The sequence below is a fragment of the Melopsittacus undulatus genome, chromosome 7 (assembly GCF_012275295.1).
Source record: "Melopsittacus undulatus isolate bMelUnd1 chromosome 7, bMelUnd1.mat.Z, whole genome shotgun sequence".
Taxonomy (NCBI): domain Eukaryota; kingdom Metazoa; phylum Chordata; class Aves; order Psittaciformes; family Psittaculidae; genus Melopsittacus; species Melopsittacus undulatus.
Window position 1 is genome coordinate 45,496,091 of NC_047533.1, and position 288,358 is coordinate 45,784,448.

At 40.5% G+C, this 288,358-nt stretch overlaps 4 protein-coding genes across 16 annotated transcripts; all 4 read right to left on the bottom strand.

The window, feature by feature from the left end:
- Nucleotides 1-4,023: 4,023 nt before the first annotated feature.
- On the bottom strand, nucleotides 4,024-46,490 carry MND1 (meiotic nuclear divisions 1). Of its 2 annotated transcripts, none has more exons than XM_005148944.4 (8): nucleotides 46,374-46,490; nucleotides 44,202-44,267; nucleotides 43,210-43,267; nucleotides 41,447-41,595; nucleotides 25,319-25,393; nucleotides 22,782-22,896; nucleotides 5,977-6,021; nucleotides 4,024-4,277 (listed from the first exon to the last, which is right to left on the bottom strand). In XM_005148944.4, exons 1-8 carry the CDS (start codon nucleotides 46,374-46,376, stop codon nucleotides 4,171-4,173), a joined length of 618 nt encoding a protein of 205 aa, XP_005149001.1. In that variant the 5' UTR covers nucleotides 46,377-46,490; the 3' UTR covers nucleotides 4,024-4,170. The 2 variants fall into 2 exon arrangements, with proteins under 2 accessions (XP_005149001.1, XP_030904659.1); XM_031048799.1 differs by lacking the exon at nucleotides 46,374-46,490 and adding an exon at nucleotides 42,953-43,007.
- A 3,636-nt stretch (nucleotides 46,491-50,126) lies between these two features.
- On the bottom strand, nucleotides 50,127-170,471 carry TRIM2 (tripartite motif containing 2). 9 transcript variants are annotated; one of them, XM_031048757.2, is made up of 13 exons: nucleotides 170,415-170,441; nucleotides 159,489-159,635; nucleotides 87,737-87,918; nucleotides 85,427-85,664; nucleotides 79,957-80,108; nucleotides 79,158-79,338; nucleotides 74,940-75,663; nucleotides 66,601-66,704; nucleotides 65,153-65,320; nucleotides 58,836-59,004; nucleotides 58,102-58,172; nucleotides 55,580-55,720; nucleotides 50,127-54,559 (listed from the first exon to the last, which is right to left on the bottom strand). In XM_031048757.2, exons 3-13 carry the CDS (start codon nucleotides 87,868-87,870, stop codon nucleotides 54,407-54,409), a joined length of 2,235 nt encoding a protein of 744 aa, XP_030904617.1. In that variant the 5' UTR covers nucleotides 87,871-87,918; nucleotides 159,489-159,635; nucleotides 170,415-170,441; the 3' UTR covers nucleotides 50,127-54,406. The 9 variants fall into 9 exon arrangements, with proteins under 9 accessions (XP_030904617.1, XP_030904616.1, XP_030904618.1 ...); XM_031048756.2 differs by lacking the exon at nucleotides 170,415-170,441 and adding an exon at nucleotides 159,989-160,047; XM_031048758.2 differs by lacking the exon at nucleotides 159,489-159,635 and having other exon boundaries at nucleotides 170,415-170,471.
- A 31,508-nt stretch (nucleotides 170,472-201,979) lies between these two features.
- FHDC1 (FH2 domain containing 1) lies at nucleotides 201,980-238,139 on the bottom strand. Of its 3 annotated transcripts, none has more exons than XM_034064745.1 (12): nucleotides 238,082-238,139; nucleotides 233,076-233,708; nucleotides 226,454-226,515; nucleotides 225,765-225,867; nucleotides 217,718-217,803; nucleotides 217,515-217,615; nucleotides 214,776-214,846; nucleotides 214,566-214,673; nucleotides 213,590-213,660; nucleotides 211,393-211,510; nucleotides 209,390-209,554; nucleotides 201,980-206,131 (listed from the first exon to the last, which is right to left on the bottom strand). In XM_034064745.1, the coding sequence occupies exons 2-12, from the start codon at nucleotides 233,556-233,558 to the stop codon at nucleotides 204,092-204,094; spliced, it is 3,408 nt and encodes a 1,135-aa protein (XP_033920636.1). In that variant the 5' UTR covers nucleotides 233,559-233,708; nucleotides 238,082-238,139; the 3' UTR covers nucleotides 201,980-204,091. The 3 variants fall into 3 exon arrangements, with proteins under 3 accessions (XP_033920636.1, XP_005149003.1, XP_030904645.1); XM_005148946.3 differs by lacking the exon at nucleotides 238,082-238,139 and adding an exon at nucleotides 237,414-237,559; XM_031048785.2 differs by lacking the exon at nucleotides 238,082-238,139 and adding an exon at nucleotides 237,409-237,551.
- A 5,535-nt stretch (nucleotides 238,140-243,674) lies between these two features.
- ARFIP1 (ARF interacting protein 1) lies at nucleotides 243,675-288,334 on the bottom strand. Of its 2 annotated transcripts, none has more exons than XM_031048802.1 (9): nucleotides 288,169-288,334; nucleotides 280,368-280,469; nucleotides 269,855-269,969; nucleotides 267,039-267,110; nucleotides 265,493-265,602; nucleotides 260,604-260,825; nucleotides 256,982-257,139; nucleotides 254,173-254,347; nucleotides 243,675-245,260 (listed from the first exon to the last, which is right to left on the bottom strand). In XM_031048802.1, exons 2-9 carry the CDS (start codon nucleotides 280,458-280,460, stop codon nucleotides 245,105-245,107), a joined length of 1,101 nt encoding a protein of 366 aa, XP_030904662.1. In that variant the 5' UTR covers nucleotides 280,461-280,469; nucleotides 288,169-288,334; the 3' UTR covers nucleotides 243,675-245,104. The 2 variants fall into 2 exon arrangements, with proteins under 2 accessions (XP_030904662.1, XP_030904661.1); XM_031048801.1 differs by having other exon boundaries at nucleotides 267,015-267,110.
- Between the last annotated feature and the right edge of the window lie 24 nt (nucleotides 288,335-288,358).

Consider the following 288,358-nt stretch of genomic DNA (forward strand, 5'->3'; position numbering starts at 1 on the left):
GACCAGTTTCCTAGATCCCTGTTCCTTCTCACACCATCCTAACTCAGCCCCAGCAAGGTTGCCCTCACATAAACTCCGCCACCAGCAGATACCAAATGCTCCTGGTCTTTTACAGCCATCTTTGACATTTTTCCTTCCTCCTTCCATCTCCAGTGTGCTCTACCCCTTCTCAGGTCCCTAAACTGGCAGGTGGGAAAGGGAAAGCCTGTATTTATCAGGCAGCTAGCCAAGGAGAACAGATAAATCGTGAGCTTGCACTGCAGGGCCTCAGACTGAATTTGGCTGAAATCCACTGTGAAATTTAAGAACACAGGGAGGGAAAAGGAGGAGAGAAATGACAGAAAACATAATCATACAAACCTTACCTCTAGAAGAAACAAGTGAAGATAAGCACCAGCCAGATCATCTGGCTCATGGAAATAAGCCTGTGTGACAGGAGGACTCTCTAAGGAGCTCTTGCATCAAACTTCCTAGTCTGCATCACAGGCTGGGTTTCTTTTTGCAGTGTTCTCTCAGTAAGTTTCAGTTCCAGCTTTGCTGCTTGGTCACAGCATCACTGTGCTATTTGCTTCAGAGCCTGGATTTTCCCTTTTTAAAATGTGTAGGTAACTACAACCCCAAAAAGTAATGACATTTCAGAGGAAGCATTAATGAAAGGTTTAGCAGCTGAACTGCGTTAAAACCTAAACCTCAGTTACTGCTAACATTTTAATTCTCTGTGAGTACCACAAATGGAGCCCCAGAGCTCAAGCTTGGCATTGTACAGAGCAGGCAGATGGCTAGTTAAAAGAAAAGGTGACAAAAAATAGGTTCTTTCAAGGCAGGTATGGTGTTTACGTTTCTCCTGTGTCTAGGTTTGCTTCACAGTGGCTAATCAAAATCAGACCCAAAGAACAGGCTTACCTAGCAGCTCAGCCTGGTGCTGTAGTGATAAACTCCCAAGATTAGTTTGAAAAGCTGGACCTGATACTGCTCCTGTCAGAGCCGCAGGCTCTACTAAGAACAACTGTGTTTGATTTTCACACTTTGCACTAGTAGCTGCTGCAATTATAAACCTGAATTGTAGTAGGGGCCTGACCTCCTGACTTAACTGTAATAGTTGAAAATATTTACCTTACTTGGACAAAAATCCTACAGAGCAGAATAAAAAAGAAAAAAGAAAAAAGAGGAAGACATACACATAATATAGCTGTGACATAACCACAAGAATGACAGCAGAAGTGAGTGTTTAAACCTCATCATTTCCATACTACATTCTTTAGAAATATTCCAGATTCTATCTCAGTAAGACTCTAAAGAAACAAACTGGGACAGAAGATCCAATAGAGTGTTTTCATTTTTGTTAGAATAGTCAAAAACATCTCAGGAGAAGGAAAATCATGGTAACTGCTGGTGACTTTTAACTCAGCAGAAAACAAAAGCCTTAGCTTCTTTTAAAAATTAAAGAGAACGCAAAACTCAAACCAGAACACTGTACATGGCTTCACACTGGGGGATTCAGCAGACTGTTGCATATCTCTTTTAGAAGAAAAGCATCCAAAAGTAAGCAGATGCAGCAGTCCGAAAATGTCTTGGAATATTCAAGACATACAAATTGTCTTTTTGTCTCAGAAAAGATCTCAATTTGCTTTTCCTGTTGAAAGTCACCTACACTAGAAGTGAATCATGATAAAAGTAACACAAGAATCTATTTCACTAGAGGAATAGGCATCATTTTGTGATAACGTGCTGCCTATTCCCTGCCTCTCTTTAGCTGAGAAATTTCTGTTCTGGCTCTTTCAAAACTGTCCTTACAGGAGGACGTGTTCTCCTGCCAGGCTGGCTAACCAACACCAGGAGTAGGAGAGAGGAGCAGAAAACAGGGTATGACTGTGTGCGTGTGTTCTCTCCTGTACCTGTAAAGCAAACCCAAAACTCTACAGAAGACTTCATTACTATAAATTCATTGCACTTAATTACTTAAGTTTTGTGTTCAAAGCATCAGGGCTGTGTTTGACATTTTAAAGGGTACTGCTCATGCTGGTCGACTGTAGCAACACTAAACAAGCCTCAAAACAACCTCAAGTACAGTTGTTTAGTTGCTATGTATTATACTTCATGGTTTTATTACAGTCCACAGTGCTCTCACCGTACAGACAGGAAGCCACAATATTGCAGCTAAACTTACATAGCTGGTCATCTTCATTACCTTCTTGATTTTCGAAAGTAACCAAAGCAGTAAAAGTCAGCAACAAACCTTCATCCACACAGGCTGATGTCACAGTTCGCTAACTGCTACAGGCCATAAATTACCTGAGGCTCCTTGAGGAGAAGTTTAGCCATGTAAAACTGACTCTAAGAGGTGAGAACCACCAGCAAGTTCACGTGCCCAACGTTCCTTCATATGAATAAGCCTTCTGAGTCATCTTCTCATGTGTGGCAGATACTCACTCTCAAATGCAGATTCCAACATGTGTCAGATGATACAGAATAGATTAACAAAAAAAAATAAAAAGACATTTAGGGGGAAAAAAATCACTTAGATTCTACAGACAAAGCCCTTTCTTTAGTGTTTCACAGCACAGGGTGAAGAATAAGAACAACCACCCAAGCTGCATGTGCATTAATACATGTGCATTAATACATGTGCTTGGTACCATCACTTAGCTGCACTCTGCTCCATACTACCTGCTTGCATTTAGCTTTTACCACTTAGCAGCTGGTAAGCTCGTACTTAGTTTGTAAGATAGTATATGTTAAATATTAGATATATTAGGACTAAAATCTTTCCAAACACAAAGAGGGAAATATTGCAGTTACAGTTGTAAGGACAGTGACATTTTACTGTCATTACATTTATGTGCTAGGCATCACATTTTCCTTAGCCAACAGATAGCTCACTACACTACCTCTATAAGAGGAAAATCTTCCACTTGGTATCTGCCCAAGAACCTTGCTGTCTTCATAGATGAGATGACAATAGCAGAGGCACACCTGAAATGCTTGGGTCTTAATGTGCACTGAAGTGCTAAGAAACTGTTTAACTGGAAAGGTCACAGGAGACAGCCTATCTTCTGAGCATATCTCCAGTTAAATGTCACCTTTTCAGTGATGCTCTTCTCAGAAATTACATAAAAGGCAGACAGTCACGTTTCAGTGATACATACATCTACCACCTGCCTCCAAAAGGTAAAGCTTATATCCTCCAGTTGTACAGCAGAAACACCATCTTCCAATTCGTAGCTGTGGGAGGTACAAGACCAGGCTGCACTCTCTGCCCCTCTCTTCTGTAGCCACACACCAATCAGAGCTAGAAGTAAACTTGTGAAATGTCATCTAGCAAAAACGAGGCATTCTGAAATTTGTTGTTATTTTGGTTGGCTGCTTTTTTACCCTGAAATTGAAAAGTGTGCATAAACTCAAAGATACTCAATTTTGAACAGCAAATTGAATTCAGTCTCCCACATCCCAGACTAGCGTCCTAAACCTTGGTGCACTATGGTGCAAATATATGTATGGGTGATCTTTGCTCCTTCTCCTCTACAGCAACAATCTTGACTAGTGACGCTTTCTCAGTGCCAAACCCAGTACATGCACCGGAACAGATTTTTCTCTGATAAACTAGTATTTTCAAAAACTAAAAATTTCATCCCTAAAGTTACTGTGTTGCTAGGACTGCTTGTAAAGAAAAACTTGAAATTAGACCTCAGCTTTTCTATTCATATTACTGTCTCACTATTTTCCACAAATGAATTATGGCTTTTGTTTATTTCTCTGGCGGGGGGGGGGGGGAAGGGGGAAAGGGAAATCTTTGTATTCCTTATTGTCCCTTGCTGTATCCACTTCAAAGTCTTCATCATGTTCTAACATAAATCCATGTAGCTTCTCACTGTTAGTACTCCTCCTAGTTAAGCAAAAGAAGAGTGAAAACCAGTCTCAGGACCTTGTGATAGTTATTTCCTATAACTCCTGCTCATTCTTAGTCTGTCTCACAGAAGAAACCAAGAGGTTTACTGTCCACAGAGTACAAGAAAAAAACTGAAATGCAACAAATTTTTATCATTTTATTAACTTTAACAAAACCGGAAAATTATAAAGCTACTTGGAGAGGATTCAGATACACATTGAAATGCCAACTGAGAATATTTAAACAAACTATGTACAACTGTGCCAGTGATCAACTGCTGAACACTAATCAATGTAATCCAAATCTTCTGGGATTCCAAAACCTTTGTCAATTCTGCTCTCTTCAAATCCAAATTTACGTTTGGCCCAGGACTTTATTGCAAAGATATTATCTGTAAACAGAATGAAAAAGATCCAGTTTTGAGTATTTAAGGGAAGCATGAATTCGTTTTGGCTACAACAAAATCCTTCCATTTGCATTATCTCTGTGTAGATGAAAAAGGTCCATAACGAGGAATATCATTATTAAGTAGATTTAGAACAGAAAATGGGAGGCTTTTGTTAATGACATTCTTTTACTTGATACTAAGTAAAATATGTCTTTTTTTTTTGGAGGTTCCCTTAATCTTTCCTTGCTTCTTTCTTATGGAACACTGAAAGGCACAACTATAGTGTAAGCCTGCTGTAGAGTGATGAGCTAAGTGTGAATATGCATAATAAGTATTTTTTTATGTCCCTTTTCAACTAGACACCTGCTGTGTGACTGTCTACAACTGCAAAAATAAGATTCAAATTAACAAGGTCCTTTCAAGTCCTGCTTGTGTTTGTTCAGATAACACACATTTTGCTTGAAAGTTAAAAAGATGAAAAGTAGCTTTATTTTAGTCAGCACTTCTTTTTAGCATCGCATGACTATTATTTTAGCATATACAGTCTTTTGAATTTAACATAATTTTTCACTGCAGTATTGCTTGAAACTCACTACGTCATTCCTAACACCCATAAATTACAGCATTCATTAAAGACAGGAAGTGTTCTCTGTGCCTATACACCTTAGAAATATTTTCTTGTCTTTAGCCATCAGACATTTGGTTTTAAAACTGTCTTGTGAGAAGAAAAATACGCTGCAGCACATAACCTAATTGTCTAATTAAACAGCAAAAGCACTTTCTACAGGCTGAGGCATAGTTCTTTTACTTCTCCCAAGACCTTGAGAACAGCCTGTCATCAACAGTAGAAAGCCCTGACAACAGTACTCCCAAAAGTCGTTTTCAAATACATAGCTTTATTTCCTCATATGCAGTAAAAACCCCAGCACAAATTAAGTTATAAAGTAGTAATGGTCAAAAGACTATGACAATGATATCCTATTGCACTTGGCATAACCAGTGAGGGCGAGCAGTCTATCAGTAGTAGATGAATTCTAACTGAAAAATTACAAATTATATTCTAAATAATTTAAAAAGACAAACATATTGCTTGCTCTGCAAAATGGAAATATATAGCACTACAGCAAAGCTAAGCAACAACAGAAGACTGAGTTAAATTTCCATGAAAGTGTTACCACAGTAACCTTCCTGAAAACCATGCAGCATTTTTCCAACTTGTCAAAGCCGATAGATTAGTATGAGAAATACCTACAGTATATTAACATCCATCATATGATAGCAGCACTAAGGTTCCACAAAACATTCTACTTTTTAGAAACAGACAAAAACTCAAAACAGGAGAATTAAACTTCTGAATACCTGGACACAGCCATTTCCAGTCTCTTTCTGTTACTGTTTTCTGATGTTCAGAGATTTCGACTCAATCAAGAAAACAAATTGTAGGTCTTAACACGGTCTTCTTGCACCAGAAGAACAAATCCATTATGTGATGTGAAGTACACTCAGTAACTAAACTGAGAAAATGTACTCTTTTTTTGAACTGTTATAATCTTTAAGCAAAATATATTCCTGCATGCTTTTGTAAGCGAGGTCTATCCTGCATCAGGTCCTAATCTAATTCAGAATTCTTAGCAATGAGTAGGTCTTTTATTGAAATTGCTTTAGTCTGAAGCTGTATTAAGCAATATAAATGCATACCCACCAGTCCATCTATTGGCTGCCTCCTTGGCTACTTTGTTTGTTTGGCCTGAAATACAGAAGAAAACCACAACAAAATATCATACATCACGGTAAAATCATACCATAGTAGCAAGGCACGAAGATTAGATTTTTATTGATGTAATTTTTAGGGAACCACACAATATAAGGAAGTTATTCCACTGCTTCCAAATCCTTCTTCTATTTTATACTTTTAACATTGCAGCAAGCACATATTTAAGTTAAAGAAAAACAGGAGCAAAGGGACATAAAAGATACCATATGAACAAGTGTGAGTTTTTTAAGCGTATTTTAAAATTAAATAATCCTGGTTTGGTTTGCCTGAGGCCTTAATCATCTGTACCAAGATTGGAACTATATACATGGCCTGAAGATATTAAAGGCAACAGAGATGGAAAATATTTTACAATCCTCTCTATACATAAGTAACCCATCAAATAGGTATGCATGACTTTATAGATAAGGAAAAGGGTAACAGCCTATCACATTAATCCAAAAGTTTATCATATCACTCTGGAAGGTTTCCTGGGCTTTTGAGAACCGCCTCAATGAAACGAAGAGAAAGTAGTGTTCCTGGTTATTAAATTTGGCTTCCTTCCCTTACCACTGCTCCAGAGAAAAACGCATATTAGTAAAATGCCATTACTACAAATAGTTTTTCTATAGGTTCCATGAAGCAAAGCAGCATCAAGAAAAATTCCTCTTAGATCACCTTGCTCCCATTAAAGTAAGTACTGAAGCAGATCAAACAGGTTGGTTTGTAACGTGGGAATTTATCAGAATCATTATGGTTCTCACGCCTACACATAGCTTAGTTATTCCCACTTGGTCTTGTTAGTACTTGCATGATAATACTCATTTGAATGGTCAGCATGAAATCTGTCTCCAGGGGTACCAAGAAATGAATATATGATTAGCTATCTGTTGTCATAAAGATTATACTTCAGGCAAAATGAAATTATGTTGAAAAATCATTTGCCAGCACACAGGAAGGCAAACAGTCATTATTCTGCCCTTAATACTTCAGTAACTGATGTGAAAAATGTTTAAAACAGTAAAATACCATTTCAAAACCAGCGGAGCTTCTAGAAAAGGTCTATAATTATAGGCACAGTATGAAGTGAAAAAGATGGGAAGGAAAAAAAAAGGGAGTGGATAAGACAGCATTTTTGCTTGCTTGCATGCATCAGAAATTCAAGTTATTCCTGCCTTGAGAGATACTCCTTATTTTCCTTTGCTGACTGCTTGTTCCCACCCCCACTTGTTCAGTCCCATGACTGGTAGCACTGACAACATACTGACAGTCAGTGGCATTTTGAACAGAACTTTACCTAACACTACTGAAAGCAAGTCTGCAGAGTAATGGCCTTCAGCGGTCAAGATTTTACATGTGTTAGCAATAATACTTCCCTCAGCATTTTTCTGAACTCTAAAGTAAAACTGTAAAGCTTTATCTGATTTCAAGTACTGAAGTTTGAAATGAAGCTATGGGGAGATATAGGATAGTATTAAACTCCATGGATCCAGAGCTGCAAGGTGACAGCAGCTTGATGATGGGTGAGCCACCCTAGTCCACAGCTTCTACCAGGTCTCAGTGGAAAACTGCTTTGCTGAAAGCAGCTAACCAGCTGAGCTTCTGCATCACACACCAGCTCTCAGCTTCTGCAGCTTTTAGCACATAACCCTATGCTTAAAGCCCAGTGGCCAGATAGTATGGTGCTTTAAAAAGAAAAACAATAATGGCAGCATGGTGAATTGTCACCCTTTAAATATTGCTTATGCACGTTAAATCGTGTGTTTTGATGATGATCACATTTCATGTGATCATATGTTTTTAAAAATGTGAATTTTTATCTCTGTCAAAGAAAAGGCTGGGGTGATCAATAGATACAGGCTGGGCAACAGGGTGACTAGAATGGCAGTGGCTGCTTAAAACTGAGTTGTGGCTAGAAATTAAATAATGGTAGCAAGAGCAGGAAGCTATAATGGGAAAATCCTGAAGCAGGAAGTGCCTTCAATGACTTAAACAGCTGAGAAATAACAAAAAAAAAAAAAACAAAAAAAACCAAGTCCCCAAACAGAATAAACCACTGAGATAGAAGTTACAAAAACTAAAAGAAGAACCATTTTAACCTTGTCATTCTCTCCATGCACCACTTGGGACTGATCACAGACTGGCAGCGAAGTGTCATGGTAGAAGTGTGGAAGGATCACAAGCGGAGGCAGAACTTCAGAATGGGGAAGGTGATGTTCAAACAGTCTGGTTGAATATCAAAGAAGAGGCTGCCTCAGACACTGGTAACACACATCCCCCACGTTACTGTGCTGCCAGGGGACTCAGAGCTGGGGAAATGAGGACTTATAAAGCCTGGGCACACAGCATCTCCAAGAAATGCATTCACAAGAGGCTGAGGCAAGTGTTTGCTGCTTGCTATTTCCCGTTTACCCCACACACCCATGTATATTCCATAGGGACGCACGTATGGATGTACTCTGCTATGCTGACAGTTGCTTAGACTATCAGACACATTGTATTAACAGCAATGCCAGCTAGCCTGGCAAGCTGCAAGACACCCATGTGTTCTTTATGTCCAGCCTGAGCAAGCTCATGCAAACAAGACAGTTTTCACCTTCTCTTGTCCACAGGTAAGATGGTCACTGCCACTGCTACAGGATGGCACCGTTTTCTGCTTAACCACGGATTACTTAAATTTTCCCCTCATATTCCTTTTTCAATCTAGGGTGGGGGAAACACCTCATCCATCTCCAGAAACTACTATGTCATCACCTCAGCTATTGCCTCATAGCTATGGGCCAAGCATTTAGCTATCTGAAGGCAAGATAAATTCTCTGGGGTCAGGCTCAAACCTTGCCTATGGTCCCACTGCAGGATCTTTTCTGCCTGCTATATCCAACACCATGCCTGAATGATGGAGAGACAGGTATTGGTAGTTACGGACCTTCACCACCTGAAGGCACCAGCTAAATCTTAATAATTGTCAACATCTTCCAGAGATGCTTGACTCCTTCACAAGAACTGACAGACATGAAGGCACCTGCCCACTACCTACTTTCTAGAAGCCTTTTATAGTTGTTTGTTTGGACTTTCATTGGTTTCATCATCTGTAAGTGCCTGTGCATGGAGGGTGAGGAAAAGACAAAGGAGCAAAACAGCCATTGCTAGACACTCCTTTATGAACTGATGTAGCTCAAAGACATGCTACTTCCGATTGCTTATTTTCTAGCTCCATAGCATCACATAGCCATTGGACTCCTGGTATTTAGACTGCTTTAAATAAGAAAGTTTAAGGTTTAAAGACGATAATAGCAAAAATATATATATTGAAGAAGAATCAGGACACAAGCTGTATGAACTGTAAAAAGTAGAAACTCAGAGACAACACTGAGGACAACTGGCTAATTTCCAAAATTAACACAACCTTTGGGTCCTGAGCTTGGCTGGAGCCCTGCTGGTCTTCCTGCTGACCAGAGCTGCTGTCAGAGCTTTATTTTTGACAGCTACCAAATAACATTCTAGTATCAAAGCTGTGCAAGGCAATGAAAAGGTCAAATGTACAGAAAAGGGGAGCAATACAGGAGACAACTTATGCTCCAGATGCTTCCAGATGTTCTCATTACCACTATTAGGCCCTAGTTAACTCTGTAGCTACACATCTGCACAAAAGCTGACAATATATACAACTGGTATATGCAAGCAACAGAATAATCCATTGTTCTGAACATTATGTAGTTATTTCACCAATCTGTGTGATAATGCATCAATAGACTTCCCTGCTCCCATGCGTGTAGGGTACAAGTCATTCACATGGCTGAGGCACACACCTGTATCCTCCACTGACTAATTTCAGACACAGTTAACATTTTCAGAGCAGGAAAATAGAAGCTTGCATTTTCTCTCCTAAACTGAAAAAAGAGCAGCCACTGTGAGTACAGCAATTCAAAGCCCAGGAGCAGCATCACCTGTAACACTGGTACGTTAAGTTAGCAAAACACACCAGGAAATGCGCCCTAAACAGTGAAAGGCTAAGGGTCAAAGAGTTAGAACTGACCAGGTCCTTATGAAAGTTTCTTCTGCCCTGAACCCCAGACTACCTCTGGGGAACTGCAGGGAACTCAGGAAGCCCAGATTCTGGGCTTTTCCCTAAGAATGGAGCCATTTTCCTAAGCATCTGTGATTGTCCTTACCACAGAGGCAATCCTTCCTACCCTCTTAGAGGAAAGCAAAGGTATGGAAAGGAAGATCCAATAGCAATGAATGTCTAAAAATAAAGTGAGGGAGGGTTAGAAAGATGCTTTTTAATGCAGGTGAGTGACATTTTACCAGTGACCTGCAGGGATCTAGGAGCAGGTTAGGAGATAGGGCTGACAAAAGGGCATGTGGACAGCTGTAGGAGGTGCAGTAAGAACCCTTCTAAATCAAGTGGACATACCTGGTCAGGGGCAAAGGCCAGCAGCACAAAACTTTAACACTGCAATACTTCTGAACAAATCAGAACTGACAATACATATTGGCTCAAATCCTAACACAGGAAGGCCACATTTTTCCTAATCTGACTCAGAGAGACCTATAATCATTCTCTACTGCAGAACTACAGCCTCCTCTTTCATCTTTTCCTTCTTCCTTTCCCCCAGATTTGCCCACTTTGTTCCTGGAAGGGGGTGGTGACGGTGGTAGTGGAATTAAAGGTCTTATTTGCATTCCAAAATGGAATGGCAAAAGCCTGTTGAAGCCTCAAATATTTCCACAGGGATAAGACCGCTACATGCCTTATCAACACAATATACATATACTTCAGGAGACTAAGACTAGATAGACTAAGTCTTTCTATTAGACTTTGGACACTTCCATGGGTAAACAACAATTATGGTAGCCACAACCACCACCATTTCTTCAAAAGCATTTTTTAACCTATTTTTAGGCTCTTTTTAAAAGCTTAAGTCCTGCATGTATCATTAAAGGAATACTAAAGAAACAGTCCCTGAATAGTATTCAAAATCAAACAATCAAAGGTAATACATTTCAGCTCCAATAGCTGTACAATAAATAAATGAATAAATAAATCTCAACAGCCAGAATGTGCTCCCATCAACCTACAGACTTGGAAATTAACAGAGTTGTAGCTTTATTTCCCCTCCTTGTTTTTACTCTGGCATTTTGAGGACGATTGTAAGGATTACTGTAAGTAAACACAGTTTTCAGGTCCAGGAATGAACCTCTGTTTCTACAGAATAACAAAACCTAGTTATTTTTATAAAGCTAGCACAGTTTGGTGCCAGTTTTGACCTACCATAACTCATGCCACAAGAAAATTGTATGCATTTTCTCACTCAAAAGGCACATGACCGTAGAGGCAATTAGCATCTTTCCAAGGAAACAGTCACCCATCAACCTGTGGGGCTGTTAGTAGATACATGCAAAATACAACTGCAGTCTTCAGCATGTGGGCAAGGGAATACTTTAACAGTGTGAATTGCAAATCTTCTACATGGAACGCAGAGAACAGCTGCAACTGTTCTCAGTGGCCAGTGAGAAATATTAGCCCAAAGAGACACAATCTCTCTCATGAAACTGGTCAGGGTAAATTCATTGCATTAGCTGGATTTGAATTCCATTAGTAATTCTTCATCCACTTACACTGAATTTAAACATGAAAAATGGCAACCTCTGTAAGAACAATATGTGAACTTGAATCTCCAGTGACTCTGAATACCTATTGCCTTCTGCAGAGTTACGCATTCTCTTGCTCACAGGCTGCCCACACTTTCCAGAAACATTGTTTACCTTGCTGTCATCGCACTATGACAGATTTGTGTTTCCCCACTTCTCTTGGAGAGGTATCATTATAATACCCTATGATGCACAGTTTCTGAAATCTTTCCCATTAGTGAAAACATCCTATACAATTAAAGAGCCCATCTCTAAAGGCCAGGCTAGAAGGTGAACATACAAATTATACACTGTCATCCACAGAGAGTACAAAGGGTAATTGCCTAGTAACTCTTACTGACATATTCATCCACAGACTGACACAAGAGACTGATCAGGAGACTGTAGCTTGCCGCTGGCAACTATTCATGGCAACAATGTGATCAAGTGGCTTCTTTAAAGTCCATGTTTGAGTATGCTTGAGACTAAGCAATCTACAACACTGTCATGGTGTAGCTCACAACATAGCAAGAACAGCTTTAGAAAAATGTTTTGTGACGAAGTATTAGGCGAAAATACCTCTGCACTATATGCAATCTTTGCCTTCCCACATGCTTCCCAAAAAGGTGCTTCCTCTTATAAGCAGAATAAAGAGCTCTTGTGCAGAAGAGTGATAGCACATCAGATTCTGTCAACTCCTTTGAATCCAAAATAACACATCATTCTTCCCCCATACTCCAGTATCCCACATAACACTTATCCCCATGGTATTAATCAACAGGTCACAATGGTTCAGAATTCATTACTAAATTCAAATTAATGCATAAGTATGATTTCTCATTTAAATGACATCACAAATTCAACAGAACTATTTATACTGACATTCATTTATACTGACTAATTCATAAAAAGGAGTAAGTTTCAGAACTACAAGCAAGCGCTGACAATTATGAATCCCACCTACTCATCTACAACTATTTTGAAAAGCATAGAACACAATATAAGCCATTTGTGATAGAAAAATACTAAGAAAATTGATATACGAATGAATTAGTATTTCTGCTGCACAGCTGTATGTATGTATATATATATACTTGCTTGAAAATAAACCTGAGCAAACACATAACATAGTGCCAGTCTTGCTACATGGTGAGACGTGGCAGTGCACAGGAAAGCTACTAATAAGCTGATCCACCTATCAGGGAATATGCTTTTAAAGGGTCTGAATCTTTGTTAGTGTGTTTGAAAAAAGTGTCAGGTCACATCAGCAAAAGCTCCCTCTGTCCCACATGAAAAGGTCACACTGTCAAATTTCATCAGGATGTACACAGTGTCTCTTTGAAAGATCATCCAACAGAATCTGTCAGAACTACTACCAAAAGATGCCCCTATGCAAAAGACATGCTCTTGCACTTCAGTTGACTATAATCACAGCCACAGAAAAAAGAACATTTACCTTTCAAGTATTCTACCTGAAAAAGTATTCTGCTGAAATCCTAGTTGCTTAGCTAAAATACATCTATTCTTATCCAAAGAACAGAGGGAAGCAATGTGCTTTTAAAACGGAAACAAGCACACCACCTCTTGACTCAGGGCTCTCTAACACTGTTTTTCTTTCAGGGGGGAAGTCTTTCCTCCTCACTTAGTTTACTAATAAACTCCATACCCACTGCACTGCTAAAGGAACTCACAAAGCTGAACTGCATTTCACTAGGAGGCCCATCCCAGAGCCCCGTGGGTTTTGTCTAGTTCAGCATGTCACTCTGCTGCATGCCTCATGTCACGGAATCTGCAGATAAGAGTCTGGAAGGCATCACAGGAGGTCCTTCAGCCTCTGTAACCACGATTCAATACATGTTCAAACTTACCTATGCTATTTCTAAGGTATCTGTAGCCTGGTTTTAAGGTTCCAGTGTTAGGGCTTTTACAACCTTCCCAGGCAATCTAGTTCTGTGTTTGATTATTGCAATAATTAGAATAGTTTTTCATCCAACTTACTTTTCATGTGCAATTTCAGGCTATTACTTGCTGCCAAGTTCTCTGTGAACCTGAGGCTATACCTTTCCTTTTTTAAAGGAGAAACAGAAACCCACCAGAAACTGTCTTTTGAGCCCTGTTTTTGTAAGGTTTTTTTCCTCCTAGAATGCAGCTGCTCAATGTCTGGACTTTTTACTCTACTCTTGAATTCTCCCTAGATAGTTATATACCTCTCAAATATGATATCCAACACTGCTGTAGTGATACAGCTGAAGCTTCACTAAAGCCAACCTGAGTAGAAAGATTTTTTTCATACATCTCTTTGCTGGTTTCTGTATCTTAGTATTTTGCTTTTCACAAGAAGAATGTGTTAAAAATCAACCTGTTAGCTACTATAACATGCTTTTAAACCCTTCCCCCTTCAGCAGCTGCTCCAGATAATTTGCATTACACAATATCCCTGAATGTATGTCCTTGCACTTGCCACTACTGACTTTTATTTGGTATTTTTTAGATCATCTTTACAATTTGTCATGCTCATTTTGAAATCTCACCTTGCCCTTGGTCCATGCAGCATCTCCTAGTTTTGCCATGCGCAAATGTAACAAAAGTATGTCTTCTATTATCCACCTCATCGATACAAATACTGAGCAGAAGCACAGATCCTATTATAGAGCTTCATTGATTCTACCCCATTTCTGATACTGAATTACGGATGAATACACCTTGATACAATTAGTTTTAGATTCACACTACTGCAGTTTCATCAGGATTGTATTCCCCTTCTTTCCTTAACATAGTATCATGCAAAACCAAGGCAAAACACCAAAAACAAACTTCTCCCAATCTACAAAGGTCTCTTACAGTGGCAAAGACAAAATCTGTGTTCTTCTAGGCATTTCCAATTTGCTTTTTTCTGATACCCTGCTCTTTTCAGTGAAACTAGTTCATAAGATGTTAAAGTCAGGAAGGAAAAAAACACTGGAAGTACTCTGATATATACCACCAGTGCCAAGATTAGTCTTGCAAACATACAACCTGTCCTGCAGAATGCCTGCAGGCAAATAGCAAAGTACAACATATCAGTGTGTCTTCCTAATATAGACTTCCAACCTAGATAAACCCATAATGAAAACACAGCTTATCCCATAACATATGGGAGGCTTCCTAACATATGAGATTGACAACACATTTCTCATCTAACTTAAAATAAGAGGTATCTTGCTAGAGTAGCCATTTTATTTAAGCAGGGTGTTATACATATGTAATAACAGCTGATCTTCCAGCTGCCTCTGTGTGTTGAAGTAAAACCCCACTGACAAAGGACAACCTATTTCAAAATTTATTCCTTTTTTTCACTTAACCAGCTAAAATGCAGCTTCATTTTAAAGCAAGTTGGCCCAAGCTGACGCGCTCCCAGAAGATTAGCCTTGTTAGAATGTGCCTGAGGTATAAAAACACATGTGTGCATGTGTCTAAATATTTAGGTCAGTTTTTCATTGCAGAGTAACCTCTTAGCTGGAGTCCAAACTTCAGGCCAAACAGAGACAGAAAAATTCCCTGAAATACAGAGAATCAAGGCCTTTTGCCAGAAGCCAAATGACCATGCTGAACTTCAGCCAAAAGCCCCTTATTTCACTTTAAGCTCTGTGCCTTTGGAATATATGTGCAAATATATCTTAAGCTGCATCATTCTACCCTGGTGCTCCTTTGCTCATTACTCTTCATGGCTGTTACAGTCTCCTTTTTTCCAAGTGCCAGAAGCTACTTACCCCTGTTTCTCTCTCAGTTCTTACAAAATCCATTTTCTACACAGTTTAACTAATTTCAGAGTTCAGGAAGATGCCCTTTGAAGATGTGTCACCTGACGTGCTCCAAGGTGGACAGAAGACCCCTCTTTGATCTTCAGGGCAACTACCCCAAGACAAAAAATTCCAGGAGATGCATGACAAATTACCATATAGAATGGTTTGAGTTGGAAGGGGCTTTTAAGATTTAAAGTTCCAACCCCCCCTGCAATGGGCAGGGATACCTTCCACTAGACCAGGTTGCTCAAAGTCCCCTCCAACCTAGCCTTGAATGCTTGCAGGGATAGGGCAACCACAACATCTCAATCAGTGTCTCACCACCCTCATAGTTGTGGGAATTCTTAAAGAACCAAGGCCACGAAGTGAGCAATCCCAATACCCTGAGCGTTGTTACTGTAAAGTAAGAAGATTCTTGGCAGGCATAACCAAGGTCAATTGTCTTGTTATGCCTCTGTAATTTTCCACTGAAAACATGCAGAGAATGATCTCTGCCAAGGTTGTAGTTTCCCACTGTATTTTTAGAGTAAGGTATTTAATTGCAATTATAACACATTATAAACATTAGCTTTGTAAATGGTAGTAACCTCTAGACTAACCAATTAGAGCTCAGTATCCAAGGCTGCTACATAAGGGTGTAAGGGTATAAAAAGAGCACTGTATCTGAATAAACTTTGGCAATCACTTGATCACATTGATTGTCTCTGCGTTGTCCAGGACTCCTGCGTCTACACATAGTGAAGAATATTTTCCTTAATATCTAATCCAAATCTTCCCTTTTTCAATTTAAAACCATTCCACCTTGTCCTATCACTATATGTCCTTGCAAAAAGTTCTTCTCCAAATTTCCTGTAGGCCCCCTTTATGTACTGCTCTAGACTTCTCCTGGAGCCTTCTCTTCTCCAGGCTGAAGAAACCCAACTCTGAACCTGTCTCCATAGGAAAGGCACTCCAGCCCTCAGATCATCTCTGTGGCACTCCTCCAGACTTCCTTGAGCAGGTCCACGTCTCTCTTGTGCTGGGGGCCCTACATGCATGAAAGCCTTATGAAGAAGCCAGCAAAAGCCATCAGACACACTCTTTGGTGGAAAGAGATTTTAAGGACATTGCTGGAGTCTACCACAAGCTAACAATATATACACCAAAAGTTGCTAACTCCAACTGATAACTTGTTCTTATCACTGGTGAACCACAGCACAGGAATTAAGGGCAAAGGTGAGAACTCTTTAAACCTACTTCTGTCAGGGAAGGCCCTTAAACCACCATATTATGGCCTCCTGTAATCACAGCCAGATTCTGCTCTGCAAATGTTTGGCCTGTCAAAGAACCAGCATTTTCAGTAATTGAATTGCAAACAAGCCTCCCTTGATTTTAAAGACAGAAAGAAAATTGGAGAGGATTAAAATAAATGAGCAGAAATATTGCTTAAACTTGCAATTCCTTCTTACTTGCTAGGATTACCAAAGGAGCTTGGAGCATTAGTGATCAAGTTTACGTTTTTAATTCCAGTCATTAGTACCCTGCTCCTTTTTCAACTTAACAGTTAAAATTTATATGCACTGTTACTGTGTGTAACTATGATTATATACATTTATAGATTTATTCCTAATTCTTTCTAAAAGTTATGTTTAGCTTTGGTAAAGCATTTTGCTTTGTCTTTTAATGCAGCTTTTGAACAGGTAATTTAATTTGCCAATCTTCCAACTGAATGATAAGCCAGTCAAAGAACAGCTTAGGAAGAGGAGGAATCAAAGAAAATACCTTAGCTTGATGCATTTAGTCAAGGAAATGTGTTCTTTCATTACTGGGGCACTTCTATATACATTATGATCCTCCATGATGAAGGAGGAAAAAGGGGAAAAAATGGAGGGTGGGCTTTCTGGTTTTTTCATTAGTAGCAGGTAGCCCACAGGTTATGTACGTGAACATACATTATCTATTTCCTGTCATATCCTCAGGAGATGAATACATTAAATATACAATTCTCTATAAAGATGAGACTAAGTAAAAAAAAAAAGGGACTGCTTGCTTTTATATTTAATATTTTTTCTATGTACTTTAAAGTAAGGGTCTGCTTCACTCTAACGAAAGCTTAGTTTAACCCTCTAAGGCTAACATAAGTGTAGGTGGAGACACAAGTCTAACTTCAAGAGAATGACTAATTTCTGACTGCAGAACTCTGTTAACGGTATTGATGCATAAACCATAAAAAGCACAGCTTGTGTCTCAGATGCCAGAAGCATATTTCATGGTCAGTAGCTGGAAAACATCCTCTTAATTGCAAACTGAACATATTGAATCTAGAAGTGATTAAAACCCCACTCTCTGTATAGACTTGATCTGTACCCTATTAATCTTGTGGCACCTAGACTGGGCTTAAAAGTATTTGTAGATGTTTGCTTTTCCAAAAGAATCATTACATTTATAAAAATAGCTACTTAATAGTTCATTAACTGAGAGCACTGACAAGGCTCTTTAGTGCAAATAACCTTTCTGATATGTTTTCTGAACAACAGTCTTTGCCACAAAATATAAAAGAAACCCCATTAAACCTTTTTGTATATTATTAGCATTTTGATTAATTTTGAGTAAAACTGAAGAAACTAATTTTAAAGCCAGGTTAGTCTAATCTTCATTTAATTTCTTCACTACTGATTGCTCTCTGGGAACAGGGACTATTCCCTGAAATCTCCAAAATTCTCCAAAGGGAAATCTCCCAGAAATCTCCAAAAGAATCTACCGCTAAGTTTTTGTAACATTAAATACATCTGTACCTATAATATATATTCAATCCAATTTGAACACAAGAGAACTTAATAGCTGGGTGTATCAATAAAAAAACCCCACAATAAACCAGAACCTAAAAGAACCCCAAACTATGCACTCCACAATATCCAGCAGCTAAATCAACATTACCTTTTCAGCATTCAGCCTTAAGTTATTAAGATGAATGAATAAACTGCTAAGCCATTTTCTCATACTGTCTATATACCCCAATATAATTCTTCACATCAGTTTGTCAAGATGAAGTTTTCAGTGTTTAGACACATCAGAATTAGAAATTTTTGAGGCATCCACAATGAAAAAAGACACTTTCAGGTACATACTACATAAAGCATGGCATTTTCATGGTATTCAGTAAAGTCTGGATGTTTTCCCAAAGTTTATTTTCACACAGCCAAGTAAGTATTAATCTTGTGAAATAATCTAACCCTGAACTGGACTGGTCACGATGCCTCTGAGATCACACTTTCAGATTCAAAGGGATCTGGATATTTGTGGTCTGAAATCCTGTCCATTTGATCCATTTAAGCCTTCTGCTACAGGATAAAAATAAAAGAGAGCAGAAGTAAAAAAGTTGACACCAAAATTGCTACGTTACACATGTTGTATCTGGCAGTGTGCTGATTTTTGAGAATACAGTTTGCCTTGAAATGTTCAGATTATTGTTTTAAAGGTAAAAGCATAAGACAAAAATTAACACCAACTGGGCATTCTAGAAACATGCTAAATAAAACAGGAATTCTGACAGGCAACATCTAAGACCAACCCTATAAATATCAGCAATCATACCTCATGGAAGTCGCTTGCATCAGTCAGTATGTAACTATTTGTGAGATTACTGTCCTGTGCAGAGGCACAAAGTAACCAAAGCATGGCTACTGTGAAAAAAAAAAAAACAGCTAAGACCCAGCAATATCTTAATATACATCAACATTCCTCTAATTAGTGAAAGAATGCGAAGTCTGAAATTCTAGAAATGTTTATTTTACAGTGAACACTGTAAATGTTTAGATGTTGGTAGTTACAAGCTAGACAACAACTCAGAGCAAAATCCATACCATTTATACATCTAGGCTGCCAGACAAACCTTTCTATAAAATTAATTGCTGGGAAAATTGTATTAAGTTCCCTAACACCTCTCTCTGACAGGCAGAAAGAATTAAACTTATGCAGCAGGTTAATCCTGATGTTATGTGGAGAATTTTTTGTTTGCCTTACAAATATATGGATAAATTATGAACTATTCAAGGTTTGCATTCTCTATGCCTTTGTCCTCGACCATAATCTTTAGGGAATCTAGCAGCATCACATGTATCCAACTTTGCATACATACGTGGTATGTCATATAAACCTTTCTCCCAGAGGAATAGAGAATCTCTTCTCTATGACTACTTCCCCAGCAGAATATCCTCCAGCCTACAAAAATATGCCTCAAAGTTGAGAAGCAATGGATTAGAAAACAAGGATTAAAAATGTAATGAAGTAGTATGAAATCACAGAGGGGTTTTTTTGCACCCTCATTCCCCTGGTTTTTTCTTCTGATGACTATTGGCAGTTTTACTGCCTTTAATGTTGAGGAAGAATTTATTACTCAATCCCAACCCACAAAAGATGGCTTAACATTTCCAAGTGGCAAAAATGAGCTTTAACCACTGAACGGCTGTGGTTGTTAGACAAAATCTACATATTTTTAGATTCTAGATGTATTTTCACAATGCCATACATGTAAAATGGAATTACCCAAATATATCTGCAAGACCAGACTATTATGTAGCTTCCTCTAGTGGTCAGTCCCTAAATCTTGTTTCTTCTGCTATTTACTGTAGTTAATTTTATATGCAAATACTGAAATTATGTGGTTTAATGCTGTACATTTGGGAAGGCATTAAGAGTTTATACTTCAGCTCTCTAATACAAAAGCCAAGGAAATCAAGCCAAAACATACAACGGAACATTTGTTACTGATATTAAAAGGACAAACCGTGAAGTCAGCAAAAACTAGAGTTGGTATTTTAGTACTCTGATTCGCCCCCCTGTGAATATGCATTATAGTATATTTAGTTACTAGGCCAAACATGATTTTCCCACCACAAGACTCAGGAAGCAAGACAGATGTTCAGCTTTCAGTTGAGTCTTCTGATATTTGCTACGAATCATCCAAACTTTGTTTTGACCCTGGAATTAGTCTGTTTTAACAAGGCTTATCACTGTACAATAGGTTTGGTTCTGCAATTCTCCTTTTAAGGCAAGAGCAATTAAAAAGGCTTAGCAAAGCATTCACCAAGTTTGAAGGCCACTGAAATCAGATGAGAATTTGATATACCACTAAAATACCACAACAAAAATCAAGGCACCTCTAAGATATGGGATTGGAAATTAATAGACTGAAGTTTTATACTGAGCATCAGAAATACTTCTTTACAGGTTTAAGTAAGTACGAAAGAAGAGGGAAAATCCAAATGTAGAAAGTGACAACTGTCCATTACAAAATATTACACTAAACAATCCAACTCAGAGGACCATTATAACATAACAGCCACCTCTGACTTCTGACTTAAAATTAAAATAAGGTAGAGTTAGTAATCTGCTCAGACAGTCTAACTAAAATAACCACAAAGATTATTCAACTTGTAAAGCTAGCAGAAAATTATATCACTAGTGCAGTTGTAAAATGCTTTAAAATCTGAGAACCAGTAACTTCGTTTATAAGGCTATTGTGTGAAACAGAGGCAGTAACTTTCATGTCCAGCTGAACACCTTCCACTGCCTGAGATTCTTTGTCTTCTTACACTAATAAATGTAATTTCCTGCATCTTGTTTTGCTTTTGCACTTCCCCACACTCTGGAACAAAATAAATGCCCCCTAAACTTCCCCCCCCCCCTTAAAGTGTGTAAAAGTCCATTCAGCTTTGACAAAGACATTAAGTCCTCAAAATTGACACCAACATTTATTCATTTCTACATTGCCAGCAAAAGTGCACACTGCCAGTGCAACAATGACTGATGAAACATAAAATGAAGCAGAAACTTTTACATCTAAGGTTAGGGACTAATTATTTTCAAAACACTACTGCATATTCCCCTGGGAATCCTACAGTCACAGCCCAACAAGATGAGTCTCACCAACACCCTGGACTGCTCATCCGTCCATTGCAGAGGCTCGCATACAGCTTACACACACTCGTAAAAAAAACCAAATGCATAACCAAATAACTAACTTTACATTTCTTTCCCTCTCTTCAGGATATTAGCCTCTGTGTCACCAGCTAATGCAGTTTGCCCTGTACTCAAGCTGTGATTTGCCCTTTTGTGCCTAGTATTTAGGAAGGTGCTCACTGCTTCAAAAGAGAGGCCCCTCAAAGCATTCAGTGCAATGTTTACTATAAGGGTATCTCAGCAGTTAAAATACCTGGCACTAGGAATCCATCTCTGCTGTCAGTATCTGCTTGCCCTCATTCATTTCTACAGCTGGAATCAGCTGGAAAGTGTCTAACTTGTCCCCAGGAGAGCACACAGTGAGGGATTTACAGCACAGTAACTAACCTCAGGTCTCGAGTTTGCTTATTCCCTGGCATACCATTAAATCCTTGGGGAAAGATAACACAGCTGACAAAAAGTGTCACAGCCCCTCAAAATAAATAATATTTGTCCAATCTGGGGGTATGCTGCCAACTCTGTTTATGTTTCTGGCTGTCTTTCAGCACATTTTTAAAGCTGTGGACTTTATTAGAAGGAAGGAAAAAGATTCAGTCAGGTATCTTCTCAGAAAAAGGTCTGTGCCTGTTACTCACTCTAATGGCATTTTGCCATTACAGCAAATGAATATGCAGTGATATTTGGGTAGCAACATAAGAGCCTAATAAATAAAACATTAAAGTTGAAGTAGAAAGAATTCAATAAAATTTCATGCATGCTTTTCATTTTTCATGCTAAGGATCAGAATATTAAGTATGTTTCAGTGCCCAATTCTGCATTGAGTATTAAAGTTACTCACCATTCCTTGTATTCCATTAGCATTAGAAACTCCAACTAAAACCCAGCATGTCAGAGACAGTACAAACAGTAAGTCAACATTGCAATAACATACTTGTGTGTAAGTGATAATTAAGTGTCTCTAATGAAATGGTTACATTCAAAACAGACAACACAAAGTAAGTAGAAAGATACCTGTTTTGACAGCATGGAATTGAAGGTACATGGGAGCCAGAGACTACTCTTCCTACGCTCATTCTAGGGTTCAGAACACTTAGAAGTGATAGAATTAATATGGTTCTAGAAAGAATGGTTTTGATATTAATTCTAATACATCAGAATATTTCAGTTTTAGGATTGTCTGTTAACTGCTTAATTGCTGCCAGGGCAAATATTGATAAAACCCCCCTTACCACGTATACACAGATGAAAAGAAATGGTCAGTCTACCTGGATTGCTTACAGCTTTAAAAAGAAAAGCAGCTATTGCTATTCTTTGACTTACCTCTCCATACCAAATTTTAAGCTAAAGAATTGCAGAATTTAAAGTGAACTTTTGCACAAAACCCAATATACAACTTACGCATTTCTTCAATGACATCTGGGTCACATTCTCTGTATTTGTCTATTTCTGCCTTTAGCTGTTCTTTTTTCTGTCGAAGGGTGGCAAGTTCCTCTATTAGAGCTGCACGTTCTGCCTGAGGATTCAAAGTATGTTGGGAGATACAAAAATAAAAATCAGTAATTATTGCCCAGAACCTTAAAAAAAAAAAAAAAAAGAAAAGAAAAAGTCAATCCAAAAGCTCTTTCATTACTGCCTTCTGTTGATGAACCAGACTGGGGAGAAAAAAAAACGTAAGGACAAAATGGATACACAAAATTTTCTACAACCTCTGAACACCTGACAAACTCCAAACAGATCTTTTAATTGTTTGGCTAAAAGGTTACATGGTATTTAGGAGTGCTAGTCTTGTAATTAAAGACAGCATTACAGAAAACCCTATCATTCATATCTTCCCAAATCAGGATGCTGCATAAGAATACCTTCTGAATTTATTATTCACTTTTTCCCACACCGTTTAAGAGCAGTGGTCTTAAAAATAACTTGAGATATTTAAGACATGGTAGTCTTTGCTGGGAGAGTATACAATATCAACCTCAAATACTCTATTGATCAATGAGAATCTGCAGACACTGACTCAGTATGAGCCCTCCCATAGCCAACTCAGCACATACTTCTAATTTAGTCTGTAGTAACAGCCAAACATTGTAACTGGCTGATATCCAGAAGAACTCATGCTAGGGCACTGGGTAGCATAGAAAAGCCAGGTTGCCATTACAAAGTCACACTACCTCCATGGCAGCCCAGGAGCCTCAGGTGCTTTATTGTTTTTAGTGTGTCCTCCCCTCACCCTAAACTTCCATATTCACAGTGTTTTTGCCAACAGTCTGGTTTCCTGAAAATGCAGATTGGAAATCTGCTCCCAGATGCTGGGGCATGGAGGCCAGCTCCTCAGAAACCTAAATCTTGATCTAGATTTTTCAGGACTTCTTCCTGGTGTATAATCCAGAACTGAAATGCTGGAAGCATCAACCAGAACAGGATTTCCAGGACCAGTTGCTTCTTGTGACTAGGGCAGGCCATGTGGTGAAGAAGCCCCAGCATCTCAAACAGTCCTATTTGAAACCTGACAAGCACAATTGCAGGAGAAACTTGCCTATGATTTTCCAATTACAGTCAAACCCAGAATGTTTCTATATAATATTTTGAACTCTAAGATTTGGCACTTTCCTGCAAAATCTAATTCCTCATGAAAGCTTCTACATATCTCTATTTATATATTTATTTACTGGAGGTTTATACCCCTTTAGACTCAATATCTCAAAACAAATGAACACCTCAGAATACCATATGAAGTGCTGCTAACTAATATGCTACTTAATATGCATGGTAAATAGGAAGACTGAAACAAGGGGAACAGAAAAATCACAAAATGGAATTTATAAACCTTTAGAATTAGTTTTAAGCAATGTTAAGTTCAATGGCTTTGTAACAGTAGCAGTGGAAAATTACTGAGGTGCATAATACATAGAAAAAATAGAGTACAGATAGAGAACATACTGGCACAAGATAAATCGTTATAGTTGATGTGGTCTTAAGAAAAACAGTCTAGAAAAACAGGACACAGGGATAAGGAGTATCTGGGAATAGCAGGTGTCCAGGATAGGCTGTGGGTAAACTAACTGATAAGTAGGAGGATAGGGGGATTATTATGTCTCTGGTGCTAGTGAACCAATTAAACTGGTATGAGCATCTACTGTGCGTGCTTCAAAGGCTGCCAGAAGTGATGAAGATTGTTGGAAGAAGTAAACGACCCTCAGAGACCACCACCACAGTTCTGTACGCATGCGGGGAGCTTTCTGGAAAATGATGTAATCCATACGTAGCCTCATGAATATGTATGTATGCCCAGGGACTATATAAGGATGGCTTGTGTAGTAATAGAGAGACACACGTTAGGAGGAGTTATCCCCCGTGTCTCCCGGCGCCGCAATAAAGAATACCTGCTTGTCAGCTTGAAAACTTTGTTGGCAAGTTTGTTCCTGGAGTTTTCTCCAAATCAAGACTAAGTATCATTTTGCGGTGTTAACAGCTTCAGCACGCGAACAGCACAAGGTTACATGGCTGCTCAGAACGGTAAATCAGAAATCTGATTTATAAGGCTAAAATCAAACCAAATTAAAAACCAAAAAGACCCCCAACACCTAAGTTTACAGTTACTGGATTTGGCAGTTCAGCAACCATTGGCAACTTTGGTACATGCATCTGGGTAGTTCTAGTTTTCAGATTTAAAGATGTCTTAAAAAGCCTGGAAGATTACCAGACTTCAGGCAGTCACACATTTTCTCTGCCTTGGAGCAGCCAGTTGTCAATATTTTACACATTAGCTCATGACCAACTAAGGAAAAATCTAATATCTGATTTTTTTCTGGCCCTATCTCATCTCCAGTATTTAGAACTCTTAATGGATTTCCAACAAATACATTAGTAATTATAAATTATGGATACTTGTAGCCCTATTTCCTGGTAGGAATGCCTCCCCCACCAGAGCAACTTACAGTATCTTCACGTCCAATTTTTGACTTCTCAATGCTTTTTTGTAAAGCTTCCTTTTTCTGATTGCTTTCAGCAAGCTGGTAAATGAAACAAAGAACAAAATCAACCTCTTTCAGTAACGAACACTAAACCTACCTACAAAACATGCATACACAGCAACATATTTAAATAAATAGATGAATATACATTTTTAGCTATATAAATTTATATATATTTGACTTGGGCAAAAAATACAAAATCAATCTGATTTAAGTCTGAGGCTCTGAACCACAGAAAAAAATTACAGGAAGCAACTTAAAGTCTGAGAAATTTTCACTCCCACAGCACATCTTGTTACGCGTTGCATGTTCAGCATGGGACCAAAACCCTATTTCATAACCTGGCATCTCTGTGAAAAGGACTCTGTGACACATAGGATTTGGATTATATGATTTCTTTTGGTCCTTCTCGAGCTCTCCTTATTCAATGGAAGCAGTAAGGCACAGCAGATCTACCTGCTCAGCTACTAATACCAGTCTTCCCAAAGACTGATGCACCATAGGCATGGCCTCAATCCTTTTTGCATACTGGTGAATAGAAGCCTTTATAGCTCAAAGGCATGTAAAGCCATGTCCCCTATTTTCTGTGCTGCATTCACACTGCTAGACTTCAGAGCTCCCTTCCTTCAGGCCTGAAGCAGAGGAATCTCACAGACACTGCATCTCACAGGGTTGGTGTGAATACTCTCTCCATTTTACTGTTATTCCAGGAGGAATCATTCATGAAGAGATGTCTTCATTAACCAGCCACCCATCTTGAGCCAGGCCCTTCCAGTTTAGTTGGAAGTTTTTTAGAAACACTTTGGAAACGCTTAAAATAAGCAGGATGTACGAGTTGCCCCTTAGAGACACAATGCTGAGCATTAGCCAAAGCACCTTGAAATAATAAATGAGATTAATGAAACTGCAAAAAAAGAAATCTAATAAAATAGCTTGTAAATAAGTTACTGCATTTGAAACCAGCACAAAATAATAAATAAAAAATAAAGAAGAAATAATAGTATGCTTTGTAAGTACTCAATCTTTGGTTTAGCTTTAAGATGTTCTGAGCAACAGTCAGGTAGAAAACTAGAATATCAGACTAATCATGAAGATTATGAAGGTGACTGCCAGAGCCCAGCTTTCATTCTGCTTTCCCCCAGAAACCCTCACACAAAACCTCTACTTCTATACTCCCTTTCTCACTGAGGATCCCTCCGAGTACAAATGCATTCCTTTACATTTCTTGCAATCCCTAGCCTTGATAATATAACCATATCATTAATATTCTTGTGCAGCTGAAACACCACAACTACATTCATACAATGCAAACAGAACTGTTTAGGAGCCATAATAACTTCTCAATTTCTGTTTAAATTCATGCTTAGTCTGTATTTTTCAGAAATACATACTAAAATGTAAATGTATGACCAATATTAGGCAGAGCTTACTGCCAAGTCTTAGAGATCAGCCATAACGGTAAAAAGAAGCTCTGTACTGGTGGGCCATATAGATTAGGACACCGCCCAACTGCAGCTTGCTGGGTTTAGGGATTCCTTTTATATAGCTCAATTTTCAAACATTAATTGCTCTTTCTGGACCAATATGTGTTCATGCATGCATGAGCATACATGCAGACAAGGGGGTCTCCTTTCAAAAAGGATGTTTTGGTTTTTCTTCAAGTTACATGGAAATTATACTAATGGTAGGCATATCTAATTTGGGGAAAAGTGTGTCCAGCTGTTTACTCATTGCTCTCAATGAAAGTAACCACAGAGGCATTATGGGTTCCAGTATGTGGCTTGAAGTACACTAACACCTTAATTTTGTGGTTAGTTTTTCAGGGTTTTCCACAAAATTCTTAAAGATATAAGTGTGTTAGTCCCCACGTGATGCTGTACTACAGAGAAGCATATATACAGTTCAGAAGAGGACAAGTATTTAGGTGCAGTTTGCATTTCATGAAGCCCAAGGAAGACAAATACCAGAGCACACATAGTTCAGTGTCTCTGAATAAACAATTTTTCTTGCAGAGGAAGTAGAGAAGCCAAGGAGCTTATCTAGGCCCATATACTGCAAGTACAAAGAGTAAGCCAATGCCTTGTGCAAGGGAGATCATAAAGGTGTTGCTTTCTATGGTTTTTTCATATTCATGAAGTTATTTATGAGTGTATCTGCATTTTTTAAAATGGAAGCACAGAATGAGCTCTCAGGGAATTGCACTAAAATCATAATAGATGGTTTCTAGCTTGGAACCACATTTCCCAGTATGACATCTTACTATTTTATGGATCCTCTATATTCCACAGCATTTAATCATGAAAAAGACAGCACAACATACACTAAGAACTACAGAAATCTCTTAGATTCTAATCTACATAACATGCAAGGTTGCCATGCCATCAGGTTAGAAAATTAGAATATCTTACTCTGTCTGAGGGCAATGATGATTTTTATACAATTTTATTTAAGATTTTGTTTTCTTCTCTCACAGATTGTAATTTATGGTGGAGTTTTTTGTTTGTTTTATTCTGTCTTCACAATCAAGACTTTACCAAATAAAATGAAACCACAACTCTTTATGTATTATTTAGAAGTCACAGTGGGTATAACCATGACAACTAATAAAAAAGCCAAGGAACAGCAGAAGGAGGCAAGATACTGAAAAAACCAAACATAGGGCAAGGATGCAAAGGAAAAGGAACAGATGGCCAGGATCTGTGCAAGAAATCTGTAACAATGGGAGAAGCAGGAAGCCTTGAATATAGAGGTGGGAACACCATTGAAAATAACTGTACATGAAAGAAGGGAAGACCATCAGCAAGGATAAAGAAGTCTGAGGAAGGATGAATACAGATTATACCATACTTGAGAAGTAAGGACAAATGGTAGATGAGAGGCAGATTACAGGGCATTAAAAAAGAAAGGCAGAATCTACAAGTGTTGTGTGTGCACGTATGACAGCAGAGGATCACATCTGGCCAAACACAGCAACTTACTTTCCCACTCACCAGCTGCAGAAAATCCTGACTGCAAGGGTACACAGTAGCAGATGGAAGATTTCAATCCCTGGAGAAATCTTGGGACATTTTTCAAGGTAATCGGCAACTTATTTCTCAAGAAACGTCAACCACCCTGAGAGAAATCTGACTCCTGCCAATAGCAGTGGGATTGATCTGGAGAAAAAGATACTTATTGTCTCCCTTCTATGTTTCTTAAAAGTGACGTCTGGCCTGATACATTAACAACTTTCTGTCACAGATGTAACTGACCAGGCGGGGAAAGCAAGTAAAAAGATACGCTCTACTGTACCAGAAATTTTCATATCTCCAGTCTGACTGCTCCAAATCAGCACATGATAAAGCAAGATGCAAGAAAGCTGAAAAATGTCATCTGTGGGAAAGCTGTCCAAAGGAGGAGGAGAGACTAGATAATTAGAAGTCAAAAAGTAAAGAAAAATCTCAAGAAGAGCATTTTCAGTGTTGGCAAAACATGCCGGGACCCTGCAAGAAGACAGTTTAATGAAGTAACTAACTAGCACCTATAAAACAAGAAAGCTGAGAAACAGTTCCTTTAGTCCACTGCGGTCAGTTAACTGACCACTGGCCTAGCTTCAAAACAAATTCAGTCCGAAGTCCCCCAAAGAGAGATGCTCTTTCTTACATTGCAACAGTCTCACAATGTTTAGCTATACCTTTATGCAGTAGTTTGCATGTGCCCAGTGCTGCGTGCTGATGATAATCATCTGTTCCATCACTGGCCTCAGGGTCTAGTTTCTATCAAAGGACAGATTAGATGTACACAGATAATTTATAATATGCTATGCATGCATCATTACTAGGATTTCACTTTGGCAAGTTGGTGATGTACACTTGGACGAGGAACATTTAACCCTGACACACAACAGCAGCAGGTTTCAGCTCTCCTCCTTCTCAAAACCTGTTTGATACTGTCCTATCTCTAAATGACTGGACTTTTATTCTCTAGCAGAATTTTTTGCTGGTCATATTCCTTCTGGTTCCACATTCTTAACCACTTTAACCACCAACATCCCACCAAACATGTAGCTTGCCTCCCTAGCATATTAAATATCTACAACCCTGGAGTAAGCCACGCAAACACAGACCATAAAGCATGTACACTGGACAAGAACCAAACCAAGGTCTCATATGCTAACCACCATGAGCATTCACAGCTGTTAGCCCTCTGTCATTGTGGTCTTGAAGAGAAATATCATACACTCAAGTGTTCTTTCAGCAACATTCAACCAAAAATTGTTTAAAAACTACCGCTATTGTGAACGCTACTCACCGTGGCACTACAGAATAGTAATTCAAGACATCCATTTTTTAATTGTTTATAATTTTGCAGAGTTATTTACTTTGGGTTTGAAACTCACAATATTTTGCAAGGCAAGGGCTTCTTTACTTTTAGCTTAAACAAAAGCATTTCAAGAGTTTTAGGGTGACATTTGTTGTAGATGGGTGTATTTCTTTCCTACATTAAACCTAACCCACCACAGAAAAACTTAAATAGAGCTGACAGAAGGCATGGAGAGAAAGGACTTCAAAGCATTCCTCTAGATTTTAAAGAAAGATAAAAAAATTTAAAGCCAGAAAGCAGACTAATACAGAGAGTAAAAATGCAAAGATTAACAGCCATAGGACAATCTGAATATATTGAAAACAGACCCAGAGTGTTAAAAGGAAGGCATAGAACATTACTAAAAGAAACTGCTCAGCAATCGGTATTGTTGACTAAAACAATAAAACTTAAAAGACGGAAAAAAAAAGTGTAGTGCATCCACATGCAGAATTGCTTTATAAAGTACTACACAATCAGCATACAACTACTGCTTTTACATGTAGAGTCACAAATGCATACTTCCCAGAGCCGCCAAATGCACAGAAGTAAACTTCTAAGCCAGCTAATTGTGTTCACAGTGCAGTAGAAAGTACTACCATGAACTGCAGTATGGCCACTTCCACTCTGCTCTCGGGATGCCTGCATACCACTCATACGCTACCTACTGAACTCAGTTACAGTAGGAGCAGGTCCCAGGCTCACTGAGACTTCAGCCAGGGACACTACATACTTAGTGAAGCACAGACTACAAACATACACTTGTTATGTAAACACAATTAAAAGATCTTTTTTTTTATGCTCCTGAAAGGGAAAGAAGCATGCGATGTCTTACCCCAAGTCACTGTAAGTCACTTCAGAAATGCGAAGTAGGAAGTCATGTATGCTGGGACTGAGGAGGAACATGAGAGAAGCAACTGAGAGACTGCAATGGTTCAAGAAATGCAGGTAAGAACAAGAACAGAGATTAAAACCATTTTCAGAAATTGAAGAACTGACAATGAGTTGGGTTTTTTTTCAGCAAGAAAACACCATAAAATGGATGGGAAACAGTGTAGAAAAAGAGACTCAAATAGGCCCACCACATTCGTGTACTCTTTCTTAAATACTTCATTATAGGTATACTAGAAAAGAATACAATTCAAGAACTGTCCTCTCTTTGTGCACACTACAAATTCTACCTTAAATTTTACCTTAGTTTTAATGCAATCTGTCAAAGAGTCAGTTCAAAAACTTAGAAGAATGTAGGGAATAACTTTCTGATAAAAAAGAGACCCAAAACACGTTATATTTGCTATTAAAAAAAGAAGAGTCAGACACCTAAGCTAAGTAAGTGAAGGCTTTTTTCAGGAAACTGACTGAACAAATGTCTGACTCTCCATACAACTGCCCAGCAAAGCACTACGAAGATTCTCAGAAAATAAGAATTCTGAAGTTAGATCTCTGCATTCATAAGCAGTACGTACAAGTTTTGCTAGGATATTCATGTGGGTAAAACCGATTCACTTGCCCCTCCCACAAAATCACAATCCATTGTGTTTCAAGATTAAATTCTGGCCTATAATCCCGATTTACTAGGCATGCTAACACATGAGAGTGAGACTGAAATATCACATAGTAAATCAGGCATGGCTCTGTCCTCAGGTCACACTGAGGATGAGTCCTTCTTCCTGCAATTGCTTTTGGGTAAAGAAAACAGAACATGTGGGGTAATCAGAACAAACAAACAAGGAACTCCCCACTCCACTGAAACCTTCACCTATCCATGTACAAACCTTATACTCCTAGCTACAATTATTTTAAAGATTATTACAATACAGTTAACCACTCTACATTAAAATTAGCTTTTAATTCCATCTTTTTAGATTTGCTATAACAGTTAAAAGTTTACTAAGATGTCTTGCCATGAGCTTTTGGTTTTGCTTCCTTCATTTGCAGCACCATTTGGTGAGCAGTAGTTATACAACAGAAAATAACCATTCCAGGCCAATCTCCTTAATAGACAAAAGGTGAAACAGTCGTGCAGGCTGAATGAAAGAACTGAATTTCTCTGGCTGCTGTCAGAGTTGGCATAATTGGCACAACCAGAGGGACAGATGGCTGCCTACTCAGATACAAATACCAAGTACACCCAATCAACCTAAAAAAAACAACCCCAAAACAAAAAAAAACAAACAAAAACCCTAACAACCCTGTTTCACAAATGCAGCCTAAAGCCTAACAAGGAAAGCTGAAAGAGCCAAAAGGCATTGACATGACTGACAGGGCTATAGAAAATTTTAATACCTGGACATGAAGAATGATTGCTACTGCACACTATTGTATTTAGTAAGCCTACAAAGTCCAAAGTGATAGTTAACTGGTCTGTTCAAGGTAGAAAGAACATGAAAAAGTATTTTCCCATGGAAAGAAAGAAGTTCTTTCTTTTCCCTAAAGGGTTTTTTAAGAGTGCTGTCCTGACCAGCTGGGCCATACACTGACAATGCCTTCAGGGACTAAGCACAGGCTGTCCCATGTTAAAACACAATAATCATCTGATATTCCCTGAGCTGAAGTCCTGCCTAAAGACTAGAAAAGAACAAATCAAAACTTTATTCCACAGCCTTTTCAAGAAGCCCAAATCCAACACAGATATTATCAGTAAAATACAGAGCCTCAGTAAAATATGTCTATCAAATTTCAGAGTTTTGACAGCACTTACATATTTACTCTTTATGCAATTTCACAATTTTTAAGCAATGCTCAGACAGATAACCAAGTCATCTCAAATTCCTGATACAAAGAACAGTCTTTGATGGAATTACCATGTGTTCAGCAATAATGAGCTGTTTGACTGTGCCAAGAAAGACCTTTCCTCTAAAAATCTCCCTGCTCCAAACTAACTTCACACATTTTGGTTTTATACTCTGCTTTTTAAATTCTTTTCTTCCGTTCCTTTTTGGAAAAAGATAATGGTATGAAGTGAGACACAGTTACATGCTTGTATTTTATTTCTGCATTCATGCTAAGTTTCTAAAATAAAATATGCTATATTAATTGAATGACAAGATTTTAAGATGAAAATCAAAGCTCAAATTAAATCAGATCAAAACTCAGTGTCTCCATCAAATCCAGCTTTGAAAGCAGGATTACTTCTGCCCTACCCCCAGGCTGAAAGCTGCTGGCCTTAGAGCACAGACAAGCTTACAGGTTTGCCAGAGAGCACAGAACACGTAAGCCTTGAAACTTTCTCAGGATGCTGGGTTTCTGCTGATATGCTGAGCCATCACTCATACCTGCCATGCCTACTATGGGACATGGGGAGACATTCAGGGCATAGAGGTGCATCTGTGACAGATTTGACTAGTTCCTGAAGCAAAAGGCCCATATTTATTCCCAATTTCTTTGCGTTTTGGATTAACATTTTCATAGCAATGTCAGCAATGGAGTCAGCAGCCACATGCAAGCTTCTTTGAAAAGGAAATGCAAACCATGTGATGATAATATCTAAAAAATTTAGTTTCACAGAAAACACTGTTAGAAAAAGCTAAGATTTTTTATCTAGCATTGTATCAGAAAGAATATACAATATACACTATTAGGGCACACTAACAATATATCCTTTTTAATACAGTAGGATTCTTCCTTCAAACCTACTTTATAATCTTCACAGTTACTACAGAGCCTAAATGTGCCAATTTTAACTTAAGCTCATCAAGAAGGCAGGAAAGGAAAACCTATACTTCACAGTTACCATCAATCTAGTTACATATTAACAACTAGTAAAGGGAAAAGCATGAAATTCAACTAATGAACACCAAATTATGAGGTTGCTTAATTCTACCAGAAGTCTCCAGAGCACTGTATTTTTAGAAGTCTGCCATGACAGCAGTAACTAAGCATACCCTCCAGGGCTTTGTAGCATGCCATTAAACATAATTCCAGAAGGCTCTAATAAGTAACAGCACTAGAAGAGTATTCTCTGCTGAACATTTTAGGACTTCAGGACCATTTTAAGACATCAACATTTCTCAAGTACAAGATGCAAAGAGGTAACAAACCCCTGGACTGTTTCAAATAAAACTCTATTAGCATCTTCCAGGAGACTGATCCAGGGAATAAGCTCATCTGGATCAACAAGCAAACAAGCATAGATGCAATCAACATATTCTCAGTGTTTAAGTGATGCAGATTCTCAGCCTTTTGCTTTTAGGATATTTACTGCTACAGCTCCCACTGGAGGGTATGAAGTTGGCCATTTCTTCATATGTCTAGCCCTTTATTTCAAAGAAAACATACAGGGCAGTGAAAGCCTGCAGGCTGAATATAGGGAGGGGTGGTTAACTGCCTGTTGGGAGAGTCATTACTATGCAAGAGAGGAGAAAGAAAAAGCTGAGCCAGAAGGAAATGGAATCACTCAGCAGATTATCAAAATGGCCAATCCAATCCAAAGAAGAATAAATAAAGTAGAAAGCTAAATGAGATGCCCTCAAATGAGGGGAAGAGGGTGGCCCAGCATGGATATGGGAAGACTGCTGTAACTGCTTAGGCAACATATTGGGATCCTGCTTGTTTATTACAATGGGCATTAAAAGAGAGAACTCTTCAACAATTAGAATTTTATTTTTCCATGAAAAGGACAATTTATCATGTTTTCTGCAACCTAATAAAATTAAATTGTAAACATACATAATAGAGAAAAACATCTAACAAGATAATTTCTAACACAAGTCACACGCATTAGTTGCAAAAGTACCGATGTACTCTGGTTTTAGAGAACAATTCTTTAACTACACTATTCATAGAGTCATAGAATGGTTTGGGTTGGAACGGACCTTAAAGCTCATTCAGTTCCAACCCCTTGCCATGGCCATGGCCACCTTCTACTAGATCAGGTTGCTCAAAGTCCCATCCAACCTGCCCTTCAACACTTTCAGGGATGGGGAATCCACAACTTCTCTCAGCAACCTGTTTCAGTGTCTCACAAGCCTCATAATAAAGATTTTTTTTCCTAATATCTAATCTAAATCTCCCCTCTGTCATCTTAAAGCCATTCCCTCTTGTCCTGTCACTACATGCCCTTATAAAAAGTTCCTCTCCAGATTTCTTGAAGGTCCCCTTTAGGTATTGGAAGACTGCTGGAAAGGCTCCCTACAGCCTTATCTTCTCAGGCTGAGATAGGATAGGATACTTCCCCAACATTTATAAATTTCATACTAAAAAGATAGTGTTAAGCTTTTCTAAAACATATTCAGCAAATATTAAGATCACAATAAACCTTAAGACACTTTATCCAATGTCCTTAATGTTCAACAACACAAGGAACAAAAAAACCAAGAACAGTGAGACTCCCATTCAAAACCATTGACAGGGTGAAAACTGAAGACCTGTTACCCCTTACTGAACATCTATCATCTCCATAGATTAGTACCTCCTTTCAGGACTGATTACTTTAAGCTAGCAACCTCTGAGCACTTGTACCTACTTACAGTCCAGAATCAATCTCCAGACTGTGGAAATACACTGACAATGAGAGAGCCAATCGGATCAAGGAAGTGGCTGTTCAGAGTGAAACAACGTGGATGGCAGAAATTCCTTGTTCTTCACTCAGTGGTCTCAAGCAGTCCCTATTCAGCAATTTTTCACACAGTAATCCAGTCACAGTATTTGAGGACAAAAAATGTATCTGCCTAAAAGGGCAGAAAAAAACCAAACCACATCTTGAGAGGACTTTCTGATCATTAAAATTCAAAATTTTCTGTGTGCATTCTGAACAAACAAGATTCTCTCCTTTTAGGTATGCTGTCAAACATCTCCAGGAGGCTTCAAGCCAGATTACTCACCAATATGATTATTTTTTTCCATTAACTATTTCCAAACAATGCGCATTCCTAACAAAGCATTTCCTAATACAGCATTCCCCGAGTCTTTTTTATTATTATTATTATTTAACAAAATTAATCCTTTCTCTTTTCATATTTCAATGCTTGTAAGTACAAACAATTTGGTATATGTGAAGTCACTCTATTTCGACAAGTTCATTCCTGAGATTTGGGGATTTTTATTTGGGGATTTAATTCTTTTTTTTTTTTAACTATCTGCCAAATAAGAATTAGGATGTACTGACTTCCAAATTCTTCCCTTGGCTCAATGCATGAGTCATGGGAAGTGAAAATCCCTCCTCTTACCAACCCTAGGGCAGGGATTTAAGGAATGAAACATCAACTAATCCCTTCCATCTTAAATAACAGTGGCTCAGTGCAATGCTTAGCGAAGGAAAAAAATTGCCAGAAACTGTCCTCAAGTCTCTGTTGGTCACGTGTATTTTGAAATGAGCACAGGGAACATCATAGAAAGTCCATCCTGTATCCTGCTCTAAGAAGACTCAGCTTAATCTTTCTTGCAGTACAAGGTGTCACCATCCTACTCCCAGTTTCAGAAGGAACAGCAGCTTTGATACTGTATTCTGTTAAACTTTCCCTTGCAAATGCTAAGAATACAAAAGACTAACCCACAGGAAAGTAATGTCATGAGAAATAAGGTAAGTGCAACAATTAATAATGAAACAGTGAAATAAACAGCTTTGAACTGAACAATGGAATGAAATGTCACAAAACCAAACTGGGGAAAGAAAGTAAACTGGTTGTTTCCCCAAGCTACTGAATTACAGTGCTCACAGGACTGTTCCACTAACAACTGCAAGATCTTTGGAAAAACTTGGTGTTTCAGGTCCCTATCTGTTAAAATATTAGACTATGCTCTGGTAATGCTCAGTGACTTTATAGTTCAAGCACATATCCCTGCCAGACACTCTTCAATATCAGCAAGGACCACTGAAAATGCTTCTATGCCCCTTAAGCCCTGCAGCATCAGTACTAAACCTGTCCTGTGGAACTCCAGCCAAGACTCTCCCTAAGTCATGCTGAGTGTGGTAGAGAAAGTGCTGGAGAGACGGGACATTCCTTATGGCTTTTGAGGGTTGTGGTCTGCAGACTCAACAGGCCTTGTGTGAAAAAAACCTCATTTTTACTAGTTACTTTAATTAGTATTTAATTCAAGCTACTATAAAACAAAATGTAAATTTTGCATTAGCATCTTATTTAAAACATTTGCATTAGCATCTTATTTAAAACAAACAGCACAGTTGTGTTTTACCAAAGACACATATGAAAAAGTGAAAGAAAATCTAAGCTGAGCCTTCTTATACTAAGGTTATATCGGAAAAGCTTCTCTTCCCTCACTCACTGTTAGTGCCTCTTCCTACCTGATACATCTGTTGTCAAGGTTTTGGACGCATTTGTGCCTTCTCTTCTTCAGCAGGTAACATAAACATACATCAGAACAATACAAAAAGCAAGCACACAAGTAATCGCATGAAACATATTAGCAGCCATTGTCCAAGATAGAACAGGACTGTGATTAACATACTGGAGTTGCTAATCTCCAGCACATTTTATGCATGAAATCAACAACAGGCAGCAGAATCATCAAAAAATGATTTTTCTTCTTTCATTGCATAGGTCAGATTCTTCATTAGTTTAATGAAACTCTGAAGCTTCTGGTATTATTATGCCAAGAGTAAACATCTCATTTTGTCAAAATACAATTGACCATAGGTAATCGAAAACTTCAGAACATGACTGCCAGGAAAATATTGATAAGGAATAAACCCACATCATTTCACCCTTCCTCATTGAAGGAAAAAAACATACCAACATCTCAGTAAAGCTTCCACAGTTCTCTCAACAAGGTAAAGTTCCGTTAAAAATTTCTCCACTTATAAACCTTGTTAAAACAATACTCAATCTACATCCTTGCTCTGCTATCACCATCTCATAGCTGTACTAATGCAACTACAAACCAAAATGCAACTTCCCACGTCTTTACTTTTTCAGTGGTCCAATTCACAGTTGCATAAGCATAACCAAGAGGTGAAGAATAAGTATCCAGCAGAAGGCATAAACCTTTAAGTCAGCCACTGCAAAACAAATCAGTACAAAACCCATAGGGACCTACTTAGCAAATCTTACTCTGTGAGCCGTCAACGAAAAAAAAATGCAGCAGATGTTACACAAACTGAAGATGCTCATTGTCCTTGCTTTTCAGAAGAACAGGAAGAAGTCCAAATAGTAACCCTGGGTTAGAGAGCAGCACCAACATCCTTTATTTCGAGCATTGTTTTTAATTGCCATTCCTCTGCACAAAAGGATCACACTGATGACTTGAATCCCTTCTAACAAAAATCTATGCTATACACAACCACTGTGAGGTGCAACTTTAAAACACCTGGACAAAACTGGCTTGTTTTTCATCATTAACACTGAGCCGGACTTCTTTGCTCTTAAGTTTCTAAATTGAGATGTGGCTTAATAATCACAAAAATATCTGAAACAAAATATTTGTTTCAAGAGCAGTTGCTAAACCAGCCTCTCCGTAATCACAAGCTCTGTAAGATGTAGAGGCAAAAGCTGCTTACTAAACTGACATGAAGTACCAATGCATGCAAGCAAAAGGTCCTGTAGCAGGCCCAATTTGCCCAACGTAAGCCTCAGCACTATGAATTAATAGGAGAATGTGCATCTTATAGAAGCTTCTTCTGTTCCTCCACTTATTTTCAGATGTCTCTCTTCAGCATTTGGGATCACTCCTTCCCCTTCACCTCTTACCCATTCGCTCAGAAAACAAAGATACTGCTTCCTAATAAAAAGCTTTAATTGCAGTATGAACTGAACTACTAGATTTTTAAACTTGTACTTTAAGTAAGGTGGCTTGATTCCAGATTTTAATAACTGAAGAAAGAGACCAACTCATGGAACAAGTGATCTTGACATGACACAGAAAGAAAACATGTCGCTCAGCTTGCCACAAGCTGCATACAGGAATGATGAAAGACAGGCAACGTGCAACAGAAAGCATACAACAGCTTACGTTTTTTCCTTTTCTTTGCATGGTGTGACGAGAAGTTTTGTGATATGCGGTGACTGGATTCAGAAACCCTCAAGAAAAAACTGTATGTGTTCACATCAAGAAGCATACACACATTAAAAGAGCAAATTTCAGTTCAGAGACAGAGAATCTGTTATCTTGCAAAAACATTCAGAGAGCTATTCATTGAAAATGCCACCTTTCCACCATGTCAACAGAGAAGTCATTTTCAGCTAGAGAAAATGTTTTCCCCTGAAATGCTATAACATTCTCATTCTCATCAGAAAAGCAAGGTAATGAATATGAGTATTTTATGCACTCATAACATGGTCTAAAGAGAGCTCTTACATCAATAACCCTGTATGTTAGGAGCAGGACTTGGCTTGTAAATAAATGTTTGGCAACAAAACTATTTCAACTGGAACAGGTTTATATCACAAAACTATTTATATCAGCATAGTTTCTTTCATACACAGAAGTAGCCATAAAATAACATTACAATACAATAATTACATGCCTGTATTTCCATAATGATAGCTTTATGTTTAATAATGTAATAGTACATATAAAGGAGTTAGTAGATAACCCCTGGATACCCATGATAGAGCATATTAAGCAGATTCTGCAAGACATTCCAAGGAAGATACTCATCAGGGTATGACAGAGACCTGCTTGATCAATTATCTTTACAATTCACAATGGGACTGGGCCCAAGGGCAAAGATGACAAATACTAACTCCTTCATTCAGCTACTTGGATTAATGGGGAGCATGAGCAAAAATATAAAGTATCCAGGAGAAAATAATTTGCGTTCAACAACAGTTTCACCAGGGTGTTTGGTGAGCAAAGCAGGATTTTTGGCATGTATTTGTACAATTGTTCAGTTGGCATTTGTGGGTAAGTAGCCCAGTCTAAAACTTGTGTGAACATACTAATAACCTGAGTAATGTTACTAGGACACCCAGCTCCAAACTGGGGTAAACTGATCTCCCATTTCAGAGAAACAGAACTCACCAGAGTGGGAATCGGTGCATTTTTTACTAGCAGCCAATGAATGAATTTTAAACCCTGTCATGCCAGACTAAGTCCATGCCTGAAAACAGTACAAGCACATTCAGCTAAACAGAGTAAGTTTTTAATGCTTGGACTCATCTGAGTTCTGAAAGCAAAGGCAACAAAGCAGCAGACAAAATTGTCAGTGGGACAGTTTAATATTAACCAAGTCTCAGTACCACAATGTACAGTTTATATCCATGATACATCTGATGCTGAGAAAGTTACTCAAAACATGGAGCAAGTCAGTGGTAGAACCTGAAATTAAAGAGTCAACAATTTTGGTGACCCACACACAAAAATACAGCCCACAGCAGCTATATCAAGTGGCATTTCCCAACTCATCTGAAGCACCTGCCTAAAAGGTTATCAACTTACTGTTAATGACAGAAAGGACTGCAATACTTCCTCCTTACTGCCGCAGACCCCTGAATGTATCACTGGCTCATAAAAATGACATGAGGTAGTAAATAAGGAGAAATGAAATGAAAGCTCTAGGAAGTCTTGTTCTTGATCCTGAAAACTGCAGCAAATGTACTGGGCATGTGACAGAAGTACCCCTCTGCCAGATCTACACAAGCAGACACACTAAATGCCTTCAGACAGCCATCAAGAGTATCCAAGCCATTAATGAAAATATTCAGAGCAAAAGGAAATGAACTTACGCTGATTAAAACAGATGTGTGGATTGGAATCTTTCAGTTTTTTAATAACAGATTTACAAGCCATGACAGCATAGCAAGGGGTAACTGACAAGGTTACATCTCAGCTGGTCACACTACTTCTTATGCATAAACAAGTGTTTATGCACATAAAGAAACTGCTTTTACAATACAAGCCTGGGAATAAAGCATGAGTTTATACACTCAGTTTGGAGCCTTAAAGTAGCAGCTGAAGTGGCCAAGGCTGTACATAAGATGGCAACGATAATACCAGAGTTATGTCTGAAGAAAATAATGACTGTAGACATGTTCAGATACTACCAATAATTTTGCATTAATTCAAATGATTCTTTGAGGAACAGACATATAAAGGTAAATAAGCATGGGAAAGGTTGGCAGTGCCGTGGCACCATCAGACCAAAGCTAGTTTATTGATCTTGTTAATGACGCATTCCACTTGTAAACAAATCTGATTAATAGATGTCTTCCCACTCCAATTAAGATAAGCAAGAAAGACAGCTCCTAAAAAGTAGTAAAGAACCAGATCAATAGAATAGAAATACTGCAGCAAAAGATGCCTCGCTCTTCTTCATAAGATCATGACTAATTTGCTCTTCTCTCTTCATGAAAGTACAATATGGGATTAGACAAATGCTCGCAAATTAAGCTACCAATAAAAACAGAGAGGAAAGCACATTGGCCATAAGAACAAACCACTGTCACATTTACTTAGGTCACACATTCCAGTCCTCTCGTGGTTTTTAGATCATTACCACATGATGGCCTACATTATATAAAAGATGCATGAAAGCATATGCTATTTAAATATTTAGAGAAAGTCATTAAATGATGTTTTACATCACAAATAACATGCTTCCAGAAAGCAGCAAGTAGACAAAGTCTTCTCAAGCTCCAACTAAAACAATTTCCAAAAGTTTTCTGATATGATAGCAAGATAATGTCATACCTTATGTGTCAGATGATTCCTATAGTAAAATCTGTGTACAGTACAGGGGTACACACATACATGCACACACACAAGAGAGCATAATATGAACAAGAATGACAAGAAGATATAAGAAAAAAGCAAATCCATTCAGGTAAACAAGCGCTTTCCTTAAAATAGATTTACCTGAGACTCCAATTCTCCTAGTTTACGCTTCCTGGCATGAAGAGCTTTACTTGGAAAAGCCCAGAAATAATTAGAAGTTCCAATTCTATCAGTGTCCACCATGCCATCATCAACTAAGCTCTGCAGAATCTCTTTCACTGACATCGAGGCTAATAAAAGCAAAAATATCAAATTAGAAATGCATAGCATCTAAACTACAGAAAATTATGCAAATCATAAGTTTACAATAATCTGCATGAGTATTTTACTATGGCATCGGTAAGCTGGAAGATTTCAAGAAGACACCATGCCTGATGCTTCACTTGAAGGGATGAATCTCAAATCATCAGCTTATACATAAGACATACATGCATATTACAGTATAAACCATAATAAACTCATGAGAGGGTACTTGAGAAGTTATCTTGCAATCTGAATTCTAACATGGATTGATTTACAATTTCTTGATTAGGGGTTTAATTACATTTCACTTTGTAATGCTTATCAAAGCATTTAACAGTAGAAGAGGCACCAAAGACATCTGTCTACAGACTCAGGAGATACAGATCTTCCTTTTGATTATAGTCAGCTCCAATACAAAAAGTGAACTGCAGTCAAAGGATCCAAACCATTTCTGAATTGTTCATTTTCTAGCAAATGTGTGGTATAACTCATCACTTTAAAAATTGTGTCTGTTCAAAGTAATTGTTATTATACTCAAACACTGCAGATATAAAGACTTCTAAGCTACTTTATGGTTTTCAGTGTCTGACTTTCAAGTCTAAAGGGGATCCCAGATCAGAAATATCCGATCTTTTGGAAGCTAAAGGCTGGATGCCAGCATGGGGGCATTTCCGCAGCCTAGACATTGCTCTTTCCAGAGTAACTGGGGCCTAGGGTGCATGGCTAAATGCCTTTATATGCAGAGACAGGATGAATGTGGACTATTAAAATGTGTTGATGGTTTTAGAAACTCTACATTCCAGATTTTCTAATACAACATTCCATTGCTTGTATTTACTGTTTTGCATCCTCTTCCTGCAAATTACAATTAAACATATGCATTGACAAACCAATCAAGACCACAGCACATCTCTTCAGAAGCCTGTGAGTGCCCATTAGCTGAAGACGTAACTGAAAAACGCTGCTTTGCAATATCCCCATATGCCTGCAGTTCTTCCAAGAAGCTCATTTACTCTTGCAGTGCCATAAAGACATGCTAGTCAAGGACAGTGGCAACTACACAAACTTTATACCTTGCCACCCTTTTGTTAATGAGCACAAAAGGAAGCGGAATGAGGACCATATAAAACAACTCAGCAGCATAAGATAAATCCTCCTGGACCTAATCCTAAGGCAATGGATCTCATCAGGAAGACTTTCACTGAAAAGACAACCCCCTTCCATTTACAGCTGTCCAGCCATTTTTTGAGGGGAGAAAAGCTTATATGGACTGTGTAAATCTAGGCTAGCATTTTAAGATATTTGTGACATCACAGACAAACATTTAAATCCTCTGATCAGTACCTGAGTGCACATATTTCATACACTGAAAGTCACTGCAAGTCAGGCATCTCAGAGCCTAGGAAAAATCACATCCCATTTAACATGAGTAAACTGAGACAGGAGTATGCTGTTCATGTCACTTTTAAACCTACAGCCTTGCTATTGACCGGTCTCCCTTTCTAGCTATTTTTCCCCACCATTACAATCACAAACCTAAAATTGTAGCCAAGAAAGTTTGACCTGTATGACTCACAAGAATTAAGTTTTGTAACACTTACTAATCCCTTTTTCTTTTGGAGCAATCTTCTCTATATCCTTCAACTGGAACACATCTTTCTGTGCAAAACATAAAAGGCACTTTAGTTCCAAATGACAGCATCATCTAAGTCTGGGTGGGTTTTTTACACTAAATCAATACCAAAAAAAGCAAGTAAGAAATACATTGCAGGCTTATGTTTTGCTAGGGAAATAGGTTGCACATCCCTCAATAGACATAGAACACTTATTAATTAAATAATTTTAAAAGTCTATTATATAGTCAAAGTCCTTTTCTGCTCTTTGGTGGTCTCAAGTCACAGAATCATGGAATAGTTGAAGCTGGAAGGGCCCACTATTCCTTGGAATGGGGATGGTGGTGATTCATCTGCATTCCAAATGGAAGTTGAGTCATCCAGCTCAACTTCCCTGCTCAAACAGGGTCACCTAGATCTTGTCTCTAGTTAAGGCTGTAAACCCTTTAGGACAGGCAGAACACAGGTTACACTGTCAGCACCAGGTGCACCACATTGCTCAAATACTCAAGATCCCACAGTGTTCTTTTTAATAGGTGAAATATTGTGAATTACTTATGTCCCATTATAATTCTATCTCTGCTTCTGGATCCCCTGGTTTCACCTCCCAAGTGACCTCTTCCAAGTCTCCTCATCTTTTCTACACTCGAATGCCTTCCTCCTCCCATAAACTGCAGTGAGATACTTCCTAATTTTCCTAACCGCTCTGACAGAACAAACTCGAAATTGGAAGATTTGAATAGGGAGCACCTGAAGCATTTGATACCACCTAAGCATCTGAATGCCTTGGCTCCACCTAGAGATAAGCCAACGTGATCAGAGGCTATATGAATTAAGCTCTGTCCCTGTAATTTATATATTGATGACACCGGGCATCAGTGAAATGCACAGCAGGATATACAGAGGTCATTTACAGCTAAGCTTCTTTCAGGACCTGTTTTCCCAACAACGTAAATATAGGACAATTACACGTTACTTACTGTTTCAAAGAAGATCTCCATCATGCGAGCTCTCTTCTCCTCAAAGCTCAAACCTTTTTTCTTGGACTAGAAAAGGATAAAAGAAACAAGCAACCAACACATTCAGCAACTTGAATAATTAACATCTGCTCAGAATTCAAACCTACTTACATCTAAGTTACATTTGCTGTCCTTTAAAATTCTATACCACTAACCCCAGACTTTTGGATAAACTACTTCTTCCTGAAGAATCATTACACCAAGATAATAAATCTGCAGTTTAACAAACTGAGTGACACATGCTGTAAGTTTGGAGCTGACCTGTCACACAACCCAATCCAGCTCAAGCCCGCATGTTTCTTGGCATACCGAGGCCAGGGTGGATAGGGCTTCAAACAACCTGGTCTACTGAAAGGTGTGACCTGTGGGTTGGAACTAGATGATCTTTGAGGTCCCTTCCAATGTTACTAGATTTAAAAATGTATATTTATATCAATTATCAGCAACTCATCCAAATGTTTAAGATAAGAAGGAATATCTTTTGGGTTTGGGCTTTCTGTTTCAGGCATTTTTTTTGTCAGAGCTATTATTTATCTTGTGATACAGAGGTGCTAGTGTGAGATGTAGTCCATTTAGGTTTTTAGTAAGGAGATAAAGTACATTTGAAGGTACTACATCTTTCTTCAAACTTCCTACCCAACCTTCTGATTTCAGAGTCACACTTTAAAAACTATGCTTCTTTCTCTGCAGTTGTGTGACTGAGCAGTAAATAACATGGATTTAAATAGAAGGAAAAGGGAGAAATGACTACTCGCAAACTGCCACCTGTAATACAAAACTTAGAGATGCTATTTTGACATGCTCCTGTAAAATCAGGACATAAAGTACTTCACAGAGAACTGGGGTTTTATTAACAGCATCTAGCACACTCCTCAACAACCCAAAAGCAGTGGCTGTAATATTAAACAGGACTGTTTTCCCTTGACCCACTCCTTGCTTCATGGTCTATGTGACCCTGCACTGCTGCATGTGACTACAAGAAACTGAAAGGGGGATGGAAAGAGCAAAATAGGATGGTGGCAAAAGGTGGTCTCCCTCAAAAAAGAAAAACAAGCCAACATAAATATTGCTGCTCTGCAGTCAATGGAAGTAGGGATTCTAATAACATGGTGCTGCAAGAAAGATAACTTGGGTTTGTGTGCAAGTCCTGCTGGAAGGGAATTAGTGCCATTTTTTTACTTCTTCACTACTGTTTCCTTCTTAAACAAACTACACAGTAGGGCAGCACAATGTTTAAAACATCTTTCAGGAGCAAAACAGCCAGACTTAGATTTTTAACAATAAATTGAGAAACCAGCTTATGCAGCTACAGTAACACACAGGCAGAAACAGAAGCAATACAGTACATTTAACAAAAGCATTATTAATACTTTCTGAAGTCTCCTCCCTCCTGCTTTAGCCAGTGATGCCCTACATCAGCACTGACATCATAGCTGTCTCTGATGACATCAGTACATCACAGGATTGGTATCCAGACCCTCATCATACACACAAGTAGGGGCACCAAGAGAAAACAGACTGATCACCTTCTTTCTCCCTGCCTTCCCAAACAGCCCGAATGATATCTGCAGCAAGAGGAGCAGAACCCACAAAGTGTGACATCCCTCAGGCGCCTTTACACCAGCACAGAGAGAGAAAAGTGACGAATCAACGTGTTTTCCAGGTAAGCTTTATTAACCTTCACGTTGGTTTCGCTCTCCTACCCCTCAGCTAGGTACTCACACCTATACAACACAGCAGGCAGACCGCTGCTCGGCACACTTGGCCACACCGGCCACCCCTTCAGCTCCCCTCACCTCCGCACCACCCGCGGCCACACCGCGGTGCCCCCTCTCCCGAGCTGCGGTTGCGGGGCCTGCTCTGCCGGGTTCCTTAGGTTTACACTGCCCCTCAAGAACCCAAACATGACCCACGTTGCACCCCCCGCACCGGCGCCGCGGGCCCTCCCCCAAAGAGCGGGGGAAAAGCGACAGGGGACTCGGCCCCGCCAAGCTGCCTCAGCGGCCGCAGCTGCGGAGAGAAGGCGAGGAGCGGGTTACCAGCTGCAATGGCCGGCTTGCTCCGCCAGATCAACAGCCTCATTAACCGGGCACAAAGGAGGGGAGCAGCAGCCCCACCGCAGCCACCGCTTACCATGGCGCCTCCTGCGCGGTTTGATTTCACCGCCACCGGGAGGGAAAAGGCCACCGGGCACCGCCCCAGCCCCGCCCCCAGCTGCGCGGCAAACCCTGCGGCTGCGCGGAGCTGCCGGGCGGGATGGGTGCGCGGTGGTGCGGCTGAGGCGGGGGGGGGCCCGGGCGAGGGGCGGGACTGAGGCGGTGCTGGAGCGGAGGAGGGCGGGCTGTGCTGCGGGACTGAGGCGGTGCTGGAGCGGAGGAGGGCGGGCTGTGCTGCAGGACTGAGGCGGTGCTGGAGCGGAGGAGGGCGGGCTGTGCTGCAGGACTGAGGCGGTGCTGGAGCGGAGGAGGGCGGGCTGTGCTGCAGGACTGAGGCGGTGCTGGAGCGGAGGAGGGCGGGCTGTGCTGCAGGACTGAGGCGGTGCTGGAGCGGAGGAGGGCGGGCTGTGCCGCGGACGGTCGTAGAGTGGTTCGGGTTGGAAGGGACTTCAAAGTTCATCCAGTTCCAGGTTCCAGCTCATCCACCTTCCACTAGACCAGGTTGCTCCAAGCCCCGTCCAACCTGGCCTTGAACACTGCCAGGGGTGGGGCAGCCACAGCTTCTCTGGGCAATAAAGGAGAGAAAAAAAGACGCATAAAGTTGAATTCTGTTTTTTATACCTTGTGCAGTCAACCATGGAATATACCTTTGCGTTTTTAGAACGCAATCTTGCCTTACCAGAAAGCGGCTATCATTCCTCTTGTTTTATGTGCTTTAATACCTTGTTTGGTTTTTGGGGAGGGGGGGTGTTTGGTTTTTTAAACACGTGGTGCAAGTCACAGTGAATGTGCTCAGATATAGGAGCCATATTTCAGGTTTCCTTTTGCATTTGGCATAGCCCAGGCTTTAGAGCAAAATCGCTCAAGTTTTCATTTTGTTTCCATGTGTTTCTCAGTACCTACCCGTTTTATATTTTGGTAGAAAGTGCACTTTTCTTGACCGATGCCGTGGCCATATCTTCAATATGTATCTCCAATATTACTGGAAATTATAAAAAATAACAAAATAGAAAGTTTAAAAACATTTTAAACCCCACCACCATTGGCCCTAATCACCAAGTGAAAAATAGTTGTTTCTGAGTCTCTGCCTACAGTGGTGGGGTTGGAGACCCAAGGATAGGAGCTTGGTGCCTCCAGCTGGCTGCAACTCTGAGGTGAGGCCCTGGGGCTCCCTGCCAGCTGTGCACTGCGTGCTCGTTGTTCTCTGAGGCCCACCAGCTAAAGTGAGATACAAACATTAACGGTGGTCTAAAACCACATATTGTGTATGATTAGCCCATTACAGGAGCAACAGGACCTGCCCCTGCAAGCAAATGACCTGGGCACATCTGGTGCTGCTTGAAACGGTTGGTTGTTGTCATGGCTGTTCTAGGGGCCAGGTTGGATGGGCTTTGAGCAATCTGGTCTAGTGGTAGGTGTCCCTACCCGTGGAAAGGGAGTTGGAACTGGATGATCTTTGAGGTCTCTTCAAGCCCAAACCAGTCTGTGACTGTGATTAATGACTTCAGTTGCTTACCAGTTCATTATTAGTTGTGCTAAGGTAAATTGCCTTCCTTCAGCTATAGCAGTTTTTGGAAATTGCTCTGCAGTTTAACAGTGATGGGTTTGCATCTGCCACACTGATTCCAGAGTTTAAATTCAAGCAGATGAAAACATGTGAGCCAAAACATGCAGGCTGTCCCCATGAGGGTGCTTTGTTACCTTTGCAAGGTGCCCCCTTTCCTGAAACCTGGGGTTCTCTTCCACACAGACCTGGCACATTGTCCGTTTCCTCATTGTGCATGCCAGTATATTACTAAAAATGAAATGCAGGTTAGAAAGGACATTGTTAATACAAAGCTTCTTACTCATACAGAACACAAAGCTTCTCCTTCTTTCACAGTTTCTTGTGCATCACATTTTCAGCTTTCTAGCTGGCAGTGAAATCTGCTGGCACACCTCCTCATCTGTTGCTATGGCTCATATTCCATTCCCCCACTTTTCCCTTCCTTTGGTCAGCCCTCAAAGTGAGCATGATCCCATGATCCCTGTAGCAGTTGTTTTCCTCCTGTCACCACTACCTCCTCTCTCCTGGGACATGAGCTCCTTCCTCCTCCTTCACAGCCAAAATAAAACCAGGTTCCACTCATTGCTTTACCACTGCCAAGCAAATGGTTGCTACCACATTTGCTGAGCACGTGTTGCAATGTGAGTTTTCTCCAAGCAATGTGTGAGGGGAAAGTGGGTGTCGGAGCTGAACATGCTGCTGGGAGAAGAGGAAGAGGAGATGGAGGAAGGGGTTTCAGAGAGACGCTCACTCTGAAGCAGCCTTGGGGCGTGTGCCACAGCACTGCTCCTGTCTCCCCATCACACCTGGAAGTAGACTGGCAGCAAACACCCAGGTCTTGCCTCTTCACACACGTGGGCCCACAGTTGGCAGGTATTCCTGGGCTCACCAGTTTAATGTGATCACAGCAACCAAGCCAGCCCAGCACATCCTCCTCTGAAAGAGTAGGTCACGCTCTTGGGTGACAGTGGGGCAGGAGACTCAGCAAGTTCTTCTGCCCATGTCCCTGGGGACAGCCAGACTTAGCTGTCCCAAGTGCACTGGCAGCCTGTAAACCCTTCCGTGGCAAAAAAATTAGGCTCGACTTACTTTGTAGTAAGAGGTTCCCTGACACCTCCCAGATTTCGTAGTACCAGATCAAAACTAGCTGGCTTGAAAGCCCATTGGGTGGAAGAGGTCCCAGACAGAGGGAGAATATATAGGAGTATCTCCTGCTTTGTTGTGTGGCAGTAAGTTTTCATTCCAGGGTAAAGTGGACTAAACTACTCCTAATACACTTAAAGTTCGGACATTCTTAATGGGATCTAGAAGGTCTAAATGTGGGATTTCACAAAACTGCTAATCATATAGTATTAATATAAAATCGAGATAATAGATGGGAATACTGTGTATGGGGGACTCTTAACTGTGCTTTTCTGTTAGAAGACTGTTCTTATTCACTGCAATTTTCTTAAACTTTAGCAGTTTGGGTTGAAATTTTCTATGCTAGGTATCTCACTGAGACTTTTAAGTAGTGGCCAAAACAGGTTTTTTCTGTTCCAGAGGCAGAGAAAATACATTGCTTTGTCAGTGTTAAAATATGCTTAGATGAGATGAAATTTGTGCTCTCCTTCATTTTGCTCTTACAAACTTGTAATTGAATTAGTACATAAATTCTGTTTTGAGAGGACATTAAAGCGGCAATGGCAGGCAGGAAGGTTGGGAAGTAGGAGAATTAAAATTGTCCTACTTCTAAGTTTGCTCCTTTCACATATATGCACCATAGCGTAGTCTTTAATTACATGAGCTAATTTTTCAGCAGAAGGGAAGAATTCAATTTGAACAGCAGATCAGTTTATTTCCAGAAGAGTAATAACAAACATTTTGTGTCTTGTGGCTACCTCCCACATCATCTATATGACTGACAGCAAAAGGTTCAATAGAGCTTGAGGATGGAGGACAGGGAGAGCTCTAGGAGATGCTCACCCATGGGAGGTGATACCACCTTCTCTTAGGTCCAAGCAGGCTCTGGTGGGATGAGGCTGGGTATCAGGAAGCAGTACGATCCATGAGTATCCCACACAGGTCAGTCTCTGCAGCATCTGCTGCTTCATTTCATTCTCATCCTATCTTCCTGCATTATGGGGCTATTTTTGGGGACAGTGAGTATGAGACATGTGAAAAATAAATCCTCAGCCATGAAAATAACAGAGGATACAAGCTTTATTTTTATTGTTTGAAAGTTTTGTGCGTGGTAAAGGTACACATTTGACTCTGGTTTTCCTACATTTCCAAGACAGAGTAATTCTTTTTAATCATCAGCTAAAGCATCAAGAATACTGTGGCACACAAGAAGCTAAAGCTACACACACGCGCACACACACACACATAAACACTTTGATGTGCATCTTTCATCCTTGACCTTAAGGAGACAAAGTTTGTATTTAGCCTCACAGGAATTAAAAAAACCCCAAACAACAAAACAAAAACAACAGAAAGAACAAGTGAGAAGAACATTTCATTGTGTCAAGAGAGTGCAAGGCTTACATGTACACAGAACATACGAGATTGACTTACAAAGATGGAATGTAACAAAACCTTTAAAAAAAAATAGACAGACTCATTCCCAGAAGTGGGAAACTGCAGCGTCATCAACTGGTAGAGGTTTCGAACAGGGGCTACTGCCCCATACTGTGCAGCTTAGGGAACATTCCCATGTCATAAAGCCAAAGCAAAAGTGTCAGGGTTAAGGCTGTGTTGCTCACAAACATCAACTGAAAGTGCTGTACATTCATCAGAAATAACACAACCCGTTAGGAATCTTCCTACTCCATAGCACAGATACCTTCCGCGCACTCTCCACAAACAGGCCAAAACAATTGCTGCTCACAGTTCTTGAAGAAAATTTTCAGTGTACATCGTGATTTCGTAACTAGCTGTCACCCACAACTGAAAGTAATTGTTTTATAGCAAATACAACATATTGGGCACTTATAGTTCTCATTATGGCAACACTAGATCCTTAGTTATAAAAAATATTGACATAAAATTGAAAGCCCTCTAGCTTTTACAGAACGGAAGAGCATTTCCTAATAAATCACTCTCCCATTACATTAGGCAAATGCTTGCCCAAACCATTTTCCTTTCCTTCATCAGCTACATTGCTGCTGGTTTAGCATATGTAAAAATCCCCTACTGCTTATATTGGATTTATCTGAACAGATCCTGTTATTCTATTCACAAAACAATGAAGGTACAGTTGGCTAGTTTGTCCTAAAATGCTCCAAATTACACAAGATCTGATAACCTTCTGAGATTACTTCTGGGTTGACGATTAGTTAAATGAAGCACATACTTTCACCATTCATGCTGTGCTGCTAGTCAATTAGCATTCCAGGGGAGTCAAGGGAACATTTGGTTATACCTGAAATCTGGCAGGAAAATGCCTATAAACCTTTAATAAATGGTAGCAACTCAGCAAAATAAGTAGTGCAATTTTGCTGTTCACTTAGTTGGATGAGAAAAACAAAATCTGGCAGATTTTTAGAACAGAATTTCTGCGTTGGTTGCTCTTTGTAAGCTTTGTAAGCCAAGCATTTTAGCTAAGTTAGCTTCAGAAGCACACCGTAAAAGCAATGTGTTTCTCTGCTTCCTGGTGCCAGGCAGATAAGGTCAGACTTTGGAAATGAATACCCTATGCCACTGAATTTGAAAGTGTAGTTGGCAGCATTTGCTATCAGAAGGAACTCACAATTAGTGACATTTTTCAGGTGCAGTAAGTGCTGCTCTGGTGATACTGTCTGAAAACCCAAAAGACTATTCAGTCTTAAGAAAAAAAAACATCATACCTAATAGCTGTTAGCTGGGTTGTGAGGGGGTTGTGTGCAGAATTCCATACTTCATAAGGATGCACATGATTGACATAGGTTATATAAAATCCCGGTAAACAATACCGAGTCAAGGGGACTGGAAATCTTTTGAAGAAAAGTGTTTACATTAAATAGAATAAGTCTTATGTTTTGATAAGTAGGTTAGGGTTTGATTTCTGTGCTCTCAGAGTTCCTGGCGACAGAGGGATTCAGCAAGTTTTTCTTGAGTGGAAACCTTGCAAGATTAGTAAAATGACATTTGATTAATATTACCCATAACTAACAGCAACAGCACATTTCTCATTTTCTTTTTATCTCAATGAACCCATTCAACCTCTTCTCTCCTAATAAATACAGTTAAAATTATACAAACCTTTTCTTCATTGATAAATTTGCCATTTAAAGGCATTCCAATGTCAGAAATTGTTCATTTGCCAGAAAGTTTCTTATAAGGACACTTAGAAGAAAATTACTTGATCATCAGAAAATTTGGTCTACAACTTTGTTAAATTTTGATAGGACAGTTTATTGTGTAATGACTGAGATACAGTCTTCAGAATTTTAGGACAAACTCAGTTCAAGCAGAGGATATTTTGTTCTCTTGGTAATAACAAGCTTGAGTTTCAACAATTCAAAAATGTAACCACCAGTTTCTTAGCTGCATTATGTAGTCCAAACCTTAAACCTTATGCATGAAATATTTATTCCAATGAAATAAGGAAAGTTATCTTTGCATGCAAATTTGTAAATTGACTCTATGTGCAAAAAATAAACAAGGGAAAGAAGAGGAAATATCTTTAAGAAACTATAATTAAAACCAGACAAACTCCACATTTAAGAACCTTGGGGTCTGCATTTTTACAAATCAAATGTATCTTTACATAAAAACCATTATTTTGTCCTCAAATTCATTGAAACAACAACCTTAACCTTTCAGAAATATAACAAATACTTGTAACAAGTAATTTAATAAAGGTTTCTTTCCATTTTGCAAACATGCTTAAAATAATCCCTTGTTCCTGACCCAATGCCCTTTTGTTTCAAGACCCTAAAAATGAGAAAAGAAAGACAGTACTTCCCAGGCTATTGTAGGCATTGGCAGCAAGCTCAACAGCTCCTCAAATGAGGTTTAAGAGTGATCACCACTCTATCTTTATTAGGTTATGGTAATAATTAATTCTTTGACCATTGGATTTAGAAATAAGAATAAAGCCAATGCTACTTTAGAAAGGACAAGTTCACACTTTAAAAAAAACACATTAAAAACAGAACCATGATTGTAAATATTTCCAGTTAAATTAATACTTCAACAAAGGACACAATAGAGAGATCTGGCAGGAAGGAAGAGGGACATTGTTTTCAGAGTACTGCCATTTACAAATGGCATATATATGTTCCAGTTTGCTGAAATAAGCTACTTCTTTATTATTATTATGCCCATCAGTCATACATACATACATACAAACAAATCAGAACAAATCTCATAGTCCTTATTTTCTCCTCTAACAAAATTCCCTTTGATGAAGGACTTCAGGAATTGGTTCAAATTCATTCTTATTTGCGATGTATTTTTTCTCATGTAAAAACAAATAGCTTTGGTAACCCTTGGCTTTCCTATACAACCTCTGTTTACCACAGTTCCTTTGGTTGTATAACGTAGGTCCTCCATAGGGGTACCTCTCTGGCTTTCTGTCCTGTGTGATGCTGCATTTTATTTTATTGGTTAATACAATGAATTGCCTTAAGGAAACATGGCAATGAACACATACAAAAGAGTGGCACACATGAGGTTAATTGAGTTGACATTGTAATAACCCTGATCCTAATAAACTAGTTTGGTGTCAAAAGGTCTGTCATTACACAGAAATTCAGTTCTCACTAATGTATCACTACAGTTAAGTTTTTCCAGAGCTTTAGAAATGTCAGGTCTCTGCAAAGAACTTCCAGCACATTGAGCAAGAGGAAGAGTGAAAACAAGCACATGAAACAATCCTTCATTAATCCCACATGAGTAAGGAATTTGCATTGATTCTCATAGTGCTAAACGTTGAGCTGTGTTAGGTCTGACAGCTAGAGCTAGAAGGATTTTGTGAGACTTAACCTTATACTAAAAGGACCTACTTGTTACAGATAGTAAGACAGAAGAATGTTAAAGTGTAATACCTACCATGATAATGAGATCTAGAAGATTCCCAGGATTATGTCTGGGATAAATAATGCATAACAATGATACTTCTTCAAATTTGGAAGCTCTGAGCAGGAGCTACCCTTCGCAGTCTTCAAAAAGCTTTGGAGACTTTTCCCAAATTTTTCTCATTTTTGCCTAATAGTTAATTCCAGTTCCATAAGTTGCAGTTTGTGTTTAATATCCCATTGTCTTTATTAATTCAGTTAAAGAGTATTTTCTGTATTAACCCTTGCAACAAAAAGTTCAGTGAGTAACATAAGAGGTGCAAGACCTATGTAAACAAGGTAAGTTTGGAAATTAACACAAGAAGTCCATAAGAGACTCCCTCATTATTAAAAAGGAACTCAAAGTAGGAGACATCCTGCATTGGATCTCTAGTATCAGTCTTTTCTTAAGGATGGACGAATATCCAGCTCCAGAGCTCATTGCTACTGTAAGTATCGATAGACCTTGAAGCAGTGATTTCCAGAGTCTGCAACTACGACATGGCCATCCGAAGTAAGGGCAAGACCTTGAGGGCCATAAAGTGGGTCAGCAGAGGTGTTAATGTAGGATAAAAATGATCCACTTCCATCAAAAACCTTTGAGGGTGAGAAAGCACAGAATAAATGTTATGAATAAAAAAAGAACAATAGAGGACACAAATCTGCTGTCAATTATACTATTATACTTCTCATTTCTGAAATGGTTGAAATACACTTGAATAAATAAAGGCAGGATCAGATTTGTTATTTTCATAATATACAAGTTTATATTCTTGTATTCAAATATTTTCTTATTAAAAAGAACTAATTAAAGCTTCCAAAATCTTTGGCAAGAATTAAACATGCAATGAAATAATAATAGCATCTCAGCTTTTCCTTGCTCTAAAAATAGTCAACTACAATAAATCAAACTCAATCAGGGACTCAACAAACACCTTACTTTCCTAACAAGTATTAGTACTGTGGCTAGCACAACTCTTGGGTTCCCACACAGAGAAAACCAGGAATTTGTTTGCACTGTTGACAGTGCTTTCTGAGAACAACTCATAAGCAGCTTGCTTATTTTTATATTCAGTGAAAATAATACATACAACTAGTTATTTATTAGATATTCCTTGGGAAGTAGACAGGCTTTGTGATTAGCACTTGAAAGATAAAACGAGCATAAGTCTCATAAATCAAAACCAGAATATTTTCTCCACATTTAATAAAGATTATAAAAATCATTTGCCCCAGGGTCCATCCAGATCGTTTGCTTTTTCATGTTTTCCACCATGTCTCCAATCTTCTGTTATGGTGATTATAAATTACTATCATCTCAGCAATGCTTGCAAGTCTTCTAAATCATCAAATAGTTTTTGGGGAGCTACTTGGATTCAAAAGCCTTGGTCAGAGTAATCATCCGAATTACTAGCACTCACACTGGAAAGTCATCTGACACCCCCGGTTCTAAGTGTGGACAGACCAGCAATGAGGCATATAAAAAGCTGTCTTGAAAAACACATCACTTCAAATGCTATCATCTTGGTTCTTGGGAAGTCTTAAGACTTCAGTAGCCAGAGTTATCAATCCATTGGTTTTCTTAATCAAGCACCATTGAAATACAGAAATTTCTACCTGTATTCGGCTGTTTCCCCAATCTGCTACAATAATATTTCCATTGGAATCTACAGCTACTCCAGTTGGTGCATTAAATTGTCCATTTCCTTCTCCATTTGACCCAAACTTCAGTATGAATTCTCCCTCCTGGTTAAATACCTGTATGGGTTAAAACAAAAACCTGTGTATGACATATCAAATACAAACCTAGGAACTGAAGAGCTCCCAGCAACACAGCCCCTACACACACACACATAAGGTGCCCATCTCTCTGTCCAACTCCATTACACCAGACAGTATTTCCCTTTTCATTTAAGATCTGATTCAGCTCAGACACAGAGGGGAGGGCCCCAGGAGCCCTTCTAACAGCTTGTGCATCTTGAATTAAGAGGAGCTGAGTACAGATATGGCACTGAGAGTCAGTCCTACAGAAGCACAACTGAACAGATGCACTCTGACTTCAATAATTAACACATATTGAGAATCATGGCATGCTGCTCTCTGTACAGACAGTTTAGTAACTGAATTCTCTGTGATGATAACAGGTTTAGACAGCAGAAAGATGGAACCAGTCGATAACTATTCTGACAGTCACCTGGATGCACCAGTGGGACCAAGTGAGATACAGGATGTGTCATTTACATAGTACCATGCAATCTCTATTTATTTTGGTCCATCTTGGACTCAGGCCCAGCTGTGCCGAAGGTCCAATAACATTCTTAGATCCCAGCTGTGGCTTGCACAAGAAAATGCAAAGACCCAACAAGTGCCAAGTGCACACTGTAGTGCTAATGAGGTGCAAGATGTGAGGAAATCATCCTGTTCTTGAACACCCACAGTGAACAGAAAAAAGGCATATGGTGGAAGAAATGAATGAAGTACCAGCTTGGTGCCTCAGATGATTAAAGGAAGTAGAAAAAAGTCAACTAATTGAAAAAATCAGGCAATGATGTATTCCTCTCTGCCTGTAAGTGGGGATGGTGAGAGACGGAATGAGAGAAGCCTACACTGAGTAGGATTTTCCATAGAATATGCCTGAAGGAAGGGATGTGCTTGAAGATTGATGGGAAAGGGAGGGTAATGTTGCTGGGTGACAATTCAAGACACAGGCAGCAGGAAGACCTTTGGGACCCATAAGAGTGAAATTGATTTCTTTATAAACTTATTTATTATTTAAAACAAAATATACTCTTTCCTCTTCACCATCTAATAAAAGATAACAGCATCACCCAGACTATAAATGACTCTCCGGAATGTCAACAATTATCTGTACTGATTTAGAGGACACTGCAAACATAATAATCTTTTCCTGTTTGTTAGTACCCAACTGTAACAACCAACATTTTTATCCCATTGACTCACATTGGAGACAGATGGAAACGCTCTGTTCTCATTAAGAATGCAATAATTAGAAATTTGCTAAGATGTCACACTTCTTACATCTCTTCACTTATTTTTTTTTTCATTTTAGGTTTTCCTTGTTAACTCTCTCCAGCGTTCTTGTTACCAGGGCAAGCCCTGCTGGTGGAGGGGTAATTTATGGGAGCCATAAGCCTCCTGCTGCTAAACCACAGGAACAATCTGTTTTAGGGCTCCTGCAGCAGGCTTAGTTTCTTTGTTGTAATCCAAACCATGAGCTACTATTTCTCCTCTAATTCTCCTCTAATTCCAGAAGGATACAAAAGCAAAGTTGCTATTCAAAAGCTAGATGATTCAGCACCACCTCTGACAGTGATTTCCTCTTTCTGGTGAAGAACTGGGCTGAGGTCTAAATCAGAATCATCCTCTGATTGTGTTAAATCAGAACAGACAACCATTAAGTTTAATGGCTGAGATCTCCTTGGTGTATGGGACCGGTGCACCTGGCCTGAGAACAGGGACAGGACAGCGTTCTGCTGCCTGTGTCCTCCTGTTGCTGCTGTGTGTTGAGGGAGGAAAATAGAGCATGGAAAGTGACTGAAAGTGAGTGTCATGGCCTGCAAACATACATGCAAAGGTGAGCAATTTCTGATATGGCCTATAGCTCTTTATATACTTCTTCCACCGTGTGACCTGTATCCTTGCATTGATTTATTATTGAGACAAACAAATATACCACCCCATCTTACCATGGCTGTTTAACAGGTATGGAATTAAGGATTGCCAGGTACTTTGTTATACTTTTATTCAATTAGAAATGTGGGAAGCTTTTGCTGGGAAATTCAAAAGCAGTTACCAGACTTACTTAAAATAGGAAAGAATATAGAATATATATAGGATAAATAACAGATTTGGCAGAGAGCTAATAACTAAATTGATATTATTTATCTCAGGTACAACTTGTGTTTATGCAACTGAATTAGAGAACATTATAGTGGCACCAAAGGCAACAGATCATTATTAAGTAATGCACTGCATGCGAAGGTCTCTGAATGTGCAGTTGTTGTATCAGACATCATACATACAGTGTGATATCTTTGGTTTTAGCAATACTTTATTTTCCCCATGAAAGTACCAGGATAAAGTAAAAAGCTTTCAGAGTTGCCATTAATTGACAGTACCTTGACAGAGTGGTTATGGAAATCTGTAATGATGATTTCATTGTTGCTGTTTACAGCTGCAAAATGAGGACCTGCAATGCAAAAGAAGAAACAAATATAAACAATAACAACACTAAATCAAAATGTTTTCTTAATTAAAAAGGTTATTCAGACTGCCAGAATATTGTATTTGGCTTCTGAGCAGTAATAGCCAAGTTGAGAATATCAGTTTCAAGTTGGGAGTAATTTAATTTCATGTTTTAAAAAGCTCAGTATGCCTTTTCCTACCATTTTGTATTTGCATAACTGTGTCTTCCTGATCTCAGTCTGAACACTACTTCATTACACTAATTTTCTAATGGGAAGATAACACGTAGGGCACTGGTTAATGTGTATCTGATCACTGGAAACACAAAGCACTGTGTAGTTTATTATCATGAGCAGCTGCATGTGGGCATTACAAAGCATTTATAAAATACTAGTTAAGATCAGTCTTTCTTGGGTCACTGATCCAGACTGCTTCCAGGCATGGGGAGGTAGATAAAACAATCTGGTTACAGCTCTGTTTGCAGAACAGATGTTGCTGTCTTCCCTATCAATTAAAAGGTGAGGTGAACAGGAGCTGTATGTTTAGTAGAACTTTTCTCCCCCAGGAAAAATAAGTAGGATATAGTGTCTTCAACGTGCTCAAACATCATGCAGATGTGAGCAGAAGAGGCAAGAAAAGGGGATTTACATATTACCATCAAGTGTACCTGCAAACTGCTTGTCACCGTTTCCTCGACTGCCAAACCTGGTCACTATTTTCCCGTTTGGCTGGAAGATGAAGACACAGCATGCTTTATTGTCCACTACAATGATGTGTCCATTGCGATCCACAGAAACACCTTTAGGGCCCATGAGCTTTCCAGACCCAATTTTGGCCTAAAAGGGAAAACACAAAACAGGAAAATATTTTGGCGTGATAGAAATAAGTTAGTACAGTTCAAAGATTGCATTACGTGCTCACAGTGGGATGGAGAGACATTTTTGTCATCAAAAGTGTCCCAGAATAAAGTGATTGTTTTTATTAGCTTTTATTGTAGACTTTATTTTTTTTTATTCATTGAAAATAGACTGCTTTCTGTATGTCCATTCTAGAGTGGAAAATCTGCCAACTCGGCAACTTGAGTCCAAATACACAACTCATAAGAAAAGCAATGTCAGTTGATTTGGGGCAGGCAGTAGAAATGATCTACCTGGATTTCACTAAGGCTTTTGGTAGTTTCCCACAGCTTCCTCCTGGAGAAACTGACATGTTAGTCTTGACAAATGGTCTGTGTGGTGGATGGGAAGTTGGCTGACCAGAGGGTGGTGGTGAATTACTCCTTTTCCAGCTGGTAACCTGGTAACCCAGGGACTGATACTGGGCCCATCAATGTCTTCATAAGTGATCTGGATGATGGGATCAAATGATGAAGTTTGCCAGTAATACCAGACTGACTGGGGAAGTGGACAATTTCGAAGGGAGAGCCACCCTGCCACAAGACCTCGGTAGGCTGGAAGAGTGGGCTAACAAGAACCTGATGAAGTTCAACAAGGACAAGTGTAAGGTCTTGCACCTGGAAAAACACAACTGAGGAGTGCAGCACAGGCTGGGGTCTGCCCAGCTGGGGGGCAGCTCTCTGGAAATCAACCTGGAGGTCCTGGTGAACAACAAGCTCAATGTGAGTAAAAAGTGTGCTGGTGTGGTAAAGAAAGCTAATAGGATGCTGGGTTACATCAACAGAGATAAAGAAGCCATCTTCCCACTCTACTCAGTGCTGGAATACTGTGTTCAGTTTTAGTCCCTGCTAAGCAAAAAAAGATGTGGACAGGTTGGAGCTGGTCCAGAGAAGGGCCACAAAGATGAACTGAGCACTGGGAAGCCTGCTGTATGAGGAAAGGCTGAGAGAACAGGATTTGTTCAGCATAGAGAAAAGAAGGCTCCGAAAAAGAACAGCTTATTACCATATCCCAGTATTTAAAGGGTGACTACAAAGAAGATGGAGACTCCCTTTTTATAAGGAGTCACATGGAAAATACAAGGGCTAATACATACAAGCTCCTGCTGGGGAGATTCCATCTGGACACAAGAGGAAAATTTTTCACAATGAGAAGAATGAACCATTGGAATAATCTCCTCAGGGAAGTGGTGGGATACCCAACAGTGGACACCTTTAAGATTCAGCTGGACAGGATGCTGGGACATCTAGTCTAGGGCATGCTTCACCTGAAAGTTGGACCAGATGATCCTTGAGGTTTTTTCCAGGCTGGTATTCTATGACTCTAGGATCTCCTTGGTGGAGAACATAATTTCCTGTTTCCATCAGAATTTAAATGAAGTAGATACTAAGATATCTTCTTTAGGAAACAGGACCATCTTTGACCTCACTGCCTTTGCAGGGTGGAACAGATCACCACCTAGAATAGGCAATGCTTCTGACTTTTCTACCCCTATTCCTTTCCTCTTGCAAGTGATGAGGAGCAGCTGAAACTCTGTTAGTCTTTGACTATCAAGGTGAGACAGATTACAGGGCACAGAGAAGATGCATAACATGACTCATTTCCCTCAATTCGCTAATGTTTTCAAAGCAAACATCCATGTTGATATCTGAAAGAGCTCAACTAACCTTAGTAAATCCCATGCTCCTATTCCACAGTACATTCTCATGGGTGGGGTTGAAGGTAAAAATAGAAGGGATCCCAAACTAAAGCCATCTAAGTTCCCTGATGCTGTCAGGTACAAATTCGCCAGCATTACTACAAAACATCTTTCAGTCTCAAATGAAGAAAACTCCAAGGAGTAAATCTTGCAGCTTCAAAACTATGCTTAGCCAATATGCAATGATCATGTATCTGGTTTATGTTCAGGTACATACGCTGTTATAAAATGCTAAATATTTAGGAAAAGCCCACCTAGTTAAATCATGCTAAAATATCCCCAGGGAAAACTATTAAAAATGACTGTGTGTTCACCAGGGGAAAGATATGAGCAAGCCTACAAAATGTATTCAGGTATGCATAACAACAAAGCAGCAAAACCATAAACTAATGCAAATCAGTAGATTTATTTCCTTTGGTGTGATTAAGTCATATTCCTTTTTTTCCTCTGGGATGCCTCTGTGTTTGTCTGCTTGTGCATTGCACCACCTCCTTACTTCCAGGATTCCTATGACTCAGTCTCATGAGTAAAGTGTCAATACATATGGAAAAAAGTAATGAATAAATCATGTACTATGTTAATGGGTACTCAGTGCTGAGAAGAGTAATAAAAATCACCATTCTTGGACCAGAATTTCATATATAATTTGCAGGCAGCAATAAATTAAGCCCAGCTAGACTTTGCAGTGCTTCTTACCAAAAATCTGTGTTTCCAGTTTAGATCAAAATACGCTGATGACACATTACTGGGTCTGGCTGAACATGCGCTTTGTATATTTTTATTTCAGAAGGTTTCTTAGAATTATAGGTTTGATTATTCAGAACAGAACATTATGAAACTCAGTCATTCCTGTTAAGTGTATGAATGGATGTATTTTCAGACTTTTCTGCCATTAGAAATGAGAAAAGTATAATGAATCATCTGAACCCTTAATACAAGTAATGTGTTTAACTGAATTCAGTCAAGGACATTATGTCCCTTATTTTAGAGGGTTGTATTAATTTAGACTGGTTTTCAAATATGTGTTTATAAAGCCACCCTACTGAGGTAGAAAACATTCTACTGTAATATTGCTAGAGGTAAAGAAGTCAGCTAGCCTCTATAAAGATTTATAAAGACTTTTTCACTGTAGAAATAAATGTGTTAGGGCTTTAACTCCACCAATCTTGTTGCTGCCTGGAAGGTTCATGATTGTCTGGAATTAATTTACAGACTTTCAACATACCATCTTTTCCTATTTGAGAACTTCCCTAATACAAGGATACAGCTTTGTCACACACTGAAGTGTCACACAATAAATGGCTTTATCATTTATACAACTGTCTTAATTCAACTGTAACCACTTAACCATACTCCATTTTCCTATCTGAACATGACAATCAGCTACAACCATCTTCCTTAATTCTTCTAATGAGACAAGAAGAATTTTCTGTCAGAGAAAACATTTCCTCTTTTCCCACTCATTTAAACCTGATCTTGACTTGCAGCCCTGTTTGACTAATAACGAGCTATCTAACCCTTCAAGACTAGAAAGAAAGTATTTCTCAGAAGTCCAAGAATCATTTTCTTGGCTCTGTTCTCCAGTTCCTTCACTAGGTTTGAATATCACCACTGACACAGAAGCTCCTGCTGCTGCTTCACCCTGTGTTCTCTCCTTGGCCTAGCAATATGTCATCTAGAGCAGTTTTCTTAAACAATTTCAGAGTAATTTACAGAGGAAACCCCAACACTGTTACCTGCCTTTTATAGATAAGGAAAATAGAGCACTGGGAAGTGACATGGAAGATCACTAGCCACCTGCGAGACCTGTGGCACAGGCAGTAACAGAAGCTTCAAATGCTAAGACCCCATCTGAGGCTTTATAATTCACAGGATAACACAGACTCATTAAGAGGCTCATATTTTGATGTAACCTCAGATTGGGGTTTGCCCACCTCTGCACTGTGCAAGTTTTACAGCCTCAGAAAACTGAGCTCTGTTTCTGTTGCTACCAGCAACTGAAGAAGGTGACACGTTTCTGCCTGGCAGCAGAGGTTACTGGGGTAAGCCAGCCCTGTGCTGTACCAGGGAGATGCTTGGGCCTGGCTCCAGGGGAAATTTGTCTTCTGGCTCACATGACTATTGAAATGCTGCTAAGGCAGAGTAGGTGTAAGTAGATATAGAAAAAGAGAGAGACAAAAAAAATACCCCAAAATAGCTAGGTTAAGTTCAGAATAGTCCCCGATAATGCCAAGTTAACAACTAGCAGACTGCCTGCATCAGAGATCATATACAATGGCTTGCCGGCACAGTCCTTTGAAGAGAAACACCATTATACCTTTTATCTCTCTCTCTGTGTATCTTAGCAAGTGTTGCACAATTTAATCTGACAAAGTCACTGTAAGAATTACCAGTGCCAGCACACAAGATATTACAAGGCTTTGGCCAGATTCCCACATGCTAGATCTGTTATATCCACATCCTGTGTTTCAACTGAACGATTATGCCTGCCCTCCATATGTAAAATGCTTCTACAAAACATTTGTATATTTTTTCTCCCCTAAGTATAACCTGCTGCATTCAATCTAATAATAGTCCTTTAGATCATTGATGTTTCATCTCTCTTTTCTGTCTAGTCTCAGGAACTATAAAGTCCACTGCATTAACTTGAATTAACCACACAAACATTGCCAGCTTTACACAGCTCTTGCAATCCAACAAAAGCATTGACTAAAAACAAAGCTAGGCCCCAGGTCACAGGAACTACATTAATAATCTATTCTTTTTAATACCTGCCTCCCTGCTGATAGTGTATACCACATAAATCCTGGCTTCTCCAAAGCCATGTCTTTTTTCTCCAGAGCTGGAACCATCCAAAATGCTGGATAAATTCATGTCTTCGGAAGGAAGGAAAATAAGCTCTCCATGCTCTGTGTCCAGATCAAGCCAGTTCACAACAAAGATGTTAATAATTATTTAAAACACACTTGGCTTACTCAGGGTATTTAGATTCTTAACTAAATCACATCTTTCTTTGGTTTTGTTTTGCTGCTTTCATTTCATTCAAGCACTTAGCCAAAACCAACGTTTTCCTGTGTAGCTGTACATTTTCAAAACTACTTGACGCTTGACAAGGAAAATCACATATTCTCTTCAAATGCAAGTGATTTGTATTTTCTTGACACTTGCATTGTATATTAGCATTGCTTTGGTTTAGCTTCAGGTCTACAGAGGATCTGGATACTTTTAAAAACATACATGTCTGTTTCCCAGATGGAGGTCACTGAGGACTACGCAAGCACAATTGCCTATTTGCTATGGCATTTGTCACTTTGCAAAGCCTACTCAAAGGAAGGCCGTTTCTTAGTACACATGTGAGCAGCTCTGGGCCTGAGCTTTTTCTTCATTAGGCTTCCAGAGAATTAGCCAAACAGACAATTTTGCTCCAATGCAAGACTGTAGAACTAAGTAACTATGGTAGCAATTTCCCTGCAGGACCTTTATCTCACTGAATGGTGTATACTGCTAAGCTCTCCTGTAGGTGACTATTTCTGGTGTGCATCGCCAGCCTCAGTGACATGCATTCAGAGAACACATCAAAGGAAGACAGCCTCTGATTCTCTCTGGAATTGCACCTGAACCCAAACAAAATAAGTATTGCAGGTTGTCAAGCATCAGTGTAGTGTAGTAGCTGCCTTCTTATTTTACTCCTATTAAAGGGATCAGAGTTGCTATGAAAATGAGGAGCACTTTTCTTCAGAACTTCTGATTCCTGAAACCTAAGACATTATTACTGCCTTTCAGTTTTTCCAATGCACATCACTCCACCTAAAACACTCCTGTCTATGCTGTAGCTCACTGGAACAACATCCTGGGTTGCCCTTCCTTGCATTTATTACCAACAGGATCATACATGAATTATACACTTGATTTGCTAGTACATACGGAGTAAACAGAGAAAGTCATCATCAGTCTGCTACCTTATTTTTCATTGTCACTGGAGAACCTTATGTCCTCCTCATAAGTTTTTAGTCTGTCTGTGTGTATATGCATATATACACACACCTTCCTGTATAAGGAGAATACTAACGATATGAAGGTTGATGAGCTAGTCCAACTAAACTTGATTACTTTAGCTATCCCTGACTACAAGTTATGGAAAGGCATTTAAGCATGTAGTATGTAGACCTGTAAAATGGAACCTATCATCTCTATTTGGTAAAGCATAAGCATCACAGCTGTGACCTCCTCCTATTAATTACACAACATGGCTGTGTCATCACAACAATGGAATTTGGACTAAGTTACAACCAAAATATGTAGTTTCTGGACAAAAAAAGAAACCAACATTACTTTGCATTCCTATGTAAGATAGAGAAAGCTCTGTAGAGTTCCCATGGTAATTCATACCTTAAATTTTCCATCTGATGAGAATATGCTAACCCATTTGTTATCATAATCTGCAATAATGATGTCACCACTGGGATGCACAGCCACTCCTGTTGGCCGCTGCAACTGGCCGGGAGACCTTCCTCGTATGCCAAAACGGCTCTTGAACTGACCATCGTTGGAAAATATCTGTAACAGAAAACATTCATTTTAAATAATAACATCATCTGTGTCTTGAAGCATAGATTTTAGCAAGTTGCTAATGAACTCTACAGTCAGAAAGAGAGTTAGGAGCACAAAGGACATTTACCAGTCCATATTTGAAAGTGATATGCATAATTTAAGAAGAGGCTTCACCTGGACCCTTTATTTTGAAATAAAGAAGTTCTCTGGACTTACATTGCACTGTTTCTTCAGTGATCTCAAAGTACTTAGTAAACATTAGTGAATTAAGGTTCAAAATGTCCCTCTTAGCTGGAAGGAAGTGGTATTATTCCCATATTAGAAATGAGGAAACTGAGGCACTGAGCTGCTTGGCCACAGTCAAAGACTAAGTAGGATTAGGAGGAAAAAGAGAATTTCAGAATTTAATAATTTGACTCCAGGGTAAGTGTTAGGCCATTTCCTGAAAGCTGCTTTAGCCGCACAAAATTCAGTCCACTGGTTGTGTCCCCAAGCCAGGTAATTAGACACTGAACTTCCTCTGAAGGGGCTGCAAATTACAAAGCGTGATGAGTATTTGACTGTCTCTTTGAAAGGGCCTGGAAACAAATTCTTACTGCATGTGGCTTGCTGTTTCCCACATACTGAAGAACAAGCCACACACCACTGCCTTGTTCATTGCTACCACATGGGCAGCCTGAAGAGTGATGACAAATTGTTAATGGTAAAAAAGATACATAGCAAGCAAATGAAAAAACACAGCTTGATTTTCACACAGGTTACAGAAGCCAAGAAATTACGGGTGTTAAGAGTGCTAGCAAAGAAGAAATTTGATCATGTTATCAGACACAAAAATCAATTAAGAAGACTAAAAGCCACTTGAAAATGACATCTATGTGTTTATGTTTGTATTTGCTTAAGAAACTATATGAAAATATAAATCTAGGGCATCTTGGCCTAGTTTCATAGTTGAAAACACAGAGTGATGAATTTACTATGTAAAATTATATTTACAGAAAGGTATTTTTCCTGATTATTGCACAGCTGTTTTTTCTTTATTCATTGCCAAACATCATCAGGAAGGGAAGTTTACTCTGATATATATACTAGATATAGTGTAAATGTGAAAAAGATAGCTGCAGGTCAAGAACGTGGAATTATAATAGATAACAAACAAGTTGAGCTTCCTCTATATTTTCTAGATCTGCTTGATTTGTACAAAATATGTCTGCCCTGGACTACAAAGAGGGCAGAGGTGTGGCAGTGGAGAGAAGAAGAAAACTGCTGGAAGTGGCATATCCTCATACCTGCACACACTGGTTGTTACTATCTGCTATTAATATTTTTCCATTTGTAGATGCAGCTACACCTTGAAGGTTTGTAAATTCACCTTTGTTTCTTCCTTTGGTGCCTAAAATAGAACACAAAGCACATAAGAAATCAGGTTAGGCAGGACTAATGAGTTAGGACCTAAGTGCCAATACATGCATTTATTACATCCTTGATCTACAGATTTCTGTTTTAAAGAGTTCTTGTATCTACCACAGCTTCAAAGAACCATTTCAGTACCATCCACAGTTCTAAGTACAAGAAGTTCTTAGTGTTTGGCATGTATGCCAAAGAGTAAGACCCCATCAACATAATTACCTCTTTGGCCTTCACAAATCAAAGTGTTCGTGATTTGCCTCTTGTGGGAGGGAACTGATAAAATGTTTTCTCATAAATGATGGACTTTTTTTAAACTTTGCCTTTTTATTCAACTGAGAAGGCAATGAAAGGGGTGGTACTGTGGGAACATATGGGCAGAGGTAAGAAAAGAGCCTGAAGAGATGACAAGGTTTTAGTATAGTTATCTAAATCTCCTCAGTGAAGTCACAAAGTTGAGATAAAACATATTGGTGAACACTTTGGATGAGGCCATTTCAAGACAAGGAAGTTTCCTATTCACTCATACACAGTTTTCACTCACAGACTTTAAAAATTCCCTTACAAGAAAAGCTTAGATGAAGAACTGCCTTTGAATGATTGGGACACATGGGCCAATGAGGACCAACAGCTGGAGACTGAATGTTTCTGGCAAAGACCTTAGATTGTTCCAATAAAGCAGTGTACACACAAAGAGGTCCCATTTTTACCCAGAACAAATGCAATAGTAATTTACATAGAACTGTAAGTCTTCTTCCCAGTGGCTTAAGGGGATAAGGAGCTGTAGAAATGGCAAATTTTCACAAAAGTTCATTAAGTTTAGGTGCCTTGGTACTTAAAAGTTTGTTTGAGATGCTCCAATGACAGTCACAGCAAACTGATGTCTTTAAAAGATCAGCCCTAAAGTGGCTGGTCCACATTACACCTGGAGCACAGAAAGAGCATCCAAATTCCGGCTCTGTTTGTAAAGGAGACTCAGGGGTCTTTAGACAAGACTGCAGTTATGATCTTGGACCCCAGGGCTATTCATATGGAATGAATGATTTTTGAAACAAAAAGTCTCTCTATAAGCTGTTCTTTCCAAGTCTTGGATGCAGCACTATTTTTCCTGGTGAAGTATTTTTATAAGCATTAACTGGCTGTGTATCAGATATTAATTGGTTTAAATATATGGGTTTAACTGAAAAACTTGCATTTTATTTTAGTCAGTCCAAAATATCGTGGAGCTCGATGATTAAAACTGACTGTGATGCCCAATATAAGACATACATATTAGCTCTGATTTGTATTTAGCTTTCCTTAGGGATATATATGCTCTTAACAACCCTTCTTTCTGCTGTAGTGATGGGTATGGGATGCATATTTCCTGTCACTGCCTAACAAGTAACATTTAATTCCTCTGCACTTCGTGGTGTGAACATGTCACTTCGTCTCAAGGCTTGTTTTCTTGAACTCCAAATGCTCCATTCGCTAAAAGAGCCAAATACTTCTCAGTTTTTGTACTGTAAGGGGAAAGCACATATTCAGGGAATAGTGAGTTACACACCAATTACATTACCCACACTTGAGCCATTTCTGTGTATTCTGTTAATGAGCAGTGCCTGAGGGATGCATGTGGTAATTTTTTTTCCACCATATGCTAATGATAAGTTTCCTTTTTGCCTCTTAGCCAAAGAGAATAGATGAAAAGGGAGAAACATTCCTTTTACTACTGAGAGTAAAGGGAAACCATTTGTTAAAAAAGAGGAGGCATAAGCTAGAGCATCTGGAACCAACTAGCACAAGCTATATGGAATGTATGTTCTTTACCCTTAGAAAAATCTTCTTGAAAGTCAAGGAATTTCATTTTTAAAGATAAGAGAGACCTGTATAAAGAGTTACTCAGAATGTTCTTCAGTGGGTTCTTGTAAACATACTTCAAAGGAAAAGGAGAACAAATTACCCAGGAATGGCATAGTCACATTTCACAGTAAGTTTAAGAAATAGTAATTTATTAGCACAGAGTGCATGAAGTTCAGCTCCATGCAGTGTCCCTCTATATAGTACTTTGCAGCTAATAAACACATTACATAGGTCCTAATTTGTACACCAGCCTTGATATAGTCCCCTCTGCAGTGGCACAAATTTCTCTGATGAAGAAAGCTGAGATTAGTGAAACACAGCTTATTTCCTAACTTACGTTCAAGAGGAAGACAGATAACTTTGAACTTTCTGATCTGACTAATTCACTATGCCAGCAAAGATCTGAATCCAAGCATAGGCACTGGCAGCAGTTCAGATGGTGAGAGAAAAGCTTTTGCTAAAGTATGTCAACCTCTGGAAAAGCAGGCTGACCCTGTCATGCCAAAAGATAATAGCTCCTTCCTGTAGAGATTCTTGCCTTATAAACATACCTGCCTGAGAGACAGTCTTTGGCAAGTCTTTTCCTGCAAGATGTCACCCCTCTGCATCAAGGCACCTCGTGCTTTTTCTTCTCTCAGTCATGGGCAATGACCCATCTCCTTAAGCCTAGGGAGGCACCAACATTTCACATGCACAGGGCTGGATCCAGAGGATAGTTGCAAAATCCTCATTCCAGTGTTCCCCAGGCAGCCTGATTTAGAGATGAAAGCTCACATGTTTCATGCCTGTCTTTGCCCAGCCTTACCTCCCTCCTGTTCTGAGATACTGCATGGCACGAAGGAGGAAAAGACAGACATTTTACTGTAACTTCTGTGGCAAGCTGACTGAGAGAGGACAGCAGAGTTTTCATTAGGAGAAGAGTGAACAGATTTATTAGGAAGAAGATCTGCAGCCTGTGGAATAGCTCCTTTTATATCATCTTTGTATACAGGTAATAAACAACCTGATTTGCCTTAGCATTCTCTAATTCCGTCTGGTATTACTGAGCATAGTCTGCACAAACCAATTAATTTAGCTTTGAAGATATGCTTTCAACAAAAAGCATCCATTTTCAGCTCAAAACAATCTAGCACATGGACAAAGCTTCATAATTTCAATCTTTTATTCTTGAACAATACAAGCCAGATTAAATCTCACCAAAAAGAAGGAAGGGCAAGGGAAGGAAACAATCCCCAAACTAAAAGCCCAATAACTTTACAGAAGATGTTAAAAATTATGTCCTGTAACTGTAATAATAATTTGCTCTGCAAGTGCTGGGCATCTGGACAAACCTGCTGGACAATGTACATTTTTGATTATCATAGTAATAGGAGTGTCTTTTTCTTTCCAAGTTTACAAATATGACTAATACCTCTCTGCTTGCTGAGCTAGATCTACCGGCTGCCTAAAACACAAAGAAAAACCATGTCACTGCCCCCAGCAGGAAGGTAAATGGATTCAGGGAGACAAAAACCCTGCAGAAAGATTACAGATTAATGGAGAGACTTTGGAGGTTGCAAGTAGCCATAACCTGTTGCGTAAGTACAGTTTCTTTCCTCCTTACACCAGTTCAAATACTTCTTGAACTGCTCTGTACGTGGTACTGAAAAAAGCACTGAAACTAAACAGTGTCTATATACATACTGCATAGACACGTATGAAAGAGTTGCCTTCTTGTTCCCTACCTTCATTTCTTTTTTTCCTCAGAGCACTGAAACATATTTAGTCAAATCTTACACATTCTGAGTATGTGATGACATCTCTCATAATAGACACAGCTGAAATACGAAAGGCTCTCTAGTAAAACTGCACCAAATCAGATTGTTAACAAGCTATGTGCTTACTGTAAAATAAATGTCAATGTTTCTAACCCAAGTTCCCATGCAAGCCTAAATTTTAAATTCAGTCAATCTGTTGGATGAAGCACACAATGTTTGTGGCCTTTAAAGAGGAATGAAAAATGCAGTAAAAACTCTGGCAGATACTCCTACACACTGATGGTAGTGAAATTTGGGCTGATCTGTATTAATTTGCTTTACACAGAATCTGTCCCTAAAAGCTTGGCCAAGACCACCACCAAGCCTTCCTTGTGCAGCCGAGCCCCTGCCACCACAGCTAGGTATGCATGCATCTTTGGAGTAGGTACACCTCAGGAGCAGTTCTTCACTGGTATAGCAGCAAAGCCCTGAATGATGAACCAAGACCAGGTCTCTGTCATCAGGACATCAGACCCACGCTGGAGATTCTCTGGACCATCCATAGAAAGGGGCTAGCTGCAGCTGGGAAAATCATTTTTTTTCAAGATGTGTACCCACATAACCCATTTGTATTTTTTAAAAACCTCAAAAAGTATGTATCTGTAGGCAGCTCTGCTCCTTCCAACAGGACAATCTAATACAGAGCTTCGGGCAGAGGCCTTCAGAGGAAAGTAGAAAAGGAGCACCTGATCAAGAATCCCTTTGCTCTGCCTAAGCCTGCTTTTAAACTGCACTAAAACAATTACTACATAGGTCTTGTTCTTGAGTTTTTATGTAGAGTTCCTAATATACTTTCAGCATTGAAACAGACCAGAAGATGACATCCACACCTACTAAGGAGGCTGACAGAAGGTACTGTTAAAGGCGCAGAATCAGAATGAATTACACGCATTAAATGTACCAGCTAAACTTAGATGCTCAGTTACATGACTGAATAGACAACTAAACCCAACCAGAGGAAAAGGAAAATTGAACTTTCTAGCAGAGAACCAGCTCTCCATCTGGCTGTATCTAATGCCAGTTCCAAGTATAAATAAATGAAGAGAAAAACAAAGTGGGAAATAGTACCACTACTGCTGAACAGTGTCAAAGAACCCAGTCATGAGAAGTGCCAGAAGAAAAAAAATACCAAGGCATATGGCATAGTACAGCAGAGCTAGAGCTATGGGGTCCTGGACAGAGTAGCTAACTCATGCTACCCATGGGTTTTAATCCTCCTTCAGAGATCAGGGAATGGATTTACCAGAGAAGGTGGAAGTTGCTGACACTGTGAACATCCCTCACCTCCATTATCCTCTGCTCAGCATGGGTCTAAGGCAAAACAGCAGGGTAATGGAAAAGAGCCTTCCCTTTCCACTTACGGAGGTAGCAAAAAACATGGCACAACAATTATTTTCTGGGTATCATAAGCACATTCTTGTTTTCTTTTGTATAAACCAAGTACGTGCTACACAGATATATCATGGACACCCTGTTAGAGATTATTCCTATTTAAAACAAAAATTTAAATGTTAAGGATGCAAATTATTGAGAGAGAAGAGGACAAAGCAAGGAATACTCTGTTCTTGTAAATATGAATTACATGAATGCATGAATGTGCACTCAACAGTTTGACCTTAAAATGACTGAATAGAGCCACATGCCGTTTTGAAAGCCATGAATAACAGAATGGGCAAAAGATACAATGCACAATTCCCCATGAATGAAAGCACTTAACTGTATTAATGTTGCATTAATGCTATCTCTGTTAATCCTAGCATAAGAACAATCTCCTGCTAGGAGCTGATCGATTTACTTGTGCATAAAAGCCCTTACATCAGCATATATACAATAGCATACTCAGCATACTTGGATGCCAATAGGAATATTACGGTATGACTCTCCAACACAGCTGTGTGAGCTTCTGGCAGCTCAAATAGAAGATTTATCTTGCCCAGTTTAAACTACAAATCCAGATTTGGCCAGGGCTATGAGAAGAATTCAACAATGGGTTCAAAATAGATATGCAGTTTTATTGGAAAACAGTGATAAACACTATTTTATGTTACCTCATCAAAAAATGTAAAGTGGGCTGAAACTGGAACTAAACAAACTCTTAAATCCATGGAGACAATCCCAGTGAAAATGCCAGAAGTGTTACCTGTCTTCATTAATTTTGCATATTTTGGAAGAGTGTAAAAACCTAGAGCATTACAGCTGCAATGGCTTAAGAGACCTTTCAGACAATGCGTACATAAGCCCAGGCACCCAGAGGGACATCTCTATGTACGGTCATCCTGTGAAATGATGGCTGAGAAGTGAACATGTAATAGGATGAAGCATTACTCTCAGCTTAGGTTTTCAATAAAACAGTTGTCCGTATATCCCAAACGTGGACACTCCCGAGATGTTTTATCAAGCAAAAGCTCTGAGACACCCATAGCTCTTATTCTAATTCTTTTTCCTTCTTTTCCTGGGGAGATAGAATGGTGAAGAAGGGGAGGAGGCAGAACTCCAAAACAAAGCACATGGTCATGACTGCGTCATGACACAAAGAAGGGGCACTGTGCTTTTTTGGAAAACTTTTGAGACTTCTGGAGTTTATGGTGTGTTGGAGAGAGTAGTTAAACAAAACTAAAATCCAACAAACACAATCAACAACAAAACCCCAAGCAGAACCATACCACTATTGATAGTCAGGCTAGAAACTGCTCACTAGAAGCAAGGGATACAGAAGCAGAAATTACAAGCTGAAAACACCTAATCCATACCAAAAGCTTTAAACAAGAATATTAACAGGTTTAAAATAATTTCAGGACATTTTTTTTTCCTTTTTTCTTTTGAAGTATTTATATCTACGATTTCCATACTGGAACAAATTAGTGCTTGATACACATGAACAAGAGGGCTTGGTACTTAGTAAAGGTGTCAGCCAGTGTTCTGTTACTCACAGGCACAATGTACCTGTGCAGGCTTTGCTATCCTGCTCCTACCTGCTGCAGATGCACAGACTCTGCCTGTATCTGTCCATTCAGCTCTGTCTAGCGTACAACATGTCACAACCATTCCAGAAGAAATTAGAGAGACGTTGTCTTTCTAAGCAGGGTTCAGACATTATTCTTAACTATTTTGCTTAACCCTGATTCAAAGCAGGGCCCAGAAAGATTTAGGCTACATTTATACATATCCTCTGCCTCTCTTACCAGTACCAGCAATGATATTAGGAGAAAGTTCTTCACTGTGAGGGTGGTGAGACATTGGAGCAGGCTGCCAGAGAAGCTGTGCCTGGCCCACCCCTGGCAGTGTTCAAGGCCAGGTTGGATGTTGCTTGGAGCAACCTGATCTAGTGGAAGGTGTTCCTACCCATGGCAGGGGGGTGAAACTGGATGAGCTTTAAGGTCCCTTCCAACCCAAAACATTCTATGATTTTATATTTATCTTCTAGGAAATGCACTGGCCATCTGGGAAAGATGGTAATTTTATGGGTGGCTTTATTCAAAGCTTACATCGCACTTTCCTATTCAGCAAGCAAAGCATGCTTCCTGAATTCATTTTCTGATAGAAAACCATTATGTTACTGAATGTACTCCTATCAAAGCAAGTAATCTATCAGAAATACTGACAGATGAGAAACCAGATGGACAGGGTTATTGAACTGACAAATGGTGCCCAGATGAATTTTCAATAAAATGATTGATAAATCCTCCACGATTAACTACCATCAGTTCTCTGCTACAAAGCAGGAAGTCACCTTACTCACCGGTTGTCAAACTTGGTAACACACACTGCTGAAACCCTGACTTATACATATTAAAAACTCATCTGCCTTTTTTCTTTAGAAAACACTTTATTTCTTCACATTTTGCGAAATGACAAGTGTTTTCTAACGGTAAAAGTAGATATTATATAAATACAGTAGCCCATGATACAGGCTTTTAAAATGATGAATTATTATATAGCTTAAAACAAGTGTATATCAAGAGACCTGAAAGAAAATCCCAGTAAATGGCACCAAGATGTTACATTTTTACTAAGAATTAGAAGTCCACAGATAACATTACACTATATAAAGAACCAAACATGTTTAGATGTTGAGGAAAAATGAAAATAAAAGAAACCATCATTTTGTCCTGTGCTGACATAATGAAATAACTATATATGACCACAGGATTTATCATTTATAGTCCTAGGTCAGTGAATTAGATTAATCTCTAGGGCAATAGCTTTAGAGCAAGAGAATTCCCACTTCCCTTCTTGCCATGCAACTTTTTAAAGTAATATAATCTAATCTAAACCATTGATCTTATTTATATTTTCATTTTAGGATGCCCAATAGCGTACAGAAGAGGTGGTAAAATACTGTGTCCCAAATCAGACATACGCATTTTTCAATCCGATTTCAAATTAAATGATTGCTGCGAACAGAATGTCTGAAGTATGTGCTTTTAAAATCTACATATGAGGAAAAGTCAAGAGGCCTAAAGATATTATCAGGCTGCTCTACTTACAGCTTTAACCTTAAAATACTTTAACTTCCAGACTTGCTCATTCAGTTTCCCTGAACTATTTAAGGTATGTCAATAGGTAGCAGACAAGTCACCTACCTACTCTGAAGATCAAATCATCTTCAATGGGATTCTCTTTTCTTTTGCCGGTGCTGTACATGCTTGCAGGTCTCTTCACAGCTTTCTGCTTCACGTGACCACTGCCAGGAGATTTAACACGCCTCTTAACCCCCTCAGTGGTAGGGGACACATCTGCTGATCTGACCACTTTAAGTTTGAATGGGCTACCCTTGATATGTTGATCATAAAGTCTCAGTGACAAAGTGAAGTCCCCTTCTTTCTGAACAGTATACAAAAATTCGTAAGTGCCATTTTTATTGTCAAGTATTTCTCCATCTGCTACACTCCCATCAGGCGTGCTCAGTTCAGCAGTGAGGTAAGCATTCCCAGATTTACACAGCTCCCCATCTTTGTCCTTAGTTGTGATGGTAACAGACATGGGCTGTCCGATCACTGTCTGCCTCAGGCCCTCACCTGTAGCAACTGTTTCAGAGGCAACAGCATTGGTGGTTAAAATAGTACCCAGGTTGTGAATGGACTTCTTCAGGCCTTCTGTTTCCACTATGAAGTCCAACTGGTCATTCTCACGGGGCTGCAATGGGAAGTCCCGCTCAGCCAGTTCATTCAGCTTGTCACTCATCTGCTTCTTCACCAGCAGAACTTCAGTTTCAGTGCCGTGGTTGAGGGCTTGGGCTGTAAAGTTGCTGCAACTTTTAATGCTTTCTTGTCCTTCAAGCAGGGAGTCTAGCTGTGTCTGGAGGACCTGTGTACATTACCAGACACCAGATTAGCATTATGTTACAGGAACTCTCCTAGCAAGATGTAGCATGCTTTACATCTGAAGACCCTCGTAGAAACCCAATTTATAGGGCTTTATTTTAGAGTTTATTTTAAAGTTTCATTTCCAAAAAAGTACCACACTTATCCCCTACATGTTCTTGGAATAACATGTTGCAACACAAAACGCATGCCCTGTTTGGGGTTTTCAAGGCTTCACAGATCCACTGTCACACTAAGTTGCTCCACCTGCTCCACCTACCTCTCAGTATTCACAGTTAGTGAGGTAATTACTGGGAATTGTGCTGCATGCACAGGGGTAGAGATATTTTGGAGTCACAGGTCCCTTACTAGGGGAGGCTGCAAGAAACTTCTTGAAAATGTCTTCAGAGCCCAGGAAAACCTTGGGTTGCTCCTCCATGGAGCCAGCAAGAAGGCACTGTGCATCCATCTTGAGGAAAAGTGTGATTCCCAATCTAGGTAAGTGAAGAAGGAAGTCTCTCCAGCGGAAGTGGGTAAAATGATTCCCTAGTTTTAGCAGGCAGGAAAGCAAAATAAAGGATGGATTGTGAATACTCTGAAAAGCTGGGTTGAGTAGTCTGAAATTTTGGTGGGCAGCAAGTAACTACTCTGTATTTAAGACTGAGAAAGAGCTTTTATTATAGGCTTGGTTCTGTCCCTTGGTGTAAAATCCTTAAAACAATACTGACCGCAAAACTGTTAGATGTGGGCTGGGAACAAGGGTAACTTTTTGTTTAAAACCAGTTTTGCAATGAATTGGGAAAAGGATCCCTGAATTATAACAACCTAGCAGAGAAAATCACAAGAGTCAGGAAAACCCAAATGTTGCAGCTACCCCCAACAAACCAAAGTACCCAGTCACACATGTGGTACATTTTTCCCACAGAGAAGAACTAGGGCACAGACATTCCTGTGCATCAGAGAAGCTACTTGGTTGACCATCACGGTAAAATAAATATTTTTGAAACTTTTCAATTGATTTGAAAGCAGACTTGGAGACTGGGTGTATTTATTGCTATGTCTTCTCTTGCGGAGACGTGCCATGTCGTGACACCGCATTCTGAGGGCACTTTCCTTCTGATTTTTACAAAGCTGTCTGCTTTTCACCCACTGGAGAAAAGCCAGGCTGACGAGAAAGCGATAACACAAAATCTTTGTCAAGCAAAACAGAATGAACAAATTTCAAGACTACACTGAAATTGATGATGATGAAGGGAGTGGAACACCTCCCTTATGAGGAGAGGCTGAGGGAGCTGGGGCTCTTTAGCTTGGAGAAGAGGAGACTGAGGGGTGACCTCATCAGTGTTTACAAATATGTAAAGGGTGGGTGTCAGGATAATGGAGCTAGGCTTTTTTCAGTGATATCCAGTGGTAGGACAAGGGGCAATGGGTGTAAACTGGAGCACAGGAGGTTCCACATTAACATCAGGAAGAACTTCTTTACTGTAAGAGTGACAGAGCACTGGAACAGGTTGCCCAGGGAGGTTGTGGAGTCTCCTACGTTGGAGATATTCAAGGCCCGTCTGGACAAGTTCCTCTGTGATGTACTCTAGGTTACCCTGCTCTTGCAGGGGGGGCTGGACTAGATGATCTTTCAAGGTCCCTTCCAACCCTTGGGATTCTGTGATTCTCCGAAATTTCAAGTTATCTGTTTTTCTAGGCAAGTCTCAGAATTCAATACAGGGCATTTCTAATCTGCTTTGTGTTTATTCAAGGACACAAGTAGTTAAACAGATAGCATAGCCAATAAAGTCCTAGGATGACAAAACCCCACATGCTTGGCATAAAAAACCACAAACTGAGGAGGAAGACAATTTGCAGCTACATTTAAAACCCATTATTTCTCAAAATAGTTTTCTTTCATTACAAAGATGGAAAATATTAAATCTTACCATAGCTAATATTTAAAATGTATTTTAGAGCATTTTACACGAGGCCTCTTTCAGTCCATTGCACAACTCAAACTGAATCGCCAACTTTCTTCTAGTAAAGTGCAGCCCTTTAATTTTTACATTTTTACAAAGTACGTGATCAAAATAACAGGATATTTGGGTTTGCATTATTTTGCAGCACCACTGTTTATTCAGAAGTAAAATCCAATTCCAATAGCTTTTTTATACAAACAGGGGAGATGCCTCTTTTACTGCTTTACAGCTTTGTAAAAGTTTGGTTCTCTGATGCCCAAAGTAGGTTTTGAGCTATTTTAAATCCCTTTAGAAAACAGTAAGATAAATTAATATCATATTCCATCTTGTGTGAACTTTTTATATACCCAGAGTATATTTACTTGATAAAAAAAATAAAGTTTTGTGACATCTTGAATACATTTAGATGAACCTGGGATCTACGTCCAAGTTTTTGATGCTAAAAACTCCACAACTCCTGCTTAGCTCTGAAGATGCCTGAATTCTGTGCCCTGAGGGTTTTGGGCTCTGTGTGCTCCTGAAAGTACACATCTTGTGCACATGTTAGAATTCCTCCGTATTCACAGGCTCAGCACTTCAATACCTTCTTAATGACCTACTCTGTTCCAGATCCAGGAATGCAGCATTCCTCAGCTTCAGACATCTGGAGATACTCAAGCTGCTCCGTAATTGCAAAGAATGCCCAAAGATGCTAATATTATCAGGCACTCTTGAAACTCCAGTTGTTGATGATACTTTCTTTTGAAGGCTTTGAGGGAAAAGATCTTTATATAAAGCAGACAAACGATGCCCAGGAAGACAAGGACTAAATTATTTCATTTACCTGATTTAGACTGACTAATCCTCAACAAGAACCCTATGCAACCAGGTTACAAGCTCCTCTTTGCAGAAGCACAGATTTCTGTCCTCTTCCTTAGAAGCTTAGTCTACTATACAGGGGGAAAAGCACAATATTCAATCATCCAAATAGGAAATAAGAGAGTGAATACAGCTCTGGAATCTATTGGTGTCTGCATTCCCCTGAGAAAGTGAGATGTCCCTCCAATCTTTATGTGTTCCAATGAGTGACATCTAACATGATATATGTTAGCAGGCACTTGAAAGGAAAACACTGCCTTAAAACAAAACAGCAAGCCTTGCTCAGTTCTTCAGGAGAAGCTGTTTGGCATGTATCTTCATGAAGGGAGGTGGTGGCGAGTCATAGGATTGCAGCCCAAGGATTTCAGACTTTCCTTTGGTGTTCCCTTATTGTTATCTATACATCAGTATGTTGGCTAAGCAGATGTCTACTTTGTGTATTGGGCATTTTAGATCCTCACACACCATTCACAAAGGGCTACCTGCCCATACAGGGTCTCAATTTCATTTATAAGGCTGGGCACCCACAAGCAAGGCTCTGCAGCACTTGATTTCAGGAAAACAAAGCTCTCCCCTGGATCTGAGACACAACTGGTCAAACTGGTGTCCGGCATCATTTGTAGAATCTGTTTGGTTAAATTAACAGGTTTTTATTGAAACAAAACATGCATCTTACTTTGTGTTTAAGGCCATAATTCACTTCCAGTTCCATAAGCAGCACGCTCTTTCGCACGTTTAAAGTCTTCTGGAGTTCATCAAAAGTGGAATGAATGTCATCTACAATGCTAGCCTTTTGGTTGGTTAACTGGTGTATGATTTCAGATATAAAATGAAGTGCTGAGTCGATCTCTGGAAGCCTGAGGGAGGGATTAAATTACAAAGATTGCTGTTTCAAAAGTTATTAAACATTGGCCCTTCCTCTGATATCTTTGATGGAACCATCTAATCAGCTGGCTGGCTTTAAACTCGGTCATTTCCCAGAAGTTCATTCCTTTTACAACCACACAGTGATTTTGGTCTCATAAAGTAAAGCAAAGCCAGGGCCCTCCCTTGTGGAAATCCATTAGACTTTAGGCATTTCTAACAATGAGGCCTTGTATCCTCTGTCCTTTATGCAAATGTATCTGCTCAGGAAGATATAACTAGATCTATCCCACTTTAACCTTTATTTTTTAGCCTTTCTGCCACCATAGTGTTTGTATTAGTCTTTTAAGCATCCAATATTATTTATTTATCATTAAATTCATGACTGGCTAGTACTTTTCTCCTTAACATTTTATGCCCCTTATATGGAGGGCACTTGAATTTCTACTGGCCTGTGTTTTGTGAAGGATAGATTGGAATCTTTAGCACTCCTTATGATAGCCTCACTATCTCTGTTTTCTAGGCAAAAGTCCACGGCACATCTATCCAGGGTAACACAGAAAGCCAGTGGTAGAACTGAAAATAGAAAATAATCAGTGGAGTCTCCATACCTTTTGTTGACAGCATCCAGCTGGACTTGGAGGGAAGCCTTGTGTTGTTCCACCACATCCTTGAGGGGTACCGTGGGATGCTCTGCATGTTCTCCTTCTGTACACTCCCGGCACATGGCAGTCTCACAGGACTGGCAGTAAAACTCCATCACCTGGAAAAGTGCACAACTCTAAATTCAAACACCGCAGCAGTAACATCACTCAAAGGACATATTTCTGGGTCTTGAACTCATGTTATTATCCAAGCTCTAAGACTAAATATCTCCTTTCTTAGCCTAAAAGATGTCTGCTCTATATTCATGTCAACATGCTGATTTAAATGCATTTCATTGCATCAGAAAGTGTCACAACAGCAGCCTGGGAAACAGAATGCTGGACTTCAAGGCAGGCCCTAACATCATATTTATACTGTCTAATAGTACGTTTTGGTGTTTCTCTTAGCTGCTCTCTGAAACAACTCGAAAAAACAGGGCATTCAAGTCCTCTCACTAACTCAACCCTTGTCTCCCCATCCTGTCTGTCAAAGAGAGTGTAGACTTAGGACGTTTTTCATAACCAAGCCCCCCAAAGAACATGACCTTGATGGAGCTCACCAGACAGCATGGTTTTTTGCTAGAGAAAAACACCCTAAATGAATCAGTGTGCTACAGAGAAAAATCTCCGTATCTCATTACTAATCCCTTAAAACCATCAAAACCTCACATCTGAGATTATAATAAGACTGCTGATCTAAACTTGAAAGAGGAAGAGATTGTTTCAACCTGTTATGTACCCAATAAGACGCTCTCTGGAGATAAAAAACTGATCTTTGCATGTAATAAATACCCTAAATTCTGAATATATTCATGAAGAGAAAGAAAGAGAAAAGCACTGTGCCCAAAATAATGCACACAGATGCAAATTCGGCATAAGACTTTCTTCTACAGCTAGGAAGTCCTCAAGCACAAAGCATTTTAGGCTTATTAAAAGTGCATAAGGAAGCTCATAGTATATGCTTCAAAGCGAGACACTGGCAGCCCTCTTGCATTCACAGCATAGCATCAGACTCTTGAATAACTCAGCTGATGCTTCTGGCACTTAGACCTTGCACAAAAAGATGACTGGGCTGGAGATGTTGGTTGACAACAAGATGGCTCTGTAGAAACAGCTGTTTTCAGGTGAGCAGAGGAACCCATAACAGCACCATGCAAAGTAGCTGGCTACTCCTAGACATCTTGAGAATTAGGAGGGTGATGTAAGACCATGATTTGCATGCGGCTATCAGCATTAAACAGGATTTTCCTTTAATAAGCTCCTTTCTGTCTCATTCTTATTCTTCCCTCTTATCTCCATTCACAAGATACGGGATTCACACACAACGAGGGTTTAAGACATTTGTTGGCCATTTGTGTAAGCCACTTCAGAGAAAATTTAAAAGCTGCTCCAAATAAACAGTGTAAGATCAAATACATCAGCCAGGAAAACAAAACAAAACAAAAACAAAACAGACCTTCTAAACAATGACAATCCCTATTGACACTACTCCGATCACTGTGAATTTAGCAGTTTCACATTAGTAGATCCTCCAAGGCTTGACAGTTAGTTTGGTAGGCACTAAGATGTGATGCAGTCTTACTGTGCCTGGAGGAAATGAGTTAAAAAGAGTTTAGGCTTTAAATTATTTTCAAAAGCTTCAAAAATTTGCAACCAGAAACAACCAAAAGGAGCAACATTTTATATATTTTATTAGGATTTTTTTAAGTCTTTTTATATGGTCAGAAAATTTCATTTCTTTTGAATGAGTGTCAAAAGTTCATCTTTCTGCCTCTTCATGATTTTATGCACAGGTTCAAGATGCTTTAACAAGCCTTTACTAAATATTTGTATCTTTGGATACAACAATTACAATAATTTAATATTTGTTTCCTATTGAAGAATTCATAATAAAAATATTTGCAGCATGATATATAGGAAAGAAAGCATCTCATTGGCATATTAAAGTTTAGCCTAATAAACTTTTTTCCTTTTTATTAAAGCACCAGAGAATCAATCACATAAGCTAGAATGGTAACAGCTTGAAACCCACAAGGATCTAATGTGTGTGTCTGCATAGAAATAGTTATCTTTGCCTCAAACTACAATCTTTTGAGTGAAGCAGCTTTCATTTCCCGTAGTGCCATAGCTGAAGGAAAAAGAAAACCCAGTATTAATACAATCCAGTCTTCAAGTGCCTAGACAAGCTGATTTCCTAAGATTTTGTGTAGCATTTCTTAATCAGGTGAGATTCATTTCCAGCTACAGACAGACAGGTCTTTCTGGCTTTTCTTCTCTTCCGTCCATGTCCAACATGGGTGTCACATTTTGTGACAGGCAGAACAAAATTTTGCCAGCAGAGAGCTCAGTTTGTTAGCTGTAATGCTCATAAGAGTCTAACTGTGATACCCTGAATTTTTTATGTAGCCTCAATGACACACTGAGTATTGCACAATGAGATACACAGCTAAGTGCCATGGGGGGAAGTACAGAGGTGCAGAGAAAAAGTGAGGTTTTATAAGGTCTGTTATGAAGTCACTTCATCAGAGTACCAAGGGTAGGTACTTCTTTATTTTGCTAACAGAAGCATACAGGCAGTAAGCGACACCTGAACAAGCTCAGGAAATGTTTTTCTAGACGAGATCTTATACCTGTCAAATTGCCAAGCTATTCACTGATCTTTTGAGAAAAAGCTAGTCAGAGATAAGGCACTCTCTCCTGTTACAAGCATTTAATTTAATATGGGGTATGCTCTCGTTACAATCCATAGGCAGAAAATACACTGCACCTGTAAAAGCATGGATCCTAGACGCTGGGCTGGCTCTCACCTCAAATTCAAATAAGGCCCAAGCACGGGCTTTTCAGGATGGGTGACTGCAAAGAGGCTACACCACTTATTACGTATTATGAAGTAATGGACCTAGAATTTCACACCCTTCCCTGTCCTGGCTGCTGTACCTGCCCCTAAATGATTGTAGATCAATATTTGCCAACCAGGCTGCAGCTTTTAGAAGCTGAGGATAAAGCCAATCTTTTTTTAATGTGTAGGTAGAAGATAAGAATCTTCTGTTAGGTTCAAAAGTTCCATCATGTATGTGCCCTATTACCTCAGTTTAACAAGAACATATATTTGTGCTTTGTGTTGGGTGCATATGAGGAAGCATTTGTTAACAGTTCAAGCACAGGAAACCATCTTCTGCGTTAAGATCTTACAAACAAAGTTTTATTTTTTGTAAGAATACACACAACAAAGATGCCGCAGCAGGGGATGAGAGGTTGTGAGCAGAAGGAATAAGATACACACATATATGGAAAATATGAGTGGTGGGAATAAGAGACCAACTGGAAGGGAAAGTACATGTTCTGAGGAAGGCTAAGTTACAAGCAGAAAGGCATGCCAATGAGAAAGTATCAGCACATCATTTTCTATTTGATTTTAATCAGAGAGGCTTAAATTCAGCATGGCTGGGAAGATCGAAAAAACTTATTTCCAAACTGGTGCAAAGAAAATACGGTAATATTTAGATGAACTGTACTTGATGTTAATTTTGACCCTTGATAGTAAAAATACAATGGGTCTGACCCTACCCCAAGCAAGACATAAAACCTAATGGAGAGCAGAATGACTGCTGGTTCTGTGAAGGCATTCTGCTTCAGCTACCACCTCAGTCCTCTTTCACTCTCTAAAGCCCCCAGCAGAGGTGCTAGCATCCAGCCACTTGCACACGGTGCCCTCATGCTGTGGACACGTGAAGCCAGCAGAAACGTGTTTCCTCAGTCAGGTCTAAGGTGCCCAGCACCTTGTCCTGCACACCCTGCCCTTCAGCCAGACCCACTGACCAGCCTCAAGCAGTTCCCTCCAAAGCTTATCTCAGCTTCTCCCATCGCAAGAATTAATGTGTGCACTTCAGCTCTTAATTTCCTAGCTCCACAAAGCTTTAAATTGGAGTCACCCTCAGCCTATCCCCAACCCCCCCAGATACTTACTGAAGCAAGAAGATATTCCCAGCACACACTACTCAGCATCCTAAAGGGCATACTGTGTTTCAAGGCAAGACAAGTACATGGGGTTTGGAGGACTTATAAAAACACCTTTCCCTAGAAAAGAATTCTCAGTAGTATAAGGTGTCATTTTTAATTGTAGGCACATCATCTTTTTCTAAGCACACCCAAAGAATGATCAGCTGAAAGTGTAAAATGCAAATCAAGTAATATCTTATTTTTGACCATTTTCTGCATTTCACAATCAAATGACCCCTTTCATGATTGCTGTGTCAGAAAAGAACTGTGACTCATTTGAAGGAGAGACAATAAAATGCAAATAAAAACTAGGAATGTATTAACCAGTAACCACTACACACACATAGGTATAGCACACAATTCAAAAGTTATACCAGTTATTCATTAATCAGAGTATACAGTAAATCAGTTCTACAAGTCCATCTAATTCCAGCAGGTCAGTAAAAGAACTGAGCTGTTCCTCTATAAGAGTAATCACTAATTATCAGCTAAATTATTCCTATGAAACTGCTATACCTAAACTGAGTATCAAATAAAACTGTTTCCTGAAAGTTGTCTTAAAATACTAGCACATACTTCTTGGCTTGCATAGAAGCACAGCATTCAGTTCACAACACAGCATCACTCAGCTTTGCAATGTTGCCTACCTATACATCTGCATAAGCCTGGCTGTAAGACAGCAGCTCATATGCCTACCATGAAGCCACACAGGTTAACACTGAACATTTTTAAGTAAGCAGAGTTAGAGCTGTTCTTAATAATCTAGGAATACTTACCCAGTTGGGAGTACTTGCCTATGCATTCAGTGATCTGATTTGAGGGTGTATGGGGGAGGGATGCTGGGCAAAACAAGTAGGTGGAGTTGAAAAAGAAAGCATCCTCCAAGAACTGATACATGAGATGCACAGAACACTGCAGATAAAAAGAAGCTCTCTGTTTCTAGCCTGCACTGACCCAAATCATTCTGAGCTGTTTTACTTGGCTCCATGGTAATATGCTCACACAGCTTTTGGTACTGCCTCAGTGTGCAGGTCAGTGAAGCTTGTAAGGTCCCTGCCACATACTGACTAAACAAGCACATAGGCTTCCCTGACAGTAGTTAATTCTACAAGCAAAAGTTATGGAAACCCATCACAAACTGGCAAAAGCACAAGGTTCGGCACTTACAGGACAGTAATTTTGACCAAATGTGCTAAAAGACAATATCATCCAAGATGACTGCTTAGACGAAATAATATCCTGACTACTTTAAAATGCTCCCCTAAAAGCATCTGAGTTAATTGTAAGAATCACTTGTCTTTTGTTGGCATATTATAAATAAAAGAACTAGTGTAATTACAATTCCTCCCTGTCTTTTTAGAACAAAATATCTATGACAAACCAGACCAGCCAGTACGTATCAGTACCTGTAAACATCACAGGAGATTATCTCACTTACATTTCCATCATGATTGGGACAGGAGAGTGGTTTGCCTGCTGCAACAGCAGTGACAGTCTCCAAGATGGAGGAGTCTTCAATGCTGTTGTCCGGAGTTCGTTGCAGGACATCCATCAGGTTGGTGATAAAGAAGTTGTTCTGGAGTGCAGAAACCCCTTTCTCTGGCAGAATGGAGGTCTGGCGGCACACGGGGCAAGAAAGGGTTAAGCTATGGGCTGGAATGTAATTCTGTAAGCACCTATGGGAAAGGAGGTGGAAGGGGAGAGAAAGGCAAAGTGTCATCAAAGAGGAAGAAAACCTCCTTTCAGTTGAAGAACTGGTTTGACCCCTACTTACAAAAGGAAAGGTACATCACCAGGCTTCAGAAGTAAACGTGGTTACAGTGGGTTTTTTCTTTTTAAACCTTTTTCCTCTGCCACATGAGGAAAGGTTTATAAACTGGCATCACTGTAACAGTTATGTGCCTGCCTTTGATATATTTATGCAGAGGGCATCTGCACTTCTGGACATCTACTACATCCTATTCACAGGCTAGTAAAAATCATAGCCTACCAGATGAAGTTTGACAGACATAAAGTTATTGCATCAAGTATATGAGCCTGTGTCTTTAACTGCCTAACCGGTGGTTGACCCTTGTCTTTCCAATAGAATCTCCTTTATTAACTTTCATTTGTGGGTTTAGTGTTTCCAAGCTCAAACCTGGTCCCAATGAAACCAATGGAAATTTTTCCATGTATTTCAACTGGGGAAGTTATTTGGCAGTTAACCAGAATCAACAGAGCTGTCTTCATTGCATAGAGAAGCACAGCCTAGGTTATCACAGTTGATGTTCAGGGGAGTTTTGGAGGAGATTTTTGTTTGTTTGTGTTTGATTTGTGTGAGGGGGGAGGGTTGTTGGGGACTTTTTAGAAAAGCTAAATTTCACAGAATCTAAATCTGACACAGAAGTTCTGTGATCAACAACATGCAGCAGACTGGCCTAGGTAACTGGCCTCGAAAAGTTAATGGCTGCTGGGCATGCAACATCCAACTGCAATTTGCAATTCAGTATAGTCCCATAAGCACAGGAAGCTTTGCAGAATGCAGTCCTTAATGGGAGCAGTGCTACACCACATTCCTTAAGAGGTGCCAACCAAGAAAGTGTGACCTCTCACAGCCACACAGCTCTTATCCAGTTCCAAAGGTTTTTCTTGCACCACAGCTCATCCTCCCATGGCAGCTCTCCTCCTGACCCCCCAGTAAGGGCTCTGTGAAAGGAGAGCTTAGGCTTTGCACATCAGGAGTACAGTGGAAGAGTTCTTCCAGCCTGTCTCCGTAACCAGATCAGCATAAGAGGATTGAAGTGAAAACCAGAAGCTGACCTTAGGATTTACACATGAACGGAAGTCAAGAAACTTAAGATATGGAGATGAAAATCCTGATTTCCCTGACTTCAGTGGGCATTTCACTGCTGACTTTAGTAAAGTCAGGGTTTCCTATTCTACAAAAGACCAGTTCATCTGACACACTCAGAGATCCACAATTTTTCCTGCACCCTGTGCAAAGTTAGACATGCACACCACAATTGTAGGAAGTGGAAATCAACTGAACTAAATGTCCACACAAAATATAATTTATTAAAATTCTCATGCCACTCAACATATAATCCAAAGAGCTGAATCACATCATTGGGTAAAGAACTCTAACAAATAATTAGTCAGCTAACTTTTCTGCAGATACTGTATTTTCTCCACCATTTGATGGATAATATAGTATTAACATTATCACTATGGATATTCAATTAATTTAGCTAAATACAGTAGGTGCCTGATTTCTGGTTTATCACATCTCTTTTCAGAGCTTTTCCACTTCAGTCAACCAAGCTGCAGAATAATGAAGACATTTAATCACAGGTTATTAATAATGTATATATCATGTCTAACCCTTGGACATTAAAAGATGGGATAATTAATTCTCTGCTTAGTAAATCAACAAAGAAAGGGTTTTATTGTTTCTAATTATAGACTAATCAGGATAAATTTGAGGCCATTAATTTGAGGTTCAAATTCTGAATGCCACACTTTTCACATGGTTGTAACTGTATTCATTAGTTTTGTTGGATTTACTTTTTATTTATCCTTGCATAAAGGGAATGTATTCCAAATATTCCACTGCCACAAATAACAGTGTTTTTCTACATCCCTGACTTTTCAGCATTCCCAGACTTCATCATGCCTTGAGATGACCTTTACGAGTAAAGAGAAAAGTCCCCATCCATGTGCTTGTTGCACGACACAAAAACCTCATTACCAGCTTGAGGAAAGGACTTACCTCTCACAGAAAGTGTGCAGGCAGGGAAGTACTTTGGGGTTCTTGTAACGGTCCAGGCATATGCTGCAAATCAGAAACTGCTTGTCAATCTGGCGGACCACAGGACTTGGGATGTTGGAGCCTTCACTGGCCATCCTAGACCACTGACATATGCGTCCTGCTCCCTTCTACCCTGCACACTGCTGGAGTGGGGCGGGGAAAAGAAGAAAAGAAGAAAAATGGCTTATAAACTCCATGAAATAACAAAATCAACAGCTAGTTCTCTGATGTTTCATCCTTATGCAGGAATTCATATTTCCATCTAAAACTAAACCAGTGAAGAATTAAACTTCTGAAATGACTTATCACTGACGAGAACTTGGGAAGCAGCCACACCTACAACACGTAACACCTCTGTTTGAGCAGGCATTCTGGAAAGGCATGCTGCTTCTGGACTGATGGAGTTACAGGGCTGTCTGGTTTTAAAAAAATCCCACAGTATAAAGCTCTTGTGCCAGTAGTTCAGTCAGTGCTAATAAGCACAGGATTTCTTACATCTGCAGTACTGCTGGCAAAATGATTAGACTGGAACCACACCAAGCAGTCAAAGGGCTGCATCACAGGCAGCATGACACAGCCTAACAATTTTTTCCCTTATCACTGTTGGTGTTGCCAAAGATATGGCAGGTTTGGACTCCAGGAAGTCACCAAAAGGGAACCTTCAGAACCAGCCAGCCTCTGGAAAGGTTGTGCTCCATTTCTGCATCAGCCACGCAGGTGAGGTAGGTGAAAATCCTCATGATATAAGAAACTGAGCAAAGAAGAGGCAACTAATAGGTGCCAAAAATCAGCAAAGGTAGGGTGAAGGATGCATGAAAGCACATCAAAATAATAAATGCAAGAAAAATGCCATTCTAGGCAGAAAGAGTAGTAAGAATCATGTTTCTAGGACTCTTATTAATCCTGGCATATAATGCATGAAATAGAAGGGTAAGAAAAAAGTCTACTGACTGACAGACTTAAACTTACAGGTTAAGGAATGCCAGCAGGATTGGAACACCTAAGTCACAAGGAGAGAAAAACTTAGTTTCTTTTCAGCAGGAGGTACAGATTCTAGCCAACAGAACTCATATGTGGAAAGAGAAGACGGGAGGAAAAGGAAGGAAGCAATCTCAAGGAGAAGTAAATTTCCTGCTAAAACAGTTCAGGAAAACCTGCCAAGCAGAGGCCATGCAGGGTGGCCCCGCAAGAGCTCCTCTCCACCAGCATTTCTACTGGGCTAGAGCAAACGCCTGTGTTGCAGCACTGAGTTCAAGGTCTCCTTTTCTGTGTGAGCAGTGCCCAGCAGGGTTCTACTGCGGGTACACTCCTAAGGAGCTGACTTCTTCCCTAAACATCTTCTACTCCAGTTTTTAGTCCTCCACTTCAGACAATTTGATATTTGGCTCAAGAGCAGTTCAGCCTTTCCAAGACAGAAATAAGGAGCCCTCTGCCTTGGTGTTGATCACACCCGTTCAAAGTCACTCAACTCAACAATGATTTGCATGCCCTATAGCATTTTATTGGCAGCACTGCATCAGATCTTCTTCCTGTGCTGAAGGCATAGCACACTAATCCTGCAGAGTTGAACTCGTATTGTTCTTCCTGAGCTGTGTATTTTGCCATATAGGTATGGCTTACTTACCACATTGAGCAAGTGGCTATTTCTAGGATAATAACAGTGATTATGGATTAGGCTGTACTGACTTCCCTGAAACGAATTTCCTCTGTGCTAGCACATAGAGCAGCAGAAAGTTATTCACAGTTAAAAATACCCAACAGCAGTAACTGACATTTAATTCAAAGGAAAGCATTTATGGCTGGCTCTTTTGTTTTCTTTTTTTTTTTTTTTCCAAGAAGGGAGAATCCACAAGGTTAAGAATTGCTATAATACTTGTAAAATATTGTGTTTGTTCACAATCCGAAAATGCATGATTTCAGGATTAAGCATCTGTTTCACTTTTTTTTTCATTTCTTCCTCCATAGTAAGGTAAAATCAAATATTACATAGACACAAGTTAATTTTACCTATTTAAATGCCATAAATAACACACCATAAACCTTAGGAATCTGTGTTATTTTTTAAAAGCTTGAGTTAAAAACGGCTTTACAAGCAGTGGAAATAAAAGCTTTCACAAAAGGGAATAGAAAGAGCAGACTCTCAAATATGCACTAAAGTATTCATGCATTTGGCAGCATAACACGTGGAACTTTTCTGATGTCTTTCAAAAGAAGAGTCACTTCACCGCTGATGCAGCTGTGTTTGCTTCCCATACAGGTATAGATCGTACCCCAGAAGTTAGGGGTGGGGACCAAATGAAGCAGGGAAGACAATCAGAAGCAGGAAGACTTCCTATCAAAAGCACAGTTTCTGAACTGGTAGACTACGAACAGTGTAGAATTTTTGTTACAGACTAAGTACAAACTATTGAGAGAAAAACCCTCTACTTATATGAAAGAATAGGTCTGCAGTGAGTGCTGCCTGTCATTTAACAGAAGAAAATTCTCTAGCAACCAGATTTTTCTGTGATTTCATCTTGCTGCTATCAAGTACAGCTACACCAGCAAATAGTGTTTACACAAGGAAAACTCCTGTGGCCTGAAAAACGTCATATTCATTTAATCTGATCTTCATCTTGGCTTTTTACATTCCCCCAGTCTCATTGGAAGATCAGGCGATTCTTCGTGTTTCATACACAAGGCTCATGCCAGCCACTTTAATTTCCAAATGTTCACACTTTACGCTTTGTCAGTGGAGGAAATCATTAACAATTCAGAAATAAGTGCTTGCAACATCTGATGTTTTGTCTGGAACACAGCAGGCCATGACTGTCGTTTATCCCCTGTGCTCACATAAATCAGGCTCAAAACATGCACCTGGAAATAGAGTTCCATCAGCACATTTCAAGCTCTACCACTACCTGGTACAACAATATCTTTCACAGGTGATTCATATTAAAAAGTGTTTTGAGTATGGAATTTTCAGGATTCTGCAACTTCCCTGAGCCAACTCCACCTTTGATGCAATTTTGATGAATGTGATGTACCTACACGAGGATGATTTTACCCGCTGACTCAATGAAAGAACTGTACAATGAAAGAGTATTTGAGGAAAAACTGGAGATTTTAGATGATGCTTTCATCATCTAAATCAGAATACTGTCTTTTGAATTTCACCAAAGACAGTATTCTGACATAACTGCAGTGCTCACAGCAGTTCCTCTTAACAGCAACCTAAGTTTCAGATGTATTAACAGTGGGAGATTTTGCAGAGTAACACTAGTTTCACAAAAAAAAAAAAAAAGTCTTTTTTGTAGCAGCATCTTCTGAGCTTGGAAACTGCCAGAGCTCTTTTGGACATTCATCCTGACTCACAATCTAATAAAGAGCAGCTGAAGCATGAGCTCTGAAACCAAGCCTAAGAATCCATTCTCTGTATAGTAACACTTCATAATTTAAACATGCAAAGTCAAAGGTTTATGAAACATTGCACCAAACGAGACATAAACCCTCATCCATTTATCTATAAGAAGCACACACTGGAAACCCAGTTCATGCGTGCTAAATCAAGCGCAGAAAAGGGTTCTGAAACATGCACCCTTTGTTACCCCTTTGAGGCTCAAGGGCTGTTATCTTTCCAGCCACTCGAAAAATAACACTTCTTTTCTTTCAGCTTGGAGATACAACTATCAATTTTCATTCACAGTATACCAATCAGCAAAGAAAGGAGAACACAATGGCTCTCTAAGCTAGTGGAAAGCCTTGCCTTGTTATGCATGCATGCCTTCAGGAACCAAAGTCAGGCTGCAGCCCCACCCATATGAAAAGAACTTCCTATAGCATTAGGAAAGGGAAAAAGCCCACATCAGGGTACAGCAAATAACAGTTCAACAAGAGCTGTTTCAGACAGAGCCATGTAATAGGAAGGTGCACGCTTTCTACAGGTATCTTCAAATGAGCTCTGTAATTTCTCAACAGTTATTGAATTCTCTATTAGTTTCTGTGGCTCAGCCAACAAAAAGACATTGGGAAACTTAAAACTGTCTGTTCAGTTCTAGGATTTATTGATAAAAGTGCAGAATTCTCTGTTGCTGATACACTGCCATCACTGAACTCCACCCAGTCAGAGCTGCAACTAGCCTGAAAGTACAGCCTGAGGAGAACAAATTGCTTGCAGCTTGTTCATCCTCTTCTTATCGATGGTATTCACAACCTAGAGGGTCTATTCATGTATTATAAATGAATAGGTTTCCAATGGCAACGTTTCCAAAAGAACAGTTAGGCCTCGAGTGCTGTAAGAAAGGGTGGGGAACCTCGATATTGTTGCTCCAAGGAATGAGGGATCTGAGGTTTAAAAGTCCTTAAAACAGATATATCATGTGTCCAGAGTCTTTAGGAATAAAGAACAGATTCTGTTAACAGCAGCCCCAAAACTAGCCAACACACCAAACAAATTAATAATCATAACCTCCACACAGTCCACTTGTGTAAAAGGCTTGATAAGCTAAATGTTCATTCCTTTCTCTCCCACTCTTGCCATCAGCTGGGTGCCCTGTTTAAAACACAGCAACCCTCTTCATTCTTACAGCATGCAGAAGCATAATGAACGATTGGTGGCCAAAACAGAAGGAGCAACGCCACAGCAGCCACCAGGAATAACACTGAGAGAACTTGAGTATTATTTAGACCTACCCATCTTTGCAGAAAAATAGCTTAATCAGTGCAGTGCTGAGGATAAAATCCTTGCAGGGACGGAGCTGCAGTTCCGTAGTAATCCAAACGAACAAACCATCATCTGTCAATATTGCAAGCCTCACGCGTAAAACTGTCTCAGAATCCCTATCACAGCAAAGTCATTATTAGATGCATGACAGATTTTGTGCTCTAAGGAATGACGCTCCATTCCACGGAGAGGACAGGTGGAAAGAAAAATGGAAGAACAAGAGGAGGCCCAGAGAAATCGTCATGAATTTTTTTCCCCCGGGTCATTTACAAGGGGGAGACCCCTTCGGGATTCAAACCAATCAATCTTTATTTAGCACATCTTTTTCTCACTCAGCCTGTGTAGAAAGACTGCAGCAAATGGTGCAAGGGATTGTGGGATAGGGATGCAGCAGAGAGCTGCGACGAGATTCGCTGGGTGGGTTTTTTCCCTCCCTACTCAGCAATCAGCTGTTTCAAGGCTCCGCGCAGGGCCATTGAATTTGGTCACCAGAATGTTATTACAGGATTAGCAGGCAGGCACGGCTACCGCTGTGCATCTGGCATCTCAATGCCGCTAAGAAATACATATGCAAATATTACTTGGGAATCGGAAAAAAGATTTAACTCCGAAGGGGAGAGTAAATATTACATAACGCCCATTACCAGGACAGTCACCACAGATGAAACGAAAGCACTTTCGTTTGTAAAGGAGACGAAGTTTAACACCCATTGATTCCACCTTGATTTTTCCAGGATTCAAAGTATTTCTCGGGATATAATTCTTCCCTGCCTCAACTTGCAGCAACAAAAGACCCCCACAAGCGCTTTTTGTCTCACCAGATGTTTAAAGAAGCAGCAAAGAACCTCTTCAGAAAGCTGTGCTACTGACACACAAACCATCAGCAGTTTCTTCTACTACAGAGTTGCCTATTTGACCTGACTCAGACTCGAGTCAAATACTTAAAGCAGCAATTAGTAAACTCATATTCAAAGTACGTGAAAATTAGAGCTAACAGTTGGCTCAACTGTTGTACAAACATTAATGCAAAGGTGTATTCTCTTAGTTAATCTATTTACTTGTTTATATTTAAAAAAAAAAAGTAAAATCACAGCTCAATTCAAACTTAACTAAGCTATTACCAAAAGAAATTCAGTGTCTGGTATTCTTCAGCTATGCAGAGAAGGTTGTTCAAAAGATGCTTGTGAATACACAGACACCACTGAAGTAAAGCAACATAGAATTAGCTTTGTTTTCCAGTATAACAGCTGGTGGGTTTTGCAGACTAGGTAGTATTTGCATCTCTAAATACAGTGTATCTTTTCTTTTGAAAAACCAAATCATATGCAAGTATTTCAGCTAACTGAGGCTAACAAAGCTTCCCACAAATAAAAGGACACAAAGGTCTATTTGCATCAAGAACAAAAAATGTGGGGTTTAAACACTGTCTGTGCTACTCTGACTTAATTAGGACAGATATTGTTATTTCAGAAGTTTAAAATGTTGTCCTAAGCTTTTCAAGCACAGTTTCCAAACCAGAATGAATTTATTCAATTCTTGCACCAATGAGGTAAATAGTATTAATAATCATTTAGCATGGCTGAAGAGTAATCTAAATTCCTGATAAAAGTACAGATTCCTCATACATCATTTACTTGTCACTTGGCAATCATTTACCAGATCTGTTTTATGCATCAGGCAGATCCATCCTGGTTTCCCTGGGTAATGCCCACACGGTAAAAGCATGTTGTAATCCAGTTTATAACCTGAAATGAAACATCAGGCAGCTTGTGTGCATGTGTTAGGAGTTTGTGTGATTGTGCCAAAATACTGCTCCTCTGATTCCCTCAACATGTGCTAACTCTGTCAAAGAGAAAGAACAAAGTATGTTTCGCTTTAGCTCCAACATTCAGCAGGTCAGAAGAAACAGGCATCTGCACAGCAGGGCTCACAGTTTCAAAAGAAGGGCAGAGATTTCACATTTTTGGAGGGGTGGGTTTTTATATTTCTTTGGGGTTTTGTTATTTTTTTTGGCTTTCTTTTTAAGCTGCCTAGAACCCCCATTGCAAAGAGCAAGCAACATATTTCACTCCCACAAGGAGATCCAAGGCCTTTTGTTTCCACCACTGGAACACTGACACACGTAAAACAAAAAACAAGAGGGAAAATTCAGGAGGGCCCCCCCCCCCCCCGAACCTAAGTGAAAACTCTCAGACTGATGCATACAGGCACCACATATCTGCTTGCTTTCCTTTCTCATTCCAAGCATCACATTTACATCTACTAAACCAGAATGACAAGTATTGCTCAAATTACTATTTCCATTTATGGTCAGTAGTAAGGGCTGCATACCCCTCAAATCAGAACCGACCCCATAACATACCTCATGGCCAAAGGAGACTGGAGGAGCCACAGCTGCGGGCACTCTCACTGAGGTCTACACCTCCAAATGAGAGATTGCTTCAAAGTGCAATTCTCTTACAATTAACTCTGAGAAACTGCCTGCTGACAGGGAGCTGATATTCTGCAAATAATCCTGCTTGTTCAGCAAAACAAAGATGTGGTACTATGGCAAGGAAAATAAGACAAAAGTCTTAGAATTTTCCTTGTGATTTTTGCTCTTACATGTTGAATGTTGATACATGGTTTTCTTCCCCCTAGTGAAGGGGAAATGGATTTGTAGCCGAGTGAACAGTTGTGTACTTTACCCCCATAGCAGTTAATACCAGCCTGTTTCAAATGCGTTTATTGTATGCATATGCCTTTGGAGCTGGGAGTGGGGGTTGTTGTTATGCGCTTGGTTTTGGTTTTGTGGTTTGTCTTTTTTGTTTTAAAAAGAACAGGCTACTTTCCCTCAGAGATTTGCTGCACTCGTTGTTGCTGTGAGGTGTTCCTGTCCATGGCGGGGGGTGAGAACTTGATGATCTTAAGGTAATTTTCAACCTAAACCATTCTATGATTCTGTGATTTATCTGCATCACTGCTGACTTGTGAATAAAGCTCAGGAGAAGAAAATACATAGGATGTGCCATCTTCATCGTGCTGTGGAAGTGATCTAGCCCCCGTAAATGTCATGGGTTTTGGAAAAATTATTCTTTTCCCTGTTCCAAACACAACCTCAGTTCATATTCTTAGGGAGCCCATTAATAGTAAGCTACTAAAAACCCCACAGCTAATTTACAGCCTACAGGAAGATAGATATTGGTATAACCTTCCTAACATTAAATAAGTCATCCAAACATGCCAGGTTGAAATTAATGATCTGCACTGAAGCCTGTACTATAAATTGACTGAAGGGAGAGTAGTTTAACCCAGTCTATAGGAAAGAGATTGTAAGGTCAGGAGAAAAAAATAATATTGGGTTGACCCAGACTAAATGGCCAGCTAATAAAGTCCTGGCAATTAAGACTGACTGGAAAACAAGAGGTGTAAGAGACCAGAAATCAATTACCCAAGGCTGACATGCTGCGAATGAGGGCTAGTTTGGGAACACAAACATAGGAAAGGATGGGCTGTTACAGTCATCACCCAGTTCCAATGTCCTTAATTTGACCGTGGCGCCAGGAAAGCAAGTGGGTTGAAAACACCAAGCTCTGTCATTGTGGGCGCATGCCCACACCAGAAATCAAGGGGCCTTAGTCATCCTCATGAGACAGCAGCAGTGGAGGCACCTTTACCTTTCTTTACCCATGCAGATGCAGCAGCTTCTGCAGAGCAAGATCAGCTTCCAGCCTCAACTCCACAGTCTCCAATAGCCCAGGCTGTAGCTCACATGGCCTGGGAAGAGCCACACCTTCCTCCTGCTGTGGGTTTGTAGCTAAAGGGCACATTTGCCCCAAAAGGAACTCTGCTAGGTCCTGGTTCCTCCCCACCAGCCACAGCCTGGGACCATAATCCCTATCCCATGTTGTGATTCAGTGGAGCAGGTGCTCTTCCCTGAAGCTTGTGGCCCAACACATGGCTTGTCATAGCCTGGGAGGCAAAGAACTTGAAAGTTTTGCCTGGGATACAATGCTGGGCTGCTGGAGACCTTCCCAACCCCCACAGTACACATCCTCCTATGCCTTTGCCACCTTATTTTATTTCCTTCTACCTTCTGCTTACACCTGGTTTAGCTTGCCAAGGTGCAGCTTTTCTAGCACAGCTGCAGCAAGGCTGGGACAGCCTGGCCTCCTGACTCAGCCAGCCCAACCAAGCTTGGCTGCAGTGACTGCATTCCCTGCCTGTATCCAGCACTGAGGTTGCAAGCCAGGCAGCACCAAACACCAATTGGTTTTTTCCCCTCTGTATTACTTTTTCTCTTTCCCCTTTTGGTATTTGCCATTGAGGTTGCAGGGCCAGGCACTATGGACACCAGAAACAACCTCTGGTGACTGCATTCTGGCATTTCTTCTGTGCAACAATGGGCTCACCCTCAGTGCCAGTCAGATTCTGATGTCACGAACAAGGTTTCTTTTAAAAGCTTTCAACTGCTAAAGGTAGGAACAACAGGAAAAGAAGTCACTGCTATAAATGAAAGCCTTGCTTAATAGTTTTACATATTTAATGCTTTGTTGCTTTTTCCTCCTTACTTTCCTCAGTCTGTAATCAAAGCTTATAACAGGGTGAACACCTGAAATACAGGGGTGGGCCTCTTAAGATATCAGCATACTAATGCTTTATATTCTTGTAGAGGAGGAAAGGGTTATGAGTGGAACCTAATACACTCTTCTCTCTCCCCATCCCCACAACTTCTGCCTGCCTCTGCAGAATCCCTTCAGCACCCTTTGGTGGTGCAATAGTCCTGCTTCCATCCTCACAAACCCCACCTTCTAGCTGCCTAGTCCTTGGACACAGAGAGGACCTGCTGGGGGCTGCCCTGCACACACCAAGAGATGAGACTGGGAGGTTAGAGCTCGTATGGTCACACAATTGTCACTCAACTGAGATATGATACCTACTTCAAGACTGTTTGTCTGCCTGAGGTTTTCAGGACCTCATCTTGGTTCAGGACTTTGCACAATAAATTCCACCACATTTGGAGCATTTACTGCATGTGCAAGAGCAATCTGAATGCTTGCAGTGGAAGTCCATGAATCCCCAGCTAAACGGCCAATATTATCACAAGTGAAGTTTCAGAGAGAGGGGGTAGGAAATGAGAGGGGAAAGGGCAGGCCAAGGGAAACGACAGGATTAAACCATCACATATCAGGTTAAATGACAGCCTCAGAGCTGTCATTTAGTGCCCTTTCCATGTTTAATAAAATGACATATTATCAGCTGAGCTATTAAACTCTGCAACACGGTAGGTCCCAGTAATTATTTCAGGGGCTAGATGTTGTACAAGCCCAAGTAGAAGGATCTAAAATTGTAAACTTGTCATCCAAAGCAGTGAGTCAGAGCATCTACAGTGAAAAGCACCCTACCCTGGTTAACTACCAAGTGCTGTTAACATCGCCCTTACAACTGTACATTTTTGACTCCCTCGGCGTATCCGTTTTGTTAACACTGACAGGTCTCTTGTTCAGCCTTTATAAGCACACAGGCTCAAATAAAGCCAAGCTGAACTGACAAATAATTAAAACTGCACATCAAATCACTACTGCTTCCATAAACATCTGCTCTGAAATGCTACTTGAAATAAAATTGCTCCATGGAGACTTGATACTAATCACTGTTAACCCCTCCAGGCACAGGATAACAAGCAGTGCACACAAAAAGCAGAAGATTGAGCAGGAATCTATTTGGAAAGATGTCCCTGGCCTTTCCTAGATATTGTAGGAATATATAAGGTATGCTTTAAAATGCTACAGGCATCTTCTTCAGAGTTGCTCAGCAATGGCAAGAAAGAGAGGCAAGTAATAAATGCCCAGTGCTTTTGGGACCAAGCTGTGCGGTGAAGGCTGAACTGCTCAGAGATCATCCCCTCCAGTCACTCCTGACACACACCTCTGGATCTGCTCCGCACTGCATCTCCACTTGATCTTACAGTTCTGCAATTCTCCCTTTAGGAGAGGTGGTATACATTGAGTACTGGGACTTAGTCATATATTCTCTATTGATCACTGCAAAGTTAAGCTCATCTGCTTCTGTTTCAATCTACTTCAGTAGGATTTTGTTGAACTAGCACAAAGTTTAGGTCAGCAAGGGAGAAGGCAGCACCAAGCAATCAACTCATACCATGTAACTTCTTCACAAAACTAACTTAGAGATAGACAGCCCTTTAGAATTGTTTTCTTGCAGCTTTCACAATGCCACTTCCCAGCAGATACAGCATGTGGAAAGTAAATTGGGAGAAAAAAATCGGTGTTTCACAGCAAGGAATAGCAGACAGAATATAAGCTTCAAAACAGCAAACAATGGAGGCAGAAGACAAAGGAACTCATGTCTTCTTAGTGCACAGCACACAGCAGACAGGGTGCCTGAGCAGGTAAGGTTTCTGCCCCCCCAAAATCTTGGGATAGAAATTAAGAAGGTGAGGGAAGGAATAATCCCTCTCCAGTCTGTAAGCAGGCTGAATTCAGGCTCTCATCCTCTGCAGCACTTCACTGCTTAAAAGATGAAATACTGGTTGCTGCACCTCCATATTTACCTTGGCTTGTGTACAGTACCCACCTCATTTTCTTGCCCAGAACACAGCAGCGATGTTACCTTCTCTCTGCTAAGTCTTCTTCTGAACTTTCAAAAACACAGCAGTATATCTAAATATTTATATTGTCCTTGGGTTCAAGGAAAACCTTGCTCAAGCATAAAGTGGCAGGCAGCAGTTTACCCAGGCAGGCTCTTTATGCTGGCAAGAATGCAACACTGAACTTTCACAGCAAGTAGGTAAACACATAGCTGCATACAGAAGGTAGCCTGGCAGCACCAGCAATAGTGAGAAGCAATGTCAGAACAACCTTGGCAAAAGAAGCTCTGTGAGTTTTAACAATGCTTGTAGGCACAGGAGCTGAACTGATCACACAACAAAAAGCCACCTACAGCTCTTGCAGGGTGCTCCAAGCACACAGAGCCTGAGCGTGCAGGCTGCAATGTCCTGTCCTCCTCTTCTGCACTCACAGGGTCACTGCATTTGACTTAGCAGGAGTCAGGTCCAGCAGTTCAAAGCTTGGAAACACCCCACGGCTGAACTTCACCCAGTAAACACGTCTTTCCAGTCCTTAGCAAGGACAACCATTTGCTGACTGCATGCCAGCACTCCTATTTAAAGAACTGTTGTTATGGGAAAAAAATGAAACCTTTCTACAGCAGAGATGAAGCATTTCCCATATCTCATGCCTTATCTGCAAAATGCATCAATGCCCAGTATGTGTTTTCACTGCAGAGTTTCACTTCAGCCACAATAAGATGCAGCCATCTGACTCCAAAACCACCATATTCCTGAGCAGGCAGACAGTCCTAGTGATCCTCTCTCAGGTCCTACCAAGCAGATGCTCTGACTCAGACCAGGTTTTCCTCAAGCCTCTTCCTTGAGGGACAAAGTTTTATACCTGACACAAGCTGGAAAGAGCAGCAGTAGTAAAAGGTGTCCACTTTTATCCTTCATCTCCAAAAAGAACTCTCCTAAACTTTCTGTTAGACACCTCTTCCAGGTTCTCAGCACAAGCAAGTTCAGGCTAGATGCCCAAGGGGCAGTGCCAAGCTATTTGTAAGAGAAAGCCCAGGATTGATGTAGGTCAGACTTCTGCAAAAATTACATTCTTAGAAGACCCTCATACATAACTGCCTACATGAATATCCATCTTTTTAACTGATATCACAACTTACAAAGCAGAAGCTATTGAAAGAGGAGGCAAGCAGAACCACTTAAATGACACAGTTTAAAGATTCTCTCAAGCTGAACTGGGGTACACAGTACATCATTCATTTCTGTATAAAAACACATCCATTTGACTTTACAGTAGAACAAATACATTTTTAGGTACACGAAAATCAAATTAGGAGACAGTCTAGGAAACAATAACCACGTGAATGCAGCTATCATTTTAAATTAAAAAAAAAAACACTTGGAAAAAACACAGGCATCAGGACAGCTAAGAACAAAATTGTCTTAAACCAGCCACATTATCATTCAGATTGTGATAACACCTGGAAATATATTCCAAGTGCCAGAATCCCACTGTGATAGGCACCAGCCATGCAGAACACAGATCCTGTGCAAGCATAGGTAGCTGATGTCTTAACACTTCATGCAATTCAGCTATCACCATTTAACTGTAATTGTGACACTAAGTATATTTCTACACTAGGAAATAAGTTGACATAGCCAGCCATTAATTTGGATAAGGACTATTTTTGTAAAGAAAGAGGTGCAAGATGATGGCTTATTTAGCCTGAATCTTTTGCAGTCAGAGAACAGGAGCAGATCTTAGCATCCTCTTCCCTTTGCAATCTCTATGAGCAGATACAAGACCTACCTGACACTTTAGAAGTAGTTCTTGTGATGACTGCAACAAGATGTACCATGTTGCTACTGATACAGGTTATATGGGTAAATGATAAAACCCATCTGAGGTGTACATAAAGAAACCAGCTGTGGGCATTGCTGTTAAAAGTAATTGAGAAAACCTAGCAGAAAACCTGTTACAAACAGCACATACAGAGTCTGCACTATCTCAGGTACTGAATTACTTCTCTTCAGATACCACAGTGAGGGGCTGTTAGGATGTATTTCAAGTAAGTTAAATGCTTTTGAAAGCCTGATGAAGCAGCATTCACTAGGGTTTTTGTAGGTGGAGCATGCTGTATTCTGAGTTAAATTTTTTTCACAACTTGGATCTATTGCTTTTTACTCTTCCTATTTATTATCCACAGATGTGCTGGATATTCTGTCATCCTGTGAGCTGTGAAACCCATTGCCCCAGGATGCTACAGTTGTTAATATTTCACAGGCATTCCAGAAATAAGTACAAATTCATGGTGGATAAACTGATTAAAGGTTTTAAAACACAAAGACACCACCTCTGCCAGAAGCAGAACTGGAAGCACAAATCGCTGAATATGAAAGAGCATTCTGGAGGGTACCATGATATGTGTGATCTATTCAGATGCCCTTCTGTAGGCATCCACTGTCAGCCACCATCCAAATTACAAGGCTAGTCTAGACTTACTTTTAGTTAGGTCCAGACAAGCCTTTGAAATACTCAGTGTAGACATCACAAAGGCTGTCATAGTAGCCACTCCCTTTTGGCATAGTTAATGGATATTAATGGCGCCACAAGGCTGTTTTTATCACTTTGCAGAGTCCTGCCATTCAGTGATGTCAGGTGAATTGAATCCAGCACACAGCTGCCTTAATACACTACTCTTGCATGAAAAATGCCACTTCAGCAGTTACATCCATTTCTAAGTCATACAAACAAGACACATAGCAATGAACAGAAATTGACTAGTCATCACCCCAAGCAGAGAACCCTTTTGTAGTGAATACAGTACTACCCCAGCATATCTCCCCACTGCCTCCTACCCTTTCAAATTTGCCCTTTCAAATTTCTGTATTATTCTAAAAGCAATGCCATGGAGCTTGGGGAAATCGTGCCTTGATCGCTGTCTTGGTTCTCCTCATTTAAAAGTTTGAAAGCTGTCCATCTTCCTCAACAGAGATCCCTCCAGAGGGTGCACACCTTCCAAGCAGACCTTCTGCAAGAGAACATCCCAGAGGGAAACTGATGGTTGTTCAGAGGGTAAATGGCACCATTCAGGAGCTCAGATAAAGATCCACACCAAAAATTTAAATATGGGAAGAAGTTTTCCTGCTCTTCTACTTACTTGTATTCAAGAGTATGCAATGTGTCAGCCGCTGATAAGACAAAGGAAAATTGTGGACTTTGCAAGCACAGGAAAATGGAACCATTCATTTTTTGCAAATTCACCTTCTTTTATGGGAAGGTTTTTGCATGCACTAGTCTGGTCTGGGCTTTTAATTATTGTTTTATTTCTAGAAGGGACTAGTAAAAAAGTTAATTAGAATAAGGAAGCTAAGGGAGGAGGGTGTTCTGTGCCAACACCAAACATGTAGCACACTTCTCATAGAAGTCTTCTGTTACATACTGTCTTCTGTTTCCAGCGTAATGAAAGATTGCACTTGTCTCCACAGAGATTTTAAGTAAAGCATTACATTTGTGAATGAATGGAAAATTATTTCTGTTTAATTAGTAATGATGGATCTCAGAACATGTTTGTATTTCACAATCAAAATTTATTTCCAACTATTTTAGATGCAAAACAAAAAAAACCCAACCACTGTATATTTGAGAAATAGCATGAAATCTTCATTGTGCAACACTTCATTTTATCTCCTTCTTATAAGATGTTTTCTGAACTGAGATGCAGAAAGACCAGTTGTTCCCAACACTACACAGAGCAGATTAAGTAAACAGGTAAGAGAAGAGCCTGGCTTTTGTGGAGTGTCCAGCAAGCCTTTCTAGCACATTGGGAAGACAGCACACTAGCTCCTATCATAATACTGTTTCAGAGTAATACTCAGAACAAAAAAACCTTACATGATATGAAATCAAGCTGTGGCTCTACCTGACTTTTGGGCCGTAGGTTTCCTAACCTCAGTACAGGGTAATTACAAAGCTTATCATTAATCCCTAAAGGTTTACATTAAGACTTCCACCATTTATAAGGATTTTGGGAGTAAAGTTGTAGAAGGGCATTAGGCACATACTGTTTCCTCACTGAAAAAATACTGTCCAAACGTAAACAAACCGTGGCAGTTTTCTCTCTTCAACAGTTTACTTATGCTGCAAAAGGCCTGGATTTATCATTCCTAGGGGTTATTTTAGATCCTGAGGAATTTGTAAGCAGGCTGATTCACAGTGTTTATAACATGTAGCTGTTTTCAGAAGAACCAGGGTGGCCTTGAAGACACCTGACATCATTGAACTTGGTGACATCTGCTCTTTTGGACATCCTGTTTTTCACAGAGTAAGCAAGTTCTCTCATAATATAAATCATGGGCCAAATATGGCTAGGGCTAAATATGGTACACATGCTCTCACCAAGGACCACTATAGAGATTAATGCATTCAGAGGCACATTAAAACATAATTGTTCGGATCTTTTCAAGAGCACTTCCAAGTTCAGCAAAATCTTTTGAGTGCAATCTCCGTTTTCAGTTGTCCTGTAAGTAATCATGTCACGTGTGCTTGCGCATGATTTCATTACCATTTTTGAGGGTTTTTGTTCTGTACAAGGTGCAGAAGCATCTTTGCATTTATATTTTCATACTAGTCAGAGTTATGCAGCTGAGAGTAATCCAGCCACTGCTCTTTCCTTGCTAAATCAACTCCCAAGTACTTCACAAAACACACTGGTCGATATCACACACCTTAAAACTCACAAATTAGCCAATGTCCACTAAATTGTGATGAAGAAGAAAGCAGGCACAGTATAGATAACACATTTCTGAATTACGAGTTCAGTGAAGGGATATTCTCAAACCTAGCATTGCACACACATTAAAAAATACAGGAGAAAAAGAAAGGATTTCCACTCTATATTTCCAGAATTGAAAGAAAATAATCAACAACAGAAGCTCAATGCAGCACAGAACAAATAGCTTTACATGACAAAAGAACAGAAAGTCACCCAGAAATAAACTGATCATACACATATTTAGGCAGACTAATAACACTAAAACAAATAAATCCATACTGGATTAGGAGCAGGCAGATTGCTGAACACTCATCTCATGCATTTAGAACTTGATCAAAAATAATTTCATCTACTCCAGTCTTTATGTCCCTTTCATAGAGGGAGTCTGTCCTGGCATAAAGACTGAAGATGACCATCTACCTAATTAATGGCTCCTAAAATGCATCCAAACCTGACAACATTCAGAAGGCTTTAAAGTGAGAAAGAATGAATAATACTTTTACACATGAGCAAAAATGCTGACCATAAGAAGCAGAGCCATCATCTGCAGTTCTTCCAGGGGAGCATTTAGGGTATGCATCACTACAGTACATTTTTAAGTAATTTGTCTTCTCCCAGTGGCAGGGCATATTCTTAAAGTTTTTATAGCCTAGATTTAATATCTAACAGTAAACCATCATAGCCATTCTGTCAGCAGTTTCTTTGTAAACTACTGTAGCAGTCCAGCTATACAGGATATATTTTGATGCTTGCGTTAACAGGATCACCATGTAATGTAAGAAGTGCCAGAATACATGCTGCTAACATTTTTCACATGTCTATGATTAGTCTCCTTCTTAATTTAGCTGTGCCTCTTTTAACCCTACTGCAACTAACTAGTAGCAAAACGGATGGAGACAGCCAGCATCTACCTGCCACTCTACCTCTTCAGCACCTCAAAAATCATATTCCAATTTCTATTTCAATTCTTCCTTTTGAATGGGATTTGTTTTTGAGTTATTGCCCTAAGGTCCAGCTGGAAAGTGGGAAGGCTGCCTGGTTGCCAGCAGGCTTCTCGGCTGACTAGATCCTTGGCTGTCCCCATACGGTACACTAGTGTGACATATTAAATAATTTATTTAAGTTCATGCTATTCCAGTTACAAACTGTTATTCCTGTGATCAAACTAAATTACTGACAATTAATTCACCATTTAAAATAAGCAATGTCCAATCCAAATATAGCAAACCACCCCAATTATTAGAAGGAAAGACATGCAATGCCAAGATACGTCTACAAATTCTGGGACAGAAAATGCCTAGAGAGTCTGTGGTAGAAAACAATGACAAACGTCTTTAATGTTAGAATTGACACAAAAAATATTCAGTTATTTAAACCACAGAAATAAACCACAGAAATAGAACTAAAACAATACAGAAATGCAATTTTAATCTCTCCAAAGATCAACCTGAGTTTTGTTCAGTGGGAGGTGGGCTTTATTCCAGTTGATCAAAAATAAAGAGGAAGAGAAAAAAATCTTGCACAACTCCTCACAAACACAAATGCTTCCAAACTACATTTTCTAAGTGTCTGCAACCAAGCAGCTCTTTCCATTGCAGTCACATGTTAACATAAGCCTTACATTACTTATAGGAGGAAAGAGACTGCCTCCTATCCGTTCATCTCACATAAGAAATACAAGAGCGGGCCTACTTCTAACAGAAGAAGCAAGTGTGTCTTGAGAAGTAATCTGTCACAAATGGAGATATAGAGAGGTGAAGCCTACTTATGTGAAGGCTAAGCCCTGCTCTATTCCCTTTAGTATTTTAGAAACATCCAAACAACCATAATTTCCTTTCCAACATTTATCCCTTTCAATAAATATTGATTTTGTTTCAGTTCTGTTTTTTTTAACAACTCATGACAAGTGTTTCACATAGCTTCCTGCATACCCTCCTTTTGTTTTATTCAACCCACAAACATTAGCAATAACATAATCACAACCTGTAGTCTCTGAAAATAGCATATCTAATTTTGATTGAAGGTGTCAGCCAAGTGTAGGATCTGCAGTAGTGGATTTCAATCTGACAGTCACTGAACTTTTCCAACATGGTCCCTGAAAGCTGACTAAAATAAGCAAGTTCATAAATGTTACCCTGCAAAATATGAGAAAATAAGAGAAAATTTTTAAGGCTTCTTTGGAATTAATACCTCTTTATAACAAAGCATATTGCACTGTTCTTAAAACAACTATTTAAATCTGAAGACCTATTCCCTTCTATGATGTAATTGTATTAAGTATCATTCTTTATAAACTGAATTTATTATTTAGAGGAATAGATATGTTTGCTGCTGTGTATAAACAAATAGTTCAAACTAGTACACCTGTATCTTCAGGCACATTTAATTTGATGAGACAATACACATGCCCACTGATCAAACCCAGTTCTTTTACATTTGGCTCAAGGATTTATCCTAACCTACAGTGCATCATGATTTTGTTTTTGTAGAAATAGTTCATGTGTCTAGATGTAGTATTACCTGTTTCTGCAAAACTGTGTACATTTAATACTTTATGCAGATGATTACATTTCAGCTTCACTATCATAATGCACAACACTTACCTCTTCACATTAGGACACCCAAAACCTTTCCAGTTCATTTAATTCTTCAGTTTTCCTCAAAGGAATCGGGGGCACTGCTGTGTTTATATAAGCTGTCCAAATCCTTGTTTTGTTATGAGTTAATGAAATTCCATTATCAGGCAAAGACATGCCCAGCATGTTTTCATGGTGGTTTCAAGCACAAATTATCTGGGATTTTCCAGTAAACAACCTGGCCTTCAAGCTAAATTTGGTATTTCCAGAGAAAAAACAGTATCATGGGCTGAGGAAATCCCCCAGCAGTATTGTCATCTTTGTCCAGGTAAAATCTAATTTTCCAAACACTATGCATGCTGCTGGACATAGCAGAATTCAGACAACACTCACGTGCTGTAAGGCTATGAACATTGCTTGTCTCAAACTTAGCCTCAAAACTAAGATATCACTGAACTCGTATATCACAGAATGGTTTGGGTTGGAAGGGTCCTTAAAGATCATCTGGTTCTAACCTTCTGCCATGGGCAGGGACACCTTCCACTAAACCAGGTTGCCCCAGGCCCCATTCAGCCTGGCCTTGAACACTGTCAGAGATGGCACATCCACAGCTTCTCTGGGCAACCTGTGCCAGTGTCTGACCACTATCACAGGGAAGAATATTCTAGTTAGTACATGGAAAATCACTTCTGTGAAAAAAACGAACATCTAAGCACCCCCAAAAGGCAATAAACGTATATGCTTCTAATTATTATTCTGCATATGACATGATACATTTGCTGTCTTCCTTTATGAATTACACATAGAAACCAGATTTTTACCAGTTGGCTGAAATAAATATTTCCATTATTTTAATTTTTCCCTCTTCCCAAAAACCCTATAATTAGACCTAGAATTGGTTCTGCCATAAAACCCACTTTATATTTCCTTCTGGGCTTCAAGCAGCATGTGTTAACAGTGCTCCTCGAAGCAACAAGGAAGTTCTGTTTAGCCTTCTCCCAGAGGAAAGCCATGGTGTATTAAAAGTGTATCAAAGACATATCTCATTAAACAGAATGAATCTCAAGGACTGAAATGAGCCCTCAAAGAAGAAAACACCAAGCTGCTCTTTACAGCCGAACTGTGGGTACTGCAGGTCCAGATCAGACAAGGATGTTTCTTCACAACTCAAGTTTGTCAAATGCTCTCCTGAGAAGTTTGAGGAAACCTTTGATTTATGGTAAGCAGTGGATGACAACCAAAGCACAGAAGCCTTATTTCACTTTGTCAGCCAACTGAACAATTGCCCCTTCAAAAACTGTCTGGAAACAGAGACTAACCTCCTCTTTTTGCTAGCTTTGTTTTCTAGCAGGACAATTCAGTTCCAAGACCAGGTACAACAGCTTCCTGGTACCTTGTCTATGTAACTACTCCAGGCTTTAGATATCATGTGCTTATCTTCCAGAAAATTATGGGACTAGTGTTAAAATAAACAAATTCATACAGATTTTGACAAATCAAACCTTTTCATGTGCTTTTCAAGCCCTACAGTTTATATTCCAGAGTTTATTTCAAATACTTAGATTGTCTAGAAACTCTCATTGGTATCACTAGTCAACTTAATTTCAGTTCTCACATGAGCAGCAATGTGGAATTTTAAGACAAAAACTTCTGGTTATTAAATCACAATAGCTGGCCACAGAGTCTTATGCAGGTAATACATCCATTGCCCTCAAAGACAAAAAATCCAAGGCTGGAACAGAAAGCAACTCTTCTTACACCACATCCTTCTCTAAGAAATATTCATGAAGTCCTTGTACTTTCACCACAACTTTCTTATTTGTCCCCATATATAAATGAACATTCATGTAATTGTTTTGACCTAATGAGTGAGTTCAGGGTGATTTTTGTCTTATTACTGGTATATATCACCTGGTACATAACCATTATAATCTCTTGTTTTCACTTAAACTTATCGTCTGCCTGACAGCCTGCCTAGACCACACGTTGAAAATAGTAACATGAAATCAAAGGAGGGAAGCCAACCAATGTAAGTAACCTACAAAGAGCTACGCACCAGGTAATGGCTCAAGTTACTCTTCACAAAAGCACAACAGAGTACAGTAACATGAATGTTAACTGCCAACTTCAAAAACCTGAGCACCTGGGAAAACTAAACTCCCCTAATTAGACCTTGGTGCTGTCCTCTCAGATTTACACAGTCGTTATTTTGCTTTGAATAAGCATTGCTATTTCTTCCCTAGGCAAAATGCTTGGCTCTGTTCCAATTATTTCTTTTAAATATTAAAGAGCAGGAAACATTTGTCACATCCTGTCCTCTTTGCACAGCATCACAAGATCCCCTTTGAAACGCCTGCTCTTACAGCAAGCCTGACACACAGTTCAATCAGAACATTTGCTATTGTCTTTTGCCAACTACAAACGAATCTCTGCACAAACGCTGAAAAGGTTTAAAGGTTTTGACAGCCATCTAAAGTCGAGCTAGCATGACTGTCAAAGAAAGGTGGTGTCAAGCTGCTCGGCTTCCCCGCTACGGACCTGACTTGAAGAGAAAGAAAGACAAAGCGATTCCCTCAATCACACAGCATAGCTCCTGGCAAGAGTTCCCTTGCTGTATAACCACTGCTCTCACAAAACACTCGAAAGCAGAAAAAGCAAACAGAGAGAGATGAGTGTGAAAGAGTAACTTACATTATTTAGAAAGACAGTGGGAAAGGACTGCTGCAGTTTCTTCGTTATTTTACACTGCTGTTGGCAGAGCAGACAACCAAAAGAGCTCACCTAAAGAAAGCTCTCCTTTTAATTCTCTCTCTCCCAGTTCATTTACTCTGGAGTCTCTCAGCCTGAAGAGATCCGACAGTCAAAAGTTTATCCCCTTGTATTTCCGAATGATATGGCTGACTTTCCTTGGACACATACCAATGATGCAGTAAAAATAGACAAAAGGGGGGGAGGGAAGAAGCGATCTAGCTTGAGCCTGAATCTTAACCCAGTGTTTTCTGTAAAAGTTGCTCTGATGTCAGAAGCTCCTGTTCCTATACTGACTTGCAGAGCACAGAATCATCCATCTGGTTTCCATCAGCTGCAAATTACAGGCAAACCAGGGAACGTATACAGCTCAGTTTTAGCAGAACTCCCCAGGCACCAGCCTTACAAGTAACCTGAGGTACAAAGGCTTTGAAAATAAACAGCCAGCCCCATGCTGGGATGGTTTCCCATATGCAGATGAATGACTGCTCCCCTAGCAGTCCTCAGCATCCAAGAGTACCACACACACCACTCACAAAGGTGGTGGTGGTGGTTGCGTCCCCCCCACCCTGTGGAAACAAACCGACCTTGCAGCCCTCCCTACCAATACAAACAGCTTCTCTGGAGGTAAAGGAGGGTCGGTAAAATCCAGCACATTACTGGAAACAGTTCAGCAGTTTAGCAAGTCATTTTGAACAACCTGGCTTTTATCAACAGGGAAGTGAATGCTGATCCACTTACATCTTTTAAAGGCTTCCAGGTGGGAAGCAGATCTAGGTTTGGTGTGTGTGTGTGTGGTGGTGGGGGAGTTCTCTAACAAGGCAACTTTCAGAGTCAGCAGATGGTTATTTGATAGAGAACCTCTGGGGTGATCTGATTGATTGATTAATTACAGCTATGAACATTTTACCAAAAGCACCACAAGCAGAACTTCTAAAAACACTCCGTGAAAGTCCATGGCTTGAAGCTCCTGCATCAATTCCAGTCCCTGTTTTCAGCTATTTAAAGGTCTACTGCCCTGGCTAAACTCAGGTACCAGAGGCTTAAGAGGTTACCTATAGTTTTGGATACCTCAAAACTTTTGAATCAGCACTGAAGAATATTGTTTTTCCCAATAAAAAACTGGGAAACCAACTTTATGGGGTTAAAAAAAAATTGACATTGTTTAAATGTCAAAATTGGGGCTAAAAAAGTTTTGACATTGCTATGAACATTGACATGTTTGTTTACTTAAAAATTTATTCAGTCTTTAGTTTTGCCAGAGGACTTTTGCAAGCTTTTCCACTGGGAACAATCTTATTCTATTTTAACAGTGAGACAGCTTTCACTAAAACATAGGTGAATCAGTACACTGAGTCATTAACAAAATAAAAACACGTCCAAAAGTCCCGAGCCTTGTCACTTGCTCAGTTTTTCATCTTTGCACAGTTATGACTGCTCACTGTCTACTTGTCTTGTACCTGGATTCCTGGGCCCGGGATTGACATGACTGGACTGTTAATGTCAAAAGCAGTTGAATTATTAAAAAATACATATATTTTTATATCTACATACATATAAAGACTAATCAGTAGAAGCAAAGGAGAAAACTATGAAACAATTTTCATGTATTTTTGCCTGTGCTATCACAATTCCTTCCAGTAGTTGTATAAATCCATTGAATAATTTCAATCAGATCAGGTAGAATGCTAGAGATCTCAAAGGTATTATATTGCTACAGCTTTTGTGAAAACAGGCAGCCCTCCAGATGAGTGAAATGCAATCCAGTGATCCAATGTTAAAGACTATACATGAGCTCAGTTTTACTACTAGTCACCAGAGCACCCCACACAAACAAGAGGTACATTGAGAGCAGATTTCATGTGCCCTACTGCTCAGCTGCAACCACAGTTGTGCATCTTTGGTCTGCATTCTAGCATTTTTCCTCTCATCTGTTCTGTTCTCCCATCAAGTAGTAAGCAGCAAAACACTTGAAATGCAGACATCAGCTACCAGATGAAGCAAATAATATTGTTTTTTGAAACAGCAGTAAACAAGGCTTGTTAACAGCTGAGTTATTCTTCTCCCACTTAGTAAATAGGTGGGGTAAACTGACTACATCTTGTTTTTATCAGGACTGATATTGTCCACTAAATCAAAGGACTGATCTTGGTAGAGCAGACTTCCAGGTTTGATGTCAGTTATTATTTCATGGGGTACAGCAGAGTAACCCTTGCTTGATTTTCTGTGCACGTAGTCTCTCTTCCCCACTGTACTATCACATTATGGGACAGACAAAATAACTGTTATCTTTGGAATAAGAACCATTTTTTTTCTGAGACAGAATGTTAAAGCAGAGAGTAGGTGTAAATAACAACTTTCAGCTTGTGATGTTCATGCCAACTAAAGAGCTTTTTATCCCCAAGGAGCAAATGCATTAATTCACACTGATCTCTCAGGTACCCTTCAATATATCTGTTCTCTAAAAAAAAAACAGTCCATTTTTATCAAAGGCTGCTCTCACAAATAACAACCCTGTGAGAAAATGTCAAGAAAATTCAAGATTCAAAACCAGAAGACTGATTTTAAATGGCCTTTCATTTTCCATGCTCCAGGGATCATTTTTATTCATCATCTTTTTCTCCCTTCTTTTCTAGTCTTCATTTCCTCTTTTGTGTCATCCATGTGGGCACCAGACTCCTCCTGTCCATAGATAGCTCCTGCCTCTAGGCAGGCCAGCTGTGTGTCCCCTCACTGTTGCCCAGATATTACAAAGGCATCATTTGAAGCCCACTTTCTCACACTGTGTCTCTATGAACAGTCAAGCACCATGTGCCTATCTAGTATAAATGTTAGTTTTCCAAAGAAATGAAGATGGAAGATATTCATCAGTTTGATGGTAAGAGAAAATTTACTGTAGAAAGCTTCATATAACAAAGACTGCAACAAAGAACAGTTGTGATATGGAAAACAACCTGCTAAGAGTACTTTGCCTTCTCAGAAAAACAGCAGCTTCCATTTAGGATGTTTTTGAATATCAGCTACAAACAACCTTATTATTTTCCATGTAAGTACAAAACAATTGTGAATTTTCACCAACATCAGCTCTGTTGGTGCTGTGAGTAGGATAAGAGTGGAGTAGGATGCAGCTTACATATTGATTATACTGATTATATGCAGCTTTGTATGTAGGTTCTTGAAAATGTTGTTTTTAAAACCTCATTGCATATTCATTAAAACAAGGAAAAGGTGCCCCTCCTTGGTCAGCAGTGGACAGGCTGTGATGCACAGTAGATGTCAGAATACATATCTGTCTTGGTCAGGATTCTGCTCCCACCAAGTCTAGTGTGGCTGTACTGGGATTGCTGAAAGGCAAAGGTAGAGATAAAAGCAACCTGTTTTCCATCCTGTTCTTTGCAGTCTAAATACTGTGACAGGCGAAAGGTCTGGATTTGGTGGAGGATGCACCTTGCCATTTAATTTGAACCTGTGAAATTGCCTGAATGATAGAAGCTCAGGATGGCAGTTTAACAAGCCAGAGATGCACCACAGCAATGCGTTTACCTTTCATTTTAGCAGTAGTCTACTTGGCACAGGATCTTAAATATGCTTATGCAGATTTCTAGTCAGTCATAGTTTAAGTCCTAGATGAATTTTCTGATGCAAACATGCTGGCAGGCTTTGTGCAGACTGAAAAACCACAAGTCTGATAGACTGAGACAAATCTACCCTTGGAGATGTTCAAGGCAAAGCTTCAGTTCACTTACTCTCAGTAAAATAGAATAATGTAGATTTTAGCACTGACAACAATCCGTTTTTTAAAATTATTTAGCTGTGCTATTATTTATATCACCAGCATTTTAAAGCCAGCACGTGGAATATCTTAGGTCTGGTTTCAAATGCTAACTTTGTACTTCACATACATGTATCTTGCTTTATAATGTATTATTTCTTCTACACAGAAAGAAAATACACAGCTCAGACAAAAATGTAATGTGTTATAACCTTGATGCCATTGTTGGTGAAGCCCGTGGCTGCTGCTCTTTACCATACAGCCTGCAGTAGCCCCTCTGTTCCCAGCCCACTAAGCCACTTTTTCCCATTAACTCTCACTAGCCTCTGTGACTTCAGGGATCTGAGTTTGCCTGGGACACATGATCTCATTCTGCACTCTGGTGAAAGAGGCATGCAGCTTTTCCCCTTAAAAGCGAGCTGGCATGATGGTCCCTTTTTTCCCCACCCTGAAGCCCACAGTACTTTGTATTCTCTAAGTATCAAGCCAGCAAACAACATGCAATGTGTATGTCCCAGTGGTTTTCACCAGGGAAGGTGAAATATTGGAAGGATGCAATCGCAAAAGGTAAATATTAGGCTGTTTTCAAAGGCCCTAGCTATACCTTCCCACTTCTTACCTTGCAATGAGGAACCTGTTGGACTCCCAGTGAACACAGTTCATCACCTGACAGAAAACTGACACATGACAAAATGCATCACTTTTCTGCAAGGTGAATGAGGTGAATTAGCTCACAGGGGTCCACTGGATGCTGCTGCTAACACAGACATGGGGCATTGCAGACCAGAGCAGGGGCAGAAAGAAGACTGCAAGCCAAATGTTCAAGCTGCTTATGAAAATATACCATGAAACAGCAGGTAAGCCCCATGCTCCTCCTGATTGTAATCTTACTTTAAGCTCTAAGTCACATTTCTGTGGCAACCATGACTCTTACTGTCACACATCCAGTTTGTGCCAGGCTCACGCTTCTGCTCTGTACTGCCCTGAATCATAATTTGCTACTCACAAAAATTAACCACCAGCCCTGGCTCATATAAAATCATAGTGCCTCAGTATTGCTGTTTTTCACAAACTTTCATGCATGTAAGTAAGCTTTCTTTCAAAAGCAAGTATCCAGGAAACACTGATGTAATACATTTTCACATGGCTGCATTCATTAAAAGTTCTGAACCAAAAGTAATGTGTCCAAATCCCCCCTTTTTGTTTGAAAACATCATTCATCCAAGAATCAGAAGTGTTACCATGTGACCAGTGACACAAAGAAACAAACACATGAAAAATCACAGCCAACAGTTCAAAGGCAGCTCTGGGCCTGAAAGTTGGTTCACAAGGTATGTCTTGAATACTGGACGCTTTGTTTGCCAAGAGAAATGGAAAGACCCACATTTTCTAAGACATATACCATGCTTATACTTTCTTGGCTTAGTCTTTAGCTGACCTAGCCTGGAGCTATCCATTCTTACAACATACAAAAGGCTACTATATGCCTGGTTTACACTGGACCTGCCCTACTTTCCTGTCTTCAAGTACAGCAAGAAAGAGGAAAAAGAGGCATGTTGAGACCTTTGCCATATTCTCCTCCTACGCTCAGATGTCCTCTCTTATAGCGCAGTGTTTGCAGTCTGAGAAACAGGGGGCTGTTTCTTCTCCCCCAGAGCCTCAGGTTCATCAGTGCAAAGAGCAAAGGGCTCTCGGGAAAGTTACAAGACCCTAAGGCAGGCAGGGAGAATGTATGTAGCACAGTGGTTCAAGACCATAGGATCTGGGAGGCCCTGGTAAAAGATAAGTCTAGGATGGGCAGAAGAGCTATGGCTGAAAGATGAGGCTGTGAACTATGTGGTTGAGGTGGGGGGGCATGAATCACAGCGAAAAGCCAGATGCACAACACTCACTTGAGCTGGAGGCCCAGTCCAAGAATGAGGAGCCTCAGGCTAGGAGACAATAAAGGTGAGAGTGAAAGGTGAGACTGGGCAGGGCTTTGGGGCAGGTGGGAATACAAGATATCTCTACTGAGAATACCCTCATTTACGTACCTGCACACATACACAAGAATGCTGCCCCTGCTCTTTCTACCCACAGGATTGTTTCTTCCCACTCTCGGTCTTTTGCAGCCAGAGCCGCAGTAGTCCTAGCTCACATTTCCCCATCTATGTACTACAGTCTGACAACAAAACATTTTCCATAGCCACTGTGAACAAAGGAAATGTTTTGATATAGTTCTGGATATATAAATATAAAGCAAAAATTTCAAAGTTATAGAGAAGTGATCTCTGGAGAAAATTACGGGGAAAATGGAGAGGAGGTGGCAGATTTCTTTAGAGAAATGGTCTCATGAAGGCAATGTCTGAAAAAAGTATGCTGAAAGTTCCACCACTGCTGTGCTGGAGTTAATATCATCCAATACCTGTCAACTTGCTCTTACACATTCAAAACTAGTTAAAAAGAAGGCCAAAGGTACGGCTCTAAAGCATCCCAATCAGAAGCAGAAGCTAAACCATACATGTGAGAAAAGACTGTGATTATCACAGTCCCATTTCAGCCCTTAAGTAACCAGTCCCCCTGTTGCTTTTAGTGTGAGTTTAGCAGAGTAAGATGTGCAGAATTCCATGCCAGGTTATTACTGTAAGAAACATTAACATTTGACAGTTGGTACATTAGGACATTATACTATACATTAGGGAGAACTAGGTAAAGTGTCAGCTGAAGATACTGTATAAAGGAGAAAGGTGTCAGGAAGAAAGTGACCCCCACTAAGATTTGATTTCATGAGGGAAACCGCAGAGCAATCCTTGAGTCTTAACAGGTACTATGCTTGTCAGATGGACATGCTGTGAACCAGTGTCATGGGAACCAGTGGTAAGAGGGAAGGGCTGACGACAGCTGTGATAATTCTTTTACAGAACAGCAACAAGGACAGAACACAGCAAGCTACCCACTCAATTAGGGACATTTTAAGCTCCAAGCTAAATTGTTTCTTTCTTAGGCCTTTGGCCCAGCTACACAAGTAAAAGGATGAAAACTGAAGTATTGAAAAGCTTCTTCATGAATGAAGGAGCAGTGGCATCTATAACATTTCCTGCCTACTTGAGCACATACTGGGATACAATTTGCTTTCTGGGCCTGAGAGAGGTGAGCTAGAGAAGAATCTGGTAGGCCATCTGGAGGTTGCAGTTAATTTTATACCAACCCTGTATGTACCCTAAAAGAAGGTCGTTTGAAAGGCTGTGCCTTTTATACAATATCAAAGCAGCAATGCAGAGAGCCTGTTCTGTAAGCCAGTAATTCCAGTAAGAAGAAAGTTTTGGGCTTGGCTATGGAGTCCAAGGGCACATTATCCCAGCATAGGAACAGAGCACAGCCAGTACATGTATCTGTACACCACTGATGCTTGTTTCTTGCAGCATTGCTGGTCAGGTGAGAGACCAGGTCTATCAGGAGGGAGGGAAGTCAAAGAAACCAGTGGACTTTGATATATAGAGATTTAAGGCAGCACAGACCTGAAGACCATTTAGACACAGCTAGGAAGGTAGGAAGTAATCCCTTTTGTCTTGACCTGCGTTCTCTATCATATTCCAGGCAGGCCACCCTTCAGAATTGGCCCTGTGGCAAATTCCTAGTTGAGAAGCTTCCTCTTTCTCCTGGGATGAATTTTGCACATATAACCTTCCTTGAAATCCTTTTCTTTCCTAAGTGCAGCACTTTCTCCAAGTAACAGCACCAAACTAAAATGCACACATTAAAAAGAGACCCTCTGCTCTTAATGTACGAGTAGGGTCTGATTATTATAACCCTCCTGCTTTTTCTTTTTTAAGCATATAGGACACATCAGCAGAGCACCAGCTAATAAGTCAAAACCCTGAGATGAAAAGCACCTTAAAGCCTCCTGCTTTCACTAAAAATTCAAATGCTCAGTGTCGTGAATTACAGCTCCAGTAACTCAAAACTCTCATTAATCTAGAGAGCTGTTCTTTCCTCAAGAGATCACTCAGTTTTGGGAGTTGGTATGACATTCTCAGGGGTAAAGAAGGGGAAACCTAGTAGATCAGATTCAATGTTACAAGCTTTGTAATCTGGTTACTGTAAGTATATTCGGGAAGTACTGTTAAGAGGTCAGGGTTTTGGTCAACCCCAAATTGGTACCTTCCATTAACTGCTGAAGAACTGAGCAATAGCTATATTGCAAATGTGACTGCAGACTAAAGACTCAGCCACAGGAAAATGTTGGCAAAGGATCCCACAGTCAACATACTCTGCAACTACAGCCAGGAGAAGAAAATCAACTGCAGTAAAAACTCAGCCCTGGGAAGCAGATCTGAGGTCTATTTCCAGGTTTCTTGCAGATTTCATTCACTTCTTTTGTAGACTGAGGATGAGATGCTTATCTGCTTCCCAGCCTATCTGAAAGCTCAGTTAATGAGTATTAGAAAACCATTTTGTTTTCACAAACTGCCAACCATCTCAGAATCAGAAAGTATGATTATAGCATATGCAGTTCAGAGTAGTCAGGGGTTTTTATGAAGGATGTTGATTCAGAGCCCTGTGAATCCATCTTGAAAATTATCTCTCTGGGAGGAAGACAAATCAATTTTAATCTTCTGCCTGTTTATCCTGATATAAATCAAACAGGCACAGTCTGCCCCTACAGAGCAAGCCATGTTGTGCTGAGCTCATGATGCACAAGGGAGTTCTTTCTTTAGTCAAGAGAGAGACAATGTGGTAAGCATATTGATTACCCCTTACTATGCACTGAGAGAGCACAGCAAAAACCTCTAGGTGTGTATTTATGCCTGATGTGTATCTCATTCCTTTCACTGTTACTTAAGCACCGAGCTCCTGCTTTCTTAATCTTAGACAAAAACCAATTTCATTTTCATCTTTACCAGTCAAGGCTTGGTATCTATGTTCGACTTAGACAGAGTGATTGAAAAGCTCTTGCTTGTGTTCACAGCCTGGCACAGAAGCAGTTTATTGCTGTTATTAGCTTTAGTTCATACGCTGCCAGGCATGCACTGTATTGCTGCAGAGGAGGCTCAGTCGCAGAGCTAAACAACTGCGAGCATTGTGACCCATCTAGTTAAAATGGACTAAGTACAGTAGCTGCCCATAATTTGACCAGTTTTTATTTGAAGGTTTCTGTCTAACTGTCTCTTAGTCACTGCTTCCCACATATAATATTGCTTGACTGGTCCTCTGCAATTCAAGACTCATTGAATGATGCAGTCCTTTAAAAGCATTATAGATGAGTAGGAGAGTTGAGCCAGAGGTCTCCAGACTGCATTAGGGCTGTCTGCAGAAGCTGTGCACAGCCCCAAAACACAAGCAGCATGACAGAGGCTAGGGCACAGCCCCCAGGACATCCCCCTATTGGGTGTATCCAGAGGGGGCGAGTCAGACAAGCTGATAGGAAGATGTTTCAGATTTGCTTTTATTTTTTTGTCATGACACAAGGCTAACAAAGACCTGATTGAAATTTAGAAGATAATTCCTGTGATTTTAAAGACACATAAGGAACACACCTATTTACAGTGATGGCTTCTTTTTATCCCCCAGGTATCTTGAACTCAAAGCCTGAGCTGAATTTTCTGGGGAGCCTGGCACTTTTGGTTCTGGAGGGAGATGAAGTGCCCTGGAGAAAGGACCACTGGCAATATTGAATGTTGCTATGGTCCCATATTGAACTCTTCCAGCCATGCCAGAAGAAGGAAGAACTAAATATATTGCTACAGCCTACTCTTCTTGAGGCTTCCCACTCAGTTCTGAGCTCAGAGTATTTTGGATAAGCAGCCAACTCATGAGTTTTTTCTCTCAGCCAATCTGAACACTGCGAGGTGCACACAGTCATTCCTAGAAATTACTACTTGCATCGTCTGATAGGATTCTGTAAAATAAATTAAAGGAAGAAAAAGAAATAATATAGTACAGAGACCTTAGTAATAGACTGATGGGTGCTGACATTTATTTTGCTCTATGGTCGTGCCAAAGCCACTTCATCCATCCTATCTTTTATTTTCTTCATTTATAGAAGATGTCTATAGATGAGCTCCTCAGATGCCACATGAAATCTAGCCACAGACTTGCCAAAACTTCAGGGCCAGACTACCTCTGAGATTTTGCATGGTGTCCAGCTCTGAATGGGACATAAAGATTTTCTTTGCTGGTGTAAAGGGCAAAAGAAAACATCTGAAAAGTCCGTCAATATTTGCAATGCAGAAGTAAGTTGAAGAATACTGTCCAAACATGGAATATTTTATTTAAAACTCTGAACACTAGAAAGCATGTGTTAAAGACGTAAAATCTCACACTCATTCTATCTCTGCAGTTTTTTGCTCTGCGGAGCTGTGAACATTTCCCAAAGGCAGCCAGCAAAAAAGACTGAAATCTCTGAACATGACTCCACTTTTTCTACTGTTAGCCATATGTGTCAAAATATGGCAGTATCTATCAGCATTTTGGGAAGCATTCATTTTATAGTATCCCATTTCTAGCTCTTTCACACTTTTGTGAACAATGCTACTTATGACCTTGCAAAAAAAAAAATGCTGTTGTTTGAAATATGGCCAGATGATCAAATACTGGAAATGCAGCTAAAAATGAAAACTAGATACAAGTTAACTAAAGTCATAAAGAAAAAAAACCTTGACAAGTTTAAATAGGTTGTGTCCCTATTAACTTTTTCCCTCTTGCCTCCCAGGAAGGTCTCATTTGAGATTGAAATAGCGTAGTCCTTGTAGTCATGACACTGCATACAAAGTAGCTGCCCTTTTACTTCAGACAGAGGAAAATACTTTAATAGCTGCCTCTCTGAATGACAGCGCCTACCTGCCTTGCTAAAACATGCCTTTAGTCTTATGAGAAAAGCCACAACGAGACAGAAGGCTACTTACTAGTGTTCCATAGAGTCCACGCAGGAGTATCAGAGACTGAAATTCACTGTGCCTCTGATCAGAAGATTTAGCTCCCTGCAGCATTCAGACAGTTGGTCCCATTACGGCCATCAGGCGGCTGAGTTAAAGGGTGGCCTTGCACAAACATAAACAGCTTGTCAGCACAAGCCAAAGAGGCGGGCCTGCCCTGCCAGCCACAATGTGAGCCAATGATTAGCTTCTTCGCATTCTGGGTGTTCAAGATATTGTGTTTCATTCTTAAGTAGGGGAACAAGAGGGACTGACTGGGAAGGGCTGGTGCTTGACGGTTCACTACTGGGCAGTAAAATGCTTAAGGTGGAAAGCAAAAAATACTCAATAAGTCACTTTAGGAAAAGCACATATTTGTAGTGTATTCATACAAACACTTTTAGAATGCCCACAGGCATCCCCAGTGCATTGTTCCATTTAGATCAACTAATCAATCAAACAAAACCCTTGTGAAAAAGTTTAGCCCATATTAGCTGTAAAGAAGTTTCACTTGTAAAGTCCGTGATTTTTCTTATTCTTATCCTTCCTAATGCACTTTGTTTGCTGACACTGGGGTTTCACTTCTCTGTCACAAACGTCTTACCCTGACCTTCTTAACCTGACCCCCCCAGTGTTCACTGATCCTCCTATGATTGCTTCTCTTCATCTCCATCTTAACCACTTGTTCTTTTGGTCCTGATCTCCCCATAAGAGCATGATCACAATATAAGCACCTTATGGTAAGGTTCTGTGAGACAATCAAGCTCATCTAGCAACTTACTACTGTCAAAAGTGTACATGTTGAGACCCCACTCTCTTCAGCACCACACCATGCCCCCCGTCCATCTGTCTGTCCCCTCCCATCATTTCAAGGAAAGGTAATATAACACAGAAACAAGTATTTCTCTGCCAGTTTAGTGATTTTAACAAAGAGACAAAAGAGGTATTACGTGGAGTGAATACTCCCTGAAATTTAAGCTCCTTCTGATCTGGCTTCATTCATTTGTGATCCCACCTGTCTCCCCAAGTTCCTCTCTCCTTTGTTGTTTGAACTGAATTGTTCCTAGTTAATTGAATACCTTGTTTACAGCTGCTGATCCCATTTCATTACAGCTCTGTCCTACTTTCTTGTGCCTCTAGTTTGGCTGTGAGGCCTGTCTGCCACCAAAATCAGTCTCAACAAGTTTCTTATAATAACTCCCTGTGTAATATCACGTTTTGTACTTCAGCCTCAGCCTCTCTGAGTTCTTTTCTGCTTTGGGAATAATTAAAATTGCCCATAAAAACCATGCCATCTTTTTGGCTTTCACTGTTTTTTGTCTCTGACCTTACTGATTAATCCTTTGCTCCACAATTACCTCTTCCTCTGTCACACTCCCCAGGGCACCCTACTTCTCCTTATATTCTATCCAGCTTTTATTATTTGATTGTGCAGGCTCCTGTACCCCTTTTATGTCAACAATTCATAAGCATGCATTTTTATTTTTCAGCTTTCTGCCTTTCTCCAGCCCCATGTTTTACCCTGTGTTTTAGGTATAATGCATTAAATGCCTTGACAGCTCCTAATTTTAAGATGCTTTTCTGGGCAGCAAATTAAAGCAGTCCAATCACACCACATTCATTACTGCATTACTGGGCACAAGTCATTTCCCCATACTCTGCTCTGCTTTGGTAAAGGAGCTGAGACCTCAGAAGCAGATGCTGAAGTTAGCACCTCGTTCAGATGGGCAGGCAGCTCTCAGGCTTCTGCTGACAGGCTTCTGATGACAGGCTGCACAGGAGTTCTGGCACATATTGCTGCATCACAGTGTGCTGGGGTCACACTTGCAAGTTTTTCTTCACAATGAGACACACTAGGCACGTTCTTCAATGATATCTGGCATGCTGGTGCATTATATGGCTCCTTCAGCTGCCACCCAAGCATATAACCTACACTGCTCATACTTTCACTCAGATTTTCTGCTTTGTTAACCCTATGGTATCCACATGAACAACATCATTTTACCAGAGCTCTCCTCTAGTATTTTTTAATATGTAAATCTGTGCCCAGATCCACCCTGTGATCACGGTATTTGATTACTTTAATTATTCTAATTACTAAGCCTGGATCTTATTCCCAATGCACCTACACTGTTCTACACAGAAAATTCAGCAACTGAGGTCATCTTTTGTTCCATACCCCAGCCGCACTGCCTACATCCCTGTGAAAGCCATACTTTCTTGTCCTGAGCTTCAAGGCCTTTTCAGAGACTTTTTTCTTATTGATCTGCTCCCAAAGCTCCCTTCATCACAAGGCCTGTCTTCTCAGCCTCCTCTCTTCCTACAAAGCTCTCTTTTTTGGGTTTTGTTCTTTTTTCTTTTACCTTGTTCTCTATGTAGAGAATGCTTGCTTCATCAAAACAAGTTATCTATTCTCCTTTCTTTACTACAATCCACATGTCAGAAAATAAGGAATGAACGTATCAGAATGATAGTGAGGAGCAATAAATAGCTGACAAGTCACTCCAGAGAGATGTTCCAACTGCATATATAAATGAACATGTGCTAGAAATTTTCTAACAATCAGCACCTTACGCTGTTAAATATTTTACAGAACAGGATAGGCATCAAAAGCCCTTGATGGATATAGATCAAGTGCCCAAACACCGTACATGAGATTGTGAAAAGACTGCTGTGAAAAGACTGACTGTAGATTCACAAGAGAAAGCAAGCTAGCTATTGCACCTCTGATTCCCATGGCGATTTATTTAAGATGCTAATTCAGTGTAGGCACAAATAAAGAAACAAAAGAGAGAGCAGGAATGAGCTGATTTAGTGGACTGTGTTGAAAAGGCACACTTTAGACAAAGTCACCCTGGGTACAACTATTGCAACTCCACTTGTAGAATTATGCCAAGAATGAAGCTGACTCTTTGTCCTTGAGCCTTGTATGGCGCAGGAAAATTGTTACCAGCACTGCCAACAGTACCAACCCAGACACCAGCTATGTGAGAAAGCCAAGCTGATTTAACAGCTTACTTCAACCTAAAGGGTCATCCTGTCCCCTCTCTTCATCACCATTCCCAGCTGCCCAGATCTGCTCCCTCCCTTACACATCTTCCAGTAATGGTTTGGAAGCTCACAGAGCAGATTCATCTTTGCTGGATGTTTTTCAGACAGGTTAATGATCTGACTCATCTCCCTGCCACGTTAAACAGCACAAGAACCAGCAGAGGGAAGCGGTAAACACATGTGGCTGGAAGCAGAAGAGGGAAAGAGGTGGAGACCAGAGTCACCAACCTCTTTTTCATAAGCAGAAAGCTGGCTGTCAGCCCCAGAAGCTATTATCAATTCTGGGGTAAGACCTAAAACTATGAGCCCCAAAAGCACGCCACTCAAACACAAGGTCCTAAAAGCTCCTGTAGCCACTTGTTTGATTTCCAGCATGCTCTAAAATGTCTTTTTGAAATATATTTTCCAAAGGAAAGTGAGATTTTATTTTCACTAAAAGCAAATTTCTGAAAACACAGCAATCATTTGACTTCCTAGGAAAAAATCTAGATAGGAGGGAGCTTCTGATGAGCAAATAAAAAGGGTAACATTTAAGTTTTCTACATCCGAAACCATAAAGTGTTTAGGTTATGAATCGCCAGAACTTCACCTACTCCCTAGATTTCAGGCTCCATGAAATAAAACTTTGACTGTCGCCTTATGTATTACCATTCATGCATCTGGCTTCTAACATTTATTGTTTGCTTGGTAAAACTGGGGTTTTTTTCCTTTCCCTTTCTGTAGCCTCACTCTGCCCTTCTTCTTAAAACACAATCCCAGCTGGATGCCATTTTGTCCTCTGCTTCTCTTTTGGGAGTCTCAGGCCTCCTGAGGCTCAGTCTGACCAGTTCGTATCTATGCCTCTGCTGGGAGGAGACCTCTCCTGCTTCTCCAGCAGTAGCCACAGATGTTGCAGAATGGAGTGGAGCAGGAAGATTTTTGTCATGTTTTACTGGCCTGGTTTCAATTTTAAAGTGGGTCGCAAGTTATTCCCAGAAAGCACACAAGCTCAGGCAATGGAAGACTGTGGATAGTGACAAAAGAAGTGAAACTGTAGATGAATTGTTTCATTTTAATTTTTAAAAAGGAAAAGAAAAAAGCAAGACTGGCAAGGCAAAGACACCATGTGCAGATGAAGCACACAAACAGAGCAGGCTGCAATCAATGGGAACTTGGGCTTAGTCCCAGCTCAGACCATGTGCATTTTGAACTTTGAGCTTCTGGATCGTTTCCTAATTAGAGAGTGAGTAACACACTGTGGGACTACTTAACCCTTTGGTGGTGCCTTATGAGGTCTAGCAAATGCCAGAAAAGACTCTGGGGATGCGTCTAAAGCCCCTGTAGGCCACATCTGCCTACAGGAAATATCCCTGTGCTCCAAAAGACTTGGTGAAACATCTGCTGCCAGCACCTCACACTTCATGGCTCTCTACACAGAAAGGTCAGGCTTACAACTCTTCCTTCCTGCACTGCTGAATGATTGTTGCAATCCAACTCCCCACCTGCAATGTGCCAGCTCCCCATGAAGAATCTGCCTCTCTTCAAGGCTTGCCATGTCTCTTCCAAACTCATCAGTAATGCCACACCAAGGATCAGATCAAAGAGAGATACGTGGCTGAACTTAATAGTGTAAATAATGCCATGCTGCACACAGAGACTTGCTTCTCTACTTCACAGGAATGGAAAAGCAGCAGCTATTATAAAACTGTAACTGTAGCCCAAAATACAAACATAGCATTAAAAGCTGTGTGGAAAGAAAGAAGGAACGGTAAGATAGCTGATGTACATCAACAGCTGTCCTATTATTTTTATACTATCTGACTATCACTGGTGTTCTAGATAGATCTGGAGTAGTGATTTCATTTCATATACCCTGCTGTAAAGTGCTAATATTATGTCTTACCTATTTCACAGAAGTACTGTGCAGATACATTTACAGTGCTTTGAAGCTTTCACTGAAGACCAAACTGTTACTACTTTCATTATTGACTTGAGAAATACATCTTTCAAAAGCCAATAAACAGGTTAACTACTTTGGCAAGGTAAGTTTTGTTTAGTGTTTCCTGCCACCTCTAAGGTCACACATGCCAAACATACTAAATACACTACTAACAGGAGAGGCACCTCCAAAAATAGATGCACCATTGGTAAAGATTAGTTTTGGGGTTGTAGAGCACAGTAAACCTATAAGCTTAAATTCCGTCTCTGCAAGTTTTCTCCCTATTTTCCTTGAGTCCTGTGTCCTGATAAGAGGTGGTTCACAGGTCTCAATTGCCACAGAGCTTGGAGGAGGCCTTTCAAGTACAAACTACTCTTTGCATGTGCCTTTCTTTGGTCATTCAGGTGTAGGCTCTAGCTTATTGCAGACCAAAGGCCTCAGTTTCCCATCTCACCTGGAAGTCTGCTTGTCTGAGAGTTCTTGAGCATCAAGGTGGTCTAGACTGCACTGTGACAGCAGGGTAGCCAGAAGTATCAAAGTTAGCTCTAAAATAGCTGAATAGTATTCGTGCTGCTAAAGTACTAGAGAACTCAGTCAAGAAGGGAAACAAAATAGCCTGTCTTGGACACCACACTGCCATAATTGAGCTTGTATGCCCAAGCTGGCTACAAGCTACTGTGAGCTGTTCTATACTACACTACAGGCATTTCACTATTAAATTCTGTGAATTAATCTAGCCACAACATTTACATAACATTTAAATTCCACTGCTGCTCAGTGATTCATGAACTTCTTGTGGGATTTTTCAAACAGTGCCGAAACATCTCTTGGCTATGATTAGCTTTAGAGTTCACAAAATATTTCAGAAGGACAAATGTTTCAGCTTTGAAGCAGACCTGCATTCAGAGTGTTGGGTACTTCCAGAAAGAGCCACTGATACCGACAGCACACACTGCACCCTAATTTCAAATTACAATATGACTTGTCTCCAAGGAACCCTTTTCTAGATAACAGTAAAACATTTCCAGCAGTATCTTTGGAACAGTCAAATTGGTAGGAAAAAAGATACCATCTCCTTTATTAGGTATGGCCTTGGCAGTGTGGGCTTGTTCACAAGGAAAAAGAAAGAGCTTCCCCAGTTCCTCACACTTCCCTGTGGGCTGAGATGCCCCTGCTCACACAGACGAACTCAAGGGAGGTATTCAAAAGAACTCTTTTGTGAAGAACTTGCTGTCGGAAAACAAATAGATATGATTAATTAGAAGACTGCCTGCAAGATAACAGTGCCTCATGCTCCCATTATAAACCCTATTCATCTTGAACTCAGCGGTAAATATCCCATTTGCTTCTTTGGCACAGAATTAAACCTCTGCATCAGCAAGAGCAAAGGATGCTCAGAGACCAGGAGGAATTAGCAATGCAGTGACCTTGGTTCAAAGAAAGCACTTTAATATGTGCCTTCTTTCTAAGCATATGAGAACTCCTGCTGATTTCACTGTCACATCAATGAGGTCAGCCATGGATTTATCCAGGAACTAAAAGGAATTAACTCCCTTCACACACACTTACCCTGAATAATGGCCAGAGTGGTCTGTGCTTCGCAGTGCAGATGTGACTTGCCCCTCCCACTCCCAATGTAGATCAGCAGTTTACCTCTCCTTGAATGAGACTACCCATGCATTTTATGTCTGCCTACTTGCTGAATTCGAGTGAAGGGGATACCAAGACAAATGCTATACCCAGCTTACTTCTACACCCCTTTTCCACCCAGCATGCCTAGAGAAAGTGTGCTAGTTATCCAGCATGTGGAAACACTTAAATGATTTAAACACTTGAAATGGAACTGTAGAGGCACAACAGAGGTCAGAATCATTCACCTGAATGAACAAATGCTTTTAAAAGATGGCAATGTGTACTTACAGAGGCCTACAAGCAAACACAACAGTCCAAGTTTTCAGTATCCTCACATAACAGGCTAGTAAGTGGGAATTTTGATGAATTCCAGATGTTTGTATGTCAGGTTCCTGGTGATTACACATTCCCCTATAAAAACAGGGCCACACTAGCTCTCAAGAAGAGCTCTGTTATGGTGATATTCTGAACAGTAGGAGAGGGAAGAAGGCCTTAATATCAAAAGACATTACAAACTTCAACCAAGCAGGAGAACCCAATTAAAATATAAAAGTCCCCTGATCCAAGGAGCATATGGCTAAAGCTGCCATGTAATCAGAACAACCACCCCCATGTCTGGATTTAATTATGTCATGCAATTTTACAGCAGCCTGAGAAAACTGAACTGGGATCAAAACAATCCCAAAATAATTCTTCAGTCTAGCACACATATAGGAACCTGGGTAAAAATGGTTACGGACAGTAGCAGCAGAGTGAGCCTACAAAGATTCTTAATAATGGCAAGAACAGCAAACAAGTCTATAGACAAATGGCTCACTGCAGAGTGAAAGCACCAAGGCTATCACAACTTTCTGTCTGGTCTACAGAATTCAAGCAAACCCACTAAACTAATGCATACTGAAAGAACTGAGTTATTTTCAATATGCTCTCATTGATTTGAAAAGAGAATTAATTCATGGCATGCTAAAATGTTTCAGAAAGATTTTGTTATGAGTTCTGCATGTACTTAAATTTTCCATGAGAAAATATTTGCATGAGATTTGTATAGCAACTATAAGTTAGGGGGAAAAATCTACATAAGAACATACTCGTAATTAACATGGAACGATAAAGGACATGTCTGAGAATTAAACGTTACATTTATTTTTGTATTTAATGTGAATCTAAAATCAAATAAATTGCATATTTTTATTTGCAAACAAAGTGCCTAGATAGATTTCTTGCAAATATTAACTGTGTTGTAGTCTTTTCAAATATTACATAGCCAACAAAGAAGTGTGGGGATATTGTATATTCTATCTCAAGCAAATAAATAAAGAATACACAAAAGCAACACTACTGCTATGTAAATCAATAAAGGTTTTCTGAAGACTTTTGACAGAATGAAATAAATGTTAATTTCTATAACCTGGATCCAGCATCACTATGCTTTCATAGTAATATGAAATCAGTTCCAGCCCAGTTTGCTTTTTGTTCTTTTATCTGTAATTTAAAAAACAAAACAAAACCAACACATTTCTTTCAGCTTTCAGTCTTGTTATTGCTCTAAAAGTAGTGAATATGCCAACTTATTCCTTGAGCAAAGACTCCCTTATTTCTGTTAAAACAGTCACAGATGCTTGACTGCAGCCCAGTGCTCTGCCAGGACCTCTGTGTTGACCCTTCCTACAACACAGATTAAATTATAGCTTGCATCCTGTGATTCTATTTGCATGCAAGGAACAAAATCTGTTGTGAAGCAATATTGCATAGTACCCAGTATTTGGATGAAAAGCAGGCCTTGAAAATTTATGTGCATTCACTTGTGCTTTTCTGCATGCTTGTCAAGATCAGCAATGTGCCATGTTTAAAGGAGGCTTTGATAGGATTGTTGTTTGCTCTTGGTTGCTTTCTGACTCAAACTGAAAAAGATCTCAGAAAATGAGGCAATGATAATTGCAATATAATTGCTAAAATTAAGCAATTGCTTGGATTAATGCAGTAATTTCAAAGCCATATTTCCTGGACATTTTAAGGACAGGTTAAAGACAGCAAAAAGCACATGTCAGCCAGAAAGGAAGCTTATCTTGCAGTCAATCCCACTGGAATCCCTAGATATGACAATACCTAAAACAAAATACATGTGAACCCCTTGATATTCCAGAAGATTCAAGAGCAGTAATGCACACAATTCAAAATAACAGGACAGAGACACTCTGTAAAGGAAATATTTTGAGATTCAAAAATCTCTTTAACTTTTGAATAAGGGAAAAAGTTCAGTTTTCCCAGCAGCATTTCAAAAAATGAAGCTGAAGATCTGTGGACCAGTCCTTTTGTCTCTCACTTGCTTCCTCACCTACAGTAATGTCAACCTCTACAACAAGCTCCGGTGTATCCATCTTCTTAAATGGGAAAGAACACAGAGAGATATTTAATACCATCCTCAACAGAGTTAATTACCATTCACAGTTTTTCTAATAAATCTTCTTACAGCTATGGTTTTAAGGAACCTTCTTGCTACATGGAGGTACTGAATGCCATGATGTCTGCCCAAAGACGCATTTTGGTGTCAATTGTGCATTTTTAGTGCATTTTGGTAATATCATCTGTATGCATGGTAACTTGATATTTCTCCATTAAGTGACCCTGCTTGCAGCAGTTAATAGGCTGACAGTCTCACAGTTCAGGTGATACTTCTTTGTGCCAGACATCTGCATCATTAAAAAAGTCAGCCAAAATCATTGAGTTAGCTGAGAACAGGACAAAACCCAGATTGCTTTGCATGATAAAAATTCCAGTGCTTTTATTTGGGAACCATGATAATCCTCTGCTTTGCAGTAGGAGCCTGAACATTAAACAATAAGGAAAGACTTTGTTCCAGAAAATGTCTTTTTTAAAATCACATGAATATGTGCACTAACTTCATTGTGTCCTGATGCATACCTGTGTGATTTTTGATGTGATACAGGTACCTTTCTTTGTCCTTATATTTAGTCTTATTATTTGACACTCATTAACAGAATTACAGAATTACACAGAACCACAGAATGGTTTAGGGGGAAAGGATCCCCTGGAGTTATCTGGTCCATCCCCCCCTGCTGAAGCATGGCCACCTAGAGCCAGTTGCCCAGGACAATGTCCAGTCAAGTTTTAAGTATGTCCAAGGATGGAGACTTCACAACCTCACAGCCTGCCTGGGCAAACTCTGCAATTGCTCAGTCACTCTCACAGTTAAAAACTGTTTCCTGATGTTTAGATGGCACCTCTTGTGTTTCAGTTTGTGCCCATTACCTCTGATCCTGTCACTGGGCATCACTGAAAAGAACCTGGCTCCATCTTCTTCACCCAACCTCCCCCTTCAGGTATTTGTATACATTGATGAGATTCTCCATGAGCCTTCTTTTCTCCAGGCTAAACAGTCTCAGGTCTCTCAGCCCTTCTTCATAGGAGAGATCCTCCAGTCAATCATCTTCATGGTCCTTTGCTAGACTCTCCAGTGTGCCCATCTCTCTCATATACTGGGGAGTCCAAAACTGGACCCAGCAACTCCAGCTGTGGCCTCATCAGTGCTGAGTGGAGGGGAAGGATCACCTCTCTCAACCTATGGGCAACACCTCTACTAATGCAGCCCATGGTACCACTCACCTTCTTTGCTGCAAGAGTACTAATATTTGAAGAAAGTCTGCTTTGGGATGCTAGTTTTTAGCCAATGAAAGCCTTTGTCCTCTTTGTAAAAACAATTAATGGGTCAAGTTATATATAACAAGAAGAATATAAGAATAACACACACCTGGATTTGGGCACAAATTTTTTGGTCAAAGAGAATGGAAGAAACTAGGTGAGAACAAACAAGGCACATACTACCTTTGTGAAAAGTATTTTCTTCTTCATTTATAAGTCTGATTTCTCCTTTCTCATATAGCAAGCCTCAATCAGCAATTACAAAGAGAAGAGTGATAACATGTGAGGAGGTAAAACAAGAAAATCCATTTAGATAATTTGTTCCAAGAAATAAAATAAAAAATAATAAATAATAAAAAAGAACAGAATCAAATACTCTGTAAAGTCCTCCAGAGATTTCAGTACTGCAGCCAAATTTACATAAAGGGTTGCACTAGAGGTAGCCTTAAGTATAAACCTTGCAGCAGACAAAGATATTAAGCAATACACGTCTAATTCAGTTCAACAAAAGAGAACAGATTAAATTCACAGGGCACTGAAGGAACTTCTCTGTCATGAAGTATTCCCATAGGCAGCTCTCTTAGAAGACAGCAACTTTACATATTGTCCTGCAAAAATTTCCCAACAAAAAATACTACTCTTTTTACTGCATATTGTGCTAACACAATTTCCCCACTGTCAGGGCTGTGCCTTTCCTATTTGCAGCTATGTTAACCAGCTCAAGACCTCATAGTGGCCAAGAATTGGACTTTGCAGGTGAGTAATAGTGGAAGGGCTTGGTCGAGACAGAGCCCTGTTCAGTGAATGAAGCCAAGTGAATGGAAAAGACTCCCCTATCACTGTATTTCTCCAAGTTGGCTCTTAGTGGGATCATACTTTGTCTATAGCAAATAAAATTGCCAACAATTGTTAGTGGCAACAATTAAGCCATTCATCATGCCTTTCAGAAAATGATGGATGGAGTTTCTTGTACCATCCGCACCCCAGCTGCACTCTTTATCAATTCCTCCGTCATGGAAGTTGTGCTATTTCAGCATCTGCTCTGAATCAATAGATAAACAAACCACTGTGGACTTCTTTGTACACATGCACATTGACAGACAATTCTGTAAAGAGACAGCAATCCACTGACTCAGAGAATTGCACTGTGAGTTGATAGGCAGCCCTACAACTATTTTAATCTCCATACCTGATTAAACCAATCAGTCAAAGGTCTCTCTTGAGCTCTCTTTATAAACACCTTTATTTAGGTAGATTACCTGAAGCACAGATGATGACATAGTCATGTTGTGCAACTTCTTGCTCTGGCAAAATCCAAACTTTCCTCAGTGACAGAGGGGAAGCATATTTACTGGAAAAGGCTTTCCAGACAACAAGGTCAGAGTAGTGTGAGGATTTCTACGGCTGAAGGATCTAAACAATCATTTTGCAGTTCCTCCATAAATCAGGGTTGCATAACATCAGCTCTTATTTCTCCTAGGGCTAGCTGGCTGAGGATCAGTGAGCATCAAAGAGCTTTCTTCTTTCTGCCCTCCAGAGCAGTTGCAATAAGGTGAGGTCCCCTCTGTGTCTAACTGCCCTCACATTTTCAAGAATAAAGCAAAGCAAAACCTTTCAGAAGATATTTTAAGGACAGAACCATTTTTTAAAAGCACTGCCCTAAGCTAATGATGTGGTCTTTTGTTGCCCCAAAGGGATAAACTCTTATTTCCAGAGAAATAAATATAAGTGCTTTGCATAGAAGTCCTCCCTTACCTACACTCTGTGATGCTGACCAAGAAATGAGCATTTCTGTAGAAAGAAATTAGCTGTGACTATTATTTCAGTGCATGAACAATCAAGGTCAAAAATAAAGGAAACCATCACGAGTATCCTAATAATTACAATGGATAATTACTTTTCTCATCAATAATTATTGATTTCTAGAAGACCTTTGAGGTCCATAGCATGGTGTTCATTATAAGCACTGCAGAAAGCTATCCATGTTACAGGTTCACTCTGTTAACTCTCCATATGCTCTTAAAAAAAGCTGAACAAATTATCTCATTCTCATTTTAAATTGCACGATCTTGATCTCATAGAGAAAAAGAGCATGCTGGCTATCCCTCCTGTAGGAACACTGACAGCTGGAAACCTTTTCAGGGTAAAATTTTGCCATGAGAATACGCAGTATGAGTTAGATTCACTTTTAGGATGGCTGCATCTTGGCCCAAGGTTGATTATCTGTATTGTCCTGGGAACTCCAAACATGCTAAAATAATTTGGGTGATAGTTGATCTAATTCTTTGATCAATTTTCAGCCTCACTGCTTCACCTCTACATAGCAATTACCCAAGGCCTCAGCATTAAGTGATGGCGAATTTAAAATCTGTCTGAGGGCTACACATACTACAACAAAGCTGTAACAATCTGTGGATTCTGGTATGTTAGTGGTGCAACACTCAGAATGTCAAAGGAGTCAATGTCCTATATGTCCAAAAACCTAACCCTGCCACCTTGGAGGAAGTAATTCTGTGCATTCTGCCAAGAAAGAGCCAAAGGCATATATTCTAGTGAATCTATTTTCACCCAAAGACGAATGGAAGCTGGTTCATTACAATGTATTCAACAGAATTAGCTCATGTATGTAGGTTCTCTCAGTTCTTAAAAAGACCCCTTGCATGAGTGAATTTCCACTGAATTGAAGAGGAGGAGGGGACAGAAGAAGTATTTGACTTTTTTTAATTACTTCCCTAGATATCTAAAGGTTTCTCAAAAGAACTGAAGCCTTTAAATTAAGGATACCCATCTTTCTAAATGATGAACAAGCTCTGATGATTCGGTTATTTGTGATTTACTGCCTTTAAAATTAGGTCATTACTTTAAGGAATGCTTTGAAATATGTGAATGATATGAGAGAATTTTAGAATGTTCTTAATAGTAACCGGTACCACTCCTCAGGATTATTTTGCCTTTGACCTTCTAGCTTATCCATTTGGGAATCATATTATTGTCTCATAAAAAAAAGAGGTACCTGTCTTAATATTCCTGAACTAATGAGTTCTGCAAAATCCTTTCAAAGTACTAGCTAACCAGATTGATAAACTACTTCTTTATCCATCCAGATCAAGCTGGACTTATGATTGATTGCATGCATGCAAACAATCCTTCAGAATCTTCAGACTCTTTCATTCATTATTCTCTGTATGGAAAAACAATAAATGGGGGAAAAAGACATTTGATGAGAACAATAGCTCTTCATGTTTGGCAGCTTGCATTCACTTAGATTCTTTCAATTGCTTTATGGAAGGGACAACAGTGACATTATCAGAATATATTTAAATTCTAGTTGACACCAATGCCCACAGTTAGTGTTAAATATGCCACCACAGTCAATGCAAAAAGAACATTACTATTGCAAAGCACAGTTTCAAACTGGAATTAAAAAACCCTGGAAAATTCAACGCATTTTGTCTTTCCAGCTGCAACTTCGCCCTCTGGGATCCTTTAGCTTTTTTATTCTTGCATATGCAACTAGGTATATGACCTCATAATAAAATCAGCACTTAGAAATCATAGTGGTTTGCACAATAGAAATTTCCAGAAAGAACAACTGTGAAATTTTCCCAACTTTGTCAGTTACAATGCTCAGTTAAGTTATAGCTTGTTTTCCTATACTACAGTCTTGCCTCATGAAGGATGATCTGAAGAGTGTACGAAGTGAATAAATGAAATATGTTCAGAATGGAATAGTGTATTATAGTATGGCTTTGTAAACTGTAGAGTTGTTTTTACTGATTTTAGACAGCAGATTCAGTCCTAGTTTATGGGTATAAAAATACCACATACCTTACACCACATTGTTCAAAAAGGTAACATTAAATGTATCTGCTTAGATGGGCAGAGAGATGGGAAAAATTTGGCTTACAGAAAACACAGATAAAGACTCTTATCCCACATTATGACCCCCACTGTTCACCTGCTCGAATCACAGTACATGCCCCATGACAAGTCAATTACTGTCTGATGGCTGTGTGTCACGTCAATAATTAACATTGAAATTTAGATCCTGTAAATAACCACAGGTAAACATGCTTCATTAAACTTAATTATTAATATTACTACCTTAGTAATTAATTTTAACAAGAGTCTTATTAACTTAGTAATTGTCAATAGTGTCTTCATGATTTTAAGGCAATCTTCATTGGTGGCCCACAGCTATTTTGTAATTATAGTCATGTTTTGGTCAGTTGAGTTAACTTCAATTAACATACTTCATTAACTTAATAGCTAAACATTAACAGCCTAAGGGAGATACTCCAAGTGAATCAGTAAGACAGCTTTGAAATAAGGTCACAGTAAGTGTATGCTATTTTCTGATTTCAATTCCATGGAATTTCAAGCCCGTGTCTAGTTTGTCTAGGCAAACTCTGGTACCCTGGTGACCAATTCAGTTATAACATAGAATTACTGATGTCTGTATCCTGAATTCAGATAAAATGCCCTAACAAGAAAGGTAGTAAGCTTTTTGCATTTCTTTTTTTTTAATATAGCTTGTAAGCAATCTGGGCCAAGGATTACCTTCTGTCTCTATACACTGCCTAGCTCAGCAACCTCCCAATAAAAGTGTCCCTAGATGCTACAGCAAGAGTAATTTCTCTACACTTTGGGGACTTAGGCAGGAGTTTTCAATGTTTAATCCAGGCAAGCAGTGGATTAACTGCCTTCAGCTGAAAGCCTACCAGCTGACAATCCTTCCCGATGCACATGGCATTTGATGTCTGCCATTTTAATATTTTGACATTTTTGTGAGAGACATTATCCTGAAAGGTCACCACTTGTCTCAGCAGTTGGCTGGCTGCCACCCAGCCTTGGGGAACTTAGTTCCACAGCTGTCATCAAAAAATGACCAGTTTTTCACAGCTAAATTTCAGGGAAGCTATGAATTTCTGACTCTGTATGAGGAGAAAAGCAGACAAGAGGAAGGACCCTCCAAAATCACCTTTCACTTGCTACAATGAAGGCAGGCATTTCTACATACAGATCTGTAAGACAGGCTGAAATATTGCAAAAGCAGCATATAAACAACAGATTGACCAAACATACCTGTGTTATAGCAGCATTATCAGGGCGTTATACCATTAATAACTTTAGCCATCTCTGTGTAGCAAACAACATAACATATATAGTCTCCCCCCCCCCGTCATTTAATGGCAGTCACCTGTTAACTGTGATAATGACATTTTCACACGGTTCATAAAAAGCTTACAGTACCGCAATGGTCCCTAAGAAATAACAAGATCTGTAAATAAAGCAAGAAATGTGATAAGGCAACACAAACTGGCTACAGCCTGCACTTCTTGTGCAGTTAATCTGACATTTCTACTTGGTACTGATCACAAGCAGATTTCATTCACAGCACAGTAAGAATTCACTAACTATAAACTCAATATGACAATGGCACTATAAAAGCTTTCAATTAGAAAGGAGAAGAAAAAACAATACACTGTTCCTTCAGTGCTATGAGACCAAAAAACACTAACAAATACCCATTCTTTTCCTTACAGTATCACCATAACACTGAGAAACCTTTGACTCTGCTTCTTCCCAACCACCTTACTATCCTGCCTTCAGCCACAGAGCAGATAAAGATCACCTTCATGTACAGACAAAGTGAGATTGGTGAAAAACATGCATTGCTCACCGTGCTATGTTCATCGTCCTTAATCAGGTCAGATACAGACTTACTGGTGCCCCTTATGATGACTATTTGTTTGTGCTTCTGATAATAAGGTACTGTTGAGTTTCTTAATGAGAAGTCCGAGTCTGCATTTATGGATTTTTAAAGAGAAGATTCCAGATGAAAACCACCATGGCAGGTTTCTCTCTCATGTGCTCACAAACCACCTATCACTGCTGAAGTATCTCTCTCACTAAATCTAGTATTATCTAATCTAAGCAGAAAAACATCCCTCTAGAAGTATCTCCTGCACTTGCTTGGCTTCTCTCCTCACAGAGCAGCAAGCATCCATCCCAGAAAGCAAACACAACTGCAAACTATTTGCTCCCGAAAGCTTTCATGCATCCTTTCTCATCAGTAGCTCTTCCACTGAAAGGCAGAACAATACTGCAGAGAAGCTTTCCTTGTCAGGATGTTTTCAGCCTTCGCCTCTCTGCTTTTTCAAGCAGAAGACTGAGGTACAAACCCTAATTAGCAATCTGAAAGCACTATGTAGGCAAAGAATACTTACATTTGCAACTGTATTTGTGATATTTGCGCACTGATCCAGCGACTCGTGATTATAAAGAAGAGAAAGAGCTTTTTAGGCTGCCTTTCAAGCCTTGCAGCAGTGAAAAAAAGGCTGTTATCTGAAAGCTACTCATTTTCTATATGCTGTGCTCTACTTGCTTCCCATGTGCATACAACACAGCTGCCAGATTTAATAACCATGTCAGCCTGCTTTCCCCTTAAAGCAGCAGAGAGATGACAGGATGAAGATGAAGTAGCCAGTGCGTTAATCTGTAGTTACGGCTGCACTAAGCCTTGAATGAATGTCATGGGTTTATTGCCCTTGAAGGAAAAAAATCAAACAAATCAACAGTATCTGTGAAATAAATGTGCAAAAGTATTTCAGAAATGTTAACCCATACTTGCCTCTGTGACATTAAAGTACATTAGAGACATTTCTCCTTTTTCCCTCAGTTAGTAAATCCTAGGACTTAATTCCTTTTTACTACCTCCTGATCTTTCAGAATGCATTTTTCCTAGCAGTGCATGCTTGTACCCCAAAAGAACAAAACATTAACTGACAAATCAGTTGAGCATCACTCCTCTCTGGTTCCTTTCTGGAAGGAAGGAATTCCATACCTGTCTCTCTTTGCTGTCCTCTTTCAGGAAAAATACAAGTTAATGAAAAAGGGGGAAGATTCTCCTTTACCCTTTAAATTCTCCCACGCGCAGTGGTTCCTAGAGCACTGGATTTTAGCATCTGATGTGGTCAGTTCACCACCACAGTGAAGCATTTGCCATACCTCCAGCTGCAAAACCAGTTCCATGTGAGGGAAGGGTGGACAGAGTTTACGTGACAAGAGAAGGTGCCAGTGATGCAATCAAAACCAGCAAACTGAAAATAAGCCCAGAAATGTTCAGTTGAGTTTGCAACAGTGCGGGGATGCCGCAGAGATCATATGACATCTGTGTGTGTCTTTTTCCTCTCATTTATATTCCCTCCACTTCCCTCGGAGGCACCTGTCTCAGCGGGGAGTGGTTTCTGTGGAAACTATGGACAGTCAGTTTTCCCCTCGGCAAAAATGTTACTATGGCAACCTTACATAATGTATATGGCCTAGATTCTTCCTTTAAAATAATCCAGCACTGATATTCTCATTATAAAATGAGAGCAGACTGGGGAGCGGGTGGAAGGGGGGGAGAAATGTAGTTATTTAAAAACTGCATTAGAAATGTGGGATAAAAAACCCCAAATGGTATTACAAATGAAATGGGAGTGCAGGGGGCACTGTCATTGCATCAGTCACAAAGACAGAATAATTTGTGAATTCCAGTAAACAAGGTCTATTATTTAGCATGTGTCGTAAGCAAGGCAGAAGGGAAGCATTTACTTGACATCCTGGATCAATATAGGAATCAATATTGCATCTTACAGAGTGGAGTTTTTTTCTGTGTGTTTATTCTTCCAGCAACCAGGACTTCACTTACTGACATAAGCCCATATTCTGCTTACATTTATCCCATTCAAAACTGAAATATCAAAGTCACTTACTCTACATTATGAAATCATGCTACATTAAAACTTGAGGAAGCTCCTCAAAGGAGCTGCATGAGTCAGTGAGGCATAGCGTGCAGTGGAGCAGAGGCAGAAAAGGCACACTGCTGTTTATACAACTTTCCTCTCAGCACAGAGGAAACAAGCCTGCCCACAGCTACAGTGGGGAGAGCAGATCTGTCAGATCAGATTGGGCAAGACAGGGAGGTTAGGGCCCCCATAATGGGACTGGGTAGGGTGGGGGGACTTTGCCTTCTAAGTCATCAGCTGAAGACCTGCCTGTGTTGGGAATTACATGAAGGGGTAGTTACATCACAGATGGTTTGTCACCACTGTGAAATGGGTAGGTAGATGTCCCCCTCCCTATCTGCAGCCACCCTTGCAGATGACCCTTTTATTGGAAATATAAATCAAAAGTCAAATGGTTAAGAAGGCAGTTAAACTGCCTGTTTACCTCTATGCAAAATCAGTGATTTCAGTTTGAAAAATATTGTTGGGGAAACTTCTGTAAAAATTTATGTCTGCAGTATCTGTGTTGTGACTCAGTGGATCAAGATCTCTCCTGACCTGCCAGTCTAGCAACTGTTATTAGCATTAACTACATTAATATATATGGGGACTGATTTTTCTTCTCTACTCTTATTCAGAAGATGAACAAGAGAGAGCACCAGAACACCTCCCCCAAACTTACATGAGGCCCTCCAATACTCCACTGTACAAAGGGTCTTTCCAGGTAGGACAGAGCAGGCAGGAAGTACTGCTTCAAACCCCACATGTTTATGTTCCTTTTTTGCACAGCAGAGACATAATTACAAATAAGACTCATGCTGCCTGAAATGAGGTGCTGTTTGGGATGCTGCTTCTCTTTTTAGTTTCACCAGCTATAAAAACCTGCTGGTGCCATAAGTGATGAGACATTCTCTAATACAAAATCCTCCAAAGGGGTTTCTGTGTACTAGTAAAAGTTTGACTTCGAAGTTACAGAACAAAATTGCTCCATAGCTTGCATTGAATATCCAAACTGACCTCAACAGCAGACCTATTCTGACAATCACACAGCAGAATTTTGTCAGAGGCTGTGTACATACCTTTTTGTCTGCAAAACTCAGTGTTAAATGAAAACATGAAAGCATTGAACATTATCTCCTTTCACCCAGAAAAACAAAGGGGATTTAGTGCATAGTTTTAAATTCAATTGGATTTGAGAAAATACAGCACTATAAGGACTCACTCTGCATGTTACATGACTGAAACTTTTATGATCTATGAAATATCACATTCCTAGTCAAACATTACACAGGAGTCAGGCCTCCCTTTGAACCCCGTGGTTCTCATGTTCTATCCACAGGACATAACCACCACAATGTGTTACAATCTTTTGCCTTCCAAAACTAAAAAAAGGGAAATATTTTCAACAGAACATCTACATCCACTTCTGAATTACTCTTACACCCAAAATTAAAAAATAATTGGACAATGTCAAGTGAAACACATGTTTAGTGGCCCTAGAAAAGACAATATATTCAAAAGAAAAGCACTAAAACGAGAAGATTCCTTAAGCAGATTAGGAAGAGCTAAGCTGTCACTTAAACTCAATGCAGTTCTGACATTTTGCTGCATAAAACCTAGAACTTCAAAGAGTACATTGCACAAAGAGAGCAACTCTTTGGGATAAACTGAGGAATGAATATTATAACAATGTAAAGCAATGAAGTTAATAGCTTATTAAAAAAAAAAAAAAAACAAACCTGCAAATACCCAACACAAAATGACATAAAAAGCTACTTATCATAGCTGTGCCAACCCTCCCAACACAGAAAAGCATAGCACAATGAAAGCCAACAGGGTTACACAGCTTCTGGACTGAGCTAAGTAACCTCCAGCCAGCTCAGCATGGAAGCAGCATCAACTTGGTTCCCTCCTCATTTATCTATGTAAATATTCTGCATGTATCCAATTCATGGACAGTTGTGGCTTTCTCAAGCATCACACTGGGTGTTTGGAGACCAGCCTCCGGGTTGGGCATCTCACTATTACCATTAGTTAACAAAGCATTTAGATTTCTCTCCTTAAACTCTGCCTTTAGCTACCTAGGGATCCCAAGTTACCCAGATTTCTGGTCACACTATAAGGGACTTGGCTGAGATACTGCTGAGAAGGCAGTTAGTCAAACAAAAGAAAGATTTGCGTTCACAGCAGGACTCAGACACACAGAGATGCAGCTGTAACCTGTGAACTCACTGTGAAGTTTCCTTCCAGCAGGGACTTAGCTCTCTCCAGGAGTCCAAGCTTCTCTTGACAGTCCAGGATCTGCTGTAATGGTCTCTCAGAGAATAGACTCGGAAAATATGTAATTGAGCTGTTATGACCTGGACATGGGTTGGCACACGTCACTGAACATGATAGCAACACTACAGCCTAGCATACAGCTGAGAAAGGCAGATTTCCAGTGGTTATTTAAAATGGTAACCACCCATTCCAGAAGTATTTGTTTTATGTTCCCCACATCTTTTCCCAAGCCATTCATTATATCAAGCCTATGAAAAAATATATTAGCAACACAACATTACATATGGCTTTGCTCAGAGATAGAGAAAAGTGTCAAAAGAAACCCTTTGTACAGTATTACATTATTTATTCCAAAAGAAATCTCTAGTTGACACACCTCACTTAATTCCATGGTAGGCTTTTACATAGACAAGCTACTTATATTTCCAGGGTATTGACTGCTCATCAGATTTATATTGCTTTTGATATTGCAATCTCTTTCCTCCTGTGATGCTATTATAGACAAAAAGTCCTCCTTTCTATGTAGTTGGACTGACATGCTTTGGAGAAGGAAAAAAAAAATCTTAGCAGTAAATAAAGGGAGAGACAGAATCACAAAGAGACACAGGCAGGGGTGTCAGTTCCTAACCACAAGGTGCCTTGCAGTCTGTAGATGCCCCTGCCAAGAGTTCTGTGCTTAAGCAATCCACAGGAATGACACCCACAAAAGCCAGCACACTGGTGCAGAGCTGCCTAACTCAGCTGCCGAGAAATGCCAAGATCTTAAGCTCACTCCATGTATTCTTGGCATACTAAGCTGAGCTGCAGAAAAAATGCCCATCTCCAACTGGAATTCACACATACCCATTCTCTTGAGTTAACTTCCCTTTCTCACAAAAACTGACTGGGGAAGAGACAAGAGGCAATTACAGTATTCAAGAGATGGCAGGTTGGGGCTTAAATCTACTAGCAGCCAGATGAAAGTTTAACCAGCATTCCCTTATTTAATCATGTCTTTTTAGGTTATTCTAAGGTAGGATCCTGAAGCCATTGTCCTGATGCTACTAAATAATGGAGTGAGGAAGATAACAAAGACCACTATGTAGAACAGTATTCTAGTTGCTGTTTAAGACACTTAACTTTGAAAGTCCAATCTGTGCTTCAGTAATTGACTTTTCATCAGGAGTAGACTCAGGTTTCTGTGTTCCTGATGGCATAAGCTACTTTTCTGGGGTCAATGGGTGCTTTTTGAGCAATGACAGCCTAGCTGCTTCAGAGAAGACAGGCACAGAGTGCCTTCTATGATGGTCCTGACATGTCTAGGTATAAGGAGATGCCCAACCCTTGCTGCTACTTAAAATCTCCAGACATCTGGGTTACGTGGCAGATTTTGAAGGCCTATATTTCTGCCTGAAGCATTTGAAGTGGCCACCAGGTACTTAAGGCCATGTCCACAATGTGGGAGCATGTCCACCTGAGCTGGCATGGATCTGCATACTGACTCATAAACCAGAAATGCTGGGAGTTCGGTGCAAAAACATACAATCTGGCTCTGTACATGGTCCCTGATAAACAATACTGCTGTGTACAAGGCTGCACTCCACTGTGACTTTTCCAGATTGAGGGCTCCTGAACTCTTGTCTGCCTCAGAGAGTAGTCAGGCCCTACATCTGGCCTCAGTCCCTTCACGGATCTTGCCTGAGTTCAGCCAAGGAAATAATCATTATGGGGATTAAAACTAATCTGATTTCATCTAGCCTAGAACACATAGGAAATAGATCAAAAGTGGATTTCTGCCTGGGTTTCTCATGGATTTCAACTCCAGTTAATGCTCCTAATTGAAGCCCTGCCTATTTGTTTCCTTGTTTTAGAAGCAGAAATCATTGCCAAGCCTCTGGCAGCCAGGCCAGAAAATAGTGACAAATAGTGTAAGCTGATCTGGCAGGCTTCATTAAGGGCAGATTAAACACTGACAGTCCCCAAGGTTTTTGTGATATGATTGCATGACATGGCCAATGAACTAGTCACTCCCTAGGGTGAGAAGCAGAGATGATGTTCAACTGCCTAGAGAGTTAAACATAGACTACTCTGTAAAATTACATATTTTAGCAATGTAAGATGCAAAACACCATCTCTAAACAAGGTGCTTCACCTTAAATAAACCTTGTGAACTGCTAAATATAAGTCTGTCTATTCCTAAGAGGGATGAGCAATGTATGAAAAAAAATTAATGAAATAATCAAGAGACCTGCAAAAGGCCAGTGCAGGAACTCACCCTTTTCCTAGGGGAAAGTCCAGAGCATTCATCATTTAAGATTATATTTTCAAGAAATATGAGAATGGACCCTCATTTACTGTGTCAAGGATTATTATATCAGAATGACAAGAACCCTCTCAGTTGTCTGTGTTTGTGGCAAGGTTGTCTTGGATCTAAAACACTTTTCCTAACTCTACTGTCTACTGCAACCTGATGGTTCTCCTTGCTCTACAAGTTGCTGGATCTATAAGTTTCTAATGACAAAGACTGCATGATACCATTTCCCTTTTCAACCCAAAATACTCCAAATGCTTCCAGATTTTCTCTTACATTAGCAAAGGAAATAAATTGATCCTACCTGAAATGCTGACACTTAACATTCATTCAGACTCATTCTGTACACATTATACACAAATAAAATGCTTACGAAACCAAGTGTTTTAAAACTGAAATCAAAAACCAAACAAACAAACAAAAATCAATCAATAAATCCCCACAACATCAAAAGAAAAATGTTAGCCAGCAGTCTTCATCTGATTTGCAGACGCAAAATGCATAGAGTAGAAAGAAACCTACCCGAGTTTCTGTATTTCTCCGCTGAGGTCTGGATTGTATCTATTGTCACAGCTTTGGAAGAGGAAAAAAGTGCTGTTGAATTTGTCTCACACCCAGCAAACACTGCATCCAGGAAGCACAGCACAGCTTCTTAGCTATCTCTTGGATTTAGTGTCACATGGAAGATCTGTGTTGAAGGTTCTACCTTTAACAGCTATTAGTGACTTCAACGACAACTGGACATGTTTTAATGATGTTAAATCTAGCAAAAGCCTCTTGAACACAGTGTCCTGTTTGCAGGGATCTACCCTGCCTTTATTATGATACAAATTTTTCTGGTTTATGATTACTACAGGACAGCAGGTAAGAGATAGCAGGTGGAACTGAAGCACTGGCATACAAATGGGAAGATGTCTCTGTAAAAGGGAAACCAAACATAGTGTTATTTGGAAAACAAATGAGCAGCTGGTGTTCCAACTTGGTACTTGCCTCATCCACCTTCCTTTTTCTTCCTGCATTTTAATACCATCACCATAACCAGCATTCAGAACCTTTTCATTTAGCCCTTTTAGCTAAGGAAGCCTAAAAAAGAGTAAGAAATTATTACTTTAGTTCTCCTGCTTCATCAAGTCAATGCAGAGACATTCTGTCACCTCCTGAGATATCATTTCTGCCCTAGAAATTCTTAACTGAAATGGATGCCTTCACACTCCAGGGACATCCAGAGGGAACTTTCCACAAACAGCCCTACTTACTTGGAATGTCTTTATGTTTGTTAAATACAAGGAAACAAGTTAAAACACACAAACCAAAATTATCCACCAGAAGAATTTTATTCCAATGTGACCAACACATCCAGCTAGTTAGACCTCTTTATGGCTTTACCTCCAATTTAGAATGAATTGAGCAATTTTCTGGGCTTGTGAAGGTTCCAAGTGGAATGGAAATTATGAAAGCACTCATTCAAAACACTTGTTAGCAATCTTTTCCAGCACTCCAGTTCAAATCAGTTGAGTGGATTACATATAATTTAGGAACCACACACTATACCATGTCTGAAAAAACAAATTCCCACAGACAACTAGAATGCTGCAGAAATCACTGTGATTTAAGACAAAAAACTGCTGGAAGAGGGAGGACAGAGCTGCAATGATGTATGTTAGAAGTACCTCTTCTCTCCTTCAGATTTTGCAGAAGTCCTTCCCCATATACAGTTTCCTGATTTCTACAAGTGATGGCTTGTGTGGGAAGGAATCAAAGGTGTGAGTCTGCTCCATAATTTTCCCTATGTAATACAGATACTTATTTAGACAAAATCAGATAATTCCAGTGCCTGGAACTAATCTTTTGACTCCAGGAATTGCAAACTTCTTCCTGTTCCCAGGCTGAGCCTGTAATCAGGGAACAGAAAACAAAGCCTTCATTTTGCAGCATAATGCTCTGCATCAACCCCAGAAACAAGCTCCTGCCTTGACCTTCACAGTTTTTTTTGGCACTGTATCTCATTGTACCCTTCAACCTGAATCCACAGAACTGAAAATACCACTACTTGCTTGACCTTGTCCAGAGTCCTGCAGCAGTAGATGACATCTGTAAGGAAAGCCTTGGTATTAAAAAGTCATCAAAGTAGCTTCCAACTGCACTTTGGTTCTGGAAAGCAAGAAAATTTGGACAAAGTCCTGCGCTCATTTTCTTTTGGCTACTTCTTTGTTGAGCCTGAAGGCTCTTCATTGACTCCATAGGTGCCTAATTCTGGTGCCTAGGTGTAACCTGTTAGGACTAAGCATAATTTTTACAGCACTGCAGTACAGAACTGGAATCCTTGAAGCAGATCTTGCAAATCTAAAAGCAGAGCACTTGTATTATAGGGTCTCAAGTTATTAGTTTTGTTTCTAAACAGATTCATGGTAGCATCTCAGAGTGTACAGAAGTACTTGCTATATTATTCAAGGATACAAACCTTCCATCACAATCTTTGCACACACTGCATGCATCCATGTTCCTGCTTTATCAGCTCAGGTGCAGCATCATACACATCTAAATATTTTGTGTTAGGAATATGAGATCCTAAATGGTTCTACTTTGCTGAAGATCATGTATTCCTTGTGTAAAATAAGCTTTCCAGGTTCTGCTATAATCAACAGTATGTTCAAGCAAACAACTGCTCTAAAAGGATTGATTACAGACCAAATGGGATTGAAATTCCATTGCTGACTAGTGAAAAAGCAGATAAATAGCTCCTTTTCTTTAGCATCAGCATCTTATTTGCTTTGTGTGCCTAGAAAGTAAAATGTGATAGGAAGAGCCCAAACTTCTTAGGGAAAGCCTGTCTTAAATCTCTGGGCACTTAGTGCATGGTGACTTCTCTCCTTTTTAGATTATGAAAACTCCGGTGCTCTTTTCCATAGAAGCAGCAGTTTCTTGCTATGAACTATTTGTATCTCACTATAAAATACTTTGTGATTAACATTATACTAGTCAATAGTTAGGCCTAATTAAACTTGGTGCCTTAATTACATCAATTGTTGCTTTTAGAGACTTTATTGAAAACACCAGAGATGGTGAGAAGGACATTTTCATTTCGTGCTCCCTCAGTCCCCTAAGCCTTTCATTAAACCCTTCGCTACAGATGTTCATTCTGGTACCAGATGGCTCAATAGCTGCACTAGAACCAAATAAACCTGGCCATCATGGCCACATCCAGAGTTACTGACTACCAGAGAAAACCATAATCATAACGACTGCCTGACACACAAGAGGTTGTTGTGATCACATCTATGGATTCACCCTTCTTTTGTTGCCTTCCTGTAAATGCAAACAATGGATGTATAGTTCCTGCTCTGTTGCTCTGCCGCTTGGAACAGAAATTGTACTACCATCTTTTGACTGTGAGGAGAACTACACCTTTAGAGAGTCTCCCTTCTGTACTAAGTCACATCAGGAGGTAATCTTTAATTCAGTGAATGAAACATAAAAATCCATTTAAATATGGACACACAAGATGAACAGTGTAGTTTATGAGCTGAGTCCTTTACAAAAAGCAATTTATTTTGAACATGTCCATAAGAAAGCTCATAATTTGGGAAATCACATATACCCAAGAAAAAAAAATACAAACATCAACAGTCTTAAATGTGCCAGCCACAATGCATCTATTTCTATTTAATGTGTCTTACTAAACTGTTTGGATGCAGCTTCACTATTACAGGTCCATGTTTCTTCTGGCACTTCACATCTGTGTGACAGTTTTTGAGCAGATCAATATGGATTTGAGTTGGTATTAATTATGAACTGTTTGATTTTCAATTAGTAGTTCATATCTAGATCAATTCTGAAGTGAAGGACAGTACTACTTTCTGAAATGTACAGTGATCTATAGAAAAATTATTTTTGTTCCTAGTTACAGTTAAGTGTCCTTATCTTAGTACCAAGGATTCTTCCAGATATGCCTAGACACAGTTCTTCTGAAACAAGTCAGAAACACACTGGAGAAGCTCCTAACAGATTTTCAGAGGCTGGTTATCCTACACTGTGCTCATACACAAAATTGTGATGTTTTGAAATCGTGCTAAACACAATACTGTCTTTTTTAGGCAAATGCAGATGACTCTTATGCATTCAAAGGCAAATTCCAAAGCACTGTAAATAGACAAATATATTTAAAATCCAAAAGTAACATGCAAAAATGTATACTGTCCATTTGACATTAAGAACAGTTTTGAGAGTGGAGTGTTTAGTATCATTCCTCTGCATACCAAAGAAGTTTTGTTGGATATCTGACAATAGAAACACTAGCTTAATACCCCATGATCTCACAACAGCATTTTTGCCAATCCCTGAAAAGAAACCACTGGCATTTTGGGTGTGCGCTGTGGCGTGTGTGGTTTAGTAGTGCTTTACCACTTTATAAATTCAGGGCAAAATCTTGTGAAGTCAATGAGATATTTGCTACAAGCCTCCATGGAGCTGAGCTTTCATCCATAATATTTAAGAAGTGGGTCTGTGTTCCGAACAAGATCAAAGGTGAAATGTAATTATTTTTTTTTCATTACAAAAAAAAAACCCAACCAAACAACAACAACAAAAGTTACAATAAACACTAATGTGTAAAATTGAAATTTTTCATAAGACAATTTTCCCTATAAACTTTGCTGTACCCTACACAGTTTTTAAGCAACTCTCATTAATTTATCTATGTACACATGCAAAGAAATTGGAAAATAATATATATACACACACACACAGAGGCTAAAGTCCCTCTGGTGTAGCTGAAATTACATTTGATAATAAAGGACAGAGTAGAGCTACTAATTCAAAGAAATCTTTGTTTTCACATGTAGCATTATTACGTGGAGCTATTACAAAGTAGTGGCCAAGGGTCATCTCCACAGCTACATTTCATTTTGAACTCTGATCCACATCCTCTTTGCAGCAGACCATCATATACCATGATACTACAGTAGCTAACTCCTTCACGTTGGAAAACCAGTGCACAGACCTAACTTTTGCACCTGCTGGATGGAAAGAACACTTTACTGATGAATAATTCAACAAAGTCACATTGTATGCAAATAAACTGGTATATTCCCTGCTCAGCAGCAATGAAAGCAATCCTTCTGACCTCGTCCCCCAACTTCCCTGAATTACCTAGAAGCTACTTTTATCCTTGGCATGCTTAAACAGAGCAAGAAAACATTTTTCTGTCACTGGTAACAATAATTCTACAGTTGCACACAGCACCTAAAAAGTTATTGCGCTAGTAAATCCTTCCCATTTTTCCTGCAGGTTCAGGAAATAAACTGTCAGTGTGTCTCTCAAGTCCTAGGGTCTCTTGATTTCAAATCCACTGTCTCACAAAAGATGCTGGTTATCTGCATGGTGAACCAACAGAATAATCAAGAATTGGTAATGTAGCTAACTTCTGATGTCTTTTACATGCCCATACCCCATATTGGTTTATAAGGATGTGGCTTTGTGAAGAGCTACATACTGAGGTTTGAGCATCATCAATCAGCTGAAAGAAAATTTATCTTGCACTAAACTAATAATTTGCTTGTAGTCCAGTGAAGCAACCAGCCTGTATACCACCTGGAAGGAGATTACTCTGCCTAGCTAACATCTGAAATGCATGAGCATTTCTACAGTAAGGTGAACTGTCACTTGTCCTGTATGAGAATATTCAAACTGACCTTTAAGAAAGTAATGAACTGCAGGAAACCATGATTAAAAAAAAAAAAAAAACAAAAAAAAAACAAAAAAAAAGAGGGAATGCTTGAATCTGAACAGAAGTCCACATTTAGCCAGTTCTCACATACAAGTAATGCCTAAACAGAGGTCTTTCTATCAGTTGCATTTAAATACAAAGCAGTGAGGTTTGTCCAAAAACTGGGTCTCAGCAACAAAGCACTGAAGTATTCTGACTACTTTGTTAGTCAAAGAAGAGCTACAGGTAGATAAAAAGATTTGCTTTTATTTCTTTCAGCTTACCTCTACACCTACTAACTTTGCTGTCTATATTTGGCTTATGTAAATAAATTATCCTTCCACTTTCATCTTATGGGGGATTTTAGACTAGTTGGCAACAAATAAAACATTCTGCTCTGACAGGTGTGGATGATCATTAAGACATGGGTATTGGACCCATTTTCAAGGTACCAGTATATTACCACAAGTAATCACACAGCATAAAAAGTGAGGAGGACCTCCTTTTTCCAAGCTGCTCTGCCTGGCTGAGAAGCTGGCAGTGCAGAGTACCAGTGTCACGGTGGAGGAAATGTCATACCTGCTGATTAACATCAGTTGGAGATATCCCAGCATACAAGAAACCTACGGGGAGAATGCCAGGACCTTGGTTATCACCCAGACCTCTTCAATGATTCATATCGTAGTACTCCATCTGGCCCAGGCAGCACTGAGCAAGAACCCCATACGTACACATATATTCCTAAATTGCATCAGAAATGTTTTGAACATCCCCTGGTATTGAATGTTCCTGTTCCTTGCACAGCAATGACAACAGGTACTTGTCCCTCTGAACAAACAGTCATCAAAACAACCACTGTGATGCAGGCAATTAATCAGGCTTCACCTCTTTAGAGGGAATTATTAGCTTGTTTATTATCACTGTTCTTCCCTAACATTATCAATACAACACAAATATACAGATAAATGGAAAAACAACAGTTTGAAAGTTTATATGTTATGGGGCTCATGAGTTGCAGCAATGTATATACTCTGCATCATATTTGATTAAAGAACTCTTTTTGAACAATTTTGGACTTTCCATTTACAGTACTCAACAGGAATATTTGTGGTGACATTCCAAATGTTCAGAATGTGGATTCCTTCCTATTTCATTGGGAACTCTGAATTAGATCCCTACTGAAAAGACCAATCCAAACAAAATAAAAACCATTTGCATAGAAAATGGATCCACGCCACAGCAGTATTCACTGCATGGGCAGTGCAGTACTTTGTGATTTTCCTTTCTCACAGAAACTATTTCCATGTGCTCAATTACCAGCTACAACTGAATTCAGAGATTTCTCTGCACGCCACAGCATGAAAGTGATGATCTACATTTGATCTTAAATGCCTGGCAGACCTATGTTCTGATATGCCTTTGTGCCTCACCTCATTTTTCTTCAAAACTCAGGTTTCTTTTTCAAATGTGCCTGCTTTATGCATACGTTTTAAAGCTTTTATTCTATACCAAAAATACCTGGAAAACAAGATGACAGAGAACATAAGGAAAAAAAATAGAAAAAAAGCTATATAGTTATTTTAAAAAGTCAGGGTTGGCAGCATGTTCTGGAAAATGCCAAAGGGTTTGTGGAATAAATTCCATTTGGCAAGCTTAGAGATAAAAGAACCCAGCTGCTTTCAAACACCAAAAGCACCACTAAAAAGTCTCTAAAACTGCAGAAATATCTTAAATCAACAAGAAAAAAAATATCATACTCCCACACAAAACAAGAACAGCAGCAACAAAAGAACCACAAAACATTCCTATTTAGATAAACTTCAATGCTAGCTGAAGTATGTTTGTTCGAGGCAGTTTGTCAAAGAATACGCTTCAATACAACAAAGGGCACAGGGTTGATGGATTTTGTGATGCTTCAGGCTATTGCAAAGCTAGGCAAAGAGATGAAAGCAGTCACACTGCTGAAAGGACCCAAAGGAATCAGGCTGAGCCATATGACGACTGGAATCCTTTGCAAAAGTGTTTCATAGAATCATAAAATAGTTATGATTCTATGATTCTATTTATGCATCCTTTCTTCCAAGTTTAGATACAGCCAGTTCAACCCCTTCATGACATGTAAGACATGTAAAACACACTTGTAGCAAAACTGGAACATGGAAGTACCTAAGACAGGGACTAGCTCCTTCATTGTAAGGGAGTAAATACTCATGGAAGAGTCTGCAGAAATGGCAAGAATACTGCCCTTTTAATTCTAAATAAAATCTGTATTTTCAAGCTGTTGCTCCTTGTCATTGTTCCTGCAACAGAATATTCACTGTCAGAGGTTTCTAGCTCTGCTCCTCACAGCCACTGCCCCTTCTCAGAAGTTAATAGCACAATCTAATACCTCAATAACTCCACTCCAGAGCAGACTTGAAAAATAGGTTGACCCTACTGAAATGTGAGCATAATTTATTTCATTTTAAATGGACCATTTCCCAGATCTAGGTTTGAAGTCAGTTACACTAGCACTAGTTACTTACTACACTAGGGTAAGGTACCTTCCAGTAAAAGAAGACAAATGAACCACTGGACGCTACTCAGAGAATACTATCGTGGGGCAACTACCTGGATGTCCAAAAAGCCAGGAAAGATTCCTTACTGAAAGAGTCCTCCTTGAAGATAACTAACACTCAAAGGTAACAATTTCATTACTTTAAGAATCAAAATTAATAAACATTCTAAAGTTCCTTTCATTTCTCCTTATTTCCTGATAATATTATAGTATCAGATATGAAGAGCTTTGAAACTCACATTTCAAGCTGGTAATTTCCAGTTAGTCTTAAAAAAACATAATAAATCTAAACAAAAGCAGTTCAGTAACTTTGCAGTATGAAAAATAAATATAAGATACTCCATTTCTAAACACATACACATACAAACAATGTAGAAAAAAGTCTTGTGATCAAATGGCTGGAGATAGAAGGCACAAGTTTGGCAGGCAAGATGACTAAGTAAAAAGAAATGCCTTCACATTTTCCAATTAAAATGGGATTTGCTTTGAATGATCTGCTGCAAATCAGTCCTTTTTGTCCTTTATCAAGTGTTTTTCCTCAGCTGGAAAGGAAGCAGCTAAGGAACATCATGCTGTGCTTGCGTACAATTAACTTAGCCAAGCTTGAATGAAACATTTAGGGAAGAAACAGAATGCCCCTGTCTGCAATATGTAGATTTTTATACTGTGCTTACATAGCGCTGAACATCCAGTATGGTAAAGACACTATAGCTCTCAAGATGTATTTCTGATATCCTTTTTACATACAACTTCCATAGTCTGTAAAACACGTAAATACAAAAGCTGTAACATCATAGAAAGCTGTTCTCTATTCAGTAATCAATATAGGCACTAGGGCTTTAATCCACAAAGGCATGTCTACATGTCCCTGTAGATCAATTGTAATCATATATATCAATTTTATATCAATGATGCTTATAATTAAGGTGAGAATCACCTTACTACAGAGGGTCTGTGTAATTCCTTTACATACTACCTTGGGCAGAAGATTTCAGATGTCTGAAGACCTCCAAAGAGGCCTGTTACAGGTACTCCTACATACTACATGTCTTCTCCCAATACTGTACTTGGCCTTTAATTTGCCAGCAACTGGAAAAAAAAATAATCTTGCTTTTATCTCTTTGTCATATCCCATTGCTGAAACATTACACTGATTCAGCATCAAACTGACATGAAGCACCTGGTTGTAACCTTACTGAAGTAGCTTTCATGGTTTTCCCCATAGATTTCTTTAGGTAATAATAAGCTTTACTTTTGATGTTTCAGTCTATAGTGCTGGACATTTGTATGCAAATGGCCAAATTGCACAGCTGCAGAAAATTAGACTTTGTATTTTTTTGATGTTGATTGGACTGAATTATCTCAGCATGAGTAGAGACATTATCTTTCTATAAGCTACGTCCCCTACAAGCAGACTATTTACTACTTTCTACACTTCCAGGAATTTAGCTTATTTGAGAGTTTAAGTGCCCATGTTGGAGCTGGCTGAATACTATTTGCCAGCTGACACTAATTTTGATCTTCTCTAATTTACAATCATTCACAAATATTTCTCATTGTTAAGAAACACATTTTGTCCCTTTATGCTTCTGCCAAATGGCTTGGTGGCCTATTTTTCAGATGCTGGTTGCTCACAAACATACCAGCTACTGATTATTCAAGTTATGTGTATGCTTTTCATCCACTGACTTTTTTGCTGAGTGGGTGGCTGAAACTTTAAACAAAAACAATTGATAGCAAACAAAGAGTTGATTTCCATTACTAACCCTTTGGGATATACAAACATTTCTGTGACCATTCCACCATTGTACAAATATTAAAGATTGGCAAATAGCAGAGTCACCATGGTCTTCAAGAATGTTGAATTAAAATTATTTGTTATTATATTTATCAGAGTTGCCTTTTCCACTGTCTTGCCAGCCTTAACCACTATTCCATAGCAACAGTGGCTAAAAAAAGACACCAGCAGATCATGGCCTGCAGGAAAAGCATTGAGAAACAGGCTTGCCTTCCACCTTCAGCTAATACGGAATCTGAAAGTTGCATGCATATTCCTTTCAGATCTTCAGGTACCTCCAGGTTGGCCTACTGCAGATGTCCAGATTCCTGCTGCTTGCCTTAAAAGAACCTGAACACAGTATGCATCAGGTATCTGGCACAGCTGATCTAGCTCACTCTGCTAAGGGTCCCTAGACCTCCAAAGCACTGAGGGTGAGCTTGATTTAAAAAAAAAAACAAAGGAAAATGACAACAGAGGATGGTCAAGGGTACAAATACTAATTTACATCAACATAAAATGGAGCTTACATACTCTTAATCAAGCTCAAGATCTATATGGCTCCATGCTCCCAGTCCAGTCAAATGGTATGTGTAAAAATAAAAAGGCATATGAGTAGTCCCTTAGTTACAATATCTATGCCATTCACAGCAGAATGAGTGCCTGGCTACAACAAAGCTTTGGGTAAGGTTACTGATCATATGCCTCCATGAAAGTCTACATTAAAGCTGCTTTTAGTAGTACAAGTCTCACAGTATGAACATTTGCTACTATCAGGTTCAAGACAAAGCACCTGTACAGAGACTTTCATTCACTCTTTTTAAAAGGGTTTAAAAGGGTGGCTGATAAGAATTGGCTGAAAAGAATTGGCTGAAATACTGAAGAATAAGTAGTGACCAATAAGTACTGGTCACTACTGAAGGCAAGTGAGGCACTAAGGAAATAAGAATCTCTCTTTTTCGCTCCCTCCACCTCCCCAGAAGGGCTTCTTTGAGGGCCCTAATGCTTTTAGTCCAGGGATAAGCAATTTAAAAGACTGTTAGAGGCAGTGGTGTTCCCCTGGACAATGCTGTCATCACTGCAGGCACTTCATATTTCTGAAAGTGTTACCAGAGCCTGGAGGTTAAAAATTCAAGCTAAACACCTGGATCTGAACAACACTTTTGAATACAAAGACTTGTCTCTATGACCACAGTCACATAATAAGTCAGTAGCAGAGTCAAATTCCATAACTCTTGAAGATGATTCTCCTTCAGAGTAAGTGTAAATCCAAGTAAATGAAACAACCTATACCACATGGCTTGTTTGTTCAACAAAAGTAGCAAGACTGACTTGTATGTGGAAAACTTCTCAACAAGAAGGCATGTGCTAGCATGACAATACATTAAAAAGCTATTAGCTATTGTGTAGAAATACAACAAGATAATACTCAAGGGGATTATTATGATGACAGTATTCCAGAGTCTCACCAAATGTGGTTTGCTAGAAATAGGAACGAATAACACTTTCTCTAACTCGGTTCAACTTGCAGCAATGACCCTTAAAGCTAGTAATAAAATTTCCCAAAGACTGGAAACAAACAGAAGTTGCTTTTATTGCACTCCTCCCTTTGTAACTTTTCAGGAATACTTTAGGCCTAGAAAGTTTACCAGTTTCAACTTTATTTTACCAGCATTCTTTGTCACCCTGTGCGTATATATATTATTTCAATCACCTCATAACTTCTGTTTTCCTCTCTGATCCTTTTGTTTTCTTCAGCAGGGCTTCAAAAGTAAAAATTTATAAACAAGTTTTGGCTGGGATAGAGTTAATTTTCTTCCAAGTTAATGGTACAGTGCTGTGTTTTGGCACAAGAAGTCACTTCAAACAGCTAAAACAAATAAACACAACTTACTGTATTCATGAAGGACTAGACTGGCACTTTAACCCTTTTACTTGAAACAACATTAAGTTATATTCCAAGTCTTATTCTAAAAAGATACTTTTAGAATTACACTAAGAGGTTTTCGCTACTTGAAGATTAATATTTTGGCCTCAACAAAAATTTAGTTGAATAAAGCAACTCCTCTTCTGTAAGATACATCATTCCTCAGCTATAGACAGAGAAAATAATTTCCAAAAACATCCTTTTTATGACCTTCACTGTCCCAGTGGATAAGATGATCTGCATTCTTGCTTCTGACAGCAAAAATTAGACTGCCCAGATTATGTTTTCCATTTGAAGTGAATGAAAGTTTTCAGGATCTCAGGTTTCCCTTCCTACTCAGCCAGCCCTGTTAATATGGAGTGTTTTCTTTTGGCACATAGTTTCCTAGCAGTAGCCAGGAATAGCGAGACATAAAGCTGTGTTAGCAGGTGGAAAATCAGAAGCAACTCCACAGAACATTAAATGTGTTGACTAATGCGGTTTTATAAATGTTGATGTTGCTCTCATATCTATGAAGGTCAATCCAGACACATCTGGAGTACAGTCCTGCACTTGATTGTCATCGATGTACACATGAAAAGAGCAACAGAAACAGCACAGGTTTCAGCTCTCAAACATAGACATGTTACTTAGACATACGCAGGCCACAATGAGGTTTGTGCTGCTTCAACCACAGTGTGACGGTAACTACATTCAGTCTCAAACTATCTGGAGCATCTCTTTGTGTCACTCTGCAGGCATACATGCATCAGGGAAGCTAGACCTGTTAAAAATTGAAGTCCTGGGGTGGCAGGCTCTCTGGGTCATTCACCATAACATCCAGTTGTGGCAATGAAAGCATGAAACTTTCTGTAGAAAAGGCTATTAAAAATTACAGTACTTTAAATTTCTCAGTGATTTTTCTATCCAGAAAATGAAAATGTAAGTATTTAGTATGATAAGTGATCAATCAACTTTCAATAGAATACCACTTAAAATTAACTCTAAATGTGTGTAGTTTGTATTCTATTTGAAAATCTACTTTTCCCTTCTTCCAAAGGAGGAAATCCCCTTGTAGCCAGGGCCTGTTTCACCTCAGGCTTGTCATGATACTTAATTCTTCACAGTTTTGCATTCTTCTCCTCAGGGGGCATTCTTCTGTCAGCTCAGCAAGCTTTTTCATTCTATGCTCTCTTTTTGCTCTCTTTTTCCTCTCAGGCTCTCTCTACTACACTCACATGAACTATACATGACCATGGTTTAAATTTCCTCACTATTACTTTTCTAGGGTTTCTTTAATCTCATTTATCCCATTTATAAGAAACACACACACATTGCTTATTTCTCTCCTTCAGTCATCCTTCCTCATCTCCACGCAGTTGTCAAGTCACTCCCCCACCTTTTTTCTTTCAGTCTTTTTCCTTTTCAGACTTGTATCACCTTCCTCTGCTCCTATCATTATCATTATCAAACTGATAAATTATTTCTGGAGTTCACAGGCTGTGGACAGCTGGACTGTATTCACCTGTTTGAAGTTAGCATCCATTCAGGAAAAGGGATATCACTGTCCTTCCGTAGTGAAAACTGACTCACATCAAAGTCCAAGAATTGTCTCACAGTGAGTCTGAGGAGATGCCACTGTGGATGCAACCTGCTCTTAGGAGATTTAAGAAATTGTGTATTACATCATTTCATCATTACTGATCCTGTACTGATCTTTAGAACAACTGCAGTTTAAAATCACATTCCAACTGAAGTAACTTGGATGACTACAAGTTTTCTTTGCTTCAAAAGCCTAAGTTCAGCCCTGTCAGCAGTCCTTTGCTATGGCAGCATCATAGTAGTCGTATCTTGACTAGCTTCTAAACAGGCAAAGAAGGAGCATGTGTAAAATCCAGGAGGTCTCTCACTTGACAGAGCAAAGCTGTCAGGGCAGTACTAATAAAGGAAGGAGAAAAACTGGAAAATCAGCTCCTGCAGATAGAACTAACAAACATTATTGGACCACAAGATATCCATTAGTCTGAGAGAATTTCAAGAACTAGAAGGTGCCATAAATAAACTAACTACCAATCCCAATGACAGGCATATGGTTTTTCTCTACCCATATTTTCAAAACAAACAAGCACACATTAGATGGGAAATTCTCCCAAGAGCATGAAAGGCAGTTTACAATCCCTGACCTCCCAGGCGAGGGCAGGTGCAGAGGACATAGTCATCATTAGGCAAGAGCTGTCGGTCTCAGCTTGGCTGGGCCAGAAAGCAAAAGAAGACACTATCAAGCAGAGGCAGTGCAGCTCCTCAGACAACAGTAGCCAGGAAGAGAGGCAGCTTTAAGAAGAATGCTCAGGAGCTGGCTGTGATCTTAATATTTGGTCCTAATGAGCTGGACTGAACTTTCTCCAGCACAGTTGTGCTTAAAGCTGTTTTTCTGGACTGAGGATGCTGTCCTCGTCTAATTATTGTAGTAATTCCACATTCCCCTGCATTCTATAATTAACTTGTGTTTGTGGTTTTGCAGAGAAGACCGCTATTAAAATGAAGCTGGCTAGTGGTAGCAGTAGTGTCTGTATTATTGCAGCACCTCTAAAACCTAACCATGGTTCGAGATTCTAGTGTCCTGAAACTGTGCTGAGGAGGATGAAGAAATATAGTGGAGGACACACTACACGTCACAAGATGGAAGCACTGCATCTTTCTCCAGCTTGTCAGTATGGGTCAGTAATGCACATTTGGTTCTATGCGGACAGATGATTTCCAGTTTTCCTGAATACCTGGCCTGGGGACCAATTCACAATGCTAAAATATTACTCAGCATCTATTCAGATACAAAGCCACTCTCCTCAGGGCAGAGCCTGCTGCAGGAAGACGGGGCGACTATTGAAGGTACTCACATGGTTCCCATCAGAGCAATACTGAAGCAGCTCACTGTCCCTCACATACTCGTCATTGCAATGTCCCTGTGTATAGAGATAGCCTCGGTGTTGAGAGACCTTTATTGACAAAGCACCTTGCTCAAGGTCATTAAAAAATAATAGTAATAGAAGATCTATGGCAGAGCAGGAGCTCAATTCAGATTTTCCTGGTGGCCTCAAAGCTTAGAGTCAACTATCCTCTGAATAACCTTTCCTTACATCACACTAGGTTTGTACGCCATATTAAAAGCTAAGATGCAAATGTTTACAGAGCACATCTAATTTCTTCCTTTTAAAAGACAGGTGTAAGGCAGTGATATGCTACTGGGAAAATTCTGTCATTTTCCTTTTGTTTTAAAATAAGCCAAGGAGTTTTAAGCGTTACAGGGAGGAGTGGAAGAAGTCTGGGGATGGAGGAAGGGAATATCAAAGGCCTTGAACAGTACAGGGTTTGAGAGCTGTAGAGTACAACTGAAACCAGTGTACTCTCTTAATGCCTTCCATTTTCTTAACCATGTTTCATCTAAAATAGTTACACCATATCCCAAGTAGCTGCTATATAATCATATTTGCACTTGTACTGCTTTTCCGCCACATTTTTTATACAGTAAGAAAAATATTAAGCACACTTGAGGAGAAGCTGAAACCCAAAGAGAATAAATGAAACTTCGCAGAGCAAGTAACTAAAGCTGTAAGAGGGCAACCCAGCATTACAGAAATGTCATGTGGGCCCTCTGGTTCCTGTCCCATGGTTTTTGCTTTGCATGGCAGCAATGGGCACATACATGGTCTTTTGGGAGATCAACAGTCACAGCTAGGCAGAAAGTCTGTCAGTAAGCACACGAGAAGCAGAGTTTTAAAGAGCCAGAAAAATGTAGTTTGAAACACAGAAAGGGAAGAGGTGCTTTGGAAGCCACTGAAATACTCCATTCACGATGATAAGACTATAACCTGAATTTTCAATTAGAAGTATCTGTTCTTCTACATTTAGATAAAAGCAGTCTGTGAGCTGAGACTCTCCACAGAGAAGTAAGTATTAGGCAACTGCGAAGGACTAAATGGTAGTGAGTTGGCTCATTTAGGTCTTTATTTAAGGGAGTACTTGGTACAAAACAAAGCTTTATTTCAGTCTGGATGTCTCCCAAATTTTATTTTTTACATTTTTGCTCTCCCTACACATAGTTTTTCCATTCAACTCAACCTTTTCCTCTTTTCAATTCTATGCTCAAACATGTAACCCCTCTTCTTTGTCCAGTTGCACTGGTCTTTGTTTTCCCCTTGGCCTTACCCACATTCCCCCCTAGACCATTTCTGTTTGCAGTCTTTAGGAAAGAAACATTATACTTGAATTTTGGTAAAGACTTCATTCTGTGAAAAAAATGAAATTTCCAATTCAAGGACATAATAGTTCTAAATGAAACAGTCTGAGGTGTTAGACCCAGGCACAGTGAGCACTGATCTGAATACTAGACTATTATTTTATCTAACAGTACACTCTAAAAGACAACTATGCTGATCATACCGGAAAGTCTGCAAACAGACTGGGGTTGCCTATTTACTATGAAGCACCTGAAACAGTTACTTGCACAATCATGCATCATTTGATATGTGTTCAAGATAAAGTTCAAACACTGTTTATACCTTTCAGCTTATATCCTGTTATCTTTGTCTGTGTACTAAGAAGATTTAAAATCTCCAGACCATCCTTTATATCAAATAACAGAGTAGCAAAAAAAATCATAAGGCTGTGAGAAAAATATTTAACAGATAGATACATTATCATGAATCCTCCACATGGTAAAACATAATGAAATTATAAGAATAGGTATAAGTATACTAGAATAATTGTAGTAATAATATGTCTCTCATAGATTTCTAAATGAACCCCAGTGAAAAAAAACCCCGAAGTAGTAATGAGGTAAAGTAGGAGTCCCTGCTAAGCCAAGTCATTTCATTGGTGGGCACTGCAAAATCAAAGAAATGTTAAAATATTTTCTATGCCCAACACCCCGACTTTAAACAACTCTCATTTAAAAATGCAGACAAGGAGAGTTCACAGATCATGGATTCTCTCATCAATTTATGACCTGTTTCCAGTGCTGTTTCTCTGTTTTCAGACCCAGAGGAGCAGGCAGTGTCACAGACAACGTTCAGCTGCAGACAAAAGGTAAATAAGCTCATGTGCTCTATTAACAAGAAAAGAACTTGCTAAGAACCTACCTTCTCCTCATTTTCTTGGTTTCAGCTCCTCCACAGTCTTCAGCCTTTCAGAACTCCCCCAATATGTGTGACCCTGCAACAGACTCTTGAATGATTCATTGTGGCAAACTTCCTTCTGTTCAGTTTCAGTTCATGGGGCCAGACTGGCTGAGGTGGGAGAAAAAAAAAAAAACAAAACAACAAAAAACCAACAAAACCAACAAAGGAAAAAATAAAAAGTGCAGGCATTGATAGGAGAAATGAAAATCATATTAAGAAACAGTGGATCTGGTCAAGGCACACATTCTTTCACCAAGTCAGAGAGTTATTTTACTGACTATTGACTTTGGCTGTAGGTCACTAGGGTGCTAATACCAGGCAAGGCAAAAGGCATCTTGTCCTTTGATAGGATTTAAGAGTAATCTTCGGGAGAAAGAGTGAGAACAGCTATTAGCATTTGGGGATGTGATTGCTAATCATGCTAAATGATGCATGACTGATTTATTAACTATTTTACTCACCAAAAAAAATGGAAGAAAGTTCTGCCAAGAATCTGCCATTCTTTGACAGAGACCACAATGTCTGAATCCCTTTTTTAGAGCAAAGCCATGGCAAATGCTGAGCCTGTGTGTTTCGCAACAAGGGATTAATTCTGTCTTAATGCATAATCCTATATGCTCACAGAGGAGAGAGTGCTGCAGAGAATTAAAAGGGAAAAAAAAAAGAAAAGGCATGCAGATAGTGGTTTTATAGATATGGTATTTATAGACAAAGAGGAAGAAATATTTCTGCATGCATTTCCCCCCCCCGTTTATCAACACCATTAGTAGCTAAAATAGGTCACACGTCCAAAGTAAGAAAAAACCACTAGTGCTTCCCCTACTTCTCCTCCCCACCTCCATCCCAATTCCACATGTGGCATTGCCCCAGTCCAGCTAAACTGCATGTTGTAGGTTACTCTTCAATAGGACTACGGGACCTTGAAGAACACTGGAGCCTTTTACACAAGAAAACATTCGCTGTCCCAAAAGACTTACAGTCCAACCATTCATCAGACTGAAACAGCTGCATTAGAAACTCTGAAAAAAACATTCATATGCAGCATTCTGTAAATTCCCATCCCATAGACACCTATTTGCATGTTGTAATTATGCGTCCAGGAAATTATTTGCTGATCTACACACTGACCCAAGTACAAGGAGGTAGAAGTTTCTGCCCTGAAGGGCCAGATGTGCAATGCTGAGCTTTCATATACCCACATCCTTTATCACACACAGCATTGAGCCTTAAAGTTAAATTCATGTGTCACTGTCAAAATTCTTCCTAAGTTTGAGTAACCTGCTCACATATCCTAAATGACATCTACTCCCTGTTATGGCTTAAGACAATATTGCTTTTGAAATAAAAAGCTATTAACATTTGCATTATGTCTTTATGCCAGGACTTCTCTACTTGTCAGTTTAATTGCTAATTACTTTACATACCAGATACCTCCTAAAGACAAGTCAATACACAGATCTTGGTTTAAAGAGCCTACATTCAGCATCATATAACAAATAAGAATTGTTAACTGGCAATAAATAAAGTAAGAGAGACTGAAACAGAGTGAGGAGGGGAACACAGTGTATAATAAAGGCCAAAAGTTATCTCGGCCTTCAGCCTGATCCATACTGCCAGAGTTATTTGCCTGTATGAATCCCACAACAGCTAAACATCATTGCTGAGCCTTCTAGAACATTTTTCCTCTTCAACTCCTGCCTCTAGAACATGTTACTAACACCAAAATGCAACCCACTGCTCTTCACACAGCAAAAAGCCTCCATTCAGTACACCATTCCCTAGGTGATTTGAAAAAAGTCGTCCTGAAAGTAGGCAGAGCTGGCCACAGCACATCAGCTGCACAAAGGTGTACAACCAGTGTGGCATTGTAAGAGATCTGAAGATAAAACATCCCTTACAAACAAGGGGGGAAAGGCTAAAGATTAAGATCCTGCCAAAAATGGATACACTTTTTTTACATTCTAAATGAATATCCTAGAGAAAAACAACAACAACAACAATAAGCCTTGAGTAAGAAGTTGCAAGCTGTGGACAAAATGAAATGCATTTGCCTACTCTTGCTTTCTCAGCAAGTCCTCTGACTTGCACTCTGTATGTTTTCACTGCTGATGTAAGAGCCCTGCCTAACTCTCTGAACCTCACCTTGCTTTGGCTTGTACTGTGTAGTATTATACTGTGCTTCATCTTCACTATTAATCTCAGTGACTTTCTCAGACAGATTTGGACCTGTTCTCTGATAATTTATGAATCTTGCAAGCTGATCTGGGTGTCAGAACATCTACTCAATTAATACATCTGCTTACCTTGGTTAAGCAGTGACCCTAAAAAGCAGCCCAGAAATGACACAATGTCTCAAGATGGGCACATATCATTAAAAACTGGGATAATGGCACAACAGCAAGAGATTTTCCCTCTACTTTCGGTCAACTTCACAAGCCTGCTTCGTTGTCTATGGAAGGAAAAGGCCTGGAAATAAATAGCTATAGGAAAACTTAGCAGAGGGAGGTACAGGAGCAGGGCACATTTCAGATGGAATAAGAAGGCAATTTAGCGAGGGAGTCTGGCCTACCTCAGTTTCTAATGACAGGAGCACCGCAGGGTAACTGGTTAAGCCAAGTGGAAAAATTTATCCTAATAGTCTGGTTTCCCACAAAGTGGATAGCCTTCCAACCCCATTATAATCCCACTTTATTTTCTTTAGTATAACATTATCTGTCAAGAATTAAAGTGAAAGTAAGGTAACGACTTTGAAGAAATTCACTAAAGTTTAAATTTAAAAAGTTGATTTTCTTCTTGCTTACAGATGGCATCTTTCTCCTTACTTAGCTGATACATATTCAGCACCATACTAATTTAAAACACTAAGACCTTATCAACTATCTCTCTATATAGTCTCCTAAAAATACAGCACTCTTCTTCCTTCTTTTTGTAATATGTTCACACAAAGTAAAACAGCCTTTTACTCTACTGTATTTATTTGAAGGCTCCATACAAATTGTTCCTTCAAGCCCTTTATTGCCTTCAGAGCAGGAAAGTCATAAACATCCCTTTGCTGTAGTGCCTGATATTTGAAAGCTCATGCTGGCTATTTGCACCTTTAGATACCAGAGTCCCTAGCAGTACTACCAAGAATCTCAAACACATATATATAAAACATCAAAGCAAGGCACATGAACACTGTAATTGCTCAACATCAAAATATTTAAATGTGAACATTCAAATAGTATAACCCAGGACTCATATTTATTGCATATGCTGATTTTATCTTCCTGTAACAGTCCAGTTATAGACTTGTATGTATTATTTCCAGCAAAAATAATAATGTAGAAAAAATAGTCTAGTCTATTGCACTGAGAATTATAGCACCCAAGAACTGCAGCTGAGTCATTTGCAGTTTACTCTTAGGTCTGAAACGAGTTTACACTGACAGGAAGAGAAATTGAGAAGGTTATCTCCTATTAACCTGTCAGTTTCTTCTTTATAAAAAAAAATAAAAAATCACTGTATCTTCAGGGTTGAACAGGCTTCACATATAAATCTTAACAGCTCTGTAAACATCTTCATGATGGTTCATCTATCACCCTGCCCTGCCTTCTGTCACTAGCAAAGTTTGGGGACAATTTGTCTCACTGGAGAGTGACTTGCTCTGGAATAAAAGTCTATGTCTTTTCTTTGTTCCATGCTTCGAAAGAGAACTAAGACATATGGCCAGGTTGTTAATCTAATCAATTGCTTTGCCAGAGACTTTCTTCTCTGTTTCTCAGTGAACGTCGTTTAATTTCACTAGCTCTCTAGAGACTTCCAGGTTTGTTGTTACTAGGTGCTTTGAGGCTGTTGCACAATGCAAGAAAGGGCAGAGATGCTGGAGTCACCTCAATATGAACTGCTTCCACAACCAGTCTAGGTCAGTAGCCAGGAACACCTCAGGAAGACTTTCCTTAGCAGCTAGCTACACATCATGTCTAAATGTGACATGCAAGGACAAACCCCACATGTTTTCAAAAGACAACTTTGAGTCTGATTGTCACCTTCATTCTGTCCATATAAATGAGAAGTTACTTCCATTAGTGTTGAAGAACAACTGAACTAGATGCTGGACTTAGTGAGATTCACACAAATCAACCATCAGTCCCTTCACAGAGGGCCCTTTTCTTCCTGATTTGTACAGGAGCTAAACAGCCAGCTCACACACCACCCTGATCTGCAACAAGGTTTTCTAGGGAAGAGGAACGGGACAAACGGAGAAACGGAATATGTGTGAAGAGCTTCCTGCCAGTCAGGAAGCAAAGATAAATTGTGTGAAAAGGACCCATGGCCAATAGGAGGTTCTCACATTATCATGTATAAGATGTTACAGCTTTGATCTATAATCCATGCGCTCTTATTCCTCATCCTCCTTTTACATCCACAAACATTTGTTAACCGTTATCTTACTTGGAGCTAGAGCTGTGAGTCTGAGCAGACCAGATCCTTGTAAAGTGTTTTGCCCTTTTGTGACAACATTAAAAAGACAGAGAGCTTTCCATGATTGCATTTTTCTGTGGGAGCAGGATCTCTCAAGCATTAAGGAGCACTTGGATATTCAAGTGCACAGTATCAGTACACACATTTTAAAACCCAAGAGACCATCTTCTCTTTAATAATTAATGTAAGTTACAGAGTTTCCCATGCTCTTTAAGGATAACTCAAAACCTCTGATCAATGCCTTTTGCTTTAGAGTTACCACAGAGGCCTCCAAAGTAAAACAAAGCACACCTGCAACAAAAGTATCACACAAAAACTAACCATTATTTCTTTAGGACTTATGGGGCAGAGTCCTGCTTAATAAGGTAAATCAAGCAAATGCTAAGAATCCATGAGTGACCCATGGCATTCTACTCTCTGCAACAAACCAGCTAAAGGTCATGCTTACAAAGATGTGTCCATTCCATCTGGGTGCACAAACAAGCACAGGAGAGAGGATGGAAGGATGCAGTCACGAGACTATCATTTTGCAAGAATCTAGGCAAAACCCAGGTAAGACAATTGAAAGTGAGGAGAGTTCTTGTCTTATAAGAGGGGCTAAATAAATTCTCGTTTCAAATAAGCTGTAAAGTTGTAACATTGAAAGGAAAGGTAGGGATATGCAATGTAAAGGGGCAACATTTACTCTCCTGGTACACAGGAGCTATTCAAAAAAAGGAAAAAGAATCAACTCAAATCTATACTTTGCTGTTCATAGCATTTGCTGACTAGCAAATAAATAATGAATGAGTGAAAACGTTTAGGGATTCGACATATACTGGCAAAGAAAAAAATCATCATCATCTGCATCCCTTGCAGCTGCTGATACTCAGCCAACACACTCCCACTCTGATGTCAGTGGTCTAAATGAGGGCCATACTCTAACTGATAGTTTAATCCCAGGAAATCTCTGCTGAACTATTTAGCTGAGGCTCTGACTTCCACAACAACTGCACACTGCTCCTCAAGCACAGTGAAGATTCCCTAGCTTCTGATTCAGGAAGGGAAGATTCTGCAACTATTAAACACTGGTGCAAAGTTCAAACTTACTTTCAAGACAGATCTGTTAACATGTGTTCACCACTACCATGAGCCCTTAGTGAACAGAAAAGAATCACCCAGCCCCTCAAGTGTTTACAGCTAGACTATGTCAGTAATAATTATTAAGTGCAGCAAAATGACATCTTGGCACTGAATATACATTCAGAACACATGAAAATACTGCAGTGGTATTTCACCTTCCCTTCTACTGGCTGGAAACTAAAGCCTGTTCAGCTTTCAGAGTCTCTTGTGAATATAATCATTTTACATATAACTGGAAAATTCGGTCATGACTCATCTGCCTGTGTTACCAACTGGATTTTTTAGTCCAATAGCCAGACATCTATTATGTGGGCTGCTAAATGATTTACATTGATTGAGAATGCACAGTATGCAGCTCTTGCAAATTTTATATGCTGGCTGTATGGGGAATGAATGCTCACTGATTATGCTCCAAATAGCAAGGAACAAAATTACCTAAGCCACTAGGTCCCAGTAAGGAAGCTAGAAATACAGCTATTACTTCAACAACCTTAAAGAAACATATACTGTTTGGATCCTAAACTATGGTAAGTAAATGGGAGATATACATTAGTGAAGAACAAGCCCATGAGTTCAGATTACCTCTTTAAATCACAGAATCATAGAATAGTTAGGGTTGGAAAGGACCTTAAAATCATCTAGTTCCAACCCCTCTGCCATGGGCAGGGAAATAACCATTGTTAACTCCTTATACTTCAGATCTTGTATTCTAGAGTAAGGCCTCACACCACACCTGGGAAAACACACAAGAATCCAACTATTTGGGGAATTCTGAGATGGGGCCACCACGATGAGGGTCAAAAAAAAAAAAAGGTAAATTTAGGGAAGAACCATAACAACACTTCTGAATCATCTTGTGGTGAAAAACTGACTTCTATTATACACACCAGAGTGAACTTTGGTATGAGGAACACAGGCGGAGGTAACTTAGTCCAAATACCTTTTCTACAAAGGGTTAACTTCACATTCAATATTGAGATCCTGTGCCTTGTCCACTCAAGGTTCAACATGGATTGAGATATCATGTTTCTGCCACTGGTTCAGTGCTCTGCCACTCTCATGGGGAAGAAATTTTCCCCCCTGCATCCCTTATTGCAACATTTCACCGTTGTCCCTTACCCTCTCATTATGCACCTCTGGGCTTCTCTGAGTGACGGAGCAGAACTATCACCATAGGCACTGCATATAGAGGAGCGACAAGAGTGGGCCCATAGAGGTACAAGACCAAAGGAACATCACCACTGCAGGGAACAACTGCAGTTCTACAGACTGAGTTTAGCCAAGAGCCTCACTTAATAGCTAATATTGCATTTCAAGGCACTGATGCACAGATAATTATCTGATGTCACCATACAACCCTGCATATGCAACGCTGCTGAGTCTGTGCTTCAGGGAAGGACTTAAAGCTAGGACTGGAATAACAGGAAAATCAGAGGAGGGTGAAGTATAAGCTTATTCTTTTAAGTTCACAAATCACCTGTCATACAAAACACTTCTTCCTTTCATGAACACCAGAGAAAATCACATGATATATCACAGAATTAAATGAAAAAGCTCAAAATTACTAATACGACTGCAATCAGGCCCCTCTGCTCTTGTTCAGTGAGCACATTATGCAGATGAATGGTTAAGTGATTTTCTACTTCAATCAATATGAAATAGCTGTCCACAGTCAGTAAGGTTTTAGTTCCTGTTCCAGAGTCTGAGGTATACCCACAAGTACATTCATCACTAAAAACCACGAGTGGGGAGGCATCCCTCACACACATCATACTGGTGCACACCTCAGGAGACTCAGTGTAGATGTAGTCTCTTCAGTTTCGCAACACAACTGATCCAATTAAAAAAAAAAAAAAACACAAACCAACAAAACACCTCCCCTCTTTTTAAACAGACTTTTGCATGTGAGAATTGTCTGTCTTCCAAAACTCTGAAGTTATTTTTACAGATATTCATGGATAAGGCTTAACTGTACTGTGGAACCCAAGATGGCTGTCTGCACCTATCCATAGGGTCTGGGAATAGGAAACAGTGCACACCACCAAAACTCAAGTTTCTCAGATAGCAAAAGGCACAGCTCCAACTGCACTGAATCAGGCAAAGCACAAAGAAATTAATTATGAAAGTCCTCTTTACAAATGTGATTTGAGGATTCAATCCATATCCTTTTCTTGCTGGAAAGAAAGATAAAGTGCTTCAGAGGATCATTCTGGAGGCCAATTTATCTGCCTATTCTCTCCTGCTCTGCATCTTTCAGACGACTTTCATACAGTGGCTAAAAGGGAGAATATGAACAGATGACTGTTTGCACTGATAACTGTGTCTGTTCCTAGTCAGATTAATTGGTTACAACCCAGTTAAAGATTACAGCCTGGTAAAATGATACAGACAGTCCTCCAGTTTGTCTTCACAATCTATGAGATTAAAATACATTCCTAAGAATGAAATCCAAGTTTCAGTACATGCTAGGGATTGTGCAAAACACACTGCTCTACAGTATTTGCTCTTCCAGACTACAGTTTTAAAGAGTATAAAATATACTGGAACATGAAGGTCAAATGGAGATTTAGAGAAACAAGACATTCATGAGGATGAACAAACCCTAGGGTATTTGACAGAACAGTATCAGTGTCATGACTACTTTTTGTTTATCCAGGCTTTTGGCATCAAGCAGCTCATGAGTCTTAAGGGCTGCAGCTGTATCTAATTTCATACCTCTTCTGATCATGCTGAGAAGAGATTTCCCTTCAAAAAACTGGGAACTCGCCAGAAGACTGGAGCATTGTACTGATAATACATAGTCTCCCCACTGAAGAGGAGAATGGGTTGACCTCAGTAATTGTAACCCTCAGTGCAAGGCAAGATACTGGCAAAAACTATGCAATGCAATCAATAAAGAATGAACAGATGGGAACATAACTAGGGCTGGTCTACCTGATTATATGGAATGGATGGTAACATAACTAGGGCTGGTCTATCTGATTATATGGAATGGATGGGAACGTAAGTAGGGCTGGTCTATCTGATTATATGGAAAATAGACACCGACTTACAAACCTGATTGCATTCTCTGAGACCATGGGATTGACTACTACTGGTAATTGTGAAAATGTGACAATTTTAGTAGAGTACTTGACACAGAGCTGCTGGGTACACTACTTTAAAAGGTAGCTATTATCCTACACCAATGAAAGCACAATAAATGGGTTAACAATTGGGTAACTGGCAAACTCACAGACACAGGGGGGAAACAGGATCAGTTGAGGAAGTTTGTAGTGGGGTTCTGCAGGCTTTTATTCTAGGTACATAGCCCATAAAGGTGGGGGTTTACCTCCCCCTTGTACAAGAGAGATGTATAACATAACATGTAGGTCGCTGTATGTGTGATACCTACACATGTATGTTTATTATACTGAGACTGACAATGGCTAAAATGACTTGATCATAGGCATATTCAGCTCAGTAACACATAGTACTCAAGCAAAAGCAATGTAATAAATGTAAGAATAGCAAGAATCATAGCATATCACAGGACAAGAGTGTATTCAAGAAAACAAGGATCTTGGAAAGAATTCAGGTTTATACAAAATTAAGAGATTACGGACACATCTGAGGAAGCAAAATGAGGGAGTACAAACTCCTGTGTTTGTACTCTGCAGGAGCTTGTTTCTCAGGTCTTTGATTAAGAACTGGGAAAGAAGCACAAAGAAGAGGTGTGAGCTCAGTAAGATGCTTTGCAGGAGAAGTCTTTAGAGCTCCAACTGTTCAGGCTACCATTAAGGAACACAAAAAAGATTACTTGGTTACAGGGTATGAACCCTTTGAAATGAGAAAATTAACATTGTAAAAGAGATGTTTCACGCAGCAAACACACACACACACAAAACCCCAGTGATTCAAGCCACGAGAATTAATTTATGAAATCAGACAAAGTTGTAATCTACAAGGTGATTAACCAGAGGATCAAAGCACCTGGGGGAAGATTTTTTTCATCTTTACTTGGTGTTTCCAAACCAAGCCTGGATGCCTTCACAGAAGCTTTAGTCTTACTGTTCAGGTCAAGGGGAAAACAAAACTGAACCTCTGCCAAAAGCACCAGATTTCAGCCTGTGGGGCTTGCACTTGGTTTACTTCAGAAGTTGCATGATCCCTCTCACAGTGCTGAGGTCCATGTCTTTTATCAGTCACCTACACTTAGCTAAGATACCTTTTTCCCCACTACCACGTCTCAGATTTCTTTACACATACCACATATATCTTTAAGCAGGATGGAGAGTAGGCATAACCATTTTTAATGTATGTAATGAAAGAAAAAGTAACATTTTCAAGCAGGTACCTAAAACCTCAGGAAAATACACGTAATCTACATGACAAAGAGTTGTAACACATCCCTAACACACACTTTTCACTGCTTTCAATCCTGACCCCATCTCTTCCTCTGCTGCTAAAAGATGCATAACGTGTACAAGGCCAATACATGCATCCCACACTCCCTCCCTCCAAATAAAATTGGTGTAACAGATGACTTTTTTCCTTTTTTAATCTGAAGATAAATCCCAGGATCACACTAAAATGAGCTTTTTATTTTTTATTTTTTTATTGTTATTAGATCATATCCTCTCTCATAACTTGGTCATTATCTCTGCCCCAGCAGGCAAGAAAGCCTTCAGAAACACACCCCGCAAATCCCGTATTGACAGACAGATTTCTTCCTGTAAAGCAGCTTAAGCCAGTTGGGAAACATACGGCCAAACCATGCCTCACGACATACTCTTTCAGCACTTTGTCGAAACACACAGCCTCCCCTAAGTCTCACCCTACAGCTGCAAGATTAAATCACTACCAAACCCCGCTCCGACACCCGCCAGAGGGAGGCCGCTCGCTTTAAACGACGGCCGGGCGCCCCTTCCAGCAGCACACCGCGTTACTGCCCTGCCCGCACCACCACGGCCCCGCAGCAAGGAAATGGCTGCCGCCGCCCTAGCTGCCGGCGCGGCCGCTGGAGGCCTCTGGCGCCACCCAGCGGGTGCCGTGTGCCGTGTGCCGTCGCTGCCAGCCCCGGTGTGAGTGCGGAACCCACAGCCGGCCACGGCCTTTCCATCCAGGGCACCAGCCCGGAGCCAGAGAGCAGGGCAGAGCCGTGGGAAGGATTAAATCCTCCACCTCCTCCCTTAGACCCTGAGAAAAAGAGGAAGCCGGCTTTCCTGTTAGCAGAGCCACTATACCCCTCCCATTCCACTCAGTTTTCTCCCTCTTCCCCACAGATAAACAGTATTTTCTTTGCAGAGATTATATCCTCACCGTTTATATGAGGCAGCATCTCCCCACACTGCAGACAAGGACCCATCTGTGGGGATTTACCACAGGAGCAAAGCCCCACTCACCGCCCTGGGCCAGCAGGAATAGAGCTCAGCTGCAGCCACCCACACCCTTTGTTAATTAAACTATTAACGAGCAGGAAGAGAAAAAGCACTCAAGCACTCTAAAGAGCACCAGAAGTGCCATCTGTCAACAGGAAGCAATATGAAATGGCCACCTCTCCTGGCTTTTTGTGACCTTTCTCATTGCTGAGGCCACAGTCATTGATCGTGGGCTCTTCACAGCACTGCCGGGGCAGCAATGAGCATGGACTTCCCCATGCCCCTCCAGAGCCCTTAGCAGCAGCAATAATAACATACATTACATTACACGGCATTACAATACATTAACTACTGCTAAGTAATGCTCTCCTCCATCATAGAATCAACTAGGTTGGAAAAGACCTTGAAGTCCAACCTTTACCCAAGGACTGCCAAGTCCACCACTAAATCGTGTCACTGAGGGCCACATCTAGGCTGTTTGTATTTATGCGGGGTTGTACCTGTGAAGGATGAAGGTTTCAAAGTTTGCCCATTGCTAAGCATAAAATGGCCAACCTGGGTTTCCTGAGATTTTCCCCTTCTGTCCAAGCAGACTGAAAACTTCATTTAGGGTTTAGGTCTAACACCCAGCCCAACTTTGGCAAAAATGTCAAAGGCAGCCCCTCCTCTGCCCCCAGCTGTGAGATCTAGGCCTGCAAATTTGCTATATAATTTTAAAAAATGCAATTTTATTCTAAGAATTGCTGCCAAAGCTTAGTGGTAGGACCACACTGAAGTGGGTGCAACAAAGGTAGACAACAATATCTTCAGATGTCCTTGAATGCATTGCCTCCTTCAACCACTTAACTGATATAATGAGCTAAATTAAAGCATATGGGTTTTTCATATGACAGAGCTGCTGCTTACAGTAGGTAGACTAACTCAATTTTAATGTAATGTCTCAACCCTTTATCTTGACTTTCAGCATCTTCAGGAACTAAGCTGTAAAATCTAATGATGGCTAACCTGCAGACTTCAAACTTGGTCTGAATTTACTCCTGTTCTCTTTTTCACTCCTCCTATTTCTTCCTGGAGTATCCTCTGCCCTCACACTGTTTCCCCACCACCTGCACCAAGCAAGCCAAAATTCTTCCTTCCTCCCTTTGTTTTTTCTCACTACTGTATACTTCGTATGCTACAGGATCACCTTGGCATAGCTTTATGTTTTGTTTTGATACCAACATACTGATCATTATTCACAGAGAAGACAAAATCTCCATGTTTCCCAGTTGTTTTGTTTTGCACATCTCATAATTTTTATGACAGGGCTTTTTTGGGTCCTCAAATCCTGAAAATGGCATTTTTCTTAGCATTGTTGTTTAATACTTCTCTTTTGAACTCTGCGAGCATCTTTCCTCTAAAGAGTGGACTGCAAATACATATTCCAGAATAGTCTGTCTTTCTCTGTCTGAAGAGGAACCACCTGGGATATCTAAGAAGCATTTTTCAAAAAGCTGGTTTTCTATCAGCTTATTGTGTCAGTGATCCATCAAAGGAGCTGTTTATCAGGTTTCTCTCTTGTAAATTGCTGTTAATGGGCATACATACCTTATACCCACACTAAACCTTGTTTGGTGGGCTGTGTGGGTGGACCTGGGCCTGCACTCCTGCAAATACCTGTGGGCACAACCTAGTCATATCCTTACATTTTTGTGTTGTCTTCAGATATGCTTAAGATAAGTATACATTGTGAATGATTTTTTGGTCTCAATTTCAAACTCCTTAAAGGGTATGGACCATCTTGTCATCTCTGTTTATTCAGTGCTTGCCAATTTGGTGTCACAGCCTGCTGAAAGGGCTGCCAGATACTATGCCAATATACATAAGCAACAACAAGTAATAAATTGAGGCATAGAAACCTCACCGGTAAGGTTTCTCTGGAGGTAGGACACAAAATATTGTATGTTCTACATATGTAAGAGAAGGGCCTGAAAGGATGACTTCTGATTATGATTACTCTGTGGAAAACAAAGGTGGGTTTGGGGTTTATGCATTTGATTCGCAGAATTGGTAAGCATGTATAATCCCCCAGTAACCAGCAAGACCTGAGACTTCTACATATCTGCAAGCCCATCTGCAAAAGGAGTATTCCAGCATGGAACTTGTTGTTCTTAGCACTGGTTTAAAGATGGAGATTGGGACTTTAGTTTCACTTCCTAAATGACTGGCAGTGTCATTTTAACAGCAAAATCCACATGCTTTTAAGGAATGAGGAGCCAGAGCCTGTCAGGTGGATTAGCCATATGTCAACTCCCCAGTGCACTACAGCAGAGACATCCTTAATCTGAAAACTTGATTACAAGCCAAAGGGAACAATTATATAACTGAGAAATCTGAAAGGTGAATAGTACAAAAACAAACAAGAAAGAACAATCATCCTTACTTATACCCATGCACATTTTACTATGACTATTAAGCAATCAAGATTGTCATATAATTGGTTTTTCTTTAAATTACAAAAATGATGGAAGGGTTGCAGTAATTAAAAAGTGAAGGCAAGACGCTGAAAGACAATAAATTACATAAAGGTAAAGTGCAAATGAAGCAACATCTTTACACGCATTTATTTGTTTCTCCACAACTTAGAGAATTTATGGTTTTGCTGTTTGCCTGTTCCTGACTGCCATTGACAAGCCAGTGTCAAATTGGTCAGAGGGACAGAGAGCCATCAGAAGGAATTGAATTATCTGAACAGATGACTACTTTAAATGAAAAATTGTGTCAATCCCCAGAGAGGATACAAGCTGTAGGAGTGGGGCTCTTCACCAAGATAGATTGCATGGGCAAGTTCTATGGCACATGGCTGAATTGCCATGAACGTCCAAAGCAAACTTTGGAAAACTGACAGAAGAAAAAGGTCCACTAACATTATTCCTCCCACATGGTTAAAGGAGATGATCATGCAATTAATTAATCTTATTTATTAGGACAGGGCTTAGGGCTCCTGAAGGTGGGGCCTTATTTTGTTAGGCATGTAAAAGCAGAACAAGTCTATTCCCCAGAAAGACATAATACAGCGTCCTTGTACAAGGCAGGAGAGAGGAGGATAAAATATAAGATAAATGAAGTAGCTGTGGAAGTGAGGTTAAGATAATACTCTGAACCACACTGGAAATTATTCCAAAAGGAAAGTGTCTACTTGGGTAGTCTGAAATGCCAGCGTTTTCATACTGCCCCAGTGCCATCCTCCAGAGATCTGCTATAGAACTTGAAGCCAATGTTAACTCCCACAGGAAGGTCACCAGTCAGGGCTGATTTCAACAGAATGACTCTTGGGAAGCTAATGGGCCCCCTGCTTCAAGGGTCCTGGTAGCAAGCCTCCAAACCTTATATGCAGTTTTATACCCAATATCTGGACATATACTTTTGTACCTATTGTCTCCTGAGATATTACTTGCAACACATGGGTTGCAGACAACTTACTTTTACTTGCAGATCCCTTCCTTTTCTTTTTCTTTCCTATCTCTTCCTTCTCCTTCCTTTCCTTCTATTTCCTTCTCTTTCCTTCCCTTCTCTTCTTTGTGCTAAGTAATGCTAGTAATAATACCATTTGTTATTTTTCTGTTCTTATGTACCTTCAAAGCATTGAACAAATTAAGTATCTAAGTTGCTAGAAAAGCTTTTCAAGCAGCATTTCGGATTTCACAAACCTATCCATTTGCTCTGTGCCCAAGCTCTCAAGACACTGTGGTGCAAGTACCAAGGTAATACAACAAAGAAATTTCAGACCTGACATAATCTCCACTACAGGACATGTATATATACACAGCCCTGCAAGTTAGACTCTTCAAAGGGAATAACCCTTAGTTTGGATTAAGGGACTAGAAAGAAACAACCCATGCAAAAGAGTAGTGGGAGGGTGTCACATACAATTTTGTCTGTATTAGCCTATGCTGAGCTGGAGACTAAATGGCTGTTGAGCTTTCTTGCCAACTGCAACATTACCAGGAGACAGGGAAGCCAAGGGATTGTGTGCCAGCCTCAAACTCAGGAAGCCTGCACCTCGCAAGCAGCTGGCTGAGTGACACGGGGCGTACTTCGCTTCCCCATGCCTTGCTCTCCTTTCCCACCCATTGCTACTTTTGTAGATGGTGAACTCATCTGGAGAGAAGCTGTTTTCTTGTTCCATCTATGCACTGCAGAGCCCTGAGCTCAGCTGGGCCTCTAGGCATCAGGTTAATATATATAATAATAGTGTGGTACAAAAAAACAAAGGCATAACAGTTTCATGACAGAACGCATCTCAGATGAGTTAATGTGTGAAAAGCACTTTGAAGTTGAAAGGTTCTGCAGCACGTAAAAGCTCAGAATTACTTTCATATGGATTTGTTGATCGTGAAGACTTACGAAGCCATACAAAACATGCCTCTACTCAGCAAAGTGCAGAATGCGAATCCCTGCTACACACTCTGATCTCCAACTGGAATAGTATGTCCAAGAAATTCCTATTTGAGGCTGTCATTAGGAAAACCCATGTCATTATAAGCAAATATCCTTACTTTTAGCACCGCTCTATATTAAAAACAAGCAAAAATGAGGTATTAAAAATGAGCATCCCTGGGGAAAAATGCAAATAGGCTTTTCACAATCCTGCTGATTTTGGCATTATCTCTTCTCCATTGCTTTGAGTCACTCTCACTTTCTGGTTCTCCTACATTAAGTTGCCATGGGAAATACAAGGATTGAAGGGAAAAGTGTTACAAGCTGCCAACAGATTGACATGAATCTTATCCATTCTGGCTCCTGGACCTGAACTAACTTTCCAAGGTTCATTGAAGCCCAGCTGATCCCCAGCCAGGAATAAAGAGCATTTTGTGACTCCATATGCAGGCTTGTTGGCCAGGTCCTTTCTGGGGCCAGAGCCGAGACACAGCCCAAACGCTACTTAGGATCATGCTTGCTTTAGTTGCTCTCATACTTCACCACCTCTTTTGGATTATTAGTTACTGTACTTCAAGAGCAGGGAGCACCCTAGTTCAGGATTAAGGACCTGTATCATGAAGTGCTGCCCAAGCACACCCCGTAGTGGTCCCAGAGCTCATCTTCTGACTGAGACAAAATGCAGCAACCAAGCAAAGCATTCCGCAAAGAAAGCAGACACTTTACAGGAGAACAAGGGTTACATAGAGCAGCTTTGTGCCAAAATTGGGTGGTTCTGGATCATTCCAACTCTTCTGCACCGTTTTGTGTATGTATTATTATAGAGATCCACACCAAAAGCACGCTTACTCATGCATCTATCCAAAAGGAGAAAAGTTGCAATTAAATAAGCCTGATGGTCACTCACTGTCCCCACGGGCCGTGTACCCTCCCACGGCCGCAGCCGTCTATTCCAGAGGCGGTGCCACTAGGTGGAGCTGAGCAACAAAATTCCTCCTCCAGGCACTGTGCACAGCTGCAGCATCAGCCGCATTGCCCAAACCGCAGGTTTAAACATGTTTCTTGCTTACTGGGCACTAATGTTGTTTCCCTGGCCAGTTGATACAGGGACAGGCTGTGGTGAATTGTCATTAAGAGATTGCAAAACCGTACTCCGCAACTGCGCTGATTCACCCTTAGCAGAGCATGATGTCAGTTTGGGTAGATTTGGCAGCCAGAAATGAGTTTGGAAAATGAAAGGAGGGGCTTCTGTATGCCCCACAGTTTGTGGGATGGAAAAGCCTCCTCTGGAATAGCTTCTTTTGGTTATCTAGGGAACAGGGGCCCTCACAACTCTTGCTATGGGATTGAAACACTTGCCCATCAGCAAGTGCTCATCAGCAGCTTCCCGAAAGCCTGGGAGACAGGCGAGAAGCATGTCTGCCCCCCATGGTTTCCCCTTCAGCCTTTCAAATGATCCAAACTGGACACGAAGCTGCCTGTCTTCCTTGGTGAGGGCTGCTGCAATAGAGAGAGAAAAAGGCAGAGAAAAGTAGTAGTAAAATAAAAACTAAGCCTCATGGTGTGGACAGAGCAGAAATTTCAGAGAAACAATAAAAATGCAGGTGCATCTGGTAGCAAGACAACTGTCACTCTCACCTCATGCAGGTAGTGGTGCCAAGAAGTTGAAAACTGGTGCTGTGGAAACTCACCACCCTGGGACGCCCCACCTGAGAGAAGTGACATTGCCAGGTCTTGTTTACAACACAGCATTGGCAGTAATCTGTCTCCATCTCTTCAAAGGCAGGCAAAGTTAAGTGTGCTCAAATCCCCACAGGAGAAGGGATTAGCCCACCATAAAGGTGGTTAAAACAAGCCCATTTATTTTGTATACTAGCTTACCTATAAAGCTTCTGAATTTAAACAATTATGGTGGCAGGGAATCTGCTTATAAGTACTTAAAGCTGTTACAAGCAGAGGAGATAAACAAATGTGGCAACAAAGTTGGGAAAAAGTAGAAATTTTAGCAAATCAGACAATGGCAACATTAAAAATTTGTTTGGATGCAGATTGTCAGGCTAAATTTGAATTATATCTGTTAACAAATATCATAGACTGCTGTGAGCTGGAAGCAAACTGCAAACAGAACCACAGCTGGTGACATTTAACATTATTTAGGTTATGTGTTGAAATGAGAATAGGGATTAGTTAAATTTGAACTATGGTGGGTCTAATATAAACTTCAGAGAAACCAATGTGAAAATAGAATCAGATTTTAAACTTTGCAATGCACTTATACAGACTGCGTGTAAATGTGGGGGGAAAAATAACCTAAACATTAATAAATGATTGGATGAATCAAAAAATGCCATTTCTGTACAAGCCTAAATGTATTATTCAAGACAAGGCTGGCTTTGTATCTACCTAATCAAGGAGTGTATCTACAGAGATACAGTACAGATAATGTCTCACTTTCTTTATTCCATGTGTGTCATATTGTGGTAACTTCAGCTTTAGATTGTTATAAAATGAATGCTTTCTGCATCCCAACTGTTTAAGTGACAAATGTCTTTAGCCAAACTCCACTAAGATGTTTTAACGGTGTGTTTTGCAAAGCAGGTCATGCAGCAGTAACTGTCTATAATGGTAGCCAAGTGGCTAACCAGTCCGAGGACCACTTTTCTCAAACCAACAATACTAAGATGTTTCAGTCAAGATGTGCTGAAGGCTGCAGGAAAGGGTGTGGTAAGCTCACAAAAGTGTGTCTGTGGCCAAGGTGTTCCCAGGAACGTGGGGTGAGTCACCAGTGTCACATAACTCAGCTGCCTGTGACAGGTGACATTTGGTAGCTGCATTATTACTAAACAGAAGTATGAGCGGGCCTTGACATACGCAGGCACTGAAGTGTGCTGTGACTGTCTGATGCCTTACAGAAAGCTTCAAGAAGCACACAGGACTGAAGCTGTAGGATTACAGCCACAGAAAAACAGGCCCTCTGCCTGGTGGATAATTTTGAGGAGACTAATAATTTTCAAGAGTCTAGCCACATATTAGCCCCCTGTAATGAACAGAAATAGCTTTTTAATGATTTCTAATCTAATTTGATAATTAACTTTGGCAAGCAAATCAGTATCTACTGTAATTGAAATCTGATGCTGGGAAGACGGAAAATAAAACTCTTTTTTTCCTACCCTATTGAGCTTTAGGCAAACTTCAACGGCATCCTTATCCAAGGCTAATTCAGGCTTTGACTTCAGCTGTGCTACCTGATTTAGGCAGAGGTACCCTGATGTGGCAATGTCTTGTTAAAGTCTCCTTGGCTGTCCTCTAAAAGGTGCAGAGGTACTCCAATTCCCAGGTCCCTCATTGCACCATTGCCCATGCCACCAGGGAAGCTTGCACCAGGCCTGCTGAGACTCGTCAGCCACCCAGCATGCTTGCACACCAGCCTCCAGTCAGGACTTCCAGCTCCCCTGGGGCACCCTTTGGAGAGGGAAAACTCAGATACCCTCATGCAAGCCTAGCCCATCAAGTCTGCAGTGCCGGAGGAGCCGGACATGGGTGGCAGCAAGCTGAGCAGCAGGCAGCCCAAGTGACTGCAAGAGCATGCAGGTCGCAGGGCTAAGCATGATAAAGTCTGCCCAAAGTACAGGCGTGGCCCAAGGAGGGTTGTGAGCTGTGCCTCTGCCCTGTTAGAAACACATATTAGCCTTGTGCTTCTGGGGGCCATCTCTGGCTCCTGCATTCCCCAGTTTTATGGGGGCTCGGAACCCAAAAGCTCAGTTCAGCCTCAGTTCATGGTGCGCATGAAGATCTTCCCTCATCCTCACTGACACAAGGGGATGGTGGCAAGCATGGCACTGACCCAGAGGAAGACCCATGTGTGTGTGCTGTCCAGGGGATCCCCAGTTCCCAGCTCTGAAGTCTTGACATTATCATCCATGCATCCATGCATCCATGCTAGAGTAGTGACCACAAGTGCTTTTAGCCACTGCCAACCAGCCTGCTTTCCAGCACCACAGACCCTGTGCCTTTTGACATAAATCTGAGCTGAATATAGCCTCAGGCTTCAACTCACATTAATCCTACTACAAGTCCATACAGTGTAGTGTGGCCAAGGATTAAAGTGCAAGAAATGGAAGAAGGGGGAGAGAGAGATAAAAAGGGAATGGAGAGGGGATTGCCATCTGCACTGGGGACATGGTAGGGAGCAGTTGGAGGATTTCTGACAGCCAGTTTCAGATCAGCTTTCATTTAAAAGGCAATCCTGCCTATGAGCTGCAACACCTTGCTTGCAATAATAAAAAAGCAAGCATAAATCAGTTTTGCTGTTCATGGGCTTTGTCTTGCACTTCTGGTGGTGAATGAAAGAGGAGAGCTGGTGAGTTGCAGCACGCAGGGAGCTGGTATCTCTGTTTCCACCCAGAGACCCTCACTGACATAGCACAGTACAGCTGAGTACAGGACATGTCCCCCACCACAGTAAGCTGAATGAAAGGTACTTTTCTCTGGGTGTATATGCCTGTTGGCACTGTTCATCACAGGTTCAGTACTAAACATGGTGATGATGGTTTTTCCTCCCTTCCTCTTCTTCTCTGTTTTGTAACCCCCAGGACTGGTTCCTGCACTTACAAAGGAGTTGTGTGTCCTCCCAGGATGGACAAGAGATTGGTTTTAAATCCAGCATTATTTATTGTTCACAGTGAAAGCTTCAGCTTTGAGCTGAGATCAATACAGTTGCTTTAAGTGTTGGATGAAGTGTTAAATTATCAAAATTATTCCTGTCATTTGTTCATTTTCATCTGCTGTGCACTCAGGCTTTAGACCCAAACTCCTTCAAAGCCTCCAGAGCTGGACTGGGAAGGGAGATGTGAAAGACACACACACAGATTTATGCTAAGCTGCTGAAATTAATGCTGGTTAGAGCAATGTGAAACACCCTGCAGGCAGCAGGATAGTGCCATTTTCCTAGGTCCCTTTTGCCTAGGTAAGGATGAAAGGACATCTATCAGGGAAGCCTCTTGCTGTCCTGCCTTTGCTTGTAATTTGCTCTGCCAAAATAAAGCTGGTGCCTCTTGACAGCAGGAATGCTCATGCCTAATAGTGGCCTGCCTTGCCTCTCCCAGCATGTGTGTTGTGGTCACATCGAAAGACCCCAAATCAAGATTGGAGCAGGGCTGTGGTAGATGCTGCGGCATGATATGCTGGTGTAGGAAGTCCCACACCCTGCCACAAACCATTTCCAACCTGATGTGGAGCAGACCAGGGGAGCCAACAACTGGCTGCAAGAAAGGTCATGGCTAATGGCAATGTGATGAGACTTGAAGGCTTGTTCTGGGAACAATCTGATCCTTCAAAATCACACCTAAAGGAAATCAAACAAACCCTTGTACAAATAGAGCCAGTTAGTTTTGAAAGCTATGCCAGTCAGCTCTCGCTGTCTCTCACAGGCCAACACAGACCATCATCACCTCTGTGGCCCCACTCTGCATGGTGAAGGTGGCACAGGCCCCTCTGAGTGGCAGTGAGGGCACCACAGGGCTGCCCCATCCCCTGTGCAGAGCACGTGCCTGCTGGTACCTCCTGGAGGCCTCGGGCCAAGAACCACAGCCCCTTACGCCCTCAATAATTCTGCCCCTGTCAAAAACTGGGTGGAGGGGGCCTAGCCCCACACAGCTTCAAGGCACTTACAATGGGAACGCAAATTAAAGCCACCCATTTATGTAAACTACCTCAAAGCACTGAATACAAAAGCAGATGCATAGAAACGGAATTGCAATACCAGTTTCAGGCAGGATCCACTGGAACACAAGATGAATTATATACATACAGAATTTCAAAGGGGATCATTAGGACAGGCTGAGTTCTGCCCACGTCTTAATGACCTGAATAGATTAGCCTCTCCCTCCTCACTGCCTTGTGCTGTCTGGCTGGGGATTGAAACTGCAGAGATTTTTGCTTTGCTTCAGGCCTTAAAGTGCAGCTTCAAGGAGAGGGCAGGGGGGTGATGAACGCAGTGCTGCATCCCAAGTTGCTCCCATCACCCTGCCAGAGGTGGCTTGTTTGCAGAGACAAACCTAGGGCCACCCTCAAAGCACAAAACAGGCAAAGGGAAAGGAGAGGGAGCCTACTTGAGTGCATTTGGAGGGAGCAAGGAAGGACAAGGGGGAAGAGACTGCCTGAAATGGGTGTTTCTCTGATGTTTCTCAAGCATCTAGAGGAAAAAGAGATAAAAAAGAGATAAACAGAGGGAAGAAACAATGAAGGAAGAAGTATCATATTAACTGGATGCAGAGGTTAAACAAAAAAACCCAAAAGATTAATGAAGGGCATAGGAGATGCCCCTGTGCCTTACAGATCCTTTCAGTGTTCCCTTACAACTACTCTCAGCTCTGTAAGTGCCTGGTGCCCGGTGGTGGAAAGGCTGAACATGGCCTCTCTGCATCCCATACAGGGTTTCCCTACAGGGCACACACTGCCCACCCCTGAGTGGGGCAGCTGTGCCCTTCCCCTGCACTGGCAAATAATGCCATGCTTGCACACCCTGGGGCAAGTGCATTTTTCCCAGGTGAATACAGTTTTTCCAAGTGATCAAGATAGGATAACCAGGAGTAAGAGGCCAGATTACACACCACGGCTCATGAATTTCCATGGGAGCCCAGGAATGCTGTGACACAAGTAAGCACTGCTGTCACCTCTGTTATTTTCCAAGGCCAATTTCCAAAGGTAAATTTTGGTTTACAGTAAACAGCCTTGGAGTCTCTCTGGATTTATTCTCTCTAGATCGCATCCATTAATTGGCCCCTTATCCAGATAGTTGATGTCCTTATGACCCCAAGCTTATAGCCCCTCAGGGATGCCCACTGAGCCACAGTGAACACACCATCATGTTTCCCATGTCCTACATTCACAGTGGGTCTGCAGAGCCATATACAAAAGCCCACCCCAAAACTGTGACATGTTGTACAGCACCAGAAGACTTTTGGGTAGAGCAGATCTAGGGCCAACATTAGCAACACTTTAATGCCAGGCAGGTGCAGAAGAGGCAACCTGACGCAATCCACATCCTACCTCTCTCTTTGCCATGCAAAAAATGATGCCATTTGGGTTCCCATGCCATGTATTTTTATCCTAAAGCTCTGGCTGTGTTCTTTAATATAATAAACAAATCATAAGTCTTCTTTTACATACTTCCACACATGAAATCTCTTTCCAGCACTTTGTCTTTATACTTGTCTAAAGTGCCTCGCAAGCTGCTGCATTAAACAAAAATGAGGTTGAGCTTGAGGCTCCCATACCCAGAGCCCTGGGGTTTTACAGAGCCTTCTTTGTGCAGCTTCTATTTCTGTCTGATTAAGCTATCTAATTCTCAAAGATTAAGCTATCTAAACTGAGTACTGAAGCATTTAAAATGTAAACGCACTGAGCTTTAATCACAGCCTGCAGACTACCCCACTCTCTTTCTCCATCTGTATATATGTGGGGGCTGTTTCCTCACAATTTCTTCATGATACACCTGCATTAAGTGGCACTTGCACATCCTACAGTTAAACAGAGTGTACCAGGGTGAAGGACAAAGTGCCCAGGTGAATGCATGTGAGGCTGAGGGTGCAGCCAGAGCAGCTAACACGATCCTATCTCCCCTCTCTGTCCTGCTGCACCCACAGTCTTGCACACCCAAGTCAGCACCCACCCTCTTGCCTTTCCCAGGGGTCAGGCAACACCACTGCCAGCATAAAGCCAGGGAGTGGGAAGAAGGCAAAAACACAACTCTATAAATTGGGCCTACTTATGCTCCCATAGTAATGCACCTCAGAGAAATGAGAGCTACCAAGCTCTCCCAAGTATCATAGTGAGGTACAGGGAGACTCCCTTCCAGTCCTCCAGTCCTTTGATTTTTTTTTTATATTTGAGAAAAACCTTTACAGACAGAGTACTTCTAGTCTGGCACAGTAAGCTCCAGGAAGGGAAGACACACTACAGCTGTTCTGTGGCTCTGGCCCATAGGGGTTATGGTGGGAAGAGTAGGATAAGCCTGGTGCAACCCTGCAAACCCCACTACTTGGCAGCCCATGGACTTCCCAAGCCACAGGCTGCATCTGCAGCAGCAGCTCTAACAGGCCTCCATAGACCTCTGTTCCATTAATTTGCCTAATTGCTTTTTGAATCCATGTATAGTTCTAGCACCTGAAGTGTCCCATAGCAATGAGCTCCACTGGTTAATTATGGTTGTGTGAAACAAAGACTTCCAGCTCTCTACATTAAAAAATATCTGTTTGATGATTTCATTTCAGATCCCTCAGCTCAGGTATTATGAGCAACTGCTGCCATTCTTCCTGCTATTTGTCATGTTGTAGACCTCTGCTTTAGCCCAGGATCGTCTCTCTTCTAGGCTGAAGTTGGTTCATTCAGATCTCATACAGCCAGCATGATGCATCTCTGATCATTCCAGTCATGCATCTCTCTGCCTTTTCCCTTTCAGGTAGAGCCTGAATTTCAGGAGTGCCACACACCCACAACCTTGAGGTTGTTCAGTGAGAAACAAAGGCATTAGGTACTGTATCCTTTAAAACATCAAATTTGCTGCTGTTGGTTGTGCACCAAAACTGACTGCAGCCATGTCAGCAGCTGTCCTGGAGATGTTGGGTGCTAACCCTCCCTTTGGTGAAAGGGTGCTGGCACCAAGCCTGGCTCCCAGGGCTCCTGCGGGCAGTGGTTCTGGCATGCCTCCCATGGCTGCTCTGGCACTTGTTTATTGGCACCTCTGTCACTAAGCCCACAAACAATAGGTGACTGCCACAACATTTGTATTTGAGATCATGGGGACAATAGAGGTAATATGTTCATTGAGCAATTGTAAGCATTACCTCAATGAAACCATTATAGGCACTTGCAATAGAAATACTGCAGATAGGAAGAGAAATTACCTCAGACAGGATCAAATATGCAAAGCTAACTGTGGCTGCAGACTTCTCCCACAAGATAAACAAGTGGCTTAGCCCTCGAGTGGAGCAGCAGGAAGGGGGAATCCTGGTGAGCTATTCCTGTGCCAGGTTTGTTCTGCAGGGCTTTAGCAGAAGCAGTGCCAGAGAGGCTGGGATGGTCTCCTCCCTGCCAGCCCTCCCACAGCAGCCCTGTCGGCACAGCAATACCACTGGACCCCTGCTTACATGGAGCCCTTTACCCAAGCCCAGCACACCGGGCTTGTGCCTGCTCCATGTCTGCATTTGTTTTGAAACACAGTAGGACAAAAACAGAGACACAGACTTTGTAAGGAGGAGGGGATATTTACAAGGGCTGGACATGGAAGATGACTTTCTCTTGCTCCTGGGATGCAGAGATGATTCCAGCTTTCCATCCTCTCCAAGATAGCCATAAGAAGGAAAGACAAAATATGAAATAGAGAAAAAGTCATGATTCAAAATACAATGTGCACCTTCCCATATCCTTCAGCTGTGGGATAACAACCTGCCAGTCACTTCTCCCAGCGCCACAAAAGCAGGGGGGGCTGCAGCGTGCCAGCTTGGAGATTATCTTTGCCATCTCTGGCACTTTCCTAGCTCAGCAAACAATCCATCTTCCTTTAAGCAGTCTATGTTTTTCTCGAACAACATTGCCATTCCCTTCAAAACATAACTCTGTTTATTGAAAACAAGGGAGGGTTGGTATAGCACCACGCCAAATGGCAGACGTGCTGCTGCTGGGTGGCACTTGACAGCGCCAAGCTGCGGGTGACAACTCCTTTTTAGTAGGTAAAACAGGCAAGTGCCAGCAAGGATGTGCCCATAATAAACCAACACTTATCTATTGGGACAGAGCTTTCTCCTCTGATTGCCAACATGGGTTACAGAATTAATCTTCCTTTTCTTTAGCAAAAAAACATTTACAGACATTTCCACCTTTTCCTTCTCTAAGGTTATTCTGCAAAAGTTGAGCCCAACAATGAAACTGTTGGCTTAGCAGGAGAAAGGCAGCTCCTCTTTTAAACAGAGGATTTTGATTGTGCCCTGTTATTTCATCTCTTTATAATACTCACTAGACAAAGTAATTTCCCTGTCTCTGAGCAGTGCTATCAGACTCCTTTTCTCTGAGCAAAAGGTAGTGCAGCATCTTCTCCCCACACAGGCACTTTTTTATGAAAATAAAAAACACCCTCACCACTCACTGGTCATTTAGAGCCATATAGTTTTCCAGAGATAGAAAGAAGCCTCAAACTGTGGTTGTTCATGCAGAACTCCAGCGCCAGAAATTGCTCCTGCCAGGATTGCCATCCTGGGAGGATCAGCCCCACCTGGCAGCATGACATCAGGAGTCTCATTTATCACCTAAAATAACCCACCCTGCAAATATTCTTCCATTTAGTTTTAAACAGCATTAGGGCTAAAACTTGGCCTCAAACAGAAATGGGGATGTGACAGGGGTGAAGGATGGGGGTAGGGGAAAAAGGGATTACCCAGAGTCCTTCCTTGTATCCAGTGCAGACACTGCCCGTGTTGTTTCTTTAATGGGGGAAACAATGTGCTCTTTCAGGGGCTGCAGGTGGCTCGGGGCATTGCAGAAAAGGGACATTATGGCTTTCCATGATAGCGTGGTTGAAAGGTTTGGAGCCCTATGTACAAAAAAGCCTTTGCTGAGGGTATTGCTGCTGCATCAAGTATCAATGAAAGCTGCATAACTGCTGTTATGAATCCGTTTGCCGCAGAAAATGAATGGCAAGCATTAAGAGAAGCAAAATTGTGTTTCAAGCTGCAATGAACAGCAACCAATTCATCAGTGAATAGCAGGCCTGGGTGAGTGGAATAATAGCTCTGTTTGAAAGAAATATGGAAGAGCCTTGAACAGTCTGCAGAAGCAGATGTGCAAAAGAAGTAACCAGAACTGCAGGCACTTCTGAGGTCTAAGGTAGTGCCAGCTTTGAGCAAGGCAGTCTGAGCAAGGGTGTAGGGTCTGCAGCTCCCTGCCTGAACCAGTTTATGGGGCCTTTAACAGCACGCCACTCCCCTGGCTTTGGAAACAAACTTCTCTGAAGAAGAAAAGCAACCTGTATGTGCAGTAGCACTATAACCCAGCGATTTACCTCCAAACATCATGGTCAATCTTCAGAAAATAAACTGACATTTAAAAACATGAAGGCATCAGTGGGTTTACAGGTAGGGAAAGTGAGGGTGTGTAGTAAAGCCAGAAGCAGAAGTTGAATGTCCTAGTTTCCCATCCCTAATTTTGACCCCACACCTCCACCAGCCCCGTTCCTCTGATTTCTGGGATGCTGTAGTGATGAGAGCTGCAAAATCCAAATGCAAGACCTATTAACTCCAGAGTAGCACAGCACAGCCTCAGATTGTTACCAGTGGGTGCTGAGGACCACGTGCAGGACCAAACACTTACCTCATCACAGCCTTAGCCCAGCTTGCCCCCTCGCCTGCCAGCCAGGGCTTAGGAAGCCCTGCACGTGTTTTTGCCTAGGTGTGTGGGATCCATCCAATGCTGGTGAGACCCCTGTCATGTGTACCACAGACTAAAGGAGGACAGAAAGGCCATGTGCTCTGCAGGGAGTTAGCTGGGACTTGGGATTTTGGCCTGCTGGCTGCTAGTCCCTGAGCTGCTGGGGGTGCCATGGGGCTGGCCCAGTCCCAGGATGTGTCCCCCCAGTTCTGCACTGCTTTGGGCCACACACTGGACTTTTACCCAGAGATTTCTCTGCCTGACCTCTCTGTGGCAGATGTGTCTTCAAGGGGCGGTGACACAAGAATAGCTAGACAGCTGATAAGGTTTGATGGCTCTTTACTTAAGGGAAATCCTCTTGACTATTGCCTAGGGCAAATAAGACTCAGAGGCCTGAATTCCCAGGGGAGGCATCAATGCACCAGATCAAAGTCTGCTCCCCAGCTGTCACCACAGAGGCATCACCTCCAGCCATAGCAGGAGGTTATAAAAACAAGGTCTCTCCCTGACACATCCCAGGCTGCACAGAGAAACTGGCTCCAAAGAAAGGAAAGAGAGAGAGACCTAGCTGCAAGTGCATTGTGGACTGTGGGTCCAAGTGGCAAGCTCCCAGAAACACTGTGGGATGGTGGCTACAGCCCTGAAGATGCTCTAGAGATCCTGTCAGAGCTCTGGCAGGGCAGGTCTGCCTGTTTCTATTTCTCTCATTAGCTCCTCTAGGCAGGGGTGCATCTGTCTGCTTTTGTTGTTGGAGTCTCACATAAGGGAACTTAAATCCAGGGTGCCATGAGTTCCAGAGCATAGCACTGAGCTTTTAAACAAAGGGGGGCATGGGATCCTGCTGCTGACAATGTGATTTCTTTCAGGTGGAGGCTTTCCAAAAAGCCTCACTGCTGCTGGGACTTCGTAAGGAGCGCGGTTACAGGCGGGCACAGCCTTTATCACCCTACTCATCAGCCACGGGACTCACTGGCAGGGCATCACGTGCTCTCATTCCCTGTTGGGGCTGGACTGCCAGCACTGCTGGCACCAATCACGCCAAGTCAGTGTCAGGAGCAGCCGGCAGCTCCACGGGAGCTCCCCTGGCACAGAAAAGGCCAAAGAGTTGAACTGTATTAGCTGATGGTGCCTTGATAATTTATATCACATTTTATAGCTGATGTTGGTATTACAACTCCTTCAAGGTACTCCAACATGAAAGATGGCAAGGTCCTTGCCTTGGAGAGCTTACAGTCTAGTACAGACAGGTAAACATAACAAGTAGAAACATTAAACCTTAGGTAGGGAGTGGGGACAGGTCGAGGGAGTATGTAAAGAAATTATCTTTGGCACATCAAAGAGCTGGAAGAAGTCCATCAGAGGAACCTTTAGGCTATTTATGTATTTCAGGTAGCGAGATAAAATCATGAATAATGAGCTCCTGCAACCTCTTTGCAGAACCGGCACTGAAGCAATGCTTACAGAGGCACTTCCCTGCTCACATATGTCCTTCGGAGGGGGAACACTCAATCCTCCCCAGATTTATTCTGTTGTCTTTCAACCAGTAAGGAGAAAAGAAATGACAAGCAGCATAAGCACACCAGCATTGTTCCATGTTTTGGTCCCTGTACATGGCTATATGATCACAATGTCTGTCAGGCACCATCCTTAGCAACTCTCTGTTCTCCACAGACTGCTTTTTCTGAACTCCCAAGCTACTTCCCCCCCCCCCAAAAAAAAACACTATTTTGAAGTAAACGTTCTCAATCCTTATTCCTTCTCTTACTCACTGTACCCAATCCATGCTGTCTTCTCTGAAACATCAGAGAAAGGTTGCACACCAAAGTGAGGAACAACTAGACCCAGCTTCAACAGAGCTCGCTGTCACCTCAGCTCCTGCAGCCAGAGAGCCAGCGTGCACCAAGATGCAGTACAGGGTCCATCCCACCAGCATCTTCCTGCACAGCTTCTCTGGGTGGGAGGCAAAGGGCTCAGACCCTTCCCTTACAGGCTATCAAAATGTCTAAATATTTCAGAATTCATGATTTCATTATGGAAACAGGAAAGCAGATAACCTGCTTGTGCTACACTGTCAGGCTCACAATCATCAGAGACAGCTTGGGTGCAGACCAGGAGATGTTTCTAGGCTTATTCTTCTCATGTGTGAAGGCTCCCTGGAGCAGACTGACACAGGATATGAACTCTTTCCAGCACAATGCAAAAACGTATCATCCAAAAAGCAGGCAAATATACATGATGGCATTGTTAGCCATTTCACTGCCAAATAGACCAAGACAAGTCAGTCAATCAAAACATAAAATCATAGAATGGTTAGGGTTGGAAAGGGCTTTAAGATCGTCTAGTTCCAACTCCCCCCTGTCATGGGCAGGGGCATCTCACAATAGATCATGTTGCCCAAGGCTCTGTCAATCACAAATCACAAAGAAGTCCTGTGTGTACAGAGGCCAGAGACCCTTTAGACCAGGCTGATGAAGGTACTGTCAGTAACCATGGTGTGGAGTGAAGTTACAGGAAAAAAAGCAGCTCCAGTCCACCTTGCTGCTCCATCTCCTGTGCTGTCTCTCCCACTCCACTGGCCCAAGCACTGGTGCAAAAAGCTGGGTGGAAAAAGGTAATCCAGCTGAAAAAGAGCCTGGTGAAAAGTATTATTTCTTAGCCAGATAAGTTCATCCTATAACAGCACCTGCAGGCTCCATCCTTAACCAACAGGTTCCATCCTTAATCAGCCCCTGGGCAACTGCGTTATGACTCTTCTACTTGGTGGCAAATAACTGCAAGAGACTGACAGTGTTTTGTTGTTGTTGGGGCTATTTTTTTCTCTTGCTGTTTCAGCCTGGATTTGCTGATGTCTCTCTTGTGGCTGTGGCAGATCAAGGATCTTGGTGGCATTAAGATCCCTTCCAAACCATTCTTTGATTATGGTATTTTCGACTGGAGAAGATAATTTGCTTCTCTGCTGCCTGGCCTCAGGGCATGTAGAGAAACCTAAGCCAAACCATACAAACCAGTGGCAACAGCAGTTAATGGCTTTGGTGGTGAAGGGGTTGGCAGATTGTTCCCCCTCCGCGCAGCTGGGGACACACAGGGTGAGGAGAGGCTGTCTTTGCCCTACCCCCTGATAAACTCTGAGACAACTGTCAAATTTCTGTTCCCCCTTCTCCCACTTGTGTTCCTCCCATCAGCACTGCCAGAGACCTGCCTCCCAAATCAGCCAGGGGGAACCTCCCTGTCTCTCTCCCTGCAGCTCTCCTCACACCTTTCCCCACCACGGTACCACCCACCAGTTACACAAGCTGGGATACACCTCCCTCTCAGTCCCTTTCCCTCACCTACAGCAAATGCCACCTTGTTGTTTCCCTTCTGTTTTGACGACCCTATCAAACTGCCATGGAAAAGCAGAGGCAGATCTCCAACACCTCCTCCTCAGGCTGGTGGGTAAACAGAGACACAGCAGCAGGGAGGAGGCACAGTCTCCTTCAACCCCAGCGAGCAACTGCCTATGTCTGCAGAGAGGATACAGATTTGAAGACACAAAGTACTCCACAGTATATTGTGTGAAGAATTACAGAAGGCTTTTAAGTCACCAAACTTCTCCTTTCCCTTTCTACAGTGGACATTGTAAAACCATGGTGCACTATATACTGCAGCTCTCTGAGGAAGGGGTCATCTGGTTGCCCTGCTGGGCACAGAGCCTAGCGGTTTGCACACAGCCATCCCCATCCCTTCCGGGCTCCTCTGCTATAAAATAAAAATAATAAAAACCAGCACCATGTATGTGAGTGGAATCACCAATCACTTAAGGGCAAAGCAAACAATCAAAGAGAAAAAGACTTTGTAAGTGGGTTGGCTTAATCCATGCCAGGAGGAAAGGATGTTTGTTGCACAAATAAAGTGAGTGGGAGCAAGACTTTCCAGCCTGACTGGTGGAGAGGTCTGTAAATCAAGACTGGAACTCCTTGCCATGTATATGAATCAATTAAAGCACTCCATGAATCATTTATTTTCAACATAGGCAATCAGCAACAATGGTTTGATGTTCAATTGATTTCTCATTTGTCTGGCTTCCCTGAGTAATGACGAACAGCTCACCACATACATGGTGCATGCCTCAACCCGACTGCTCCTTGGAGCAGCTTCCTCTGCAAGGAATCACACTGGACACCTGCTTCTACCTGCTGACATTTCACACCTCTTGGTCACTACCCACTGACACCTTTGGCTCTGCTTGTCTCACTCATCTCACACCTCATGTTCTTCCTTTCTCTCTTTCTTTAAAATCAATAATGGCAAAGCTTCATTTTCAATGAGTGGCAGTAAGGCCAGACTCCTCACCAGAAAGCATCAACATCCTACTTTTCAAAAGGTGGAATATCAAGAATTGCCGGGGAAGCAGCACAGCTCTGTGTACAGCAGGTGATGTACGACACTCTAAAGAAAGGAGAGAGTCTTTAGAATAGTTTCTATTAGATACCCCATCCATGCGGCACATTTCCTTCATCCAAAGTGCTTGTAAAGTGCTTTGTGGAGACCTCTGATTTGTACCATGAGGCATCCAAAATACAATTTGCTAGTTAAATCCACATGCATACCAAAAGGAAGCCCTCGGTTCAGAGGCTGGGCTATGCTGAAGTCACAGCAATTAAGACATCATTCAGGCAGTGAGGAGTCCTGGAGTCACACAGTTAATTTTAAGGTGTGCAGTTCTCGCAGCCCTACATATCTGTCCTGAAATAGGAAGACATGGCTGTGGCTGTTGGTTGTTTCTAGCAGATACAAGGCACCCCTGGGCTTAGGCCAAGAACATGATCATAATCCTATTATGATGAATAAATGGGAAAGAAAAAAAATACTGAGACACACTGAGCTTTCCTGTTCATGAAAACAGGGTGCATACAGGGTTGTGGAGAGCAGAGGCTGGAGCTGCACCACCTCCTATGCCCGGTGGGACCACGGCCTCAGCTTGGTCACTGCTAACACACCAGCTCCTGGTGGCACAACAGGCAGCCCAGAGGCTACAGGCGAAACTCAGGCATCTGGGAATGAGTAAGAGCAGGCTCCTTTGGCTGTATTAGGGTGAATAACAGAGATACATGAGATGTGTTTCACATCTGTCTGCCTACAGTCCCCCCATGAACAACCCCACCCCGTCACAAGGCCCTTGGGGCCCCCTTTCCTCTTCAGCAAGCAGGGCAACCAACCAGCAGATCTTGCTTCTTTGTCTTTCCCCATCACTGTGTAGCTCTTCAAAAATCATTTTTGGCCATATTTGTGCATAAAGCATGCCTGAGAGAGAGCTGTGGGACAATAAACAACTTGTTTCTTCTGCTCTCAGAACATTTCCAAACACTTTTGCCTTTCAGTCAGTTCACTGGAGAACATCTCATAAAACCCTCTTCCATTTATAGCCATGATTCGAAGATTTTAGCTCCTTTGCCCACCTCATCTCTAAAGCTTTCAGAGAGCAAGGGTCAGTCACAGGTACCGCACTTCTGGCTCTCATAGGAGTGTGGCATGGAGAGAGCAGCACCCAATCCGTGGCCCTTCCCATGCACAGGTGCTCTGGCTTTTTAAAACCTGCTCAATCGGAACATATCTGTATTTCCAAGATTACCTAACCCACTGCACTGCAATCTGTTGAGACACCTCTCTCAAAGAGCAAACCTTGTATCATTTGCTGCAACTGGGCAGCACCACCACGCTGCAGGTATGACTCAAGAGAACAATGCAGCAGCTAAAGAAAGTCCTTTCAAAAGGCTCCAGATTCACCTCCAAGGAGCGGGCACAGAGTTCACTGAGCCCAAATTTGGTGCTAGCTGCCTGATGTCATCATGGTTGCAGCTCACTTCCTCAAAGCTCTGCAAGCCAGAACAGCTGGTATTCATGGAGGCCATGCAAATAGTGCCCTCGGTGCTCCAGTTCTGGCTTGGGCCATGCTCGGATCCACGCTTGCACTAGCAAAGCAGCTGGTCTGGAAAAGGCAAAAAGCCTTTTATCTGATAGTTTCCATCTTACCTGCAAAATCATTACAGAGCTTCCCAGGTCACGCAGTTTATCCTGAAAGTGCAGAAGGATCCTTTGCTGCAGTTTAGCCGCCCTTCGCTTTTACCAGGGAAGCTATCAGGCAGCCCCAGGATGAACAAATGTTATAAACAGACTGGGAAGCTGAATGGAAGGAGGAAAACATACCAGGCCAGTTTTCCCAGGTACTTTCAATGTGGAGTCTGATACCTTTGAACCAGTGTGGTGCTGAGAACCACCGCATTTAACCTCAGTTGAGAATTTCACAAGGATTTACAGTGGCACATGGCAACATTGGGCCTGGGGAAGGGAAAATTCATGGATGTGACTGGGGGTGGGCTTGGTGGCATTGTCTGGTGGTCTGTGGTGAAGAAGTCCCATCTGGGATAAGTTTCTTCAGTTTCATCTGTCAGCATGTAGCCCAGTGATTTCATTCTCTAACCAGTGCTGTTAAATGTGGTTAGCCACCAACATACACCTAACAAAGCCAAAGAATTGAAAGCAGCTGACAAAATATTACTTTGGATATTGTCAGCACTATGCAATTAGCACTGACACAGGGGAATGCTTTGCCCTGGAAGAGGGATAACGGCTATTGCACTCACAGCTCAAGAAGCAAGCGCGTGCAGGAGTTGGTCTGCACCGACTGCTCCTCACTGCAGCCCACTGGCTTCCTGCAGCCAGGGTACATGCCTCAGAGCCAGCAGCTGCAGCACCTTGAAACCCCAGGGAGCTCTGGGATTAAGTTTTCTCCTCTTTCTCCTGAGGTCTGAGCTCTAGCTGCCAGCAACAGGGCAAGGAGAAGCTTTGAGGTTCTTCGCTGTCACAGAGACAAGTTCCAGCTTCATCAGATCCACCCCACCAGCCTTTCTTAACAAACCATGAGCTAACTCTTCATGTCAGTAAAATTCTCAGCTTGGTACAATTTCAAGACAGTAAAAAAGTAAAAACAAAAATCTACAGATATCTGCACTGGCCTTGATTTTACAAGATCACATGTATTAAATAAGTAACTAGCACTTTACATAGCATTTCCAGATTTGTCTCAGGAGAAGTGAAAAGACCACCCGATGCCTGCTCAGAAACTGGTAACCTCTTTGAAATAATGACAAATCCAATGGACACAGAAAACAGTTGTGAATTTGTTTTTTAGAAGCGGCAGAAGCCCTTGATTTCAGCAGGAGATAAACTCTGTAAATCCTTCAGCTGGGTTTGGCGAGTCAGTTTGAACCATTATCGCAGTAACTGAGCTCCATGGGCAGGGCATGGTATGCAAAGATTACATCATCGGACTTCATGTTGTGTTCACTCAGGATAGGCAATGCCACTTAGAAAATCATAAAAGTAAATGAAAACAGGCAATGCAAAGAGATACACTAAAACTAAGTCCTTTTTGGGTCCTGCACCGTGTCATTCCTCCTTCCCTTACGGGTTTTGTTATGAAAGCCACCTCAGATTATTAGTGTGTATCTTGCAGTCTCTTCCTTACTTCCCTGCAAAAAGGATTTTTGCACGGTCTGGTACCATAATACTGAATCACATGCCTGGTTAGATCACTTATGAGCTCTTTGCTGTGATGCCATTTTCCCCGGCTCCGAGAGCAGAGCTCCACGTGACTTTATCCTTATTCACCCCAGCAGGCAATGAGATCATCCTTCTGGTGGCCCAGGAATTGCTGCAAGTCTTCTCAGGCTGCAGTGATTCACGTGGAAGCTGCCGGAGGTGGCTTTGGTGGAGCATGGCACCCTTCCGTGACTCACTGCCTCCGTGCTGGATAAACACCCGCATCACAGCAAGCTGACAGGGTGCTGGAGCAGGGCTGGTCCCACACTGCAACTGCAGAGTCCTTCCTCCCTCGCCCTGCTCCAGCTCCAAGGACTACAGCTCCTTTGGTTGCCATAGCACAGGGCTCCACAATAACATCAATAAAGAAAACTGACCCAGGAGGAGGCCATCTGTTTTATAGCCCCCTCGAGGCACCACAGCAAAGGTGTTGCACTCAAGGGAAGCAAACAGGAGCGACTGGGGAGTGGTGGGGCTCATGCAGGCTCAAAAGGAAAAGCCTGGGAAAAAAAAAGGGAAAGAAATAAGAGTCTCCTCTTTCTAAAAGGAAGTTTTAAAATAGAGAAAATGGTCAACACCGTCAAAAAACGGTCAACTGAGAAGTAAATGGCATCATCACCATTTAATCTGCAGAATAGCTCCAGGCTCCTCACCAGCTTTGGGTAAGGGAAGGAGGGAAGGAAACCCAGAGGAGGGGACAGTTTCAGAGCTCCCTTTTTAAAGGATGTCAGTAAATGAATCGTTCGATGTTATCACTGTTTGCTTAATTACAGAATGCTCAACACAGCCCCAAGGGGGGAGGAAGAGTTTACTAAAAAATGTATATTCCTAGCTTAAGGGAGAGCAGGACAAGGCCAAAGAGCTGCAGGCCAGCTGCAGAACACAAGGGGTGAGTCAATAGGGTTTATCAGCATCCATATTGTCTCCATCAGGGAGAAAAGAACAGCCAGGAGAACAGGTGTGACCAAAGAGTCCTGGTGATTTCCAGCAGCATTAGGGCTCTGTAATTGGCTGGATAATGAATGTTAAAAATAAACATTTAAACACAGCCGCCATATAGTTCTGAAACAAATCCCTTTTGTTAGTCACATTTTTAATGTGACAGAAGCTAAACTTGGGTAAGCAAGGGTGGTTTTGGGAAACCACTGCAGCCAACACGGGTCCAGCCTTCCGGAGCTTCCACTCTGTGTCACAATAAACACTGAACAGGTTTCTGGATCACTCCTGGGGATACAGATTGTACATCTATAGAGGGACAGGCCAGAGGCCAAGAGCCAGCACCTGTGGGCAGAAAACCGCCCCAATGCCAGCAGTCACCATGGTCCACTAAGAACAAGGTACCCCCTCCACCCACCTAGCAGTGGGAGCGCACTGGGACATCCTGTCCCATGGTGCCATGATTTATTTCTACACCCCACACTGCCCCTGCAACACTGGCTGGCCCCAGAGCTGCTACAGGTCTTCACACTAGGGGAAATCACAGCTCCTTTCCTGCAAAGGCTTAATCCAAGAAGCAGAAATCCGATAATAAGAGCTTGCCAGTTTGGCACATAGCATTGTAACAGATCCAGTTACCAGCAATTAGACACTCCACCCTGATTAATTTGTGCTAGAAATACTATGACAGTTTTAAACAGAGAGCTTGATTATCTGGTCAAAGTATTTACCGAAGGTTGGGGTGACTTTGTCATTGAAAATGTTGTATATTAAGGCTGGAAATTTTATTAACAGATATTTACTGTACTTTAAATGAGACTTATTCAGAGAAGTATTTTCATTAAACAAGAGATTAGACTTGATTGTACAATGGACCTCTGTGATTAGTCATGGACCCACTTTGCCAATTCATGCTGAATTTTCAAGCTACGCATTCTTGCAAGTCTCTGCTTTACAGTCTTTTATAATACTGTTGGTTGTTTCTACAGTTACAAAATGTCTCCTGCTGTATTTCCACATGCCCTTCTCCCACATGGTGCTTATGCCACGTTTCGCATTACTTCAGATACTGTCTTTGTGCAGGCTGAGGACACTACAGCCACTGGGACTCCTGGGGCACGTGGCTGCGTGCATTGGCCTCACTCCTCTGTTTGCTGCACTGGTGAAGAGCAGCCCATTATTTCAGGGATATTTCTCACCATTAGGAGCTCCCACTGCTAACTCCCTGCTGCCAGCCACTCATCCCTGCCTCTGTGCTGGATCTTCATCTGGAAACTCCTTTGTAGTCTTGCAGAGGTTTTGGTTTGGCTGGTGGTTTTATTTAGTTGTGTGTCCAAGTGGCTGGCAAAAATTGGTTACACCTCTACTGCAAGGTGCACACAGGGAGGACACTGGTTAAGATTTGCCTTGAGCATTCGTGCTTTCCTTGCTCAGTATGCGAACCTTGAGAGCATGAGCTCTGATCTCCATGGGCATATGAGGCGGTCTCAGATATAGCAGAGGCCGCTAAAAGCACCAAAAGGAGCTGCCATGTGGTCCAGCCCACACTCCATCCAGTTGAGTTACAACTAACAGATTGCATTGAATCCTTCAGAGCAAGCCAGGCAGCATTTTGCTGCAATGAAAAAATAATATTTGCTAGATTTGTAGGCTTAACAGTTAGCTGCTGCTTTACATTCTGTATGAGCAGTTGAATTACTTGGGAGGACCACAGTGGTGCTACTGGAAGTGTGGGGATGCTGGCTTCATTAGTAAAGTCACGTTGCAAGAGAAGACATGCATCAGAAGTATCACATTTATCAGACTTGCTGCTTAGCTGCATCCACATAAGCAGGCACTCCATCCTGAGGGACAGAAGCCAGCCATCAGGCTTACGGTAACTTACTATTCTACCTGGCCCTTAATTCCCTTTAGAAGAGGGTAAATAAACATCCTTCAGGAAGGGCTGAGCTGTTGAGCTTGAGGGTCATTCGTCAGTGTCCCACAGATCAATGTCGGCACCTCCAGCACCATAACCAATCTGTGCTCAAGTGAACAGTGCTGGGTCAATTCACAGCCTAGCTGATGAACATCTCTCACCTCTTTTCTCTCTTCATCCAAACTACAGAAGTCCTTTCCCAAACTGCACCCTTTCCCACAAGCATCTGCAACCTGAAGTGTTCTTTTCCTCTCTGGTTTCTCTTAAGCCACAAACGTCTTCCTTTCTTGCACCGAATACGTTCCCTCCTGCTTTTGAGGTTTCTTTCAGATTTCTTTCCTGACTGCTGTCTTTACTTGCTTTACTGACTTCACATCACCATCAGCCACCTAAGGCAGAACAGCATTAAAAATTGCAATATATTCCTTGGACTAAGTCTTGAACATTTTTCAAGCCATAGCCTACAGAGGACCAGTGTTTCCTTAGTGATTTTCCATCTTCAGCACCCTAATTTCAGTAGCAAAATCACATCTCCCTCTCATAACCATTTCGTGCTCAGAACAACACCCTACAGACCTCAGCAAAGCAACCTAGGTTTGAAGTTAGCCTTTCTTGGAGCAGAAGGCAGGGCTGGGTGACCTCCTTCTCAGCTCCACTAGTCAATGGCTTAGGCTGTAACCTCCTGGGAGGAAAGACTGTCTTAAACAGGATTCAGTTCTTGTTAGAAAGAACACATGTGAACAGAGCATACTCTATACTAAGACACTATGCACACATTCTAGGTGCTCTCCAGTTTATGCAGTGGCCAGTCACTTCCAGCAGAAAGAAAACAGAGTACATATTCTCCAAGAACCAACTTCAGGCTTCCAAGTGCTATCTCTTGTTGTAAAAAGGTCTTGGTCCTTATCCTGTAAGAGGAAACCAAAATCTACTGACGCCTTAACCCATACCATGCAAAGCTGTATGCTAAGTTAAGAACCAATAACACAATTATTTTGCTCTAATGCACAGGAATCAGCACGGAACTGACTGCACAAATCTATTTGCTTGTGGTACCATGATGATGGGTGGGGTCAGGAATCACTTCACCAAACGGTTGCTTAAGCTGTCGTCGACAGTCTTTCATTAGGACTTTTCAGACACTGCACGGCTAAATTACTCACACCTTTATTTGAACAGACTTTCCTCACCCAACTCTGCAAAATCACCCCATGCACTCAGCTCTCCAGCTCTTCCCCCTGCCCCTACAAAGGCTGCTCGGCGTAGGGGGTGAGAGACATTCAAGGAGAAAAGATGCAAAGATGCGCTTCTGCTTGGTGATAGCCTCCCCCAGATACTCGCTCACAGTGACAAGGCAAAGCTGCGAAGCACAGATACGTAAACCCTAAAAGCAGAGTCCATCTTGCTGCTTTCTTCCCACATCTCACTGGAAGCTGGCAGCAAAAAGACTCAGCTTGCAGATTTTGCAGACAGGTTTTTGGGGAAAGACTCGCATTGGCAGAAAGAAGAAAGCAAGGGATGTAGCAAAATGGCCACTGGAGTAAAGAAATGGACAGGAAGGGGGATGAAGTGAATGGAAGAGTGAAGAAAACGTGCCATGTGAAAAGGAGATAAAGGAGAAGGATGAGTTATTTGCGGAGGTTGTAATATTTAAGAGGATGATGGAAAATTATAATAGAGGAAATAGGAGTGGGAGGAAGCAATCATGGGATGTAAAGGGGCAAATACAGCTGTAAAAGGGTGGGGAAAATCAAAACCACATTTACACCCATTTTTCATCCTAAAAAAGGAGATTAAAGATTTGCATAGGGAATACGTCTGAATCAGTTTAAAATGCTGCGTGAGAAACACCAGGAACTAAAACACAAAGCTAGCAGCATGTCCTGTTCTTAGCCCCAGAGCTGAAGTGATTCCAGCAGTTCTCAGTCAAATGCTTTCTTGCAGTGATTCAGAGGAATCCTGATTTCTCCTGGAGAATAAGGTTTAAACCTGGGCTTACCAGAAACAGTAGACACTCAGGGAAGCATGAGGATGCTAATGTCAGAGAGAAAAGCACCCATATGGCTTTTGAAAACTTGTCTCCAGTTGTGCCTACCCATTTGTCACCATCACATTTCCCCATAAGCACACATCCATAATTTCCATAGGCACATCAGCTACCAGGCTTCAGTAATTTGTAACACCTGTTGTGCCTGTATCCATCTTACTGTATTCAGTTCCTTCCCAGAAGTTGTGCTAGCCCACTAGAAACATGGAAAACCTTACTCTGTTGAAGAAACTATCAAACATGCACATAGGCAGTTCATTTGTTTCCCTAAGGCTACAGGACAGGGCCCCTGAGGACTAAGCACCAGGAGTGTGTTTACACCCATCAGCTCTGCTTTACTGCTCTCTGTTGAAAGCAGCTTTTTAGTCCTAATGACAAAGAAATGGAATGAGTAATGGGAAATAAAATTCATTGTAAACAGTAATTCAGAAGTAGTATCAATACTTACTAGCCAGCCCCTTTTGGGTGTCTGAATGAACATTGCCTCTGCCCAGTTGATAGGATTTATATTTCAGAGTAAAGAGAAAACAGTCATTTGGATGTGCTCTGGAACTAAACAGAGCTTTTGCTCTTATGCGTGTTTTTTTCTTCTGGATCACTGCAACCAGTGAAAATATGGGGTGCCTGTAGGCAGCAGAGGGATATTTGAAGCTACCACCTCTATTTATCAGTCAAAATCCTATTGTTTAAAAAGAAAAGAAGTAGTAGAGTTCATGTATTTCCTCCACTTGACCCAAGAGGAGGCATCAAAGTGTTTTGCCTTTCTTTTTTTCTCCTCTTCCCAAGAAATAAGGATGGAATAGGATAAAAAGGGGCTATTGTTCAGACCTGATCAAAAGCAAAGAGACACATCCCTGTTCAAAGGGAGCCTGTCCACAGCCTCTGCTTCAGATGGGGTCAACAGTCTCAGAAACACATGTAACCCTCTCCCCTCTGTGCAGACAAGGCCACCCTTGCTGAGTATTTGCTTGGCCACCACAAACCTCACCCTGAACACCAGCACTACAACCAATGTGCTCAGGTCCCCTTGGTGCACCCTAATGGTTCAGTGCCAGTAGAAAGGACATCAGCAGCTGGAGGTTAATGAGGATTTTTCTTTCCCTTTTTTTGTTAATCAGAGCAAGCTGCAAGTTGTGACTGCACCCTCAGCCTTCAGCCTGAAAACACACAGAAACCAAACCCACAGCAAGGAACAACCACTGGCTAGAAACAGTTTGCTCCAAGTGCAGGTAGTTGATGCTGGTGGTGGTGACCACACACTGGGAAGATAAACATGCTCTCCTTCAACAAGAACCTTCACACATTCATCGCCTCAGTGCCACTTTCTTCTACAGTTGCAAGGATATTTGTGCAGACACCAGTTTTAACAGTGTACAAGGTTTCCAGAATGCATCTTTCAGACAGGAGAACATGACAGGCCTTTTAACACTGGCTTAGGAGTAATGAATACGTAATGTATTTCTGGCTATTTGGACAGTGATGTGGCTAAAACAAACTCCTTTGTTTTCAGCAGCTGTTAACAATACCTGTAGGGAGCTGTTCCCAAGGCAGTTATCTCTGGCACTGGCGGCAGTAGGATGTAAACAGCATGGATCAGGTTAATGGAAAACACTGAGCAGCCAAATCTCAAAGGAGCCGTGTTTAGCTGGGCTTCTCTTGCAGGGATTACATTCTCATGTGTAGCAGCAGCAGCGACGGCTTTTGGAGGGCAGGTCTTCCTTGGGGTCGGTGTGCGCTGAGCTGGAGGCAGCAAGCCTGGCTGAGGGTATGCAATTACAGTCACAGTATATGAGCTCAGGGTCAGCACCCAGCTAATGCACCACATACCTCCAGCATGGAGCTGGCTCAGGTCTGGTTAGGTCAGAGCCAATGTGTGGCTGTCTGCATCCGTCCACACAGACATACCCTAAGATTAGAAAGATACAGATGGGTTATTTTGAATTACATAGTCCAGACTTGTACACTGTAGGAGGTGTGATGAGAACTCTTTCTGTCTTTCTTGATAATTTAATGAGCTGTTGTAATGAGGGATACATTGAGCCCCTCATTTGTATGCAGTTCCCACATGAGATGTGAATATTAAATTCCTCTAAGTATGAATCAGCACCTCTTACTCCCACAGTTCTTTCGCCTATCTCTCAATCTCCCCAAGCTCCACAGATCCAGATCTCCTTGTGGTCTCCTGGACCCCCCTACTTCACTGCCACCTCAACAGCCACCAAAGGAGAATGATGCTCCCCATCTGCCCCCAGTGACAGTCAGAAGCATTGCCCACTTGGCAGAACAAAGCTGGAGAAAAGGTCTCTGTTGCTTCCTGAAAACTGACTGCAACTGGGCTAGCCCTGTGGCCTCTTAGTGTTTGAGAAACTTGCATGACATGGGAAATTAAACCTAGAGGGCATCGCTGCCTCTGACAGCTGGTAGTTTAAATAATGAATTGGTAATTATAAACCCTTTTGAAATAAAAATGAAGTTTAAAAAAACATAAACTCCTGAGACACACCTTTTGACGGTGTGAAGGGCTTTCCCACATAGATTCCACCAGCAGCCATCACTCAGCACTGGCAGACAGCAGGTGTTTGCCACTCCGTACGGGGAGACACACACTCACCAAACACGAAAAGTCAGGGGCTAAACAAGTTTGCAAATAGCAGCAATTCCAGTCCAAAAATCATTTCCATAGCAGAGGGGAGGAAGTGCTCCCTGAGGACAAGGAGGCTGGGCTGGCTTTAGCTTTTTTCCTTCTGAATAGATGTTCTTTTGTACACAGTAAAGAAGGAAAACTAATGGGAGAATTGGGTGAAAATGAGAAATTCAGAATTGCAGTGTAAAAGTCACCACCTGCTCCTGCAAAACAGGCTATTCTTTATTTCCAAAGTCCTGGGAGTTGTAAACCCAGATTTCTCAATCAAATGTGCTAAGCTAAAAGGCATGAAGATAGCGACAGATCCAGACTTGTTAGTGCCACGAACATTTGTCTTGGCCACAACATACAATGTGTACACGGCGTGCTGCATCTACCAATCTAATGCCTTCCATGTTATACCAAACCTGCACAAAAAGTCCTGCTCAGAAATGTTCAGAAACTGAAGTTCAGAAAGTGAAAACTGTCTTAGTATAAAACCAAACCTCAAACCTGGCATTTGAAGTGCCAGAATTTCTGCTGTAAAGTCCTTCCTTTTGGGGCTTAACCACAGTGACCTACACCCAGACTCCAGTTGTGTGAGATCTCCAGGACTAAAGCCAAGAGCATAACAGGGAAGAGAAAATACAAACCTCATACCCAGTAAATGGGAACTTTATTAAACTACCGAGTTACTCCGAAATGTATAAATGCTCCATTAAATACATTCAGTTCTCTTTTACACAGATTTATAGAAATTTATTTACATGTTCCAAACACATTTAAATTATTTTTCAAGCTTGCTACCAATAACTTTTTGTTTTCTTTTCTTAAAAAAAAAAAAAGGGAAAAAAGTCAATCATCTGCTCTTGCAGATGTGCATACATACACACAGATACAAATAAGGGAGATGCTTTTGAATCTAAGCCATAGGGGAGGCAGTATCCAAAAAGCTTATAGGGTTTCAAGCAAAGATTTGCCCCTGCCGAAAAGTGGGCTATGTAAGTTTTCCTTGTGGGACAGACTCAAAGAAGAGGCCCTGTGCAATACTTAACAGGGTTTGGGTATGATGTCTGCATCTAAATTTGCTGGTATGTGGGAAAAGCTAAAGGCCCCTTACCAAATCCAAAACACAAAGTTAGCTGGGCCTGATACCTGTCCATGAGAAACATGTGAGCAATTAAATGGCTCATTCTCACTGAATTACGCTCTCTGGCACTGATGGATAGAGCAGACAAACAGATCAACCACTAGTAAGTCAATGCCACTTGTTCCTTTTATTTTCCATTTTATTCTTAAATGAGGCTTCATTCATAAGTGAATAAAAAAGCAACTCTTTAAGTAGGATGCTTGGGAGAACAGCAATCAGTTTCCCCGCCTACATATATGTCTCTTGGGAAGATGCATGGCATGCTGAACAAGTTTTCCCTCATTCTCTGTACCTTAGTCTGACTGGAGTTAAAATTTGTATCTGCAGGAAAAAAGAGGTGCTTTTATTTTGTAAAAAGCTTATCAAATACTAGCTTAATTCATCCCTTAGAGTCTTTAAAACATTAAAAACCACATTCGAAGCAACCAAGGAAGTCTACAAAAACATAGTCATGCATAAGCTCTGTGTTTCATGCTAAATATTCGTGTTGACAGGGAGAGGGAGAGGAGGACGAGGAGGAAGGGAAACTATGGCTCATCAGAGCCATTGCAACATTCAAGTAATTTGGTAGTAGATAAACCAGTGGAAACATGGAATGGTAAGAAAGTGCTCAGCACTACATCGCAGCCTTCCAGAGTTGAACTGCAAACATCCTTGATATGTATCATAAATATATGGCACTTCTGTATGACCAAAAGCTGGCGAGTTTGCTTGTGACTGAAGCAGGTCAGGAGTAGTCATCATCCCAATGGTTACTGATGGCCCTGCAATAGGCACAGCTTCCAGTCGTGCTACTCGATGCAGCACTAGCCATATCTACTTGTGCATGCAAGACAATGCTGCCACATTCTTGGAGAATAAGCCTCCTGTCCAGCAGAAAGCCCTCTCCAGACACACATACATTCATACAACATGCTATAAATTCTTCAGTGAGGTTAAGGACAGCCACAAACAGCAAATGTTTTGTTTTACTTGTTTTTGGCCAGCAGTTCTCAGTCTGTCCAATTGCCAGCAATGGACTTAGTAACAGGCAAAAAGAGTTCCTGAATCCAAAGAACTGAAAAGCAAAGGAAAGCACAATCACCTAAGTTTGTTTTCAGTACTGTTCCACAGGATTCACTTTGACATTGAGTAAGGAACCAACTCACACAAAGGCTTGAGTCCTAGGAAGAATCTTATGTACACAAAAACTGGCCTTTATCCATGTTTCCTGTCACAAAGCGTTTAATCTTGTAGTTTAACTTCTTAAAAATTTTGGCTTTTGGTGACCTTCCATATGACAAATATGCACAGGTTTGCTGGTACGCTCATGTTCCATCACAGTAGCTTCAAATACATTCAAATTCATAAAAAAGGATGTAGACCAGAACACAACTATTTGCCCTTTTCCAATGATGTCCTGAATTTCAATGAGCACATGATGATGCTTAGCAACAGTGTTACTGTTTCAAGGAATTTCACCATACAGACATCCAGTGCTTGAACAAGAGTTCACATTCCAATAGTCAAAAATACCCTCTCCCTTATTTCAGTAACGGCTTCAGTATTTTACCAATTGCAGTCCGGTTTGCATCTTTCAGTTTAAGAGAGGTCTTCTCCCCTGCTCCTTGCTCCTTTGGTGCAGGTTCTACTTTAGTGCTGATGGCTTCTTCCTGCAGGATGCTTCTTCCAACCATTCTGGCACTATTTGCTCTCTTTAAGGTACTCACATTGTTCTCCTTTGGACTCGGATCATCAGAGGTCGCTGCTGGCTTTGCTTTAGGCAGCCTCTGGGACACAGACCTTGTGATGGTTGGAGGTCTGGACGAGGTGGACAGATCCACTTTCGCACGCTTTGAAGAAGAAGCCACCGTATTCCTCGCAAAGTTTGGGACAGCAGATGGTGTTCTGGGAACACTGGCTGTGGCAACCTTGGTGTCATCTGTAGGGGCCTGGGGTTTTACACTGGAGCGACACATCTTCATTTCATCTGTCTTTGATTTGACATTACTCCTAACAGGTTTAGAGCTTGGCTTCTTAAGAGAGACTCTGTCCCTCTCAAAATGGGCACTGCTCGAGGTGAAAGTGCCTCTTTGTAACCTTGGCTCTTCTACTGACATGCTGTGCCTGTAGGGACTTCTTGGCAGCGTGTCTGTTGTGCCTCGGACAGAGCTGCGGTGCGAGAACCGGCTTTCCACTGTGCTAGTTTCACGAGGTGCTGGCTTGGCTTCTGGCTTTTTCACACTGCTTGGTGCTCTGTTTGACCGAGAAATGGGCACCACTTTCCTCATACTTTCATTCTCAGAGGCATTCAAAGTTCTTACAGGCCTGGAAGGAGCTGTGTGGCTAGAGCGAGTGCCACTGGATTTTGAGGAGCTTGGAGATCTGTCTTTCAGAGAGTTTCTCTTTGGTCCTGCTGAGTCCCTGTTTTTTATGGGCTTTTCTTTAGGAAGGGCATGCTTGCTATTGGCATCATCCTTATCATTTGCTGAAGTGTGAAGATCCTTGGCAGAAGCAGAATTCAGGTTTGAGAAGAATGTTCTAGCTCTGCATTGAGCATTATTCCCAGAAGAGCGTGCTTTGCCAGCCCCAATTCTTATTTCATTGCCTGCAGATTTAAAGTCATTTCCCTCTTCAGAGTCCAGTGTCAAAGAACAATCAGTTGTTGTGTCTGACACATAGAACATTGGCCCATCTTCCCTACTTCCTGAAACGCTTGTATCCATAGATACAGGGCTGCTACTGCTGGGCTCTGAAGCTTCACTCTTGCAACCCACTGCTTTGGCTTTATGGTCATGGGCCTCTCTGGAACTTCTGCAAGCTGGAGGCAGGTCATCATCGGCAGTGCTAAGGGAATGAAAGCTTAGATCATCTAGAGTCTCCAGGTCTGTCCCACCAGCATCCTCCAAATAGATTAAAGGTGTTTCCTCTGCAGGCTTCGCTCCTTGAATATCAAACTTATGTAATCCTTTAACAAGTTCACGCTCCTCAATTGCAAGGGCCAGAGCATTTATATCTGTGGACTCCTCGCAGGACACATTGGCAGTGTGCACATTGAAGTCGGTGCTTCTTTGTGAGTAACGGGTACCAGGACCGGTTGAGCCGCTGAAGTGACTGGGCTGAGCTGGAGGCACCTGCAGTAGGCCACCACTTTTCACTTTGATTTCAGACTGTTGGTCTAAGTGCAATGTATTTAAGTTGAGATCTCTTGTTTCTTTGGATTCAGTCCAGGCTACATTTGGTCTTGCTTGTCGGGTATTTGCACGGGGAAGGCTGTTAAACTTGTTTGGATCCTCATCTTTTGAGATTTCCAGGAAACTCTGCAACTCCCTGTCTGCAGTAATCCCCAAAGAAAGTCGAGAGCGTCTAGAATTGGGGTTTCTGTACGAAGGGATTTGCGATCTCTGTTGTAAGAAGGGAAGAAATTCTTCAAGTCCTTTTTTGGCCAACATCTCCACATCATTTTCACTGCTGCTCCGCCCAAAGTTCCCAAGCTCTCCAGCTGCCCAGGATCGACGCTTCTCCTCCAGCTCCTTTCGCCTTTGCAGATTATGAAGTTCCTGGATCTCTCGTTCCCTATTTTCCTGATGAGAAAAAGCATAAACACATCTCAGAGGAAGTGTCCTATGCATGAGAACAAGCTACACTCCTTTATCTTCCTTTTTATTTCTTCCCATCAATGTCAGCTCTTATTGCTATCGCACTGCCCCAACCCCTAAAACATACACAGACAAAACCACAATGGCACCCACAGCCCACAACCATTAATTGTATGGAGAGCACGGTGAGTGTCAGGATGGTGGAGCTAGGTTTTTTTCAGTGATATCCAGTGACAGGACAAGGGGCAGTGGGTGTAAACTGGAGCATAGGAGGTTCCATGTGAACATCAGGAAAAACTTCTTTACTGTAAGAGTGACAGAGCACTGGAACAGGTTGCCCAGGGGTGTTGTGGAGTCTCCTATGTTGGAGACATTCAAGGCCCGCCTGGACAAGTTCCTATGTGATGTACTCTAGGTTAGCCTGCTCTTGCAGGGGGGTTGGACTAGATGATCTTTCGAGGTCCCTTCCAGCCCTTGGGATTCTGTGATTCCCTGTGTAAATAACGATGGCAGCCCATCAGCCTGGTCAGCGTCAGAAAAAAATGTGCAAGTGCCTGCAGAGACCAAGAACGTGACCTATCAAACACAAGCAGATGTCAAATCCAGACAGAGTTCCTGCTATAAAATGGAGAGTTTCAAGCCCCCAACAAGTTTAAAGTTAGCAGTTTTATCAGGTGAGTAAAACTCTACCTAATCATTACATTCACATTTTAGCACAAACTTGTCTGACGAGCACACAGCCAATGTGTTCCTTCCACCCTCCCTTATTACAATTGCAATTGTTCCTCAGCAAGTGCAGTGTCTACAGGGCCCTATTTATCTCTGACTCGAACATTATGGGTTGGAAATGTTGTGAAAAGACATTACTTAATTGCATATGAAAGCAAACAGAAGTTTACACAATGCCTTACAATCATTACTTAGACTGCAAGTGAACCCCTCAAGGACCATTAATCAATACTTCATTTCAGTTTTGGATCTTGTATTCACTGTTGGCTTCAAAAACTGGCAACTATTGCGTAGAAGTTGCCCAGGGCAAGCTGGAGATTTTGGCAGCCAGGCTAAGGAGTTTTGGTTCAGGATGCCATAGGAAGAGGTAGTTTGTGTTTGAAAGACAACACAGTAACACCTGTTTACTAAAATCATTAACAGTAGATTACTGCAAATATCAACCTTTTAACTGTCACCTCTAGGCTTCAGATTTAATCTAGGTGAACCTTTGGTTGAACTTTCCAGGTTCTTGTCTGAAATGGAAAGCTTGGTTTTCTAAAGCCAGTACAGCTGTAGGGAAAGAAAGAGGAGGGAGGCCAGTCTTGACAGAGGATTCCTAGATCACATTATTTTCCAGCATGTTGTTTAATCCATTCAGAGCAATGACACTGTTTAAAATAACCCACACCTATATTTGTCTGAAGCACTGTCTAGCTTGATCTTCCCATTGTTGTGACAACAGAAGAGCACACAACTAGGAAAAGTTGCCTGAAACCTTTCAGTAAACAAAAGCCTAATGCTGAAGCTCGTCTTGATGAATGGGTTAATCTATACCTCTTAAAGAGGATTTGAGACTAAACTGGTCTCTGAAAGACAAGATGCATTAAGAGACCCAAGAAATCTGAACACCTAAGACAGGATAAAAACAAAAGCTTGCAGAAAAAATGGCTGTGGCAGAGAGCTTTCTTTCAGGTATGGAATTACAGAATGAATTCTTGCCAAATGCTAAAGCTCAACTCTAAATATCACATTGTGAAGAGAAATGGATAAAAATAGTTGTAGATATTATTCTTATACCCTGTATGAGACACAGAACATTTTAACCTCACCCAAAATAGGTTTTGGGAGATTTTAGTAAAAAAAAAATCTATTTTAAATACACAAAGACATGTTTAAGCATTTGAAATACGTGCACCTTGTGTTATAAGCCATCATTTGACTGCTGGCTGTGCAGTCCACACATCACAGTCATTTTTCACAACTGCAATCTTTAGTCTGAATTGTTCTGTTAATATGTAGGGGCAAAACTTAACCTCACAAAATACATAGTAAGCAAAACCTCTCAATATTTGCAAATAAGAGACTAATTTGTCATTTTTAGTGTAACTACTTACTACAGGGAAAGGAAGAAAAATTCCCATCGGACCTTAAAGTAGTATCTATCCAACAGTAATGTGTGACTATGAATTAAATCCCCAGTCCCAAATAACTGAACATATATTCACAATGTCATGTCTCATTAAAATGCCTGCAGTAGTTACCACTATTTGGTTTTATATGTTTATATAATGTTCACACAGATGCGTAACTATGTGTTGTCTTGGGTGGTAGAGGTTAGGCAAGTTAATGGTACAAGCATGTTAGCTGAACATCCTGTCAGCTTGCTATAAATCAGGATTATTCTCTCTTTTCTGAACTAAAGCTCTTATACAAAGTGTTGTCAAATGCAGATTGCGTAAGGAAGAAAAATAAAGATGTGTGGATCCATCTAATTCATGCTATTTATAAAGGCCTAAAAACTATCTGTAACAATAGGCAGACTTTGCACAACCAAAACTGTTGCCAACGCCAATACTGCTCCTTCATCTTAATATATTTTGCAATATCTGGGACCAATTCAGAGTACTTTGCAAATGAATGGTAACACTGGGGTGATGTATCTTGCTTCTGTATGCCTGTTTAATTTCTTGAGTTTTCACCCACAATAAGCATTTGAAAGAACAAAGTAGAATACAGTCCTGACTTTGCTTGGCCAAGTGTATCTAGTCATGTAGGGGAGGGCAGGGAAGAGCTTGAGCTAGTGCTGATTCAGGCTGGTATACACATGTAATGCGGTGCCATATCTTAAGGTCTTTACAGTGATCTAACACTACAAGTCCAAGGGCTGAACAGCGAGCACTAGTCAGGAAGTCTGCAATCTGTCTCACCGCTCAGCTAAGCAACAGCCAGGCTCCTCACCAGAAGAGAAGGAAGGAGCCCAGTTATAAGCCAGCCAATAGACTACCCTGAAGTATTATCTCAGTGGTCTAGTTGCCTGCAGCAGAAGATGCAGAGCAGTGGGGCTGCACAGAGTTCTGGGCACTATGACCACTTCCCACCTGGTTTATGGCAAGAAATGCCTACAAGAGGGCAGTTTGCTGTAGCCATTCAAGCAAATATGTCAAGTATCACAAGATATAAAATGTCCCTTTAAGCAGAAAAACAACTTAATTAATGCGAGCAATGTGTGAGAATCTCATTCAGTGCTCTTACCTTAACAGCCTTGTTGAATCTTATGCAGAAATCCCTGAATATCTGGAAACATTCATCCAACTTCATAGTTTCTTTGTCTTCACAGAAAAAGTCAATAAGAGCATTTCCCTCCTTTTGTAATTCTTGTTTCTGGTGTTCAAGCTCCTTTAGATGTCTTACAGCAAACTGTAGCAAAAAAAAATCCCAACAAAACATACATGACATGAACCAGACTGAAAAATTAAAGTTACAACAGGCCTAACGTATATATTAGGAACTTATAAAATTCATGTTCCAACCTAGGATCTGTTACAGAGGCCAAGAAATTAACACTTTGAAAGATAACTCCTGCTAACAAAAAATGTGTCATTGCAGGAGTCAGATGGAAACACATGTATTTTAAGACATCCAGAAAACGACCCTTAAGGTAGCACCTTGAATCATAAGTGTAGAGCTATACAGTCATGGTTAGATCAGTGGAAAAAGATTCAGGAGGAAGAGAATAAGGCTGTGGTTAGACTTCGAGTAGCAGAACTGCTTAAAGTACTTTGAGCAGCTGCCCCTCTGTCCCCCCATCTGCACCACCAGCCATTCACTCCCACACAATCCCAATCCCACCTGTAGCTCAAAGTAACCCAGGAAGAAAAGATAATCTGTTCTCTGACAATGTCTAACTCATGATCACCTAACTCATGATCACCTAAAGGGTGGGAATACGCAGCTGGAGGCACTAGTGCACATTTAAGCCAACCCTGCTTAAGTTACTTGGCAAATGATGGCAGGAGGATAGGACCAAATCTTGTTAGTCTGAAAAAGAAATGCCCAATAAAAAGATGGATTGAAGATAAACTGGACAATTAATAAAAGCATCCATAGAAAATCAGTTCCTCCTACTTATTTCAGTAATTTATTCACAAGGTTGAGATAATGAAAGCTGACTTTTAAATCAGCTTGGTTATCACCTGTAATTTAGAAGCAAAAACCGGAAGTGTTTATGTAAGGTATGCATTTGTAAAATGATTTTTCCCCCAACGCTTCTTTTGGAATGTGGCCTGAACAAGGTTGTAGTGTTACATAAAACCAGCTATCGAATTTAAAAAAAATCCCAAACATGTTAGAACATAACATTAAAGAGTCTGGGTGCGATGGATGAAAGCCAACAATTTGGAGTGCGTGAGGACAGGTATTTCAATCTTAACCTGCCTCTTTCTTCATCAACTTTTCATCTCCTGAAAAACTGCAGGGGCTATTAACTACATTTGCAAGTTGAAAATCAGGGCGGGTTAAATTCCAGATCAACACCTGCTTTCTTACTGTTAATAATCATCTACAGTGTGAAACAGAAAGATCATTTAACCGAAGTATAATATGTATTTCTTCAGGCATCGCCACATACTCAGAAAATACCAAGAACTCTGCTTCAAAGTTAAGTGCTATACACATCCATGTCTATAATGTGACTGCAGTACTAAAAAAGGAAAAGGAGAACCAACCCAGAACTAACGATATGGCTCAGAATACTACACTCTGTGCTAAGTAGAGAAAACAGTCCCTTAACCTTCCAGCTTCTAACAATATTTCTTCAGTCACCCAACATCAGGATCCTTATGCATAGTACAGCCTCAGCTAAAGCTGGCATGCTCCAGTATAACATAACAGACAGACACTGTTTTGGGCAGCTGTGAAGTACAAAACCAGTGACCAATCCAAAGTGTCTTCTGTTTTAACCACTGATGTTCATCAGTGGTTTCATAGGCATTAAACACACTTGCCTAACAAGCCTTGGGCAATGTACACTCAATATCCCTCCCCGTACAAACATAGTCCTTCCAACACTTACTTGACAAACAGCATGTAGTTGGAACACCTCTGTACAACTTATAGGGTAGACATATTAAAATAATGCTTCTGTTTATTCATATGCGCACATGTTTATTAACATGTCCACACAAATTACATTCAGCTGAGGAATACTCCTGTATTCAGGCAACAATATAACACATTAACACAGATATCCCACAAACCTGGAGAAAGCTTTCCATCTGGTGAAAGAGCTTTGGGTCTCGCTGAATGCTGTCTTTAACAGATCTTGCCTTGAAAGACAGCGAGTGGAGCTCTGCTTCTATATTATCAATGGATAACCTAAAAATAGCACATACAGAGAATGTTTATTGAGGGGGAAGGAGCTGCCTACAGGTTATCCACAATACGCTTCAAAAATGGATGTTTAACATGAGGTGCAACCTGACTATCAAACAAGACCTGCTTGTTCAGGACATCTTTCCAGAGTAGACACTGAAAGTTAAGAGAGAGATAAGCAGATATCTTCTTATTTGCAACCTGAAAAGATTCCCATAGGGTGTGGTTTCACCATTAAGTCCAGCCAGTCCTACCCCTTTACCATGAGAAAGGGGAATGCCACCCTGCCTCTGACCAGGTGTTCCTTTTCTCTCCCTGGTGCTTCTGTTAGCACTCATTTCTAGCCACATCTGTATACTGAAAATTAACCTAGGAAAGGGAAAAAACAATTTGCTCCCAAGTGGATCATTTGCTTGGTCCAGCTGATTACATGACTGTTCAAGTGCAGGAGCTGGCATAAAAAGGGGGTCACAAGGGACTGCCAGCCAGGACTACCCATTTTGGCAGCAGCGTTTGGCATATTATGTTCTTCTAAGCAGCCTACACAGTCTCAACCCAGCAGCTGTAACATTCATCCTTGTACCACATACCAGCAGCAGAGCTGTTCCTGTGGAGAGTTAACTTGGAAATCGAAGACCACAGGAAAGAGCTCTGACCTGATGTAATCTAAGCTTTATCCTGCGAGATCCACAGGCCATGCAACAGGAGCTCCCACCCAAATCTCTCAGTCTGAGGGTTAAACGCTTCTAATCTATGGCACTTCCTTCACAAGGGAAATGAGCATTGCCTAGGAGTTGAAAAACTACAGCTTCCAAAATGTTAAAAACTAAAACCATGCTCCTAACTAAGGAAATCTTACCAGCAGCATGACTTAAAACAGTAAAGCTGAATAATAAGTGGCAGACTAACAAAGCAGCGGATGGTGACAGCATGCATAAGTTGGTCAGTGCACACACATATGAATATAATGTGTGCTATTTTCTTCTCTGCTTACTTCATCTGCAAAAGTTAGTTCCCTGTTCAGGACAGATCATGAGTGTTTTTGCAAATAAGAAAAGCAGAAGATACAGGCTATGTTTTTCTGCCTGTGAAGGAGAAAGAGGATGGCTTACAAGTAAAGAAGGCAAGACAATCAGAAAATAAACATAATGGTGGTTGTTTTAACATCATCTAATAGTAAGGATTTATGAGTAACTTGTATATGACAGTTGTCTCTAATAAAGATCTTCCCCATGCCCAATGGTGAGACAGGCATTTAATTTTGTTTCATTTTCCTGTACAGAGTGCATTTCCTGAACAGATTCCAATGTGATTTACAACAGAAGTTGTTCAGCATTAACAAATGTGATCAAAACCAAAGCAGCTAGCAAAAATATGGCCAGGTTTGGGATTCTGCCTGTTCCCCTGCTGTTTGCCAGGGGGCCTGCATGCTGAGGGAAGCCACATTCCCCAGCAGGCCACAAGGCAGACCACCAGAAAGGTGTGTGGGTTGGATGGCAGAGAGCCACACAGGTGGTCCCTCAAGAGTCTTCTGATTAACTCCATGACCACTCCTTCCTTCAGAAGATTTCAGTCTCCTTTGCAGACATTACTTAGCCCTCCATCAGATCTAAGAGATTGGATCCATTTAACAGCTGGGAGAAGAATGTAAATAGACTGCCCAAAGCTCAAGAGTTAAGGAAATAGCAAAAATGGGAATGGAACTTCAGCACTGCTAGGTTCCAGTTCTAACAGAAGCCAGGGCCAGTACCTGCTCAGAGACACATGAAAACTGGTGTAAGAAAAACCAGTAACATGCTTTTATTTCAATCCCTTCAAAAGAACACACATGTATATGTATTTGACAGAGACAAAACTACCAATAAACCATGGAGATCATGTCATAAAATCCCTCATACCTGAAGGCGCATTGCAGGCATACTTCTGCTAGCAAATGGAAATGAAGCCCTCAAAGCTATAGTAAACATCTGTAAAGATATCAGGTTTTGTGCCAAGATTTCTCTGAATAAGCCTCACTGCTTCACAAATAAGAACACAAATAAGTCAGTTTTACCACAAGTTCTCAGTTTTCTTTTGACTTACCTGGCGGCATCATGAACATCCCTAATTTTTTCTGAGAAGCTGAGAAGAGCAGCATCTTTCTTTTGGGCTTCCTGAAACAAACAAAACAAAACCAAAACACACACAATCCATTAACATTCCACCACCATGCCAAAGTCCATAAGCCCAGCAATTCTAAAGCCTCTAGAAGAGCACTTAAAGGTTTCTCTGCTGCACTGTTTTTCTTCCCATCCAACCCTAATACAATTGAGCAGAGGACATCACTTAACAAGAGGGAAGCATGAGAACTGAAAACTTTAAACAAGGGCTTCCACTTCCAGTGTACAATAACAGCTGCCTCTGCCAGTGAATACAAGTCATGTATTAATAGGGAATGTTAGGGAAAGAACAATTTAGTGATGTCCATTGTTTCCTGCATAAACATCAATTAAAACCCTATTGTTAGCTGACTGGAAATCTGTTAAGCCAGGTTGTACACAGATAACCAAGTCACAGATAGAGGCATTTAAATTCTTTCCATTCTGATATCACTTTATTTAAATTTTTCTTCAGGATGATGAAATTCTGAAAGTTTGAAAGGAAGAAAAAATAACTTGAAACTTGTCTGCAATAGCTTTAAAAAGAAAAAAGTCACCAAGAGAGAGGAAAAACACCACTCTACCCAGTAATGCTGCTCAAAAGAATGCCTGAATGAATATTTACCAAAATAAGCCACTTCCATGGTTTAAGAATTCAGGACAACAAAACCTACAATGAGGAAGTCAGATGAAGGCAAGTTTTTACATGATATAAAAAACTTAAGTTTTCTGTGTGCTCCTGGGTAAGATGACCAGACATAGGTGAAGTGGTGAATTTCATGGCAGAAGAAAGGTGAAGATTCGGATCAAAGCTGTAAAAAGGCTGCTTTTTCTGAGGCATGTGGCCTCTTCTATTGTCTATCACCTATGGCTCTACAATTGTAGCAGATGCTTATACCAACAAAATAGCTTTTCTATACCAGAGCAACAAAATGGAGCAGACTCATCCCAGGTTTGTTCGCTTTTGTGTCCGCCAGCTTGAGCAGTGACGAGAGTTTAAATCCAACAGCATTGCCAGCATAACCTCCCTGAAAAGAAAAGAGCAAACAGCTGAGGTGTGACATCAATGGACTGCAGTACTAACAAGGAAGTTTGGTCAACCAGCTATGTCCACTTTGGATATCACTTACCGCATTCATAATATTCCCAGCCTGAAGGACCAAGTGCAATATGGAATGCAGTTCCTCACAAGTCATTAACTCTGTAAGGAACAAGACCATTACTGTCTAACAATTGTTTGTTTAGAAATATACACAGTCAGTTACCAAACTCCTCTTCCTCTTAAGCTCTTAAAGGTGAAAACTTTCACTTTAACAGGAAACTACAATAGATGGAAAAGGTCATGGGGAAAAAAAGGTGCTATAAAACTCAAATTCACAGGCACAGTTGATAAACCTCAAGTATAGGTCTAGACTTTAGCTTAGCAAGTGTAATATTTCCAAGGCAACCCCCTAACAGTAGCAGACAACCGCTAACAAACATGTTGGGCCTAACGCTGCAATGTGCAACGTGTCTTATGCAAGTGGTTAAGTATCACCACCACCTACTAACTGCAGTGTGAGGCAAGTGTTCTGTACCCTACAGGATCCATTTGCCATCTGCGGGGACTGGGCTTTTGAGTGATTTGTCTCTTTTTGGGAGACTTAGCCATCAGGCCTGAAAAGATAACAGGCAATGTTTAAATTTTCCTTGCTTATGCCACTCCAACTATGAATCATAATTTTATTTCTGTATGCTCGCCAACTCAGAGCAGCATTTATTTCACCTCAGTCGCGTCACAGACAATTTAGCGCAGTTGCATTCAGTGTGATGCTAACAGTCTAATGGAACAAAACTACCTTTGAAAGCTTTTCCATCACAGAAGCCTGTTTTGTACACATTTCCATTTTTTTCCAAAATACACAGTAGTGCTCTATGTGAGTTCATACACCTTTTCACCCAGCCACATATGAACACAAACCAATACATGTGCTTAAAAGTGGATTGCCTTAGGAATACGATACAGAAATGCAGAACTGTAAAGAGTTACTGAATTGGCATTACGTAAGTGGCACAGCAAACCAAATAACTCCAATTTTGCAAGTACTCATAGAGCAAGAAAAATAAAATGAGCTGGTTTTAATGTAAGGTACTACAGTTTACACTAATGATAAAAGGTGAACTCCTTCTGATTGTACTGTAAGTACTTTTAAAAGCTATTTTGCTTCAAAATTCACATTCTATAATCTACCCTGCATTTGACTGTTCAGCAGCACAATACACTAACCTATAATTTTGGAAGCAGACAGCCCTTGTATCTTTGGATTTCAGTATTATCAGCCCAAAAACATACAACTAATTAAATAACCTTTGCCCTAACAACCTGTAGGTGAGGAAGCAAGAAAGAAAAAGGATACAGAAGGGAACACCAGCTTCCACAAGGCCAAGAGGGCAACTTCTAAATATTTTTCATAGTGAAAGCCTGCTCAGCATCAGTAGGAGATTCCTCCATTTGCAGGCCAGATGAGAATCCGTCAGGTGATTTAGACCATCCTAACCCCCAGTGATTATCAGCATTAGAATTTAAGTAAATATTCTCTCAGCTTAATTACAAGGAAAGAAACACAGGAGACAGAAATAGAAAAGTAGACATAATTCCTAAACAACTTCGGGCTATCAACAAACCCTGAAGTGGAAACATCAAATGGAGAAGAGCACATGACACAAGTGGACTGAAAACAGGGAAGCTCAGTCAGTCTGATTTGCATGACTGGCCTGATGCAGGAGCTGGAGACCAAAGTGTCTCCTCGGGATGGAATGAATCCATCAGTTCACAGATGTCCTGGGTAAAGGCCATGAAGGACAACAGGGCTTGGCTGCTTTTATACATAGCAGATTCCCTCACCTATGTCTGTTGCTTAAAACACAAAGAACAACGATTTGAAAGAGATCCCAATAAAAGGCCAAACTCAAACCTCAGCCTAAGCCAAGGCACATTTCTGTAAGTCCAGAAGGACCAGTTCAGTCCCCACTGGTGGGAAAAACACCAGGCTTTTCGCTCTTCTCTTTCGCCAGAAAGGACTGTCCTAAGCTCACAGTGCAATATTTTTACTACTGCATCTTTTTATACCACCAGAAACAGTTTAAACAGTGCTAGGAACCTGACAAAAAACCTGCCAGCATGAATAGGAATTTCATTCTGAGGAACAGGACAAATGGGCACTCAAAGCATTTGAAAAAGCCAGCATTAACGTTTCACTGAAACCAGGAATGAACTGTTTTCCTGCAGAGTAAAAGACACCAGATTACCTTATGAATAATCACATGCAGCATTTCAAAACTTGTGAGATTTAGAGACAAGGGAGAAATGTAGAGAAACACAGATAACAAAAACAGAAAACATAGGAATAGCATTAGGTCTCCACAACAAAGACTTCCACCCAGCAATACTGCCACCTCAAAAGGTAACAGCATACAGAGGAATTGGGAATGACATACAGTGATTTTGTCTATGGATCTCTGAGAGACTGAGCAGAGGGGTGTAACGACTGCATTCAGTCACAGACACAGCAATGCATGAATGAGCAAACTGTACTCAAAAGACAATTTATCCTAACTTGGCCACGGACGCCTTTGCTTCTGTCAGGTTTGGATAAGCTGCTTGTAGGCCTTGGTCATGAACTCATTGCTAGTGTGTCCAAAGTCTCCAGATTTCTGATTCTGGAAGCAAAGATTTGCCAGGCACACCCTGACGGCAGTTGTCAGAGGGGAGTTAGCTTCTTTTTAATAGCTAAGGTACCTGAAATTCAAGCTCTGGTCTTCATAATGCAGACTAATTAACATGCTAACAAAAACAAGAGTATTATGCCTGTCCCAACATGCTTAATTACCTTTTGTTGCCCGTCTTATAATTTTCATGTCATCCTGGAGAGAAGCACAGGAGGGTGAGAATTCCCTCTCTAGCACCATGGCTTCAATCCTAAGAGCATAGCTGGAGCACACAAATAAACACATTTAGAACTGTTTAGAACAGTTTAGAACTGATAGCCAAAAGAAAACAATTATTGCTAACAGAATAAACCTATCTCCTTACTTTGGCACCTGGATTAGTAAATACATGAAGGAATCAGCTTGAGACAGTTTTGATACATCTCCATCAAAGGCTTTTAATTTCTTTACCTAGAAAAGAGAAAAAAACACTAGAAAAGAATTTTATCAAAGGTCAAGATTAACTTGACTTTGGAAGGAAACACATCTTGAGAAGCAGTGAATTTAACAGGAGGTATTAGAGAGTGCCCTTAGTAACCAGCTGGATGGCTTCACTGTCCAAGCTCCTGTAATGTGCACACACCTCAATCACAAAAATGTAAGAACAGTAACATCACTCTTCTCCCAAAAACCTGGCTACACATCCCAGTGGAAAAAAAACAATGCCATCGTTCTGATTGGTGGTTCCAATCAATGTTTTCTGATTTATGGTTCATCATTCTGATTCATGATCAATGACAGCTCTCATCACTATGTTTAGGATACTGTGGTTTCAGTTTCTCCACCAGAACTCTTCTTTCTGATTAGTTGATTTGGTATTCTCTAGCTGTTTGTCCAGTAAATAGCTGCTTAAGTGATGATCTGCACAAATGATGCTCGACTCTTCAAAACTGTGATACACACTTGGGCATAGCTTGAAGTGTTCAGCATTTCCAGCATAGGACTGCCTAGATCTCGCTGGCACAATGCAACTAAGGTTTAAGTTACAGGTTTTCCAGATGCTTGCATCAACCATTTCCTCTAAACCTCTCTTAAGGGGCAAACTTCACGATCTTGAGTTTAAAATATTTCATATGAATGAAAATACAAAGACAAATGCAACCTTGCATTTAAATTCCTTATTTTCAGTACTTTGAGAAAGCCATTTACATGCAAAGAAAATATCACTGCATTAATTTTGTCAGTCTTCCTTCCCAGCTCCACCAAAATCCATGTATTTGCATGATCTGGAAGCCACTGATCTGCCCACATACTTACTATTTGTTTATACAGAAGAACTGGAAAATACATGCACATATGTTTAAGTGTAACTGGAATTTCTTCCACATCTTCCAACACAGCAACCATGTCCAAAAGCAGCACTCACTGTCAATTACAGTATTTCTTCATTCAACCAACAAGTTCACACCCAGTACCTGTTGTATGCTTCCACTGATTTACACACCAGCTATCATCCTTCCTTTTTGTAATGCTACACTTAAAACCCATTTGCAACCACTTCTACAGTCTTCAGCTTTAGAAAGCATATTAAGCTATCTTGGAAAGAGCCACACTACATCAGGGCATCAACAGTTATCAGGTTGCCACAATTTAGCAGGATATCCACAGGTTTTTAAAAGTATCAGGCTCTAAATTCATCACTTTTTTACTGTGAAAGCAGAAAAATAACTGGTTGGTAGTGGAAAACAACAAATGCTACGCTAAATCAGGGATTTAAAATAAATTCTGGACTAGCAGAAGAAAAGGATTATCCTCCTTGTAAAAAACAGACACATTGAGAGCACATTAAGAGAAACCAAAATTAAAAGTAAAACCTACAATAGAAATAAACTTGCTTTTCAAAAACAAACAAACAAGCAAACAAAAGAACCCACCAAAACCAACAACCCAGAAAGAGAATTCTGAATCAAAGAGCAGTCTTTATTCAGGCTAACTCCTTCTCCTAACGTGCACACACGCCCTCTTTTAACCCATGACACTCAAAAAAGCAGCTTCTAAAGATAAACAGCATACCCATTTTTTTGAGGCCTGAGAAAACTCCTAATTTAGAGTCATTCAAGACATCTGCCAACAAAAAACAGGAAAGACAAGACTTGACATTTCTGATATTTCTAAAATGTTAAAAAAGCAAGGAGCAAACCGAGACCAAGCACTTGCCCACACACCATGAAGAGGGCAGGGGGAGATGCCTACTATCTGTCTTTGCAGGTGTTCTTTAACCTAGCTTCCAAAAAAATAGTGGTCTACAACGTCAACTACAAAAATGGCAAGTTTTCTAACCTCATGTTAGTATGTTGCAGATACCAAGGTTTGCCTGAACAGGAGAGAGGCATTCAGATTTGGGGTGGGGGGAGGAGGGGAAAAAAAGAAAAGCAGCTCACCAAAAAAGCCACCCAAAATTACCAAAATTAAGATCATATAAACCACAGGAAGATGCAATTTTGAGATTTAAATGCACAAAACAACAAGAGATCCTGAGATACTCACAGGAATATTAACTTACTCATGCCACCTGTACTACTCTTGAATACACTTTTGACACTAAGTAGCAATCAATGTTATCTATATGGAATGTTACTTTTACAGACACCAGATGAAATCCTCTTTCTTCTATGATATTATATTAGGAAAAATGCCTGGAGCAGTACAAAGGAGTACTAAACCTCAGAACTCATCTAGAGGAGGAACTTTCCTATATACACCCAACGGAAGACATTGATGGGGCTGCCTTCCAGTAAGTAGGATGAGGTGTGAAATGTCACAATGCAAAAAGCTTTGAGCAGCAGTCAACAGTGTAATCAGCCTTAAACCAAAGATGTGGTCACTGTCACCTGGTTACATTTGTACCAGCCCCTATCAGCCATCTTACCCACACTGTCCTTGCCTCAGGCATCCAAAAAAAGTAGCACCTGACAAGCCTCAAACCCAAGCAAGGTGAAGGATAGTTACCCATTCCACAAATGGACAAATCAGAACATGAGACAATTATAAGGTCCTTTTCATCCTCAAATTCAGCAGAGCACTGCCTGGTTCTTCATACGTGTCATGTTTTTGGCACAGGAGACAAAACCGTCTGTTAACTTGGCCTTAAAATACTAAATGGTCTGAGGAATAGCTAATACAAAATTGGGACAACAATTTGTTTTGGTTCCCTCTTTCTTACTTACAGACTTCATCATTGAAAAATACCAGATATCTCATCATGAAGCCGAAAGAAAGTAATTATTTGACTTAACTGACACTACCTGTAAACTAAAACTGCTTCTGAACCTCAAAGCTAGGAATTACTGAAACACATTTTGGCTGGCTGCCCCTATGCATTCCAACACAGGCTAATCAAAAGCTGGTGGGATTGGCCTCATCCCTCAGCAGCCAACTAAGTTGTCCAGGTCTTCCCAAAGAGAACTGAGATTCTCTGATGGCTCCTAGAAGTGGGGTCAAATTCAAATACCAAAAGCAGCCAGGAACTGCACAGAAACTATGGGGATTGACAACAATGCTCATGATTAACCACATTAACAGATAGAGTAGACAGGTTTATAATTACTCTGAGAAAAAAAGAGCTAAAATTGTGCTTTATTTTAAAATCACAATAAGGCCTTGACCTCCTCTCCTCAAGCACAACAAAATCTTCTCCACAACAGTACACAGCCACGTACCAAGATATAGCAGTGTAGTGTGTAGATGCAAGAGAGTGTAATTACATCAGACGCTTCATTCTGTATTACTCGAATTGGGCACAGAGCTACTAGTTTAATTTTTCATTATATTTGTATATGGAATACGCACTGGCACTGTCCATGCATGCCCATGCACACTAAATCAGATTTTAGATACAGAAGGTTCTCACATATGTAATTTGCTTAATTTTAAAAACACTTATGAAACAGGGGAAGATCTTTGATTTGGTTTGTGAACAATTGGAGTAGATATGCCTATTGCAAGTATCTTGCTATTCCTCACAGACAGGAAAGCTACTGCATTCCTGTTACTCCAGTTCTCAGCTATTTTTGAGCTACCAGTAGTACTTTTTTACAACTAGTGGGATTTTATTTTATGGCATCAAATAGGTATGTTGTACCCCTACGGAGGATCTTTGAAGAGTATAAATCCCTACACTACTCATCCTTATATATGCTCGAAACTAAGTATTTCCCTGCATTCTGGTTAAGTCAAGTATTCCCCACATTATAAATTAATAAGTAAAGCCAAGTGCAGTAGTCCAGAGGAATAAACATCAGAGTGTTTTGGTGTTTGGTTTGGTTTTTGTACTACTTCCACACCACTGCAAACATTCAGGGAGAATTCACACTAAAGAAGAAGAGTTAAAAAATACCAAAATCCCAAAAGATTTCACCATGGAATCCAACTACAAGAGCATGTGGGAAAGCAGCTAGAACATTAGGTGGGGAGGCACCGTGGAGCACATGCCTGGGCAGTGGCAAACCCCCATCAGCAAATGATACGAAGGAAAGGAGAAAAACCTGCAGCTACCCAAGGGGTGAAGAAGGAAGCAGGAGATGAAAGCTGAGACAGATGCTCAGCCACATACAGCACTGGCTAAGGAAAGGAGAGGGCAGTTAACTACAAAAGCATGGTTTGATAAAGGTAGAGCTGACAGACACAAACAATTCCAGTAAAGCAGGTGACAGATGACTAGGGTTTTAGAACAGAGTATATGAGCAAAGGACAGGCATGAGACACTATAAAGGAAGTTAAAACATTGTGTTGATAACCTGGGCGTGCATGTGTGTGGGTGAGCTGATTAGCAGTGTGATACGCTCCTCTCTGTATGTATTTAAAGTACAAATTCTAGCTATTCTAGCTCATTAAACACTGGACTCTCTCAGCTTTTACCGGTCTGGGCCTGCTCAAGAGTGCAACGACAGGCACATAAAAGCAAAATAAAGCTTCTCGTCTGCTTTGGTCAGGATGTCAGTAAATGACAGCTGTCAGCCATTTTAGCAGGGTATCATTAGGAAACAGCTAGGAATCTTTTTAGAAGTGCTATAGCAGAGAAGGTCATTGCTTCAGTAAAGACAAAGGCTCCCTGGGAAAAAAAACACATGAGCTGCAAAAGAGATGAAGCAGAGGAGATTCCAAAGAGGCTTTTCTGCCTCTTACAAAACTGCCAACCACAGTAAGGCACAAAGAGCAGGACTTCTAGCAAGGCTTACACTAAAGCAGTGATCGTATCTTACTTATTAATGTATGGAGAATTTTTATACCTTTCCTTGGTCTGTTTTCTTTAACCACTGTATCACGGCTGGGCTGGTGCCACCCCCACAGCCCTCAACAGAACACTGAGTGGGACCCTGCAGCAAGCTCCAGGTTTGCCAGAATCAGGAACCTGTCACGTTTCTCCAATGAAACATTCAAAAACACTCAGACGTTTTCGGTTAACAAAAGACTTTGCAGCGGTGCCAGTATTTCAATAATGGTCTCATTCACATCGGCAAAAACACCCAAAGAGCCAGTATTTGCCAATTATACACAAAAATCCCAACAGCTTTAACAGCTGCTGGGGTTCTTCATAGAAAACAGCTAGAAAATTACTAGCACTGAGACCTATTCCTGCCTATAAAGTGGCCACATTACAGTACTGCAAAAAGGTAGTTTTAAAGACAACGGACGTTACACCTATTTGTTAGCCTGGGTACTTAGCCTCTGCTGTCAAAAAGCTGTTCCATCTCAAAGATGCTGGAACATCCTTCAGAAGCCTGAAACAATACAGGCTGAAATGATGTAAAATGTGTCACGTCAAACTGGTGACCGGGGCACATTCAGGTAACGTGACTATGTGTCACACTCCTTGATAAGATAACACTGGAGTATAAAGCCAGTGTTTATTCACACTAGATAAACTGAAAAGGTTGCCAGTAAAGAAAGAAGAAATGTGATGGCCCAGTTGCCCTTTCTAAAGCTATGACCAGGAATGGTGTTCCTCTCTTCCCATCCTTTAACTTTCACAGCCTAAGGATTTATGGTGTTGTATAAAAGAGAAAGTAGATGACATCTCCAAACACTGGGGTGGAGCCCATGCCTGGCAGGGGGTACTTGGCTGTCATTCCAACCTGCAAGACAACTATGCCATTGGGAAATGTGACTGTAAACACCCCAGCTGCTGAAAAGAAGAGCAATACAAAGAGACACTGCAGAAGCCCACCCACGGTTACACCAAGAGTTAGCCCTGGTAACTAAGTAACAACTAACCTTTTAGCATCTGACTGCTCAAGTCTGCTCAGAGTAATTCTCAACCCCTACAAAAACAATGCAGGTCTTCAGGAAAACAGGAAGTATCTACAGGTAATCCCATTAAACCCTTGCTGAGGACAGGTACAATGTTCTGTGGGGACAGGCCAATGTGATGACACTTTGCCAGTTACCTCTCGTGACACAATCTCCACATCGCAAAGGCATTAGAGACTATTAAACAGAATAGGTAACAGCAGAACAAATAACACCACTTCATCTGACATCTCTAGTGATTTTGGATTATTTGTCTGTGGAGAGGGACTGTATAGTTCTGGTGGCTTCCCCTTGGCAAATGGTGCATCACTATTCCAGGACACAGGTATTCAGACTAGGAGGCAGACAGTAAACTAGCAAAAAGGAAAGGAGAACAATGAATATACATTAAGGCAAAAAAAAAAGCTCAGAAAGATGAACAAAAGTGCTGAAGCTCCTAAAGAGAACGAGCATTTTACCTGACTAAACTAAAATCTTAGGAGCCACAGCAGTAAATGGGTTATTGGACCCTCTTATTCTTTGAAGCATGGAGGACATGAAGGCACTGACGCATTTTCCATACCTGCTGAAGCATCAGTACCTAACACTCAGCATCTTCTCCCTGTCCTGCCCCTCCACCCCAGCTTTTGAGGAGAAAGCTCCCAAGAAGTTAAACAATTCCCATTCTGGCTGAATTCTGTCTATATCACGTACAAGTACACTATTGGAAAGATTTTCTACTTGTAAAATATCAACCAAGATCTGAACCAGAAAGAGGAAAAGAAGAAAAAACATATTTCTTCTAGTTTAGTTTGCTGAATTTACACAAAGCTAACTAGGAGCCACTTCCTTTTACTGTTCTCCTCTGTATGACTCTTTCAGAGGAAGGAGATAGATTCTGTTCAAATAGATGAAGATGTACTGAAAGTCAAATAAAAACATAAAGGGGAACAGTTTTGAGCTCCCAGAACTGTCACCTTTTTTTTTTTTATTAATTACATTTCAGCTTGTTGATATTCCCCAACCTCAAAAAGTATATTAATCAAATACAGTAACACAACACTGCTTTTACAGGATTCCCTGCAAAAGTAGCCCGATTTAGGATTATATATTTGACAGCAACATGATAAATGTTTTGCTGTTGACTGGATCTGAGGCTTGCAGCTGCACAGAGGAAACAGAGTGCTTTGACAGTACGACCTTGAAGTGGTAAAGCATTTGTGTTGAGGTTGCTCTGTATGTGGACATTAACTAGCAATTTCCTAGGTTTCCACCATCACTTTGATGTGAAGCGCTCAAGCAATTCTAATGCTAATTTTGTCAAGTTTGTGGTACACATTTCTCTCAAGTACATACAAATGGGTCAGTGCAAGTATGTGAGCAGACAAGGAACTTTGCATCATTAAGCTGGGCTCCCAGGTCAGTCAATGAAGCTTCACATCTTTAATCATGCGAATGGACTTGAAGGTTGGAGCTGGAAGGGGAGAAAGCAGCACTTGCATGTTGGTCATATGGTGAGTATGGAGACGTTGCAGAAGGTGCTGCAGGTAATTCTGTGCCTCCTAACATGTCTTGTTTGGAACACTAAGCCATGTTAGCAAATTCTATGGGTGCTGCACAGTGGAGCAATCTGTCCTTCCTGTTGGAACCCAACAACTCAGGTACAGGAGCGGGCAGATCCCAGATCAACAAGTAGACAGCAAGCCAGAAGGGAGAAGAGACAGTAGTATAGGACTACTAATATGCAATCTGCAGGCATCACAATGGGAAAGCATGAGGCAGTTGCCAAGAAGGAAAACTTAATTTGCATTAGGATATACTTTGAGCTCTCTGACAACACCACCAGCTCACCCCAGCAGAGTTATCTGCACACAGGAGGGTTCCGGGTCTTGTTAAAATGTTTATGGGACAAAAGGTACATTGTAAGGAACATTGGGGAAACGAGAATACCTTTATCACTACTTTCATTAAGAAGCACCTTACAAGTAAGTGAAACTACTTGATTGTGACCTCAATACCACATATTGAATGAAGATGAAACCCTTGCACTCAGTGGTTTCCTATCCCTGGCCTCAGGAAGCCTTTGGGAATCCAAGGTAGTAGAACTCTACAAAATGCAAGTTCCATGTAAAACCATTGTTTACCTCTTCTGCTTCTGGTAATAATTTAAGAAATTCATGCAGCAGTTCAGAATCATAGAGCTCACTTCTTCCATGATAAATATCTTCAATGATGGATTCAGCAGACCTTGAAAAAACAATCAAGCATACACATTTCTAACACTTGTAGGGTGAACAGTTAAAAAGAACCAAAAACCCATGCCAGGAACTGAAATGAGGTTATGTATCACTGTCCACAGCAGCACTGTTCTAATACCACTTTCAGTGATGCCTTTACTGAAGGGCAACATTATCAGTGAATGAAGATAACACTGAAACTGCTAGCTCTTAAAAAGGAATTCCCCACCTCACCCCTTTCTATTAATTCTTTATAAAAAAAGGAAGCCAGTGAAAAGCAGCTCTCACACAGTATTACATGAGATATAAGGATTCCCCTGAACTATACCTGAAAGCTCACTTCAACTGGTCAAAAGCAGCAAACTGTAAATGTTTGGTGCTAAGCCCTAACAGCACTCAAAACTAAACATCTCAGAAAACAAATTATGACAACTTACTTATGACAAACCTGTACAGAACTATAAACTCCACAAGAAACAGAGCACAATATACAATAATTTAATGAGAACTACATCTATAATGAGAACATGAGAACTACTACTATAATGTTATACATCCATAGCTTGCACTAGCTGCATAGAAAAAACAAATCTTACTTTTTGAACTGTTTGAGAAATATCCCAATGTTCATACTTCTTTTTGCATCCAAAATGGAAACCTGAGAGAGAAAGCAAGAGAGATTAATGTACCAGTACCTAAGAAAATAGCAGGTATCATTTCTTAAATTGTTACAGATAATTGTTTGCAGCTGCCACCAAATCACAGGCCAAATGAATACACAGAGTCACTTCTTACCAACAATCACATATTACAGAACTATTTTTTACCAGGGAAATACACAGCACGCCCACAAAAGCCTTTTCCAAGTGAAGAACAAAAACCATAGCAACATTTACAGAAGGAAGGAATCAAGATAAGTTTTATTTCATTACAAAGTAAAAACATTCTTCTTGCTTATTTCATAATGCTGCATCTGCAAAATGTTGCTTGTCAACTAATACACTGTATTGCATTTGAAGGCCAAATGGTTAGTGAGCACCACACTTCAAGTGCCACTTACTTCACAGGGTTTGTAACAAATGTGGATGGGTGTTCTAAGCAGAGGTCAGTATGCACTACTGACTTCATACACACAAACTAACAGCCACACTGATCCACAGGAAGGTAAGTTGATCTTGAATCGAAACCTGAGACAGATAATGCTCAAATCCACTTGCTTGCAAACAGAAACCCATAATAATAATAGTCTCCCCACACATTATATGTTAAAGTTGATTTGCTGTATCTTAAGTGTACAATTCTGGAGGTTAAGAGACAAAAAAAACCAACAACCCTGCAACATTATTTTTTCCCCTAATTAATTTTGGGAAAAAAATTAATACTTTTTATACTAGCTTTTGTTCCTTTAACAGCACACAAGCTCAAACCTGAGACATCTGCCCTGTTTCAGTGAATCCCATCCTAAAGGTTGCAATTTTACCACAGCTCTTTTGGTGATAACAGCTACAAAAGTCGTGAGATTTACAAGGACAAGAGAACTGTTTCACATTAACAATGCTAGACTACTACAATAAACCAACTTGGTACACACAGATGTTCAAGACCGCTGTTGGACTCATGATGTTTGAGGTTTTGGCAGCTGGAAAGGTGTCTTGACCTTTGTGACAGTACACAAATTAGAAATACATATATAAACGCAATGTTAGCATTGTCACAGAATTGACTTAGTCTGCAGTTAGCTGGTGACAGTGATTAATGTGCTATCCCCAACATGCACCCAGGAGACAGCCTCCTCAGCTACCGAAAAGAGTGAACCGAATTCAGGAGTTTTCTGAAATTTTGGAATTTCCTCTCTTCTGAAACCAGCAAAGACTGGAAACACAGGATGTATCTATCAGCATATTAGTTGTAATTAGATGACTGCTAGCCTGAAGCCCTTCAGTTTTAGCCAAGATAAGAGGACAGATTGTGGTTTATTCTCCTGTTATCTCAGGAGTTGAGAGGCCCCCAACAGATCATTAAGGAAAAGCCCCTTAACATAGGACAGGTTCAACCCTCTCTCCTCCTGCACTATCTAATCTTTTTCAAAAGCTTTACTGCAGGGACCTCTCACTGACCTCTCAAACTGCAGCTCCAGTCTCCAATTGCTCTGGCCACTCCTAACTCTCTGATTTCCCTGCACTGTAAGCTTTGCCTTCTTGAGTTGGCTTTTGGTTAGTTGGGTTTTTTTAAAGCATATTCAACCTTCTGTACATGTTATTTTCAGGCACAGCAACTGTTACAGTAAGACCGGTCATCAGCTGGGGAAGCCTTCGGTTTCCATGGCACAACTCAGATTTACAGCGCAACCTCACACAAAACTGGAGAATCTTTCTAACATCTTCCCTTGCAGAAAAACAACAGATGGGTACAGATCCAGCTGCAGCTGCCTTATCAGTACAACACAAAAATGTCATAGCTGTTCTTAAGTACAAGGACCTTACACACACTTCTTGCTCTGTATACGATTGTACTCTATTTTCCCCTCCAATTTCTTGTTCAAGCACACAATCAAAACACGTGGCTTGGTTTTTGGTCGCTCTCTGCTTGGCCTCCACTTCAAGATTATCAGAAGTGTTTGAAAAAGCTGTCATCACTTAACTACCTTCAAGGTGTTTCTAGATAGGAGCATGAAGAGGAGAAAAGGGAAACCTGGCAGATACTCTGTAACTACAGCTCCATGCACAAAAATACAGTATCTTCCATCTCACATTCAGTTGCATATTAGATTCATCATCTTGGCCTTAACATCTGTTCATAACGTCTACTCTGCTTCCCCACCAAGCTTTCATTTGATTTTGTCCTTGCAGAAAGCTGTCTGCATGACTTCCTAACAAGCTGTTGCTTTTTACCCTTTAAACATTACCCCACCTTCTTATAAATTCTGCTCAGCTTGCTCCTATGTTCTATTCATGCACACTTTCAGCACTGGTGCCCCCACAGCATGATCCAGATCTCTGTTTGCCACCCAAGGAGATCTTTAAAGTGCTGCCCACCAATAATACCCTTGGACTTCTTGACTTGAAAATTACACTGGACTGTAATTAAAGATTGAGAACAGACTTCCCTAGTCTCACTGAATCTTCTTTCCATCACCACAGTATTCAACTCAGCCTATTTCTGAAACCTGCAGCAGGCGCAGATTGTGAGAGGCACTAACAGCATCAGCTGGACCAGTGTTAACCCACCACTGAAATATTCACTGCTGTAGATGTATCAAGTGATGGGGAAATTCAGCAAGAGTACCAGGGTGAAGTTGTTATGACAGTAAAAGGAAAGCTGCTCCTGAACTCTGACACAAACTTGCAATCAACATGAAACATCAAGGAGTGTTCTGGGAGACACATAAAGCCCCACATCAATATTGACTTTGTGGTGACTGCAAAAATGTAATAGAAGTTTCTTGCCATGAGATTGTCAATGAGGAACAAGAACATGACAGAGTGGATGATAGCTTTGTGAAAGCAAAACATTATGTGTGTTCTTTGGATAAGAACAATGGAGTTTCACATGGTGGGATAGAGTTTAAAAATTAGAGCAAGCATAGAACAGCCTGGTGGCACAGGCTCAGTGCTGGAGGTTAGGAAGGCTATGAACACCTTCTTGCTTCAGCTTCCACTTCACTTACATCCTCCTTGCAGAGTTCCACTTTGGCCTCTATTCTCAGAGCCACACACACTGCCTGGAATGGTTGAGGAAAAGTGAACTTCTACAGCGTGGCGGCACGAACACGGCTGCTTACTACAGGGCCATTCTGCTCCCTGTCATCCTCTGTTGTCACATTCCTAGCCTGCTCTTTCCCTTAGGCAGACATTGGTACTCATCTCATTGTTTTTTTGCTGTGTTAGTCCTTTGCTGGATTAACAGGTTTAATCAGCTCTCAAGTAGATGCAATGAGCATCAGAGCCAGCACAGGGAAAATAAGAGAGAGGGAACAGCTAGGAGAGGACTGAACAGACATCTGCTTTGCCCCTTCCATCTTCCTCTCTCTTCCTTGCACAGTGCTCTGGAATTCACTGTACCCCTTCCCAAGCCATCAAAACTCACTAAAACACCAGAAAACTACTCCAATGGAAAACAAAGAAAACACCCCAACAGCATTCTGCTGAGCTACTTACATCTGTTTACAGAGGGTCCAGTGTCTGCCAGAGCCAGCGTTCAGACTGGGGGGAGGTGAGGGACAGGAGAAGAGCAGCAGTTCAAAGGAGAAAGCAAGACCAGCTCCCTTGGCTGGCAACAAGTTGGTCTGCTCACTCTGTTGCCAAGCCAGATATAACCTGGGTAAAGCGCAGCATGTTGTGCTATACTGTGACACCACTAAAGGATGGGGAAAGTAAATCAGTGCATAAACTTAACTCTAGAGCCTTTATTTTTCAGAGGCTCAACTTAGATGAAACCATAGGGCAAATTGAGCCTTTAGTCAAGGAAACATGTTAATTAATCTCCTAAGGGTTTGGCGAGGGGTTGTTTACAAAAACGAAAGCATTTGCTGTAGGAGCTTGACTCAGGTCTCCAAAGGGACTTCTGTTATAATTATGATGTTTAACGCCACTAACCTGAGCTGGGCATGTAAATTCCCTGTATAAATCACAGGGACATGGAGTATTGTAAGCTCCTACATGAAGTGAGAGCTTTTCCCAAAGCTGTTCAGTAGAAACAGCTTTTCATCATCAACAGTGATCTCTGGAGATCCCTAAACCCTCATCTCTACCACAGTCTCTGGGGGAGTGCCATCAACACTGGCTGAAGAGTCACTCCTCACCACTTCCACTGAAGCTATGCCACAGGACCGAGAGCAGCCCTGCTGAGCCAAAAGAGCAGACACACCAGCCACACACTTCCAGACATGTGCTGGCTTTTTTCACATTTGATTGATCTGAATTTATGCACGTGAATTTATCTTGAAAATCTGTTGTTAACATACCACACCAACTAGACCAATTCCACTGTTTAAACCCCAAAGAACAATTTTCACCGCTAGACCACAAAGCACTTTCTAAAGTCAGTTGTGTTTTACACAAAAGGAATAGAGATACTGACACACAAAGTTTCTTGTCCAGCTTCCCCTGGACAAGGGGGAAGCCAGGGCAATGACACAGCCAGGAACAGAACTGCAGCTTCCTCAGCTCCATGCTGACACGCTCTCCACAAGGTCACACAGATGCTGTGTACCTCAGCCCACCTCAAACTCCTTTCAGCCTCTGTAGGTACCGTGAGCTGAGGATAACCATCATACTTTAAAGCAAGTGAGCGGCAGCTGACAGCACTGATGACAGAAATCACAAGCATTGCTTCAAATGTCCGTACTCCTGCTGAATGACGCCTGTAGTAACATTAAGCACGTGAGCTGTTGCTTATCTGTGCTTCCGCACTTCCAATAACACATAGCTCTTGCAGATTATCTCATTCCCTCCTTGCTAAGCAGCTAGTGCTGCAAAGACCATTAACACACACCAGAAATGGCTCACCGCTGTCTGACACACTGCTGTGGCATGCTTGGTACAGCTTAGCAACGGAGTCGCACATTTTGTTACTTAAGTAGCGTAACTTGGAGGGAAGTCCTGCTGCCTCACTGCTGCCATGTGCTACGGACCTGTGTGAGCCAGCGTGGACAAGCATCAAGCACTGGGATGCACTGGGCCACCGTATCAGCTCCAGGCAGATACACAAAAACATTAACCTGTAGCAAGGCAGGTTTTTGCTTTCAAGGCACTGAATCCTGGAGAAACCCTTATTTTGCAGGCCTGTAATTTTAATTTCCCAACATCACTCTTAGGATGCCGATTTCCAAGCTACACATGAAAATGCGTGAGTTCTGGATGGGGTTTTCTCTGCTACTGTACTAGAGGCCACATTCAGTTTATGAACTGATCATCATTTTTACTGTAAGTAGATCTTCACCACACACCAGTCATGAAAGGGAGAGCTTCTAAGGAAACACATGAGGCTGGAGTTGTGTACATCTGTATGCCACACAGGAAGTCCACTCACTGCCATCCTGATTTGAAGATGAACACAGCCTGAAAACAGCGCAGAGGTTAATGACTACCTCTGACGATGGCCCCAATTACTCCTTCCCGATGTCAGCGTTTCAGAGTCTGCAATACACAAACCTGTTTTAAACCCCTTATTTTAGTCCATGTACAAATACGCGCACTATCAGTACATTGGTTTCTCGCCTAGTCCCAGACGACCTTACTTTGACATCATCTGCAAGGTCCTGCAAGACACCACCAACTTCAAGCTTCTATTTTCTTAGTAAAACCTAATGCATCATTACAAGTCTTAACCCTGTGCCCTCTGTATTTTGTTTACAAGCTAACATGTATGTAGAGACACACCAGTGATTAAATCTACATTTCAAACCTCCAATTACTTCACAGAATGATCACTTGAGACAATTCAATTCATGCTTCACAAAGAGGATGTCTATAAACCAGGATCTAAGAACCAGACAAGCTACTTATCAGTTCACTGGGAAGTGTTTGAACCTTAAAGTGCTTGGTACAGACCTTCTTGCCACCAGAACAGAAAGCAGGAACAACCTTCAGACCTTCCTGGAAGGTTATTTTAGTGTTCAGAAAAGCAGGGTAAATGACATAAAGTTTTCATTAGCAGGAAAGCAACATTTATGAAAGTTGAAACTTTAAAATTATCTCAATTAAATAATAAACTCCCTTAGCCACTATATTACGCTTTATTTCCAAGCTGTCACACTGGTACTTCCCTTCCTTGACACCTCCAGGGCATCATGGGTATACACAGCATTAACCCTTGCAGTATAATTCTCTTCCATCTTGCCTGCTTCATGTTTGCATGCAGAACATTTTGTTCACACAACAGACACGGTGGAAGAGCTGAAAAGTTACAATACACCCATGCTTCCACTGAAGACTCAAGAGTTATCCAACATGAGTAAATACAGATAGATGCCTTTAGCTCCCTCCACTTATTTATATTAATCAAATCACAGCACTTACCAAGTTAAAATAATAAAACACTGTTAGCTCCTTCAACAACAAATCTGTGCCACTAAGAATAAAGAGGTTCCCCTCTCCTTCAAATCAACACACATTTGCTATATGGATGAAACACAACAGAGAGGAGACAGATGCAAGTCAGAATTCACACCAGTTCCTACAGCATGATGTAAAAGAGAGGTTAGACTTCGGTTCTTACCTCCTCTTTAGTCTCTTTAAATGAAGACTTTAAAGAGCGACTGCGGAGGTCCTGGGGCTTGGTTTCTTCCTGTTGCCCAAAAAGCTCCTCAATTGTCTTTGTGTCAATCTGATACTGCTGTCTTGCAGCAATTGTCCAGATATTGGTTTTGCCACGGACTTGCTCCTCAGGGATGGTTTTCCAGAAAAAGCTTCGCATCCGTTTCTTTTTGCCATGGCTGTCGTGTCCATTTATCAGCTGTGGAGGCAGAGGTATGTTTGGCCCAGGCAGTGGAGGAGGAGGAGGTGGTGGTGGTGGCATCCCCGGGGGGAGCGGAGGGGCTGCGGGTGCCCCTGCGAGGGGACATGGCGGAGGGGGCAGCAGTGCTGCAGGCTGAGAAAGCTGAGGTGCTGTTGTCGTATCCTCGTTCATTAATCCCTTTGCGACTGGAATAGCCCCATTTTCTTTATCATTGACCAAGGAGAGACAATTCATAACATGCATTTTATGGCCTCTCCAAAGAGGAGAGTGTTACTTCCTTGGATCGGTTTGAAACATTGAATAGCGAGCACAGCAGCAACAGATCTCACGCGCTCTCAAACTCTAGTCTGCCAGCAGCAGCAATGCAAGAGGGGACTGTACCATCTTCGCAACCTACAACAAAGCACAACAGGAAACTCAGATCAGAGAGACTAGACATTACCCCTTGTGCTGAAAAGATGCTAAAATTAAGGTATAATAGTTACCAAATGTTTAATCCACACGGGAAATACAGTGAATCAAAAGTCTTTGCCAGAGCAATTGTATGAAATTTAGCCATACTAAGATTCCAGCTTTGGGTACCTAGATTTCAAAAACTCAACTAAAAATAAGAATACCTCTCATATTACCCAGAGTAGATACCGAAACCATGTATTAATCTTAGTTTAGTTCAGTTCTATAAGAGAATATATCTCAGATTATTAACCAAACATCATTTCACTCTTAATTTTACATACACTGATTACAGACAGTTAGAAAATGTAAGTACTAACTAGGGTACTGGATTAACTGGATCACACAGACCCTGTTTGAATTCGTTTAATTCATGGCTTAAATCCAAGCTGCATCAAAATAATGAACAATAAATATATTGATGATGTAACAATCCAGCCCAATGTACTGCTTTTTTTGCCTTCATATTTTTCACACAGCTGCCAATAAGGGAAAACCAGTGAGCAGTCCCTAAACTCTCCATGTTCACTGAGAATAAACTTACAGTACCTGCATTTTACCACTGTTGGTCTGGTTACATTAACTCCCAAAATGCAGTAAGAGAAGAAAGACCACAGTTTAAGCAGCCCCTTATAATTTACTTCATTATCTAGGTTAACACAGCTGTTCAATAAGTGGAAGAGAGAGAAAGGACAGAGAAGCTGACAGAACAGCAACCTACACTAAACACTTCCCTGTTTAGGAGAGCTTTTAGGTCTACATTACCTCATGAAGCAGCTTGACAGGAATCAAAACAGTTTTGAGAAATTTTTATTATACTGTCACCTCCTAAATGAAGATGCTGTTGCTGACAGCAAACCTTCAAGTAAGAGGATGACTTCAGCAAACCCCACAATCCTGGTAAAACTAATCTATTAGAACAGGTATACTTTTTAAGTCTCTTAGAAAACAAGTCAAGGTGTTTCAAATGAAGAATCCCGCAGTTGTATGGAAATTTGTAAGTTATCTCAAAAAAACCAACAAACAAGGGAATTCACAAATAAAGATCAAAGGTAGCACACAACGGAAATTTAGATAAAGACTGGCAGCCCCTCACCAAGAACCAGTCGCAGGAAAGCTCGACACAAGAAGCTGAAGTAATGCACTGGCACAAGAGCAGTATCAAATCAGAAATTTGGCACTGATTTAGTTGTCTGTCTCTTCGGCAGGGTTCACACAGAGCTAATAGCAACCCAGATCAATTTGACATTGTACAATAGTAATGAAAAACCTTCACTGTTTTTGCCAGAGATCAATCATTAGGGTGTACTCAAACAGACCCAAGTCACAGAAACAAGCCCCAGGGCAAATGCAGTCTGCAAGGACTCAGCCACTCACAGCTTCACTGAAGTCAATGGAAACCGACCAAAATGATCCACTGTTATCTTTTCTCCTCAAAAGCTTGCATAGGCAGCAACAAACTCCTTTTTCCTGCCTCAGATTTTCTAACACCATACCCCACATTACCAAAGTGTTCACAAGAACAGAAAACATACATAAAAACCTGTATGAGGTTTAAGTCATGGGAATGATGGAAAATATTTTAATGGCAGGATGAGAGGGGAAGAGCTACAAAGCAAGTGGATTGGGACAGAGAGTTTCCAATTTAAGTCAGCATTAATACCCAGCTGCTATTACAGAGCTCTGTATGTTCATGCCTCTTCTCCCAGGTTCATGATCACAGAAGCAGAGAGGCATAAAAAAGCAGGTGCAAGGTGGTGGAAAGACATTAACCACTCAAAGCAATTAAGTGCTGCATTAATTTAAAGAAATTCAAGTAGGAAAAAAAGATTTCCCTCCCTACCACTTATTTAGAAATGAAAAATGCATTAGCTGGTTTTCCACCATCACAAAGCAGCATTCAACAGTTCTTATTTTCCCACTTGGGTTCCCACAGATTTCAAGAAAGAAGGAAAATAAGAGGCAGACTGAGCGACCGACCATGCCCCCGGGGCAATGTGCAAGAACCTCATTTTGAAACTTCCAATAAATTTAGATGCTTTAAGAAAAATGGGATCAAATCCTAGTGGAACAAAGTTGTAGACGATGAATCATCAGAGTCCCAGTGCTAACATACAAGAGTGGAAAATGACTGATCTCAGACCTGAGCGCTTCCGAGTTAGACAAGGGACACTCCTCGCGAAAGGAGTGGAGAACACAAGGAGGAGAAAACATCCCAGCCTAAGATGTAAAGATAGAAACACAGATAGATAGAACAGGAAAAACTGTTTTCAAGCCAACGAGCCCTGTACTGCTTTGGATGAGGTAACCGTCACCCAGAACCAGGAAAGGGGAAGAATCAGCATTTGGAAGGCAGGCATGAAAGAAAAGGCACAGCAAAGGCTGCGCATTCAGCTTTGTCTTCTGACAGGTAAGCACGATGCAGGTGACAGAGATCACTGGCTTGTAAGAGGACGGCAGGCTCCAGTTACCAAGAGACCGGTCAAAATTCCCTGCTCCTGCAGCCTGCTGGAGGAGCGGCTCCAAGATGTTCCCAGCACCCCCGCCATTACCGTGGGTGGGAGAGGAGAGAAGCTGGCAGCCGGGACAGGCACTGGGCCGCTTCTTGGTATCAGCAGGTGCCTCCAAGCAGGAAGTACGGCAAGAGGAGGTAGGGAGCAAAGCAACTGTTCCAACTGTGAACTACAGATTAATGAGACACGGTGGGAATGGGATGCGTAATAAAAGCCAAGGAAAATTTTAACTCCTAAGGAGCCTCTCCTCACTTTTCAAAGGATTAAAGGGTAAAAAAAGAACAAACGCTTAAGATGTCTCAACTGCACTTCATTATTGCATGTTTATCATCCAAAACAATCAAAGAAGTGCAAGAGCCATAAAATAACATCTTCACTGCACGTTTTAATTGTGTCCGTATTTGGCATGAAAGAAATACCTTATTTCTTTGTCTCATTCATTGTCTTGGCCAACCTAATCATACTTGGAAATGCATTTCAAAGTTAGAGGGTGGGGACAACTTTCTCCCCTGGTAAGAAGACGAATGCTCTAAAATAATTTGTTTCTTTCAAAAAGGGCTGTTGCCACCGAGACGGACGTACATTATATTTGCATACCCAAATGAGCAGGTGAAACGCGCAATGCGTTGCGCTGAAGGGCATTTCATAATTCATACTGCAAGATATTACTGCCTTTCACTCACACCTTATGTTCTCTGCTGCCCACGTTTCTGCACCAGGCACCCTCCAAATTCTCATGAGAACAACACCGATTTTGACACTAAAGCCCAACCACAGCATTTGGATGTCTGGGTCTCAACAGCAGCCATATAGAAAAGGTAAACTCCAGATAAAGAAACTGCTACCACCACCTCCCTCACCTTGCCAAAACATGTGGGTTACAAAGAACACACAACTCGCGCTAAGGCTACAGTTCAGTGCTTAACCACTTAATTCATCCAATAAATCCCTCATGTGGCACGAGGTCCCAAGCTGGGAAGGGAACCCCAGGCAGGCTTACCACACGAGCCACATGGGCAGAAGCTCCCAGGCCACCTCGGCACCGCGCGGGTTTGGTCAGTGCGCTCGGTTCCAGCCATTTCCCCTTCCCTGCCGTAGGAAAGCAGACGCCAGGGCACAGCCCTCACCTTACCGTCCTGTTCTCCGTCCGGAGCGGATGTGTGGCGGGGGTGCGCACGGCAGGGGGGCAGCGCGCCCGGGTGCAAGAGCAGACCCTTCAAGCGCCGCGGCGGCAGCGGGCAGCTCGGCCGGACCCGGGGTACACCCGCTGCCGTCTCATCTCAGGATCCCGCCCGCCGTCGGATCCCGGGCACCCTCAAGCGCCCCGCCCCAGCGGCCGGGCCCCGCCCCGCCCGCAGGGGGCGCCATGGGGCTCGCTGCGCCGCGGCGGGAGCTGCCGGGGACCCCGTTGCGGGAGGCGGCGGGGCAGGGGTGAGGGTCGCGCTCAGGCCGGCAGCAGCTGCCCCGCCGGACTGAGCCGGGGATCCCCGCTGGGGACACGCCCGCTGTGGGAGCGGAGCGGCGGCGGCTCCCGTTGACAGGGGCGGCTGGAGCGGCGCCGGGGGACACCGGACCCCGCGGTCCGGGGGGGGGAACGCGGTTCCCAGGAGCGCGCTCCGCCGCCTCGGGAAGGTGCAGAAAGACCCGCGCAGGCGACGGGGACCCCGCCGCGCTCCCTGGCAGCGCCCCCCAGTTCCCCCCCCCCGCAGTGCGGAGCCCCAGCCCGGACAGGAGGAGCCCCGCGCGCACCGCACCCCCACCACCCCCAATCCCCTCCGCGCCCCTCCCGCCGCCGCTCACCTCCGCGCCCGCGGGAGCACGCGGTGCCGCGCGCAGCAGGGCCCGGTGCCGCCGCCGCCTCCTCCCATCGCGCAGCGGCCGCGCCGCCGGGGCTAGCGGGGGCGGGGCAGCGCGCAGGCGCGGGCGCGGCAGGTGACAGCGGCGGTGGCACCGGGGAGCGCCCCGCGGGACAGCGGAGCCCCGCGCCCCTCCGCACCGGCACCTCTGCGGGAGGAGGGCGGCCCGCTGCCCAGAGCCGGCGCTGCCGCGGGGGGCTTGGGCTGAGCACGCTGCAGGTAAGGTGGGTGAGAGCTGTATACATACATACACATATCACATACGTATATACGTGCAATCGCCAAAATCAATCACAGCGATTGCTTCTGTAGGAACAGAGCAGTGGTATCAACCACGGTGCCAGTTAGAAGGAGAGGGTTTCCTTCCGTGGCTGAAGCCTTTCATCCTCTGCCCTCACCCCCAAAGCAAACACCCCGTTTTCCATCCCCTTCCGGCACCAGGCACTGCCTGCTGGCTCAGCGCTGCAGGTGGCAAGCCAGGCACACCAGCAGGCTCTAGGAGTCCCATGCATCAGCAGCAAGCTCAAAGGTCGTCTCTAGTGAAGATAGTGTGAGAGAACTTAAGTCAAATGTAAGAGGTCATCACACTCTGGGTTATGTGGCACCAGGATTGTGGCACTGAAAGCCAAAGTGCCATTCACAGATGATCCAGCCAACAAATACATAGTTCTGAAATATTTTTGCAGACAGATTGAGCCACATTTCAAAAATAAACCATCTTTTCCAGAAGAATGAAGGTAAAGGTCTTCATTGAAGTAAGCAAGCAGTCCCAGCTGCAAGGAATACACACAGCCCATACACCCCAACACTGCTTCTTGCAAGTACAAATACATTCTGATTCTCCAAGGCAGAATCAGAAATGCTTCCTTTCCTGTGGAAGGAGGGAGAAAGAAAAGCCTCACCTCCAGCCTTGCACAATCACCAACCAGAGCTGCTGAGCTGAGCACGAGAGAGAAAATAACACCTTGGCATGGCCAGGGCTGGGAGGGCAGGCGCAGAAGGACAAACGTGCCTCACCTGGTGTGGAGTGCCTAACCTGGACTGTTGCTGCCTCTGCCTGGGGGTCAGGTGGCTGGACCAGGGGAAGAGCAGGAGGGCAGGAAGCCTCCTCTGGCCCCAGACCTGGAGCCCAGGCCCTGTGTCCCTGAGATGCCACCATTCCAGCTTACAGTTCCACAGCCAGAGATGGGACCTGCTGGTCTGGCAAGACAGCCTGCTTGACTCACTCGATCTAAAAGGAAAAAATGCATTAGAACAAAGGCAAATTTACAAAGTGCGATGTCAGAACCTGGTCATTTAAGCTCCAAATTCACTAACATGAACATGGTTCATGGTTCAGCTGCAGTGAACAGCAGCTCTGGTCACGCCACACATCCCCGCTTGGCACAGCTAGCGGCAGCTGGGGAGGGCACCCTCAGCACAGAGCCAGCATGGACATTCCTCGAGAGTGTCGGGTCACCCCTGAGGTCACCCTCGAGGAAGCGCGCTGCCACTTGGACTGTGGCTGCTTGTGTTGGAACCAAAGAAGCTTGTTTTCAGTCATGAGCACAAATGTTCGCTCCAAAAGACGGAAAGAGCAAGCCAAACAGGAGACTTGCATAATGGCATTGTATTAAAAAACCTCAAAACCAAACAGGGCAGCAGAGGAACCGGGAGCCAGCCCGGATATGAAGTTAAACTCTTAACTTTCCCTCACCCTGTGGGTTGTTTTTTTTTTCAGCAGAACTTTTTGGAAACACGGTGTTAAATTAATTTTATGCTTTTATCCGATTCCTCTCTCTACCCCCCAAAAATGTGAACACTCAGCAGGAAAGATTTTGCCCGCATGGCTAAAATTAATCCGAGTTACAAACAACTGAAAACAGGTCTTTACAGTAGGAATTATTAAGCAACTTTAATAATAGGTAGATCCAGCAGCCCCACCTATAACAAGCAACAAATGCACCTCCCTAGAACAGATAGCATTTACATGAGTTGGTATCCTACAGAAACAAATCCTATCATTAATATTTTAAGGTTCCTAGTTAATTAAATGCTCAGGACAGTTTCAAGATTATTACTTTTTTAATGCATTTTCCTATGAGAGAAGGAAAAAACAAAGGTTTTGTAAACACTGCTTTTCTTTAGAGCACAAAGAGCTTCTAGTGCTTTAGGCTGAACATGGATTTAATGACTGAACAGATCCAATATGAACGAAGCAACTTATACCACCTGAACAAGCCCTCATCTCCACAGTGTTTGGACAAAGGCGGGAGAGAAAGTTAATTGTGGCACTCCAGTCACATTACAACCAATTTGGTTTCAAAATCTGGTTTCAAAATTAAGCATTGTAGCAGTTAACCTCTCGGAACACAACCCTGCAATTAATTACCACTATCACATAAAACTAGCATGATGCATACACATATGTAAGAAAGGCAAATCAAGACTGAACAGGCAACACCAGGTTTTAGCATTATTTAACTCCCAAGTGCTTGAATTTACAGCCTTCAGTAGCCTTTAAAAGGCAGCAAGACATATAATTATTTAATTAGCCCAGTAGGACATACTATTTGTGAAGTACCATTTACTGGGAACACGTTGCTGATAGCTGAACTGTTCTGGACTGAACCAATGGATTTATGCTGGCATGAACAGTAATAACAGGGCAAACCCAAACTAAAAATTTGTTTCAGGTTACTCTGTTCTGTATCTGATCTCTGCACTTAATTAAGAAATGTTATCATCCAACCACACCGGTACCCATCTAAGTTCTACCAACCAGTGATGCAAGGGAACTCTGCAAAGATACTCTTGATCTCTTTTTCTGCTTCTTCTGGAATATCAAATATTTCCATTCTTCTAATAGCTATTACCTTTAAAATACATTCTCATGAAGAGATGGAGTGTATTTGCTGAGAAAGATTGTTTTACCTACAGCGACTATAAGAAGTTGAGCACACATTTTGCTGAGTACTTACCAGAAGTACACTACCAATAGTGGGCAACACAGAACTGTCCCTGCTCCTGCCCTGTTCTGAAAGTATTATTTAACTGTTTTTAGAAAGGCAGCTGGAGCGTAAAAGGCAATGCTTTTGTGCCAGTACTCCCAGCCATCAGGAACAAGGTTTGTGAACCACAGATTGAGCTTTTATGTTTGAAGCCATTGTTCTGCAGGGGTTACACGGTGCTTCTCTGCATTTCAGTATAGGGACTCTGATGAAATAGCAACACATTGCTTTTCCTTCCCACTGCTTCTTACCAATATATGCCCTTCTGCTCCAAAGCAGCCACAAACCATCCTACTTGACTCTCTTGTAATTCCTTAATACACATAGCCATGATGACAAAATGCATAAGCATACCACATGTACCTGGTTTCCATGTAAGACTGACAGAAAGAAACAGGAAGAACCCTGGTGAAAACAAGGAAATGGTAAGGTGAAAAAGGCTGCTGTCACAGACACAGAACTGTGTTTTCTACACATCACTAGCTTTAATTAACCAAAACCACCCGAAACAACACAAAGATGTCAAAGAGCTGCTAATAAGGCCAAGTAACAAGGATAGATTAAAATGTAAACTAAGGAACAGTCAATTCCTCTGTGGATCTTCTCATCAAAAAACCCCAAACTTTCAATTTCACAAACTTAGGTGCCAGTAGTTTGGTAAGTTTGGGGTGGGCAGCAATCACAAAGTATGAAGATTCACAACTGATTAAAAAGATCAGTGACTAGTACAACCCCCACATCAGGCATGCAGCATGAAATGATAACCAGACTAGAAAAAAAGCCTGAAGATAATTGCAGATGAGGAATGCTAAATAATTATAATACCTTATTATTCTTGTAATACCACAACAAGGAAAAAGAGCAGATAAGCAGAGAATACAAACTGAACATGCCCCCTGTTCAGTTCAAAACAGGGTAGAGGGGAACATTTAGCTTTCCTTTTATATTACTTTGATGATTTTTTGAAGCAGAGACAGAACAGAGATAAGCTTGCTGGGAAAATCAGTTGACAGAAGATTGGAATCTAGCTGTTAGTTTAATGATACTGGTGTGTTACTGTGCTCTACTTTCATAGACCTCTCTTCAAATATAAGCATAGATACATTTTATAACCAAAAAGGTTCTTTGTAAGGACTTGACAAAACATGAAGTATGCCAAAGAGCATTTTTAGAGTGGAAGGGCTGTTCGTAGAATTCATAACAAAATAACAGGACCCACAGGTTTCAAACAAGCCAGAAGTGTGGGTAATTTACAGGATAGGCAGCAAGAACACAAACAGCTCCCTCCACCTCTGCTTGGTAGAGCAGCTACAACAGTGTATCTGAAACACTACAAACTGCTTTATATTCTTCTTCCTGAGAAACCTCATGGAACACTAGAAGCATTCATGTGATAACTTGTAACAGAGATGAAATCTTTCACAGACAAGCCTCTACTAAGTGGGTATGGCCCCCTCTTCAGACAAAATCCATCCTGACAACTGTCTACCTAGGTAAATGCCAGTATTACGACCTTAAGATGTGTATGCAGCCTTTGTGTTAGTATCAGAAAGCCTGACAACTGTAATTACTTCCCACTTAGAGACTTCAGAAGTGCCTTGCTCTCATGATCTCCAAAAGCAAAAGTTTCTAAATTTGGTGAGATCTAAAGGGGTAACTTTGAAGATAAGACATGAGTTTGAATTATTTCATAAGCACATATATTTGAATGGTGGCAAAGAAAGAAAGAACTAACAAAAAGGCAATCAGTTTAATATCCTATTGATCAGCTTAACATAGAACCCTCCTCCCTGAGGCCATCAATTAGAACAACTGCTTCTGTGAGTAAAATGGAAGACATTCTCCTTGGTATTAAACAATACACACACAGATTTTAGCAAGTCATCTCTTTTGTCCCACCTTTCTTCACAGTGAAGAGACTCCTGCAGTTTTAAGCCACTGCAAAAGTTGAAGGGTTGCACAATGCCACATGGGTCATTGCTGCATTAGGCAATTTCAGATTCAAGTTCACTCTTACCATTTCTGACAGATCAGCTCCTCCTGGGCAAGGACTACTCTCAACAGGAGATGCGTGAATTCTAGATAAAAACTGACAACACATGTTCCGTATGTATCCTCTTCCTGCAGCATTCTGAAGGCTAGTACTTCAGTTGTAGTCAGCAGGTTTGCATTCTTCATCCCTGCTATAATGCTGCTATCTGCATTTCCTAGTTCAACTACAGTTATACAGCTAATTTCTTTCTTACACCATCACATCATATGCATGCCAAGATCTGGAATTCAGTGACTTTGTAAGAGTTGTAAAGATAATGAAATTTCTTTGAAAGTATGTCAAGAATTACATATACTAAAAGACTTGTTTCACTGTGAGTTTCCATTCAGGCTGAATTTGCACACTATTTAATCATCACAAAATAAAACAGCAGTGTTACCACCTACTACCTTTTTACCAGAAATTCTTGGGCAGAGGTGGTAACTCAGAAAAACAGGACTAAGCTTTCACTGCAGAAGCTGAGCTCTACTCTTAACCATCACAAGGCAAGCAAGTTTGACTGCAAACACCTTTAATATGAATACAAAATTCACATAAGATATACATTCCGAGGAACATAAATGAACTATTACAAGAGATTATGACAGAACAAAAACATAAAGAAGGCTCTGTCAGGCCCAGAATTTAATGAGGAATGATTACAAAGTTTGATTTACAGTTACATTACAGTTGTGTTAAGCACTGAAAACTTTAAGAATGTCAGCTGAGAGGCATTTGAACATACAGTACATAAATCATACAATCCACACTGCTGTAATTAACATATTTGAAGTATTTCATTTTACTTAACAGAACACAAAGCAACATAACGTGCAAATGAGGACTCCAATATACTGAATTTAAAATATCTATGATAAAACTGACATAAAATTTTACATTTAAGGACTACATGATCAATGGAGAAATTAAAAAAGTATCCTCCATCCCATTACCAAAGTATGCTTTTCAACTAAACAGAAAAACCATACTGGCCCGATGTCCTCTCTCAAAATCACACCTGTCCATAAAGGTTAACCAGAGCTTTAACTTGCTCCAAGTGTACAACGAAACAGCATTTACACAACCTCCTTCCCCTCACTGGGAACTGACTAAACATCACATGAAAGGGTTCTTGGATTATGTACATTGATGGAAAATGTTATCTTATAAAAAGGCACATACCTGTGATTTAAGGCTAGTACGGTATTTGTTTCATAGAGAAAGTAATATTTTAAATGAGATTAGTACATTGAATGGTTGGCTTCACTCAGCAAACCACTTGGTGCAAAGCAAAAATGTGTGCTTAGAAGCCTCAGACTGACAAGTGATTCTTGCTTTAGTGTTTTTCTGGGTTTCCCTGAACTTATAATGAAAAGTTATATCTTTTAAAAATGCATTTGCTGCAATTCCACTAGTCAATGAGCCATCTGCTACAGTTGCCTTACATGCAGCTATCGCATATAAGCCTTATATTATTAATCTGCAAAATACTCTTTGAACTCTCTCATTTTTAAAAGTCATATGAAAATTACTAAAGATGTTTTCTATATTCATCTATAAAATACCAGATGTTGGTACAAATCATGTAAACCTCCATTTGCAAATATTTTGACTAGCCACCAAAATGACCAGAAATCACAAACATCATTTGTCAGTGCAAATCTATTATAGTTTTGCTTTCCCTCCCTCCCCCCCATCCCAGTTACAGAAATAACCACCAACCTTTACATACAAAAGGAGTGCATATGAAATGACAGAAATCATGTTTGGTTACCTTTAAGTCACCCACTTTCCCACCAAATTCAGTTTTACAGTATTATAAAAGGGGCAAATAATTAAAGCTGTCTGTGCAAGAATCACTACAACAGTCCTTCAACCCCCAACCCTCGATTATTATCAGATTTAAAGATTCAGGTTAAACATTGGGTCCTCGCCTCTGATCTGATTACTGTTCTTCAAGCCAGGATGGGGCATCTGCTCCAGGTGTTTTCAATTTGATGTGGAACTGTTTAAGTGTCTGTTCAAGCTGTTTTTGATTGCCAGCAAAGTACGCTGCAATGGCATTGTGGAACAGAACAAGCTGATTGTGCAATACCTTAACCTGCAGGCAAGGATACAGATAGGTTAAGAAGAGGAGGCAGATGTCAATAGCAGCACAGGTCAGTTATAAAAATTAAATAAAAAATATGTGTATTTGAGATGCTCAGACTTCATACAGATTTATTTAATAAAAGTTTAAAAAATATAAAATGCAAATACAAAATTCTTTAACCTTAGATTATGCATAACAGTCAATACCAAATCAGTACGTACGGACCAAAAGCAATTTGCTAAACAGCATGTTACTTAATATTGAATTCTTGATAACAAGTACTTGATTCCTTGAAATTAGATACCAAACCTGCAGATACCTACCTGCTGGCCAAGTGCACTTCCCTGACACAGTACACAACAAATACATTATCTAAGGATACAGTTCATTTATTTATCCCCCTTGCAGTCAGTTGCTGTTTTCCAGCTCAGGTACAACTAAACCAAACAAAACTTCTGTTCTTTGCCCAGCAATATTTCCTGCCTATCTCCTGTAACACAGTATTATTTAAAGCACATTGGTCAATACCTTGACTATTAACATTTGTGCAAAGTAGTCATGAAACACACAAGTCATAGCAGTAGTCAAAAACCGGGGAGAAGACCACAGGAACAGCTGGAGGGCATCACTGTTTTTCTCTCTTCCAGTCTAGTCCATGATTACAAGCTACAGCACTAATGAAGTCAAAGTTAAAGTTATGTTTTCATCCTAGCACACCAGTAAACCTGAAGTTGTGAATGAAGAACAATAGTAGGACAAGGCATCTCTCCAGTTTCTCCTGCAGCCAAAACCTATCCTTTTTAATCTTGAGTGTACTCTCAGCCCAACACAACCTTATTCTTGTGTCAGAGTCCAAATCCCTAAGGTGGTGGCCCTGTGCCTGTTTTCAGCCTACAAGGCTTTGAGCCCAATAGCATTTTGCCAACACAGAAGAGAACAGAGGAGCAGGGTGGCTGACTGAAACCAAAGGAAAGATGTGGTAGGTTTCTCTATTTGGATCATGGCCTCATCTCTCAGCAGAGTCCACAAAGGACAGTCTACTCCTGTCATGTTGGGAAGTAGAAGTATCGTGGGCTAAGGCTGGCCTATGCCTATCAGTTGTCCATGCCTGTTCTAACAAATTACTTGGCTAACATGCTTTTCTGAAATGCATACATTTCTGACTCAATATGGAAATACTTTATTGCCTTCATTCAAGAAAATATCTCAAATTGAAAAAAATCCCAACATATATTAGACATGCCATTACACAAGTGTAACATTTACATTATTACATAGAAATGTAAGAATATACCTTTAAAACAAAATACTTTGATAAAAGCAGGCTGAGCATGTGTGTGTATGCATACATACAGATGTACAGAGGAGTTTCAGCACTGAAAGTTGAAATTTCTGAGTCCACAACATTTTTGAGGAGTTGGTTTGTTTGGCTTTTTTATGAATAGTCTCATTTCACAAATTCAGTTTTGCCCATAAACTGACAACTGTACAGAGCTCAGTATCCTACTTGTGATAACCTCTCTTTGGTGGTCAAAGCTGCTCTGACAATTTGAAAACTGGTATCCCGATGTTTTCCCTGCTAATAATTCAGGCTAACTTAATTCATATATGTTGAAGAGGAGGCTTTTTGCCTCATTAATGGTGTAGTACAGAAAAAAAAACAAACCATGAGAGGTGTGTGTGGTTAGAAAGGAGCTCACTGTGCACATCGTATCTTGAGACGATGTTTTTTTCGTTTATAACAGACATCACAAAATTCATCACATACCCATGTTTTAGCATTCAGGAGACACAGAATTTAGCTAGCTACACTTGTTCAACATAGTTCAGCTTTTCTGAGTCATAAAAGATGGCCTCTTTTTCAGTTCGTGTGGGAGCATATATCTATAAATACACATTTTTTTAAATCTACAAAAATTTTCAGCCCCAAACCATTATGGAAAATGTCACAAGTAGAAAATGTCACAGCAACATAAAGGGTTTGCTTTGAAAAGTTAGGAGGTACAGACTTTGCTTGAGCAAATTCTTTCATCTCTGACACGCAAGACTTCATGCAATCCAGTCAGGAATTCCAGACAGAAGTACACTCACTGTTGTAGCATATTATTAAAATTCTATAAGAGTTTTATTCATACTGTTTATAGGAACTCAAATAAAACAGGGGTAATTAATCCACCCTCTCAGCCCAAGTTCATCAGTTTGAAACCAAAATTGGTACTTTGTTAGTAGCTTCTAACACAAAGCTTCTGTGAACTGCTCTGAACTCTCAGATAATTATAAATTCAGTCAGATCTAGGGTCAGATACGTCTGCATGCACACACACACACACACAAAAAGGCAGGAACTCGCAGTGTAGAGACTGATGATTTGGACTGAGAAAGTATGTTCTGTTTTGGTGGGTGTTTTTGAACTGCCAGAGCTACCCCATTGTATGAGGTTCTATCCAGCCGGATCATTGTCATGTAAATTTTATAATCATTATCAAATTCGTTGCAGAGGTAAAAGGTGTTACAACTTCTGCTCTCCTTCAGGAGCTGATGGCCAAGTGAATCCTAGAAGTGATGGTGGGATCTTCTTATCTGTAACTTAATTCAGGGAACTAAGATTGAATTTCTAGAAAAAGACCACTTCAGCTGCCCATCACTGTACAAAGCTCTGCTGAGCTCTACTATGAAGTGCCCGTCAACTATGACAGAAAAAAATGCATTACAAATCACCTGAGGCCCACTGCAAAAACACCTGCAATCACAGCTGAGAACTGGACAGGTATTCACTTAAAGCCAAGTTCAAACCTAATCAGTTTTCCCACGAAAGAATCTCAGCCTTACCCACTCCCATATCCAGCCATCGATTCCTACTTCCACACTACGTTTCACCTTAGCCTCTGTTGGCAAAACATTCATGCAGTTATGTAGTCAGTTGGATCAGGGAACAGATCTAGATTAAAACTAACCAGACAACAACATACTTGCTTTAACCTGGATCAGTTCCCCAATCTGATTCTCTGCACAGCTGCAAAAACACTTCTGTAAACATAACAGAAGACAATGTGGAGAAAGGGGGATAGAGGATAAAAGGACCACACTTTTTTGCAGTAAAGCTTGAAGTGACTGTTAGGCTACAGTGCTAAAGGCCAACCCTTGAGGTCTGCAGCACCTATTCCACCAAAGGAGCACTGAATATTTGCTTTTCAATCAAAGAACGTTAGTGGTATGTTGCTAAAAATGGGTTCCAATGTATGACTAGCATGCCTGTCAAAAAGCCATCATGTTTTACACCTGGACAGCATTTAAAGTAATTGTTACTTGTTAATTAACTACATACACCTATTTGTTCCTAATTACAAGAAGAGTAAGCATTCTATAATAGACTTGGCAAACTTAAGTCTCAAAACAAAACTGAACCTTGTGGATAAGCATAAAAAAATGGGCATGCCCTAAACAGAAGATTAAAGTAGATACTATAGGTTGGATTTAAGCTTTCACATTTCCTCTGGATGCTCTTAATATTTCACTCTTGAAGACTGTCCTCTGTCCAGCTCCCTCTGAACACCAGATTTTCTGTGCCCCAGTAACTACAGATTTCTTTACAACCTCCTCATTCAGACTGTTTCACCCATCTCAACAACCAGAAAGCCTACCCCATTCTAATCTCTGTACCTCCTCACAGCTATCATAATCCTTTCCCCCAGCTATCTTTAAGTTACTTGGTCTAAACAGTTACATCATCTGGGTTTCCACTACATATTGCTTTCTTTTGCAAGTATTTACACATCCAGCTCCAGAAGTACAACTCACAGCAGCTCATTCAACCTCCTTCTGTACACAGAATAATCAGTTCTGACCTCAGGATCAATTGCTATAATGAAAATTAATAGAAACCTTATGAGGAGAGGCTGAGGGAGCTGGGTCTCTTTAACTTGGAGGAGACTGAGGAGTGACCTCATCAGTGTTTACAAATATGTAAAGGGTGGGTGTCAGGATGGTGAAGCTAGGTTTTTTTCAGTGATATCCAGTGGTAGGACAAGGGGCAATGGGTGTAAACTGGAGCATACGAGGTTCCATGTGAACATCAGGAAGAACTTCTTTACTGTGAGAGTGACAGAGCACTGGAACAGGTTGCCCAGGGGGGTTGTGGAGTCTCCTACGTTGGAGATATTCAAGGTCCGCCTGAACAAGTTCCTGTGTGATGTACTCTAGGTTACCCTGCTCTTGCAGGGGGGCTGGACTAGATGATCTTTCGAGGTCCCTTCCAACCCTTGGGATTCTGTGATATGGTGGTCTTGCAGACAAAAACTTGCAGCTTTATTTGCTGCAAGTAATGAAGTTCTCTGAAAGCCCCACTTCTCTGGGCTTTTAACTGAAACATTAACACATAAAACCTAGAAGGAAACAAGACAGCACAAGGAGACTGCGACATGATGCGTTTTCTCCTAAATGTAGGGCCCAACCAGAGCCCACCAGCCAGTTAAACTGACTTTATAGTTCCTTTGCAGTGACATCTTGAATCACCTCCCAGTTTTCCCTGCTCTCTTCGTATGTCATGCTTAACCAAATATGGGACAAACATTTTGAGTGTGATCATAACCGAGTGCACCCAGTGGAGGTACATTTACAAAAGAATATCTAGGATTCTGTTTTGATATAAATTTGTCAGACAAAAAAAAGATTCAATTTATTCTTTTTAAATGTTCAATATTGGTCAGACTGTAATAGCATTTATTGGGAGGTAATAATGAATGGATTTATCTAATCTAAAATTAAACCCTAAATTGCTTAATTGCTTAGCTCAGAAGGTTTCATTACACAATTCTGTTTTCAACACAGAAGAGATAACAACTGAGCTTGAGACTATACTGTACTACATCCTGCATCAATATTTACAGGATTTGAAGTTGAAAGGTTTACAATCTACAACAGAAAAATCATACGGCTACTGTACCATTTTCTTACCTAAAAAGACTTCTCTAATTAGACTCAGAACAAATATTAATTCACATCCGGCTCCAGCACCATAACAATATGCATTAATAAAGTTGATGATTAGACATCTGCATGTTCTAGTATGTAATAATATGAGTCTGGCAAGGCCATGCCTTGATACAGCTGCTCAAATACTAACGTTCTATTTGCCTTGCAATAAGCCTGCAACAACACAGGCTTTCTAATACAGGCTACAAAAAGGTTCTTTGTGAGAGACTGAGTAAACCCAGCATTTTGTCCATTTGATCTTCCTTTATTTTGATTCTATTAAATGGGCACCAACATGGACCTGAGGATAGATATACAAAATGGCAAGTTCCTGTTACTAAGAAGATAGCATCAGTATAACAAGTATAATTCCCTCTCCAGGACTACCATAATAGCTTCACAATACCAAAACTGCCCTTCCATTTGGGAAGGTCTTCAGTTTAAGCCATTTCCTAAACAGCGCACTCCTTCCACAGCTGAAGTAGCTGTGTTGCAGACACTCATAAGACTGTGCCCATTGTGTTCTTTCTTCTTTCTTTCTTCTCCTTCATATTCGGCACATGCTATATTTATAGATGTTTAAATTATGATGGATTGTTATCATGTACCTTTCAAAGAAGTAGACCACCTGAGATTATTAAATCTAACTGAAATTAAAATCTAGTTCCTATACTTACTGATCCTATACTTACTGAGTTAATAATCTTTTAAAATGTAGTAAGTAATTGACTTAAGAGAAGTCACATACACTTTTATGCAGCTAAAAATCAAAAGTAATGTTTGTAACAGTTATATAGTTGTCTGGCACATCAGTTGTGCATCCCAATTTCTTATTACTAGCTGCAGGACAAGTATGAGCTCTAACAGGACCTCCCTTTCATTGACATTAATGATAATAAAAAAAATAAATCAGCTGACACCAGAAAAAGGAATAAAGATGTCAGATTAGTACAAGCATCACCTCTCAGATAACCACCACCTCCCACTACATCCCAGGAAGCAGTCTGGGAACAGAAGGACAAAAACTACCAGAGACAAATGCAAGCTGGGAAAAAAGTGCTCCTGAAATGAAAATTTACAATCAGGATTAAGATTACATTTTGTTTATGATGGAGAGTCCTAGACAACAAATAGAAAACACTGAAGTAAAGCTTACCTGAGTAAAGCTCTCAGTAATTATACTTAAGCCAGTATTTGACTGTAAAGGAATTCCTTTTTATGGCTTATTTAGGAAAAAAATTACATACACCCTTTAGTAAATATTTTGACATCTCTAGTGTCAAAACTGAGAAATGTCCACCAGTGATAAAAAGGCTTAAGCATGTGAAAGTTCCCTCTGTATTAATCTAAAAGAAAAGGCAGGAAGGAAAAAACAATCTATTTCAAAAACAAAATTTGTAGGCTGTGACTGCTAACAGGATGCTTGGTCTAATTCAAGAATGTCACTACGAAGACAATTTCTTTAGTGTTCCCTAAACTATCATCTATTTTAGTTTCTTTTAAAACATATGGAAACTTTTTTATATGACATGGAAATAAAATGTTTTAATTGTGCAGCTTTCCTATCTGTAGAAACATAAATTGATCAGTCTCCCATACAGTTAATGCAAGCCAAGAGGAAGCTGGGTAAGTGCTATTTTCAAACAATCTGAACTTAAGCATCTGAATTCTTGTACAGGAATCAAGCCATTTCAACAGAAGTACGTTATATGAGTAGCAAAGTACTTAGTAGAAAATAAAAAAGGGGGGGGGAGAGAGAGGGAGAAGGCACACCTTCGATATACCCTTTTTCAACCTAGCAGTGTTTTAAAAATCAGTTCTTATGAGCATTTTCTAACTCAAGCATAAATATCAACACTTAGATTAGACTTCAGCTTGTTCAAAAAAATTAATTTCAAGATGGATTTTTTTCAATTTGAAAGTTAATGGGCTACAAGATCTGTAAGAAACATACATGAAAAGTCAGTTTTCAATCATCTACTGATCTGGTTCATCAGCTCTTGGCTATGTTGTTCCAGATCCCCGGTCCTAATGCAAATGCCCATATGAAGTATCAGTGTTCATGAGCTACATTTTTAGCATGTACTGTTTTGGAAACCAAAAGGTTTGTTAATTTCCTCCACTTTTTTCTTCTTCTCATCTGTTAATTCACAAGTCTTCCGTTGTCATTTGGGGCCACTCCTATATTCTCTGACAGGCAGCTGTTACCTACATACAGATAGAATCATAGAATCATAGAATAGTTTGGGTTGGAAAGGATCTTAAGATCATCTCGTTCCAACCCCCCTGCCAGGGGCAGGGACACCTCACACTAAATCACATCACCCAAGGCTCTGTCCAACCTGGCCTTGAACACTGCCAGGGATGGAGTATTCACAACTTCCCTGGGCAACCCATTCCAGTGCCTCACCACCCTCACAATAAAGAACTTCTTCCTTATATCCAGTCTAAACTTCCCCTCTTTCAGTTTTAACCCATTACCCCTTGTCCTATCACTACAGTCCCTAATGAAGAGTCCCTCCCCAGCATCCGTATAGGCCCCCTTCAGATACTGGAAGGCTGCCATGAGATCTCCACACAGCCTTCTCTTCTCCAGGCTGAACAGCCCCAACTTCCTCAGCCTGTCTTCATACAGGAGGTGCTCCAGTCCCCTGATCATCCTCGTGGCCCTCCTCTGGACTTCTTCCAACAGTTCCATGTCCTTTTTATGTTGAGGACACCAGAACTGCACACAATACTCCAAGTGAGGTCTCACGAGAGCAGAGTAGAGGGGCAGGATCACTTCCTTCGACCTGCTGGTCACGCTCCTTTTGATGCAGCCCAGAATACAGTTGGCTTTATGGGCTGCAAGTGCACACTGAAGCCAGCTCATCTTCATTTTCCCATTGACCAACACTCCCAAGTCCTTCTCTGCAGGGCTGCTCTGAATCTCTTCTCTGCCCAACCTGTAGCTGTGCCTGGGATTGCTCTGACACAGGTGTAGAACCTTGCACTTGTCATGGTTAAACTTCATGAGGTTGGCATCAGCCCACCTCATGAATTAACTCACACTGAAAACATTAATCCACTACTAGACATGAACAAAGTGACAAAGTACTACCTTTTACCATATTTTGGCCATGGTTTTGACCATATTTTCCTTCCTCTGAAGACACAGGAAATACAGTCAGAGATTATTATAACCATTTCACTTACTATGAGTATGAACAAAAATGAGATCTTGAAAACCCATAATTTTTACAGCTAACTAGAAACAATTTAGAAGGTCTTGTTTATCAAAGAAAGCACAATTTAAAGGTGTGTTCTGTCTGGCTACTCTACTTTTGGCTGGTAGACAGAATAAGAGGGGTAAGAACCCTATCATTAAGTGGATATAAACAAAATGGTACAGTTGGAATAAACACATACGGGAAAAACCCTTCAAACCAACAGTTCAAAAGCCCTGTTTAGAATTAAAACTATGAAAGGCATTAATTACAGAAAGTTGTATTTCTCAGTTCAGGCTTAGTTCAGGTTATCAGTTTAAAGAAAGCTTAATTTCGAAGAAGCCTATTCAGTTCTCTTACTTTCTCTGTGCATATCCTCCACGTCAGTGTTGGCAAATACAAGTTTTAACTCTGAATCTTAAATCAGTAGTTATATGACTCATTTAACCATTACATGTGATAAACTAGAAAAAGAATGCTTTTCCAAACTTGAAAATTCCCATATTAACAACTTACTGCCATGCTTGCCATTTGTGGCTAAAACAGCTTGATAAGGGACTTCTAGGGCTGCCTGCTCTAATAATGTGTCCTCCAGCAAGAACTCAGAAGATTAAGCTTATTTTCATTGCTCGTTCTACTTTTCAGTTCAGATACACTTTAAGATCTAACAACTAAAGTACTTCCAAAAAAGCAGAAACTTACAGGATAAAACTCCTAAACATATAATCAGAAGTTGTAGCTTACCTTATTTTCTTCCAAAAATTTCAATTTGATAGATACATCGTTACGCATTTTGTCATATTTCTCCTTATGCGCTTGAAACAGTTGCTGTGATTGCTCAATCTTTGGCAGAGTGTTTGCATCACGAGGGCCAAGATTCAGCTCTTCTAGGTCTGTTCGATAGGCATCATATTCAATCCTGAGAAGAAAGAAGGAGGTAAAAACAAAAATTATAAAAATCTAAAGGTAGAATGTCTTCAAAACAGACCAGATACAGGGCCAAATACAACAGAACATGAACAAAACAGTCAAGTACAGAAGAAATATAAAACCCAGCCAAGTTTTTTTCCCCCTCCTCCTATTCATCAAGCAAAACCACCACTATATAAAGCTGCCTCAAAAAGTATCCTCCCTCTTCTGTTCCTGTCTTGGCCACATGCTCCCACCCTCTGTTTTGTGCTGGCTCCAGTGGTGAGAGCCTTTTCTGCAACATCTCGGCTTATTAGCCCAGATAAAGGTTATTATTCTGCTGTTGAATTAGTACAGTGAAAAGCTTGTATTGAGAACAAGAGAAGCACCAAGAGCAGGACAGTCCCTTTAAGCAGATGTTTTGAGCAATGGCTCACTTATATGAAACTCTGTGCTGAGGCTTTTTCAGCATGCTCTAGGCTTCTCTGTATGCATTAACTGGAACAGTTTTATAGTTCTTCAACATTAGTTTTATGAGAACTTGTCTGCCCTATGGATAAACAGGCTGCAAAGAGATGATGTATTATTTATACTCTACTGAGGGCCTATCTCATTTTCCTAGGGAAGTCAGACTCCACAGATCAGTACCACCACTGAAAGAGGTAAGGGAAAAGAAGGACAGGAGGTTAAGACTAACAGCTGAATAAGTATTTAAGCTAACTCTGCATCAAAGATATATATCCTACTTCCAGATAAGACAGCTTAAAAGTGTTTTCTAGTTCACTCTTGTGCTCTCCAAATTACCTATCCTGGATACTGCTAGCAAAACCAGAATTAATGTTACAGTATGGGCTCTTGCCTGCAGATACTTGTCTATTTCATAATTGAACCAGCTAGTCTTCATATACTACTATTTATTTTAAAAAGTTGAAAAACTCCTTTATATGCTTCCATATATTAGACTGTACCACTTCATTACATCACTAGAGATGAACCAGTCATATCTTCTTCTCATTTTAATGGAAAAAATGAAAATGTCTTTAAAGCATTTTTAATACAGAAGTTTGAATATTCAGTTTGTTTTTTGAAAACTTCTTTTTTTCCCCAAGACAGTTTAAGTTAAGGTTTCCATGAATCAACATCTAGCATTTGTAAGTGGGAAAATGTTAGTAGTTTAAAGATTGTATCACTAAATTAATCTTCTGTTTCCCAGTGTTACATGTAAGCCTATGGAATACTGGATCCTTGCCACATAAACTATTTTTATATTTTAAAACATTATTGCAAGTGGATGAGACAAATGTAGTAACAGTTTCCAACCTTGCTCTTCTTCCCCTTATATAACATGTGCTCCTTTGCTCACAGCCATCTAGCACTTGACCAGGTAAAGCAATAGACAATAACCAGAAATTACTCCTAGGTCATGGGCAGCCCTGCCTAAAGCCACACTCTTCCTTCCATATTTCTTTGTGGCTTTCAACTAATGGAACCTGGCATCTCAGCATACAATACACGCCAACTTTAATGGAACAAACCAATCTATTTGTAGCTTTTATAATATGCTTTCTCACAAACATATCTAAAACTGGAGGCAAATCAGGATTAAAAACTGGTTAGAAAAAACAACTTTTCAGTTGGTGTAACTGCTCCAAAGTAAAACGCAACATTTTCAGAGGTAAATGGAATAATTATTCACAAGACTCTTCCTGATTCCCATTACCACTATGATTCAGGCTTTATTTAAAGTTTATGACTTAATTCCAAAAAAGTAACAAACAGGGAGTTAATAGGAGGAGAACTGATGAATGCTGAAGTACATGTAAGGACAGGGAAGAAGACATACAGAAATGACCTATTTTCACATTGCCTATCTAAATATCAAAACAATAAGTTACTATTTTGCTTATAAATAAACATTAGAACAGATTAAAAAGAGGAGGAAGAACTTAAACTCATGCAGTTTGCATTTCTTTTTTACTTGAAAAGAAAAATCACAAAATGTTATAAACTACAACCTTCTGCAAATCAACACATTTTATTCTATTAAGTCAAAGAAAGTCAGAATGGAACCAAGCATCAGAAAGGACAAGTCCAAACCTAGGCTTTACAGTACTCTGCCACATTCAAAAGTGACCTTCTCCAGAGCAGGAGACCCATTATCTACTGCTACATATTATTCACTATGAATTTTCTTCTTTATTTTCCCCTTTCTGACCAAGCCTGCAACTTCAGCATTAAAACTGAAGCGTGAACTGCATGTTTTGTGCATCAACAGGAGAATAAGATTAAATGTTTTTCAGTCAAAGAGATTATTTTATCTATTACAGTGTAGGTGGATAAAATGGTTAATCTTGCATGGTCATGCTGCTTAGAAAGCCACCTTAATCTAGCACAAGGGACTAAAATAGATGTAATTACTCCTAGAGCTAACAAGTAAAATTAAGTCTACAACAGAACATTTACAGAACATTTGAAGATATGTGCAATGAGATATTTAACTGTAAATCCTAATTATATGTGAGCTGTATTACAAGGTTTTCATCTGACAGGTTAGTCGGTCAAATACAAGGACTAAGATGATTCAAAGTCTGTAGTTTCCTGCAGATTAGTTTTTAATGAAAACAGCTAAACATAGAATAGCTACCTGGCACTTTCATACTGTTTCACAGTCAATAATGTATCCTCAATTGTTTTATTCACCAATGTATTCACACTGGCAATAAAAAAGTTAATAGCCCCAAGAAGAGTTTCTCCATTTTTAGCTAGAAGTTTCTGCGTATCTGCATTGTAGCCAAACTCCTCCTATAAACAAAGAGCAGAGAAAACAAAACTGTGTATCATTGAAAATCATAACATTCATCAGCAACTATATTAAACAATACAAACACACAGATGCAGCAGTTTTTTCATGTCTGTTTGGGTATGGTTATGATTAAGCAGGTATGATTTCAACACAATATTCAGTTCACAGTTTTTTATGAAATCTAACATCAGTAAACCCTGGTTTACAGTTCTGTTACCACACATGATGTTAAAGCCTATTTTATAATGTGAATTTTTCTCAACTTTTTCTCAACTTGAATGTTACGTAAAAATAAGTGTTAATGTAATCTTTACATTGTAATTCCTCAGGGTTTTAATCCAGCATCTCCCACATTAGGCAATACTTTAATACCCACAGAGACACTACTACATTAAATACAGTAATATGACTAAATTCACAGGGGCATACTGCATTAATTAGCTATTAACTTTTGTTCTTCCATTCTGGCAAAGACCATTATAAAAAACCTCAACATCTATCACAGTTTAATAGGCTGTAAATAATTGAAAAGCAGAGCGTTATAATGAATAGCAAATAAAAATCATAATGTAGCTAAGCCATAAATTTCAAAGGGACAAGGGTGAAATTATTTCCAAGGCATTTCAATCACATTTAGATATGCTTGTTCATGTCTTTTTGTTAACAGCAGTGTAAGCCTTGACCAAGTCTGCAAAGATTTTCCTAATGCATGGATGCCAAATGAGCCCAATTATTATATTCACGTCATCCATATGGCATCTTCATACTCTGCAGATGGGATTTCTCACAAGAGTACAATCTCTGGCTGCAATAGCTGTAAAAGACTAGGTTCATCATATTTGGAACTTGGTCTTCTTAGGCTTGCACACTGCCAACAACTGACTCAGAAGTGGCTTATTCTCCCAGTTTCCTTTAATCTGTCTAGAACACGAACAGCAAAGCTAAACATATTTCATGTCAACATTAACAGCCTCATGAATTGGTAAGAGTAATGGGCAATAGTAAGGGGAGAATCCTCTAGAACAGGAAGCACAGTCGAAGTGAGCAATCCAAAGCAGAAGGAAAAAGGAAGAGAACTTGGGGCAAGTGTTCATGAGCTAAACCCTGTCACCTTTGCTTTGGTTTTTGCTTGGGTGACACAAGCAATCAGCCAAATCACTACAGATTTTGCTGAAATAAAAATAACACAGTCTTTTTCAGCTGGTTTTGTTCTGATGTTACTATGTAATTAGCAATGTAAGTGCTAGCACAGGAAAGAAATAGGATATAGGCAGAGACAACAGCAGTAGGACCACCCTTTTCAGCCGTGTTTAGTCCCATCTCTTTTCCCTCCTATAGGCATGACTGCAATTAGTTTTCCAGCTGGTCTTCCTACACTACAGACCCAAGTGAGCAACATTATCAATTTAAAGGAGAGGGTTAAGGATGGGACTGCAGTAGCCTCCACACTAGACACCAAAACTGTCCTGCTGGTTTGTACAGTTTCATATAAAAGCTTTTGAGTTACGTCCATCACTTACGTCCATCACTTATAAAACAGACAGGAAATCCTTTCCATATCAGAAGTTTACACTCAGTTCATCCTCTCTGCACAGGTTAATTAAAATCAGAATTCATATGTCTATATAATTAGAGGCACATAAGCCTGGAACTGGGAGTTATCTTTATATCCAGATGAGAAACAGCAAAACATTTGCATTAAGTAATGCCTCTGCAGATATCACTCTGAGATCTCATTTTGTAATCTTGTATAAAGTAAGAAATATTACATTAAGAATTGGTGTGGGGTTTTTTTTGTTTGGTTGTTTTGTTTTGTTTTTTAAGGGTTATTTGTTTGGTTGTTTTCTGTTTGTTTGTTTAAAAAACTTACATACTGTTACCACATTAAACACTAAGGACTAACTGTTCAGAAATTTTACTTTTAGCCTTGCATAAGTTTTAGTGGCAACAATGCTACCCAAACATCCGAGAACAACAGGCCAGGCTACAGATGGTAATACAGTACAGATTAAACAAAGGGGAAACACAAAGAGGAAAGAGACAAACATCAGGCAAGTCTCCAAGAGGCAAAGGTTAGGTAACTTTTATTACAGCAGCAGAAACCTTTATTTGATTTTCATCAACAGCCCCATTCAATAATCTACACAAGAGATGAATGACTGAAACAAATTCCAAGACCAGTACAAGATGCTGAAAGAACCTGGAAGAACAGTTTCCCACTAGAAGTTACAAGCTATTCATGGAAAAAACCCAAAACAATCCACATTGATTAAACAAGAGCATGATGCCAGGTTTTATCCAAATTTCAGAAAAAATCCAGCTTCAGCAAATACTTCATCACAATCACTCAGTTCTGCCATGTGGTCATGCCCACATTTGTGTCAAGAGTAAACTGCTGATTAAAAACTTTTTAGCAGATTTAATTTCTTAGCTGCTAAAAGCACTCTACTTTCACAGATTTTCATCTGTCAGACTAATATTAAAAATTCCTGTACTCCAGTGCAGGAGTCTCAATTTTTTTCACATAGCTATCAATTAAAAGCTCCTCTATGCAAGCATGAACTCTACTTCCTCCCTTAAAACTTAATGGGAATGGACAATCATGAAAAGGGAAAAAATAGAGTTTTAAGTTAAATTATCACAAAGATAATTTGGGCTGTTTCAGCAGCTATGATTTAGGGAATCATTAAACCCCTTAAAACTGTTTTTCCAAAGGATCAGCAGCAGTATCAAAATGCTTTAGCTTTGAAAGTACAGAACAATAAATGTAGAAGCAAGCCAGCTACTATGCTTTGTATGCAACAACTACCTTCTCTCTTTACAGCCGACGGTTTTATTATCAGCAACAAATGTGCCAGTGTTACCTAAACTTCCAAACCAAGGATTCATAACAACCCAAGTGCAGATAGATATCTAAAGATTGCCTCTCTTGCTCAGAAGCTCCAAACAACGTTATGAATACAGATTAGTCCTATTAGCAGCAAAATTCTGATTAAAAAAGGACTTTGAGATGAAATCTCAATGCTTAAATATGCTACAGAAAAATAATTTACTCACATTCAATGTTCGCAAGTGAAGTAATGTACCCTATTCTACTTACTCCCAGGCATATTCCTCAAAGACACCCTGTAATTGAAATGACGTAACACTCTGGAACACTTTGATGACATTTCATTAGAAGCAAAATTATTAGTAAAATGCATCTTCCATACAAAGGAAAGTTATCAAGTTCTTGAGTCCAACCATCAACTAAAGGCATTTAAGAAACAATGAACTACAGTAATTTCAATAATTTCCTATAGTCTTAAGTGAATTACATGAGCTTTTAACACAAAGAATATGTAATATATTGTTAGCTATAATGTTTAGAAAAGTACTGCTAACTACTATGTACCCTGCACAAGTCAATTAAGGCTTATCTTCATCTCTGCCATTTCATTTTTTAACACTATAAAAGTCTTACATGAAGTTCCAATGATTTCAAACTCAGGTCAGCAAACGCATCTCCAAGTTGCCTTTGGGTATGTACCATCTGGAAGAGCTGTGTGGACAGCGTCTGTGCCAGTCTCAAGATATTTTCGTATTTCTTTTTGTTATCTCTCAATATATCTATTTGAGCTTCTAGTTCCAGATCTACTGTTCTTGAGCCACGACCCAATTTTTCAGAGATGATCTGCCGTGTACACTGGGGGGAAGGAGAAAGAACAAAAAAATTAATTCATAAAGAATCAAGTATATTCAATACAACACAGCATACACCCATTTTCTGCTTCAAGGGACGTATAATTACACACAATTCTTTCACAATCGCCCCTCCCAATGGAAGTTTGCACAACAAACTGAAAAAACAACACACTCTTTAGAAGTTTATCAGGACTCAGCAAGAACAGTTGGACAAGTCTCAACTCCTACTAAGATGAATATTCAAGTTAGCAAATCAAGAGCATAACTAATTGTTTCTCAAGTAAAAGAACACTTATCTCTTTTTAGGTTTGGTGACTCTCATTAAGTTAAAAGAAGCTATGCAGTCCACTGGATTCAAGTCAGTTAATGAGAGTATTACCAGTTTTGCTTAAAAATATTTAGTTAGTGATCTTTTGCACTCTTTCTACCAACCATTCAATTCCAAATAATCCATAATGTGTTTTCAAAAATTGTTATTTTGTTGGGTTTTCTTGGGGTGGGGGATGTAAGGAGATGATGGTTTTCAGCACCCTTTTTAAAGCTGACTAGGAAACTGGGAACTCCTACTGAGAAACACTCAGTATTTCTAGTACTATTAAATAGTAATTAAATATTAAATAGTATTACTATTAAATTAATTTCTCATTATTAACACATCTTTAAAATGGAATTGATCATGTCAGAAAGACCTAAAATTTCTTTTAACAAGTCTAATTCTGAACAGATTTGCAGTTCATTAACTCAGACAGCAGAAAACGTGCTTTTACAAGGCTGTAGACACTTTCACCCAGCCAATGGCTGGGACAGCTCAGGCTGCTACTACATTCCACTTATCTGTGACACCTTCTCTGTCAGAGATTTGAGTCCAACTTGGCAGAAAGCCTCCCAAGATACACATTGGGGTTTCCATTGACTTGGACATATGAGAAGCCGTTTGCAAAGCAGATGTGCCATACAATTTTGCTATGGAAAGCAGGAAATATTTACTGTTACAGTAAGTCCCTTGAAGTTAATCTGTGGTCCCAAGAGTTGAAGAGATAACCAGGTTACACATACAAAGAATTACTGCTAGAAACAGAATTACAAGGAAACAGAGCTAGTAGTGAATGCCAGAACTGCTCTGAAGCTGCTATTTTGTTAGGTGAAATAATGCTCAAGTCTGTCTTATATCACATTCCCCTAATACATTCCATCACTGCATTTGCCAGGTTTTCCAAATTTGAGGACTTCAGTTAAATCCAGTCCTTACTTACAACCAAAGGAGATACACATTTTATCTCCCAGAACTTTTATGCCCTTTCTAAATTTAATACACAAACACAAGAAAGGCTTAAGAATGATCAAACACAACAAATTGGCCATAATCACAAGCTTTAGATGGGAAGGTACAGACTATTTGGGCTACTTTATTGGAGTCAAACAATTGACAAGAAAGAGCACAGCTCATCATGTCTGTCAAGAATCAGAAATTTGGGAGAGCAAACAAATCACATCAAGACAGAATACAACACTACTACTACAAAAGCCTGCAACAGAAATTGCAAAATACAGTTTAGCAATAAGTGTGGTCAGAGCATAAGTAAGCATTTCACTAGAAACTATGGAATCAGTGGACAAATTTGGTTATTTTCCATGAAAGATGGAAAATACCCCAACCCTCCCTATGGAAATGAAAGAGAAAAATCTGGATCATGGAAGGTATAATTTTTGGAAGCAAAAATAAATTACAAAGGAAAGACTTATTTTCAACAAAGGAGTATGTGCTTCAGAAGCTACAGCAAAACACCTAAAAAAATCCCAGCAGTGATAAGTAAGAAAAAATAGTACTTGGAAAGACTTGCACTGCATGCTTTGTTAAACTGAGATGTAGCTGAACACTGAGACTGAAAAAGAGCAATTGACAAAGAAGATGCACCTATCTGTTTTGATTTACTCTGATTCTAAGCAGATTAGTACAGACCCACAAGCTGCTATATATTCTCACTAGCAAATGGAGAGAACTCATATGTGAATTCCATTTTGCATTGGTTTAAAGAACATTGTCCTGAATAAGACTACACTCCTCAAAAAGAAGTCACACAAGACAAAGTTTAAGAAAAGCTACTTCAAAGAAAAAAGCCCCAAAGTACACATACCAGAACTGTATTTTAAATTGCATGTTAAAAGGCAGACAGATGCTACTGAATTTGTCTCAGAAATAAATGTTCCACTAGTAGCCCAGTATTAGAGAGAGGCTTGTAAAACAGGTATATTGGTTTTCCTCCTTAAAAGTTTAAGAAAATGTATGAAAAACAAGAAGATACGCTTTTTATTAGAATTGCTGAAAAACAAGAGGAGTCACAACCTTCCTATGTCTATGTGTTTGCTAAACTGAAAACACCTTTTTCATCCAAAGGGGAGACAGGAGAAGGAGAAAGAACAGAACAAGCTCTTGCCATTAGATTATGGGAAAAAGGGCAATTTCATTTGAGGAAAAGTCACAGTTACTAGAAAGTGTAAGACTGGAGAGAGTAAGAATGGACAGCAGTTACAAATGCAACAGAATAATTCTACCAAGTTATGAGTTATGTGAAAAGACAGTCTATGAAAATTCATGGTTAGGCTAGACAGAAGAGCAGCTTTTTGTGATTTTTCAATTGGAAGCAGTTTTTTAAAAACAGAAGTGGGAGATAATAAAAGCAATTGTCTCTCATTCACAGAAACACACATGGAACAAAAAACAAGGTACCCAAGATAAAGGCATACTTAATCATCTCTTCACACATGGGTATAACTTCTGAATGTATCCAATAACATAGACTTCACAACTCCCAGTACAGACACTCTCACCAAGGAACTACTGTCAGATTCCTAAAGAACTTTCTAACAGCAAGTTTCCCCACTAACTCCACTTGCAGATGAACAATTGGTACATTGAATAGCATGGATTTCAGCTCAGAAGGGTTCAGCTGCTGACTCCCTACTACCAATTTACTCTTGCCCTTTATTTCGGCATCTTCCAACCTATGATCAGTTAGCTATTATGCAATAAGGAGCAGATTTCTTCCTACCTTACAGGAACCAAAACAAGCCAGTATATCCACACACTGAAATACTGTCCTTAATCAAATTAAATAGGCTTTTTAAATGTAACCTACACATAAAGTGTTTTCAAATGTATGGCATCTGCAGGGACATTTGCATAACAGTCCCTCAAGTCAGAATGTATTCACAAGCTCTCTGAACAATCCTATTCCTCCAAAAAAACCTGTACAGAAGTCAGTATGGGACTCCAGAAAGATAGTAGCTGATCTACCTCCTTAGGCATATTTGGAAAATGACAACAAGCTTATAGATTTCAAGAAAACAGATTAAAGTAGTCTTTGCTATGCTGTAACTGGTGGGATTCTGGATTTAGGGAGGGGGAGGTTTAAGCCAAGAAAGAAATCCAAAAAATCTAGACTTCGCAAAGACTACTGCCCAAAAACAATGTTCTAAACAAAAACATGCGACCACTTTTCCCAGCGTTTTTCACCAGTCCTCTTCTGTTGCTTCACATGTGTTTTCAATCGTTCTGTGATTGAGACATGGGGATTTTTTTAGTTTTGCTTTCTAAATCAAGGCACAAAAAAGACAGAATAAGGTCAAGTCCACCCTATTTAGTTGTGGTACAGCAGATTCAATCTCAAGAGTCAATGTTTCTTAGATAGCGAATATCAAAGAGTGGCTTCAGCTGAATAGCACGTGTTCTGATCAGGCCACAGCATGCTCCAGGAGTAGCTGACAGCCTTCTGCAATTACCACAAAATTTAGATGATAAGAAAAGCAGAAATTTTAAAAACTATTTAATTAGACATAAAGATGCAAACTTGTAACACAAAGAACAACATAAGCATTTACTAGTGGGTAAAATGTCTCCATCCCTGCTCCCCATCCTCACTAGGAAGGAAGTTCCTATCAGGACTTAAGAACACAGGAGGCATTGAGGCCTGTGTTCTACAAAGAAAGTTTTTTTCCCACAGGTTCATTTTTTCATGGTTTGATGTAGGTCCCACTGATGCACAACCCACCTGCCCACACTTCTGTCACTGAAGTTGCAGGCATAACAAAAAGCTATTTTTCGAAACTGGTCTTTGTTTAAAGCTCCTGACAGTAATGTATTCCCTGAAAAGCGTTCCTTACCTTATGGTTTTTTAATGAGTCACTTCTAGCAAACTGCTGTGCTTAAAGCACCTTTTCTTTTTCCTTTTGTTATTATTTTAACTTCATCAAATCCCAACTGATCACAAAGAAGCACCATATACAAAACACATAATTGAAGCAACAATTCCAACACTAAGAAAAAACAATCAGCAGATAGAACAAAACCAGCAGAACAGCAACTAACAAGTGCTGAAATCTGTATATTCTGCATGTTGAAGGGGACATTAGAAATGCAGTATTCTCAACCTTGTTAAATCTATAAAAACCTATGAAAGGTTTTCCACTTAAACCCAGGGATCTGAAAAAGTTTACAAAGAATGCTACACTTGGAAGAAAACTAAGCCTTCCTTATGCATCCTCGCTTATGCTCACTGTAACAACAGATTACTTTCATACAGTAGCACAATATTTGGGAAGCTTTTGACCAATCTAGTAGCAAACTCATTTCTAGAAAACACATACACACATACAAATCTGTCTGCTTACCTTGTAAGTGTTTAGGCTCCACCTTCTCACCAATTCCAGTTTCTCCATTGCTGGGTTCTTTACTTCATCTGCTAACACAACTGGTCCGCTCTTCTGTTGGGCTCTGCCCCCTATATCAGATAAAGCAAACCTTCAAGGCCTTGATTTTTGCTTGTTTGTTTTAAAGGGGTTAACAGCAGGTATGGAAGATTTGTGCAATGTCACATGCAAAAGCAGAGCAAGGTGATAGTAAGAACTTCAGATGAATATGCAGATTTTCAAAATCAGCTCCAGAAAGAAAGAATTATTTGAAAACTAATATAAAACCTGTATGTGTATCTCACAATTTCATCTAATAATAGGCTGAATAAAGCTTAACTGAATGCACAGAATTTTACTAACCAACCTTAAACCAGCTTTTTAGACATGTTTATTATCTTCATCTATGTTTTAAAATTCCAACAGTTGGACACCCTCTTGGATTTAGCCAATGTAAAAGTCTGTTTACAACCTGCAGACCATTACATGACAATTACTGGCATATAAAAACTGTTGACACAAAGTACAGTAAATTTCAAAGCAGATTTTTTTAATCTTTTCCAATGAACATCATTCTTTCCAGAAGATGTATTCAGCCAATACTTATTTATTTCAGCTTTATTAGCTAATTGCATTAGGAATAATTAATTCTATAAACCACCACCATAAAAACAGCAGTGAAGATTTACAGTCATAAAACATCTAGGGCAAATTACCACACATTAATTGCCAATACTTAGCATTCTCATGCTAGTATGGGATATCGTGGGATTCTAAGTTTCAATTTTGCAAAAGTATTTCCTAGTGTCCTAAACAGCAAGCACCGCAAAGCACTACCACTTTTTAAGTAGTATTTTTATTTATTCTTGCACAATTTTGACTATTCCTGCTGCTACTTAAAGTCACCTTAGCCTTGCTGGGTGACTGCATTAATTATGTAAACAGGTGTTGGAAAAAGGTCTATACAGATGCCTCAAGATACTCCTTTAGCATCAAGCTCTACTATGCTCTTTACATCTTCAAAATGCTGTGCAAACATTAAGTAATTAATCCTCTCAACACCCTTATAAGGTGACTGAATAGGTTTTCTCCTTTTATATAGGAGGAAACAAAGATGTTAAGTAATTTGCCCACAGGCACAAATGAGTCAAGTGGCAAAGGGTGTTGTGAATACCTAATGGCCACCTCATATTCAATTCTACCGGAATACGTGATCATTCTGGCAAAAAACAGACAAAAATTTCAGCTTAAATCTTAATGAAAAATTTTAGCTACTCCCATTTTAGCTATCATTTGTTATTAATATTTGGTAATTATAGAGCAAAAAAATCAGCATACAGGAAGGAAAGCAGAGGTTACTTAGTGAACTGTTAAAGCCAGAGAGTTACCAAAAATCCCCGCAAGTTTTATTTCCAACTAACAGTAAATCAAATTATTAGAGACATGAAGTAGTTAGTACAGTGTCAGCAGAGACAAGGGCGTTATCCATCCAGGGCTATGATACCTGTGGGAATAATTAAATCACAACCTTGTCCAGCCAGTCTGCTAGCTGCTGCACTGCTAGGAGATATAACAGATGATTTGGGTGACGCTGAGGAACCTGAAAAGGGGACATATTTAACCATGAAAATCCACCTCTTGCCTTAGAAGGTAATGTACACTTTCACACAGACAGATCTGGGGTTTACTTCGGGTGTGGGGAAGGCTGCTGTTTTGTTTGCTTGTCTTATTTTGGGGAAAAAACCCACAAAAACATTTGCTTCAGCAACACATTAATAGAAGCATTCAAAGAAAAGTTGCTGGAATTCGATGGAAATGCTTTTTAAGAGGTACAGCTGTTCATATGAACTACTTCAAGTTTTCATGAGTTAATCTTTTTCTCTAGGTCATTACTGTCGAACTGTTTCTTGTAACAGTAATCAAAATACAACTGACAGCTTCATCAGTGAAGTATGTACCACCAACAGAAAATTCCATGGAACATTGTTATATAGAGTTTCCACAGCTGAAACCTCCTTTTTCAGTTCTAGGTAGATTTTGCTCTGCACTGTCACTGAATGGTAAATCACAGCAGTAAGGGGTGAAGTAAGCTCTGAAATCTGTGCCAATTTCAGATATACTTGATTAACATCTGCTCCTAAGTCCGTGTAAATACACAGCAATAAGCTATCCTGAAGATCATACAAGCCATTAGCTGTTAAGGAGTGTAATCTCCTTCCCAAAAGAAAGATTCTACAGCATTTGTTTGTTCTCTTTCAAAAAGAAAAAACAGTAAGCCAAAGTGACCTGCTCCATGTGTGCTCTCTAAGCTGTTCTAGCATTATGCTTTTCATAGCTTTGCCTTCTTTCCTATCACATAAATGTGAAGTAACATTCTTCTACAATTTTCAGGACTTATAAAACCAAACAACCAAATTAGCTTTTCCTCTGTAGTAATGTGTAGGCATTATACAAGAAGGAGCTTTGATTACTTTTGTTGAGAGATTCTGAGATACATCAGGGCTGATAGCATGCTGGAAGAAAGGAAATCAAACCTAAACTCTAGCAGTTTCAGCAAAATTTAAGCTACCAGTTCCACAAAAAATATCACTCAATGTAACTGAATCAAGAATCAACTTCTGCCTTTTAAACATACTACAGAGCACTACTAACATGGGGTACGTGACTCCAATGACTTGGATCCAACAGCACAGAAAAGACAAGACCGAAAGACAGCTCAATTGCTGTGTCCTTCTGCAGTGATACATTGCATAAGAGCTGCAACTGGATTCATCCAGGCATAAACGTTTAACTGCAAGATCCTGCTAAAGGCCTAAAGACTGAATCACTTCAGCAAGCGAGCCAAGACAAGCAGTTAAAAAAATAAATCCTTATAATTTGACAGATTATTTATTAATGCAGCCTATGCATGCTTCATCATTCAAAATCTCCCAAATCTTAAAGGCCCTTCCCCTCCAGTAGTGCCTGCTTTGCATTCAAAAATGAAGCCCTGATAAGGACACTCAAACACAAAACGGGATTTTTAGAAATAGGGCAATCTTTTTACTTTGGTCTATCAATTCATAAGAAGTCTGAGTTTCTACCACTTCTCTCTCTCCAAGGCAGAGCATTAGGAAAAAATATCCTTGGAGGAAAACCACGATATTGTTAAAAGTTACACACCCAAAGCTCATAGTTTGTATACATAGCTTTCGACAAAACATTTGAATAAATGTATTAGTGCAGCCTCAAACACATCTTCAGACACTTTTTCCACTACAGACTAATGCACTTGACAGATACAGAAGTTATCCTGCCAATAGAATGCAGAAAGGGAAGAATGGTGAGCAGTTTACCATCTGCCCAGTTTTTAGCTCAATATTTTTCTGATTTCAAAGACTTAAAGAAACCACAGCATTCACTTTGTAATATATGCAAATACAACATGTAAATCACTGTTTTCAGAAGCACAGAATTTTAACAAACAGGAAAAGAAACAACATGTAAATTCAATCTATGGCTACAAAGAGACATTTTCACAGCTGCTCATTTGAAATCATTTCAAACCTTTCAAATTCAGAAACTGTTAAAGCTACATAATTCCTTAAAATATCATTTTCACATACTCTATTATGACACTCTACTGTTTTTAGACAGGTGGGAAACACTGACATTACTGGCTTATCACTTTGTATTTCTCATTGGTTTATACTAACTTAGATGCTCTGAAATATACATTAATACTTGCACAGTGAATTAAATATTAATTACCTAAAATCCTTCTGCTATAAACAACCACAACTCTGTGCTGAGAAAATGAGAACAGACATTTTTTCGTTAGTTAATGCCTGGAAAAACAGACCAGAAGCATTATTACTCCTAACAACCATAAAGTAATATATGCACCATAACAAAAAAAAGACAGACAAGTCTCAGGGGCAAAGAAGAATTCCATTCATTAATCTCCTCCAAGTGAACTGAGTATCAAGAAATAAATAACTCCACAGTCATGTTCCAAATGAGAACAATACCTGCAACATTTAAATAAAACTTCAATGCAATGTAATAGCAAAATTCTCCTGTCTGACACCATTTCAAGGTGCTCAATGACCTCCTTTCCTGTAAATGTAGACCAACTGAACACTGAGTACTTTCCACTAGTCCCCTGACAGACACTACAAGTGCAGCATATATCCTCTATTTTAACCCAGCTACCAGAGAAGATAAACCAGGCTGTCACTAATGCACATCTCAATGTGCTCACTTACACCAAGATGCTCAAAGCAGCTAGAGGGCATTGTCCTCCTGTCAATATCAAAATAAGTCCAAAGATTTTAAATCAAAAAATAAAAAAAAAAAGGGTACCTTTTCCTGGAAATGATCCTGCTTCAACGACTCCCTCTTTGGTGCTCTCAAAGCCATGAGATGTTATTTTGGTTTCAGAAAGTCCAAGTTCAACTGGTAATGAATGTTTCAAGTCCTTGGAAATATATGAATAAAATTGGAAAGTCAATGTTTAAGAAAGATAAAAGTGACTCAGAAGTATTATAATGCAATTCTAGCAGCTCTCAGACAGGCACTTTTTGCCTTTAGCCTGGAACATCTTCACTGGTGTCACAGCATTCTACTGCAATGCACAAATAGAACATAAATGAACAAGAAACACTAATTACAGCCTGTGTATTTATTCTGGAATATTTTTTTACTGATGAACAACCAGAATGCCATCTCTTAGAGCAGCAGTTACCAAAAATGGGGCCCAAAACATTTGTATGTAGTCTGAAGCTGGTCCAAACAACCATATCAGTTTAATAACATTTCCAGTTAAAAACTTACAGGGGTACAGAATGACCCAAAACTAAGTGCAAACAACATCTTACAAACCAAAAATATGTAAGAAATTATCATAACGTTAAAGCTAAAACAAACAAACAAAAGGCATTGAGCAAGAAATAGCTTCAAAATTCACAGCAATCTTTATTTCTACCAATAGCACACGAAATCTCTCTAATATTTGATATGGGAGAAACATCTAAAAGGCACTATCATTTCAACAGCTTCCTTCTGAGCACTGAGTCAACATCTCACAGCACGAAGTTGCCATTTGCTTCTGTTTGCTTTTGAAGCCCATAGATCTAAAGTTGCCCAAGATCACCTTTTTTAACTTCTGAGAGACAGATTAAGCAGTACAACCAATTTTCAAGCAAATGAAGTCTTCACAAAAACCCAAGCAAGGCCTAGTACTGAACTATGAATTCATACACCATAATTCATATACCATCCTAACACCCAGTTCTGCTATCTCACCCACCTCTACAAATGACTCCCAAAGGTTTCCTTGACTATTATTTCCAGCCATCTGATATTATGGAATATACTTAGAGCTTTAAAAAAGTTCCAATATTCAAAGCATTTTAAACCCACTAATAAATAAAAGCAAAAGCTCAGTGAAAGACTACTCGAAGTGAAAGCAAAAAATTAAAACATACTTCATAAAGCATTAAAAAAATTGGAAAACTGGCAGTTTCTGGAGTCACGTACTCTTCTGCACCCCCTCTGCTTCCATACAGAGGCAAAAAAGATCACAAAGCAATAGTGAAATTTGCAGAGGAAAAACTATATGTAGATTTAAGATGTCAGTGTCTGAACACATGCGTTAACTATTTATGATATATGCAATGCTCCTAATTACAAAGAAAACACAAGCTTTAAAATCCAATTCATGTTTGACATATTACTGTAGTTGTTCCATGCACAAACCAGAAGCAAGCTAGTGCCTAAACATGATACTGCCTAGAGGCTCAGATTGTCAAGAAGTGACTTTGGATCACATCCCCACAGACTCAGTTAGCTGTCTCTAGTTTAAGACAAACTCCTGGCAGGAAAAGGAAGAGCTATAAACATATGAATTCCAACAGAACAGAAATCTTGTTGACATTGAAAACCCAGGATGTTACTGTAAAACAGAGCAACCTACACCTATAGCTGTACTTTCACTCATATGGAATACCTATTTAAGAATAATTAAACTGTATTTATGTATCTGAAGCATTATACCAAAAAAAATCCAAACAAACAAGCAAAAGCACACTGAAAACCCTCAGCATGAATAACAAATAATAGTCACATGCAGAACCTGATCTCACAAATTACGTGCATCACAACACTGGATATATTAGTGTTGTCTTCACAACTGACTTAACACTGGTGCTTCCATTTAAGTACTTGCAGTTGGTGGTATGCCTCTACTTCAACTTAGTTTGGCTAACAGAGTCCACTTAACTCTAAAAGTAGCAAGTTACTAGGAGCTGAAAAAGCAGAGAGACTTGAAAGAGGATAACCAAACTGGAGAGGAGATGTACTGAGTATTGATTTAATAAAAAGGACACGGCACCCTTTTTTTTCCTGAAGGCACCTTGGCACATTGTATAGCTTTTAGAAATAACTAAATCTGTAGCCAAATAAACATAGACAGCTAACCTGCTGAAGCACGTTCACAATAGGAATCTAAGCAATCATCTGTACTTAAGGTTAAAATGCAGAACATCTGCTTTGTAAAGACAAAAGTTTATATCTCAACTTAAGCATTTGTACTACTTATGTACATTCAACTTAATTCTAATTTCAAGCTAAACACAGGCTGAACAAACTACACTTAAACCAGTTATCATAACACATCCATCTCTTAAATAAAACCCTGATATTTGGAGCACAGAAATTATTAAGATCTACAGTTGTGTTTATATACACATCAGGGTATTTACATAAATATACACATATGTATGTATATGTATACAAACATACTTGTTTGAGGAGAGCTATACTTTGTTCATTGGCAAAAAGGCAAAGTCCAATGTAAAGAACTGGTTTCAAACCCATTTTAAACATTTATATTAACCAATTGAAATACACTCTGCTGAAAAAACACAGCCTTGCACATGAATTTAAAAGAAAGATTTACCATTTGTTGATGCATACATGACCAGAATTGCCATCAAAGTCAGTGATCATCAAAACACTACCTTTTTGTTGTTTATAAACATACAGGTTACTGTTCAGTGGAGACACACTTCTGCATGTAAGCTTCAAATTTTAACACGTCATTCTTGCAACATGTTTGCTGTTTTATTTTTTACACAAAGGTAGATAAACAGGAATAGCCACCCAAAAATCTGCAGTCATTCTGACAAAGCCATCTATTCCTTCAATAATTTACAAAGAATAACTTAGAAACAGCCTTAGATTAAGAAAAGACATGCACAAAATTTCACATTCCTGAGAAGGTATTACAGTACTTAAGATTTTAGAGTGGTAAGAAGGCAACATAAAGATTTCTTTGTTCCCACCAAATGTAGGTCTGCTGTTGCAACAGGGGAAGTGAAGACAGATTCCCCTACTATAAGGTGACTGTACTTTGACTACATATTGCTTTTCTAGTTAAGAGAAGAGTTTGATGATCACAAGATCTGCTTTCAAACTCTAAGTGACTTTTCCCCTTCTTCATAAAAGGGAAATAAAGTCTTTAGAATTCACCAGAATTTGCTGATACATTTCAAACTCACAAATTTGTTAAGGGATTACCACGACCTCCTCCCCTCCCCCAGCTTAATTCATAATTTCCAATTTTATGAGGCTGAAAGCCATTGCACATTCATGCAATTATCAGTTAGCAGAACTATTTTTAACATGGTAACTTCACTGAGATCCAGAGCTAGAGGTATAAAAATCTTACAACTCAGATTTCCAATAAGTCAAAAGGTTTGATTACCTGCCCTATTTTTAAGTCCTTTAGCACACTAAGAGCTCAAAGCAGCAAAAGCATAAAATAAAGGGACACAGAACAGCTATACTAGCTTACTTAGGTCTACTCAAGACTGTGCAAACCTATATTGCACAGAGCATTTTAACCACTTTAACCCTCTGTTAAAACCTCATTTTAATTAGTGCAAGTCACCATATTAAACTAAACATATTTTAGTAAAGTTAGCCTTATTTACATTAGTCACAGGGATATTCATCAGTTTATTATACAGATCACCTACATGAACCAGTAAGGATTTTTGACATATCAATCCTGTTAAAACAGCAGACACAGCAAAGGAGTTGCTCAGAATGCATGCTTATAAAGAAATGTTGGTTGGGTTACAGTACTATTATCCAAAAGATACTTCCCATCCATGCTACCCATAATAAGCTAAAATGAAAAGGGGAAAGATAACAGAATTGCATTGCTTCTTTATCTGTAGAAACTTACTTTGTAGATACAGGAAACTAAGGCAGAAGTGAGCAAACAACACTATTCATTTCTTAGTTTTGTCAGTCCATTATAATGCATGACTAAGCATTATCTTTTGCTTAGTACCAACAGGAAGTTTAATAGATATGGTTTTGTTTGCCCTTATTACCTTGAATAAAAATGTTTCAGAACCTCCACACCACTAGCTAGTTCAAGTAGTCTATTAAAAGTGGAGCAACTAAACTGGGAACAACATATGCTTTTTTATTTTTTAATGATGGATGACATTTTAAATAGAACTACTCAAGTCACCTGCAGGAAAAATTTGTACCACATCTGATTGTAAAGCTCCCAATTTAAAGTTTTAAAGATTACAAGTGCCATGAAACAAAGTGTTATGTAGATAGACATAGCATCTATCCAGTAAGATAACTGGCCCTCAACTTTAACTTCTTATCCTAACTTGTAGAGCTGCATGTATGTATTCAGCATTTTCTTCTTCTCTTTGATCTAACAGGTCACTCAGCTCCTATTTTACATGAATTCAACTACTAAATCCTCACATCAATATAAATTCAAGCATAAAAACCAAATGGGAGGAGAGCTTCAGCTTTATTCTATGTTGAAGTGGCAAACAAGACAGGCTGACAGATTTTTTCTGCTCTCCAATACATTGCTCTTCACTCAGAAGTCCCTTCTACTTTATCCCATTTGACTTACCTATATGTATATGAAGTTTTAAATTAGCATCCCTTTTACTTTCCTCATTAACATTCATGTCTTTAGTTTTTAAGACTGTATGAAGCAGACTACTTGGCAACAAAGACTGAATTTTTCTTGTTTCATCTCCTAGAAACAGTTTTGTAGAACTGACACACAGAAATATACTTTAAATATCTCTACATTAATTAAAATATCATTTCCCAGCGTAAAATCTAACCACGTTAAAAACCTACGAGATGGACTCACACGGTTCAGACAGAATGGGAGTGACAAGGCTTGGCATTTTTTTCAGAAGGCAAAAGACAAAAAAGAATTAATCTTATCTATTTGTGCAGGCTGGCATTACAATCACAGAACAAGATACTGAACACAAAGTCACCAGATCCCAGAGCTTATTTCATAATTCTAAGAAGATCAGTTAAAGACTCACAACAAAGGTTAGTTCTCTTTTGCAGCCTAAAGTTTATTACTGATATTACATACAAATGTTTAGTAGCAGATTTGTCCCCATAAGAGTACAAAAACAGCCAGAGAAGACAGTCTATACTGAAAATAAAAGGAAACAACTGGAACAACAATTTCAGAGAGTCAGAAGAACTTCATACTGATTTTGTAGAATAGTTTAAACATAATAACTTACAACTGCCTGAATACCTTTTCAGGCACAATGAACAGTTTCCTGATTAATTTAATTTATTCCTATACAGCTTTCACACTATATGGCACTGTATTGAATTAGGAATAACACACTTCCTCACTCCTTCCCACAGTCCTCAGCTCCAAATCCCCTCAGTGACATTAAAATCCCACTATTCTAATTACATAATTATAATAGCATGTGAGGAAAACTGTTCTCAAAGTCAAGGGTGAAAGAAATAAACCAGTGGAGAACATAAACCAATGAGACTTTTTTGTATGTTGAGTTTTCTTGCACAAAGCAGTAAGAAAAACATGTTTGATTAGGAAATGCTGAAGTCCTCTGTTATTAAGACAGACTAACAAACATGCAAACATTGGCAAATGCTTTTATACACGAAGTTTTTAATGTTTAAGTGAGTTCAACAGAGCTTGGAGAGCTGAAAAGCACTGGGTCAAGCTTTTTTGTAATGAAAGGACACATATTTAATCCCATGATGTTAGAAACTACACCCTTTTTAGTTAAAAAAGTTTTCTTCCATCATACAGGCAGGTCAAAACTTGTCAGAATTCCACAGGCATCTCTTATTATTACAAACAAGACCGAATTAGAATGTAGCGGCATATTTCTGAACAAGACTTCACAGTTAGGCAAATGCTTATTTAATTTACCTTATAAATATGCTTTTGATTCTTTTTCTTAAACATAAGGAACCAAGATGATGCATCACATAGTGCTACAACACATTCCCACAAGACTGGAACTAATATGCTTCCTTCTGAAATGACATTATGGCAATCTGTGCTGTCTGATGCTCTGCAAAAATAATGGCATTTTTCTTCAAAGAAGGAGCAACCCTGCTTGCTATTTCCAGGTTCAAAAAGAAAAATTTGCACTGCATTGCCTTGCAAAATTAAATACTTCTCATGCTTGAGTGTATACAAATACTGCATTTGGCAGAAAATAAATGTGCCTTTTCATGCCTGAGCAGCTTACGGACGAGATTCTGATGGAAGTACTAAACAGAATGTGAGAAGAGAGAAAAGCTTAGTTTTGTAACTGGAGAACTCTGAAGAAGAGTTTGTACAACTATCCCTTTACTCAGTTTATCAAAAACATACAATCAAAGCTGCTCAAGTGTTTGTCACAAAATAGCTGAAGAAGACCTAATTAAAAAATAGAGAAGAAATAGTGTTTCATTGCTTACATCTGAACTGTACATCATCTAGAAGAATGCCTCCCTGATGAGAGCAGTAAGAAAACGAGAAATTAAGATAACTTTGTTGCCCAGCTTCCCAAGAAGGTAACTGAAGTCAATATATTGGAGTTCAAGTGTTCTATACTGTGCCCACATACTCTTCCCAAGCACTGTGGTAACAGTACAACATAAAGTGGTAATGGTTTATTGCCTCTTTCTTAAGCTACCTCTTAAAAACCAGTATTTGGCTTGCCATTTCCATACGTCAATAGGAAAAAAGACCCTTGAAAACTTGGCACAGAAGTTTTGTGGTGCAATGCATACTGCTTTAGGTTAAAACAAAAAATTACCTGGCAGTGAAAAAAAGAAATTGTAGCATTAAGGATTAGAAATAACAAACACAAAGCAAGATTAATAGAAACTAAATATTAGAATTCAAGACTACCAGATTAGTAAACAGACCTAGATGTTAATTCCAAGAAGTTTGTTTTCTGTATTTTGTTTATAAGCAGCCTTGATTATCACATATTCTGAGTTTAGATCACACATGCAGGTGTTAACTTGTACATGACGGTTAAAATAATTAAAGTGCATTTCACCTTCATTGATCTCAAAATAAGCATTATAAAAATAAGTACAGCAGGAAACTCAAATATGGTTGCACAGTATAAATTTCCTGCAACTTGACCAAGTATTTGGCAAATTTTTGTGAAAGTGGCAGTCTCAAAATATAGCTGACTCCAAACCAGCAAAATTATTTGCATGCCAGCAAAAACCTACTTCAACTTTTATATGGGGCCACAGACAAAAATCACCTAACATTTCAACCTGCTGTAGAAAATTGTGATAATATTTTGACTGAATAAAGGCTCTGACCCAGTCAACAAGAGCACAAGTTTCATTTACTGTAACTAAGAAATAAGTACTACACTGAAAAAGCAATTATTACATAAGGAAAAGAAAACTTAGCAGCATCAAACCATGGCAGCATCAGGATCATCAGGCTTAGAAATAGTAAACCTGTTTCTCTACTTGCAGGTGAAGCCAAATTCATTACCACTTCAAGGTGTACTTCTGTTACCCCCTAGACACAGGTACATCTTTATTGACATTCAGTCTTAATTTTATTTCATTAAACATTTTTACATTATGTTACTGGTAGACCTTAGTTTAATGACAAATCTTAAACATAAGCTTTCCCTCACTGCAGTGCTATTTATAAAATAATCATGGTCAATTCAGCAGAAGCAGAAAAAATGCCCACTGGTAAGTGCAGTATTTTTCAGTAAGAGCCCTAATATGGATGCCTTTCCATCTCACGAAGCTTTATACTTTACAGCCATGCTCCCTATACAGCTACCCCGAAAGCATAATCAAATGGCTTTTGATGTTATTTTCAGAATGTATTTTTATTTTTAATATTTTAAATACATATTTCTACATATTTAAATTAATTTTAGTTATAAAGATAATATCAAACATGTTTTAAACTATACTCTTAATATATATTTAAATGCTTGCTTTTCTGCTTTATGAATAAAACTGCTGCTTTAAAAATCAGTATCCTCAAGGCTTAGAATCAATAATTTGAAATTTATACACTTGATTGTGCATTACGGAGCACCCAAAACTTTACACTGCTTAGCTTTAAAAAAAAACTTGCCACTATTAACACAACTTTCAGACAAAAAAGTTATTGCAATGTTCAATACCTGCTTTGGGTTTTTCGGTAAGCTTTAACAATAACTCATCAGCTTTGAAGGAGTTTTTCCATTAAAGCTAAAACCAGAAGACAAAATCAGGTAGATGCTTATTTCACCAATATTCAGGACGTTTATGTCATTTATTTTTAAACTGATGAAGTTCCCCACCTCTAATCAGGATTTTAGCAGAACAGAATAAGATGTTGAAGCTCTTATCAGTATTTCTTTTAGAAATAATCCTTCACTGCAAGTCAGCACGGGATTGTTAAAGTTAGATATTTCCTTAAAATCTAAGTCTCAGCAAGTATCAAATATATGTGGACAATTAACTTGCCTTCATATTTCCAACTGAAATACAAAATAAAACCAATCCCAAATTCCATAAACTGTACCACAGCACCCTCTGCTGGACAGCAAGCACGACAAGAACTGATAGTAAAATATATCGATGTTAAGGGAAAAAACTCAAAATTACAGACAGATGATCATGGAAGTGTAACTTCTTTTTCTAACACACAACAAATCAGATGTCATCCATACAGCATACAGCAATACCGTAGTGATTTTTCGGTTTCAACCCAAGTTGCTTCTTTCCTATTTACAACTTCAAATCAGAACGTGACTTTCTTTACCTTTAGGCAAGTTGCACGCAAACCTAATATCACTTAGAAGTAGCTTGCCCTGAACAATTTGATACTTATGCATAAAAAATTTAGGCTTTAACAAGTCCTGTGAATTCAGGCTACTGAGTCTCTCATTTTAAAAATGCTTGCTGTCCTATTTATGACTAAAATTTTCTGATTAAAAATCAATATCCTCAACAAGAATGTAGCAGCATTCTTGATTGTGCAATACAGAGCACCCAATTCTTCACACTATTTTATGCTCAGAAATATCTGCCACTGCTAGCATGCCTTTTATACAAAATTGCAATGTGCAATCACATTATCATAGAATCATAGAATAGTTAAGATTGGAAAGGACCTCAAGATCATCTAGTTCCAACCCCCTTGCCATGGGCAGGGACACCTCACACTAAACCATATCACCCAAGGCTTCATCCAACCTGGTCCTGAACACCGCCAGGGATGGAGCATTCACAACCTCCCTGGGCAACCCATTCCAGTACCTCACCACCCTAACAGTAAAGAATTTCTTCCTTATATCCAGTCTAAACCTCTGCTGTTTACGTTTCAACCCGTTACCCCTTGTCCTATCACTACAGTCCCTAATGAATAGTCCCTCTCCAGCATCCCTGTAGGCCCCCTTCAGATACTGGAAGGCTGCTATGAGGTCTCCACGCAGCCTTCTCTTCTCCAGGCTGAACAGCCCCAACTTTCTCAGCCTGTCTTCATATGGGAGGTGCTCCAGTCCCCTGATCATCCTCATGGCCCTCCTCTGGACTTGTTCTAACAGTTCCATGTCCTTTTTATGTTGAGGACACCAGAACTGCACACAATACTCCAAGTGAGGTCTCACGAGAGCAGAGTAGTGGGGCAGGATCACCTCCTTTGACCTGCTGGTCACGCTCCTTTTGATGCAGCCCAGGATACGGTTGGCTTTATGGGCTGTGAGTGCACACTGCTGGCTCATGTTCATTTTCTCATTGACTAACACCCCCAAATCCTTCTCCACAGGACTACCATGAATTTCCTTTTTGCCCAACCTGTAGCTGTGCCTGGGATTGCTCCCACCCAGGTGTAGGACCTTGCACTTGGCATGGTTAAACTTCATGAGGTTGGCATCAGCCCTCCTCACAAGTGTGTCAAGGTCCCTCTGGACGGCATTCCTTCCCTCTAGCATATCAACAGAACCACACAGCTTGGTGTCATCGGCAAACTTGCTGAGGGCACACTCAATTCCACTGTCCATGTCAGCGACAAAGATATTAAACAAGACTGGTCCCAACACCGATCCCTGAGGGACACCACTCGTTACTGATCTCCACCCGGACATTGAACCGTTGACCACAACTCTTTGAGTGTGACCATCCAGCCAGTTCTTTATCCACTGAGTGGTCCACCTATCAAATTGATGACACTCCAATTTAGAGACAAGGATGTCATGTGGGACAGTGTCGAATGCTTTGCACAAGTCCAGGTAGATGACATCAACTGCTCCACCCCTGTCCATCACTTTTGTAGCCCCGTCATAGAAGGCCACCAAATTGGTCAGGCAGGATTTTCCCCTAGTAAAGCCATGCTGGCTGTCACCAAGCACCTTGTTGTTTTTCATGTGCTCTAGCATGCCTTCTGAGCTTCAAAGGAGTTTTGCCATTAAAGCTCTAGAAAACTATGTCAAGTGCAGTCTGTTATGCACTGCATTGTAACTTTAGCATTTCTGATAATGGTACCTTGTTAGACAGCAAACAAAATTCTTACCCTGTTAAAGCTGTGCTCATGAGAATCTTCCAGCTGTCCATTGCTAGTCACAGGAATTTCTGCCGCTGAGTTTTTGGGAGACTCTTGAGCCATTGCACCTTCCTACAGTATAAGAAGAAACAGGTTAGCATTTGTCTTTAATTTCCAGTGAGTAATCTATATGAAAATACTTGATGTATAGGTCTTATGACAGCTGATTTTATTTCAAACTCCTATTTTTAATATTCTGATATACTAGGTCTGTATATATTCATTTAACCACACGCCCAAATCACATTCATATGCTAGCACAACTCAGAGAAGTAATGGAAAGCTTCAAGATCCAAGAGAAAAGAAACACTAAAATTTAACCCATTGATAAGAGGGTCAGGGGGTGCCAAACAAAAATGAGACATGGGGCCAGACAAATATTTTCTACACACACTTGACATGTAAGAGTATTTTATGTACCTCAAGCTGTAAAATTATGAACTTGGCTAAACAAAAAAACCCCAAAAAGCCACCAAGAAAAATGGGAAAAAAAAATCCACCAAGATTGTACTAGCTAAAACTATAGGAAGTAATGATTCAAAGCTTCAAAATAGTTTAACTTGCTCATTTTAGCATAATATAGTGCCACCTTCTGACTGAACTGTTGGTATACAACTCTTATTCAGCCAACAGCAGTAAATCTGAAGTGAAATGCAGAAACAAGAACTTGAAAGCACTGATGCAATTCAAGAATCAAAGTTACTTTCAAAATGCAGCTGCATTATGAACAGTAGCAGCAGCTGTGAAACCACTGCTTTCAAGAATGACCTAAGGTCTGAGACATTCTCAGAAGAAATCTACACCTGCAGAGGGTGTTTACAGGCACCTTAAGAGGGAACGGCACCATAACACTCTCCAAAACTAAGAAACCAAGAATTTCCAAATGTTCAGGCTTACATAAAAGTCACCTGCAGTGCTCAAACCAGCCCCTACACCTGTGCCAGACTGACAAGTTACACCATCAACAAGTACCTGAGAAAAGGGTTTTTTTTTCCCTTAGAAGTCCTAAAAAGGGAACAAGCTCTTTTCAGTCAAAGGGTCAGAAGAGGCCAAATGTCTGAGATCACAGCTTTTAAAAAATTTCTGCAGAGAGAACAGATTTCAAATCACTTAACAACACTGAAATGTCAGCACAGGCTTACACAGCTATTTTTGTTCTTTCTGCAAATTGTCAGGAAAGTGTCATGGGGAAGTCCTATACTGTCAGGGGATGCACTTCATTTGGCAGGGATCACAAAGCTGCATCTCCAAATTTAATTAAAGGCAAAACGAATATTTGCCTTGGATCCTTTTCATCAAGAATCTCAAATAATTTTGCTAATATTGTACACTGATGTTTATGCATTTCTTCAGAGATATACATGCTCACACATATGTATACATTTCTGTAGTAAATGAGAAAGCAAAAATTCATCAGCTTCTCTGGACACCTTATAACATCTAAGACAAGTAGGAAGCAATACACATTTTTTAGGCATTCTTACCCAAGCCAAATCTATGTACCAAGTTCACAGAAAGCAAAATACAACTTGCTGACTTCAGTTTCAAGTTAGGTATGCACTAAAACATTATTTCCCATTGCTGAAAGAATGACATTTCATTACTCTGCTTTCCAAGCCCCTACTGTGAGCTAGTGTCCCATCTCCCAGTGACTCACCTGATTGCACTGTAAACACATTCAACTCACTAGCCTGGCAACAGACCTTTCCATCAGGTTATTTTTCCCCACAGTTTCAGTGAGTTGATTCAGTTTGCAATGAGGCCAGACAAGCACCAAAGACATGAAATGAGCAGCTGAAAAATGGAAGTAGGGTAAACTGCTAATTTGGTGCAGCCAAAACAAGAAAACATCACCTGCATTTTAGTCAACAGCCAAAGCTAACACTGCTGCCAAAAACAATTCCTTGGCCTTTTTGCTGCCCTTTACCCCTAACTCTTCCCTCCAACAGCTTTCCCCATTCCCCTACCTGCTCCCTGGGCAAAACCAATGCATTTGTACAGACAAAAAAGACTGCAGAAACACTGCATGTTAAAAGAAGATGCCCAAGGCTCAAAAACAGGATAGGTAATATTCCCGTTCAAATTAGTTCATCACACAGCTCTAACACATGCACCTATGAAACAGAAAGTGTGACAATGCAGTAAGAAACTGAGAATGAAAGACTGCTTTCAGGCACAGCATCAGCTTACTTCTGCAGTGCAGCATCTCACAGAACTGTATAATAGGGTTGGAAAGGACCTTAGGATCATCTATTTCCAACCCCCCTGCCAAGGGCAGAGATGCCTCACACCAGACCATGTCGCTTAAAGCTCTGTCCAACCTGACCTTGACCAAATACTTACTCTAACTGTAGTCTACTGACAAAACCAGCAGCCATTTATCTTTGCCTCTGGATGCATGTTCCTGCAACCTCACACAACAATAGTAAGCTTACTGATCTGAGATGAAATTAAACCACCAAACCACAACAGTACTTCTGTTGAAACACTGAGTATGATTGCTGAATCAAGTGCTCTTTGGTAAGTGGAGCTCACAGCCAATTTAAACTAAGCATATAAAAAAAAACCTGAATCCTTGGGAAAGAGGAGAGAGGAAAAAGAGGAGAGAGGAAAAAGAGGAGAGAGGAAAAAGAGGAGAGAGGAAAAAGAGGAGAGAGGAAAAAGAGGAGAGAGCAAAAAGAGGAGAGAGGAAAAAGAGGAGAGAGCAAAAAGAGGAGAGAGCAAAAAGAGGAGAGAGCAAAAAGAGGAGAGAGCAAAAAGAGGAGAGAGCAAAAAGAGGAGAGAGCAAAAAGAGGAGAGAGCAAAAAGAGGAGAGAGCAAAAAGAGGAGAGAGCAAAAAGAGGAGAGAGCAAAAAGAGGAGAGAGCAAAAAGAGGAGAGAGGAAAAAGAGGAGAGAGCAAAAAGAGGAGAGAGCAAAAAGAGGAGAGAGCAAAAAGAGGAGAGAGCAAAAAGAGGAGAGAGCAAAAAGAGGAGAGAGCAAAAAGAGGAGAGAGCAAAAAGAGGAGAGAGCAAAAAGAGGAGAGAGCAAAAAGAGGAGAGAGCAAAAAGAGGAGGAAGAGCCTGAAGTAAATCTAAAGAAGTTCCTAAATTTGTATTGATGTATTAGGCATGAATAACTAATGCACAAAAGAAAATCCCCCCAAAAGATTCACCATTCTAGCAGCAGATCCAGTGCCTTATTATAGGGAAGTTGCACAAAGATTGCCACCTTTTCTTCCTGCAGTACTTGCACATTTCAGACTCTACCACACCTAAACCTATTCAACTTACAAAGCAAATACTGCAGCACACCAATAAACTACTGGTTGAAGTAATCCTTTGTTACGAACTAATTGTTCTTCATAGTGTCTCAAAAGCAGCCCCACCCATTCAAGATAATGATACCCCCATACTAACTTCCCTGTGTGAGAAATTTTGGCCTGAAACTGTTGCTGGGAATGGTTGACTTCACACTAATATAATGATCATCCTGGTCAGACTGAAACTCTTCTGCAGCTGGATGAGACTCATCAAGTGCTGTGGTTTCACTGCTGTTTTCTGACATATCGGAACATGAGATAGGTTTGGCATGCATCGACAGATCTGAAAGGAGCCGGAAGTTGCACCTTACAGAAACTAAAGTAGACTTTCAGAAAGCATTTATTTTACATGTTCTTCTAAGGCAAACCATCTTTTGATGGTGAACAGGTCTTTAGCTCTCCAAAATCTAACCAGGACTAGGGATACAATCTAGCACAAGCTTCCACTGGCAAAGCAACTTTCCCCACACAGACAGCTAAGCTCGCAAGGTAAAACCCAGGAAGTCAAACAACGTTTTTCTGCTGTTTTACTATCACCTGCACAATACATTAATTGTATCCTACCATTACAAAGATCACAATTTTATTAAGACATGAGATTTACCCAAACACTGAGAGTCTATATTCATGCTAAGCCACTGCAACCTAAGAAGTTGTTAAGTCTGTTACACCTAACTAGAAACAGAATCCCTTTCATTTTATTCTCAAAAAAGTAACCCCCTCACCTGTATAGTCAGTAACATTGAGCACATGTGCAAGAAATCAGCTATGTGAGTACAGTGATCATGAAAGGTTAAGTTATGCACCTAAAAGAGCTTCCATAAGAAGCTAAATTTCATTTCAAATAGCTGGTAACTACAGGTGACACTGCAATTCACTCAGCTGTTTGAGAGGAGACAACCAACCATCAAAAATTAAACAGTCTATCAGTATTGAGCATAATTCACACATGACTTCATTAAGTCTTCCACCATTTTATACATGCTCAGCCACATACCAGATTAAGAAAAACTATGACGAGATGATTATTTTTATTGATATGGGGGTTCCTAAGCTATAAAACATTTCAATTAAAGCAAATAATTAATAAGGTAAGCAGCTCACATGACAAGGGAAATAAGGACACAAAGGCTGAGAAACTGAATCATCTAGATAATAGTACACCAGATAACCTATTACTTTACTTTGGAAAACTAAACACACAAGACATTTTTTCCCCAGAAAAACATTCAGGGCTACCACTGAATAAAGCTGGATTTTTCTCCAACAAAATCCCTTGAAGTAATTAAAAAACAAGTCTAATTTGTCTGTCTTAATTTGCTATAATTCTTTTGAATATGAAAGACTGCACAGCAAACATGCTGTTTTCCCCAGAGTCCTGTCCAAACTCTGCTTGTGGCTGAAAACAACCTCCTGCTCAACAGCTTATTTCTGAGCAGTTAACACATCTCCATTATAGACTAGAAGAGTGTAATTTCTTTGCTTTGCTGGTTAAACAAGAAGCTCAATTCATCTTGTAGTGCAGTCTTCTTAAGACAATTTGTACCTCAGTTTTACCACATTAGTGATTCTGGACTTACGTTTGTACCTCATAAACTTACACACCATGGTAACGCTGTTTAAAACTATTAAATGATACAAGCTGCAAAAAAGATGTTCTTGATTGCCTTAAGAACTCTTAACAATAAGGCACAAATCACGTCATAAGCCCTTGCAGAAGACACTGCATAATGACAATTAAGTCTGTAAAATCCAAATTAATTCACTATTTGTGTTACCACCTCCCCACACACAATTTTTTGTATAGTATTCTTCTCCCACAAGCAGTAGCAACACTTTCAACACAGCTCTGCAGGATCACACTGAACAACTTTAGAACATGAGAAGGGAAAAACACCCTGTAGATTAAAGGTGGCTTTTATTATAAGTTTAACTGCACATTCTAGTTTAACTACAGAATTTGCTGATAACTGCTTCAGTGGCAAAAAAAAGGGCATGTAAACATCAAATGCTGGATGTAAGGGTAAAAAAATTTCTACATGTTTACAAAGATTCAGAAGGCAAGATGTTCATGTGAAATTGTGCAAACATGGTATCTACATACATGTGTTACCTGTACTTCAGGTTCCATTAAAAAAATGCATAAAGACTTTTGTATCTCAGTGCTCCTGTAGGTATTAGAGAAAGGCTTTTTATAAGAGCTCTCTGATCTTCAATGCAGTGTGAATTCTGCATTATACACTACCTTTACACTAAAGCAGCCATGACTTTAAAACATCATAGGTGTTCAGTGTACCAAGACATTCGTTACCATCATCTGCAAATACAGCAAATCAAAGATCTCCTATTCGGAATAAACATGCCTGATCCATACTCTGACATTAATCTAAGCCCGAACCCCTGTCCTCATCACTTGTGTCCTTCTGGATTTTGTTTTTTCCCACTAGACCAATCCTGCAACTCCACACAAGTACTGCACCAGAGTAAAACAGAGGGACAGAACAGTCTGAAAATCTCCCCCCATGGCAAAGCCACTTTAAATGCATAGCTGACTACAACCTCAGTTGTAGCCTACCATAACTAAAAGTGAACAATTTTAAAGTTTTGGGAATTTACATATATAATTTCTTCAAAGTACAATGTAAAATGGAAAGCAAAGCAAAAGCTTATAAACAACAAGTCTCCTTCAGGACGATGACTTCAGAGACATTTAACTAATTACAGTTAGTGGTTATAAGAGCACGCATAAAAAAAAGGCAGATTCTTACTTGCTTATCCATGCAAATATGAATCAACATATCCTCAACAATAAGTTTGCCTTGAATAAAGGATTTATTCTTCACACAGTTACATTACTTCAGTAAATGACTTATGAGAACCATGGGATACTCATCAGTTACACCTGCTTTTCTGAGCAGGATGCACTGGCTTCTTCACTTAAGTTCTTATCTTAAACTAATTGCCAATAAAGCAAAAGCAAGGTATCTTTTGTCCAAATAAAGTTAATTACACTTTTATTACTCCACTGCATAGATAAACAATGAACGTTTTTGTTACACCACAATACATGCAAGTGCTGGTGGAAAATAACAATAACACATTTCCTTAATTTCAATTTCTATGAACACTTATCAGTAATTCTTGTCAAGATTAAGATTAACTGGGTTTTAAGAAGAATTTAAAGAACTGTATCAAACAGTTTCTGCTGCAATCACACCACAGTTTCCTCCTTATGCTCTTGAATTCCCTGGCTACTCCACTTGCATGATCTAATTATGCTTGAAAGTTACAAGACATGATAGAGGCAAGGACTGAAGAACTGGACTGCCACTAACTTCCACATTCCCTACTCTAGGTCAACCTGCCCCTAAATGCCTTAACACTCTGCTCTTCTCTGTATTAGCTAAGGCATGGGCTCCCATTATGGTTTCAATGACTCCCAAAACAGAAAGCAGCAGCTGATGAAGATATTGCCTCCGCTTCCAGCTTTTCCAATCTAATGTTCTTCTGTATTAATTACTCCTTACATTTTAACCATGCATGCACACACACATACATGCATAAACATATGTATGAGCCAGACAGCCGTTTAGAGTTGCACTGATCAAATGACATCCTCCCCCAGCCCTGAAAAAACCCCTTCTGTTATCTTTTCTACAGAATCAACATTTAGATAACAAAGCCACTTAGATAACAAAGTAAGGGCAAACTCCTTGTTACGAGTTCCACCAAGCATAAAAAACACGTTAGACACTGATATGACATCTGGTTCAGGGGACGCAAGATGAAAGGCTATGAGGGGGTTTCAGCGAAAAATGATAGATCAGAGAGGTACTATAAGCAACACCGGAAGTATTGCTTCTGGTTTGTAAACAATACCAAATACAACAACTGCTTGTCACGCAACACCACTGTGTTCCCATGTTTTAAGAACAAAAAGTCAGCTGCAAAAGGACAAATTGAAACGCTTAAAGCAGTAATCGTCAGGGTGTGGAGTAAGTCCCAGGGGCATGAAATTTACGCAGCATCTTAAGTTTGCTTCCTCCACTAACAAACAGGTGCCCTTTCCCTCTCGTGAAAGCCACCCTCTGCCCGCCCCCTCCGGGTGCCCACCACCACCCGAAGCAGAGATCCCGCCATAGACAAGCAAGGAGATGGGCAGACCGTAAACCGCCCCGCGCACCCGACCCCAGCCGCCAGCACCTGTGGTGACTGGCAGGGTACGGCGGCCGGGGGCAGCCCCCGGTGGGCCCCGCTAGCGGCTGCGGGCTCCCTCGGTTCCGCCGACAGGCCTAGCCGCCCGCTGCCAGCGCCAAGGGATTGCTGGGGAAGCGGAGACCGCTTCCACGGTATGAGACGTAGGACCGGACGGAACGGGAGGTGCGGTACAACCCCACTGCTGCGACTCCCGCCCCGGGCCAGGCCCGACCTGACCCCGGGGCCCAGAGGCCTCGCTCCAGCCTGTCCCTCACCTGCCGGCGGCACTGCTGCGACCCCGGAGGTGTCGTGCCGAGGGGGAAGGGATAAAGGGAAGGGGGGAGGAGGAAGCTGGGCAGGGCGGCGCCGATGCCCCTTCTCCAGCTTTATTTTCTTCCTCCTCCGGTACCAGCAGGAGCCGGAAACACTTGGCCGGAAAGGCGGCTGACGGCGGCGGGCTGCGGC

What these genes read in the sequence shown, in the direction of transcription:
- MND1 (XM_005148944.4), bottom strand. An exon ending in TCCAAAAGAAAAAGGGATTA is followed by an intron (nt 41,596 to 43,209) that starts GTAAGTGTTACA and finishes TGCTTTTATTAG; the next exon opens with CCTCGATGTCAGTGAAAGAG. An exon ending in GGCAGCCAATAGATGGACTG is followed by an intron (nt 4,278 to 5,976) that starts GTGGGTATGCAT and finishes TTCTGTTTACAG; the next exon opens with ATAATATCTTTGCAATAAAG.
- TRIM2 (XM_031048758.2), bottom strand. Translation starts at nt 87,870, where the DNA reads ATGGCCAGTGAAGGCTCCAACATCCCAAGTCCTGTGGTCCGCCAGATT. An exon ending in ATTATGGCCTTAAACACAAA is followed by an intron (nt 75,664 to 79,157) that starts GTAAGATGCATG and finishes TAATGTACACAG; the next exon opens with GTCCTCCAGACACAGCTAGA. An exon ending in GGGGAAACAGCCGAATACAG is followed by an intron (nt 54,560 to 55,579) that starts GTAGAAATTTCT and finishes TCACCCTCAAAG; the next exon opens with GTTTTTGATGGAAGTGGATC.
- FHDC1 (XM_034064745.1), bottom strand. Translation starts at nt 233,558, where the DNA reads ATGCATGTTATGAATTGTCTCTCCTTGGTCAATGATAAAGAAAATGGG. An exon ending in TTTCTCAAACAGTTCAAAAA is followed by an intron (nt 225,868 to 226,453) that starts GTAAGATTTGTT and finishes TGTTTTTTCAAG; the next exon opens with GTCTGCTGAATCCATCATTG. An exon ending in TATAAGACGGGCAACAAAAG is followed by an intron (nt 214,847 to 217,514) that starts GTAATTAAGCAT and finishes TGTTCCTTACAG; the next exon opens with AGTTAATGACTTGTGAGGAA.
- ARFIP1 (XM_031048801.1), bottom strand. Translation starts at nt 280,460, where the DNA reads ATGGCTCAAGAGTCTCCCAAAAACTCAGCGGCAGAAATTCCTGTGACT. An exon ending in TGATTTAATTATTCCCACAG is followed by an intron (nt 265,603 to 267,014) that starts GTATCATAGCCC and finishes TATCTGATATAG; the next exon opens with GGGGCAGAGCCCAACAGAAG. An exon ending in GGAGCCTAAACACTTACAAG is followed by an intron (nt 260,826 to 265,492) that starts GTAAGCAGACAG and finishes CCTTCCCCCCAG; the next exon opens with TGTACACGGCAGATCATCTC.